Source organism: Kogia breviceps, chromosome 18 (assembly GCF_026419965.1).
Source record: "Kogia breviceps isolate mKogBre1 chromosome 18, mKogBre1 haplotype 1, whole genome shotgun sequence".
NCBI lineage: Eukaryota > Metazoa > Chordata > Mammalia > Artiodactyla > Physeteridae > Kogia > Kogia breviceps.
In genome coordinates this window covers 39,280,219-39,564,257 of record NC_081327.1, presented here as the reverse complement: position 1 = coordinate 39,564,257, position 284,039 = coordinate 39,280,219, and the positions used below count along the sequence as shown (strand labels likewise).

Here is a 284,039-nt window from a genome sequence, read left to right as displayed (position 1 = left end):
CATTTTTTAAAACTGCCTATACGTCAGAGAAAACAGATAGCAAGTTCTAGAATCTTCTGTTTTCATCATTCTGTGTTAACACTAGCAACAATTTTTCTCTTCTTGATAGGTAACAGATGCACATGATACAAAATTCAAAAGGTATAAAAGATAAACAATGAAAAGTAATCACTCAAGGAGTTTTAGAACTGATTTCAGGTTAAAAGACACTGGGGAAAACCAAAACCACTTGGAGTTCTGCTTCCCACTGTGAGTAACCTTAATCAGATACATATATTAAATGTTGATGAGCACCACTGTTACAAGTTTAGCATGTCAGGGCTAGAGGCCTCAGAGGTTATCCAAACAGGGGTAGGACATCCATAAGCCTCTGTGCTGCCAGGATCTTAAGCCTCCAAGGACCATTTACTGGATTACTGCCACCCAAGAGTTACCACTGCTCCTTGGCCCTTGTCTTTAGTCAGTCATCAGGACCACCCACTAGAACCATTATTATTCTTTTCTTTCTCAGTTTTTTCTTTTCCAGGCAAAATGGTTTCTAACTTCTTCTGGTTCTGGCAGATTTTATTTTTCAACTTAATCATCTTTATGGGTGATGTGGAAATTCTTTTCCCAGTGCTGGGCTGTATTTGTGGAGAACTTCTGCTTAGGAAGGTAGTTTAAGTCTTCACCCTCCCTTTCATTAACCAACTCTTTGAAAAGAGAGCAAGTCAATTAAATTTTCTCAGAGTCTCAGTTTCTTCAAATGTAATAAGAATTTTACCCAGGTGAGTGTAAGAAAACCATTTTTTATAAAATTGTTACTTTTTAAAAAACAAAATTAAAAACAAACAAATAAAAAGAATGCTCAATTATATTTTGTAAGATGCCCTTAATGTTTGAAATACAGGGGAAAAAATGCAACATTTTCCTCCAATGTTCTCCTTTTAGGAGAAAGGAGGTAAACTACAAGAAATAAGCTGACATTAGGAATCTGTCATGATTTTTTTTTTTTTTTTTTAAAGAGAAGCAAAATACACATGCACAAAGTGCCAAAAGACACGCATACCCAAAACTCCCCTAAGAGACTGCCAGTGCAAGCTCTGGAGTCAGATTCCCGCCCAATTTTCCAGATAACAGTTCTCTACGAGAACTTTTAAAATTACTGCCATAAGGGACTATGGATCTTAAATCATTGATGAAAATCTAACCATTTTCTCTATGCTCTAGGTCATAATGCAGGGAAAGTGCCCTGATACACTTTAGAGAACTAAAACGATGCTCTTGTTAGCCAGATAATTCAATTAACTTGAACCAGCACTGTGGTAGAGCTTTTAGTGCTAAAAAAGTACTTTAGAGCTATTATTTACTGAAGGCGTAAACATATCAAGCACCATACTAAGTGCCTTATAAGCACTTACCCATTTAATTCTCACAATTTCTATGAGAAAACGCACTTAAGAGAGGTTAGCAATTAATGGACCAGGAATCTCAACTACGCCTGACTACAAAGCCCACGTGCTCAATCACTGACATAAAACTCACTAGAAACAATCTATCTGAGCAACAAATAATCTGACATCTCTAGCAACTGACTACATTTTTGTTCATACACAAATACAAACATATGCACATATAAACTCACACACCAAAATGTTTTTCTTCAAGTAACATTATTTATAATAATCAAATTAACATTTTAGAGAAGATAATTCTTAGCCTCAACTAATCTAGAATTTTATTTAAAGCAAATCATATAAAAAAACTCCTAATTGTTCCATTAGTTGTCAAATAGTTATTCTTCAAATATAATGTAGCTGAACAGCACTTTTTATAAAACAATTCTTTTTTTTTTTGTGGTATGCGGGCCTCACTGTTGTGGCCTCTCCCGTTGTGGAGCACAGGCTCCGGACGCTCAGGCTCAGCGGCCATGGCTCACGGGCCCAGCTGCTCCGCGGCACGTGGGATCCTCCCAGACCGGGGCACGAACCCGTGTCCCCTGCATCGGCAGGCGGACTCCCAACCACTGCGCCACCAGGGAAGCCCCTAAAACAATTCTTATATTCATGTAAAGCCATGTTAGCTTGCTCTAGAAAGATTGACCAATCATGTTCTCTGACATGGCAAGATCTCTTTTTCCTTCACTCCTTTGCATACACTGTTCCTTCTGTCCAGAATGCTTTCCCCAGCTTGTCTAGCTGGCAAACTCACATTCTTCCTTCAAATCCCTACAAGTGTATTCTCCTGTGAATCCCCCAGGCAGAGGCAGATGTAAGGGCTCCTTCCTCTGCACTGCCACTGTTCCCCTTTAAGTACAGGTGCTGCTAAAGCAGACTGCAATTATCTGTTTATACATCTATTTCCCCTCAAGAGACTGATAGATGTTCAAGGACAGAAACCATGCATTTTCCTCTATATATTTCCCAGTCCCTAATGCAGAATCTAGCACAACACAGTTGGAGTTCATTACTTAATAAATTACCTAGTTTATATAAACCAACAAATTACAAACATTTAAAAATCTTGCTGGAGACCATTAACATGTATTATTCTACTTTAAAGTACAGGCTCTAGTTTTCAGACAGGCAGAGTAGGAGCTATTTTTTGAAGCTCTCCATTTGACAACTAAATGAAATGTACAAAACACTGTGGTGGGTAATGTGGAGGTCAAAAAATCAGGGGACCCACTTCACTGGTGATCACACCAGGGTGGAGTACAGACAACTTTATAATTGTTTTAACATACTGTTCAGTAAGAACAATGATAGAAATGAGAAGTGCTCTGGAAAGGAAAAAGTAGAAAGGCTAATTATGATTAAGAAGATTGGAGAAGGGATTGACAAATAAGTTGGGCCTTGAATGGGTAGAAAAGTAAATTCTCAGTCAGGGAAGGAACAGCATGAGGAAGAAGGTTCAGAAGTATAAGCTAACAAATGCATATTATACATTCGAAAACTTCTCACTATTACAGATACAAGGATTCTCAAAGAAAATGCCATGGGAAGTTCGATCACAAGAACTGTAAAAGCTTCAGGGACTTCCCTGGAGGTCCAGTGGTTAAGACTTCACACTTCCACTGCAGTGGGCACGGGTTTGATCCCTCACTGGGGAACTAAGAGTCCACATGCCGCATGGTGCAGCCAAAAAAAAAAAAAGAAAAGTAAAAGCTTCAAAGAAAAATATGTATTGCATTATATTCCTCCTGTCCCTCCCCCTAGCTAGAAAGTATTCTTGGGGACATCATCAGTTGCTATCAGCCTGCTAAATCAATTCACTCATTGACAAAGGGAAATATCAACCATTAAAAGATAATAATTTTATTTCATACATTAACCACTAAGTAGGCTTCATTTTTTTCAGTTATTTTTTAAAAAATATTTTAACATATATATGAAATAATACCAATAATATCAGCTGACACCTAGTCAGTGCCACATTCTCTAAAAGTGCTTTCACATGTATTTACTCATTTAATCCTTACAATGACCCTATGAGATAGGCAAAATTAGCCCTATTTTATAGATGAGGAAACTCAGCCACAGAAAGGTGAAATAATTTGTCAGAGGTGACAAAGTGCCAGAGCCAGATTCAGATCTTGCCATCTGGCTCTAGAGTCTGGGCTCTTAACCACTGTCTTTGTACACACACGTATAAGCACACACATACACACACACTTTTACTTTAATTTAAATAGTGTACATATAATTTAGTGAATGAAAAAACAACATTTTCTCTACTATATAACAATGACTTAAAAAAATTTTTTAACGTGGAAAAATTACAAACATAAAAATTACCATCTTAACCATCTTTAAGTGTACAGTTCAGTAGTGTTAAGTAAGCACGTTCACACTGTTGTGCAACCAGTCTGCAGAACTCTTTTTAATGCCTGGAAATTATTCTATTTCGCTGATAGTCATATCAAATTTAAACACTGGACAAGACTAAATTTGAGTGTTTAAGACTGAAGTAGACATGGATGATAAAACTATAAAAAGACACAAGGAAGTGATTACTATAAAAATTGAGAAAATTATTACTTTTGAAGGGAGGGAAAAGGTCATAATTAGATGTACACATGGGTAACTGTCACATTTTTATTTTTTTTTACCTGGATGGTTATAAGGGTGTTATTAGCCTTCTAATAATTAAGCTACATATTTTTTGATGTAGATTTGGTGTGTACTTTACCATAAAAAAGTTAAAAGAAAAATAGTCTAGGTTAATTCCATTCTTTGAGTAGTTTGAAAATAAATTTTCCTCTAGTGAAGAGACTATACAAATGACTGAAAATTATAATGTTACAAAATCAAGACAAATATTTATAGAAAACTGGGAAATAATGTTACTCCCAGAGAGTTTTAATAATGTTCTAAAAATGCATATCCTAAGATAACATAAGGTAATTTTTACATGTAATCTGAAAGATAATTAAGAAAAAAGAGGTAAGATATCTGGATCAATCAATTAATAGAAAATATACCTTATTAAAATAAAATCTTTGAGGACCAATAAATAAGGAATTCATGTAAAACCTTAAAATTAAGACTTTCTTTATAGCAATTACATTTAATAAACACAAAGTCACAGAGTACAACTTTTAAAAAATGAAAGACATTTAACTACTAAACTATTTAAAATCATTATGCACAAACATCACAAATAGAGCCTGAGAGTTTGGGGGAAAGTACTAACCAGTTACTGCCAGCAGCTGTGAAACTCTCACCTCCATTTCCTCCCGATGAGACCTGTCTCTATCTTCAAATTCACGTGTCCTTCTCCGGGCCTCTTCAAAGGCCTGTTGTGCTAATGCATCCTCCTGCTGTCATAAGAATATATGAAACAGATATTTTAATGTTGATTTATAATAAAAAAAATGTGGGGGTGTCTTATTTTTTGTAAGAAATGAACAGCAGAGTATTTCTCAAAACATCAAAGCCATAAAAAAAGTCAGAGCAACTTCTAAAAAAAAACTTCAGTATTTTCATGTTCTATTATAACACCTTGGAAATAGTAATCGTGTTCAGTCATATTCTAACAACTGAAAATGTTCTTCCCTTTCTGTCCTTACCTTATCCTATTCACCAAAGTAAAATCCTGATCAAGTCAATATTTAAAACATAAAGTATCAGGAAAAAGAAATTTAAATACTTCTACAGTGTAGGGATAAGACAGGCCAGGCACTCATTAAGTATGACACTAAAGCCAGAAATATAAAAGAGAATATTAACAGAATTGGTTGTACAAATGTTAGAAACTTCTAGACAACAAGAAAATTCCAAGGGATATTATCAAGAAAAATTTATTTGTAACATATAACAAATCTATCCTAATCCTTTCCCAACTAATGGATAAAGATCTGAAGGAAACCCTGATACTTCAAACTTCTTGTGTCTAAAAGGTAACCAATTTACACTTTCCCTTTACACTTCTTTAGTCTGGATGGTGGCACTACTCACTCATTTCTGCCAAGAACCGGAGCTGCCTTTGACACTTCACTCTCCCCCTGTCTCCATAGAGCCAGTCAAACACCAAATCCTATCCATCTGACCTCCTATTTTTTGAATCTTTAGGCTCCTTTTCATTCCTACAAACATTTTCCTAGTTCAGGATCCTAAGATCTCTCACCCAAATTACTGCAAAGTCTCTTCCTGTTTCCATTCTGTCATCCCCCATTCCAAAACACAGCCATCAGAGCATGCCTTCTAAAGCACAATCTGACCACAACACTCCCCAACTTAAAGCTCCCTCGCTGTCTACAGCACAGGATGCTCAAGTGTGTGATTTGCAGTCACGCACTTCTCAACACTAGGATTTTCAATGGCACACTTGAAGAAACTAAAATATCAAAAACAATGCCAAAAAAGTCATCAATATTCACTCTCCTAGTTTCATTACAGCAAGAGGTGGCCAGGTAACTATGTTCCAGCCAATGATATAGAAGTGTCAATGATATAGAAGTGTAAGTCAATGAATGGGCCTTCTGAGAAAGTCATTTAAGAGACATGTCACCTTTCCTTCTTCCTGGGAACTGATGCAATGACCAGAGATACAGCAACCATCTTGCAAACATAATACTGGGGATGTTGTCACAGACTGAGCATAGTACAGCAGGAAAATGAAAAGACCCACAGCCCCTGATAATATAATTGCCTGAACTGCATACTGTTGATATTTTATTCTGTGTGATAAATCCTATATTTGGCTCTGTTAGTCGGGTTGTTTGATACTTGCAATTTTCACTGACACAAGGTCTATATAACTTAAACAAAACTGAAAGGTGTGATCAAGTCTCCATTCTTATGTTGCATTTACTAGCTCTGTGACCCAGGGTAAGGTATTTCATTTTCTAAGCCTCAGTAAACTCACATGTAAAATGCATGTAGTATTAATACTTATGTCTCAAGATTAAATGAGATAACATATAAAATACTTAAGTGCACTACCTGACAACACTCAATAAATGCTTTTATAAGCATTTGTGAACATGTAAAATTTACACGTGACTAATAAACATTACTATAAATACCAACTGTATTCTCAGAATGTACTACATAAGCCAGAGGCACCTGCAAAAGAACACTGTTCCCAAATGCCAAGGACTTTCTCTTATTTGATTAGGTATCAACCAGGACAGGTCTGCTGATAACAGGATATTCCTTCTGTCCTGTGCATTCATTCACTTTTTCATTTATTCCACAAATATTCCGTGAGTCTTTATTATGCCCAAGTCACTGTGCTGGGTGCCATGCATACAATGTGTGGGAGCAAATGGTGCTTTTCCTTATAGTTTCTGGTCTAGAGGGGCAGGTGGACAATGAACAAATAATTACAAAAATCAATATATAATTATCAGTTGTGACTGAGTATAGTAAAGGATTACAAGATGAAATGAGAACATATAACACAAGATGTAATCTAACTCCCTAAGGAAGTTATTAGCCACTAATGTGTATTCTAGCAATGATCATAGATTTTTACCTTATTAAAATAAAAAAAAGTATTATTACTAATATTTGTAGTAAAATAAGCTAAGAGAGATTTGGTAGCTCTCTATTCTCTAATTCCAGTTTCTATCTTGGTCTTTCCTAGTAAGATGTGAAATGAACAGAGTCTGCACTTTAAATGGTTAAATCTGAAAGAAGATCAGTGATCCAGTGTTATCCTGATCCTTTCCTGTTGTGAACTTAAGTAACACCTCCCTTTCAAGGACAGCATAAAGGGTACTTACTGATAAAACTATACACTCACCCATAAAGTGTGCTCAAATGGGTAGGGACAAATAACCCTATCCAGACTCAGGTGGTGGGAGGCTTTCAGCACTCCGGTCCCCACCAGCTACTTGCACTAGCCTGTTACTCCACCGTCTATACCACAGTCTGCACAAAGTAGTCAGGTGGGGTCATCATAAAAGGTGCCTGGGTGCTTGTGAAACCCATGTGGTAAATAAAGACCTAGCAGTGCTCTCATAGAGCATATATATAGACTATTCTTAACCATTCTTGCTACACTGATTTTGTTTTTATTGTATTGCTAAATCTACAACTACATTTATTTTACAGTTTGGTAATACTTACCTTTCTGTGCAATGAATTTAAAAATAGAAGTATATATTTAATGAAAAATTAAGAATCAAATTCGTTTCCAAGAAAGCTGATGAATGCATAATTTGTACAAAGTAACAAAATTTCCTATTCTCTGTGGGGACCAGAATGGTATCACTGATCACATGAAAACCAAAAGAAATAAATCTGCTGAAGAAGCATCAACATATACTTCAAAAGCGACAATTTAACATGTGCAGCTGCAAACGGTACATTTAACACCATTCCGTAAAACATAACTTTATTTAAATCAAACGACTCTTCTAAATTTTCACTCACATTCTCATCAACATACAAAAAGCAAAGCTGTTCATATGTTGGCTTTGCTGACAGAAAAACCCTGCAAAAAGCTAAAAGATACCAGTTTTACATCAGTGTCATTAGGTACTTCAAAAAGAAAATCTGTTCAATCCAATACGGTTCCATTTTTCTAATCATATTATAGAATCAAAATAGAACTTTTGGAAGGTCATTATATTGAAGGTGAAACATATTTTTGTGACTGCTAATTTTAAAAGTACAAAAATAAAGTTATCGGTTCTTAAACTGATAAAACAAATACAAATGTTGGTGGCGCAAACATTTAAACACTGCATAAAAAATAACATTCTCAGTGAATTTTTAAAACTATGAAATAGAAATTTACTAGTAATTAGTTGTGGTACACATGAAATTCATAATTGTTATCCAAACAATTCTTATCCAAAGTAGTGAGGTATTCTACCAATCATTTAGACATTAGAGTTGCATAAATTACAAATATATTTATGTATCCATAGTTAAAGTGACTAAACTATAAAATTTCTGTGACAAAGCTGATGCTGAATACAAGTAAATTCACATGACATTATACAGGCACTTTGGATTTTAGAAATCTGAGCCTTTGAAGAACTTCTATGAAATCAACCTAGTTCCTAAAACGGCATTGATCTTTTTTTTTTTTTTGTAAATGAGTCCTCAGTTATATTTTGTTCAATTAGTTGGAAATCTCTGATTAAAGTATTCAATGGTGAATCGCCAAATTTTTCAGTTTTTCAAGCTTTTAGAGAATTGCAATTATTGAAAATCAAACATATAAAGATAACACTGAAATTTATCCTACAAATTACAGAAAATAAAGAAATGAAAGTACAATCAGCAAACATGGTTCAATTTTGAGTTTATACAATTATACTCAGAAATATCTTCATTTGTGGGAGACTTTTAAAACATTTTATTGAACTAGTTACACATACAAAAAAGTACACATATCTTAAGGCTGTGTTGTTCAATACTGTAGCCACTAGCCAGGTGTGACTACTGCTTACTTGAAATGTTGCTAATTTGAGTCTGTAAGTGGAAAATACACAATGGATTTCAAATACTTGTTATGAAAACAGGTAAATAGCCCAATAAATATTTATATTGATTTTATGTTCAAATGATATTTTGGATATACTGGGATAAATAAAATATAAAAATTAATAATTTTCAAACCTTTTAAAATGTGGCTTTTAAAAAATTTTAATTTACATAATGTGGCTCACATTTGAATTCTACTGGACAGCACTGTCCTAAAAGATAGCTTGAAGAATCTTCAGAAACTGAACTTTACAGTAACTAAAAGCCATATGAAGAGATAGAACAGCACCAGCCTCTCAGAGGTTGTCTTCTCCATTCCAGGAACTATCCTCCTCTCCCAAGGATAAACCACTATCCTTCCTTTTAACAACATGTATTATTAGTTTTACCTATTTTTGTACTTTCATATAAATGGGTTCATATAGCATGTGCTTTTTTAATACACTCAAATGTATTTGTGAAATTCACCCATACTGGTATGCTAGTTGTAGTTTTTCATTATCATTGTATTTCTCTGTATGAACATGCAATTTATTCATTTGACTGTTAGTGGGCATTTGGGCAGTTTATAGTTTCTGGCTACTAACCAATAATGCCGCTACAATGTCCTAGTACCTATCTTTTGATGAATATATGTATTCATTCCCATTGCATACCACGCCTCAGGACAGAACTGCTGGATCATAGGTATACACATGTGCAGTTTTAGTATTTATTGTCATATGTTGTATCAACTTTATGTAATCAGACACCACACCAACTGTTGTTCCGCATCCTTGCCAACGTTTGTCAAAGGTACTCTGAACAAAGGCAAAAAGACAATACCTGTGAAAACATTTCAGTTGAAACACTTATACAATTTAATTTTTTAAAATGTAATTGTGGGGCTTCCCTGGTGGCGCAGTGGTTGAGTCTGCCTGCCGATGCAGGGGACACGGGTTCGTGCCCCGGTCAGGGAAGATCCCGTGTGCCGCGGAGCGGCTGGGCCCGTGAGCCATGGCCGCTGAGCCTGCGCTCCGCAACGGGAGAGGCCACAACAGTGAGAGGCCTGCGTACCGCAAAAAAAAAAAAAAAAAAAAAAAAAAAAAAAAAAAAAAAAAAAACCGTAATTGTGACTATCCTCTGTTTATCTCTTAGCCTACCAGGTACCTGAGCATCTATTGGAGAATTCTGTTCTCACATGGCAGAGAGAGAGATTGAGCAAGCTTAGCTCCCTTGTGCATGTCTTATCAGGACACTAATCCTATCATATCAGGGCCCCACTCTTAGGACTCATTTAACCTTAACAGACCCCATAAAGGTCCTATCTCCAAATACAGTCATATTGGAAGCCGGGGCTTCAAAATATGAATTTTGGGGGAACACAGACATACCGTCCATAATAGCTGGTAAGTGGTGGGGCCAGGAATCACAATTACATGACCATGAAGCGCCTACTCTTAACTTCAATACTTCATTGCCTCTTTACATTTACTATCTTCCAGAAGACTGGGGGATGGGGAAAGCTCCAGAGAAGTGCTGACTATTGACTGAATGGTTGGTATCCCCTGCTTTAAAATTTTTATATTATTTAAGACCTATTATTATATTAGTATACTATGACAACAGCTGGTACTTACTTTATAGTGATAAAGCCCAATTTGTGGACCAGGGCAACAAAGCCTGGGAAATTATCAGTATGGAAAATACTGTGGGCTAAACTTTAAATTTTTACCTATCACTTTAATAAAATATTTCAGTTTTAGAAGTCAACTCAATCTGAAATTCACCCTTACATAAATTCAATCTGCTGTATCACTTCTTACAGAAACAGCCTTCTAAACTGCCAATTATTTACTGTTTTTCTGAAGGAATTAGGTATTCCTTATCCCTGTGGAAATCAAGGTAGCAGAGAGTCTTTCCTAAGAATTTTAGGGCTTCCCTGGTGGTGCAGTGGTTGAGAGTCCGCCTCAACCCTCCCTGATGCAGGGGACGCGGGTTCATGTCCCGGCCCGGTAAGATCCCACATGCCATGGAGCAGCTGGGCCCATGAGCCATGGCCGCTGAGCCTGTGCGTCTGGAGCCTGTGCTCCGCAACGGGAGAGACCACAACAGTGAGAGGCCCGTTTACCGCAAAAAAAAAAAAAAAAAAAGGCTGCAAGGACGAAAATGCCAGAGAGGCTTGCCCTGATGTTTAGTAATTTTAACTTTGAACCTGAATTTTTTAGTAGGAAGGTTTAATTTTTTGATCTCTTAAGAAGAAAATTCCTACATTTCTATATATGGTGAACAAAATGGGAATAACAGAAATAACAAAAAGAGAGCTCCTTTTTATTCTTGTCATTATTTTAACTTTATTAAGAGGATTAATAATAAACAACTGAAAAAATTAACACCCGCTAATAATCAGATACTCTGACATGTTCTTTCAGCATTTTGAATATGTCATCACACTATCTTCTGGCCTCCATAATTTCAAAAGACAAGTCAGCTCTTAATCTTATTGTGGCTCCCGTGTATGTAATGAGGCCTATTTCTTGCTGCTTTTAAGATTCTCTTTGTTTTTCAACAGTTTGGCTATGATGTACCTAGTTGTGGATTTCTTTCTGTTTACCCTACTTGGAGTTCATTAAACTTCTTGGATATGGAGATGAATATTTTTCATCAAATTTAGAAGTTTTCAGCCATTATTTCTTAAAATGTATTTTCTGCCCCTTTCTTTCTCTCCTTACTGCCTGGGACTTTCATTACATATATGTTGGTCTGTGTGCTGGTGTCCTACAATCTCTGATACTGTTCATTTTTCTTTGTTCTTTCTTCTTTCTGTTCCTGAGACTGGATAATCTCTATTAATCTATGCTCAAGTTCACTAATTCTTCTGCCAGCTTAAATCTGCTGAGTCTGTGAATTTTTCCTTTCAGTTATTGTACTTTTCAATTCTAGAATTTCTACTTGATTTTTAAAAAAAATTTAGATCTCTTTATTAATATTCTGTCTTTGGTGAGTCACTGTCATAATTGTCCTTCAATTCTTTAAAGGAAGAAATTTTCCTTTAGTTCTTTGAACACACTGAAAAAGAATTACTTTTAAGTCTTCTGTCACTAAGAACCATCATTTGAACTTCCTTAGAGTTATCTACTGCCTGCTTTATCTAAACCCTGAGTATCAGTCACACTTGTGTGCTTATTTGCATGTCTTACAATTTCCTGTTGAAAATTGGATATTTTAGATAATATACTGTAGCAACTCTGAATTCTGACCCCTGCCTCCAGCTTGTTGTTGCTGTTTTTTGTTTGTCTACTTAAGTGTCTTGCCTAGCTGTGTGGAGTCTGTTTCCCCAGCAATGTGCAGCCTCTGATGTCACTGCTTAGTTTTTTTTCTTTTTAAGCCTTACTTTCTAGGGGGTTGCCCCTGGGTCAGCATAAACTAGTGGTCAGCCAATGATTGGTCAGAGGTTTTGCTTAAACACCTTGAGTTAGAAGGCTTCTAATCCTTTGCCATGGGATCTGTGTGTGGCTTACTTTCAAAGTGCAGGGAGTTTATCAGTCTACCCTGTATTCAGCCAGGGACTAGCAGCTTTCAAGGGCTCTCTCTGTCCTCTCCTGAACAGGTGTAGCTTTGCACATGTACACAGCCTTTTGGACCATGAGAGGTTAAGTGTGATCTCAGTAAGGTTCACTTTAGCTATCTCTTTCCCTAGATTTCCCTGATACATTTCTGGCTAGTCTGCCATTTTGTTGCTTCCTGAAACATTAGCTTTCTCCAGTTGTTTGCCACAGAGACTGCTATTGTTTTCAATAACAGCCCTGGACATGTATTTTTCCAAGTGCTACTCTAAATAAAGTTAGCTCCCTTTGACAGGACAGCAGAGCTGCCAGTCCTCATGGCTTGTCCTGCCTGCCCAGGGTAGAACTTGAGGAACCACAGAGCTAAGGGAGACAGGAGCAGCTCCTTACTAAAATGCCAGACTATCGCTGTTCTTACTGAAATTCACTAGCTTTGTTTGAATAAATGCCTCTCAATATATGTCCTTTGGTTAATTTCCAGAGACCTTAAATGGGTTTTTGTTTGTTTGTTTACAATTTTAAGTTTAATCACTGCTTTTTGGAGAGAGACTCTGCCAAGCTCCTAACTCAGCCATTTCAAAAGTGCTGCTCCTACATTTTATTTTAAACTGTTTTTTTCCCCTCTCATAATGTGCTAAGGATCCAGAACAAATATTAAACAGAACCATCTACTACACTTTGAAGTGCCCCACTAAGCACACAGTGGTAATCCAGTGCAATTTAGAACCACTGAAGGAAAAACTTTCCCCAAACCAGGACCAAAATTTGGGTCTCAATCTCTTCAGAATTCATCAATATTACGAGAACATGAGACTTTCTATACTTACTCTTTTTAAAAAATACTTCCTAACTTTATTTGATAACAACAAACTATATATAAAAAGAGACAAGGAAGGCGGGGAGGCCCGTGGATGGAAGAGTGTGTGTGTGTGTGTGTGTGTGTGTGTGTGTGTGTGTGTAGGGGTACTGGGGGGGGGTCAAGAATGGAGAGAGGGTCAAAAAAGAGGGTCAAAAATTAGAGAGAGGGCCTTCCCCTATCCCCCATCAGAGTTGGCACCCAGAGGAGGGTTCTTGAGGCAGCTGTGAGGGTCCACAGACGTGTCTCAGCCTATGAGATGGTAGAAGATCCAGCATCCAAAAGTGACCCAGTGACTGGCCCAGCTGAGCTCTGACCACTTGTGGACAGTGTATGCCATGCTGTAGCCCTGCTCCTCTGTGGTATCGTCCACATCAACGTCAAACAGGGAGCCCAGGTAGGCCAGGTGGAAGATGGCCAGGGCCCCAAAGAGCAGGTTTAAGGCTCGCACCCCCAGGCCCAAACGATGCTGGTGTGAACAGTCTGGTGGGCACCTTTTCGACAAGACACAGGCACTGAGGATCCGAGCCAGGCGCTTTCGGAGGATGTGCTCCACATAAGTGATAAATGCCAGGGACAGCAGCACCGCAGCCAGGTGGAAGCTAAAGCCGTGCAGGAGGGCGCTGGTTGCATAGGTGACCAGCACGGCTGAGAAGGTCCCCAAGTGGAGAGCATTCTTGAAAACATAGTTATTTAGCCAACAAGACATGGGCAGGTTCCAGCTTGTGACAACTTCCACCATGGACCGGGGCAGCTCCACATTCAGTGGCTTAGAGACCGTCAGGTCCCATTCCAGGTGATCCTTCTCCTCGGTGAAGCCAGCCCCCGCCAACGTGGCTGTGGCCTCAGATAGAAAGCCCACAAAATAGTTGCTGAAGTGGAAGGAGACAGCACTCTCGTAGGCTCGCAGCCACTTGTGAAGGAGGTTGTCACCATCAAGGGGAATGAAGTAGGGGAAGAGGTAGGGGCCCACACAGGTGGACAGCACAAGGCACAGCAGGGCCAGCACCAGGCTCTGGGCCACCTTCTGCAGCCACTGGCGGCTCAGCGGGAGGCCTTGGACAGCCTGTAGGTAGCTGTGGAAGGATATCCAGGGCCCAAAGACGATGGTGCCCACAAAGTAGAGGTAGCCCATGAACTCCACGGGTGAGGGCACCACACCCACCTCGCCCCGGTCCAGATCGAAGCCCAGAGACACTGCCTTCATGGCCACAATCATCTGGGCCCCTCGCATCTTGTGCCATGTCACAGTGTCCACCATGTGCATCTCACCCATGAGTAGGTAGATGAGGATGGTGACAGAGAGGAAGACGCCACGATGGGAGGAATGTCGGCAGAGGAATAGCACGAGGTAGCACAGAAGGCAGAGCAGCATGACCCAAACCATGTGCAGCTGGAAGAAGTGGTAGAGACTGAAGAACCCACCTGCCACAGTGCTTGCATGCTTCAGGTAGGACGGCAACCCAAGCCTCCCGAGGAGGCGGCAGGCGAGGCAGATGGCAAGGAGCAGCCAGATCTGGTCAAGGCCCTGCTGGGCAGTAGGCAGGAGACAGCCCTGTAGGAGCTGCTGGAAAAATTCCTGGCGGCTGAAGGTGGCCATTGTGGACCCCCACAGATGGATGAACAGATGGATAGACTTGGCAGTAAAGAAGCTGTGGTCCAGGGGCCCAGGGACACACCACTGCCACCACTGTCGCTGCCTCCTCCGGGCAGCCTCCCCCGCAAGCTGCAAGGCCAGGACCAGCTGCGGCTCCCAGGGCAGCACTGTATACTTACTCTTAAAGACTGGGTAAAATAGATCTCCAGACAAAGGCAAGATTAGGGGTAAATAAAGGGACCACAGTCAGTAAAGCCTGAAGTCACCCTACCTGGGCTCGCTCCTCATCAAACTCCAGGCAGCCCATACCATCCAGTCTCTGGAGATCAATCCAACCTTTCCAGATAACACAGACTCCATTCAGAATCATGGGAGCCTTCAAATATACCTAAGACACAGAAAGAAGGATGAAAACCAATGATAAGCCATCAGACACATAAAAAACAAAGGATAAACTTACTTATGAAAACTGGTTTTTTTTGGGGAAAAAAAATACAATTATAAAATTAAGAATTGTAGGAAAGTATACAAAGCATAGCCTCTGACCATATTCTATAAATTGTCCATCTGGTTTACCAGGATTTTATTTCTAGTCACAATTTTTCCAGATTATTTATTTTTTTAAAGGTTTAATTTAATTTTCATTTTTGGCTGTGTTGGGTCTTCGTTGCTGCATGTGGGCTTTCTCCAGTTGGGCTTCTCATTGCGGTGGCTTCTCTTGTTGTTGAGCAAGGGCTGTAGGTGTGTGGGTTTTAGTAGTTGTGGCACGCGGGCTCAGTAGTTGTGGCTCAAGGGCTCTAGAGCACAGGCTCAGTAGTTGTGGTGCATGGGCTTAGCTGCTCCACAGCATGTGGGATCTCCCTGGACCAGGGCTCAAACCCGTGTCCCCTACATTGGCAGGAGGATTCTTATCCACTGCATCACCAGGGAAGTCCCTCCAGATTATTTTTAAAAGGATGTTTTACAGATTTTGTAAAAACTGTAGTAAGGTGATACTTGAAGTTACATTGTTTCTTTTGCAGCTGAAGCTAGGACAATCAGGTACTTTGCTTTAATTTTTGAATCTTGACTAGGAAGACATAAAGATGTAGAACAACTGTAATTCACTAGCCCCTGAAGACAGCAGGTACTGTTTCTCCCTGTTGGGATACCTGGAGCCACCCAGGGTCAGGTTCTTCACATTTCCTTTCAGTTTTATAAGCTACCTCATAGATTCCTGGTAAATAATGCTGTTTTTCTTTCTTTTTCTTTTTTTACTTAAGTTAGCCAGAGTGGATTTCTACTGCTTTTAGACAAAGAACCGTAAGTGATACAACATTTATTTATGCATACTAAACATAAGAGAATTCTTCTGTTTCAAGTAAATAACCCTTGAGCAAAAGTCACTTTAGGTATGATTTCCAAATTTAAATAACTTTCATTTTTGATCACCAAATTAATTTTCATATTGCCTGTAAATATAGTTGGTTCTCAAGAGCAATTACGGATCCATCAAGAAAGGAAAGGTGCTAATGCTATCATCTTGAGGTGAGTATTTTACTGTGATATAATAAGAAAATATAAAAGAGAAGAAAAGAGAAACTTGTTAGTTCTTACAATCTCCCTCATCAGAATACCATTTTATTCTAATAAGTACTTCAAAAATAAAAACCCAACATTGTTATTTTAGGTCTTCTCTACCTCATTTAACACGGGCTTCTGAATAAAAAACAGCATAGATTTTTTTTTTTTTTTTACTCATTTACTGCCTTAACAAGATCTTTTAAATGCAGAGGATGCAGGACTTCAATGAGTTTTCAAAATTCCAGATTATCCAATATATCTTTATAAATAAGGTTCTTCATCTGATTAAACCAAATATATTTTCTTTGGATAATCCCAGTGCTTTTGTGAGCTAAAATTAGCATTATATGTATATTATATATATAATATATATATATTATTATACCTATAATTATATAGTCAGTAAGGCAGTTTCTCATTTTGAGGAAAAAGCTGGAAGCATCAACTTTTTCTTTACTCAATTCAGCAGTTTCTTCAACAAATAAAATCATGAAGCATTCTTGTTTTACAGAGGTTTAATAAGAATAACTTACTAAATTATTAATTATATCAGTAATTATAAATACGCAACAAAAATGACTACTGAGCCACCTGTAAAATAAAACCTAGAGGACTTATGCCTTCTTAGTACATAGAGTTAAGTCATTCCCCTCCACTAGTAAACACCAACTGTTTTTCCTGTTAAGGGCCCCAATAAACCATGCAGAATCAATTTATACTGATATTGGGGAAAAAAGCCAAAAACATAAAGTTCCAATTCTCCTCCCATTTGGACCAAGGGAAACAGTCTACAGTTATAGCTGAAACCGTTTAACCACACATTTCCTTCTGTTCTGATAAGTGCTCATTCCCTTCCACACTAAATTTAAAACTCCACTGGTATGCACCTAGTTGAACAAGTAACTGTGACGACCTCATATTCGATACCTCACTAAACCTAAAATAACCCTCTGAATTGCCTATCAATATAACTTGACTTACCACATCTACTAATCAAGATTCCCACTTACTCTTTCCAACAGAGGAGGGGGTGCTACACAATCAGCACAGCATTTCACTTATCAATCTACCTCATTATTTTAAATTCTCACACTAAACATAAAGATAATCCTCATCTAATAGCAGAGAAAGGTCAACTTCATGATCAGATTCTATATTCTTCATCAATGACTTACATCTTTTAGATTCAAAGATTCCATAATCTAGCTTATTCATATTAACTTTCATAGTCTAAAAATATTTTCCTTATGAAATTACCAAACTTTTAAACAGCTAATTTATTACTTCTTTATAAAAGTTTTCTCATGACTAAGAAAACCACATCTGCTTTGGAATATTCCTAAATGGGTTCAGAAAATGGCTACAGTTCATAATCAAGGCTAGTGCCTGGAATTGTAATTTAAAATATTTAGATGATCCTGTGATTTATTTAGATTGTTCACATTTAAATAAATACAGTTTTGTGTGTAGCCCTTCAAAGTAAACGCTTGGCACTTTCATACATTCATGAATACCAAACCTTGAAGTACGAAGAAAATAAAACTCTCTTAGTTTGGCATTTTGTAATGTAATTTAATAATGTCATTTAAACATTCAGACATTTTTCACTGAAAATAATGATGGTTTATTTCAAACTTTGAAAAGAAAATGTATTAGAATATGACTTAGGGTTTAAACCCACTGTCCTAGAACAATTAAATGTTTTATATAAAATGAATTCTATAAAGCCTTTAAAATGGGTAAATATTCAGCTAATCACACACAAAAATAACAAAATAGCTTGCTTATCTTTCCAAAACTAAAATATCAGAAAATGTGTCTAAGACTTCACAGAAAAGTGACAAGTGACTGCAGCCTCACATTTTGGGTTCTTTTGGAAATAAGGTAAAAGTATTGCACAATTTTTTAATCAGCTCAATCTCTAAGTATCAGTATTTGTGATGTTATTTCAATCCAAATTACACAATCACTTTTCTTTCACATTTGTAACTTTAAATTCCACATCACTGTAGCAGTAGAGCTTCAGCAAAAACATGTACGAACCAACTGTGGCATTATCCATGTAATGGAATACCATTCAGCCATTAAAAAGGAATAAAGTAGTGATACATGCTACAACATGGATGAACCTTGAAAACATTATGCTAAGTGAAAGAAACCAGAAAAAGGCCACATACTATATGATTCCATTTATATGAAACATCCAGAATAGGTAAATACAGAGACAGAAAGGATATCAGTGGTTCCCAGGGGCTGAAGGGAGGGGGAATGAGGAGTGACTGCTAATAAGTACAGGATTTCTTTTTAGGGTGATGAAAATGTTTTGGAATGACAGAGTGGTGACAGCTGCACAAGCCTGTGAATATACTAAAAATCCCTGGATTTTTAGTTAATTTAGTGAAGGATGAATTTTATGGTCTATGAATTTTATCTCAATAGAGCTATTATAAAAATATTTGCAATAAGTTTTATCTGTTACATAGGTGACATCTATAAGATATGTATATGGAGATTTTTGAGCAGGCAGTTGCATATAGGATTCTAGCACTCTGTGAAGAGATACGGGCTGATGATATAAATCTGGCAGCCATCAACAACACAGTGGTATTTAAATCCAGGGGAAAGGAAGAGATTACTCAAGCAGTAAGTAGAAGGAGAAAAGAGGGGGACCCATGAAGAACCCTAAGGAAATCCAACTTTCAGATGTTGGGTAGAAGAGAATAATCCAGCAGAGCAGCCTATGAACTGCCAATGAAGAAACAGGAAAACATGCAAAGAGCCTAGGGGCTAAAGGTTAAGTTAAAGGCCCCCAAGTAAAAATTTCCCCTTTGTTGGCTGCATAAGATTTTGAAGTATTACGTTACAGTATCTTAGGTCACTCATAACTTTTAGCAATGTTCTTATATAAGGCAGGAGGTTCTTAGTCTGGAGATCAGAAAACCCACATGAGTTTGGGTTTGTGGATAAGTTTCAAGAAGACCAGAAACCTCCCAAAATTCTGTGTAAAAATGTATGTTTGTGTCCGTGTGCATTTTTCTAAGGAAGTCCAATGCTTTCACCAAATTCTCAAAAGGGTGTACAAGGGGAAAAGGATTCAACTATGACAGTAAAAATGCAATTCTTCCCTTTCCCCTCACAGACACCAAGGTCTTTGTAGCACCAAGCTTGAGAGATGATAAATACCCTTCCATTTAGTAAAAGGACCAAACTGCTTAAGCAGCTAAACATTAGTTACCCTGGGTTTTGAAATGTGCCAGAGGAAGGATAAGAGAGAACTTAGTTTCCCATTTATCAACCTGTACAAAATAGTTCTATCTCTGAGTCTGGAGTCTCTTATTCTGAGAGCATATAAATTTGGAATAAACAGTGGCATCTTCAATTGCCCTTTCTTCTACAATACTACATGGATGTTCAGTGTTTCTAGCTCCTAGGTAGCTGGACTGAGAATAGAAATTGAGAGTACAAAGGGATAGCAGAAAGTTCCCTTTATTGAGTGGTTCTGAAGAAGATAATTTCAAGATAATTAAAACAGAATAATTGTAAATTTGCAAAGACTCCCATGCACATTGGTACTGAGCCATAACATCAAGATACACAGAAACCAAGTGTCAAAGCTATTGATAAAAGCAAGAAGCAGATACTTCACCCTCAAAAAACCCATTTCAATTGGAAAGAATATTTCATTTCCTTATAGTAAACTATTAGAGCTCAAATAATTGTGACTCTAGCCAATAAACTGAGATATTAGGGAAAACAGTAGAGGAAATGATCAGTACCCCTTAGGCCCTCAGGACATACCTGAATAATGATTAATAGAAGAACAGAAATACACCTGGAATTTAGAAATGTTTTTCTTGTAGCTTTCCTATAATTTCAATATGAAAGGATTCACCTATTCAACAGATGTATATTACCTGTCATTTTGTACGTGGTATTATCATAAGGGCAGAGGGGAATACATGATGATTTTTTAAAAAATTGTATCCCACCACCCCAAAAAAGATTCCAACACCAGTTAAAGTCTTTAATAAGGAAGAGCAGAATGCATACAAAAAGAACTCTAAGAATTAAAACTGAATTCACTCATTACATTTAAGTAGGACTCACTTAACTCCTAAGGTTAACAGAATGTTCCATTGATAGTAATAAAATTGTAAGGAGCTGGATCCAACAGCTTTGCAACCTCTTTTTAAAGACCACAGTTCGGGCTTCCCTGGTGGCGCAGTGGTTGAGAATCCGCCTGCCGATGCAGGAGACACGGGTTCGTGCCCTGGTCCGGGAAGATCCCACATGCCGCAGAGCAACTAAGCCCGTGAGCCATGGCCGCTAGGCCTGCGTGTCCAGAGCCTGTGCTCCGCAATGGGAGAGGCCACAACAGTGAGAGGCCCGCATACCGCAAAAAAAAAAATAAAAATAAAAAATAAAGACCACAGTTCTTGGGCTTCCCTGGTGGCGCAGTGGTTGAGAGTCCGCCTGCCGATGCAGGGGACACGGGTTCGTGCCCCGGTCCGGGAGGCTCCCACATTCCGCGGAGCGGCTGGGCTGAGCCTGTGCGTCCAGAGCCTGTGCTCCACAACGGGAGAGGCCACAACGGTGAGAGGCCCGCGTACCACAAAAAAAAAAAAAAAAAAAAAAAGACCACAGTTCTAACAAAGTTGTATATAAACATGACCAGGATATAATATCTGAAGATTATCTACCTGAAAAATCTAAAATATTCAACTGAAAAACCAAGTGAATTAATGAGTTCAATAAAGTGGCAGGTTATAAAAAAAAAACAAACCCCAACAACTTTCCTGTGTTGGAAAATAAAATGAAAAATTAAAAAAACAAACCTTATTTTAAAATAGCATTGGGATTTCCCTGATGGCACAGTGGTTAAGAATCCGCCTGCCAATGCAGGGGACACGTGTTCGAGCCCTGGTCCAGGAAGATCCCACATGCCGCAGAGCAACTAAGCCTGTGCACCAAAACTACTGAGCCTGCGCTCTAGAGCCCGTGAGCCACAACTACTGGGCCTGTGTGCCACAACTACTGAAGCCCACTCACCTAGAGCCCGTGCTCCGCAACAAGAGAAGCCACCACAATGAGAAGCCCGCACACCGTAATGAAGAGCAGCCCCCGCTCGCCGCAACTAGAGAAAGCCTGCATGCAGCAAGAAGACCCAACGCAGCCAAAAATAAATAAATAAATTTATATTTTTTTAAAATAGCATTAAAAGTATCTACGAAGAATAAATTTAATATGAAACAGGTAGGCTCTATAAGAAGAAAATACCTAATTTTTGAAACACAGAAAGAGACTTGAAAAACTAGTGAGATGTCATGTTCTCTAATGGTAAGACTACAAATGCCAATTTACCCCAAAGTAATCCTTATTTTAACGCAATTCCAGTAAAATGTCAAAATGTTTTCTGGAATTTACAAAATAAGTCTATAATTCATACAAAAGAATCAGACTATCCAAGAGAATAAAAGAAAGTATTTTTCTGCTCTTTCAGCTATTAAGACCTGTGACAACGCAATCAGTACATATGCAGTAGTGCTGTGGCAGCCAGAAACAACTTGATGGAATAAACAAAAAAATTAAAAAACAAAACCACATATACAAGTACTTAATAAATGAAAAGGGCAACATTTCACATCAATGGTAAAAGGGTATTTTACTTAACCAGTGGAGATGGGAAAACTGACTACCATTAAAAAAAAAAGTTTGAGAAAAAATAAAATGGCTAAAATATTAAAATAAAACAAGGTAACTATTTCTAAACAAAAGGTAAAAATTTTAAAAATTAGGGACTTCCCTGGTGGTTGACTGGGTAAGACTGTGCTCCCAATGCAGGGGGCCCAGGTTTGATCCCTAGTCGGGAAACTAGATCCTGCGTGCTTGTGGCAACTAAGTGTCCGCATGCCACGATGAAGCTCCCGTGTGCTGCAACTAAGACCCGGCAACATACATACATACATATTTTAAAAAACTTTTTTTAATTAAAAATCTTAATAATGTGTATACCAGGTTCTACTACATTGTCAGAGGGAGCGTGAACTGGCTAACAATTCTGGGAAGGCATTTTTTGGCAACAGTGTGAATTTTCCTCTTAGAAACAGCTCATGGGGCTCAATATCAAAAAAAACCAAACAACCCAATAAAAAAATGGGCAGAAGACCTAAACAGACATTTCTCCAAAGAAGACATACAGATGGCCAAGAGACACATGAAAAAATGCTCAACATCGCTAATTATTAGAGAAATGCAAATCAAAACTACAATCAGATATCACCTCACACCAATCAGAATGGCCATCATTAAAAAGTGTCTACAGGGCTTCCCTGGTGGTGCAGTGGTGGAGAGTCCGCCTGCCGACGTAGGGTACACGGGTTTGTGCCCCGGTCCGGGAAGATCCCACATGCCGCAGAGCGGCTGGGCCCGTGAGCCATGGCCGCTGAGCCTGCGTGTCCGGAGCCTGTGCTCCGGAACGGGAGAGGCCACAACGGTGAGAGGGCCGCATAACGCAAAAAAAAAGTGTCTACAAACAATAAATGCTGGAGAGGGTGTGGAAAAAAGGGTAAATTGGTACAGGCACTATGGAGAACAGTATGGAGTTTCCTTAAAAAACTAAAAACAGAGCTACCATATGATCCAGCAATCCCACTCCTGGACACATATCTGGAGAAAAACAAGGTTTGAAAGGATACATGTACCCCAATGTTCATTGTAGTGCTGTTTATAATAGCCAAGACATGGAAGCAACCTAAAGGTCCATCAATGGATGAATGGATAAAGAAGATGTGGTACAGGGCTTCCCTGGTGGTGCAGTGGTTGAGAGTCCACCTGCCGATGCAGGGGACACGGGTTTGTGCCCCGGTCCAGGAAGATCCCACATGCCGCGAAGCGGCTGGGCCCGTGAGCCATGGCTGCTGAGCCTGTGCGTCCGGAGCCTGTGCTCCACAGCAGGAGAGGCCACAACAGTGAGAGGCCCGCAAAACACATACACACACACACACACACAAAAAAAGATGTGGTATATATATACAATATAATATTACTCATCCATTAAAAAGAAAGAAATAATGCCATTTGCAGCAACATGGATTGACCTGGAGATTATCATACTAAGTGAAGTCAGACAGAGAAAGACAAATATCATATGATATCACTTATATATGCAGAATCTTAAAAAAAGTGATACAAATGAACTTATTTGCAAACTAGACTCACAGACTCACAGCTTTAGAGAACAAACTTATGGTTACCAGGGGAGAAGCGTGGGGGGGAGGGATAGATTGGGAGTTTGGGATTGACATGTACACACTACTATATCTACTACAGATAACCAGCAAGGCCCTAGTGTATAGCACAGGGAACTCTGCTCAATATTCTGTAATAAACTACATGGGAAAAGAATTTTAAAAAGGATACACATATATGTAAAACTGAATCACTTTGCTGTATACCTGAAACTAACACAACATTGTTAATCAACTATGCTCCAATATAAAAATAAAAAAAATTTTTAAAGTGTGAATTTTCCTTTGACCCAGCAATGTCATGCCTATGAACGTATCCTAAAATTTAATCAAAGATGTACACAGAGTATTTGATTACAAGGCTGTTCACTCTTAAGGGTTTTTTTAATAATGGCAAAAGGCTACAAAATAACCTAGATGCTCAACATCTTGTTGTTTAATGTTGAATCAACAATATATATTAAACAAGGTGTCTTTAAACAGAAACATACATAAACAAGATTATGTATTAACTGGCTGAGGAGGATGTTGTGACCAGAGGCTTGCAGGAACCTAACTCTGTATTTTCTGCAGAAGAAGTTGTTCGGTGTTCATTAATTCCATGTCTGCAGGGACTTTATAGAAGATAACTACCATAAATTAGGAGAATCAACCATAATTACTTTTTAAAGGAAAGGAATATTATCACTATGCTTAATCCCAAGACAGCATGGGAAGAGTAAAAACTAAATGTACTTTAGAATCAGATAAAACCTGGATTTAAATCCTGGCTCTAACAGTGTATTTGAGACAAATCATTTAAGATTGTTAATAAGCATCAGATTCCTCACATATAAAATCAAGGCTAAATAATACCTTTTTCATAGTTGATAGTAAAAATTAATTAAGCCAATGTACATACACTTACAAAACATATAGAGTACCACAGAAACTGAATGCTTACACACAATACTTCCACCAAAGTTTTACACAGTGATTTCTCTCCAAGGGAAAGAAGCCATTTTTTTTTTTTTTGAGACAACGAACAGTTGATCACACCAATGAATCAGCAGATAAGCAATAATACTGTGATGGCCACAGGCACCCAGGAAAACAAGATATTCCACAAAGAAGTATGCACCCTGCCTTTTAGTTGTAATCATTTTGTGTAGTCTATTTAACAGATTCCTTTAGAAGATACTTGGTTCTGACTCATTCTCCTTTAGTCACATGTCCCTCCTCATTTAGAAATGCATAGTCAGCTGCTTGCCTGTTGGATAATCATTACAGTCATTCAATCTCACTTGCCTCTGAATCATAATTGAGTTGCATGTTAAGTGTAAAAAATAGCTTCTTCTATAGTGATTTAATGTAATTTACCAATCTACTTCTTACAGTTCAAAACAGAAAACAGTACTTCTTACAGAAATCATAACATGGATTAACAAAGAATGTGCCTGGAACTTAAAAGATTAAGCAGGGCTTCCCTGGTGGCGCAGTGGTTGAGAGTCCGCCTGCTGATGCAGGGGAAACGGGTTCGTGCCCCGGTCCGGGAAGATCCCACATGCCGTGGAGCGGCTAGGCCCGTGAGCCATAGCCACTAAGCCTGCGCGTCCGGAGCCTGTGCTCCGCAACGGGAGAGGCCACAACAGTGAGAGGCCTGCGTACCGCAAAAAAACAAAACAAAACAAAAACCGGAGGATTCACACTTCCTGATTTCAAAACTCACTGTAAAGATTCATTAATCAAAACAGCATAGTACTGGCATAAAGACACACAGACCACTAGAGTAAAACACCCAGAAATAAACCCTCACATAGGTGGTCAAATGATTTTTGACAAGGGTGCCCAGACCATTCAATGGGGGAAAGGACAGTCCTTTTAATAAACGGTGCTAGGAAAATGGATATCCATATGCAGAAGAATGAAGTTGGACCCTTACCTAACACTATCTACAAAAATTACTTCAAAATGTACCAAAGACCTAAATGTAAGACCTAAAATTATAAAACTCTTAAAAGCAAGGATAAAAGCTTCATGACACTGGATTTAACAATGATTTCTTGGGGATGACACCAAAGAAACAGGTAACAACAACAAAAATAGACAAACAGGACTTTATTAAAATTAAAAAAATTTGTACATCAAAAGACACTATCAACAGAGGAAAAAGGCAACCCACAGAATGGGAGAAAATATGTGCAAATCATATACCTATTAAGGAATTAAAATCCAGAATCAATATAGAGAACTCCTAAAACTCAACAACAAAAAACCTCTAAATAACTCAATTCAAAAATGGGCAAAGTACTTGAATAGAAATTTCTCTAAAGAAGATTTACAAATGGCCAATAAACATATGAAAAGATGCTCAACAACACTAGTCATTAGGGAAATGCAAATCAAAACTACAGTGAGATACTATGTATAAAATAAGCAACAGGGATATATTGTACAACACAGGGAATACAGCCAATATTTTATAATAACTATAAATGGAGAATAACCTTTAAAAATTTTGACTCACTATATTGTACACCTATAACTCATATAATATTATACATCAACTATACGTCAATAATAAAAATAAACCTGCTATAAACATTAAAAAAAAAACTACAATGAGACACCACCCCACAGCCGTTAGGATCACTACCATCAAAAAAACAGAAAAGGTGGGCTTCCCTGGTGGCGCAGTGGTTGAGAATCCGCCTGCCGATGCAGGAGACACGGGTTCGTGCCCTGGTCCGGGAAGATCCCACATGCCGCGGAGCAACTGAGCCCGTGAGCCATGGCCGCTGGGCCTGCGCGTCCGGAGCCTGTGCTCCACAACGGGACAGGCCACAACAGTGAGAGGCCCGCATACCGCAAAAAAAAAAAAAAAAAAAAAAAAAAAAAAAAAAAAAAAAAACCTGCTATAAACATTAAAAAAAAAACTACAATGAGACACCACCCCACAGCCGTTAGGATCACTACCATCAAAAAAACAGAAAAGGTGGGCTTCCCTGGTGGCGCAGTGGTTGAGAATCCGCCTGCCGATGCAGGGGTCACGGGTTCGTGCCCTGGTCCGGGAAGATCCCACATGCCGCGGAGCAACTAAGCCCGTGAGCCATGGCCGCTAGGCCTGCGCGTCCGGAGCCTGTGCTCCGCAACGGGAGAGGCCACAGCAGTGAGAGGCCCGCATACCGCAAAAAAAAAAAAAAAAAAACCAGAAAAGGGACTTGCCTGGTGGCGCAGTGGTTAAGAATCCACCTGCCAAGGCAGGGGACATGGGTTCAATCTCTGGTCTGGGAAGATCCCACATGCCGCAGAGCAACTAAGCCCGTGCGCTACAACTACTGAGCCTGTGCCCTAGGGCCCAAGCACCACAACTACTGAGCCCACACGCCACAACTACTGACGCCCGTGCACCGAGAGCCCATGCTCCGCAACAAGAGAAGCCACCGGATGAGAAGCCTGTGCAATGCAACAAAGAGCAGCCCCCGCTCGCTACAACTAGAAAAAGCTCGCGTGCAACAACGAAGACCCAACACAGCCAAATATAAATAAATAAAAAACAAAAAAACCAAAAAAATCCCCCCCAGAAAACAAGTGTTGGTAACGATGAGAAACTGGAACCGCTGTGGGAATGTAAAAGAATATAGCTGCTGTGTAAAAGAATAAAATACCTAGGAATAAATCTACCTAGGGAGACAAAAGACCTGTATGCAGAAAACTGTAAGACACTGATAAAAGAAATTAAAGATGATACCAACAGATGGAGAGATATACCATGTTCTTGGATTGGAAGAATCAATATTGTGAAAATGACTATACTACCCAAGCAATCTACAGATTCAAAGCAATCCCTATCAAATTACCAATGGCATTTTTTATGGAACTAGAACAAAAAAATCTTACAAAATCTTTGTATGGAGACACAAAAGACCCCGAATAGCCAAAACAGTCTTGAGGGAAAAAAACGGAGCTGGAGGAATCAGACTCCCTGACTTCAGACTATACTACAAAGCAACAGTAATCAAGACAATATGGTACTGGCACAAAAACAGAAATATAGATCAATGGAACAGGATAGAAAGCCCAGAGATAAACCCACGCACTTATGGTCAACTAATCTATGACAAAGGAGGCAAGGATATACAATGGAGTAAAGACAGTCTCTTCAATATGTGGTGCTGGGAAAACTGGACAGCTACATGTAAAAGAATGAAATTAGAACACCCTAACACCATACACAAAAATAAACTCAAAATGAATTTGAGACCTAAATGTAAGACTGGACACTGTAAAACTCTTAGAGGAAAACATAAGAACATTCTTTGACATAAATCACAGCAAGATCTTTTTTGACCCACCACCTAGAGTAATGGAAATAAAAACAAAAATAAACAAATGGGACCCAATGAAACTTAAAAGCTTTTGCAAAGCAAAGGAAATCATAAACAAGACGAAAAGACAACCCTCAGAATGGAAGAAAATATTTGCAAACGAATCAACGGACAAAGGATTAATCTCCAAAATATATAAACAGCTCATGCAGCTCAATATTAAAGAACAAATAACCCAATCCAAAAATGGGCAGAAGACCTCAATAGACATTTCTCCAAAGATATACAGATGGCCAAGAAGCACATGAAAAGCTGCTCAACATCACTAATTATTAGAGAAATGCAAATCAAAACTACAATGAGGTATCACCTCACACCAGTTAGAACAGGCATCATCAGAAAATCTACAAACTAATGCTGGAGAGGGTGTGGAGAAAAGGGAACCCTCTTGCACTGCTGGTGGAAATGTAAATTGATACAGCCACTATGTAGGTTCCTTAAAAAACTAAAAATAGAATTACCCTATGACCGAGCATTCCCACTAGTGTGCATATACTCAGAGAAAACCATGATTCAAAAGGACACATGATGGGCTTCCCTGGTGGCGCAGTGGTTATGAATCCGCCTGCCAATGCAGGGGACACGTGTTCAAGCCTTGGTCTGGGAAGATCCCACATGTCGTGGAGCAACTAAGCCCGTGCGCCACAACTACTGAGCCTGCACTCCAGATCCTGCAAGCCACAACTCCTGAAGCCCGGGCACCTAGAGCCCATGCTCTGCAATAAGAGAAGATACCGCAATGAGAAGCCCACACGCCACAATGAAGAGTAGACCCTGCTCACCACAACTAGAGAAAACCCATGCACAGCAACAAAGACCCAACGCAGCCATACATAAGTAAATAAATAAATAAATACAATTTTTTTTTAAAAGGACACATGCACCCCAATGTTCACTGCAGCACTATTTACAATAGCCAGGTCATGGAAGCAACCTAAATGCCCACTGACAGATGAATGGATAAAGAAGATGTGGTACATATATACAATGGAATATTACCCAGCCATAAAAAGGAACGAAATTGGGTCATTTGTAGAGACGTGGATGGACCTAGAGACTGTCATACAGAGTGAAGTAAGTCAGAAAGAGAAAAACAAATATCATATATTAACGTATATATGTGGAACCTAGAAAAATGGTACAGATGAACTGGTTTGCAGGGCAGAAATAGAGACAAAGATGTAGAGAACAAATGTATGGACACCAAGGGGGGAAAGTGGTGGTGGGGTGGTGGTGGTGGTGTGATGAATTGGGCGATAGGGATTGACATATATACACTAATGTGTATAAAATGGATAACTAAAAAGAACCTGCTGTATAAAAAAATAAAATTCTAAGAAAAAAAATAAAGAAAAGTTACATGATATAAAACTTAAAAGAAAAAAAAAGAATACAGCTTCTGTGGACAACATGTGGCAATTCCTCAAAAAATTAAGAAGAGAATTACATATGATCCAGCAATTCCACTTCTGGTTATATACCCAAAAGAACTGAAAGCAGGGTCTCTAAGATATATTTGCACACCCATGTCCATAACAGCAGTATTTACAATAGCTAAAACCTGGAAACAACCCACATGTCCACTGATGAATGAATAGATAAGCAAAATGTGGTCTATATATACAACAGAATATTATTATTCAGCCTTTTAAAGAAGGAAGTTCTGCAATATGCTACATGGATGAATCTTCCAGACATTACACTAAATGAAATAAGCCAGTCATAAAAAGACAAATACTGTATGATTCCACTTTTAAGAGGTACTTAGACTAGTCAAAATCACAGAGAAAGAAGAACGGTGGCTGCCAGGAACAAAGGGGAAGGGGAAGTCGAGGAATTGGGAGTTACTGTTTAATGGGTATAGAGTTTGTTGTATAAAATAAAAAGTTATGGAAAAACTCATGTAAAAAGGAGGCAGCTCATGGTGAACCTAGAATCAGAAAACACAGAGCAGCCCACTTCCTCTGATCATTATTTCCTCCAGACCTCCAGCATACTGTGAACAATGGCTGACATTGTGCCAGATGCCCCAAATCCAGAATGAGCCCTAGGTTTTCCATAACCTACTCATGACTCGGCTCCCAAACTTCCCCAGAGGCTTTTAAAATTCACCGGGAAGCTGAATCCAGAAGTAACACTGAGATTTTGTCCAGCTTATCTCCTAGGAACTTTCATGTTGAACTGACATTATAGTCCTTTATTTACACTGCCATGAAGTTTGTGCTTGCTATATTCAGTTTTTCAAAATTAAACAAATCACTGTTTAGAAATACATCCATAGGAACAAGATGATAAAGAAAAGCAAGGAAGTAAATATATTAATCAAGGTAGTGAGAAGTTTTTGTGGAGGGGGGAATAGGACTGTGGAGTTTTTTAAGGCATCACTATCCAACATAAATATAATGGGAACCACAAATGCAACTCACATATATAAATGTAAATTTTCTAGCAGCCATGTTTAAAACACTAAAAAGAAACAGGTAAAATTAATCCCAGTAATGTTACTTAACCAAATATACCTAAAATATTATTTCAGGGCTTCCCTAGTGGTGCAGTGGTTGAGAGTCCGCCTGAGGATGCAGGGGACACGGGTTCGTGCCCTGGTCCGGGAAGATCCCACATGCTGAGGAGCGGCTGGGCCCGTGAGCCATGGTCACTGAGCCTGCGCGTCCGGAGCCTGTGCTCCGTAACGGGAGAGGCCACAACAGTGAGAGGCCCGTGTACCGCAAAAAAAAAAAAAAAAAAATTATTTCAACGTGTAATCAATATAAAAATTATTGAGATATCTTACATGCTTCCATTTTCGCACCAAGTTTTCAAAATTCAGTGTGTACTTTTCCACATACACCACATGTCAACTAGAGTAGCCACGTTTTAAGTGCTCAATAGTCACATGTGGGGACTTCCCTGGTGGTGGAGTGGTTAAGACTCCACACTCCCAACGCAGGGGGCCTGAGTTTGATCCCTGGCCAGGGAACTAGATCCCACATACATGCCACAACTAAGAGTTCACATGCCACAACTAAGGAGCCCACCTGCCACAACTAAAAGAGCCCATGTGCCACAACTAAGGAACCAGTGAGCTGCAACTAAGGAGCCCACCTGCTGCAAACTAAGACTTGGCGCAACCTAATAAATAAATAAATGTTTAAAAAAATAAATAAAATAATATTGCTAAAAAAAAAAAAGCCACATGTGGCTAGTGGCTACCTACTAGACATCACATGGATGTTCCTTTTATTACTCTTCCTAAAACCATACATTTTTTTTTAAACATCTTTATTGGAGTATAATTGCTTTACAATGGTGTTAGTTTCTGCTTTATAACAAAGTGAATCAGTTCATACATGTTTTTTTTTTAAATTAATTAACTAATTTACTTTTGGCTGCATTGGGTCTTCCTTGCTGGGTCTTCGTTGCTGCACATGGGCTACTCTTAATTGCGGTGCGCGGGCTTCTCACTGTGGTAGCTTCTCTTGTTGCAGAGCATGGGCTCTAGGCGTGTGGGCTTCAGTAGTTGTGGCATGCAGGCTCAGCAGTTGTGGCTCACGGGCTTAGTTGCTCCACGGCATGTGGGATCTTCCCAAACTAAGGCTCAAACTCGTGTCCCCTGCACTGGCAGGCGGATTCTCAACCACTGCTACACCAGTGAAGTCCCCATACATATGTTTTTATCTACTCTTTCATAAGATCACTTAACAAATGAAAACATGACTAGCTTTTAAGGGGAAAATGCATTAAATAACAAACATTTAAAAAGTGAAATATGCAGAAATAGCCCACCTAATTTGGAACATTTTATAAGGTATTTTAAGTGACAATAAAAATCACACTGTATTAAATTTTACAACACAAAAAGTATGCTGAAATATTATACAGGTTTTATTGTACAGTCCCACAGAGTTAATGCTATGTGTTGCAAGTTTTCACTAAACATCATTTTTCACAAGAATGCTCCACCTAAACACACTGATGGTCCATCGTCTGGAAGAGCCATTCCTTCTGTGAGCCATCTGAGAAGTTGCTCACGCACTAACAACATTCATACTCTGAGATATACATGGGTTTGTTAAGTAGAAAAAACCTTAGATTTTTAGTCTAGTCTAAAATTTGGTCATCTGTAATATGATTTATATTCTTAAATAAAACTGTGCTTCACGAGGTATATTTAAAATTCCTGGGACTTCCCTGGTGGTCCAAGTGGGTAGGGCTCTGTGTTCCAAATGCAGGGGGCCTGGGTTCAATCCCTGGTCGGGGAGCTAGATCCCGCATGCATGCGCAACTAGGAGTCCGCATGCCGCAACTGAGAGCTCCACATGCCACGACTGGGAGTCTGCATGCCACAGCTAAGAAGTCTGAATGCCGCAACTAAGAGTCTGCATGTCACAACTAAGAAGCCCGCATGCCACAATGAAGTTCCCACGTGCCACAACTAAGGCCACTGCAACTAAGACGTGGTACAGTCAAAATAAATAAATAACAAATAAATTTTTAAAAAAATTCCTGCTGGCTTTCTCACTGTATAAGAAAGTAATGTTGGGCTTCCCTGGTGGCGCAGTGGTTGAAAGTCCGCCTGCTGATGCAGGGGACAGGGGTTCGTGCTCCAGTCCGGGAAGATCCCACATGCCGCGGAGCAGCTGGGCCCATGAGCCATGGCCGCTGAGCCTGCACGTCCGGAGCCTGTGCTCCACAACGGTAGAGGCCACAGCAGTGAGAGGCCCATGTACCGCAAAGAAAAAAAAAAGTAATGTTATGTTAGTATAAGCATCACAAACCACCATCAACTTTAACACTGTGAGACCCTGAATGCTATTTCTGGACTCTCTGCAACTCCAAGCCTCTACTTTGAACTCACTTTGCTTAAAGAAGTCCCTATCCCACCCCAAAACAGCTCCATATAGCTCCCTGCATTTCTTAACTCTCTCTTCCCGGTACTTTTTCACTCAGGTTTAACAAGCATTACCACTTTAGGCTTATATAAATTCTTTACCGCTCTCAAAACTTTTCCAAGTCTTATTTGACATTTACAACCATCCAATAAGAAAAAGTTTAAAAGAAGAAATTAAAACTGAGAGATTAAATAATTCACTTGCAGAAGGTCACAGAGCCAGTAAGTGGTACAAGCTAACACCCAAAACTCATAACTCTATACATTCACCCAAACCATAGTTGCATTAATGGACTGCATCATTAATGTTTCCTAAGTATTTCAGGACATGTAAAAATAGACTATTTCCCTAAAAATAAATAGAGACTGGACAGTCAATTTCATGGTTAAATCCTTAACCATCTACAACAATAAATGACATGAACTCTTCACATGACTTCAGTATATGTTATATGAATATCCCACTCCCAACCCAAAGTAGACAGTTTCCTAGTTCTGCCATCTTCATTCTGTGATTCAAAGTAAACAATGCGTTTTTAAAAATACATTTATTTATTTATTTGGCTGCATTGGGTCTTAGTTGTGACATGCGGGTTCTCTAGTCGTGGTGCACGGGCTCTAGAGCGTGCAGGCTCTAGAGTGCGCAGGCTTAGTTGCCCCAGCATGTGGGATCTTAGTTCCCTGACCAGGGATTGAGCCCGTGTCCCCTGCATTGGAAGGCATTTTTAAGAGAGTCCTAAAATGTTCTGACCCAAGAGGTACATTTCAAGTGAAAAACATACAAAATTAAGTTGTAGAATTCTTTGTTCCTTAACTAAGACCAAAAAAAGGTAATGAAATAGGGCTTTCCCTGGTGGCACAGTGGTTGAGAGTCCGCCTGCTGATGCAGGGGACACGGGTTTGTGCCCCGGTCCAGGAAGATCCCACATGCCGCACAGCGGCTGGGCCCGTGACCCATGGCCGCTGAGCCTATGCTCCGCAGAGGGAGAGGCCACAACAGCGAGAGGCCCGCGTACCACAAAAAAAAAAAAAAAAAGGTAATGAAATAAAAGAGGCAGATGCTATTTATTGTAATCCATTCTGAGTCAACTCTGTTAAGTATTATTTCTAAAAATATTACAGCTGACTTTACCAAATTATTAACACAATATTAACACAAAAAAATGATTATGTGTAGTTTTCCAGCAGCTTATCATCACAAATATCATTTGCACTCTGTTAGAAAAACAATTCAAAGTTAAAGTTAAAGGTTGAAAGGAAAAAGATGGAAGTTAAGGGTTGTTCTGAAGTCATCAAATGAGGTCGAAAATGACCATATTATAATATTCACTATAACAGGAAGAATAACTTGGTGGGCCAAAATATTCAATAACTTTGGAAAGTTGTATGTGGAGTTTCTAGCAACTTACCTAATGATTATTAGCATCAGTGTGGTAAACTGCAAACAACACAGACTCTTGGGTAAAAGACCTGGGTCTCGATCCTGGCTCTACCTAGGAAACAGATTACATGACTACTGAAGATTCATTTAGCCTCTCTAGGCCCCAGCTTCCTCAGCTGTAAAATCAAGTTATCATTAAATGTGTTTCAATATCAAATAAAAGACTTCACTATAGTGCAGGATTAGGAGAAGTAGTAATGTATATATCATCTAGTACTAGTGGTGGTGATCACCATAAAAGCTAGTTTGTAGATTGTCAAAATGTATTTTAAGTGGTCCAGAGTTCTGAAAACGTTCTGAATTTGATAGTGGTGATGCACATTGTGAATATATTAAAAACCACTGAATTGTACAGATGGATGAGATGGTGAATTCTATGTTACATGAATTTTACTGCAATTTAAAAAAAAAATGGCCCAGCAGCAATGTTCTGGATAGCAGAGGGATGGCAAGCCAGGACTAAAAAGCTGGAATAAGCAATACCCTCAAAAAATTTAGAAGGGTTTTCCCAAAGGGCCATTATTTAAAACAATACTCTGCAAGTGAGGCCACTTATTAAAAATTATCATTTAATATGGGCAGAATGTTTTATTTATTTGAAAACATCTAAATTCTTTCTCCTAATGGAAATGCTGCAGTCACATGGTTCCTAGGCTACCCTTTTGGTTTTTTTGTTTTTGTTTTTTGGGGGCTGCGTTGGGTCTTCATTGCTGCGCACAGGCTCTTCCTAGTTGTGGTGAGCTGGGGATGCTCTTCCTTGCGGTGCGAGGGCTTCTCATTGCGGTGGCTTCTCTTGTTGCAGAGCATGGGCTCTAGGTGTGCGGGCTTCAGTAGTTGTGGCCTGCGAGATCATTAGCTGTGGCATGCGGGCTCTAGAGGGCAGGCTCAGTAGTAGTGGCACACAGTAGTTGCTCCGCGGCACGTCGGATCTTCCCGGACCAGGGGTCAAACCCGTGTCCCCTGCATTGGTGGGCGGACTCTTAACCACTGCGCCACCAGGGAAGCCCTACCCTTTTGTTTTAATCTGAAGATTAATCTGCCTTCATATCTAAACTTTTAAAACACAAAAGGGCTTAGTATTGACTGTATACATGGAAGAAAGGTTTTCCCCTGTAAAAACAACCTGCTAACCATTCCCAGACTTGGCCCTTTCCTGCTGAGGACACACAGTACAGCACAGCAAAGTATCAGAGTCCTAAAAGCACAGTTACACTGCCAAAAGGCACATTTTAAGTGTTATTTTAAATTCTTGGTTCCTAAATACACATCAATTTGAGAAGGCCCAGCCTAAATTGAAAAACTCATAGTAGATAATAATTTCCAACTATTTACACTGTATACTTTCATAAAAGAAGGTAACAATAATTAAACTCCCAACAAATCACTGTCTATAACATGAAGAACACAGTTAGCTAGTCTGTGGCTTCTAATATTCTGTAGAAAACTAAGTATCAAAGAAGTAATATCAAATAAAGTCTCTAAGTCTGCTCAAGCTAAATAGCATTACAATTTACAAATGCTTTCTTCTCAGTAAAAAGGAGATCATAAAAGTATCAGTCTATGTTATCTACGTAGCAATTAAAACAGCACCTCACACATAGCCAGTGCTACAGAACTGTTTGCTATTATTATTCTAATTCTTTTTTTTTTTCCTTCGGTATGCGGGCCTCACACTGCTGTGGCCTCTCCCGTTGCAGAGCGCAGGCTCCGGAAGCACAGGCTCAGTGGCCATGGCTCATAGGCCCAGCTGCTCCGTGGCATGTGGGATCTTCCCAGACCGGGGCACGAACCCGTGTCCCCTGCATTGGCAGGCGGATTCTCAACCACTGCGCCACCAGGGAAGCCCTATTATTCTAATTCTTAAATGAGGAAGTTAAGAGTACACAGGAGCAAAGGGAGTCCCATATAGTCAGACGTAGTTATTAATAAACGTTTTCTGCCCCAGAACACCTTTACTAGAATGCCCAAAGTTTTCTGTAGGAGAGAAAAAGATTTTTCATATGATTGCCATGTGTACAGTATTGACTGACTACTGTTTCCTACATTTGCAAAGATTTCCTAGATGGATGAACACTCATGTGTGCTCGTTAGTTACATCCATGTCCATATTTCTCATCTTTTTATTCTAAAAATTAAAACTGATAATCATTTTGTTGCTTCTTTCTTATACAAAGGTATCTATTTCTGATTTTTCTATTCTTTGATAGTTAATAACAATAAGATCAGAAAGATATAGATTTTTTAATGTCAGATAAAAAAGTATCCTACAATTAATAAGATGTGCAGAAAATTCAAAGATAAAAGTAAATGCTATATCAAATAGAATAATTTTTACTTTAAAATTTAAATATACACAGAAAAAAATAAGAACAGCAATATAACAAAACATTAACAATGGTTTTCTAAGAGGTAGGTTATGGATGATTTTTATATCTTTCCTAAAGGTGTATTTTCCAATTTTTTCTTATTTCTTTTGTCAGGAAAGAGGTTATTTTAAAACACTACATTGAGGGACTTCCCTGGTGGCGCAGTGGTTAAGAATGCCAATGCAGGGGACACGGGTTCAATCCCTGGTCTGGGAAGATCCCACATGCCGCGGAGCAACTAAACCAATGAGCCACAACTACTGAGCCCACGTGCCGCAACTACTGAAGCCCACGCGCCTAGAGCTGGTGCTCCGCGACAAGAGAAGCCACCGCAAAGAGAAGCCAGTGCACCACAACAAAGAGTAGCCCTCGCTTGCCGCAACTAGAGAAAGCCCGTGCGCAGCAACAAAGACCCAACACAGCCAAAAATTTTAAAAAATTATATATATATTTAAAAACCCACTACATTGAAACAACACGGATGAACCTTAAAGACATTATGCTAAGTGGAATAAGTCAGTCACAACAGGAAAAATACCATATGATTCCACTTATATGAGGTACCTAAAGGAATCAAATTCACAAAGACAGAAGTAGAATGGCAGTTGCCAGGGGCTGGGGGCATGGGAAAGGAGAATGGAGAATTAATGGTAATGGGTACAGAGTTTCAGTTTGAGGAAGATGACAGAAGTTCTGGAGATAGATGGTAGTGATGGTTACGCAACAGTTTTAATATACTTAACAATACTGAACTGTACAATTAAAATGGTAAATTTTTTGTGATGTGTATTTTACCATAATAAACAAAATTTAAAAACACAAGCTCAATAAAACCAACCAACCAAACAAACAAACCCAAACATGGAGTTCCAGTGGTTAAGACTCTGCTTCCAATGCAGAAGGCATGGGTTTGATCCCTGGTCAGGGAACTAAGATCCCACGTGCTGAGCAACGCGGCAATCAATCGATCAATCAATCAAGACTTAAAGAAAAATACACCAAGCTCTTGAAGGAACTACCATTAATTTCAAGATTATCAACATTATGATCCAGGCAGCATTAAAGTTTACAAAAGAGAGAAAGTTAAGAGAGGCACAACAGAAGCCAAAATTACATTTACATTATAGCAGTTTTGAGAGAATCTGTATTTATATTTCCTAATACAATGTTTTTTAAAAATAAATATTTTATTTAATATTTATTTATTTATTTATTTATTTGGCTGTGCCGGGTCTTAGCTGCAGCATGCGGGATCTAGTTCCCTGACCAGGGATCAAACCAGGGCCCCCTGCATTGGGAGTGCAGAGTCTTAACCACTGGACCACCAGCAAAGTCCCCTAATATGATGTTTTATATGCAGTCAAGGCTATCTCTACTTTAAAACAGACTCATAATAAAACTTCAATTGCAAAAATATCGATAAAGAACTTGTATTTAATACATAAAAAATGCTTACATCTCAAAAGTAACTTGATATCAAAAAATGGGCAAAAGTTTTGAACAGACACTGCCAAAGATACACAAATGGCACATGAGCACATAAAACATGCTCAACATCATTAGTCACTAGGGAGATGCAAATTAAAACCAAAATGAGATACCACTACAAACTCACTAAAATGTCTAAAATTTAAAAGACCGACAGTACAAAGTGTTAGTAAAGATGTGAAGTAACTGAAACTTCATACATGGCTGGCTGGAATGTGAAACTGTACAGCCACTTTGGAGAGCAGTTTGGCAGTTCCTTAAAAAGTTATACTCATGAAACAACCCAGTAATTTCAGTCCTATATATCTACCCAAGAGAAATGAAAACAAATGTCTACATAAAAGACTCGTATATAAATGTTCAAAGCAGCATAGTAGCCAAAACAAGGGGAAATAACTCAAATGGCCATCACTGGTAAATGGATAAACAAAATGTGACAAGTCCAAACAATGGAATACTACTCAGTAATAAAAAGGAATGGACTACTATACACACAATATGGATGAATTTCAAGAGCAAGTTGCTAAGTACAAAAGACTACATACTGTATGATTCTATTTATATGAAATTCCAGAAAAGACAAAATAGTATGTAATAGAAAGCAGATAGTAGTTACCTGAAATGACACTGCCTGCAAAGGGGTATGAGGGAACTTTCTGAGGTTATGGTAATATTCTGTATCTTTATTGTGGTAGTAATCACACCAATGACTGTACACATTTGCCACTGAATTATTACCTTAAATAGGTGAATTCTGCTGTATATAAATTATATCTCAATAATGACAATTGAAAAAAAACAATTACAAAAGAAAATGGGAAGCAGTAAAGCTGGGATATAGTAGCCTTTCTCAAAAACTGATTTCTTTAGTTGAACATTTCAAGTGTCTTTATCCTTGCAGTGTTTGAATTAATCATTCAAAAATATTGGGGTAGGAAACAGAAGCAAAAAGGGAAAGAATTAAGGACGTTTCTCTCAGACATATTTTCTGACATCTCTAACTTGGAATATATAATTGAGATATGGCCAAGATTAAAATGTTATCTTTACACTGAAAGGTAAATCTAGGCAAATAATGCAATTCAAGAAAAGGGGAAAAGATAAGTGCTATATATCAATTATATCTCAAAAAACCTGGGAGAAAAAAGAAAGGAAAAAAAAAAAGAGTACATTATCTTCAAAAACTTCAGAGGTACATTTACCATATATGAAAATTAATGTAACTCTAACTGGAAGGTACTATGATATTCTCATTTTTAAACATTATTATTTCTTCATGAAGTCAGTCAACTCTTCTTGGATTTAAAAACCGTTGAAATAGGGCTTCCCTGGTGGCTCAGTGGTTAAGAATCCGCCTGCCAATGCAAGGGACACGGGTTCGAGCCCTGGTCCAGGAAGATCCCACATGCCATGGAGAAACTAAGCCCGTGTGCCACAACTACTGAGCCTGCACTCTAGAGCCCGCAAGCCACAACTACTGAGCCCGTGTGCCACAACTACTGAAGCCCGCGCACCTAGAGCCCATGCTCCGCAACAAGAGAAGCCACTGCAATGAGAAGCCCGTGCACCGCTACAAAGAGTAGACCCCTCTCACCACAACTAGAGAAAAGCCCATGCACAGCAACGAAGACCCAATGCAGCCAAAAATAAATAAAATAAATTTATTTTTAAAAATTATTGAAACAAAGCTTTTTTAAAAGCCCAGATTACTTATTTCAATGCACTGAACTGTTGATAACTAAGTGCTGGAAAATATACTTCATGTTTCAGTTGAATTGAAATACTTAAAGTCTAGATCTGACAAGTTAGTTGTAAAGTTGCCTCAATTTCTCTTGGGGAAACCACATTCCGAAGCATTACCACAGATATCTTTTATTTGGAGTGACTGGGCTGTCTAAGGAGGAGAGGGAACTTGCTTGCTGCTGAGCTTGAATACAGATTTCTCAAAGCTAACATTAAGGAGTCCTCTAAACTCTGCCAAATTGTGGATGGTATATAAACAGACACAATATTTATTTTGGGACAAAGATCCCGCAAGCAAGTAAGCAAAACACTCCAGAAGCAGCAGTCACAGACCTTTGAAGACATTTAAAACAAGGGTTTGTCCTCATGCATTAAAACAAATGCTCTTAAATTTTGCTTTGTTATTTTATCCTGATGAAAATGAATGATAAAAGATTTTCATTTTAAGTATAAATGTTCAGAAAGGACAAAAAAAGTAAAACACATAACTTATCAAAAATGTTTAAAAGTACCTACTCTAACGCCATACACATTATAATTACTCTCAATGTCTGCTATTAACATTACCTGACTATCAATTAAAATCATAAGGTATAAATAGCAATGCAACAACCATATAAAGTTTAACTGCTTTTTCTGGGACCAGATAGTATATTCTAGATATATCTAGATAAAACTAGATAGTATATTCAATTTCCATAGACAAAATGGTAAACAGTAGCACTATAAAGTTCATTTTTTCAGTTTATAAAGTGTTTTCATACGATTTATGCTCACAAACTAGGATCATGTAGTAAGCATAAACAATCATTAATTTAAAAACCTAAGGAGGCTTTCAAAAACACAATGCATGCAAAAACCATTAATCTGACCACTCAAGACTAATAACTTATGGTCAACCATAATCATCTGCATTTGTTTGAAATAAAAATCAATTGGAAATAGATTCTAAGAGGAAAGATCAAATGAATTGGGTATTACTTGGTCTACAAAAATTTAACATAAGAATGATTTCAATTCTATCTGTTGCATTCCTTGTCTTCTGACAGCTAAATTAGAGGAAAGCAGTTTAAGTTAAGGAAGAATTATAAACATTTTGGCTGTCTGTTTATAAAATACCAGGATGGACCACCTGGGAAAGATGCAGTCTCCCAACATAGTAGAGCTACCTGAAGTGAAGCTGACCTAAGGCACTCTACAGCACTAAAACTCCTTGATTATCTATAATCTCACCCTACAAACCCATCAAATAGCCTAACTTTGGATAGGGCTTTACAATTTATAAGGCATTTTCACATATTCTGGTACCTCATTTAATCCTCACATAAGGTATATGAATAGGGAAGACATTCTGATTCCCATTTACAGGTAAGGAAACCAGTTTTGATTGTCTTTTGACTCATATCCAGAGCTCTTTCCACTACACTGTATTATTTTAAACCTCTTCTAAGAAAGACCCTTATTAAGAGTCAATGTAGACAACTCACTAGATACACCTTGGTGCAAAAGTTTCAAATAGGGTTTCCCTGGTGGCACAGTGGTTGAGAGTCCGCCTGCCGATGAAGGGGAAACAGGTTCGTGCCCCGGTCCGGGAAGATCCCACATGCCGCAGAGCAGCTAGGCCCGTGAGCCATGGCCGCTGAGCCTGTGCATCCAGAGCCTGTGCTCAGCAACAGGAGAGGCGACAACAGTGAGAGGCCCGCGTACAGAAAAAAAAAAAAAAAAAAAAAAAAAAAAAAAAAAAAAAATTGTGTGCTCTGACTTGATGGTCAGTTATCCATTAGCAGACCTTTCTTACTGAAGACCCTTGGTTTGAAAATATTCCTACAAACACAAAGGTAGAAAGAATGAATAAAAGGACTGGTTTTGCTACGACCATTTTCTTAGATCATAAAGACATATTTCAAATCAAAGAGACTATGGAGCTTCTGTTTCCTATTAGCATTCTAATTTTTTTCTGAATTCATCAAATTTAAGTGAACATTGTGGTAGCCAGCCTCCAAGATTGCCCCAATGACCCCAGCCTCCTCTCATGTTTGTGAATAAACCACCCCCCTCCCTGGTGAGTGTGGGCTAGACTTAGTGACTCACTTCTAATGAACAGGAGAAGACACAAGTGATCAGAGAATAGGTCATAAAAAGCAGGGTGACCTCATTCTTTTTCTCTCTATGGAGAGGAACATGTGACTAGGAACTGAAGCCACTGACCAAAAGTGATGAGTGAGCTTGGAAGGGGAGCCTTTAGCTCCAGCCAAGCCCTCAGAGACTGCACAGCCCCAAGAGGTTGACTGCAATCTCCTAGGAGACCCTGAGCCAGAACCACCCAGCCAAGCCACTCCCAGATTCCTGTAAAAGGGCACGAGGGGACTGAAACATTATCAGGATTGTGGGTGGTGTTTACATGAGTGTGTACATTTGTTAAAACTCAAATTATACACTTAAAGTGGGTGCATTTTTTGGTAAGTAAACTATACTTCAAAAAAGTTGATTTTAAAAAAAAGCCACTGAACTCTTGAGATAAGCAAAGGGTCACTTATGAAAAAGCAGTGCCATAACTTAAGAAGTTAAGGGTGGGTGGTGAGAAAACAGAAGCTGCAACAAGCTACTACCACAAACTCATGTCCTAAACTGCTCCTCAAAATTGCTCCACCCACAGCTTTTCTCATCTCAGATGAAAGCAATCCCATACTCCCAGTTGCTCTAACCAGAAAGTTAGAGTCATTCTTTTTTTAAAAAAAATTATTTATTTATTTTTGGCTGCACTGGGTCTTCGTTACTGCACACAGGCTTTCTCTGGTTGCGGCGAGTGGAGGCTACTCTTTGTTGTGGCGCCCAGGCTTCTCATTGTGGTGGCTTCTCTTGCTGTGGAGCACGGGCTCTAGGCTCATGGGCTTCAGTAGTTGCAGCACGCAGGCTCAGTAGTTGTGGCACATGGGCTTAGCTGCTACGTGGCATGTGGGATATTCCCAGACCAGGGCTCGAACCCACGTCCCCTGCATTGGCAGGCGGATTCTTAACCACTGTGTCACCAGGGAAGTCCAGAGTCATTTATTTTTTTAAAGATTTTTTTAAAAAAATTATTAATTTATTTTATTTTTGGCTGAGCTGGGTATTCGTTGCTGCCCCTGGGCTTTCTCTAGTTGTGGCGAGTAGGGGCTACTCTTCGTTGCGGTGCACGGGCTTCTCATTGCAATGGCTTCTCTTGTTGCAGAGCATGGGCTCTAGGAGCACAGCCTTCAGTAGCTGTGGCTCGCGGGCTCAGCAGTTGTGGTGCACAGGCTTAGTTGCTCTATGGCATGTGGGATCTTCCCGGACCAGGGCTCAAGCCTGTGTCTCCCGCATTGGCAGGTGGATTCTTAACCACTGTGCCACCAGAGAAGCCCCTGGAGTCATTCTTGACTCTCACACCTCATATCCAATCCATAAGCAAATCCTGTTGGCTCTATCTCAAAATATATCCAGACTATGACTACTTCTCACCATTTCCATTGCTACCACCCTAGTCTCTCACCAAGACTACTGCAATAGCCCAACTGGTCCCTCTGCTTCACTCTTGCCCCCTAAAGCTGTTGTTAACCCAGCAGCTAGAGTGATCCTTTCAAAACTTAAGGCAGATCATATCACTGATGTGCTCAAAAAGCAGAAACTACTCCCCACTCCACTCAGAACAAAGTCCACGTTGTTACATGGCCTCCCACAGTCGCGTAAACTGGCTCCTTGACAGCTCCCTCATCTCTTCTCCTACTACTCTCCTCCTCGCTCAGTCTACTGCAGCCATACCGGCCCACCTGTTGTTTAACAAACACACTGTGCAAGCTCCCACTCTAGGGCCTTTACAAGGCTGTGTCCTCTGTCTGGAACATCTTTCCTTCAGATATCTGCATGGCTCATCATTCCCTAACCTCCTTCGGGTCTCCGCTCAAATATGACCTTCTCTACCCAGACTATCCTACTTAAAATTACAGACATTCCTGTTCACTGATAACCCTTATTTTACTCTAATTTTCCTTTTTTTCCAGAGCACTTACCACTCTGTAACATATTACATAACTTATGTACTATGCATATTGCCTACTCCTCCATTCCTTCCATAAAACAACTTCTAGGGCAGGATCTTTGTTTTGTTCACTGATGCATCTCAAGTGCCCAGGACAGTGTTCACTCAATACACGTAACAGGTGTTCAACAAAGAACTTCTGAATGAATTTTTGAGTAACTGTGTCAGGTACCGAGCTAAGCACTTTATATACACTATTTCACTTAATCACTAGGGCCACCCTGGGAGATATGTATTAAACTCACATTATAATTGAGGATCATAAAGATAAAATAACTTGTCCAAAGTTACAGAATAATAAATGCAGTAGTTTATGAAGCCAGGACTTAATTATACCTAACTTGAAAGGCTTAACCACTCATCTTCTCAAAGCTGGGTTTGAATGGGAAGAGAACTAAGCTGCTTTAGGATGTAACAAGGTCAAGAGCATGTGGAAGAAGAGACACTGATTTTGGATCCAATATAAGGAGCAGAGGTAAATAATTAACATTTAGGGAAATTCCTTCAATTTGCTTTGCTTCTAGTCCTATGGGCACAGAAATAAACGCTAATGGTTATCAGAAAGACATCATAAAAAAGGAGGAAGACAAATAAGAGACCCTGTAGCCTGAGCTCTATGGATGAGAAAACACGGGTTATCTTTTCTCTAAATTCACTGGAGTACTTATTTATCCCAGTGGTACAGAATGATATACTAGCAGGGTTTTTTTTTTTTTCATTAAAATGCTCTTTTCCCCCTCGATTCTACTGGCATAGTACAAGTGTTGGTAAAATTATATTTGAGAAATATATCATCTGTGCACAAACATTTACAGATTTAAATCTGAAGGAAAGATACAGATTTCTGCCAGCATTACCATCCTTGGAACACAGCCACGTTCATTTGTTTACGTATTGTCTATGGCTCCTTTCACACTGTAACAGCGAACCTGAGTAGTTGCAACAGAGAACATATGCCTGAAAAACTGAAAATATTTACTCTCTGGCCCTTTACAGAAAAAAAAGTATAAAACAAGTATTAAAATATAAGCTTCTTGATTTCTTGCATCAGTTCTATCACTCTTCCTGATATATTTGAAAAAAAACCCTCTAAATTCTAGAATAAGCCATCTAACATTTTTGTTCTTGTTGAACATATAACTGAAAACATCTCAATGGCTTAAGTCCAAAGATAATGTGGTCTTGGACTTCCTTGGTGGCGCAGTGGTTAAGAATCCGCCTGCCAATGCAGGGGACACAGGTTGAAGCCCTGGTCCGGGAAGATCCCACATGCCGCAGGGCAACTAAGCCCGTGCGCCACAACTACTGAGCCTATGCTCTAGGGCCCATGTGCCACAAGTACTGAGCCCATGTGCCACAGCTGAAGCCCATGTGCCTAGAGCCCGTGCTCCGCAACAAGAGAAGCCACCGCAATGAGAAGCCTGCGCACTGCAACAAAGAGTAGCCCCAGCTCACCACAACTAGAGAAAGCCTGTGGGCAGCAACGAAGACCCAACACAGCCAAAATCAATCAAATTTATTTTTAAAAATAATAAATAAATAAAATTAAAGAAAACAAAAAAACCCTCTTCATTGTATATATACAAAATAAGAAAATCCTTTCCGGAGGGGTGGTGGTGGTGGGATGAATTGGGAGATTGGGATTGACATATATACACTAATACGTATAAAACAGACAACTAATAAGAACCTGCTGTATAAAAAATAAATTAAATAAAATTCAAATATTCAATCAATAAATAAAAAGAAAATCCTTTTCCTAATACAGCCCAATACAAAATTTAGATGTTCCTTATGTTTTGCAAATAAAGTGATAGGTTCTACTGTTCACGATGACACTTAGAAAAGTAATTTAGCAAGTTAATAAAAACAGGTATAGAAATACACTGCAAAGGAAACAGGAGAAATACTGAGTACAAAATGAGGTCAAAAATTTTTCTTTCTTCAAATATTTTATTTCAAGAAGTCAATTTCCACATTAAAAGATAAACCAATCCAAGATATTATTCATTAACATTTCATCAAAATCATAAACACATTTAAGTTAGATTTTAATATGGCTCTCAGCTTAAACATTTCCAACTACATTTTTCATATCTTCAACCTAAACTTCCAACATAATTTTAAGACATTTATTTGTTTCCCAGGTTTTCCTCAAAACAAGAAAATTATTTCCAAGTTAACATCTTCACATTGTTTTTCTCAAAATTAAATTTGCTATACTAACAGAAGTAGAAAGCTACCCATGAACTATTTCCAAATACTATTAAATTTTAAGCCTACAGAGCCTTTTCCCATTTTTCTCTAAATTTCATTTTTTTTTTACAACACTATAGTCACACACATTTTAGTAAAACAAAAAATTTCTTGTCAACACTTTAAAGGAATTAAGTTTCAAATGTTACATGTAAGAAAGCACACTACTCTAAGAACTAGAACTTTCTATGGCAAATGATATAAACATGAAATTAGCAATGAAATTATATAAAAATTTTGATTTTTAAAAATTGTATTATATCTTTATAATACGGAATGAAAACAAATCTGATCATATGCCTGTATAATCAGACCTGTGATCTCTTTATTAAAATGTAAATCATCAGATAATCTCTAATAATAAAACAATCCACCATATTTCAAATTGCAAAGAAATGTTTCCTACCTTGCCTGCTTCTCTTTCTAAGTCGACATACTCTCGGCTAGGTGTTTGTCGCTGTTCTCCCTGCCAGCTGGCCGGAAAAAACTGGAGAGACAGATTGGTTCCTGTGGCCACAAAAGCCTTTTAGAAAAATCAATACAAACAGGATCAGGAGCAGGACATTACATAAATTATGCAGGCAGTCATTTATTTTTACATCAGTTTCTGTCTTAAGCCAGGCAGCACCAAGATTACTTAAAAGTAAAAAAACATGCACTCATCATTTTTCTTAAGTATTAAGTTACAAACATCTGATTCCATTTTGAGGACATTTGCCATTGGCTGCTTAAATATAAAATCAGACATGGAATCAATACTTTCTTTCAGGTCATTTTTTGCTGACGTTAGTATAGTGCACTGCTAATGTCTAACCAGAAGCCACCATCACTATTTAAAAACTTGTATTTTTAAATGAGAAAATCACTGAAGAGCTGAATATTTTGAATTTGAAAGCATACCACAATTTAAAGTTGTGTAAATGAGACATTTTAATTTTTCCTGATTTCTCTTGCTCAAAGAAACACTATGCTCCAAAACCCATGTTAAAAATGCACTTGGAGATGACTAGAAGTGAAAATATCTCCACAGTATATCACATTGGGAGGAGCTCATTATCATGAATAAACTAACCAAATATCACTTCAAGTGCTTTTTAATAACCAAAATTTATAAGATGAAGACAATATCCTCCATTATGGTTTTTAGCAGAATTCTCTCCGACAAAAATTCTAGTTTCAGGAAAGGCTCAGCTTAAAAACTACAGACCTTTTCATCCCTATAGGTGTCTATTTTATCCAGTTTCCCAAATTCCAGTCACTTGCACAGTGAATACAAATAAATGTTAATAACTTCCTACTGAAAAAAAAAAAAATGCACCTGGGACTGTCTCTCCTCTGATAAACCATACACTAGCATGTGATATGACTACTTCTCATCTCTCTAAAACCTTGGATGATTAAAAAAATACGCATTTTCTAAAATCTGACTTTAGGAGAACTGATTCTGACAATAACAAAAGAGTATTCATCTAATATTTATAAAAGATTTGGATGGCATAGCTCAACAGACAGAACAATCTAAAACCATTTCAATAAAGTGTCATTCTGTGTAGCCCCTGAGCAATTTACTCTATATTTCCCCCAAGTAAAAAATGGAAATAACAATGTCCCTCTTCCCCAGGGAAAATATGAAAGAAATAAGTAAAAAGCATTTGAAAAATTTTTTTTCATCATCTAAATGTAAACTCTTCTTTGTTGAAATCAGAGAACTTTTTGTTTGTTTTATTTTACTAACTAAAGTTCTTAAGCATAATTTGTTTCCAAGCATAGTCTTCATCTGAAAGCAAGGGGTTCACATTTTGGGGCAATTTATTTAAAGCATTAGTTGATTCAGCTATCCACTAGTTCCCCTGATGATTAAGGGCTTAGATTCTTTAGAGATAAAAATTACAGTACTTCCTATATCTATGACTGGTACTAGTAGGTACAACTGTCAACCTAACTGTGAAATCTCTATAGACATCTTTAATGGCATTTCCCTAATCACTGGGATACCTTTTCTTGTGATAAATGTTTTATATGAATAGAGACTGAACAAACATCAATATTACAATATTAATCTTAAAAAAAAAAATCTTGCCCACTATTAGCATAAGTTTAAAAAACAACCACTGAACTGAAATGAACTAATAATAGTTCAAATGAAAACAGACACTAGGTGGCAAACTGCCTAGGCTGTGTGACCTGAGGCAAATTACTTAACTCTGAACCTCAGTTTCCAGTATTTGTAAAGTGCTTAGAACAGTACCAAGTAAATGCTACATGTGTTTGCTAAATACAATGAGAAGTAATTTTGAGCTTAAGAAGACAGCCAACTTTTTCAGTCTCAGACAATGAAATTCTCAGGGAAGATAAGAGATTCTGCCCATGAATGAATACCCTCTGTCAAAATCCCATAGCCATGTTTCTTCAATATTCACCTAGTAACAAACCCTTCTGCCACCAGTGTACCCCAAATCAGCTCTGTGTTAGATGAAGACATTCTGCAGCTCTTATTACCTCACCTCCTGCCTGAAGGCCAACCTCAGAAGAGATTTCCTGCTTCATCACTTCATGTCCATTATCTCATCAACATCCCTCTCTGAGACAGGAGAAGTGGTAAAAAACAGATCACTCTAAAATACCATTTCCCAAATTTATTTGACCACAGAACTCTTCATTTTATTTTATTTTTTTTTACTGGAACACCTACACATACATAGGAATTGGGAAAATTCTGTTTGAAAAACATAAAGATTTCTAGAATGTCCTGACTATATTTTATAGGTTTCATTAAACTGTAAAATAGCACACCTCTGCCAGTCCAACATACCTTTTATTCTTCCATCTTCAGGATTAAAAATACATAGTTTTTACTGGTTTCACAGTAGAGTCACCATATCTCTCATAAGTATTTTTTTCTTTTATTAATCATTAGTGTTGAAAATATCTCTAACACTCCTACTACAAGAGCTTATATAAGGAATAAATCAGATTTTACCAAATAAATTCTACCCCTCACCCATAATCACTTTTATTTCATGCTATGATATGGAGTCTGGATAAGTTTTATAACTACGAAGAGATGAGCATCACAGCCTTACACTGTTTCGCACCTAAATACAAAATAAATCCTTCATTAATCTCGCTGATAAAGTGAAGGAGATATTCATAATAAAAACAATAAAAGAGAGGGGGGAAAGTGTTGGATATAGTTTTGGGAACTATGCATATTTTTATCATACATGGCTGCTGTCAAAATAGAAGCAAAAAAATGCCTTTTCCACACCTATTTTCCACCACCAAATAAGTAAAAACTACAGCCTGTTTATAAGTCATAAGATAAATTCTGGGCATTAAACAAAGTAACCTCTAAATTCAAATAATCAAGTACTTATGATGCAAAAGACACTGTGCAAAACCCATACAGAGGGGGCATATATGGAATTAATGTGGTCTCCATCCTCTAGAAGCTAAAAATCTCTCAATTTAAATTTGGCTAACACTGAATTAAAGGGGGGGAAACTAGAAAGAGAGGGACATGTGAAATTCCTTCCAAATACAAAGTTACTTCCAAAACATCCATGGGTTGGGTATACCATCCACCTATATTCCAAAAGGAAATCCAGACAAAGGATGATATAATCACTGAGCCAACTAATGAATGATTCTTCTACTACTCAGTGCCAAAACCAGAAAGTATTTGTCCTATACATTTGAGTCATATAACTATTACAAACACTCAAAAAAGTGGGCTAAAATCTAGACATTTTCTTTTATAATGTTCAATAATGACCAAATATTCTAGAGTTCCTAATAAATTTGGCCAGTATCTTCTCATGATCTGTAATACAATTCTAAAAAGCCTTCATTTTAAGCATCAAAATATTTTTTAAAAATAAACGATTTCAGTGATGAAAAGGGAGAATTTTATCTGTGAATGTCTCAATACCAATAAATAGATTCTCTACTGTAAAAGGAATAGGAGGAGCAAATGTTTCAATATGTCTTCCTATTGTTAACCTAAATTCAAACTGCTTCCATACCTTCAAGTGTGTGCAGATGCAATGGTCCAAGTCATGGAGCAGATAATCAGATTCCATTATACAGCGCTTCAACTTTTTAAAAAATTAATAACCAACCTCTTCTCTTTAGTTTTTTCCTATGCACTTTTTGGCTTCATCATTCTCTCTTCATTAGCACCTCCAGTAGGACAAACCAAAAGGAGATGAGGGGAACTAGGACACTTGAATTTTTTTCAACATTAGGTTTCATGGCGGTAAGGCAACAAATCCACCACCTAAAACAGGGCCTCGGATCAACAGTGGGTTTTGCGAATCCATGCAATTCTTTAGTAACTTCAGGCCTAAACGAGATATGTTTTTTAGGTTTGGGGAAAAAACAAAAACAAAAAAACACCAAATGGCTCCTTTCTGATTCTCCTGAAGCTTAACATTCTAAGAAAAGAAGATGGCACGTTCCTGAGGGCTTTTTTTCCCCCTCTATTAGGACAACAGACAACTGGATTTACTCTCAGATTTATTCTCAGCTATACTGAAAATAAGAGTTTCACATATAGATTTACGAAAAATCTAGCGTCTAAGAGACAAACTATCGCCCAAGAATCAGAACCTTGAACGAAGCCCAATTTTTTCCGTAAGGGTGTTTTCTTCCTACTAACCGACCCTTTCTTTAATCAGTGTCACAGCCTATACAACGACCTTTCCTTATTTAGATGGGCTCCGGTTTGAGTTCCACTCGCGGCAAAGTGTTTGCCGAGTCGTGTCTGGGAAACATAATTCACCCGCCGAGAACCACGGGGAAGCGTCTCCCCGCGAGGACGCGGCCCGCCAGTGTCTGATTTCGCATTTTGAATCCCGAGTAGGAAGTGAGACGGCGCCCGCTCAGTTCCGGGAGCCGCGGCGTCCGCGGCGCCGTCCGGAACCAGCGTGGGCCGCGGCGGCCCCCGCGCAACAAGTGACCCGCGCGCGGCTCGCTCCCCCGTGCCCCCGGCCCCCTGCCCCGCCGACTTACGATTTCCGAGCGGCCGTCGCGGCAGGCGTTCTGGAAGCGCGCCTGGCGCTCCTCGTGGGGCCGGTCCCTGAAGCCCGTGTACTTAATCTGCAAGGCAGAGACGGCCCGAAATCAGAAGCCAAATCCGCGATGCCGCCCGTCCCGCGCGGCACCGATAAGGGCAACCAGAGTCTGCGGGCAGATGGCTGCCCGGGCGAGACTGCCCCTCCGCAGGCGCGCCGGCGCGGGGTTCCCGGGAGCAGCGCCGCCCAAACTTTTCTCCGCCCGGGCCCGCTCGGGGCGCGCCGCGGCCTCCCCGCCGCCCGCCTGCCTCACCTCACATTCGCGGCTCAGCTTCCTGAAGAACTCCTCGTTCTCGAACTTGCTTCTCTGGTCGGGCACGACGCGCGGCATCTTCCCGCCCTGAGGCTGCGCCGGCCGGCCGGGCTCCGGGCTTCCGCGGGCACCCGCTGGCCGGCTCTGCGCTGACCGACTGACCGCGCACCCGCGGCGCCCTGACTCTCGCTTCTCTTTGTTTCAGGCGCCCGCCCGCGTGGGCTCCCGCGCCGGGAGTCTGAGGTGCCGCCGCCCGCTCGAGCCCAGCCCACGCCGCCGCCGCCGCCGCCGCCGCCGCCGCCTCAGCCGTTGCCTACCGCCCGCGCGGACCCAGTACTCGCCGCCTCCGGCCGCCGCCGCCGCCGCCGCCGCCACTTCCTCTCACCGCCCACCTCGCTAGCCCGCCCGACCCGCCCCCGTCGGCCCCACCCCTCCTCCTCGCGCGCCCGCCCGCCCCAAACTCCAGCAAACAAAACGCACCATTCACAACTCCGCGCCGCGCATGCGCTGCCCGTCTGTCCTCGGCGCCGCTGGGCTGCAGCGAAGCGGAGCTCCTCCCGCGGCGCGGCCCTCTTCCCCTGGACCGCCCGCGGGCCACTTGGTATGGAATCGTCCGGTGGGGATCTGCCCGGTTCTTGGAGACAGGGAGCGGCCCGTGCGGGTTCTTCCTTTCCACTGGAACTTTTGGGCTCCACAGCAGCGCGGAGTAACCCCAGAATGTCACGTGAACGCGAGGAAACTTAAGTCCTTGGAGACTTTGCGTCCGAGAACCGACCGGGAGGGGTGTAGGCTATGCACATCAAAGACTAAAGGTGGAAAAAGACCAAAGAATCCATCTGAATCCGCATCATGGTGGAAAGGTCGGAGCTGTTGGAGTCAGAAGGGCCTCGAATGGGATCTTACTCAACTCCCCTGCCTGCTGGCTGAGGCCCTTAGATAGGCACTGGACCGCGCTAAGCCTCAGTTTGCTTTTTTCCAAAATGCAGGCACTCACAAGCTCGCGGTGTTAGCATGAGAGCCTTTATGTAATTCTAGCACATGATGAGCACTCAATAAATTTAAGTTTCTAAAGAACAAGCTGACTTATATAACCCAATACCAGTTCATATATTTACACAAATGTGCAAATTCTAAAAAACAAGATCTGCAAGTTCTAGGGAAGTCATTTAGCCCAAGCTGGAGAGAGCCTGATATGGGATTTATGGCAGAGCTTGACTCAAAGTTGGTCTTCAATAAATTCTGATCCTTAAAATCTCAGCTTGTCAAAAACTCAGTCCAAGTATGACAAATAGGTGCCAACTCTGATTGACAGTAGCTGGCCTTATTGCAAAGGATTGTGAGGATACACTTAAGCTCACAGGAATTAGTGCCAAGGGCAGTTGGCAATGTCTGCCTGAATGCAGGATTTGGCAGACTTTCCCACCCCTTTCTAGTCCAATCCAATCTCGTTTTTACGGATATGGAACTGAGCTAGGATGATGGAGTATCCTGGTTTTAGCAGTGAAGGTCCCATGTCCCAGGAAACCACTCAGTCCCTGGCAAACTGGATTGGTTGTTCACCCTGAGGTCCAGTTAGTGACTGATTGCCCAAGGTCAGGCAGAGAATTTTCAGCAAAATCAAACCTGTAGGCTGGTGGTTTTAACAAACACACTCTTTCTGAATAGCAAACATAGAATCAACTCCTTCTAAGGGCATGCTCCCTGGCCTACACCTAGCCAGTGTGAAGGTACACAAACAGAAAGGGTATACATAGTTATGGATGTCACCATCTACTGTTGTTGGGCCTCCAGCTATCCCAGAATCTTTCCCTCAGGTGTCTTTCAATTGCAAGTGACTGAAAACCAATTCAAAAAAACTTAAAGCTAAAAAGTTGTCAGTTTTACTTTAAGTAAACAAATCACAGAGAGGAACTCTTCGTTTCTCCATTGCTTCTCACTGCTAATTCTCTCAGCCTCTCTTCAATGGCATTCATTTCCTGACAAAGGATGGGAGCAGCCACTTCTCCATCTCCAAAGTCTCCATCTCCCAGATTGGCCCAGTCTGGGTCATACTCTCCCCTCTGCCAAAATCACCATTTCCAGGCAGATGTGATGACACTGGCCAACTTATGCCACATGCTCTCCCATCGCGGATTGGGGGCCTGAGATTGGCAGCTTCAGAGAGAAGCTGATGGTTGAAAGAAGGGAAGAGCAGTTTTCCCAAAAGGAGGGAGTCAGAGTAGTACATGGTGGGCCCGCTGAACATTTTGAATCAGCTACATCTGGCAAAAGGTGCCATTTTAGTTTTACTGCCTAAAGATTCTGGTGCAGCTGAAGGGGGAAACTTCACATCAGCACAAAGTGTGGATACAACCAGCCTTAAAACATCGGCACTTTATGTTGGGAGGTAAGTGAGGCAGCCTCTACCCCAAGTTACCAAGGCAGAACGAAGTCACTCACAAGGAGTAGAAGTTTTCATCCATCTGCTTCTTCTCCTTTAAGTCTTTCCGGTTCAACTAAGAAGACCTTCGGGCACTAGGACAACACAGCCATTGTTTAAATGAGAGGAAGATGATGAGTTTAGTCTCAGTCAATATGGACTGTGGTCTGGGGAACAGTTTCTGCTGTTGACTTCTATAGCAGGAAAAAAGGATATCCCATGTGATACCATGCAACACCACCACATTCTGTTCAGGTAGACATTTGTGTAAAACCTTTCATTTCTGTCTCCAAAAGATGATTCATAGGGAAGCACTCTTACTCCACAGTGGGTCCAGGTAGGGCTCACGGACGTGCAGCTGACCTTGGTGTTTGGATTCTAGCAATAATCGTTTCTGCCCTGGGAAATGTGGAATAAATAAAAGTTGAAATCTCACTAGGGTGGCTGGCCTAGATGCTCAGACAGACATGAACTTCTTGTTGTTGTTGTTCCCAAGTTTTATTCAAGAACTCATACAAAATATTCCAGATAGTTGAATTTTAATCCTCATCTTCCTCCTCTTCTTCATCTTGATTAATCTGGAAGAAACACAGTTCGTAACTCTCTTTGCTGTTAGCAACTACGCATAACCAATCATGTAGATTATTCTTTTTGAAATATTTTTTGGTGAGATATTACAAATACCTTTTGGGAGAAGGCACCTCAGACATTACAGTGATCCTGCTCTTGCTTCTTTTGATTGTTACAACCCCTCCACCAAGATTCCCAGCTTTTCCATTCACTTTGGTTCTCTCCTAAAGAAACTGCTCAAAATTGGCAGCATCCATGATTCCATCTTTTACAGGGTGGATGCAGTCAAGGGTAAACTTCAGTACTAGCTTCTTTTTTGGTCCCCCTTCGCCACAAGCTTTTTCACAGGGGCCATGGCAGCAGCAGAGGCAGAAAGCCCCCGTGAACTTTTTTGACAAGGAAAAGGTCATGGTCAAGACAAATCCCTTCTAGGCTCAAGGGGGCAGGACTAGGGGCAGTGGGAGTTCAGAGCAGGACAGAGGACTCTAAGTGTCAGCCTCACGGGGGTGGGGAATGACGTCCTGAAGGAAAGGGATGGGAAAGTCTGCCAGGCAGACCCAGAACAGCAGCACCACAGACCGCCTTTGGCAACTCCAGGCCACAGGGTAGCCCACACTCGCCATCGTCTGGCGTCCAACCGGCCAGGGTGACCGGGAAACGAGCCGCAGGCTGAAGGAGGCCATCTCCTCGACTGACCTCTGTATGCCTTTTTTTGGTGGTTGTTAATATTTTTTCACTTATTTTAAAAACTGGATTAAAGGAAATTAATAAAGGAAAATTTCACCTACATCAGGTATATTTAGCTCTGTGCTTCTGTCCAGATGGGTATGGATTGGTCCAGGCACCACCCAGTGAAGGAGTTTGCTAAGAGCCAGCTCTAGTAGGGCCCACAGATGGAAGCCTGAGGGTGTCTGTTCATTGCCTAGAAACACCCTCCCAACCCCACAAACCTGGCTGAATTCTCTGAAGCCCTGCTGCTTGGAGCCTTCCTTTCCTAAGGATTCCGTCAGCCCAGGGCCTCCTCTCTCCTACTTTCCCAGTGGGCAGCTGCTCCCACTGATCTTGAGTGGGTGGGCAGAGAAAGCACAATACCCCTGAGTAGGGTATTGAGGGAACCCTTAATTGTCTGGCCCAACTGTGAAGCTCTGAACTGGGTGCTTTTATGCCCCTTATGTCAGTTAATTCCCACAACCACCTTCTAAGACAGTCCTCCTTGTCCCTGTCTGACAGATAAGGAAATAAAGGCTCTGAAAAGGTAAATAAGTGACCACAGGACATGGACAAGACCCTGACCCATGAGAGATAATGAAATGGCTAAGCCTTTGGGGGTGTATCCTCTTTGTCCACTCCTCACCATAATCCTGCAAGTTTGCTGTTATTAACCCTGTTCTACAGATCAGGAAACTGGGGTTCAGAGGGGCTGGTGCCCTTAACCATTCCATTCCAAGGCCTGTACCGGTAGAGATGCCAAAAGTCCTGCTTGTCTCCTTAACTGAACTGCGAGCTTGTGGAGAGCTGTGGCTGGGGTCATTCCTCCTGAAGCACCCTACCATGCTCCCAGAGGGGCCCCAACGGGTTGAATGAAGGGGTCCTACTGTGGGCCTTGAGGCAGGACGTGGCTCTTGCCCTTGATGGCTGGACATTCCTGCCCCCTGAGCCCAACTGTTTGCCCCTCCTTGGCTTGGAAGGTCAAGGACTAGACATCCTGCCTCCCAGGTCCAGCAGAAAGGATGGCTTTATACAGATCTGGTGTTAGCTGCCACCCACACCTGCCTCTCCTCAAAGTGAGGGTGACGTCCTTCCAGGTCCCTGAGCCACTGGTGCACTATTTCCTAGAGAAACAGTTTTCCGTCAGTTAGTGAGGAAATAGTGTACCATCTTGAAGCTGAAATAGGATCTGGAGCCACAAATGAATGTTGAGGGGGGTGGGAGAGAAGGAGAATTAGGGGCTGGCACAGAGCCACTAAAGCCTGGCTCTCCCCAGCTTCTAGTTTTTGGATGGAGATGAGCTTAAGTCCAGGATGAGGGTATCAACTGCCTAAATGAGGCAGTTTCCTGAGCCCTAAATAATATTTTGGAGATATAATTTACATACCATACAATTCAGCCTTAGGCCCTTAAGAATTTCCCCTCCGGGAGGTTTTCCCGCTTCTTAACTGCCCTGCCACACTCCCTCCATCAGCTCAGCCATCCCAGAGGGAGAGGAAAGCAGAGAGGAGCAAGTTTCCCCAGAAGAGCATTTCTTCAGTGTTGGGATCAATAAACCCGTTTGCTTAAAAGGAACCAGATGATTTCATCCTTGTAATTACAAGTTTGACGTTTGCAAATCTTGCCCAGGCTCCAAATGAGCCTCTTTGTCATGGGAGGTGGAGGAGTTTGTCTGGATGGCTGGGGATAGGGACTGAACCTGGGGTGGTGGGAAGAGGGCCAGGCTGGTGTCAGGAGGCCTGGCTGACCGTCTGTGACGGCTGCTGGACTGCTCCCCTTCCCCTCCCCTACTCTCCAAGTTTCTGGAGGGTGATGGGAAACAGACTACACTAGCGAACTGGAGAATGCGGCGCTCTAACCACAGTGCCCTCCTGCTTAAACCCCTCCCCCAAGTCTCCGGTTTGCCTATGGCTGAGAGGCAAAGTCCCTCAGCGCAGCATTCGTGATCCCCTGACAGTCATCACTTTCCTTCCCAATCCCACGTCTCCCATCATTTCTCCCCAGGGCACCCTGTAATCCAGCCACCCTGGCCTGCCTGCGTTTCCCACATGCCTCAGTGCCTTTGCTCTGACTGTTCCCTCTACTGAGCATGACTTCCTCCCTTTTCTCTGCTGGGAAAACTCATACTTTTTCTTTAAATATGAGTTCAGGGGCCTTTGATTGTCCTCTGCAGAGTGACTGCACCACAGTGTCACCTCATTCTCTCTGTTGTGTCCATTCAGTATGCCAGGGAGATGGTCAGCACACCTAGAACACAGCAGTACCCTGGGTTCTGGAAGCCGTTGGCTCCCCACTAATTCGTGTTTATTTTACTTCTGTGCAGGCCTCATATGAGCGTCTCTCACTCCACCCTTACATTTCGTTTTAATTATTTAAAACTTGTGTGTATTTATTGTAGAAAATTTAGGAAATATAGGAAAAGAAGAGAGTCCACCACTTCAAAACAATCATTGCTAACATTTCAGTGTATTTTCTTTGGCCTCTTTCTATCCACATTTCTTCACCCAGCTATGACATTCTATATGTACAGTTTTGAATGTTCCATTATGACCTAATCCTATGGCATAAGTATTTTCCCGCGTAATCATATAAAACTCCTAATGGCATCTTGGCTGATCCCCTATTGTCGGACATCTATTTAGGTTGTTTCCCATTATTCACTGTTATAAAATAAGGCTTCTGTGAACATCGTGGTGCTTAAGGCTTTTTCTTACAAGTTTTGGATAGTGTTTTTAGGGTCAATTTCCAGAAATAGATCCACTATGTCAAAAGACACAGGCATTTTACGGTTCCTGATACCTGTAGCCAAATTTTTCTTTGGCACTGCCTCTTCTCTCTTCTTGAGTCTTAAAAATCTGTTCCCTCCTCCCTCCATTTCTCTTCTCACTATCTCAGACACAGGAAATGCCAACCAAGAATAAACCAAGACCTGCAGAGAGAGATCAATGGATCAATAAAGCAGGTTGAATAATTCAACACTCACTTCTGGCTCATTCATCAACTCTTGAGTCCAAATGCATCCTCTTTTACCATCTCTCCTTTTGTCTCTCTGCTGATACCTTGACACCTTGCCCTGTTCTTGGATTCTTTCCCAAATTTGCCAAGCTCTAAACCATCCTTGCAGGCAGGGTTTCCCATCATGCTGTAACATTGCCTTATAAATAGGCAGACAGAATTACTAGCCCATGTCCACCTCACTGGCCTGCCTTCCCTCTAGGAACATGAGGAATAATTAATAAAGCAGACAATAGCCCTCTTCCTCTAGATGACACTTCTGAGTGAATGGTCAAGGAGTTCAGCTTCAGACTGTTCCAGCCCTGCCTAACTTCCTCTGTTTAGCTTGCTTCTTTCCCCTTCTCAGCCAAGCAAATTTATACGCTTTCGTTAAATGTGGGTTCAGAGGGCTCTGAGAAATCTTTCTCAACTGTGCTGGGCAGAATGACTGCCCCGTAGCATCCCCTCCCCTTAGCCTGCCCTGGAGGCTAAATGCAACCTCCTCAAGGACACCTCACAGTCTTGGTAGCTTCCCCAGCCCCACCTTATGTTAACTTCATCTTGCTCCCTCCTGCCCAAGGGGAGCTCCCAGCATGCCTTGCAGCTGGAGTAGTGTTGGTGATTATTAACATGGACACAGAGATGCACCACCCAGATCCCTCTTCAGTGAAGGACTTGTTACCCCAGCAGCTGGGATGCTCTTATCCCCCTCAGGGATTTCCTGAGCTGCAGAGAGCTACCTGCAGGTCACTCTTCCTTCCTGGGCAGCTCACATCCAATGGCTGATCAAGACGGGATTGTAAAGGCCCAGCAGGGCAATGCTGATGGGTCATAATAGCTCTAAAGCTCCCCGTGGAGTCAGCTGAAGCTGTTGTTGGGCCTGCAGTGGAGCTTGGCTTCTCTCTCCACCCAGTTCTGCTTCCTTCCTCTCTCATCAACAGGTTCTGATCTCAAGGGCACTCCTTAAAAAACAGCCTGTGGCACTTCCCTCGTGGCGCAGTGGTTAAGAATCTGCCTTCCAATGCAGGGGACACAGGTTTGAGCCCTGGTCTGGGAGGATCCCACGTGCTGTGGAGCAACTAAGCTTCTGCACCACAACTACTGCACTCTAGAGCCCACGAGCCACAACTACTGAGCCCATGTGCCACAACTACTGAAGCCCACATGCCTAGAGCCCATGCTCCGCAACAAGAGAAGCCACCACAAAGAGAAGCCCATGCACCGCAATGAAGAGTAGCCCCCACTTGCCACTAGGAAAAGCCCATGTGCAGCAATGAAGACCCAACGCAGCCTCAAAAAATAAATAAATAAAGTTATTAAAACAAAACAAAACAAAAAACAGCCTGAAGGTAAAGCTTACTAGAGAGCTCAGCAGTGACAAAGAGTGATTCCCAAGCAAGCTTCACTCAGTGCCACATCCCTTACTTTACCTGGGCCTGTCCTGAGCTAGATCCTGCCCAATGAGATGCTGTGGGTAAGCCTTCTTTATAAATATGTTTTAATGTCTTAAGTTTTATTTTTAAAAGCATTAAAAAACTGTTTTGGAAGTGATATGAGCCATTTGGGGACAACAATGGTTGTCTGGTATGAGCTGAGATTCCTCCTTTGTATAACATGCACACTACATAACATTTGCTTACAAGCAATTTTCCAAACACTTTCTCACTGGACTCTCCCAAGGTGAGGAGGGAAGGAATGACTGTCCTATTTTGTAGCTCAGAAAATTGAGGCTCAGAACAAGTGATTGATTCTTTTAAGGGCATGTGGCCAGGTAGCTACAGAGATCCCAGGAGAGCAAAGGAGTCCTGAAGTTGAAGAAATTCAGTCCTTTCAATCTTTGTCAGAGCAACCTGATGTCAGAGAGCTTTACTGACTTGCCTGAGAACCCAGAGCTAGCTGGTTCCTCAGATTTCTAATCAAAAAATTGAGGACAGAGACATCTACTCATACCTGTCAGGACTGTTTTGGCTTCGAGTGACAAAAACCCAATTAAAACTAACTTCCACAAAAAAAGGGAATGTACCAGCTCATTTAATTGAAAATTCTTGGTTCAGGCATGGCTAGATCCAGGTGTTCAAGCACTGAAACCAGAAATCTGTCTCTGTCTCTCTCTCTGTCTCTATCTGTCTGTCTGTCTGTCTCTCTCTCTCAGTCTCTTTGTTCTGTTTTAGCTTCATTCACATGCTGACTCACCTTCAAGAGGTAAGGACTACACTTTCCTGATATTCCCACAAAAATCTTGGGATTGACTTTAATTGGCTAAGTTTGGGTTACGTGCTCATCCCTGAAGTGTGGACACTGTGAATCTCTGTGGACAGGGTGATGTCATAGGAAAAGGTAAGGATGTACTGGGCAGTCAAAAACTTCTGTACAAAATGTCTGACACAAAGTTATAAACTCTCAAAGCATGGTGGCTATGACAATCTTTTTTTTTTTTTTTTTTTTTTTTTGTGGTATGCGGGCCTCACTGTTGTGGCCTCTCCCGTTGCGGAGCACAGGCTCCGGACGCACAGGCTCAGCGGCCATGGCTCACGGGCCCAGCCGCTCCGCGGCATGTGGGATCTTCCCGGACCAGGGCACGAACCCGTGTCCCCTGCACCGGCAGGTGGACTCTCAACCACTGCGCCACCAGGGAAGCCTATGACAATCTTTAAGGTCCTTTCTAGCTCTGAAATTCTAGGATTTGTACAACTTCATACTTCGATAAAAATCCAGCTGTAAATGTTGGACTGGAGTCCATACAAGGTCCAGTCAAAATACCATAAAATGAGGCGGCTTCCTTGGCCATCCAGTGGTTAAGACTCCATGCTTCCACTGCAGGGGGCGTCGGTTCGATCCCCGGTCAGGGAGCTAAGATCCCACATGCCTCACAGTGTGGCCAAAAGAAACCCCCTCGAAAACAAAAAACATAAAATGAGCTTAGAAGGGCCTGAGAAAGGAAGCTGGCTTTACAAGGCTGGGAAGTTAATGATCTCCTAGAGCAGAGGATAGCTGCCTGTGGTGTGCCTCCTTTTGTAGCTGAGCCAGAGACAGTGGCAGTGCCAGGGTCAGAGTGGCCCTGGAAGGGATTCCCTGTGGCTCTGGGCTCTGCTACATCCATAGCCCCTTCGAAGGATTCTGCTTCACATGATCTGGCTGGCCTGGTGGCCGGACCAGTTCTGGGAGGTGAAGGTAAACATGGACAAGCTGGAGGGGAGGACGAAGTTGCAAAGACTGTCCAGTGTGGATGCTGTGGGTTAGGTGGTAACCAAGAGATCCCATCAGAGCCTCCTCTGAGGCATGGGTGGTGTACTTGTGCGTGTAGGTGGCAAGTTCAGAGGAGGCAGGGCATGGAGCTCAGGTAACATCCTGGGGCTCATTCACACTGTAAACCAGGTAAATGGTGCTCCCTGGAGGTGTGTCTTGCAACAGCTCTTCTGGCTTCCATAATACCTGGAAGTGGGAGGGAGGTCTGTGCCACCAGAATAATGAGGTCCACATCCAGACTGTTTCCCTGCTGCCTTGGTCCCACTACCAAGAGTTGTTTGGATATGGTTCCATCCTCCCTCTTCGAAAAATTATTCTTTTCCCAGATATGCTGAGTATTATAGATGTATTGGTCACCTAGAAGGCAGGCAAGGTCAGAATTCCTCCTGGCAGAGAGGATCAGAGAGGCCCACCGAGTGTCTGAGATCACACAGCAGAAGGAACAGTTGTATTCAAACCCAAGTCCCCTGTCCATCAGAAGCCTTTCCTAGCACTGTAGAATCCCATGATTCAGGAGCAAAAAACTCATGGTGGTGTCCCCACCAGATGATGAGAGTCCCAGCAACAGGGCCAGCGTTTTGGAGTCTTGGATCTGGGGTCTTTGGAAGGCCCTGGAAGCTACCAGTCCTTCCCTCAGGCCAGAAGAGCTGCTCCTTAGGCAAGAGACATGAATCAGCACCAGGAGCCTCTGTCAGCTTTTGATGAATTTTCCCGGCACTAGTGCTAATTTCCTGAAAGGCTTTTCTTCCACCTTCAGGCTCCCCTTCAAAAGGGTCCTTGCTCCTTCACAGTGGAAGATATGTAATGATCACCCAGTGACTCCTTGGTGAAGCCACAGGCATGCTCCTCCATAGCACCTACGGCTGAACAGGCTGGGAGTAGACAGGAGTCCTGGACTATAACTGGAAGGGCCCGGGGCTGGAGCATGTCCTACCCCAGAGATTGCTCCCAGGGCACTGAAGAGCAGAAACCAGGCCTAGATAGGCAAGTAGCTTGCTTGAGGACACACACAGAGGAACAAGCCCAGACAGGAACACACAGCTCCGAGACTCTGCCTGAAAGAGATATGTTGACCTCTGCTCTGTGAGGCCACCTGCTCTCAGCCTCTGAGTTCTTTCAGGGCTCACATGGACCTTCCTCCCCTTCTGATTTCCTCCACAGACAAATAGGCCCAAACTCAACCCCTCGTGGCCATGGATCTATCATTGCAATGATAGAGGGTCAGTGGCAGTAGGCTACAGTACTATTTTTTTTGTGTGTGTGTGGTACGTGGGCCCCTCACTGTTGTGGCCTCTCCTGTTGAGGAGCACAGGCTCCGGACGCACAGGCTCAGTGGCCATGGCTCACGGGCCCAGCCGCTCCGCGGCATGTGGGATCTTCCCGGACCAGGGCACAAAACTGTGTCCCCTGCATCGGCAGGCGGACTCTCAACCACTGCGCCACCAGGGAAGCCCTACAGTACTATCTTGATTAGCTTATGCGGGGTGGGGGGGTGTGGAGGGGGGAGCTTCCTCAGCAATACCTGGCCCTGCCTGTGCCCTCACCTTGGACTGGACTCCCTCTTGGGGCTTTTCCTGGTCCCACCTGGTTGGGGCAGAGATACCCCAGGCCCTGGGGAGGGTTCACATGAGTTCCCAGGCTGGGCTGGGTGGGAGAGCTCTGAGCCAGGGCCCCACCTGTGGATGGGGGAGAGGGGATGTTCCGAGTTGACCTCGCCCATCCGCTTTATGAAATTGTTTGCTCTGTTCCATGTCCAGAACTCACTGTCCAGTTCTGCACCACCCTCCCCCGGCCTCCCCACTTCTACCCTCTCCTCCTCCAGTTGCTCTGTACTCTGTAACCTCCTTCTGGAAGATAAGCCTGACCAGGACATGTCCTTCCCATGGCTCCCCAGTACCTCAGGGTAGAGGCCGTGCTCTCTCCCAGGCTTACAGGACTGGTCCTCCAGCTCTGGGCCTGGTTCCTCTTTTAGCCTTCCTGTGTGGGCCAAAATGACGCGGAACTGTTGGGATGGAACAGGCTAATTCCTGCCTCCAGGCCTGTCCCTCTGCTGTGCCTCTGACGCAGCTCCCCCTCCCTCTCCACCTCCATCCCCTCCAGTCTTTCCTACTGGTCCTTTCAGGTGCTCCTCCTGGAAGCCCTCCTGACACCCCAACCCAACCCAAGACAGGTCAGCCCTGTGCTCCCACAGCCTTTGCAGATGACCCTTTCCATCATGCCCCCAAGGGTCTCAGCAGTCAGACAACCGGGATGAGAAACAGGGTCCTGCCCACTGCCCCCTTCTGAGTGCCCAGGTACTGCCCTTCTCCAGCCTGGACAGCCCCCGGCACCGCCCTGGCTCTCTGTCCATTTGCTTGTCTGGGCGTGTGTCCACCTGCTTCTGTTTCTTTCCTCCACTCCCTGGCTTTCTTGGCAGATTGTTCCACGCACGGTCTCTTTCACCTGTCTCTGTACCTTTCCTCATGCTTTAATTCAATGCGCTGTCATCTCATTCCACAAAGGACCCAAGGTGCTAACTGTGTCATTGTCTCCCTTCCTCACTCAGTCCCCATGCCCCAATTTCTCAGTCTTCCCCCGCCACACACACAGCTAATGAGCTTGGTATGGAGAAAGCGGAATTCTCACTCCCTTGGAAGTGATCCATTCTCCCTCACAAGAAGTCTGGCCCACCAGGGCCTGAGTGAGGTTCTAGGGCACAAGGCAGGCCCCCAGCCCTTCCCTACCAAGGCCAGACCTGAGTCGGGAGGGGGCGGCGGGCACAAGCAAAAAGCCACCCTGAACCCCACACTACTGCATCCAGGACTGGTCAAGGGACTCAGCACCTCTAACCCAGCCCCTTGTGGCACAGGTAGGGGAAACAGAAGTCTCCTGCAGTAGATCTCTTTGGTGAACCCCATTTGTGAACATTCCTGCCCAACCCTTCCCCACTGCTTCCTCCCTTCCTCAGCCTCATCCAGAGTGTGTCCTGGGCTTAGGCCCACCTTGTCCCTCAGTACAGGGCCCCAGTGTGTCCAGCTTGGGCCGAAAAGGAGTCAGTTGGGGGAAGGGGAAGACTTTAAGTGGTAGCGCCTGCCCCTTTCCTTCACCTGAAGCCTCCCTGGACCGCAGAGTTTCCATTAGCTTGGGATCCCAGCCAAGCCCCTGGAGCTTCTGCCCACAGCCTAAGGGCTCCTGGAGGCCAAGACTGATCCCTCTTGGGTCTCCCAAAGCCTACAGGTGGGTGAGGCAGGTTGTGCCGGGCAGGGACCCAGCAGAGGAAGTCCATGCATTCATGCATCAGTGAGAGAGACCTGTGGCCCCGCACTGCCCACCCACCCTTCTGCCCACCTCCTCTTGCACGGGAGCTTTAATCAAGCACAAGCCGAGGCTTTCTAAAGCCAGATCCTGCTAAGGCCTCCAACAGGGAACTGCTCTGGGCTCGGCCAGCCTAGGCCAGAGCTTTGGAGGTCCCGAAGTCAAAGGACCTTGAGGCTGTAAGAGGGCCTCCCCCACCCCCGGCCCCCACACCCGCCCGCCCTCCCGTCGCTGCGCCGCTGCAGCCCGCCTGCCTGGCTATTGAAGAAGGCAGGCGCCGGGGCGCAGGCCGTCGGGGGTGCAGGAGCACTCACAGGGAGGGAGGCCCCGTTCCGCTCACCCCCACCACCCAGCGATGGTGAGTTGCAGCTCCCGGCGCCCTCGCGTCCGCCCGGGCTCTGGCCCCACGCCAGGCGCCTGGATCCATCACTGCAGTTGGCTGGAGGCCGGACGGCGCGTCCCCCGGGGCTCCCAGGCGGCAGGCGCTGTCTGCCGGGCAGGGAAGGCGGCGGCGGCGCTGCGGGGCTGCGGTCAGCGCGGGCACAGCCGAGGGGCTGCGTCTCCCGCACTAATTGGCCCTTTCCCAGCCGCCACGGCCGGTAATTGCTGCTTCAGTGGGTGGGGATCTCGGGGTGTTGGAGGAGATAAAGGGACGAGCTGAGCCGCGGGGGCCCGCAGGAGACGCGTGTGCGCGCCCGGTTCCTAGGCCAGCTTTGCAGCGGTGCGCCTCCGTGCTCATAGTGGCCCGGGCGAGCCGAGGTAAACTTGGAGAAAAGCCACAGAAGTGTCCTGGGGTCTTCACCAAGATCTAATCAGTTCTGAGAACCGCTCCCTGCGGGGTAGGGTCTGGCAGGGGATTTAGGAAGGACTCTGGGTGGCCATCGGGGGATCCCAGCGAAGGCATGAAGACAGGGTGGAGACAGGGCAGTGCGTAGCCCTCTCCAACCCCCTCATCCAGGAGTGCCATTCGCAAGAAGCAGACGGGAAGAGAGGTACCCTCCGGGGCAGATGGGGAGGGTGTGAAGCAGGGACTGTGGCAGGCAGGGGCCCAGCTCACCATCCAGGCTGCCTACCGGAGTTCTTGCTTGAATTCCTAGAGAAGGTCCTAGCGTTCCCCAAAGTCCTTTATGATCCTCGCAGATGCTGCAGCCTGACTGAGCCCTTGGCTTCCGCTCAGCTGTTCTCCCTCTAATTTGGGGAAGAATAGCTTCTGGGTGGCTGTTTGGAGACGCTCCCTTCCCCAGACCAATGTGAGAAAGCCTGAGGAGGGGAGAACTGAGGGACCCTCAGAAGCAGGTCTGGACCAGCCTGGATCCTCAGGGCAGAATGTCCCCTGTAGGCGCTGGGGTGGATCAAGCCCAGCTAGACCTCAGCCAGGTGACGAAGACTCTGAGCACTGCGGTGCCACTCTGGGAAATGGCCTGATGGAAGAGGCCCCAGGCTAGGGGTGATGTCATCTGCAGGGGTGGGGAGAATTGCACCCATGAGATGCAAAAGTGGGGACCACTGGCCATGGCTGGCCAGCCTGAAGGGGGCCAGAGAGGGCAGAAGCTGGGAGGGAGTCAGGAGTTCTGGGTTGGAGTCCTAGACTTAGAGCCAGTGCCGTCCTGTGTCTGGGCGTCCTTGTTCTGGTCTGTGCAACGGGCCCCAGGGGTCCCAGAGGGGATCTAGTGTTGTTATAGTGGTTCTTCTGGTGTAACAACCAGAAAGGGCCTCCCTCTGATGCTGGGCTAGCAGTGTGGGAGAGGGGGCCATTTGGTTCCCAGGGCCCCAATTATCTGCACTGAGAGCTCTTAGCCTTTCTCTGCTGCCCAAGTTGGAGGGAACAACCCTATCTGGGACCCGCATCCTGTCCCTTGGGCACCTCAGACTTCATGTGCCCAAAACTTGCTCCAGCCACTCCCTATCTGGATGTTGTCCCTTACCCATAGCATTCACCTAGCCCCAGGGGCCTTCCCTCTATCCTCTGGTGATCCGTATGCTGCAGCTGCCCCTGTCCTGTCCACTTGGCCTCCTGCATCACTCTGCAGCCATCCTCTACTGTCCATCCTTTCTACCTCTATTTCAGAAACAGCCCCCATTAGATATGCCACCCCCCACCCCAACCTAGTCTCCAAGCCTCTGCTTGTGCTTCTTTTTAACCCAGTTCCAGCAGACTGAGCCAACTCTAAATGCACATCTGATTGTGTCACTACCCTGCTTAAAATCTTTCCCTGCTTGGGACTTCCCTGGTGGCACAGTGGTTAAGAACCCACCTGCCAATGCAGGGGACACGGGTTTGAGCCCTGGTCCGGGAAGATCCCACACGCCGTGGAGCAACTAAGCCCGTTCACCACAACTACTGAGCCTGCACTCTAGAGCCCGCGTGCCACAGCTGCTGAAGCCCGCACGCCTAGAGCCCATGCTCCGCAGAAAGAGAAGCCACCGCAGTGAGAAGCCCGCGCACTAAAACGAAGAGTAGCCCCCGCTCGCAGCAACGAAGACCCAATGCAGCCAAAAATATATAAATAAACACAAGACTTGACCTTAAAAAAAAAAAAAATCTTTCCCTGCTCTCCAGTGCATTTTCAATAAAGTTGCTTAACTTCTCTGGGCCTCACTTTCTTCACCTGTAGAGTGGAAAAAACTTCTCTATTTGCAGAGGGAAGAAAGGGAAGACTCTTCTTTTTGGATTGTTGAGGTAATTAAACAAATGAATACACCCAAGGTGCTTAGGAGAGTGACTGGCACAAGGAATGTGCTCCAGTGTTTGAGCATTATTATTATTATTATTATTTTTTTTTTTTTTTGGTATGTGGGCCTCACACTGTTGTGGCCTCTCCCGTTGCGGAGCACAGGCTCTGGACGCGCAGGCTCAGCGGCCATGGCTCACGGGCCCAGCCGCTCCGCGGCATGTGGGATCTTCCCGGACCGGGTCACGAACCCGTGTCCCCTGTATCGGCAGGCGGATTCTCAACCACTGCGCCACCAGGGAAGCCCTGAGCATTATTATTGTGGCCCACAAGGCCTTGTGTGATGTGGTCCCTGCTCACTGCCCAGCCACATGTCCCTCACAGGGCACCTGACCTTACACCCACACTCCAGGAACACTCCAGGTCAGCCGTACCCCAGGAGACAGGGGCAAAGCCCAGTCTCTAACCCAGGCCTGACTCCCAGGCCTGGTCTGTGGCCCCAACCCTGCCCAGAGGGCAGATGGGGGGTTCTGTTTCAGGCATAGAGCTCTGGGGGAACGTGGAGGGGCAGGAGGTGCTGGGTGATCTTTATGGCCCACCACATCCATAGCGTTAGCATTGCCTTTCCAGGGCTGGCTTGGTTTTCTCATCAGTGCTCCTTGAATGTAATGGACATCCTTGACTGTGCGGGGCAGTACCCATGGCAGGGGTGAGGGCAGGTCTGTGGACCCGAACGTTCTTGCACATGCAAATCTTCACACGTATCTGTGCAGAACCCGTAGGCCATGCGGGCCTGCGTCCCTGCTTTGGTCTACCTGGTTACTGCACTCACCAGTCCCGAGATGTACATGGCCCCTGATGACTGGCCAAACAAGGTCACCCAGCTTGGGTCTCCGCCGAAGGCTGCGATGTTCTTCGGCACCCAGCGCACAGCTGCAACCCGGTCCAGTAGCGCCCAATTCCCGCGGGCCTGGCTATCGCCTGTGCTGAGGGCGCGGGGCTCACGATCAGGGTCCGGAACCCCGACGCTTGGGTGCTGGGGGCTCCCGCCTCGCCCCCTGTGTCCCTCAGAGACTGGCTCTTACCACCGCATCTCCTTCCTTATAATTGGGCGCCGCCCCATTGAGGCGGTAGCAAGCACCTGTCTGCTCCAACAAGCATTAGACCATGCCCCTGTCACGCCCCTCACGCGGATACGCCCCACAGGCCGTGCCCCTTTCCTTCCGCCCAATCCTCTCCTCCCCCCTCCCTGAGCCCAAGTCCATAGGAGGCCCCGCCCTGATCCCCGGCTCGGGTTCCCGGCCCCGCCCACCTAAGGAAGCCCAGGACACCGAGGCTGTGGTGCAGAGCACTAGCACCACTTTCTCCCGGGCCGCCAATTTGGAGCCATTATACGTGGAAGCGGAGCCCACGAGGAAGGCGTGTCCTGGGAACCAGACCATCGCCTGGGCGAGAAGGGCTGAGGCCTGAGCGGGACAGTGGGGTGCTTGAGAGGGATGGTGTGTGGTTGAAGACTGAGTACTCACAGGCAGCAGAGGGTCCCCAAGCACTCCTACTGGCGCGTACACATTCAGGTACAGACAGTGCTCACTGAAACGCAGCCACTTGTATTTTTTTGTGTGTGTTGAAGTACACGGAGGTGATCTGCCCCCAGGACTCCTGAAGGCACCTGTGGGCACGATGTGAGTTGGGGCCCAGCGCTGCGAGAATAGTGGGGAGAGTGGTTTCAACCCAGGTTCTGCAGTGAGGGACCAGAACCCAAAGCAAAATCCAGGCAATATGTGTGTATGCGTGTGTGCATGTCCCAGCAGCCTTCACTAACGTTAGGTCCAGGGATGGGAGGCAGGTTGGCACCCCCTGCCTGTGCCTTGCCTCATGGGTCTGCCTGGGAAGCGATTCCCTGCTCCTGCTGGAGACACGTTGGTGCTGTCAAGCCATAAACCTGGGTGCCCTGGGCACCTCCTTTCCTTCATGCCCTGTCCTCTGCTCAGTCTCTGTTCTGCCTCACAAACAACCTTTGAATAGGCCCCCTCTGTCCATCTCAGGGCTGCTGCCCTGTGAAGGCCACCACCACTCTGGCCAGGACTCTGCCCCTGCCTCTTCATCTCCCCTCCAACTCATCCTCCACACGCTGGCCAGAGAGATTGATAGACAACACAAATCTGACCACGTCATTCCCCTCCTTATTACCTTCCCTGGCTCCTCCTGCCCTCATTCACCCACACTGACCTAGGCCCTCCTTTCCATCTAGTCATCTCCTTCCCAGCCATTCTTTGTTCCAAATACACATGACCCCTTGCCTCTCACCTGCAAGCCCCTGTACTTCTGTTCTGTCTACCAAATGCCTTCTCCTCTGCCCAGCAAACTCCTACTCACACTTAAGGTCCAGCTTAAGTGGTGCCTCCTCTGCTGGGCACTTTCCCCTCTGTGCTTCCCAAAGCTCTATCCACCACTGACTACAATACTGGGTTGGAATTATTTTGATCGGTTGTTTTGGTTGTTTTTACTCCCAAAGGGCAGGGATGTAGGTGTATTCATCTGATTCCTGGCACTTGGCCCTGTGCCTTGCACTGTGTGGACATCTGGTATACTTATGGAGCTTGGGCTATTGGTCCACCTTGCCTTTTCTCCCTCCTGGCCCAACCCTGAGGGTGGCTATTCTTATAACATTTGACTGAAGTAGGAATCCCTGTCTACCTATTCCTCTGTTCCTTTCTCTTGTCCCAACCTGTCTTCAGTGTGTGCGTGTGTGTGTACATAGGTGTAATTCACTCCCACCTCCCTAACCCTAGAGCATCACCTGCTCCCTTTCAGTCCTTCCCAACAGCACTTCAACATACCTTGGTCCAAACCTATCCTCTACCAGCCACCTTCTCCAGCAACTATGCTCTCTCTTTCCCTCAAGGCCAAATGTTTCAACAAGTTGTCCTTCCCTCCACCCCCACCAGCCTCTCCAAGGTCACCAGCAGGCAGCTTGTCTCTGTCTCTACAGATTGTCTTTGGCCTTCCTTGCTTGACTTCTCGGCAGCAGCTGACATTGTTGTTAGGATGCTGTCCAATAAATCACATGCGGCATCCCAGCAGGAAAGCCAGGCCTCTTACAGCCTGGAACAGGGGTTATAAGCATTTGAGGCATCTGTCCCCAACCCGCCACCAGAGCCATTTTCGTCAAGGTCACCAGTGACTTCCATCTTGCTAAATCTCTCTCATCATCTTGCTTGCCCTTGTAGCCCCTCTGTATAGTTGACCACACTCTCCTTCTTGAACAGCTTTCCTTCTCTAGGCTTCTGTAATCCCACTCTCTTGATTTTTCTGCCACCGCACTGGTGACTCCTCCTCTTCTTCCTGGCCTAAGCTGGACAGTGCCCCAGGCCTCAACCCTCATTTCTCTTTTCATGCTGATTATTCTTTCCTGAGCTGCTGTCCTTCAGGCCTAGGGCTTCACACTGTTAACCTGCTAATGACCAGTCTCCTTCCAGCTCCATTTATCCAGACTACCTACCCCACATCTCTACATGGATATCTATTAGACATGTCAAACTTAACATGCCCCCAAATGAACTCTTGTTTTGCCCAAACCTGCTCTTGCCCTAGTCTTCTCCATTTCAGTAAATTGTACCTCTATTCCCCTTGCTGCTCTGCCCTGAAACTAGTTATTATCCTTGATTATTCTTCTTCCCTTGTGGCTCACATCCAATTCTCTAGCAAATCCTGTCAATTTTACCTTCAAAATAAATCTGGAGCCTGACCACCCCCCCGCCACCTCCACTGTAACTACTCTGGTCGAAGCCACCATCTCTGTAACAGCTTCCTCCCTCCCTGTTCCCCCCTTAATTGCCACCCCACAGTCTGTTCTAAGCCATCCACACATTCTTACACCTAACACTCTGTGCTCCAAACAGCCAACGTCTGACAGCTCATGGCCAACGTTCCAACAACTGACACCCGGACTTCTATGCAAGGGACACCCCAATCTCTAAAGCCCTCATCCTCAGGGTTCTAACAATGGTTATTCCATGTTCTGTCATCTGATCCATGGAGTTCCAAATAACAGTCACACAATGTTCAGAATGCCTTGGTTTCTCTCAGTGATGGCCAGTGTTTTAACAACCAACATGCCAGTGTTCTAGTAACAGTCAATCATGTTCTAACAGTGGACACCGTGTTTTTAACAACTAGACACCCAGTGTGGTAGTTGTAGTTTTTTATATCACCTGACACCCAGGTTCTCCCAGTAGACATTTTTCTAAAGCCAATACTTTATCCAACTGATGCTGAACATTGTTAACGTTCACCACAGAATGTTCTGGACAGTGGATTACTCAATGGTCTATGTAAACAGTAAATACACTTGCTCTTGGTAAACTGCCAAGCCCAGTGCGTCAAAGGGCAGCCATTGTCCCAACATGCTCATGTGATTCAGGGATTGAGCCCAGCTAGAGGTTGCACTGAGACCCTGGGACATTAAAACTGAAACTGAGCCCATGCCCTCCCCATTTTGGCCTCCTTCTGCAGGGAAGGGCTGGTGGTGCCACGTGGGCTTGTTCTTAGGTTCAGGCACCAAGGAAGAGGGAAGAGCTCAGGGTTCACTCTGTGTGTGTGTGTGTGTGTGTGTGTGTGTGTGTACTTCTCCTCACACACATTTAGGGAAACTCAGCTCCCCAGCAGGTCCTGGGGGAACAGTCTGTATGCACTCCTCCTTGCCTGGAGCTCTCCCATGAGAGAATCAAGAACAGCATTATTAGTGCCTTAAACACCATCTGGACCAGCCACTTCATTATATAGGTTTGGAAACTGAGGCCCAGAATGGTCACCAGGACTGCCTGTGGCCACACAGAGCACTCTTTTCAGTGAGTTGTTCAAACCCCAGCCCAGAGGCAGGCATAGGTTCACCACCTTCCTCAGGGTCTGCCCACCTCCCAGCTGACAGTCCTCTGGCTCTTACACCGGGGCATAGGTGGTAGCATCTCTGATTCCTTCCCAGGGCTCTGGGGGTTCTGGGGCAGTGTACCTGCAGGCACCCACAGGCGGTCTGTAGAAGGGAACTCCTAGGAAGGCATTGATGGGTGTCTTCCCCACGTGTATCTGCTTTCTTGGAGGGTCCCATATTCGGTAACCACTAGAGGCTCCTTGGTGTGCAAGGCACCTAGGAAGAGAGAAGAAGGGTCACCCTGGACACCGAAAACACCTTGGCCCATCTGCCACGGGCACCAACACCAGCTTGAAGCTTTTCACAGTTGTGTAATTGTCTACTTTTTCTGTATTCCTCTTAGTATTTTTCTCTATCGTTATTTGATTTAAGATTTCAAAGCTATGTTGGTAGATGTGTAAAAGTTCATGTCTGTTATATGAATACTTTTCCGTTGGTCATTTAATGTATCATTTAATGTCAATAAATGTGTCATTTATTTTGCTTTCTGTTTGTCTGATATTGGTACGACTATATATCTTTCTTGTTGCTAACATCTGCCTGGCATTTTTCTGGGAAGAAATCACACACATATATGCATTCTCACACATATATCCACACTCACATTAATACTTACATGTACATGCAAATTTATACACACATGGGTATATATGAGCACAGCTCATTTACAAAAAAAAAAAAAAAGGGGGAAACACAAGAGTTAAATGCGTGCCGAGGGCTTCCCTGGTGGTGCAGTGGTTAAGAATCCGTCTGCCAATGCAAGAGACACGGGTTCGAGCCATGGCCTGGGAAGATCCCACATGCTGTGGAGCAACTAAGCCCGTGCGCTACAACTACTGAACCTGCGCTCTACAGCCCACAAGCCACAACTACTGAGCCCACGTGCCACACCTACTGAAGCTCGAGCACCTAGAGCCCGTGCTCCGCAACAAGAGAAGTCACGACAATGGGAAGCCTGCGCACCTCAACGAAGAGTAGCCCGCGCTCACCGCAACTAGAGAAAGCCCGCACGCAGCAACAGACCCAACACAGCCAAAAATAAAGTTAATAATTAATTAATTAATTAATATTTTAAAAATGTGTGCCCACATGCATATAAGTATAGTTATATATAGATTACAATGTATCCATATGTAGCATACATTCACATCTGTACACTGCAAGCATACCTACACCATAGCTAGCTCTTGCAATGGATACAAACTACACCAAGTTGAATTTAGACTCTGCCAATGGACACCTCTTCTTCTACGCCCTCACCCTGCCTCGCTCCTGTTGCCGAGGGTCGCTGAGACTTCACATTTGTTGCCCCTTCCTGAAGCACCCCTGTCCTTTCTTTCTCCTCCTCCCCGTTTATCAAAACTGAATTTTTGGGGAATTCACTGGTGGTCCAGTGGTTAGGACTCTGCATTATCACTGCCGAGGGCCCGGGTTCAATCCCTGGTCGGGGAACTAAGATCTCACAAGCCACATGGCAAAAAAAAAACCACCAAACCTGAATTTTTCTGTGCCCTGGTCCCCTGGAGGCTCACTCTGCAAAGTGACAGAAGGCAAATCTGATCCAAGTATTATTGAACTTGACTGTGCATGAGAATCATCTGGGGGAAGAATTGGGAAATTCAGATTTTTAGGTCCCCCCTACACCCTCTGAAAGGGAATCTCAGGTTGCATCAGGAAATTAGATTTACAACCCTCTCTAGGAGACTTTGATGCAACTGCTTTTTGGAACAGCATTTGGTATTGGTGTGGTAAGAACACACCCTCACACCCCAGCTGCAGGTGGCCCAAAATACCTCTCTGCCCACATCCCCAGATCTCTCCTGGTCTTACATAAGCAATATCCAGGCACAAAGAACTGGCTGTAATGGTGGCCCTTCAGGCATGGAGGCAGGTCAGTGGCAGCAAGGGGCCATCTCAAATCTCCTCTGTGTATGTAGCCCTTTGCAATTTACAAAGTCCTTTCACATGGTCCTCTCACATAGGCTTCTCATTTGCCCTGGGAGGAGTGGGGTGAGGCTTGGAGGCCCAGAGATGATCAGCCTGAGGTCTCATAGGACAGAGCCAGGAGGCCAAGGTCTATCATATTACCCAGATTTGCCCTGAATTCTGGATCCACTTATTGAATAGCCAATGACTGTGATTGACTGAGCCTTTATTACAGCTTGGCACTGTGCCAAACACTTATATGCTATTTTACCTCATCCTCCTAAAAAAATGTATAAGGTAACTGTTACTATTTTCCCACTACACAAATGTGGAAATGGAAGTTCAAAGGGTTATATAACTTGCCCAAAGTGACACAGAGTGTCTCACATCAGAGTTCTGCTCTAAACAGTAGTGTTTTACTGTCCTCACCCGAGCCACTGGGGGCACCTAAGCACGTGACAGAGTGCTCTACACCCCTGAACAGGAGCTGAGGTGGACTGGTCTCCATCCCAGCTCTGCTAGCCAGAGGCAATATGTAAGCACTTATGAAAACAATATTCCACATTTTTAGTAGTCATAAAATGTTAATTAAAACCAGGAGTCACAATTTCCACCTAATAAATTACAAATGATGGCACCCAATTGTGGCAAAGATACAATGAAAAGGACATTCACATATACTGTTAGTGGAGGATAAATTGATACACCACCTCAGGAAAATAATTTGGCAAAATGTATAAGAGCCATAAAATGTTCACATAGTTTCTGACTATTTTCACAAGGGGTCCCAGCCTTATGAAAATAGTCAGAAACGCATTAAAAGAAAGATTTTTATGAACCATAGTCATATATGCTACCATGAGTATGGGAAGCATTATTTGTATCTGGGGACCAGGCAACATAAATATAACTATAAACTTAAGTTATAAACTGTTTATGGTATGATTTTAAGTGAAAAAAAGCAGAGTATAAAATTGTATACTGGGAGGGAGACACAAGAGGGAAGAGATATGGGGACATATGTATATGTATAACTGATTCACTTTGTTGTAAAGCAGAAACTAACACACCATTGTAAAACAGTTATGCTCCAATAAAGATGTTAAAAAAATTGTATACATGCAAATATCACAGCTATATACAAATATGCAATAAAAAAAACTATGAGAAGATGTGCCAAAATGCTAAAAGCGGTTTTAGCGAAGTTTCCCTCAAGTTAAAAAAATTTTTAATGCGGGGACTTCCCTGGTGGTCCAGCAGTTAAAACTCCGCTTCCACTGCAGGGGGCACAGGTTCGATCCCTGGTCGGGGAACTAAGATCACGCATGCTGTGTGATGTGGTCAAAAAAAATATTCTTTTAATGCATTAATATGGGCAAAACTTATTTATGATAGAGGTCAGAACAGTGGTTACTTGGAGGGTATTGACTGGGAAGGGGCATGTCGGGTGCTGGAAATGTTCTAGATCTTGATCTGGTTGGTGATTACATGATGGTTTTACACACACACACACATACACATACACATACACTAATATATATATACTAATATAATAAGAATGTTATATAATATTAATTTTATAAAGAATATAAATATACAATTATAAATGTATAAAATTATGTACATTATAAGATACATTTTATAAAAATGTCAATATAAATGTCCACATTCCCAGCTCTCTACCACCCATCCTCCCAGACCTCTAAATGTCCCTGCCCTCCTGCCCCCAGGAGAGGTGGAGCTGTTGGCCTGTCCCTGTGTCCCTCATGACCCTCTTGCCCAGCGCCCTCAAGAGGGGGTGGGGGCTTACCCAGGGCTGTCTGTGCCATCAGGCAGAGGGTGAGGGGCAGGCACAGAATCCAACTCATGCTCCAGCTGGCTGGCGCCTGCCACAAGCAATCACGATGTGGGAATCCACAACTGGGTGATGGTGGTCAGGGAAGAAAGGCTCTCTGGAGAAGATACAGTCTTCAAGGTGAAGGACGAGGAGTGAGTCAGGGAAAGGGGAAGGCCCATTTCAAGTCTGGAGCTGCAGGAACAGGTGCAGAGGGTTGTTTCATCTTCATTCAAAGGTAAGACTGCTCACAGTGGGGCAACAGCTCCCTCCAAAGAAAACCTCTCACCTATCTCTCCCCCTTCACACTCTCTTTTTCAAGCCTTGAATGGCTGAGGGGTCCAGGAATTGTGGAAATGGTTCTTAGACCATTTTCTACAAAATGCTCATGTGCTGATATGGCTTGGGGACCTTTATATCCACTGCATCCTGGAGTCTTGGTTGACACATCAGTGTCCCTGTCTGTTACACCCTCCCTGTTGGCAAAGTAGGAGCCTTCATCCTCCGATGGCAGGCGTATGAATAACGCAGCCTTTCCTAAGGTCATTGAACAACACGGAGCGAGAGGCTTAAAACTGCCCCATCCTTTGACCAAGAAATTTGGTCTGGGAGACTGTCCAAAATACACAAAAAGTTGTTTACATCATCATGTGTCCTATAGCCTTGTTGAAAACAGCCTCACCCCAACGCGACCGAAGGGGATGGGTGAAGAAGGAGGTTACATCTACAGAATATAATATATGCCACACGGTCAGTATTACCGTGTTCCACAAGACTCTAGAGCAGCCGATGGCTTAGTGCGGTGGTTCTGAGCCAGAATACTGGGTTCGAATCCCAGCCCTGCCACTTACAAGCTGTATGACTCTTAACTTCTCTGAACTTCAGTTTCTCCATCTGTAAACTCTGCGTTATAATAGTACTTATCTCATAGGATTGTGGTGAGGGTTAAATGCGTTAATGTAGGTAAAGCACTTGAACTAGGGAAAACCCGTTGTGTCAGCTGTCTTCATCAGTATTTGGGAAAAGGCAGATGTGGTTTAATAACTTGAAAAAGGCAGAATTTGAAATTGTATATTGAATATGACCATATTAGCCATGGAAAGTGCATACCAAAATACTCCAAAGATGTCTAAAGTAATGGTCAGGAAGGATTGAGGCCAAAATGGTGTCTGTGGTTGGCTCTGAGTTGCAGAGTCATCAGTGACCTTGATTTTTTATTCTTTTTTTTCCTTTAACTTTTCTGTATTTTCTATATTTTCTTTAACCAGCATTAGTGGAGAGAGTTCACCATCATGGTGGAGTTTAAAGAGTCAGGTATGGGAGGGCAGGGAAGGCAGGAGCAGGGAAGTAGGGGTTACCAGCAGTTTCATTTGACCTGGACCACATTTCTCTTTCTTCCCTCCGCTGGCCTCCCCTGTGGGCTACGTGTAGCCACATCAATAGGAGTATGGAGCCTAGTCTGAGGGAGGTGACAGAGCCACTTTTTTCTGCTGCCCAGACAAGCTTGGTTTATCTGTATGCACTAAGCATACAGATAAAACAAAGGCCAAGCTGGGGGTGGAGGACAGGGAAGTGGGTGGCGGAGAAGGCAGACAAGACTGTGAGTCCACCTGCCAGGCCTGGGGGCCAGTCACATGTAGACTCCCCAGCCCAGCTGTGGAGCAACTTGGCCAGCTCTGTGTGGGCCTGAAGGACTGGTCCTGCCAACAGCTGGCTCCACTCCTGCCACCTCTCCCAGCGGAAGAAATAACCTTTCACCTGGTCCATACAGGTGTCAGTCGTGCCAGGCCAGGCTCCTCAGTGGAGCGCCTAGGACTCATGTGGGTCCCATCCAATGCTCACATGGGGCACAGGGAATGTTGGACAGGTAGCTGGGTCAGCCAGGTGGCCCTGGGACAACATTATCTTAGGGGTAAGAACCTGAGATTCTGATATGTAATACCAGGTGACTCTTCTCCTGAGTCACCCGGCATCCTCTGTTTTTGTGCGGAGACTGAGGTTCCATCTGGTTCACGATTGGGCTTTACACACACACAGACATGTGTGACAAGTGGGGTGGGGTGTCCTTAGAGGCCAGACCACAGGGTGAAGCCAAGGGCACGGAGAGCGAAGGAGCCTGTGCTTGGAGCTGGCTCTGCAGGTGGATCAGGGGTGAAGGCAGAGAGCATGGTTCTGGGCCCACCAGCGGCTGCAAGCACAGGAGCCTACCTCATCCAAGGCGAGCTACGACCTGGCTCGGAGTTCACTTCTTTGGGGCCTCAGATGGTGCTGGGGGTTAATGGGGCCCGGAGACTAGGGAGAAGGATGGCCTGGATGCTGACAGCTGATTATCGTTCGATCCTCACAGCAGATCCATAAAGGGGGAACATTGTCATTGCCCCCATTTTTCAGATGGGAAAACTAAGGAACAAAGAAACTAAATAACTTGCTCAAACATACACATCAAGGAGATTGCTGAACTGGATTGGAACCCTATTAGTGAGGGCATGCGTGTGTGCGTGTGTGTGTGTGTGTGTGTGTGTGTGTGTGTGTGATTGCTCATGCGTGTGAGTATCTACGTCTGACACTGGGTATGTACATGCTTGACTGTGTCTCCTGGGAACATCTGCCAGTCCCTTGCCCAGTGGCTGGGTCCAGGTGTGCACGTCTGATGCTGCAGTACCCCCTGGTGCTCACACACTCTCACTGCTCACAGGACCCTTCCTGTCACCCTGCCATGGAGAGGCTCACTGGGTCTACCAGGCCCTGCCCTGCACGGCCTGTTCCATCTGAGTTTGTGGGTGACCCTGGCTTGCTCCCCTCAGCTCTGTGGCTGCTGGGTCCTGGGGCAGGGCCATCGGTGGATGGAGGATGCCCTGGCCGGCAGGGGAGGGGAGTTCCGTGAGTAGTGGCCCAGGGAAGGGAGAATAGAGAGGCAAGAAGACTGGAATCCCAGGAGCACCCCTTGTCTGAGCACTCCCAAAGCCACTGGGGCCGTGCCAGGCCATTCCCCTCACTCCCTGTGAAGAGAAAATCCTAGACGCTGCGGGGAGGAGGAGGAGAGGCAGGGAAAGTTGGCAGTGAGACAGGGTCTGAGGTCTCACTGGCAGGCCTGCCCACCCCCTCAGAGTCCTTTGGCAATGGTGACACCAAAGCTGGTGACATCCTCCGCCCAACAACCCCTGCCTCCCCGTGGCTGCCAGGTGTGCTGCGCCCTCAAGCCCGCAGGAAGAGGCCTGTTTGTACATCCAGCATGGTCAAAACCGAGCCCTTGATTCCCAGCCCAGTCCTGCTCACCTCCAGGCAGCCCGGGAAGTCTTCCTTCTCCCACCTTTGTGTCCCCTTGGATACCAGGTCTGCTTGTCGCTTCTAAATCTAGAGCCCACCGGTGCCTTCCACCTACCCGGAAGCCCGCACTGGCCCCCTCCCTGCTCTCCCTGTCCCCACTCTCACCCACCACCTCCAACCTGTTCATGTCTTCCCCGGGTTACCAGTCCAGCCCACAAGGGCCCTCACAGTCCGCTCTTTGCTGGCCTCTCCAGATGTACAGAACCGTGTTTTCTCAGCACATCTCAACCTCCAGGCCTTTGTTCCTGCTGTTCCCTCTACCAGGAACAACCTTCCTCTTTGTCCCCACCCCTCGAGCCTCCTCCTCTGGCCTGTGCAACTTCTGCTCGTCCTTCAGGTCTCAGTTTAGATGTCCCCCCTCCCCTGTCCCAAGTCAGGGCTGGTCTATGCCTCCTCGAGAGCCTACAGCCCTTTGCATCCCCAGTAACACACTGTGATTGGGACCTGTTTAACCTGTCAGGCTCTCTTACCAGCTTGTGGGGGCAAGTTTCCTGGTGGAAAGAAGGGGAGAAGAATAGGAGGCCTTCAGTGCCATGTAAAGAACTTGAACTTGCCCCCGGGTCGACAGGAAGCTTTTGAGCAGGGGAATAGCACAACTCAGAACCCCTCTGGTTTATGACTCTCTTTTCTGTCCCAGGTGAACTTTCCCCAAACGGAACTGGTCTCACCTGCAAGTGTTTTTCACGTAACCATCAACAGCCAGGAACTTAGTCAGACTGAGGAAGGGTATATGTGGGACCAGAGTTGGCAGGATAGGATTCCGCGGGCGCAGGGGAAGTCATTGTGATATGTATTAAAATCCAGATTTCTCAAGGGAACGGTGCATTGACTCTCAAAAAAAGAAATGTGTGCCCCCCACTCAAAAACCTCTCGCTGCTTTGTACCTGTTGTAGCCTGGGCGGGTAGACCTCGTCTTCCCTCTGTGACGACAGCCTGACTGATGCACTCGTCCAGACGCCTCCCCCAACCTGTTCTCCTGTGTCCTGGTGGGTGCTCCGCGACCTGTGCCAAGCAACCCCAGAAGGTGATCTTCCCTAGATGGAGGGGGAGGAAAGAGCCCAGGCAGGCCATAAAGGGGTGAGATGCTGGCGCTGGGAAGCTTGCGTCTCACGTCCAAGGGTCAGGGCTCTGGCCCTGCTGGACTCTGCTCTGCCTCTTACAAGGGCCAAGACTGGACAGCCCTAGTCAGAGGCCTCTGGGGCCTGAGATCTGTTCTCGGCTGGATCCCCTTATGCCTCAGGACTCCTCTGACTCCAGGTCTCTGCCGTTGGAGTCCATTCACTCTTGGGGGGACAACATCTGTGCCGAGCTAAGCAGAGCTGTGGTGCCTAAAGGGCCTGGGTTCAAGTCCAGCAGTCACCATTCTCACACTTTCTCAGTCTTTCACTCACTCACCAAGCATCCTCTGATTCCAAGTCCTGACTGATCCTGGTATGGGAGATGCAGAGTGGTGTCAGGCTGATTTCCACACTCAGAGAGCTTCTCGGAGGAGGACAGAAACGCTGACACTGACAATGCTAGCTTAGAGTGGGCTGTGCTGTAATGGACACAGATAGGGCCAGGCCCAGAGAAGGCAGGGAAGACTTCCTAGAGGAGGAGTGTCCTCTGGGGAGCTTGAGGTATGAGCTGGAACTCGCCATGCAGCAAGTGGGAAGAGGGAGAAGTTTGGGCAAAGGCCCCCTAGATGGGAAGTAGGTGATGTGTCAAAGGAGTCATGGAGGGGCTGATGCTTCAAGCGACATGACCACCCATCAACCTGGTTTGGGTGAAAGTCTCTTAGCAGGGGGAGAAGGAGGCCGCCTTGTTGGGACTTGGCCGCCCCTAGGGTTGGCGCCCAGCCCAGAAGACCCAGGAGCTTCCTCAGAGCTCCTCCTGGACCTTCCTGCCCTTCTGCTTCTGCTGCCACTGCCAGATCTTGGTGGGCAGTGTCTCTGCCCAGAACTGCTGTCGGGCCTTCCTTAGCTTCTGGCTGACCCGTGGCACCAGGCTGATCGCCAGGTACTGCTCTGAACAGCTGAATGGGGGCCAAGGAGGTAGCCCCTTGCCGTTGGGATCCCTGGCTGGGAGGAATGAATGAAGACAAAGGTCTCGTGTATTGCTCCCTGGGAGGCAGATCTGAGTAGTCTAGGCCCCAAGCCAGGCACGCCTGTTTGCTTACTCACCCTGTCCAGGAGAAGGGGGTCCACTGGGCCATCGTGGTGAGGCTCAGCTGCTGCTACTCTTCTGTGGCTTCTGGAAAGGTTATGAGAGGGACAGACCTGAATCAAGGTCATGTGGGTCCTGGAGGAGGCTCAAGGGTCCCCTCTGATGACCTGAGACCTCTGTTCTTGCATGCCCCACCCTACCCTGGTGGAGCCGGCAGCCTAAGGATCTTGTGTCTATTCATCCCCACCCAGCATGGAGCTCTCATCCACGAGGAAAGAACCCCCGAAGGTGAAGGTCTTCTCAGCCCCATGATCAGTCCGCACCCAGGCCGGCTCGATCTTCTCAAAAGAACTGGGTCGATGCTGGAACTCATAGAAAAAGATGGAGACCCCAGAATCTGTGGAGAGATGGCTGGATGAGAAGTAGATACCCACAGCCTGATCAGGTCCTATCTTTGGTAAGCCAGGCTCATCATAACACCAGTACCAGTAATAATAATGATGATGACAAAATGATGAACAGCAAGCCTTTACTGAGTGCTTGCTAGGTATTGAGCACCATTCCATGTGCTTTATGTGTCATTGTTCATTTTATCCTCATAACAACCTATGGGTTAGCTCATTATATATTATTATTGCCATTTTACAAACGAGGAGGCTGAGGCACAGAAGGGTTCGGTATCTGCCCGAGGTCACAAAGACAGGAACCTGGAGCTGTTCTAGGACTGTGTTGGAGGTTAGCCATGAGGTTTGGAGGAAGCAAGACTTTTCTCCCAGGAGAAGGGCTGAAAGCAGAAGAAATCACTCATGAGTCCATTGAAATCCTGAGAATTGGTGATAAGTCCTGCCTGGTGGCCTTTGGCAAGTCATTGCACCTCTCTGTGCCTCGGTTTTCTCCTCTGCAGAGTGCCCTGCCAGAGTCTCCCCTCTCATTGCTGTGACGCTGCATCCCTGAGAGCAAGTGGAGAGTGGGGGTAGCAGTGGAGCGTGGCACCATGTCACTTGTGATAATTCAGCTCCTGGGCCCAAGTGGGAAAGGTGGGACAGGTAGACAGGGATAGGCCTACCTTGGAGGTTTCTGGAAAAATTCAATGTTCATGACAACGTTGCTTATCAACTCCTGGAAGGCTTCTCACGTGGCTTGTCCATCTGAGCTGCTGCGCAGGTATTCATCTATGATGGTGGCATCACCTCAGTGGGCACATCCTGGGGCAAGAGGCCTGCTCAGGTCCCACAGCCACAGCAGACTCTCCCAAGAAGCTCCACACCCTCCTGCCTGGCCTGTCTCATGTGCCAGGGCTCATGTGCCAGGAGCTAGCCACTTGCCGCCCTTGGGGGTTCTAGATGGTGTCTGGGAGGGATAAGGTCAGATCTGGAGTAACATGCTAGCTCTGCAATAACTGCTTGGCTGTGTGACCTCAGACAGGTTGCTGAGCCTCTCTGAAAGGTAGTTCCTCCCTGGAAGGTTGTTTGGCAGACTATGTGAAGCACAGCGTTCTGGCCTGGAGCAGGTGCTCAGTTGGAGTTAACCAGGAAGTTAGTGAGAGGACAAATCATGGGCGATCTCCACAGCTCCAGAGAGCAGTGATGAGGTTGTGTGAATGAGGAGGGCTCTGGGGGGTCTCAAAGAAGGGAAATGCACATAGATTGAGCACCTCCTGGATACCAGCTCCTTGGTAGACTCTTCAAATGCAGCATCCAGTATCCTTCTTAAACAGCTCACACGGGTGGGATGTATCATCCCCATTTACAGGTGAAGAAATGGGCTCCGAGGGGTTAGGATAGCTGTGGACGAGTAGCTAGGGTTGGGATTTGACCCCAGGTCCAGCTGGTTTCACATCTGACAGTGCAATCTTAATAGCTGAAGCTCTGGGATCAGACAACTGGCTCAGGCTCTGCCTCTGCCCTTTACCCATCATGAGACCTTAAGCCTCAGTTTCCTCAACTGTAAAATAAGGATAATGAAAGTCCCTACTTCACAGGGTTGTAATGAGGATCGAAGGAGATGAATGCCTGTCCCAGTGCTCAGCACAACACAGTTCCTGGCAGAGTATGTGCTCTTTAAGGGGCAGTCTATGATGAAAATGATGGTGATGATGATGATGGTGATGATCTTCCTTTGAGAACCACTTTGACTCATGTCCAAGGGGATTCATAGATAGAACTAAAATTCAGCATTTGGCCCACAGGGCTTGATGGTAGGTAGGTAGCTGTGGGTGTTGGAGGGGAGGAGTAGAGACTACTCTGGGTTCGGCCACACTGGACTACCCCTTCCTGCCTTTTGTCAAGTAGGGCCTCAGGATGGCCAGCATGTCCTCCAGGCTCATGTGACCCATCTTATCCAGGAAACCCCAGCCCCGCAGGGACAGCAAGACCCTCTCAGCGCAGCCTGATCGCCGCCCATGCTCCCCCACCCGCACCTTCCCACCCAGCTCCCAGCCAGGAGTAGGCAAGTGTTCAGAGCCCTGCAGCCATGAGCTCGTCACGGAGCCCAGTGTGGCCAAACCCACGAGTCTGCAGACCCCCAAAAATAAACTTCAAACTGGGGAGGAAGGGAAAAGCACCAAATACAACAGGCGAGTGGTTGACAGCAATCTCGGAATTTGTTCAATATTTTCATAGAATAACATCAAGACCCCCCAGGTGCTGTAGCAGGGGCTACAGGGAAAGTTCAAATGCTGTCTTTAAAATCAAATGTTGGTTACAGTTTTAACGGCACAGTCTCTGGGTTCAAATCCCATCGCTGCCACTTACTGGGTGCATAACCTGGACCACTTAAATTCTGTCTCAGTTTATATTTTAATTTTTTTAAAATTTAGACTTCGGTTTTTTTTTTAATTTTTTATTTATTTATTTATTTGGCTGCACTGGGTCTTAGTTGCGGCATACGGAATCTTCATTGCCGTGTGCAGGATCTTCATTGCAGCATATGGGATCTTTAGTTGTGGCATGAGGTATCTAGTTCCCTGACCAGTGATCGAACCCAGGCCCCCTGCATTGGGAGCGTGGAGTCTTAGCCACTGGACCACCAGGGAAGTCCTCTCAGTTTCTTAATCTGTAAAAGGAGTGACAATATCCTGCCTCATAGGATTGTTGTGTGGACTGAGTTAAAGGCCCTGACAGAGTAAGCATGATGGAAAGGTTAAAGTTATTAAAGTTAATTTCATGGCTCCTAGGCTCTTTGTTAATCTTTGTAAGAGCAGGAACGGAAAATCCACAGATGAATAAACACAAAGAGTGTATACCCAAAGGGAGACATTAATCTTCACTAAGAGTTAAAGGACTAAACTAAAGTCACAGGAGCTAAAGTAGCAAAACTTTTTTAAAAAGTTGGTCTACAAGCTCAATATACAAAAATCAATTGTGGGGCTTCCCTGGTGGCTCAGTGGTTGAGAATCTGCCTGCTAATGCAGGGGACACGGTTCGAGCCCTGGTCTGGGGGGATCCCACATGCCGCGGAGCAACTGGGCCCGTGAGCCACAACTACTGAGCCTGCGCATCTGGAGCCTGTGCTCCGCAACAAGAGAGGCCGCGATGAGAGGCCAGCACACCGCGATGAAGAGTGGCCCCCACTTGCCGCAACTAGAGAAAGCCCTCGTACAGAAACGAAGACCCCCACACAGCCAAAAATAAATAAATAAATAAATAAATTTTTAAAAAAATTTAAAAAAAATCAATTGTGTTTCTATACACTAGCAATGAACCATCTGAAGATGATATTAAGAAAACCATTCCATTTACAATAGCATCAAAAAGAATAGAATACTTAGAAATAAATTTAATAACGGAAGTACAAGACTGTACATTAAAAACTAGAAAACATAATTGAGAGAAATTAAAGAAGACCTAACTAAATGGAAAGATGTTCCATGTTCATGGGTTAGAAGACTTAATATTGTTAAAATGGTAATACTTCCCAAATTGATCTATACATTCAGTGTGTGACCCCTATGAGAATCTCAGCTGCTATTTTTTTTTTTCAGAAATGAACAAGCCGATCATAATTCACTTGGAAATGCAAGGGACCCAGAATAGCCAAACAATTATTATGTATTGATTTGTGTCTCCACGTAAAAAATATGTGGAGTCATAACCCCCAGTACCTCAGAATGTGACCTTATTTAAAGATAAGGCCATTAGTCAAATTAAGATGATTACAGAGGTAATCATTCGAGTGGGCCCTAGTCTAATATGCCTGGTGTCCTTGTAAAAGGGGGAAATTTGGACACAGAGACAGATGGGTGAGAGGGAAGACAATGTGAAGCCAGAGGGAGAATGCCATCTATAAGCTAAGGAATGTGTGAGGCTACCAGAAACTAGGAAAGAGGCATGGATTCTCTCTCACAACACTCAGAAGGAACCAAGCCTGCTAATACCTTGATTTCAGACTTGTAGCCTCTAGGATTGTGAGACAATTAACTTCTCTTGTTTAAGTCACCCAGACTGTGGTCCTTTGTTATGGCAACTCTGGCAAAATAATACAGCAACCGTGAAAAAGAACAAAGCTGGGGAATTCACACTTCCCAATTTCAAAACTTACTACAAAACTACAGTAATCAAGATAGTGTGGTAGTAGCATAAGGATAGACATATAAATTAAGAGAGTAGAATTGAAAGTCCAGAAACAAGCTCCTTCATTCATGACCAATTAATTTTCAGTAAGGGCACCAAGACAGTTCAATAAGTAAAGAATAGGTTTTTTTTCAACAAATGATGCAGGGACAGCTGGATAACCACGTGCAAAAGAATCCCTAATTCATACCATACACAAAAATTAACTTCAGATGAATGTAATTCATTCATGTAACAGCTAAAACTATAAAATTCTTAGAAGAAATCATAGAGGTAAATCTTTATGACCTTGGACTAAGCAATCATTTTTTAGGTATGACACAAAAAGGCCAAGCAACAAAAGAAAAAAATAAATTAAACCTCATCAAAATAAAGAATTTTTGTGTTGCAAAGGTTACTGTCAACAAAGTGAAAAGACAACCCACAGAATGGGAAAAATAGTTGCAAATCATATATTGGATAAGAGACTTGTATCTAGAATATATGTAAATCTTTACCACTCAACAATAAAAAGACAACTAATCCAAATGGTCAAAAGATTTCAGAAGACATTTCTCCAAAGGAGATATAAAAATGGCCAATAACCGCATGAAAAGTTGTTCACTATTTTAGTCACTAGGAAAGTGCAACTCAAAACCACAATGAGATACCACTTCACTCCCACTGGGGTGACTACCATCAAAACAAAAGGTATTAACAAGCATTGGCAAGGATGTGGAGTAATTGAAATCCTCACACACTGCTGGTGGGAAGGTAAAATGGTGCAGCTGCTTTGGAAAACAGTTCAGCAGTTCCTGAAATGATTAAACAAAGAGTTGCCATATGACCCAGAGTTTCCATTCCTAAGTATATAACCAAGAGAAATTAAGTCATATGTTTGCACAAAAACTGGTACATAAAATGTTCTTAGTAGGGGAATCCATAATAGTCAAAAACATGGAAACAACCCAACTGTCTATCAATTGATGGATGGGTAAACAAAATGTGGTATATCCATACAATTAGACTATTCAGCCACAAAAAGGAATGAAGTACTGATATCTGTTACAACATACATGAACCTTGAAAACATTATATTAGATGAAAGAAGTCATACACAAAAAACCATATACTGGGATTTCCCTGGTGGTCCAGTGGGTAAAACTCCGAGCTCCCAATGCAGGGGGCCCCAGTTCCATCCCTGGTTGGGGAACTAGATTCTACATGCATGCCACAACTAAGAGTTTGCATGCCGCAACTAAGACCTGGCACAGCCAAAATAAATAAAAAACCAAACAACCCCCCCAAAAAACCCCCAAACCCATATATTGTATGATTCTATTCTATGAAATGTCCAGAATAGGCAAATCCATAGATTTGACAGAAAGTAGATTCGTGATTGTCAGGGGCTGGCGGCGGGGTGGGGGGGTTTTGGGGAGGGATGGGAAGTGACTGCTAATGGGCACTGGCTTGTTTTTGGGTGATGCTGATGCAAATGTTCCAGAATAAGATAGTGGTGATGGTTGCACAACTTTGCGAGTATACTAAAAACCACTGAACTGTACACTTTAAAGGGGTAAATGTTATGGTATGTAAATTATATTTCAAAAAAAAGTTGACATTTGGGCTTCCCTGTTGGTGCAGTGGTTAAGAGTCTGCCTGCCAATGCAGGGGACACGGGTTCGATCCCTGGTCTGGGAAGATCCCACATGCCGCGGAGCAACTGGGCCCGTGCGCCACAACTGCTGAGTCTGCGCTCAGGAGCCCGCGAGCCGCAGGTGAAGCCCCCCGCGCCTGGAGCCCGTGCTCCGCAACAAGAGAGGCCACTGCATTGAGAGGGCCGTGCACCGCAATGAAGAGCGGCCCCTGCTCGCCGCAGCTAGTGAAAGCCCGCGCACAGCCACGAAGACCCAATGCAGCCAAAAACAAATAAATAAATTTATATATTTTTTTAAAAGTTGACATTTAAAAATTGTTGTCTGAAAAAAAATTGTGGTCTGCAAATGCTGGTAAAGTTGCAATGAAACTTGTAGACTCCAGGGACTTCCCTGGCGGTCCAGTGGTTAGGACTCCGCACTTCCACTGCAAGGGGCATGGGTTTGATCCCCGGCTGGGGAACTAAGATCCTGCAAGCCGCGCAGTACTTCCAAAACAAAACAAAACACCCGTAGACTTTGCTGGTGGCAGTTTAAATCTGCAGAGCAATTTCAGAAAGTGTTATGCCAATGGCAACACATAAGAAGTGGAGAGGTCTCCATAAGGGATATGAGTTATTTTCCATGGCTAAAGCTTTCACCATGAATATTTAGTAAATAGCTAGTTGTCTGAAAAATTTACAGTTTATGGAAATTCACATAACATACAATAAACCATTATAAAGTATACAATTCAGTGGCATTTAGTGTGTTTGCAATTTTGTGTAACTACCGCATCTCTCTAGTTACAAACTCTTTCATTTCCCCAGCAATACACCCTGTACCCATTAAGTAGTCACTCTCCATTCCTACCCCTACCCCCCTCACCTCACACACCAACACCCCCATCCCCTGATGACCTGATAACCATTGATCTGCTCTCTGCCTCTGTGGGTTTACCTATTCTGGATGTATCACATAAAACTAATCATACGATATGTGACCTTTTGTGTCTGGCTTCTTTCACTTAGCACCACGTTTTTGAGGTTCATCTAAGTTGCAGCACATAGCAGTACTTCATTCCTTTTTCATGGCCGAATAATATTTCACTGTGGCTGCACCACAATTTTTTTATCCATTCATTCATTGAAGGGCATTTGGGTTGTTTCTACCTTTTGACTATTATGAATAATACTGCTATAAACATTTATTTATACGTTCCTCTGTGGTCCTATGTTTTCATTTCTCTTGGCTCTATAGCTAGGAATGGAACTGCTGGTCATACGGTAATTCTGTGTTTAATGTTCTGAAAAACAAACAAGCTCTTTTCCACAGTGGTTGGATGATGCCCTTATAGAGCCTCAGCGCCTTGGGCCTGAGCAGCTCTGCCAAGGGGCCCAAGGACTGAGGATACCCAGGGTGTATGTTGGGGGTGACTCTCAGGTAGGCCTGCTCTCTTGGAGGACCCTCAAATGACAGGGCAGAAGCAGGGCACTACCCTCCAGTGGCCCTGAGACCCGGGGTAGGGATGACGGAGGAAAGGGGGCAGGAAGACTATTAACGACTCGAATCCCATTCCAAATGCAGGGAAGATGTGACTTAAGAGCCAGACCTCCTGCACTCAAACTCTGTCTCTGCCAAGTGGCAGCTGTGTGACCTAGTACAAGTTACTTCACAGCTCTGGGCCTAGTTTTGTCATCCATAAAACAGTGATGATAACAGGAACCAACCTCATAGGGTTAAAGTGAGGTTACATTGTGAAAACACGAGGCAAGGAACCAGAGCCAATGGGAGCCTGTTCTTGTGTCAGGACAGGGTCTCTCAGGGTGTCTGTCTCTCTGCTGGCTTGGGAGACTCCCACTCCAAGGCGGGGCAGGACTTACCTCTGGGCCTCAGTGTCAGGAACATGGCTGGCTGGGGGTGGGAGGTGGGGGGATGGGTGGAGAGTATGAGGCACTGGCAAATATTTGCTGATTCAAACAGTTAGATGTGCTGATTCAATGAGGGACAGGGTGAGGGTCATGCCTGGACTAGATGCCAGATCCTCTCCTGGGGTTCCAGCTGGCACCTCGAATTGGAGAGCCTGAGGATCAAACTTCTGCCAGAAATAACCAGTGCAGCTTCCTGAATCCTCTTTGGAAGCCTCCCTGGCGGGGCTGTTCCCTCTACCAGAATCTTGAAACATAGGTACATTCAGGGCCTCATGAGAAAGAGAGAGACTGAGAAAGAGAGAGAGAGAGGCAGGTAACCAACCACAATGAGATACCACTACATACCCATTAAATTAATCAAATGTAAAAGACTGATAAGACCAAGTGTTGGCAGGGTCTGGAGCAATTGGGCCCCACCTATATGGCTGGTGGGTGTGCAAAAATGGAACAGTCAATTTGGAAGACAGTTTGGTACTTTCTTTAAAAGTTAAGCATACACTCTCCATATGACCCTGCGATTCCGCTCTTAGCTATTTACTATTTACAAAATGAAAGCATGTGTCCACACAAGGACTTGTCTGAAAATGTTCATAGCAACTTTACTGAAAATAGCCAAAAAACAGAAATCACTCAGATGTCCATCAATGGATGAATGGATAAAATGTAGCATGTCATGTATGGAATACTATTCAGCAAGAAAAGAGAAGAACTACTAGTTGAATCTCAAAAACATTATGCTAAGAGACAGAAGCTGGTAAAAAAAATGATTTCATTTCTATGACATTTTAGAAAAGGCAAACTATAGCAACAGAAAGCAATTTAGTGGTTGTGAGGGACCAGGGTCAGGGCAGTGCAAAGTGGCGTAAAGGAACTTTTTTTTTTTTTTTAAGATTCTTTTTTTTTTTTTTTTTTTTTTTTTTTTTTTTTTTTTTTTTTTTTTTTTTTTTTTCTTTTTTGGCACGCGGGCTCAGCAGTTGTGGCTCATGAACTTAGTTGCACCGCGGCATGTGGAATCTTCCCGGACCAGGGCTCGAACCCGTGTCCCCTGCACTGGCAGGCGGGTTCTTAACCACTGAGCCACCAGGGAAGTCCAAGATTCTTTTTTTGATGTGGATCATTTTTAAAGTCTTTATTGAATTTGTTACAATATTGCCTCTATTCTGTGTTTTGGCTTTTCGGCCACGAGGCATGTGGGATCCCAGCTCCCCGACCAGTGATCGAACCTGCACCCCCGGCATCAGAAGGCGAAGTCCTAACCACTGAACCACTAGGGAAGTCCCTAAAGGAACTTTTCTGAGCAATGGATGCATCCTAAAACTTGATGTGATGGTGGTTGTATGTCTTATACATTTATCCCAATTTATCAAATTGTACACCTAAAATGGGTGAATTTGATTGCATGTAAATTATTCCACAATAAAGCTGTTAAAAAAATAAGATTAACTAAAACTAGGCCTAAAAACTAGTTCTGGGGGGCTTCCCTGGTGGCGCAGTGGTTGAGAATCTGCCTGCCAATGCAGGGGACACAGGTTCGAGCCCTGGTCTGCGAAGATCCCACATGCCACGGAGCAACTAGGCCCGTGAGCCACAACTACTGAGCCTGCGCGTCTGGAGCCTGTGCTCCGCAACAAGAGAGGCTGCAATAGTGAGAGGCCTGCGCACCGCAATGAAGAGTGGCCCCCACTTGCCGCAACTAGAGAAAGCCCTCGCACAGAAACGAAGACCCAACACAGCCAAAAAAAAAACACAAAACACTAGTTCTGGGAATCCACTTTTGGGATTCCACTGTGCATATGCAGGACTGAAAAACATAGAGGCATGCATGCCACAGGTGCTCAATAAATGCTTTCAGGATGCGGGGGGGTGGGGGGGTGGGGGGGTGGGGGGGTGGGGAGGGGAAGCATTAGCACCAGGCAGTGTTCTTTAGAAGGAAAGCTCCTTCCGGCTCCAGAGTTGGTCATCTCAAGCTTAAGGTTATGCTAGTCTGCCATCTCGTGGCCATAGTTGGCAATGCAGGAATCTCCAGCCTTCAAGCCCAACTTCAGGAGGCTCTATGGTGGGGCGGAAAGAAGGGGGACCTTCCTCCTGGGAAACCTGGTGCCCAGAGGGTCAGAGATAGGGAGTCCTGGATCTATGAGAAGAGGGATACAGCTTCTTAATGATAGAGAGAAAGTGCTTTGGTGGCACAAACAGGCAGAGTGAACATAATTGGTACCTTTGCATGTTGAGATAAAATATAGGGTTTTTTTGTTGGGGGGAGATGGTGCAGGGGGAATAAAAGTTTGGGGAAAACAATGAGATAAGTAGGAAAACTAATCATGTGGATGCCCACAGTGAGTTGGTGAGTTGGGCGATGCTCAGCAGAGGGGGCGGGGGAGGGGGGCAGGGGAGCAAGGGGAATTCTAAAAGGCAAGAGGAGACCTCCCTGGATGAACAGGCCCTTGGGAGCCAGCCGACAAGTCTCTTCCCCTAGGTATGCCTGGATCTTCTGACCCCTCAATCCTACTTCCAGGAAACATCCCACAGATAAACATCTTCATGGATGTGCTACAGTCATGTAAAGTTTGGGCCCTACGGTGTCTGCAGAACCACTGAGAATGAAGACAAACTTCCGGAGGCAGTGACTGAGGAACTCACCTGCTTCTCCTGGCCACTGGGCAGCTGGTCCAGGCTCCAGGGACCCATGGACAAGCCCAGTCCGAGCTCCTACAAAAAATGGGGTCAGTTACCTCCTGTGGGACACTGATAAGTGAATGAGTAGGTTGTTTACATGTCAATGATAGATGGCACTTAATCTAGGAGGACAATGAATGGGGACAGGGACTTTTACATTCTTAGTAGTTGGGAGCCTCAGCGGGGGCTGAGATCTCGGAGCTCCCAGGCTCCTGGTATCCAGGCTTCCTATTGGCCATTTAAAGATGGAAAGCATGGGGGCCTTGCTGAGAGCCAAGTGTGGGCGACATGCCCCAAAGCACCTTCCTTCACAGGGAGAGGGGAAAGAGGGTGGGGAGTGAGTGGAGGTGAGGAAGGGAGGATGGCGCCCAGGGCCCAGTGGGGTGTTGAGGAAGGTAAACTTCCAGTGGGGTTTGCTCATCCAGCTTCCTGGGAGGGTTTATGGACCGTGTCTAACAAGAGAGGACCCATGGCAGGCTTGGGAGCTAACATCATGCAGTAGGTTCTTCAATGTGTGCTGGATGGACAGATGGGTAGATGAATGAATGAATGAATGAATGGCTATGTGAATGAAGGAAAAAACTACTGGCTCCTCACTGGGTGTGTGTGGGCACAGCCGGCAGACCCCCACCTACACTCAAGCCCTCCCCTCCAGCCCCCTCCCCCCAGACGCAGGCAGCTACAGTTCTGTGTGCTTCTCCTTGGCCTCCATTAGCTCCCGTATCTTCTGGGGTAGGGTCTTGGTCCAGAACTGGAGCCTGCGGACCTTCAGGGCTCGGCCCACTGCAGGCTGAGTGTTCAGCGCAGGCCAGTGGGGCAGGCCAGTGGGGCAGACCCTCGCCGTTGGGGTTCCTGTAGACATGGCTTCCCGTGGGGCAGTGTGAAGGTCACTCTGAGCCCTACCCAGCCCAGAGAGAGCACCCTGACTGGGGTCAGGCATGACAGCCAAACGAGCTCGGGGAATGGTGGTGGGGTTCCAGAAGGAGGAAAGAAACTACCTCCCACCAGAGCGTCAGCTCCACAGGGGACAGGGTGGCCCCTGTCCCTTCCTGATAGAGGGAGGCTCTGTGGATAACAGCACTGTCACCCCCCATCCAGGTCACCCTAAGATGGAACGAGTGTCCAGCACCCATAAGGCCCCTTTCTGTCCAGGAGGGTCCTGGAGCTGGGGAGGGGGCTGCCATGTAATTAAGGACACATCCACTAATGAAGTCACCACAGACAAGGGGAGCCCTGGATGGGCTCAAGTCCTGCCCTCCCCACCGTGGAGGTTAAAGTAGGAGTGTGACATCTCACCCATTTCGAGCAAAGTTGGCCCAATACTTCATCATCTTCCTGCTCAGCAGCTCCTCCTCCTCAGTGAGTTGGACTACAGAGCAAGAGGACAAGGGTCCAGGTCAGGGCAACTCCAGTCCAGCATGTGGGTCACTCTCCCTCACCCCATCCCAGGCTCCTCCCTGCCATCCCAAGGCCTGGCTCTCTGCCCGCTCCCCAGGCCCTCTCTTTGCCCAAACCCCATATATTCATCCTGGCCTCTGGCTGACCCAACACTGGGCTCATCCCTGACCCAGAAGGCTCCCTTCTTCTGACAGTAGAAGGCCATTTAAGAAATAAATATGAAAAAGAAAGCAAGCAAGGAAGGAAGGAAGGAAGGAAGGGAGGGAAAGAAAGAGAGAGAGAAAGGAAGGAAGGAAGGAGGAAAGGAGGGAGGGAGGAAAGAAAAAGAAAGAAAGAAAAAAAGGAAGGAAGGAAGGAAGAAAGAAAGAAAAAAAGAGGCCTTTCAAACACACCCTCTGCACCCATGCCAGAAACCCAAGGTCAGGGTGGGGAGAGGTGGAGGGAGCACGGGCTCCAGTCTGAACAACGCTAGACTCCAATTCAAGCCCAATCTTTCTGCCAGAGGTTGGACACCTGATCCCCTCCTCCCTCTGAGTCTCAGTTTCCTCGTCTGTACAGTGAGGGCAGTCACTCTCACTCAGGGTCTTAGCCAATGTCCCATCCCACATCCCGGGAATGAGGAGCCTCTGAAGGGCCCCCACCTAGGAAGACTCACTGTGGCTGCTCCCGAAGGGACTTCTGAAGATGAAGTGAACCTCATCTCTATGGTCTGCCCTCACATAGCTCGGCCTGACTCGTAGAAGTAGACAGGGGCGTAGAAACCTGGGGAGGTGGGGAAGACGGGCCGTGACCTGGTGGTCCCTCGCCCAGAGCTTTCTTGCATCACCCATGCTGATGATATAGCTAAGTCCAAAGCTGGCTGGAATCTGCACAATGGGGTGAAGGAACCCCAGGCTGGAGCAAGGGCAGTGGGAAGGGCCTGGGTTCAGACTGTGGCCTTGGAACTTCCTAGGGTATATGGTGTTAGGAGAGTCACTGAAGGTCACTGAACCTGTTTCCTCCTCCGTCAAATGGGGTAAATGTCTGTCTCTTAGACTAGCCAGGAGGATTTACCAAGACGAAGGATATCAAGTGCCGGGCACCGATAAATAGACATGGGCTGGGTTTTGGACACCAGTAGACCTCATCTGGCACCTGCAGCTCTGAGCCGCCCCCTAGCCAGTCTGGCCTTAGTGCAGATGTACTCACACTGCAACTTTGCTTCTTGGAGTGCAGGGATCACAAAGATGCAGTCCCCTGTGATCTCATGGAACTGGATTCGGAGGGTCTGGAAGTCCTCACTGCCCGCTGTGTACTCCTCCATCAACAGGTCAACAAACTCAGGCCGCATCAAACTCAGGTGGATCAGGAAGAGGCAGGTTAGGCAGGCTGGCAGGGGCCGGGAGGTGGCAGAGGCAGGACTGGGGAGATGGATCCTGGGATGGGACAGGGAATCGGGGAAAGGGGCCAAGCTCTGGGTGAGGGGTGCTGCATGGACAGGATATCTGGGGGCTGGGTTTCCCGTGTCTTGGGATAGGAAAGGAGCCCCCTCCCCATGTGGGCAGGTCACCAGAAACCTCACCATCATTGTTGATCTTTTCTGCAAGCCATCCTTTACGGTCTCTCTGTCCATTTCCTTCTGGGTGTCAGAATTGTTCATGACCTGGGTGGTGGGGGAGTCTCGAGTTGGAGATACGATGGCCCTGGAGCTACGAAGCCCCGAGGCCTTCCCACTGGATGGGCTCCCCCGCACCTGGAGGCCTGGGAGTGGGCCTCACCGAGGGGATGATCCAACTGTACTCATCGTTGTTTACACCAATGATGCTGGGGACGGGGTGCAAGTCGGCAGAGGCCGGCAGCTCCTGGGGGTGCTTGGGCAGGAAGATCCCATCCACCAGGCCAGGGATGATGCTGAAGGGCTAAGGGACACTCAAGGTCAGGTTGCAGACACTTTCTGATGCCGCAGACATCTTCCACCCCTTCTTGGCTCGTCCCAGAATGCTCACACCCACCCCAGCAGGTCCTGTACCTGCCTCAGCATGGCCTGGCCTCGATTTCCCATCCAGGGCTGTGAGGACACCAAGGTGAGGAGCTAGAGTAACTTGCCCAGGGAGGATGAAGAGCACCCAGGCTTGCCCGCCCCACACCTACCGGACCCTTCCCTCCACAGCCACGCCCATCAGTCAAACCTTGTTGATGGCCAGAATCCCCTCTTCACTGCTGCGCCGCGGGCAGTCCACCAGGGCCTCTGCGTCAACCTGGCCACAGGCAGACAGGTTGGCCACCACCTGTAAAGAGACCAGGCAGAGGCTGGCTCATGCTTCCGGGTAGGGGAGAGAGGTTTGCCCAGTGCCCCAGCTGGAGGCAGGTGTACCCCAAATCTCACAGAGTATTGTGACTGGATTCCTACAGTTTTGAAATTGTTCCAACTTCCCTGGTGCTCAGAGGACTCTGCCAGGGGGGCCACCCCGCCTGCCTAGATGGTCCTGCCTATGATGGGGGCCCGCAGCGCGGCGGTCTTGCGGGCCACAGAATGCACTCAGCCTCTAGGCTGACAGAAGCCTGTGAATTCTGACCCTTGAACAATCCCTAGATAGGCGTCTGTTTCCAAGGTCCTCTGATGGCAGGGGAGTCCTTGTTACCCCCATTTAACAGACAGTAATGGAGGCTGAGAGGTAAGAGATGGGGCAGCAGGTCTGGGCTTCCCACGGCTGAGGGCACTCACAGTGGAGACCACGTCAGATGAGCTGGCGGTGAAGCTGGGCAGCAGGGCCACGTCACTCTCCACGATGGCACGGTGGAAGAGTCCTTCGGGCATGGGGGACACAACATGCAAAGACACGCTTACGCCACCCGCAGACTCGCCAAAAATGGTGACGTGGTCAGGGTCGCCTCCAAAGTAGACGATATGCTGCTGGACCCAGCATAGTGCGGCCACTTGATCCAGGTAGCCCCAGTTGCCAGTTGCGTGTTTGTCTCCAGTGCTGAGAGGTGGCAGGGATGAGGGTCATGGGACTGTCCTGGCTCCATCAGCCTGCGTTGCCGAGCCCAGACCCATTCTCACCTGAAGAAGCCCAGCAAACCCAGGCGGTACTGGATGACGACCACCACCACGTCCTCGAAGGCCGCCAGAGCAGAGCCGTCATACATGGAAGCCAGACCCACGACAAATCCACCACCATGGATCCACACCATCACCTGGCGAATCCAAGGCACAGATACCATATGGCTCCCACCAAGCCCAAACCCCACCAGAGCTGCCACCTAACCTAACCACCACTTTGGTTCTGTCCTCCTAACCACATGGACAGAACTCCAGCAAGACAAAGTGGTGTCTTCATGACCTGGGCTGAAGGCAACCCAAGTTCTATCAGGAAAACCAGGCCTCCCACACTTTGGGGCCCGTCCCACATACCAAAGCTCGGCTCCATTTCTCCCAGAACCCTCTCTGACATGGAGAGAAAAGGGGTGTCTCTCTGATCACCCCACACGCATGCACATTAATTAATGCACAGGAGCTCCTACTCTATTCTCATTGGCCCAACAGATAATCCATGGCTGGGGTCTCTGGCCACCTCAAAGTACATCCCTCAGCACCTGAGTGGGTCCTGGGTATGAGTTGGTTGGGTATAGGTCCTGGGTCCCTACCAGGGCCACAGTTTCTGACGTCTGGGAGCAGCCAGGGTTCTGCGACCCTGTGCCCAGGGATCAGCCACCCATGCTGGGTAAGAAATACTCTCTTGGATCTGATAGTAAGAAGCTTCTTAACAGGGTGCACACTGCAGTGGGGCCCAGGCTGATCTTGTTCTTTTAAATCTTCTGCAGAAGAAATGTCCTCCCACCCCTTAGCCAGCTGTGGCCTGGCACTCACAGGCAGGCTAGAGCCCTCATGGGAACGGGCAGGTGTGTAGATGTTGAGGTACCCGCGGTCTTCAGACATGGAGTTAGAAGGCAGGGTCACATTCAGTAGTTTCAGAGTCATTCCTTTCATGCTAGTGAAGTCCTGCAGACACCTGGTGACTGTGGCAGGCAGGCAGTCCTGGGGCCATGCTCTGGCCATAACCAGATCCTGGGCCCAGCTATGCTCCCAGCTACCCTTAGTCCCACTTCCTCTGATACCTCACTCACATGTGATCCCTCCCTAAAGCCCCTTTGCACCAAGCTACAGGCCACAGACTCTGGGGAAGCTGGGATGGAGCCTAGTCTTCCAGGAGGCCTCAAGCTTATGAGGGCCTTGGATATCAATCCTCCTGAGGCTGAGAAATCTTGACTCTGGAGGGTCTCTATGAGAATGACTGGTTGCATGTGTTGACATTCACCACCATATCACTGTACTCAGGCAGACCTGGAACAGGGGAGTAGCCCGTATACGTGTGCTGCCAAAAGGAATGGATTAATTTCTCATGAGAAGGGCAGTGGGACATCCCTCATCCCAAGTCAGACTCTCAGGGAACCTCATCGCTCCCACAGTTCCCAGTTTCAAGAACATATACACGCCCCTTGGTCAATGGCATCTGGCCCTGTCGGTTGGCACAGTGACTGTGCAGAGTGGGGTCTTCTGCTCCTCAGGGTTCTACAGTGTCTGCTGCTGGAGTCAGGAGCTCCTACAAGGTTCAAACCTCTCCCAGAGATACCTCCTCTGGTGGCAGAGATCACTTGTCACAACTAGAACCTAGGGAATTGTGTGTCTCTGCTTGTCCCTTCAGCTTGTGGAGCTGATGCTCTTTGAGTGCTAAGCCCTCAGTCTGGGAAAGTGGCTTCACCCTTTCAAGCCTCTGCATGCTCATCAGAAAAATGCATGTGAAAATCCACCAAACTCAGAGGGAAAACTGGCTGTTTTGAAATGACATGAAATGACGACTGCAGCCTGGCCCAGAGCTCAGAATACCCTCTATCCCAGGGCCTAGAGTTCCCTGGACCCCCTGCTTACTTGGCTGGGTGGGAGGTCCCATCCTTTATACCACTCCAAGATTCCGGGGGCTCCGGGGGCGCAAACCGCTACAGTCCTAGAGGTGGCTTGGCGAAGGGGATTCCCAAGAAGGTGTGGATCGCCACATCAGTGTTCTTCCCATGGACGAGGCTCCCCTGCACCTGGACCGTGTGCGTGGTCCGCACGGGGCAGGCAGAGTCCTGGCCTGTGGGCAGAGAGACGGACGTCAAGGTTGGGTTTCCCCATTTAGCTGCCCTCCCAGACTGCTGATGTTGCCACCTCCTTCCTGTCCTCAGCTCAGCTCAAGGGACACTGATCTACCAACACTGGCTTTACAGATTTCCTGCCTGTAACTCTGCTCCCCCCACCCCCAACTGCCTTCACTGACCCAGCCTTTTCCACCACACTCACTGAGGCTCCTTGGGGCTCGGCACCATGGTTTAGCCCCATAGTTTAGCCTCAAACAAATAGTCACATGAGCTTGAAGGGGTGAGTGTCCTTTCTACTCACTGTGTGCCAGGTCCTAGGAGGCAGTAGGAGAACTGAGGGAATCGGACAGACAAGATTCCTGTCCTTAAGGATCTCACACTCTAGGTGGCAAGAATGACATAAAGAAAGTATCCTCCAAACAAAGAGTGATAGTATAAGGAGAACTACAAAGAGAAGGGCAGCTGTGTCTAGAACATAAAAAGCACAGCCCGCCCTGCTATGGGGATCAGGGAGGCAGGAAGAGACTGAAAGTCCCCTAACAGAGAAAGAACTGATATTCTTTCTTTTGTTTTTTCTAATTAATTTATTTTTTGCTGCGTTGGGTCTTTGTTGCGGCGTGTGGGCTTTCTCTAGTTGTAGCGAGCGGGGGCTACTCTTCGTTGCGGTGTGCGGGCTTCTCATTGCGGTTGCTTCTCTTGTTGTGGAGCATGGGTTCTGGGTGCACGGGCTTCAGTAGTTGTGGCACGCGGGCTTCAGTAGTTGTGGTTCACGGGCTCTAGAGTGCAGGCTCAGTAGTTGTGGCACACGGGCTTAGTTGCTCTATGGCATGTGGGATCTTCTTGGACCAGGGCTCAAACCTGTGTCCCCTGCATTGGCAGGTGGATTCTTAACCACTGCGCCACCAGGGAAGCCCAGGGCTGATATTCTTAATAGACAAAGAATTTCTATAAATGAATATAAGAAATATGCCAGCTACGCATATTTGGTGAAAGAATATGAAACGGTGAAAGAATATGTTCAGACAGAATAAGGAATACCAGTAAACGGCTCTTACACAAATGAGGAGATGTTCACCTCACTCATGCTAAGAGAAATGCACATTGAAATCTGACTGTGATGTCAACAACTTATTTTGTCACAAAAAGCAAGATAATCAGATATTGTATGTTTTCTGTTGGAAGTCCACTGTACCACATATGAAGTAGTCTTGTCCCCAAACAAAACAAAGCAAAACCTAAAATCTGAATCTGATCAAGCCTCTGGAATATAAATACAAGTTTACAGGCATACAGGGGTCAGAGAAACAGTTAAAAGACACCCTAGGGATGTAATCAGCAAGACCCAAAATCTGTTATATGTGGAATCTAAAAAAAATGATACAGATGAACTTATTTACAAAACAGTGACTCACAGACATAGAAAACAAACTTATGGTTACCAAAGGGACAAAGGGGGGAGGGATAAATTTGAAATTTGGGATTAACACAAACACAGCACTATATACAAAATAACCAACAAAGACCTATTGTATAGCACAGGGAGCTGTACTCAATATCTTGTAATAATCTATAAGGGAAAACATTATGAATATATAATATATATAACTGAACCACTTTCCTGTACGCCTGAAACTAACACAACATTATAAATCAACTATACTTCAGGAAAAACAAAAGCAAAAAAACCCTCAAACTCTGGGATACTCTCCAGAACAAGCTGGTTTCTTTAACACAGCAACAAAATTACAAGAAAAATAAAAGAGAGGCAGAGAAGGAATCTAAAGATTGAAAGAGACTCATGAAATACTTCAAAAAGATAGATAATAATAAATGTTGCAAAGGATATGGAAAAACTGGAATCTTTGTATATTGCCAGTGGGAAGGGAGAATGGTGCAAGTGCTTTAGAAAACACCCGGGCAGTTTTTCAAAAGGTTAAACATAGGACTTCCCTGGTGTCGCAGTGGTTAAGAATCTGCCTGCCAACGCAGGGGACATGGGTTCGAGCCCTGGTCCGGAAAGATCCCACGTGCCGCGGAGCAACTAAGCCCGTGCACCACAACTACTGAGCCCGTATGCCACAACTACTGAAGCCCGTGCGCCTAGAGCCCGTGCTCCGCAACAAGAGAAGCCACTGCACCGCAACGAAGAGTAGCCCCTGTTCGCCACAACTAGAGAAAGCCCGCACGCAGCAACCGAGACCCAACACAGCCAAAAATAAATAAATAATTTTTTTAAAAGTTTAAACATAGTTACCACAGGACCCAGCAATCCCACTCCTGGGTATAAACCCAAGAGAATTGAAAACATATGTCCACAAAAAAACCTGCGTATGAGTATTCATAGCAGGATTATTTATAATAGCCAAAAAGTGGAAACAATCCAAATGTCCATCAGCTGATAAATGGATCGATAAACTGTACCATATCTATACAATGGAATATTATTCAGCAATAAAAAGAAGTACTGAACATGCTACAATACGGATGAACCTTGAAAATATGCTAAGTGAAAAAAGCCAGTCACAAAGGACCACATATTAGATTATTTCATTCATACGTCCAGAATTGGTGTATTCATGGAGACAGAAATGTTGTGGAAAGGGGAATTGATGTGGTAAACTCTGCGAATATACTAAAAACCATTTTAAATGGGTAAAAGTTATGCCATGTGAATTATATCTCAAATCTGTTATTAAAAAAAGCATATCTACTAATGTTTAAAGAACCTTGTTTAAATCATGGTTTTTAAAAAGACATAAATATCATGAGATAATATGAAATAAGAATATTTGACTAGATGTTTGATTACATTAAGAAATTATGAGAGATATATATTTCTTCTTTTAGTAGGACATGATAAAAAAATTACAGGTGATATGATGTCTGGGATTTGCTTCAGATAATGGTGCAAAGGAGAGGTGAAAATCCAGACAAAACTAAGTTGCCCAGGTCTTGATAACTGTTGAAGGTAGATCATGGTACATTGAGTTTGTTATCTAATTCTCGCTACCTCAGATGAGGAGCCCTGTGGTGCTGTGTAACCTCGGGCAGTCCTGACCCTCTCTGTGCCTCAGGGCGCAGGGAGGTATCCAGTCAGGCTCCCAATTCCCCTGGTGTTATCTCCACTGGCTCCCACCTCCCTGGCGCCTTTCCTCCTGCAGGCTCAGGCTCTGCTTCTGCAGAATTTGGCACATTTGAGCCTGGTTTCATAATAAAAAGTAAAAAAAAAAAAAAAGAAAGAAAACAAAAAAACATCCTTATGGAACTATACTACCCTATACCCATTAGATTAACGTGGATGAATGCGCCTGACGACACCTGGTGTGGGTGAGGCCCGAGTTAGCAGCTATTCACATGCTCCACAGAGGGCAACTGAGCAATGCCTTTCCAAGTCAGAAGACTCATCCTTCTCCCGAGGAACACGCTGTCTACATAAGTCCTTTGTGGGATGTGACGTCTGCCCATGTAATTCACTGCCTCCACTGACCTTTAATGCTTGATGTTTGTTATAGCAGAAGACAAAACCTGCTAAAATGTTCCTGATCAGAGGCTAGTTACATCAAGGATGCTTCCTCCTTGAAGAGAAACCCTATCATTAAACAGTATGAATAAGTTCTATCATGTGGATGTGTGGAGAGGAAGTGGAAAAGCCAGGGACGAAAAAGGGAGGCAATGTGTGACCATTTGGGTGAACACCAAGGATGCATGAACACACCCATTCTTGGGTAAACTTCTGGTTAGTGTGTGGAAGGCCCTGGGGACCAAGATGATCCCTGCCAATAAGTCAGGACTGGGTGGGACAGGAGAGGGTCAGACCCATCATCTGTGCTTGCCAGTTCTTCTCTTCCGAAAGTGGGTCCCATCCAACATAGCAACATTTTTAGAAAGAGGCATCAGTGAGGCCTCGCAGATCGTGGCACTGGAAGGTTCTGGTGACCTCTTAGAGCCTGGTGAGCAAGGGGTAAGGGCAGAGGCACGATGGGTTGGGCCTCGGGGTAGTCATGAATGTGGACGCTACCCAGGCAGATTCGACTGGGAAGGGAGAAGACAGTCAGGTCCCACAGGCAGAGCCCGTTTGGATTAGAGGATCACACCCTTCAACAGGAGCACAGGGGACTTCCCTGGTGGCCCAGTGGTTAAGACTCCACACTCTCAATGCAGGGGGTGTGGGTTTGATCCCTGGTCAGGGAACTAGATCCCACATGCTGCAACTAAAAGATCCCATGTGCTGCAACTAAAGATTCTGCATGCTGCAAGGAAGATCCTGCACAAGGCAATGAAGATCCAGCGTGCTGCAACTAAGACCTGGTGCAGCCAAATAAATAAATAATTTTTTTTTCAAAAAAGAGGGGGCACAGGAGCTGGAGCTGTGCCCAGGTCACATGCCCACATAACATAAGCTATAAAGGCTACCAATAAGGGCTGGCACAAAGAGAGATCACCTTTGCCCTGGAGGTCAAGACCTGCCCTCACTCAGGGTGGGTGCACGGGGTGAAGAGAAGCACGTGGAAGTTTGTCTGATAGTAGGATGTGGTGGCCGGGGGATGGGGGCTTCTGTAGGCTGAGCCAGTAAACTTGCCCAGGGCTCCTGTGGAGAGGGGCTCAGTGGGTGTCAGGACGCCCCTCTGGCCAAGGGCGAAACACTCAGAGCCAAATGGTGGCGGGAAGGTATAATTATTGTTGTTATTACTCGCATCAGCACCAGCTCCACCACAAACACTCGCAGGGAAATGTCCCAAATAACTCCCCAGCCCGCCCGGTGCTGCTCAGAGCCCCTAGGGCCTGCTTGCACCTTGGGGCAGTGTGACTTGGGGCAGCCCAGACTCTCTCTGCGCCTCAGGGGGCGCAGAGATGCATCGTATCCCTCACACGGTTCAGGTGCTGGAACTCTCCGCCAGACGCCTTTCCTCCCGCAGCCTCAGGTCCTGCCTCTACAGAATTTGACAAGTCCTACCCCGTCCCTGCCGCCCCGCGTCGGAGCCTCACCCTGGCCCGGGACAAGAAGAAGCAGGGCCCCGAAGGCCACGGCTCTCAGCCGCTCGCGAAGTCGGTCCAGCTGCATCGTGGGCTCACGGGACTTTTTTGCACTACCGGTGGACATGCTGCTTTTCACCAAGAGGCTGCGCAGGCACGCATCCAGCCGTCGATGATTGAGTGCCTCGCCCAGGCCTGGACTTTGGACTGCGAATGGAGTAGGCAGGGATAGATGGGTTTGGCAGGAAAGCGGGACAGAACTGGTAAAGGCGAGCGGCAGGTAGAGGCTAGCACAGCCGCTTCCCCTCTGTCCTCTTGGGCCTCCTCCGCAGGGACCTTGAGGCTTCTGCAGCCTCTCCGCAATACCAAGAACCCTCTCCACAAACCTGCGTTCAGTGTCCTTATAGTCACAGGCCCGACAAGCGTGTTCCGAGGGGGAGAGAGAGGGAGCAATAAGCTGTGACTGGGGAAACCAGGAGAGCTTCCTTGAGGAGGTGAACGATCAGGATTCCCATAGACAGATAAATGAAAACGACGTTCGTTCAGAGTGAAAGGAACAGCCCGAAAGGCAGGGAAGTGTGACGGCCCTTCATTCCAAAAACTCCTCCTTGCTTTCGGGAATCGATTTCTTGGGTCCGCCTTCATCCCCCTATTGTCCCTGGTCTGAGGGTCTCTGTGGGCCCTCCTGCCTACTCGGCAAAGGCCCTCCTTTTGAAATGCACACCTGATTGTGGCACTCATCTTAAGGACACCCTCAACCCCACCCCGTGTCTTTCCCTGTCTCCACCTCCCGTCAAAATCGAGGTCACGGTCCTTTATCCATTGGACAAACATTTGAAGAACGTCTTCAGGGCCGCTGGGAACCGGGAGAGCACTCCCAGGCCCAAAGTGCAGCGGGGGCTGCAGGTGCATCACTAAGAAGTCTCGAAACGTAGTGAACCGTGCCGGGACAGAGGCAACTCTAGGCGCCCGCCCAGCCTAAGGGGCAGGCCTCTCGGAGGAAGTGATGCCTGACGGTAAGCCTGGCTCAATCTCAAGACGGGTCTTTAGTGTCCCAGCCTTGGTCTGCGCCGTCAGGCACCCTCCCGGTTCGCACACATGGTCCCTTCTCTGTGTCTTTGTTGGAGCGCTCGGCATTTTCTCAGATCCGCATAGAGAGCGCGCGCAGGCTGCCGCTCCACCCAAACCGCAGGCGGCATACCGGCAGGGCCGCGTGTCCCTCGCGTTACCCCGTCGCCACGCCACGCCACGCCCTCTTCCCGTTCCCCGGAAATGCACCGTAGGAGCGGAAGCACCCGCCTGCAGTTGCCGGCAGCAGTTCCGCGATGGTGGGCGGCGGCGGGATGGGGGGCGGCCTCCTGGAGAACGCTAACCCCCTCATCTACGAGCGCTCTGGGGAGCGGCCAGTGACCGCAGGCGAGGAGGACGAGCAGGTTCCAGACAGCATCGACGCGCGCGAGATCTTCGATATCCGCCGCTGCCGGGCGCGGGCGGGTTCGCGGGGGGCTGGGAGGTGGTGGGATGAAGTGATGTCCAGTAGTCGGTGGAGCTGTAGTAACGCCGGGCAATCCCGGAGAGGGGGGTTCTGAGTGGGCAGAGGCGCAGAGTTCCCTTTCCTTCACTTGCCACATCTGATTCGCTCCATCAATGACCCGGAGCATCCACTGACGCTAGAAGAATTGAACGTAGTAGAGCAAGTCCGGGTTCAGGTGAGTCACTCCCAGCGTCCAGGGGAGCGACTTGTTCGGGAGAGTCAGAAGGGCTCAGCTGTGCACCAGGGGGCTGGCGTTGTCTCAGCTCACGGACTCCTCAGGGGATCTTTGGAACGGGGTGTGTGTGTGTGCCTGCCCATTTTATGGATGAGGAAACTGAGACCCATACTGGTTAGGTGACTTCCCTGAAGCAACAAACTAAGAAGAGGGTCTATGGGCAGGACGGGCCATGACTCCTAACATCCCATCTCTCCAACCAGGTGAGTGACCCCGAGAGCACAGTGGCTGTGGCCTTCACACCCACCATCCCACACTGCAGTATGGCCACACTTATTGGCCTGTCCATCAAAGTCAAGCTTCTGCGATCCCTTCCCCAGCGTTTCAAGGTAAGGTGGAACTGAGCCCTGGGGGTGAGGCAGGCATGAGTGTCTGCTACTGAGGAGGACATGGAGAGCATGAACTTGAACATCAGAGTGAGATCTGGAAGGATCCCAGCTAGCAGAGATGAAACTGGGAGGAGGCTTTCCAATTGGATGGGATAAGAATAAAGACCCAAGCTGGAAAGTGCAGAAAAGTAGTGAGGAGTGTGGCAGGAAGGGCAGTAGGGAGCTGTAGATAAGTTTGGAGCAGGGATGGGGCGCAGGTGGGCCTTTAAGTCAGTAGCAATTGGCCAGTCCTTTGGGTAGAGATGGAATGGCTGTGAGTGGGTTTGGGGTGTAATGGAAGGGCCGGAGTCCAGAGGCATGATTAGGAAGAAGGATCAGCTGGAGGTGGTGAGTGGGGAGAGGGGAAAAGGGGGTAGACAGGTGTGTGAGTGCTCAGGCCCCATCTATCTCCCTCCCAGCTGGACGTGCACATTACACCAGGGACCCATGCCTCGGAGCATGCAGGTATGTGTGGGCTGGTGTTGAGGCATTACCCTGGAGGCTCCCCACTTGCCATGGTGTTCTGTAGGGCAACATTAGGGGGAGGGTTGGGGGGTTGGCACTAGGTGGGTGACTCCGCAGTGGAGGTGGCAGCCTAGAGCTAAGCTGGCCTGACCTGAGTCTCCTGTGTTTACTGTGTTCTCCCACTCCTGCCCTCTCCCTCTCCTAAGTACACAGCACCAGGGTTGTCAGGCTTTATAGTATAGGAAGCAGACATGAGTGGCCAGGTGGGAAGGGGTCACAAGAAGGTGGGGTAGGTGTGGGCTCAGGTGGTTGGGGTAGTCTGACCAAGGTTTGGGATCCTGGGAAGGTGGCAACAGGAGGGCTTTGTTGGTGGGGGTATAAATATATTTCACCACTCTCTCCTTTCCACCCAGTGAACAAGCAGCTTGCGGATAAAGAGCGGGTGGCAGCCGCCCTAGAGAACACCCACCTGCTGGAGGTTGTGAACCAGTGCCTATCAGCCCGCTCCTGAGCCTGAATTTTTGCTCCCAGCCCCACGCAGCGCTCATGGCCTTGTTTTCTTGAATCACTGACAATAAGAAACATTTTGCATTTTGTAATAAACCCTTAATTTATATTCATTTCCCAGCATGCCTGAGAGTCTTTCTTCTCAGTGGGGGTCACTCCGGGTTTGGATAGGGGTGGTAGTGAGTGCCTATACAGGCTGGGTCTATAAGGTTTGGTTCATTTTTAAAATTTCTCCCAATGGTTTGATTAGGAAAAGTTGCAAGTATGCCAAAAAACTGAAAGAATAATGTAGTGAACACTTTTGTTTACCCACCACCTAGATTTAACAGTTGTTAACACGTTGCAGCTTTGGTTTTATTTATGTGTGTGGAGAATATAAATATACTTGAAAGTAAGCTGCAGACACATGACCCTTCACTTCTCAGTACTTCATCCTGTGTCTCCTAAGAATAAGCCTGTAACCACAGTACTGTTATTTGGCCCCTAAATGAACAATTCTCTGACACTAATATCTAATATCCAGGCATATATGAATTTCTCCCCAAAATGTCGTTCATAGTTGTTTTTTAAGTCAGGCTCCAGTCAAGTTTCGTGTATTGCATTTGGTTGTCATCTCTCTTTAGCCTCTTCTAGAACTGTCTCCCTGCCTCCCTACCTTTTAATCTTTCTTGACACTGACTACTTTGAAAAGCCCAGGTGAGTTGTCCTGGAGAAGTCCCACAGTCTGATTTGTTGTTTTGTCTGCTGTGTTTCCTATAAACTAGAAGTTGGTTGAGTTCAGGTTTGAGTTGACTAGTGAGAACCTTGCCCAGGAGTGTTGTATGTATCCTTAGCATCCACCAGTAGCTGTGTGATGCCAGCTTGTCCCCACTGTTGGTGATGCTCAGTTTGGTCCCCTGGTCAGGGCAGTGCCAGCAGATTTCTCTGCTGAAAGCCATCTGAAGCACTGTCTCCACCAGCGGCCTGGGAAACGTGTTGTCACCCCAGGTGCTCATGTCTGGGGCCTCTGCCTCGCCCAGCACAGTTGGTCACCAGGATAGACCGTGGGACTTAGACCTCGGATCAGCCAGTCAGGGGTCATAATGTCACAATCCCCTGCCTGCATTTCCTTCTCTGAGGAAAAATGCGGATATTAAGAAGACTTGCCCACCTGGTGGGCAGAGGCCTGGCCACTTGGCAAATCTGTTCTTGGGGGCCTTCTGACAATATTGGACCTGTCCTGAGAGTGGGCATTGGCCGAAGGTTTTATATATAGTATCTCGTCAGTCAGTCCTCAAGCCAGCCCTGTGTGGCAGTTGCTATTCTTTATCATCTCTGTTTTGCAGATGAGGAAAGAAGATTCTAGAATAAGTAACTGACTCCCCAGGACCTCCAGTTAGGGAGTAGAGGAACCTCAGCTGTTCAGCAGGTACTGCTCAGCTGGCAGGGGGTGCTGTTGCCTAGCTGGAGGGGCCTACGCCCACCTCCAACCCCCACTTCCAGGCGGGAGTAGCTTCGCCACCTAGTGACCAAGATCTGGCTGCTCAGAGGGGTGAAGCCATCGACCCATGTCACCCAGTTTCTTCATGTGTGATGTGGGGAGACACAATAGCTTAGTACTGCTCTGGAGATTTAAAATGGATCTGGGACCATTTCAGGTGATCTTCCAGGCAGAATACCTCCCACTTCCACAGATGAAGAAGCTTAGTGCTCCAGAGAGGCAGGAGACCACCCAGGGCCCCTCAGGCCCCAGGGAGCCTCCCCAACCACCAATACCCAGCTGTAGGCTTTACCACGTGTGTACTTCTGCACTGACAGCCCGATGTGTCTAGGTGTTTGTGGTGTCTGTGTTCACCTGGGGGTGGGAGGTCACGGAGGAGGCAGGTGTCACTGAGTCATTCAGCTGGCTCTCCTGGCAGCCAGGCAACGGTGGACGAGGATCATCAAGCTGCTCATACCCAGCTGGCATATCAGATTTCAGTCTCGACTCATCTGTGCGGGGCCCACAGCTGCCTGCAGGGACATCATATGTGAATCCTGGGCTAGTGCCCGGGGAACTTTCTGGAATCCCAGCTGCTGTCTGAGAACATGGGGGTGGGCGGGGGGGGGGGGTGAAGTTTTAGGTCCCTGAAACCCTCCACCAGGGGTGTCTGGCTGTGCTGTTTCTGGCCTGCGACTTCTCAGGCCTCGGTTACCATGTCTACAAAATGGGAACAACAAATCATAGCTGAGTGAGACTGACCCAGAGATTAGATGACATGTACGAACAGGCCCAGCTATATCCATGTTTGCTCATCATCATTCCCAAAGCACAAGGGCCTGGCACACAGTAGTAGGTATTAGTACAGGTCAGTGGAATGAATGAATTGAGACTTAACAGAAGAACTGGGGCATGGGAGCTCTGATGTAAGGAGGGCTGGGAATACTGAAATCCAGCCAAGTTGCCTTTGCAGCATTTTGCTACCCGAGGGAAGGGGGAGGGCATGGGGTCCCACAGAGAAAAGGTGGGTATGGGGGAGAGGGGAGAGGTTTCTGCATCTGCCCCTCTCCTGGGCAGACCACCATTCTGGAGAGAATGGAGCAGGAGCAGGAAAGAAGAAGCAGGAGAGGGCCCAGGGACTCACTCAACCTGTCCTCAACTAAGGGTGATAAGAAAAGTGTTCATATTGAGATATTACTACAGGCCAGACATGTGCCAACCACCTTACCTCTGCATTTTGTGTTACTTATATCTTATAACAACCCCCATGAAGACATTATCCCTGTTCTACACAAGTGGGAACTGAGGCTCAGCCAAGCTAAATGGGCAGAGGTGAAACAGCTAGTAAGGTGCAGAGCTGGGATTTGAAGGCTGGGCTATCTTAGGGGTATTCAAGCCTCAGTTTGCTCCTTCTGGGCAGCCAAGCTCAGCCCAGAGAACTGAGAGGATCAGGAATTGGGAATGGGGGTGTTTCAAGGTCATGTCCTGGTATGGTTCCCCGGGCCCCTGGCCATACCGATGCTTGTGGTAGGTCTGGACTGTTGCAGAATGCCTGGGGCCTGAGTGGCCCAATGTGGACGCAGTTCCCTTGGCAATGAGGAAACATTGCTGAGGTCAAGAGCTTAGATTATCAGAGGGGAAACCCAGCCCTAATTCCTTGCATGGCTCCCTGCTTGGAAGAAACACAGCTACCCCCCAACACCCACCCTTTGTTGGACATCCAGGGGCTCTTGTCAGCAGCAAGGTCATGTGTAAGGTGGTTAGGAGGGGCCATAAGCAGCCCAGCGGCGTTCCTGATGGGAAGTAGTTTGCTGGCTCTTAAGACTTTTGTTCCTTTTGTTTAGTTGTTTCTTAATTTTTTGGCCGTGCCACACGGCATGTAGGATCTTAGTTCCCCAGTCTGGGATCGAACCCGTGCCCCCTGCACAGGGAGCTCAAGGTCTTAACCACTGGACTGCCAGGGAAGTCCCAAGACTTTCGTTCTTTGACAGAAGGCTCAACCCATGACTCCCTCTTCCCTCTGGATCTCGTCCCGGAAGCTAAAGCCAACATGGGAGTGCCCAGGCTTCCAAGACCCCCCAGGCCATGTGAAGAACACAAATAGAGAGATCACCCCTCAGTCCAGGCCTTGCTTAACTTTGAGGACCTCAAGTAGCAGAGGGGCCTGCATGAACCCTCTAACACTTACCTAGCCAGGCCCTCCTCATTCCAAGGCCCTCTCAGATGTTGCCAAGGAAACTGATGCAGCAGTCAGAGAGACCTGACCCAGGTCTCCATGACAACCTACAGCAGCCCACTAGGATCCATCCTTCCGTGATGTCACCTGAGCCCTGAATGGGTGCCCCCCACCCCCACCACACTCATCACAATCATACGTCACTCTAATAGCGGGTCCCTGTCACAAAGTACCTCACAGAGTGCCTGTTCCCAGTCTCCATACACCCCAAACATGAGCAAGGCAGTTTACAGCTGGCCACCCTGAGGCTGGGAGGGAGGCAAGACCCAGGAGCCTGGAGACAGATTCAGGACTAGAACCCAAGCCTCCCCATTATATCTCCCCTCTGTGCCCCAGCGCCCTCCCCGGGTTGAGGAGGGGCTGATCTCTGGGTAGTGGTAGCACCAAGTGGTGGCTAACCCACCCCCACCCCGCTGACCCCATCCCTACTCTACAACTATGCCCCTTCTGAATGGGAGTCTGAACCTCCGGGCCCTGTGTGTGCTCTGAACTGCAGGCACAGTCTGAGACTAAAGGGAAGGAAGGAGACATTGCAGACTCTTAGAGTGGCTGGAGCTGGACCTGACCCTGGTCTAGTCCCACCCCTATCTGTTCCTGCTGGCATTGACACCTGTCTGCCAGGATTTCCCCAACTTTGGGCAACCTCCAGGCCAGGAGCAGAATGACCAGGGCCAGGTATTTTTAGCAGAGTTACTGGCAGCTGCCTGGAGTGTGCTGAGGGGGAGGTGGTGCTGACTTCATCCTTTTCCTTCTCTGGGCCTGTATTCCCTCCCCAAGGTTCAAGCTGCCCCTCTACCTGCACCACACTGCCAGCGGGCCTCCCTTCCTTGCCCCCTCCCCCAAACAGCTCTGCAAGGGTCCCCAGGGGCTCAGGTGTCACTAACCCTCATCCTGAAGGGCAGGCTCATCAGGTGGAATCTTCAACTGCCAAGGGCAGGGATGAGAGTGGGAAGGACCTGGTGCTGAGGCGAGAAGCCTGGATTTAGGGCCCCTAAATTCTAGCTCAGATACCAGCAGGTGGGGAATGGGTGACATGGGCAGTGAAGGGTGAAGTCTGTCTGACCTGTAACTGGTCTGCTTGCTTGGGCGACAGGCCAGGACTGGGAGAGAGGGAAAAGAGAAATCACTTTTAAAGGGCCAGACCTCAATTCTTCCCTAGTGGGGACTTGGTGCACTTGGCTGGTCGGGGCTTTCCCCCTGGCCCCCACCCGTGGTGGCACCCTCCACCTCCATGGCCCTCCTCCGCACCATTCACGTGCTCCCTTTCCTTCTCCCTTTTCCCTCCTTACCTGCCCCCCTCCCCTCGCCCTCGCCCCCCCCCGCCACACACACACACACACACACACACACACACACACACACACACACACACACACACACACACACACACACACACTCAGACCCGGCTGTTGTCTGAGGAGCCAGCCCCTGCCCCGCCCTGACGGGTGAGGCGGGGGCTGGGTGGGTGTGCGGTCCTAGGAGTAGGGCGGGGGATCCCCCTCGGGAGATGGGGACGGACACGTCAGCCCCCGGACAGCGCAGCCCGGGGCGAGCGCGGGGGTGGCGGCGGGGGCGGGCAGAGGCTTAAATAGGCGGCTCTGGAGCCCGGACCCAGTGCGGACCGAGAAGGCAGCAGCTGCGACAGCGTCGAGTGTCCGAGCCTGGGTCTGCGAGTGGATTGTATCCGAGCCCGGGACCTACCTAGTCCTGACCGTGTCTGTGTGTGAGCGGGTGAGTGTCCTGGCAGAGCGGGGCGGGGGTGGTCTCACCGTCTGGGATGAACGAGTCAGGAGGATGGGTCACAAGTCAGGACGCAAGGACCTTCTGCGGCACGTCCTGGGCCCCGAGCATCTTTCTTGACCCGTGGTCGGGCAGGCGCGTACCGGGCCCAGCTTCCCACTCCATCTCCACCGCGGCTCACGCAGCCATCTGGATTCCCGTTCCCCAGACGGCGTCCGACGCGATGACTCTGAACGGCGGCGGCAGCGGAGCGGGCGGGAGCCGCGGTGGGGGCCGCGAGCGCGAGCGCCGTCGGGGCAGCACACCCTGGGGCCCGGCGCCCCCGCTGCACCGCCGGAGCATGCCTGTGGACGAGCGCGACTTGCAGGCGGCGCTGGCTCCGGGAGCTCTGACAACGGCCGAGCCCGGGACTGGGGCCCAGGGTCCGAGGCTGGACTGGCCCCAGGGCTCCTCCGACTCGCTCAGCTCAGGTGGCAGCGATTCAGACGAGAGCGTTTACAAGGTGCTGCTGCTGGGGGCGCCTGGCGTCGGCAAGAGTGCTCTGGCGCGCATCTTCGGTGGTATAGAGGACGGGCCTGAAGCAGAGGCCGCAGGTGAGGGGCTGGGAGGGACTGTTCAAGGGAGGGGCGAGCACAGGGTTAGGACTGGGAGCTACAGGACTGGGCACCAGGATCAAAAGCAGCAGATAACAAAGGGATTCTGAAGGCACTTTGAGAATCTGCCTCTACATACCCCTTTCACAGATGGGGAAACTAAGGGAGAAGGTACCCCAGCCCTTAGTAGGGAAAGAAGTGCTTAGAGTATAAGGCCCAGGGCATACGATTAATTACTCTGTAGTCTGGAGACAGGATATCCCTCCCTGCCAGGCCTGGCAAGAACCCAGCCAGAGGGAGTTTCGAGGAGAGGAGTCCTAGGTAACCAAGGTCCCCAGGGGATGTCTGTTCTAACTCAGGCCACTGTGGTCAGAACCACCCTGGGTCTCAGGCAACAGGAGGGCAGGGAGCACAGGAGTGTCTACCCAGGACATTGCTAGCTTGGGGTAAGGGTGCCTAGGTGGGGGCCAGGCACACCGTGCCCTCCAACCCCCCATATCTCAACCCTGTCACTTCTGTTGCTACATAGCAGCTATCAGTGAAGGAGAAGGTTAGGAGGGCTCTGGGGAGGAGTTGAAGGGTGTGGCCAGAACAGGAAACCTGGTGTATTGGAGGAGGGGGGCTCTTGGCAGCCAGCAGGTAACCTGATTACTGGTCTCCTGCCTAGGCCACACGTATGATCGCTCCATCCTGGTGGATGGAGAAGAGGCAGCGCTCATGGTCTATGACATTTGGGAGCAGGTAAGATGCAGGCTGAGACCAGGGCAGGGTGGGAGGGGTGAGCTGGGGGTAGGGACCTGCCGGGAGTGACAGCCTTGTAGCTGGGGCGTGAGGACTATTGGGTAAATATGTGTCTGTATTCCCTAGGATGGGGGCCGCTGGCTACCTGGCCACTGCATGGCCATGGGAGATGCATATGTCATCGTGTATTCAGTGACGGACAAGGACAGCTTTGAGAAGGCCTCAGAGCTTCGGGTCCAGCTGCGGAGGGCGCGGCAGACAGACGACGTGCCCATCATCCTAGTGGGCAACAAGAGCGACCTAGTGCGCTCTCGTGAGGTCTCCTTGGATGGTGAGCGGGAGGGAGTGGGTCAGAAAGGGAGGGAGATCCTGGCTGGGCTGTGGTCCACTCAGTCTTGACTCAGCTCGAGTCCCTGGGGATCATCAGTGGCTAAAAATGTTTAGGAAGAAAACTCAGGGAGAGGGGGGAGAGCTTCTGCCCTCCCACAGGACTCCCAAAGACCTGAGTGCTGGGGAAAGGACCAAATAAGCTAGTGGAGGTGAAGGCTGCTGGACGCTGAGCTGGGCCACCTCAGTGCCCTCCTTTTCTGTCCTCTTTGTCCCTGGCCTGGCATATGAGGGGTGAGGAGAGTGCAGGGAATCAGGCCAGGAGTTCAGAGCCTGGATTCCAGGCCAGGGCCAGTCTCAGCATAGTCTTGCCCTTGGGGAGCACCCACTTCCTGGGCTCAGCATCATCCTCTGTGGCCCCCAGACCTGAGCCCTGCAGAGGAACCAGCCGTGACTTGGCGACGTCCACCCTATTCTACCCATCATTCATCATGATATAACATCGAGCCATAGAACACTAAGCTGTTCAACAAACTTTTCATTTGTTGACTACTACAGCACTTCCATTTAAATATCAAACTTCAGAGTATTTCAATAAATGAGTCTCCTTTTGTGGGCCTTTGTGAGCTCCTTAAACGTAGGCACGCTCTGCCAACTGGGTGACCCAGTGATGCCTGGGCCCCTCTGTACAGGAGCTGGGGTGGTTGTGTTTCTGGGGAAGACCCAGAGATGTGGTAGCTGCCATGGCGTGGCCAGGGTTTGAGTGGGCTGTTCATCCCCGCACCCTTTGTTTATTGATGTGTGCCTGTCCCCACCCACACCAGAGGGCCGGGCCTGTGCCGTCGTCTTCGACTGCAAGTTTATCGAGACATCAGCTGCGCTGCACCACAATGTCCAGGCGCTGTTTGAGGGTGTCGTGCGCCAGATACGCCTGCGCAGGGACAGCAAAGAGGCCAACGCACGTCGGCAAGCGGGTACTCGGCGGCGAGAGAGCCTTGGCAAGAAGGCGAAGCGCTTCCTGGGCCGCATCGTTGCTCGAAACAGCCGCAAGATGGCCTTGCGTGCCAAGTCCAAGTCCTGCCACGACCTCTCCGTGCTCTAGGCCCTGGGGCACTCACTGTATTGTGCAGACAGATGGGCAGATTGGTGGGCTGGCCCAGCCAACCGCCCAAGGTGCCCCAGGACTGGCTCAGACTCTGGGTATCCCGCACCTCATGGTCATGGACAGAGAGACAGTGCTGCCCAGGGAGGTGGCTCCCAGTGGGCGTCAAGGGCTGGGCCCACAGAGACGCCCGTGCAGGCCCATGTGCGTCCCACGAAGCAGCCTGAGCCCAGCCTGTGGAGCAGGCCTATGAATGGGGAGAGGACTCTGCCTTTCTCTACACCCGTGGTGTGCATGCCCTGGCGGGAGGCTGTTCAGTGCAGTGGCTATTTGTTTACATGCAGATTTTTGTAATAAAGACTATTTCCTGATAGGTCAGGGCTGTTGACTCTGTGTTTCCTTTGATTCGGGGGCTGCAGGAGCAGGAAGGGTTCCTGAAGTTGAGGAACCTTCAAGGCTGGTTCCTGAAGCTGCCCCACCCTAGTATGTGGCCTTGACTATTCTAATGTTTGGGCCCAGATATAGCCAGCTGGATCAGAGGGGCAGGTGTGGGTGGGGGCCTGGTTGGGGGGTCCAAGCAGCAGGAAGAGACATGAATCCCACCCAGCCTGTTAGCCAGATTCTTCTGAGCTGGAGCCTGGCATTGCCTAGCTGATCAAAGGCTCAGTTACCCCACTGTATGTAAGGGAAATTGAGGCTGCCCAAGGGACCACGTCCTGCCCCAGGTGTCATGGCCAAACAAGAACCCTGGGTCTGGCTCCTGGGTGGGTGTCTCTGCCCTGCTCCCTCCTGAGGGGCTGGAAATCTGCTGAGGTGGAGTGGCTGTGGAAGACTTCTGAGACTCCCTGGCTAGAGAAGGAGGCGGCTGGTTTGTTAAGGCTGGGATGAGGAAGGCACAGTCAGGCGGACTTGAGTCCGCATGTCTCCCCACCTCCCGTCTGAGGCTGGGCTACTGCGAAGGGAGTGGGAGGCGGAGGACAGGGAGGGTTCACTGTTCTCCCTGCTGTGAGTGGCCAGGCCAGAGCATCCCATGCTCGGCATTGGCTAATGTGGGAGCAGGTCCCTGGAGCCCTCCTTGCCTGGAAGGAGAGGCCTTGCATTTGCACATAAATGTGTGCAGATTCGCTGACAGCTGGAGGTGTGCATTTCCCCACCACCCACCTCTGGGAAGGGGAGGCTTCTGGGCATAGGGGCCTGCTAGGAGTTTGCCCGCATCATTTCAGGAGGGAACATCCCTGTTCAGCAATGGCATACAGGGGACAGAAGCACTTGCCCGAGGCCACACGGGCAGAAGTGGCTGAGTAGGGACTGGTATATGTCTGCCCACCTTGGGAGACCAGAAGCAGCCTGGGGCAGGGCTCGGGACAGTTTCTGAAAAGGTTCCAGGCCAGGGTCCATACATTTCTTTTTTTTATTTATTTTTATTTTTATTTTAATACAGCAGTTTCTTATTAGTTATCTATTTTTTATACATATTAGTGTATATATGTCAATCCCAATCTCCCAATTCATCCCACCACCTTCCCCACCCCCGTTTCCCCCCTTGGTGTCCATATGTTTGTTCTCTACATCTGGGTCTCTATTTCTGCCTTGCAAACGGGTTCATCTGTACCATTTTTCTAGAGTCCACATATATGTGTTAATATATGATATTTGTTTTTCTCTTTCTGACTTACTTCACTCTGTATGACAGTCTCTAGGTCCATCCACATCTCTACAAATGACCCAGTTTCGTTCCTTTTTATGGCTGAGTAATATTCCATTGTACCTATGTACCACATCTTCTTTATCCATTCATCTGTTGATGGGCATTTAGGTTGTTTCCATGACCGGGCTATTGTAAATAGTGCTGCAATGTACGTTGGGGGGTACAAGTGTCTTTTTGAATTATGTTTTTCTCTGGGTATATGCCCAGTAGTGGGATTGCTGGGTCATATGGTAATTCTATTTTTAGTTTTTTAAGGAACCTCCACACTGTTCTCCATAGTGGCTGTATCAATTGACATTCCCACCAACAGTGCGAGAGGGTTCCCTTTTCTCCACACCCTTTCCAGCATTTGCTGTTTGTAGATTTTCTGATAATGCCCATTCTAACCAGTGTGAGGTGATATCTCATTGCAGTTTTGCATTTCTCTAGTAATTAGTGATGTTGAGCAGCTTTTCGTGTGCTTCTTGGCCATCTGTATGTCTTCTTTGGACAAATGTCTATTTAGGTCTTCTGACCGTTTTTTGATTGGGTTGTTTGTTTTTTTAATATTGAGCTGCATGAGCTGTTTATATATTTTGGAGAGTAATCCTTTGATGATACGTTTGCAAATATTTTCTCCCATTCTGAGGGTTGCCTTTTCGTCTCGTTTATAGTTTCCTTTGCTTTGCAAAAGCTTTTAAGTTTCATTAGGTCCCATTTGTTTATTTTTGTTTTTATTTCCGTTACTCTAGGAGGTGGGTCAAAAAAGATCTTGCTGTGATATATGTCAAAGAGTGTTCTTCCTATGTTTTCCTCTAAGAGTTTTATAGTGTCCGGTCTTACGTTTAGGTCTCTAATCCATTTTGAGTTTATTTTTGTGTATGGTGTTAGGAAGTGTTCTAATTTCATTCTTTTACATGTAGCTGTCCAGTTTTCCCAGCACCACTTATTGAAGAGACCATCAATTTCTTCATTAGTCAATTTTTTCACTCCACAGACTCCTGGGAACCCTCAAAACCTGGTTAGAATTCTGATTTTTCAATAGCAGAAGGAGGTTTAAGGGCTGCTCCCCAGGTGTGAGATCCCCATGACTAACCCACATGCCCCCTAGGGCGATGTTAACTGCTCAGAGCTGCTGCTGTTCCCCACTCCCAATCCCAACATACTTCAAGGCATGTGGCAGGCATGGTTTTCTCAGAGTAGGTGAAGGTTCTGAGGCCTGAAAAAGAATACAGACCTCCCTAGCTCTGCCACTTATTGGCTGTTGACACTGTTGACAAGCCGCTCAGCCTCTCTGTGCCTCAGTGTGTGACATGGGGATGATGTCTTCTTCGGAATGGAGTGGTTGGAATAATGAAGGTATGTGCTTAGAGCAGTGCCAGGCGCAGAGTAGGAGCTTAACGCATGTGAGACCCCCTTCAATATCTGCATGCTGCACCGCTCCAGGCTGGGGTGCCCAGGTGACACTGAGGCAGGCACTCAACTTGTGACAGACAAAGCTGGGGTGAGCTGAGGAGTCCTGATCCAGCTTTCCAGCCTGAGAGAATATAACCAGATATGCAGTGGGAAGGACTTGGGGGAAACCATGGGAGAGACTGGAGACCAGGGTCCCTGACCTTTCCCACCCTCCCCCCCGTCATCCCAGACTCCCAGGCCGAGAGGCGTCTCCTGACTCTACTTGGCTGCCCTCATTGGGGGCAGGGCCCCTGGTCCACCCTGCAATTCCCTCAAGTCACCTGAGCTGGCTCAGTCTTTTCTCTCCTTCTCAGAGGCACAAGACAGTACATTTTCCCAGCCCTGTCAGTGTCCAGGGGCTAGTGTGAGCACTTAGGGAGGCTCAGGGGATCTCACAGGCTGCTGTCCCCCCACCCCACCTCCTGGTCCCATTGGTGGGTGGTGTGGAGCCCTAAGTATCCAGTTCAGGTAATGAGCTGTTTCCCTATCCTGCACGTGCCACCTCTAGCTCCTTATCTTAGTTCCACAAGCCAGCTGGGAGCTGCCAGGGCCGGGCAAGGGCCAGATCATTACTGGGTCCCTGATTCTTGCTCTGGAGGGCCTCCCAGTCTGATGGAAGAGACAGCCAATGACAACCTGGTGTCCTCTCTGTGTTGATAGAGATAGCACTTGTCATGGGGGCATGGGCGGGGGCCAGATATTCCACAGGAGAACGTTGAACAAGCCTGGAAGCCCAGGGAAGAGTTCCTGGGAGAGGGGAATATTTGAGCTGAGTAGTGAAGCCGGAGCAAGTGCTTAGGAGACAGATGAAGGGGTGGGAAGGGCATTCCAGACAAAAGGAACAGAGTGGGCCAAGGCAGAGCTGCAGATGCTGGTGCACAGTGGGGAGAAGTGGGAGCGAGTCTGGAGCCACGGGGAAAAAAAGCGGTGTCCAAACCCAGAGGGCTGAGAAGTATCCACTGGGCCGTGTAGGGGTGGGATAAGTGCCAGGTCGATGATCTCCCCACCCCCTGGGGCCGGCGGTCATGGATGCTGAGCAGCCCCCAGCTTTCCAAAGTCAATGAGTAACCTGGGGGGCTGGGCAGGGCCAGGCCTGCTGCTGTGGGCCCAGTGGTGTTTTCCACTCCTGAGCAAGCATGGCTGGCCCGCCTACCTGCTCAAGTGTCCGCCCTGCCCTGTTCCACCCGGTCCGGCCTGGCCAGCACTCCCTGTAGAAAGAGATCTTTCACCTGGCGGCTGGACCAAGGAAGCCACCCTCAGGCACCGGCGGGTGAGAGTCTGGGAGTGGAGGGTGGGCAGGGCTGAGGCTGGTGTTGGTGGTGGGAGAAGGAGAAACACTGTCCTGTCGTCCAGGGAAGAATTCCCGGGAGTGGTTGGCGTGGCTGTCTGTGCTCTGTGCGCCCAGCTCCGCGCTAAGGGCTGGAAAATGCTGAGATCAGGGCAGGGCTCCTGCCCCACGGCGACTCCCCCATGGCTGAAGGATGGCAGTGGGTGGTAGAACAGTGCTGCAGACCCTGAACCACGAGTCCTCTGTTCCAGGAGGAGTTCTTCTGTGGTCAAGTCTTCCACGACCTTGGTCAGGCTCTGCCCTTCAGGCCTTGCCTGCGACGTGAGGCGACCACAGGAAGTGGCCCTCAGAGTCGTCAGGGTCTTTCTAGCTTCAAACTTTTGTGACTTGGGGTGCTTCTGGGAAATTACCTAGATCCCCTTTGGGATCTACAAGCTGGGGAGGCCATGGGGGAGGAAGTAGACAAAGGTCTGGAGGTGAAACTCCCATGGAGACCCTTGTGCGCACAAGAATGAAGAAATGCAGGGCAGCTGGGCCTGGGGGTCTTGATGGGCCTGGCCAAGGAGCTGGACACTACCCTGCAGGCAATGGGGAGCAGCAGGCCCTTAAAAAGGGAAGAAGAGGAGGCCAGTCTGTCGTGAGGTCCCTCTGGCTATGCGTATGCAATGGGCTCAGGCAGGGAAAAAGGGCGGGGGCAGTGCCCAAGTGGGTGGCAGGGGGAGGGGCAGCTCTGAGAGTTGCTGATCCAGCTGAAAAAGGAGGGACTGTTGTACCCCATGGGGCCTGGGGAAACCATGGCCCAGGGGCTGAGGGGGAATGAGGGGAGGAATACTTTCTAGAGAGAAGAACCCTCTTGCCCACCGGTCTGGGCTGGATCCTTACTGCCATGTCCCTCAGGCCCATCCTGACCATGGCTCGGGCCTGGCTGTGGCTGCTCTGCCTCTTCATCCCCCAGGTGAGTTGGACCCTGCTCCTCACCCTCAGATCCTGGCTTTGGTTGGCGCCCTCGCCCCCTACTCTACCTGGACCAGTTGCACTGACTATGGATGGTAGTGTTTGGGGGATGGTGATGAGAGCTGGCTACAGGCCTGTTGTGGGGTCAGGAGGTCAAAGGCCAGCGGGTGGATGGGCTAAGATATGGCCAGGCCCAGGGGAGGAGCAGAATTCCCTCTCCCTGTCAGGTCCCGGCACCCACGGCAGGAAGGTACGTACAGCTTGCTGACGTGGTAAGAATCCTCCCACAGGCTTTCCCCGGGGCCCAGCCTGCAGAGGTGTATGTGGACGTCCCGGAAAACTACGGTGGAAATTTCCCTTTGTACTTGACCAAGGTGAGCCTGAGAGCTGCGTGGGCTGCCCTCCCTCCAAGTCCTTCTTCCCCTACCTCCAGCACTCCTTTCTCTTTCTTGCTCTGGCTTTCTTTCAAACCTGCTTTCTAGACAGTATGTGGTATAGCGTGAATGACTGATACGATTTTAATCCCCAAAGAAAGCAGAGCTTTAAGTTTAAGGATGAGGTGATGGAGGGGAAGTTTCAAGCTTTAGAAAGTAGGGCACGGGGTATAGGGAGCGTCAGGCACAGAGGAGAGAGCTCTGGCTTTGAATTTCCCCCCCGTTCCTACTGGCTTTGTGACCTCAGGCAAGTGCCAACACTCTCTAAGCCTCAGCTTCCCCACATATAAACTGGGGCCATGGGATGGAGGGGACATCCTCCAGGCCCGGCCCCCACTCCCTTCACCTCTGTTCTCTCCTCGCCAGCTACCGCTGCCCCGTAAGGAGACTGAGGGCCAGATTGTTCTGTCAGGAGACTCAGGCGTGGCAGCTGAGGGCCCCTTTGCTGTGGATCCAGAGTCTGGCTTCCTGCTGGTGACCAGGGCCCTGGACCGGGAGGAACAGGCAGAGTACCAGCTACAGGTACGACTGGGCCAGGAGTAGGAGAAAGCCACCAAGGTAAGCTGGGGCACTGACTACCCTTCCCTGCCAGGTCACCCTGGAGACAGAGGATGGACGTGTCTTGTGGGGCCCGCAGCACGTGCTTGTGCATGTGAAGGATGAGAATGACCAGGTGCCCCATTTCTCCCAGGCCATCTACAAAGTTCAGCTGAGCCAGGGCACCAGGCCTGGTGAGTGCCCCAAGCAGCCAGCTCACAGCAAGGTCAGGTGGCCACTGATGGGAGAACAGAGAGTAAAGAGATGGCCATAGAGTTGGCATAGGGACAGGGCAGTCAGGGTCCAAGTCGCCCCCTCCCACTTCTGTCCCATCCTGCACCTCCCCTACCGCACTGAGGGTCCACAGGTGAGTTCCATCTACTCTTGGCCTCAGTTTGCTCATCTGTGAAGTGGGGTGAAGAGCCATGGCTCACCTTCAGAATCCCGATATGATGATGAATACAGAAGGAAGACCCAGGGAGAGATAAAGGAAGCTTGGGAGACTCTCCCCACCCCTTCACCCCTAATGGTGAACCCTCTCCATACACACCAGGTGTCCCCTTCTTCTTCCTTGAGGCTTCGGACGGCGATGAGCCAGGCACAGCCAACTCGGATCTTCGATTCCACATCCTGAACCAGGCCCCATCCCAGCCTTCCGCAGATATGTTCCGGCTGGAGCCTCAGCTGGGGGCTCTGGCTCTCAGCCCTGAGGGTGAGCCTGAGCTGGGTGTGAATAGCGGGGAGGGTTGGGAAAAGCTGAGGAAGGTTGCATCTGAGCTGTAGGATGGGTTGGAGCTTGAGAGATAAAGCAGGAGGAAAAAGTATTCCAGCTGGAGAGAGCAGCAAGGCAAAAACATGGGCGGAGGCAGGATCATGCATGGAGAGGTAAGGAATGGTGTGGATGGAAGTGCCTCAACCCTACGTTCTGCATACTTGGGCCTAAGAGACAAGGATAGGAGAGACCTGATGGGTTGTGGCCCAGGACACTGCTGGGAGACCTTGGGACTGATGGCAGGAGAGATCTGGACCTGGGAGTTCAGACCAGAGGCACAGGTTGGGGAAGAAAAGAAAACCCAATCACACACCCACTCGGCCAGCCACCCGTTCATCCATCTACCATGCAAACATACGTACAGTCCACCTATCCAACCGTTCATCCACATGCCCAAATCCTCATCTTTCTACCCTCTCAAACCCCCATCCATCCACCTAGTCAACTGTCCATTTATCCAACCGGTCATTCACTCATCTACCTATCCCCCCGTTTACCGTCCCCCATCCTGGTCATCCACCTATCCAGTCCATCAACCATTCATTGTGGGGACAGATGCGGAAGTGATTTTGCAAACCGTCAAGTCCTGGTCGGATGCTCACAATGGTGCTAAAGGTCCCTCTCATCCATTGGCCAAGAGAGCATCCTGAACACCGGACATATGCTTGGCTTTGTGTTTGGTACCAGGATGTACTGGCCCCCTGCTCAGCTGACCACCCTGCCCCTTCTAGGGAGCACCAGCCTAGATCAGGCTCTGGAGGGGCCATACCAGCTGTTGGTACAGGTCAAGGACATGGGTGACCAGGCCTCGGGCCACCAGGCCACAGCCACCATAGATGTCTCCATAGTAGAAAACACCTGGGTGCCCCTAGACCCTGTCCACCTGGCAGAGAATCTCCAAGTTCCATACCCACACCACATTGCCCAGGTGAGTAAGTGGCTGTTAGCAGCTGAAATAAGCCCATGGATGGTGCAGCTGGGCCTGAGTCTCGTGGAGATTTGGGGTGGGTGGGTCTGGGGCTCAGCTTGACCCCTGTTCCTCCCCCACCTATGCTCCTTCCTCCACTGTCCCCATCAGTTTTCAAGATGGAGTGAGCGTATCAGGCCCTGGGACCAGGCCCATAGCTCCTCACCTGCTGTCCTCTGGCAGGCGTGGCTCTGTGCTCTGACCTCCTGAGCTGACCCCAGGCTTCCTCAGCAGAACAGCTGCCACCTCCTTGCTGCCATGGGGATTGTCACCCAGGCCAGGAACGTCTCAGGCTCCTCGAGGAATGGCCTGGGGTCAGGCCCAGCCTGAGAGGGCAGAGAACAAAACAACCTGGTCATTCAGGCACTTTGGGCAAGATCCAGGCTTGGACCAGGTTAAGGCCTCCGTGGAGTTGTCACAAGTGCCCCGAAAGCAAAGGACCCTACCGGACTCCAGAGAGGGCAGCAACTTGCCTGGGGTCACAAAACAGTTGGGGCCCAGGCTCCCTACCCAGGAACATTTGGAATATAAGGGCTGACATGGGCTATTCCTGCCCCTCGTCCTGGGGGCCCTCATTCTGTGTCCCCCGCCCAGGTACATTGGAGTGGAGGCCATGTACATTATCACCTGGAGAACCAGCCCCTTGGACCCTTTGATGTGGACAAGGAGGGGAAACTCTACGTGACCAGGGAGCTGGACCGAGAAACCCAGGCTGAGGTGAGGTGAGGGGGAGGCCAGGAGGATAGGCTGAGGGGTGTTTTGTCCCCGTCCAGTGGGCTTCTGGGAGTGTCACATCCCCCACAGGCCCTGAGGCAAAAGAGCTGGAGCTGGCCACCAGAAGGGAACCCAGACCTAGGCCAGGCTGGAGCTGCCCCTGGTCTTCGTCTGAAGCCCTCTGCTGTCCACTGTAGTACCTGCTCCGGGTGCGGGCTCAGAACACCCGCGGTGAGGACTACACTGAACCTCTGGAGCTGCCCGTGGTGGTGATGGATGAGAATGACAACACGCCTGTCTGCCCCCCACGAGGCCCCGCAATCAGCATTCCTGAGCTCAGCCCCCCAGGTGGGCTGTGGGCCTTGTCAGGGGTGTGGGGGAGGGGTGAAGTCCCTGTGAACTATCCCATCTTGCTCTCCTCTGGGATGGGACCAGCCTCAGGTCTCTATATCAATGTCTCACCGCCAACACATACACACGCACGCGCGCGCGCGCACACACACACACACACACACACACATACACACAAAGAAGAGTGGGTGAGGTAAGGCCTCGAGGCCTGGCTGTGGTCCCATCCACGTGGGTGCTGTCTTTGCAGGCACCAAGGTGGCCAAGCTTTCAGTAGAGGATGCAGATGCCCCCGGTTCCCCCAATTCCCACATCGTGTATCGGCTGCTGAGCCCTGAGCCCGAGGAGGGGGCAGAGGGGGAAGCTTTCGAGCTGGACTCCACCTCGGGCAGTGTGACACTGGGGGCTGCCCCCCTCCAAGCTGGCCAGAACATCTTGCTTCAGGTGCTGGTCGTTGACCTGGGAGGAGCAGAGGGCGGTAAGTGCCCTGAAGGTGCCCAGGGTTCCCTGACCCCTCTGTTCCCACCCTGGCCTCCCCAACATGCCCTCCTCTGCCTCAGGCCTCAGCAGCACCTGTGAGATTGCAGTCACGATCGCGGACATCAACGACCATGCCCCTGAGTTCACCGCTTCCCAGGTAAGCAGGAACAGGGGAGGACACCTTGAGAAGGTGCTAACGGGGGGGCTCACGGCCCCTCCCCGTCTCTCCAGATTGAGCCCCTAAGCCTCCCGGAGGACACAGAGCCTGGGACTCTGGTGACCACACTCACGGCCACTGACGCCGACCTTGAGCCTGCCTTCCGCCTCATGGACTTTGCCATTGAGGCAGGGGATGCGGAGGGAACCTTCGGCCTGGATTGGGAGCCAGACTCTGGTCGTGTCCAGCTGCGACTCCTCAAGGTAAGGGGCTAGGGGTGGGGGAGTGGCGCACACATACACACATTCATGCACAGGGTGCCAAGCCGTGGCCCACACAGTGACCCGGGCCCCACTGGTTCCAGAACCTCAGCTATGAGGCAGCTCCAAGTCACAAGTTGGTGGTGGTGGTGCGGAGCATGGCAGAGCCGGTGGGGCCAGACCCAGGCCCTGGAGCCACAGTCACCGTGACTGTGCTGGTGGAAAGGGTGGTGCCACCCCCTCAGTTGGACCAGGAGAGCTACGAGGCCAGTGTCCCAGTCAGCACCCCCGCTGGCTCCCTCCTGATGACCATCCGGCCCTCAGACCCCATGAGCAGTCCCCTCAGGTGAGCCAGAAGCCCAGCCCCTTAGCTGGGCTGGACCACCCCTGCTTCCTCGGGATGATCCCAGGGCCTCAGAGGGAACTCACATTATCTACATCCTGCAATGTTCCTCAAACCATGGTTAATGTGAAGGTTGTGACTCTTGGTGGGGATCAGGGCTGGATGGAGAGGGGTGTTTGGACTCCGTGAGAGCTCAGATGATGCTTCCCCGTACTGTCCTGCACCAGGCCATCTTCCAGCCTCCCACCCAGACTGCAGCACTGGGTGCTGTTCCCAGGCTCTGGCTCTATCCGGCCCCTTTGTGGGCTGACCTGGGAATAGTGGAATTCAGTCAGGCCCCCCAGGCTCTGAGAGTCCCTCCCTCAGCCACAGTATCTGTGGTTTAAGGCCTGCCCCCCAACGAGTCCCTTAAGCTGGAGAGAGATCACGGGCACTGCTGCTGCCCTCAAGTCACAAAGGGTATGTGGAACTTGGGCAGATCACATGACCCAGAAGGTCTCTGGGCAAGACCCCATATGTGGTCCCTGCCTCCCTGCCCCATCTTCTTTGGCCCTCAGGTTCTCCCTGGTCAATGACTCAGAGGGCTGGCTCTGCATAGAGGAGGTCTCTGGGGAGGTGCACATAGCCCGGGCCCTGCAGGGTGCCCAGCCTGGGGACATGTACACAGTGCTCGTGGAGGCCCAGGATGCAGGTATGGCCAGGCTGTGGTGGGGGCCTCTGGGAAGGTGAGAAAACCTAAGACAGACAGACAGATAGGCAGGGCCAAGCTTCCTCGCCAGCGCCCTTGCTGGCATCCGCTCTGCTCCAGGCAGGAGGGATGGGCAAGGGGCCGCAGCCTGCATACTTCCCTGAGAAGGCCTGGCCTCTGCCTCCCCTCTCAGACCACCCTTCCCTCCAGACACCTGCCACCCCCCAACCTCAGCCCCGGAGGGCCTCTCAGGGTGTCAGCTTCAGACACAGGCTGGGAGCAGAGGGCGTGGGACTGGGCGGGAGAAGGGAGGGCCAGAGGCTCTCCTGGGGCAGGCGTGCCAGGAGGTGAACCCGGATGGGATGCTGAGGCCAGGTGGGGAGGACTCGGAATGCCATTTTGACAGGATGAAGAGCTGGCCCAAGGGCAGGTCCATCAGGAAGGCAGGGTTCAGCTCTGAGCTGGGCTGTCCTGTGACAGGGGTGAGCTCATCTATAGTCAGGGCATTTCCACATTGTTGGGCCCTGGCACCAGGGGCCAGGGTGGGGTGGGGGGACAGTGAGAACCAGCTTGGCATCCAAAACGGCACAGAAAGGCCTGGCAGCTGTTTGGATAATGAAGGGGGTGAAGTGCATTGTGAGGAAGAGAGAGGGGATGGAGAGGAGGGGGTCTAGGGGAGGGAGGGGGCGTGGAGGGGGACTCACAGGGTGAGACTGATGGGCTGTGGGGAAGGGGACCAGGCCAGGGACTCTGAATTCACCCCACCCCCAGAAGGGCCCAGGCCAGCTCAGCACTACCTCCTCTGCAGATGAGCCAACACTGAGCACCTCTGCGACCCTCGTGATCCACTTCCTGAAGGCCCCTCCTGCCCCAACCCCGACTCTGGCTCCTGTGCCCTCCCGACACCTCTGCACACCCCGCCAGGACCGTGGCGTGGTTGTCGGTGGACCCCGAGGGGACCCTGACCTGGCCGGCGGACACGGTCCCTACAGCTTTGCCCTGGGTCCCAACCCCACGGCGCAGCGGGACTGGCGCCTCCGGGCTCTCAATGGTGTGTGGTGGGGAAAGCAGGGAGGCTGTGGCCAAGGTGGGGAGTGGGTGGCGCTTGGAAGTGAGATGCGGTGGGACTGGGCCTCGGGGAGCGGGCTAGTGACTGATCGCTGCTTATGGCCCCACAGGGTCCCATGCCTACCTCACCCTGGGCCTGCATTGGGTGGAGCCACGCGAACACGTAGTCCCCATAGTTGTCAGCCACCATGACCGGGTGTGGCAGATCCAGGTCCGAGGTGAGGCCGGGCTGGGGTGCAACCAAGCTCAGGGGCCTGTAGTTCCTGAGGGAACCCCTGGGATGCAGGGGGAGGAGCTGGGCAACACGTCTACAGGCTCATAAGGACAGCAGATGCCTGTGCACACCTGCACGTGTGTGGCTGGGTGCACAGACTGCAGTGCCTGCAGGCACGTGCACGGAGGAGCTTGCAGCCCCCTGCCACACCCATGAACACAGCATATGCACCAAAACCCACATACTGGCCAGCTGGGCTGGGCTGAGGGCTCTGAGGAGCTGGGGAGCCCGCCCCCACTGCCCTTACCTTCCTCCCCTGCCTCTCCCCAGTGATCGTGTGTCGCTGCAATGTGGAGGGGCAGTGCATGCGCAAGGTGGGCCGCATGAAGGGCATGCCCACGAAGCTGTCAGCGGTGGGCATCCTCGTGGGCACCCTGATAGCAATAGGTAACGGAGGTTGGGCTCCTGGGTGGGGGAGGGCAATGGTGGCTGGAGCCACAGCCTCCGGATAAACAGTGCCCCGTCCCATGGGGTCCCCACAGGGATGGAGAAGGAGCCCCCCAACTCTTCTAGTCATTATGCTTTTGCCTCGTGTTATCGTAGTCAAGATCATCCTCGTTGATAACTGTTACTGCTACGCATTAACTGTGTATCAGGTCTTATGCCAAGCATAGGATTATTGCGTTGAATCCTCCCTACAACTCTGTGGTGCTGGCATTTCCCCCCATTTTCCAGATGAGGTCACTGATGCTCAGAGAGGTTAAGTGATTTGTCTGAGGTTACACAGCCAGGGTGTGGCAGAGCCCAGCTCTTTCCAGCCAGACTCTTTCAGTCCAAGCCTCCCTCTCTATCCCCTTTGTTTCTTTAGCCCCCTAAATTTTTTTCCTGGCTGGTTTTCTTTGCTGGTTCTAGCACATTGCTACAGTGTGCCTGTCTCTCAGAGGTCCGTGGGAACAGCTCACTGGCTCCTAGATGATCCCCACCCAAACTGTTCCCCAGAGAAAGGGACCTTGGAGGCTGGGGTGTTCTGGCCATGGTGAGGGCTGAGCAGGCCAAGTAGTCAGGCTCCTTCAGGCACCAGAACCACAGAGTCATACCCAGCCCAGCCTTGGGGATGCTGTCTAGGAAACTTTGCTTCCTTATTAAGTCAATACCAACAGCAAGGAGTCCCTAGTGATAGACAAGTCCTATGGCCCTTTCGGAGGGCTGATCTATCCCTCTCCGGCCCCTCAGGCATCTTCCTCATCCTCATCTTCACCCACTTGACCCTGGTGAGGAAGAAGGACCTAGATCAGCCAGTAGACAGTGTGCCCCTGAAGGCTGCGGTTTAAATGGTCGAGGCAGCCCCTGCTGGGAACTTGGCCTCTGGCTCCATCTGAATCCACTGAGAGATGGCCCAGCACTCCAGATCCACGAGGGCCAGGACAGGGCAGAAGCCCCTTCACCTGCCCTAGGGTGGAGGCAACATCACCAGACATATCTGCAGAGCCTGCACACTGACTAAATGGGCTGCCCATGGAAGCACTTCATATGGCTCATGTTTGTCCAATAATAAAGCCTCGGAGAACTGGGCATGGGTCCTAGAGGACTGTGGGCCCACGTCCAGGTGTCCATGTGCGTGTGTGCGTTATCCATGTCCACCTGCCCTTTCATCCCTTCCCCATCTCCTGCTTCACAGAAAGGGTGGGGGGGCTTGAGGGATGAGCCTGGGGTCCCCTGCGGGGAAAGACACAGGGGCATCATATGGGCTCTTGGTGAGATCTTGAGGCTAGAGCAAGGTGGGTCATTTCTGTGGGCATTCGGAGAACACTGGCTGCAGGTCCTGCATGGGTTAACTGTCCAGGTGATGGTTGAGGAGGGTGTCCCGGAGAGTGTCATTTCTGTGTTTGCCTGGATATCATCTTTGCTCTGGGGGGTGCACCTTGTGAGTCCATGTCCTGTACTCATGCGTGAGCATACTCGTGTCCCTGTATATGAGTCACCTGCACACAGGGGTGGGCAGAGGTCCCTCAGTCTCAGGAGGGGTCTGGGTAGGAATCCTCAGGGCCCCATGGGGCTGGAACAGGAGAGGTGGGGCTGGGGATTGGTCTCTCTGTCCCCGTGCTGGCCCCAAGGCACCTTGGGGTTTTACACACAGGCTGGTGAGTGCATGGGGAGTCTGCCAAAAGAGAAGGGGCAGTTATTCAGATGGACACCACTGGGGTGGAATAGGAACCCTCGTGGGTCACCCAGCCCCTGCCCCAGATGAACCCCTTCCCCTGGCCGAAGATTAAGCCATGGCCCTGGTGCTAAGCCCTGACCACATCTCCAGACTGACCTCTAATCCTTGACCCTTGACTGACCCCAGACACATGCTGATCCCCCATGCCTTCATCCCAACGGTCTCTGGGGAGCCGGGGTGGGACTTGCTGTCCCAGCCACCCGGAGCTGATGATGGTAAATCACGGGGAAGGGAGAAAAACAACCTCACTGGGGCCCAGGCCCTATTTTTAGGAGATAATCTCTTCACTCCTGGCAGATTCTGTGGGATGGAGGCCAAGCCCAGCCAAGAGAGATGGGGCAGGCATCCTGGTTGGCCTGGGGGAGCGTGGGAAACTCAGCCTGCATCCCCAGCCCAGGGAGAGACCCTGAGGCTGATACCAGCCACTCTGGGCCCAGGTCCCCTCTCCCCACCCACATCCCCATCCGCCACGGGAGGCTCTGCTGACTCCTGTGATCCAAGCAGAGCTTCCTGCCCCTCTCCTAGGATCCTCTGCTTGGCCTGTACCCACTCAGAAGTCTTCAGGGTGCAAAGTTCTTCGAAAGCAGATCTCATCTAATCTTTCCGTCAACCTACGAGGGCAGGCTTATTGGCCCCATTTTCCAGCGAAGGATCTTGAAGGTCAGGGAGATTAAGGGCTGCAGCTGGCAGTCTTAGAAGCAGGGCACAAGGTGAGACTGTCTGGTCAGGCTTTATCTTACCTCTCCAGCAGCGTCCACAGCCTTCAGCTGGGCTCTGCTCCCATGAGATCCCCCAGAAGAGCCTTAGAGATCACCCAGGCCAGCAACTTCTAATCAAGTTGGAAAAGTAAATCACAAAGAGGTGGGGAGACTTTCCCAAGTTCATCCAGCCAGTGAGATGCAGCACCTGAGCTGGAACCCTGGAATCACCTGCTTTCTGGGTCCTTGTTCTGGATAGATAGATGGGCTGATAGGTGGGTGAGTGGATGCGTGGATGGATGGGTGGGTTGGTGGATGATGGATGGGTAGATGGGTAGATGGATGGATAAGTGGGGGGGTAAGTGGATGGATGTATGGGATGGTAAGCAGGTAGGTGGAACCCCAACCTAGGAAAGGATGGATGCCAGGATACCAGGGCATATTAAGGCATCTGCCCCAATTTGAGGCTTCCTTTCTTAAGCCTCCAGACCTCAAAATACTTTCTGCTTGTGGAGCTGACAACAGGGTCCACAATCCCCAGTTTTCCTGAACATTTGTGGACATAAGCGTCTCCTGCAATTCTCAGCCCCTTCTGTAGAGGAAAGTGAGGGTCATAGAGGGGCGTGGCTTCTCCTGGGTCTCAGAGGGAGAGAAACAAGAAGCTGGTGCTTGTTTGTGGGCTTGGCGGTAGGTCAGCAAGTGCTTGTGCAGATTCGCGCTAGTGAGGCGGGCCTCACCCTGCAGGCGGCAGGGCCTGGACCCTGCGAAGGCAAAGTGGGCAGAAGAACACGTGATTCACGCTCTGCCTCATCCTTGTTGTGTGTTCCCAGGTGAGTCTCTTTACCTCTCTGAGCCTCGGTTTACTTGTCGATAAAATGGGCCTGGCTCAGATGGAGTTGTTGAGAGGACTACGCAAGGTAATCGCCCCAAAATGCGTAGCACAATGCCGGGCACACGGCAGGAGCTCAATCAGCATGGCTTTCCCTGGTCCATGGACTGTGGGGAGGACTTAGCTCAGATGCCTATAGCCACAGACTCTCACACACACCCCATAGGCCCCATGGGCCCGGGCTTTTGAGGGGAGGAGTGTGGAGAGGGGCCCCAACTCCAGCTCCCACACGGCCCTGGAAAGACATGTGCCTCCAGCCTTGGCTCCTTGCCAGCTCCAAGGCTCTCTCTCTGGGTGACGATGAGGGTTCTCATGGGGTTCAGACTTGTCTGGAGGCTCCCCCGGTGGGGAGCTCATGGTCTCCCTCTCCCAGGCTCCTTCCAGAGTCACAGGGCCAGATCAAAGGGACCCAGCACTGAGGATTGGGAGGCGGGCTTGGAAAGAATGTAAACATGAGGATATTTTTAAACATTTTCCAGCTCCAGAGATTAGGGCTCTTGAAGCAAGAGGCCCAGAGGTCAGTCCGGCCCTTGCTCACAAAGGAAGAAACAGTCTTGGGACCTCAGAGACCCCCACCCCACTCACATCCACCAATACCCATACTAAGACTCTAGCTTGGGGCTCAGGGCAGGAGTTCTTCCTCTGATCTCACCTCCAGACGTCCTGCTGCTGCGGGGTAATGTGTTTCTAATGAGGGGGCCTCAGGGACATGTGAGGACCCAAAGGGTTGAGGGGTTTGGGGGGCCTACCTGAGAGCTAGTGCTAAGAGACTGAGCCTGGAGACCCCATGGCAGCCCTGTCACTCCATCAGGTGTGCGTGTGTGCCTGTGTGCACACGCATGTGTCTATGGGTGTGTAAGTGTGCGTTAAACTCTAGTCTGCGTGGTGTAAGCATGCGAGGAACCCATCCTAGCCCCTTCCTTCTTCCCCCTCCCTAGCATCCCTGGCCCCTTCCCCATGGGACTCCTTGGGTCAGTAGGAGACATGTGGGGGGCGGGCGGGAGGTAGGCTTGAGGTTCAAGGAGTAGAGAACAGGGAAGATGAGGAGAGCAAGCGTGCTGGGAGGGATGAGGAGGCTGGGGGAGGAGCTGGGTCCAGGTCTGAGCCATGCAGTGAGTCAGGCTGTGAGAGCTTCAGGGGCCACCGATCTGGGGGCTGGAGAACTCAGCCTCATCTCCCTTAATTACCCCCAGGTGTCACAGTGACTCAGGAACTTGGATGCAAGCCTCCTTAGATCTCCCTGCTTCAGATGTCATGGTGACGCTCATCCTGGGTTCCATGACAACAGCCTCTTCCCTCAGAGTGATGCAGCCACACTTGCACACCCAGGTGACGCAGTGGAGCACACACAGGAGTGTCACAGGGAGACTCATAGAGGGGACTCAGCCACAACATGTGCCATATCCCAGGGACTCCCATACCCTTACCCCATCCACATCCCCACTGACCAGGAAGTCAAAGGGTCAGAGTTCACGTGGGCACTCAGGAGATGCCAGGCAGCAGGTATCAGGACAACAAGGGCCCCTAGAATGTGGAGAGGACTTGCTGGCCATTTTCCATGCTTCAGGGGGCTGCTGTGCTACCTTACCCTGCTTATCGGCCCAGAGAGGGACAGTGTCCGGCTCCAGGTCACACAGCTCGTCAGTGGAGGCCAGGGCTCAGGCCCCAGGCCAGGATCCACAAGGCAGTGCACTCCCCTCCATGTCCCTTCCACTGAGGCAGCAGGGGAAGAGGATGAGGCTTGGTGCTTTCTCATAAGGTGTGGTGGGACTTAAGGACAATGGGTGGGAGGTGGCGAATGAGTCTGATAGGAAGAGGGAGCTGGAGACTTGTCCTCAATCTGTGGGCCAGAGCTGCCTGCCTGAAGCTGTTGCCGTGCTGTCCATGTGTACATGCCCACTCAGCAGGGCTGTTGCTATTCTTACCCACTTGGTGGTGGCAGCAGGGTCAGAGATAGTGGCTAGGTGGGAGCGAGTCATGAGCACCAGCCCCTTATCGGACACATTCCCTGGAAACTTGGCAGGGGCTGCCAGGCTCTGGGAGCTTGGGCAGGGCGGGTGAGGTAGTCACAGGGACAGGGTGGGGGGGATGGGCTCACTCGGAACAAGGCCCTGTGCCAGCTCAGCTATCTCTCCTACAGCTAGGCAAGTTCCCATCAGAATTGGCCAGGGGTTTCCAGTGGATTCTCTTCCCATGTGGTCAATAAGACCCTCAAGTCATCCTTAGCTTCCTACCCAGTCCACCCCAGAATGGACCACCTCTGAGCTTTCAGTGCCCGAGAAGGTAAGGTGTTGGTTTCCCCGGCGAGACCGTAGGCAGGGGCCACATTTACAGGGAGAGCACTGTACTGTGAGCCACAGGGGCCCAGGCTGACTGCTGTCCTGCCCACTTTCTAGCTGTGTGATCTTGGGTAAGTCACTTCCCTTCTCTGAACTTCTGTTTCCTTACCATTTCCAGGGCTGTTGTAGGGATGACAAAGTCCAACAGTCAGAAAGGTGGACTGAGGGCTGCAGATACGTGTGTGTCTCTGCACACGGCCAGGATGGGGAGAGGGAGACACGTGGGTTCCCCACCTTGGAGACTCCCGCCCCATGGATTTTCCATTGGCACGTCGGCACCCTCTCCCCAAAATAGTCCCTACGAGCCGTATGCGACAGAGCCCAGACTGAGGGGACTTTTTTTAGCCACCCTTTGATTGTTAGCTCTCGAGCGGCCGCTATTTTGAGCCCCAACGCCTAAAGGAGTAGGGCCAAGTGAGGGCTGGGGTCAGCTCAGTGGGTCTGGCTGGCTCCCCGAAGGCATCCCCGAGGGGGTCAGCCATGCCCTCTCGGGCCCAGTGCTGCTGGCAAGGAGAACACAGCATCCCCTGTGTATTAGGCCTGAGGGCTCAGTAGTCCACCTCCAGGAAAGCTGCAGACCTGGCAAAAACCATCCTCATTTATGGCGCTCACCCCACAGGCCACTGGCCATTGCCCCCGAGAGAAGAGCACGTTGTAGGGATGAACTGAGATAACACAAGCAAAACCCTTAGTTAGCACAGGGGCTGACACATAATTGGCCCTCAAAAAATGGGAATAGCTAGTATTATTATTGTCATCACGGCTACAGTCATTCTTGGTTTTGTTGTTACAGTAACATTTTTATCAGGTTTCCTTCTAGTCTTTTTTCTGTGCCTTTATCTTATGTCACTGAGTTCAGGTCACAAAACTCCTCCCCCCTCCACACACTTGATTTCAGCAGAAAGGAGTCCTTAAGTCTGCTGGGGTACCTCTCTCTGCATCTCTGGGCTCCACTCCCAGGGATCACCCCTCTATAAATAGTCTTTGGGGTCCATGACCCCTAAGACTGTACTTGACCTTCCAGAGTGTCTATGGTATGCCCACAGCTTCTGTCATCTCCTCAAATGTCATCAACCACTGCCCCATAGGATTCCAGGGCTCCAGAATCTGAAAGTTGAGTTTAGGAGCTGGTTTCCCAGATGGCTCCTGAACCTGGATTCCAGAACTCTCTGGCTAACACTTAAGGAAATGGGGCTTGTTTCCACAGGTAGATGTGAGAAAGAATTTTCTGGCTGTTCAGGTGCATAAGATTAAGCAATGGATCATGAGGACAAATGATCCATTTGTCAGTTTCCTAGTCTTTGTCTGGGTGGGGGGAGGGTGTGGGCTGCCAGGAAGAAGGGATGGGGGGTAGGGAGACAGATTCTGGAAAGTGTCTGGGCAGGGCGAGAAAGGGAGCATGGCTGAGCCAGGCCTCTGCCTTCCCCACCGGGGTCATTTCCCAGCAGGGCAGCAAGGTCAGCCGGGACTGGGGAGTCATACGTTTTACCCTCACCCCAAGGGGTTACTGCACAAGGTGAGACTTCCTTGTTACCCGAAGAACAAAAATAGATGCCAGGTGATGGTCTGTGATCCATGCCCAGAACCACCAAGGTTATTCTGAGAGTGGCAGGCACAGGGCCAGCCCAGGCTTGGTCAAATGGGACTGAGCTGGAAGTGGCAGCCTCAGCCTGCAGGCTGTCCCTGCCATTTTGGGAATCCTGAATGGGGTGGGGGGACTGGAGCCATAAGCAAGCTGACCCACAATAGGTGGGCTTAGATAGAGTCCTGACTTGGCCATGTGACCTTGGGCAAGCCACTTGGTATCTCCCAGCATCAGCTTCCTTGTCAAACGATGGGGACCTTGGTCCCTGCTTCTCAGGGTGGTTGAGAGAACCCTGTGAAGCTGGCAGATGGTGCTCAATAAATGCATGAATCTCCACTTCCGCTGTCCTAGGACCCAGAGACGGGACTTCCCTGGCAGTCCGGTGGTTAGGACTCCACACTTCTACCGCAGGGGGCATGAGTTCGACCCCTGGTTGGGGAACTAAGATCCCACATGCCGCGTGGCGCGGCTAAAAAGAAAAAAAGAATCCAGAGAAGACAAGGGCGTTGCCTGTGTAGCTCTGCCACCAAAATCGCCCCTTCCCCGCCAATCTGAAGGAACCGGAGTCAGGCACAAAAGCACGTTTCTGGAAGGGCCAGCGGGGATTTTCCAGGAACAACTCCATGCAGCTGGAGAATTCCATTTCTGGCCCTGCTGCCCAGGGCTCAGGCTAAGGAGGGCACGCTCTGGCTCATTCCAGTTCTGCCCAGTTCCTGCTCCTCGCCTGCAAAGCCCAGATCAGGGTGTCCCACACTATTCTCTTGCTGTTTGCTCTGGAGCGTGAGGGACCTGAGGTTCTGAGGTCCCCCTTGGAGCCCTGACACAGAACAGTGCTGGGCACACAACTGGTCCTCTCCTGACCCCCCACCCCTTCCTGGGGTCCTCCCTTTCCTTCATCCAACATGTCTTAGCGTTTTCCATGGAGCCAGCCCCTGACCTCGGGGTCACCCCCAATGAACACGGACAAGCCAATATGATGGACTCTGACCTGGGGGACAGATGGCACCTGACCCAGCTCAGGGGTGGAGGTGACCCAGGCAGCTGGAGTGGGGAAGTATAGCCAGTTTGGGACAGGTGCCTGGGCAGAGGCTCAGAGGGTTAAGACTTACTGGGATGTTTCCGTGAAGGAGAATGGGTTTGAGGGAGTCAGGTGGGCATTGAGGTCCAGGTGGGAGCTGAACTGAACTCATTTATTTACTGAGCTGGAACTGGACCCCAGTCCAGGCCTCTCCCCTCTGCAGCTACCCGCACGAGCCTGGGTTTGTCAAGAAACCGGGGGAGTCCTCTCAGGGGAAGGCCAGACTGGCAAGTAGGAATCTCAAGACATAACAGGGCATTAGAGCTGGGCCTAAGGGGACGCAGTTCAGCTCACCACAAGGGATATTCCACCCTCTAGGATATTCCAGCACCCACAAAATGCACCTTCTGCCCACAAAGGTCCCTGTGGAGTGACAGGACACTCAGATCTGCTGGGAGCAAAGCTCTTGTAGAGTCCCAGCTGGGCCTCATGGACCCCTAGACCCATCCTGCCATTTTATCACAACTTCAGTCCAGCACCCGTGCCGTATCCAGCTTCGGCCACCGCTCGCCCCCTCGGAACGGGGACCACGGCTCCCCTCCACCCTGAAGGCTGGCGCCAAGGTTTATGATCCAGCACAAAAGACGCTGAGAGCCACAAGGGTGGAAAAAGTTACCCAGTTCTAAATCAGCCAGTCTTTGGGTGATCTCATCCCCTTCCCAATATAGTCGCAGTCCCCTCCCCCATGAACCAGCCCCTGGCCAATGCAGTTATTCACGAGGGAGCTGGTGGAGGTGGAGGGGCGGACTGCGTGTGTGTGTGTGTGTGTGTGTGTGTGTGTGTGTGTGTGTGAGTTCTGGGGGGAGGGGTTTCAACTTGGGGTTGTACTGTACATTCTGTTTTGCAATCTGATTTCCTATCCCCTCATTTACAGAATTTACATTTAGTTTTCCTGTCAAATAATAAAGATCTTCCATCATCACTTTATTTTTTCACTATCACTTTTTTTTTCATTTTTTTTTTTCACTATCACTTTTAAAGTCCACCAGGATGGATGTGCTAGAATCTCTTTGTCCAGTATGCAGAGGAAGGACATGTCAGCGGTGTCCAGTTTCTCTTTCTTACAAATACCAGCGCTATGACCATTTTTGTTCAAACCCCTTTGTACAGTTGCCTGATCCTCCCTCCCTCCCTCTCTGTCTCTCTCTTTCGGATAAATTCTAACAGGTGCTGGGTGAGAGAACAGGCTTCACTGTATGACTGATGAGTTCTGAACCCTCCCCTAAGCCAGAGGTGCCAGGCCCAGGGCAGGGAGGGGATCCGAGACCAATTCAGGGCCACGGGGTCAGGGGAACAGGGCAGGCTGTGGTCTGCTGGTGCCGCCTGCTGCTCAAAGCCAGCCTCCACCCCTAGCTTCCACCTGCTCTTGCCTTCCCAGCCCCATAGGCCAGACTGACTGGGGACGTAGGGAAAGGCCATATACGAGGTCTGTCCTGTATTGTATTCACATAGTCCCACCCCAGGCACAAGGGGACCCCACAGTCCATCCAGTTCTCGTCTTGCCAAGTACTCCCCGCAGCTTCTGCTAGAATGCTTCTACGGACCAAGAGCTTACTCCATCCTCCCAGGCTTTTGGGGAGCAGACAGGGCATTTTTAAAAAAATCAGATGAGTAGATATTCAACAGAATTGCATGGTCTCTTAGCAATTGCACGAAAGCTACAAGGAAGCTTTGGAGACCAGCACCAGGGTTTGAAACTCAGCTCTGCATTTACTAGTTTTATGACCTTGGGGACATAATTTTACCCCTCCAGGTTCAGTTTCATCATCTGTAAAATGGGTTCATAATACTTGCTTCATATGGTTGCGAGGACAAGGGATTGGCTCTTGTGATTATGGAGGTTAAGTCCCACCATCTGCTGTGCAAGCTGGAGGCTCAGGAAAGCCAGTGGTGTGGTCCCAGTCCAAATCCAAAGGCCTACAAACAAGAGGAGCCAAGGATGTAAGTCCCAGTCAGAGTCCAAAGGCCTGAGATGTCCGAGGTCAGAAGATGGATGTCCCAGCTCAACAGAGAGCAACTTTCCTCTTCCTTCCACTTTTTTGTTCTATCCCAGCCCTCAATGGATTAGATGATGTCCACCCACTTCTTTACTCAGTCTACTGATTAAAATGCTAATCTCTTCTGGAAACACCCTCACAGATGTGGACCTTAAAACCCTTACCTTAAACCACAGCCAGGAATAAGAGGTGGAGGCTCTAGGCTATATCCCAGAGGTGACAGGGCACTGGCCTGACCCTTAGAAGAGGTGGCTCCAGCTTGTGGGGTAAGACAAAGACCGCTTTCTCTTTTCTCACTCCTTCCTCTATGTGTGACTGTCGTGCCCGCACACCTGGCTAGGGGTATTCTGAGCTTTCCCCTAAGGGTGATGGTTTGGAGCAGAGGTGTGACACGGTCAGATCTGAGTCTGACTAAGGCAGCTCTGATAGCTGTATGCTGGGAGGAGTTGACCAGAGGGGGCATCTATTGTTTGGGGGTGGAGGAGGGTAAAGGTGGTTTGGACCATTCTTGGGGCTGGGACAGGTGGTGGGCAGGAGGGAGTGAACTCCAAAGCTGCTGGGGTCGGGGCGGTAGTGGGGGGGCTGTGGTACTGGCTGCAGGGAGCGGAGCGTGGAGTTGGGAAGGGTTCAGAGGTGTGGGGCAGTCCCCAGAAAGGAGCACCCACACTGGGGGAGACCAGAAAATGTGGCAGCCAACCCCTCGCCTCTCTTGGGATCCCAACAGCCCCTTCCCCACAAGGCAGGGTTGCGTGACCGCAGGACAGGGTCCTTCCCCTCCTACCACCCACTCTTTCAAGCCGCAAGGAGACATCCAGGGTCAGGTGAGGCTCCCGGAAGGGTGTTCCAGGCCGCAGTCCCTGGACACCCTGCTCCACCTGGGCGTGAGCCTTAGGGCCTCGTTTTCTCTGGAACACTTTCCTCCCACTCCTGCTGCAGCTGACGCCAACGTGGCTCGATGGTGACATCTAGAGGCAGCCACCGCCTCATGTTGCTTGACCACAGCATCCCACAGCAAAGGCCTGTGCCATCAGGGCTCCACGTTGGTTTTCCTGTCATGCCATCCTCAGATTTAGAAACCAAGCCAGCAGGCAGAGCTCTGAAGAGGTCTAGCTCCTCCACCCTTCCCTGCCAAAGCCCAGCGTGTGGTCAGCAAGGCCCCTGGAACCCCAAGTCAGCCTGTGGACACCCTCCCCTTCCACAACCAAGGAGCATCTTGGCTTATTGATGACATTCCCCCGTCCCCCCACCCAGTGCTCTGCTTTGTTTCAGAGGAAGGGTCATCCCAGCAGCTCTCACAAAGCCAACTTCTCATCTCTATCTCACCGTCTAGGCCCATCCTGTGTCCTGAGTCCCACGTGAGAATACCCAATGGCTCTCATCTTTCCTTAGTGAGCTTTTTAGCTAATTGTTCGTTTTCATCCATCCACGCCCACGGTCTTTTCTGGGTCTGGACACTCCTCACCCGCCTCTCCTCACTTCCATGCCACCCACTCATAGTTTTCCTCCTACTTCTCTGGTCTCTCTTTTGCTGGTTCCTCTCTATCTGCTCCTCCCTCGATCATCCATTCATCCATCCACCCATTCATCCACCCATCTGCCCCCCATCCCTCCTTATTCATTGTACAGTCAGTAAGACAGGGGGCTAAACCTGACATTACAGGGATGAGGGTGGGGAAGAGAAAAACAAGGACAAATGTCCAGCAGCACCTGGTGGCAACACCGCAGGGAAAGTGGGGGAATTGAGGTGAGACTTTCTGCATTGCCCCCACCCCACTCCGTGCTGATGAAGAGCAAGCCATGTCCTCTCTGAGGCCGCTGCGTGGCCTTGTCCACTTCCCCATCCCCAGAGATCACCTGAGGGGCTCCTTCTTGCCCTCTCAGCCACTTTTGGCCAGCTGCCCCTCAACCTTCACTACAACTCTTGCCCCTACTTCCACAATATCCCCAGAGCCCGTCCCAGACCCCCGGGCTGGCCCTTCCCCGTCCCCACTGTGCCCAGTGTCATGAGCCAATCCCTAGACAGCTCTGCATGCCCGGCCCCGGGGCCACACAAGGTGTTTGCAGGTGGACTGGACAGAGCAGCAGCCCATGGCAGACATTCTTTCTATTCATCTGCTGCGTGGAGAATGGCGCTGTGAAGCCGCACACCTCAGATGGGACTCGAACCCACAATCTTCCAACTGAAAACCACAACTCGTCTCAGGACTTAATGAAACTCAGGTTCTTTATGTCTCGGCGCAGAAGTAATTCAGCAAGAGGCAAAGTGACAGGTAAGAAGGAAATTTATTAATATCCTTTGTAAAGAGGTTGCAGGAAAATGGGGCCTGAGAGGATGGTCATGTCCCAGGTCTCTGTCGAGTTCCTGGGACGGGCTGCCAAGTGAGGGTCCTTGGCTTCATGCAGGGGAGAATTCAAGAGCTAGCGAGCTATAGTAAAGTGAAAGCAGAGATACACATTTCAATAGGCAGAAGGTGAGGGGGCCCCGAAATATGGGGTGGTTAGTTTTTTGGTTTGGGTTTTTTAAAAATTTATTTTATTATTTATTTTTGGCTGAGTTGGGTCTTCGTTGCTGCGCGCCTGCTTTCTCTAGTTGCTGTGAGCAGGGGCTTCTCTTCACTGCGGTGCAGAGGCTTCTCATTGCAGTGGCTTCTCTTATTGCGGAGCACGGGCTCTAGGTGCGTGGGCTTCAGTAGTTGCCGTACGCGGGCTCAGTAGTTGTGGCTCGCGGGCTCCAGAGTTCAGGCTCAGTAGTTGTGGCTCACGGGCTTAGTTGCTCCGCGGCATGTGGGATCATCCCGGACCAGGGTTCGAACCCGTGTCCCCTGCATTGGCGGGCAGATTCTTAACCACTGTACCACCAGGGAACTCCCTAGGTGGTTAGTTTTTATGGGCTGGGTAATTTCATAGGCTAATAAGTGGGAGGATTATTCCAACTATTTTGGGGAAAGGGCAGGGATTTCCAGGGTGATGTCTTGGTAATCTCAATCATCCGCCTTCTGGTTCCAACCAATCTGAGGTCCACAGTGCTTGTGGTCAGCACGCAGTCACCATCCTCCACCTGGGGTGTGTGTGTGGGGGTTAGTTCCTTCAGAACAACTCAAAGCTAAGTGTCAGATTGTTATGTATTTGCCTTGAGGAGGAACTGTTTTATCCATGAGCTATTGTCATTACTTTTCTTGTTTAACTGCTTTTCCTTTGTTTCTGAATTCCCTCACTTCCCTAATTAGTAACTCTCCTGCTGTTTGGAACTGTTTGGAACTCTGGGAAAGCCTAGAAGACCAGGGCCTTTTCTACAAATAAAAAACAGGAGACGGGAGGTGGGGGCAGCTTTTGTATCTAGGAGGGCCCCATGGGGTCCTGTTCGGTTTCACTTATTCCCTCCATAGTGAAAGTCAGAAGTGGAACTCTGGCCCCCTTGATCCCCGCTTGCTCCTCCCAGCCAGGAACAGGTAAGGTCAGGGGTCAATGGAACAAAAACACTATGACCCATGGAAGTCCAGTAGAGGCTCACCCATCGATCCCAGAGGGAGCTGCTTGGAGTGCCAGCTACCCATGATACAGAGGGTCACTAGCCTGGGAACTACTTAAGGCCATCTAGTAGCATCAAGTAAAATGGAAGCAAAAACTCTAGAGGTGAAAAGAACAGTATAAATTGACTTCCCCCTCTAGTTAAAGAGCTCAATGTTTAAAATTTAATTCTCCCTGTTTTCTATTTTTATCGAGTTCCAAATGATGGGATATTGGAATGCATGGGTTATCCATCTAGCTTCTTGTCAGCACGCCCTACTTCTCCACCCACCCACCCTGTGCCAAAAGTGGGCCGTGAGATTTTTCCTGTATTATTATCCCTTTCTGAAAGCCCAGTATTGGGACATGTGCACAGCACAGTGGACTTGGTTCAAATTCCTGCCCTACTACAGTGTCAGGGGCAAGTTTTCAAGCCTCCGGGCCTGTTTTTATCATGTTATAAAGAAGGAAACAGCTCCTCCATTACCCTTAGCAGACCTCAGACATTCCCTTTTCTACCTTTGTCTCCCCCAAATCTGCTCCTCCTCAAGGCCCAGTTTAACCGCCCTAGCCCATACTAAATTTAATAACTTAATAGTTGTATTTGCACTTTAAGAAGCACCCGGTGGAGCTGTCCTTATGAGCTCAGAGACAATGAGATAAAACTCAGTCAGTGGGGGTGGGATGGAGTGGGGTCTTCAACTCTATCTAGGTAGCTGCCTAGACATTTTCCCCAAAGCTGGGTCTGAATTTAAGATTAACAAAGAAGCTGGTTTTACAAGGCCAGTTAAAGAATGTGAAATCCCAGCAGGCCTTGGCCCCTGAGTGTGTGGAGACCCTCACAACAAAAGCCTTCACACTTCCTTTTCATTCTTTTCAGCGTTCCACACAGTTAACATTAAGCAAGGACTTCCTGTGTGCTCAGCAGTCATCGAAAATTTGCAAAGAAAATTTCTCTTTTGGGTGGACTATTGAACAGACCAGATATAGGTGGTGAAACAAAGGCTGGTCTAATCTAGCACCCTAAGGACCTTAAAAATATGAATATTCAAAAACAAAAGAAATCAAATCTCATTTTTCCTCTCTTATTTACAAGTTTCATTTAAATGTCTCTCATGGTTAGAAAATCAATGTCAAAAAAACATTGGTATACAGTTTACAATACAAATGTCAGTAAATATTAAAGAACATGGTTAATAATTTTTCCAAGTAAATGTTTGTTAAGAAATATTTTCCAGGAGGCCAGTTAAACTAAACATCAGGTGCCCAAGGCATCGGGAACAGAGCCTCAGCCTGCTCAGGAGACGGTCGCACTGCAGTCCATGTGTGTTTTCCACTTGGTAACACACGTGGCAGCTCACAGGAAAAAGCGGTGCCACCAGCCTTTATTCCCCAGCCTCAAAGCCACACCAGGGCGTTCTCTGCTATGGGAGTCATGTTCAGAGACAAATGAACCACTAACAATGAAACTAGGATAGCTCAGTTCAAGGATATCCTGATTTAACCTGGGAAGTTAAGGTTTCCCCGAAATTGTCAAACGAAAAATAGGTCACCAGGGGCTGATGGATGAAAGAGTTAAGCTAGACTCATTCTGAATACATTGTCGTGTTCTATACAATTAATTATTCTATTCTTTAATTCGAGTTTGAGCTGTTTCTATTTCCCTCATATAAAAGGTGTCGGCTCAGTTGTGTCTAACCTAAGTCTTAACCCACTCGATCTCTTAGGCCAATCGTACTTCTGGGAAAAATATGTTTATATATTAACATACCTCAAAGTTTATACTTTCATTATAATAAATTAGCTTTAATGTTACAAATAACATCTCAGAAAACTGAATAAGTAACTTGACATAGCATACTAACTTGAATTTAGAACTTCTCTATCCATTTTGACCAATCCCCAGAATCAGCAGAACTGTATTATTTACATATAAAACAATATCTAAAATATGCCAATATTACCATTTCCCACCTAAAACAGTAAATATGCTGTTTAAAGCACCAAAGCATACTTTATTCAAAAGTGACATCCTAAACATTAAAGATTCAATCTCATTTTTTTAGTTCATTTCAGAAGTCTCAATATCAGAATCTTTACATAAAAGGAATGATAAGTGTTTTGGAAGACCTGACAAGTACCACCAACCCCCTCTCAAATCCCAGGGTCCTCAAGTGGTAGCCCATGTGCCTCAGGAAGGCCAGTGACAGCAGAACTGTGGTCAGGGAATCAAGACATGCTGGGGTTTAACCAGGAGGTGCTCCTTGGAGCATTCGTGGCAAGAGCAGACAGAGTTCACAATGGAAAAAGGCAGACAAGAAACCAGCCTTTCCTCTCTCTCAATATACCAATTAGAAAGCAGGAAATCTATTAGGCACAGATACACAGATACCCTTGAAGGAACAGGTGGGAAGTCTGTATTCTCTCAACTGTCCCACAGGTTACTTAATCAGATATATTTATGACCCAAGCTAGGCTCCAAAACAGGATTCAGACACTGTAATCCCGGTAAATCAGAGAGTGCACCAGGGTTTAGGTGGCATAAAGAACAAGGATGTCAGACAAGCAGTCTTCGGCTCTAGTAACAAACCGTCATGCAAGGTGAATGATAGGGATTCAAGTTCTATTTCTGAGTTAAGATCTAGGAGATCAGAAGGAATATTAATAGTTTCAGAATAAAAGGACCAAGGCTTAAGCACTCAAAGGAGAATTTCTTAGATGAAGCCATATCAGTAAATGCACAGGGAAATATCCGCAGGCTAGAAGTTTCTCAACACTTGAATATGCTGAATGTGAACAAAAATGTGGAAGTCAAACCTAGCTATTTGCTTTCCTTTCAGTACGAAAGGGGGTGGAGAGAGCAATCAATGAAGATAGAGCAGTAACATAAAAAGTGTCAGTTTTGTGGGATTATGTTTGTGTTTCCGTTTAGGGACACATTTCCTGTTGTTTAAATGCTACAGCAATTCAGAACATGAAATTCAGCCCCCCAGAAAGGATCCACATGGTTTAATTTTCAAATAAACACAGACTGTGCAGCCCACAGAAGCCAGTACAGGTTCCTATACTAAACAAGGTCTAGTTCCCGAGGAGTAGCAATGGCCATTTATCCCACAGTCTATGGGCAAGTTTCCCATCTGAAAAATCTCACTCCTCCCTCTTCCCCACTGCCCCTTGGGATGCAGCTAGGGAGACTTAGTGACTGTTCTCGGGTCCTTCATGTTTTTACCTCTCCAGATTCAGGCTGAATTTTGAGTCTAGAATCCACTGTATAAGCAGTCCTGCTTAAACTGTCTGTCACAATTACCACATGCAATCTTGAATTTTCTCCTTCCCCGCAACCATGTGAATTGGGAGCATTCTTTCTGGACAGTATTGCACGGTCAGCAGGAGGGTGAGGGAGCTCAGCATAGCAGAGGGGGAAGGAACATTAGGTGGAATTAGAAGAATGTTTGAGAGGTATAATCAGAAACATTAAGTGCTATGAGTAAATCTGCAGAGATTTACTAAACCCTGGAGGAAATTTTATTAATGCAGGAAAGGAGTTAAGGCTCAGACAGAAGTAACCTCCTAGCGTGGCTCAAAGGTTCAGGGGGTGGGACTCAGTGGAAAGGCCCGAAAGCTGCACAAATAAATTCAGCCGGTCCAGAGGCCTGGCCACCTTCACCCTCAGCTGAAAACCAAGAAAACTCATTCCAAGCATGCTCCCTTAGAGCAGGCCTGTTTGCAAGTTTGAGGACTCAATTTTAAAATAAACTAAATTGGAACTAGAATGCAGCATTACAAAATGTTTTCACAAGTAAAATCACACACACAAAAAAGTTAGAATATTGCATAGAAAAGTGTCCTGTAATATGCTTTGTAAACCTAGGTCTTTAGAAACTTAAAAATAAAAAACAAACAAAACCTCCCTTCATAGTCTAGAAGGCCATGATTACGAATTGAGAATTACCAACACTTCGCAGATTTTTGTATCGAGACCTCAGAAGATCCTGAACTTCTTCATATCCTTAGAATCATGATTAATTTTACCCTTCACAGGCTCAGGCTGACACAGTTTAATAACAGTATCTTTATACAAGGACTTGAGTTACATGAGCCCCAGCCAAGTCTACGGTCTCTGTGTTCCACCCTTTCTGCGTAGAAGAGGTGATCAAAACATGCAGGGACATAAAATCACTACTATTGTTTTTAATCCTAGGCTGTTTTTTCTCTCACATTAGTCTATTATTAAGCAAGCTACATCTGCCTGCCCTTTAACAACAAGGTCTAAATAGCCAGCTTAAGAGTAAGTGAAAATGTCTTAGAAGAGCATTTAAGTTAACCTTGGCAACAGGATGGGAGACTCTTAACTCCCCTTGTAAGATGCACCAATCGAGTCTGAGTTAAAATACACCACAGTGACAGAGATGTCATCCCTGTACATCCTTGCCAAGTCCTCCGGCAATGTCAGCATCGCCGACAGCCGCTCAGGCTCCATCTCCCCGTACTCGTTGCTCCCTACGGCGTATCTGATCAGACGTGTGGCTGCGTTTTGGTCGGTGGCGTGGAGCCCCTGGGCTTTCCTCTGCAGCAGCAGGCTCTGCATGAGTCCCAGGTTGGCGGGTCTCTGGGCCAGGTCTGGCTTGTGCCGACACACTTCAGCCAGGTGCTCCACCACCAGCCTCACCACATCCTCATTGCCCAACACATCCCACAGGCCGTCAGAGGCCAGCACCAGGAACTTATCCTGGGGCCTCAGCCTGTGGTATGTGACCTCAGGCCTGGCCGTCAGGTAAGGTGGAGTGTAGTAGTGTGGGGGGGTGAACTGGTAAATGTTGAGGGCCTCGGTGTCAAAGCCCCGCTCCAGGACACTGCGCTGCAGCTCTTTACTCCACTTCAGCTGGACGTCCCCGAAGGCCCTGCAGGGCATGAGAACACCCAGCAGCCTGTTGTCCATGATGATCGTCCTGTGCTCTGACTCAGGATGCTCCCTCTTTAGCCGTGACAGCTCGGTTGGGTTCCAGGCATTGTGGTCCCGGGTGAGAGGCAGACAAGACCACATGCCATTGTCCTCCTGGACACCAAGGATGGCCCGGCAGTCACCAGCGTTTGCCACATGCAAGTGAACTCCATCGACATGGGCCATGCAAGCTGTTGCCCCTGAGAAAGCAACCTGGAGTGAAAGGTTCCTGGTCATCTCATCTTCCAGGGCGGCCTGGATCTCTAGTGAGATGTCAGAATCCAGCCTCTGGAAGGAGTACATTAATGCTTCCTCAATGTTCAGCCCCATTTCCATGTGCAGGTTCAGCAGCTCCTGCCAGTAGACACGGAGGTGATCAAGGTGCACTGACGTGACATCCTTGTAGATACTGTCCCCTGGGTGCTTGAGCCACTGCAGAATGGGCAGCAGGGGCTTCATGCTTTCCATCGCCCCCTCCATCTGCTCCAGCGTCTGCTGGGACATCAGTGACACTGCCACATAGTAGAAGAGCCTCTCGCTCACCGCTTGAGCACATGCGTGGCCACCATGTCCATCGAAGACGCCAAACATCAGCCCATTGGTCTGCAGGCAGGCGGCTACACCTCCTCGGTCCTCCACTGGGAAATTGGCAGCCAGCTGGTTGCTCTCAAACCGCAACACCGAACTCGGGACTCCACTGACAAGGTCAAGAATCTTGTGGGCCGACTCACCGGCTCGCAGCACTTCATTTACCTGCTCAGGGCTGAGCGGCAAGTGGAAATCATCTTCCTCTGTTGATGTGTGTCTATAGGCTTTCTGCAGAGCAATGCCACCATACGAGGCATTGTTTTTTAGGGTGACTGGCCCCTGAGGAAAGAGCCTCCATTTTGATTTAACCCTATTTGAGGCATACCTTGAATATAAACGTTGTCCCCCTTGTAATGTGGCAATGCTGTTTCTTGCAGAATTGAAAATCCAGTAGGACACAGTACTTGACATTCTGAAACTGTATGAGCGAATGTGTTCCTTCAGCAAAAAGGGTTTTTTTTAAACCTGAAAATTTAAGAGTTTAAGAAAGTTTTAAATTTAATTTTTTAAAAATAATGACTTCTGAAAACACTTAATCTCAAAATACTTAAGCAAGTCTCCATACCTCCCATTATAATATATAATCATATTTCAGAAAATGGGTTTTTAAACACTGTTCTTAAAGAGTCACTGAGGGCTACCCCCAGGGGCCACCTTTTCCTCCTTCCCAAATCCTTTCCCTTGCCAGGGCCCAGTGCCCAGCTCCCACGTTCACTCTCTCCAGTAGGCTTTAAGTGTTAATTTAAATATAAGCTCTTTCTTGCTCCCCAGCTATCTTGGTGGCTGCTCTCTCTGTTGGACGCCATCCAGCACCTAAACCAGGAAGATGGTGGCAGCAAAGAAGACGGAAACGTCGCCAGAGTCAGATCAATTCTAGGCTCCAGCTGGTTATGGTAAGTGGAAAGCATGTGCTGGGGTACAAGCAGACTCTGAAGATGATCAGACAAGGCAAAGTGAACCTGGTCCTCCTCGCCAACCACGGCCCAGCCTTGAGGAAATCTGAACTAGAGTACTACACCATGTTGGCCAAAACTGGTGTCCATCACTACAGCGGCAATAATATTGAATTGGGCACAGCATGAGGAAAATACTAAAGAGTGTGTACACTGATCCAGGTGATTATTAGAAACAAGCCAGAAGAAACTGGTGAAAAGTAAATCATGCAAAATTTTTCTTTAATAAAACTGGCCAGAGCTTGTTCTACATGTATGTAAATGAATGCCTCAAACATTGGCTAAACATGGCAATTTCAGAGGCCCAAAAGCACACTAGGTATGATACTAGCTGTCTAGCAGCAGACACACTACTTCACTTGCCTGAGTTCCAGTTGTCCATCCGTGGAATGGGAATACTAGTTTCATAAGGTTTTGTGACGGTTTAAAGAAATATAACCCTTCGGCTCCAAAAAAGGTATTATTACTTTTATCATTAGGTGTATCACTGGGGATTAGAGGTTGTTTCCACTGTCTCTACTTATAAAATACCAAACTGCAACGCCTAAAGCCTCAACCTCTCCCCTACTTAGGTTTTAACCTACTTATTTCCCAAGGCTGGCATCAGTTGGTCAAAGGGTGTAGACTCATATTGCCAAACTGAGTTCCAAAAGGTTCACATCTGCCTCCACAAGGGCATGAAGGAAACCGTCTCCTAGCACTTTCAAAAGCCTCTGGTGGTATTTTTCCTCAGACGAAAAAAAAAGCTGCTCTATTTTCTATTTTCTCTGGTGACCCGGGAGGAGTTTCCACGTGTTTTCAGATTTCGCTTATGAATCCTGCTCTCCTCAAGTTTGCCTGTTGGGGTGTGGAGAGCGCCCACACTAGGGGACCGCCCCCTCTCCCCAGCCCACCCCTCCGAACTAAGGACCGGAGCCGTCGGGCAGGGCACGCAAAGGGCGCCTCCCCGCGTCCCCCAACCCCACCCCCAGCCCTGCAGAGAAGCCAGGCGGCGATGCCCGACGCAAGGCTGTCGGCCGCAGATCGGACCCAAACAATTTCGCCTATCTAAAGAAAACAGATCCCAAAGTCAAGCCTCACAGATAAGAAAGAGCGCGGCCTCCGAAGTCCAACAAGCCCTATCTCCCTCAAACCCCGGCGCGGCCACGTCCCTGAGCCCCAGCTTCCGGGTCTATAAAAAGGGGGAATTCAGTTGAGGTGCTGAGCTCACAGAGGGTACTCTGAGGGCTAAAACAGCTACTGCGGAAGTCCCGGTACGCAGCCAAAGGCCCTGCGCAAGACCGCGAGCCCACGTGGCGCGTGCGCGCGAGAGGGGTGACCATAGCTATGACCAAGGCTCTTCCCCGTCCGCCGCGGGCCCGCCCTCTCACCTCACCTCACCTCACCTCCACTCTCCACCCCATCACGTGAGCCGATGCTGCGGGCGGGAGCGGACCCGGCGAGGTTAGAGGTTTTCACATCCCGCGCTCACCCCCTTCCCTACATCGCACCCTGGTCCTCCTCTCACCCGCTTGCGCCAAAGCCGCCGGGTCCGTCAGTCAATTCTGCGCCAGCCTGAGGTGCCGCGGCTGCCCCCACCGGTACTCACCTCCCTGAAGGGACCTCTGGTGCTGATCCAGCTAGAGAAGGAAGCATCCTCCCGCCACCCTTTATTGGTTCATCTGTGGAGGCGGGCCCCTGACGGACAGCGTAATTGCCCAATGGCTGAGGAGGGCGAGAGGGCGGGATCCAGAGGGGCCCAATCCGGTTCCTCCCCCTCCCCCGCCCATCCTACCCAACCTTTACCCCTAGCTCCCTCAGGCTCTGACCTTGGGTAGGCTCGGCGCCGGGCTTCAGGACGAGGCAGTCTTGTGGCTGAGCACCCCCACCACGTGACACCCCCCCCCTCCCCGTTCTGCGCACCCCAAACCGAGCAACCTCTCCCATTCCTCACTTTTGTTAATAATACCCCACGGCTTCCTCTCCATTTCTGTGCTGACCAGTTCAGACCCCTCTCCCAGGCGCCACACCCTTCTATATCCACTTGGACGCCTCCCTCTGGAGGCCCCATGTACACCTTAAACATAGCTTGTCTGGAACTCATCTTTCTGCCAGACCTGCTCTTCCTCTCCTCCCCTAACCCAGTAACGGCCCCATCATCTGCTCAGAGACCCAAACCCCAAGCCTGGGAGCCATTTTGACTACTCTTCCCTCACCCCTACCTGTCTCCTGTCAGTTATCTAATCCTGTTCATCTCACCTCCTAAATATCTCTCCAATCCAAATATTTGCCTCCAGCTACCCTCCCACTCCACTGCAACCTTCTCATCTGGTCTCCCCACCTGTGACTTCAACTTAGCCCTAGTTGCTCTGCTTCTACAGATCAGGTAAGGGTGACCCTTCTACAGCTCAAATTGCTGCTATAAAGTCTTCATTGGCTCCCCACCAACCACTGGGACTTGAACTGACAATACATTGGCATGGCCAATGTAGTTAGTGATTGGTACGTCGAGAAAGGCTGAGAACCAGGACACCAGATATTTCCTCAGTCCCTTCCGTTGTGGAATTCCAGTTATGGCCTGCTGGAATTGCTTTACTAGAACTCGTCTATTACCTCTGATAAATCAAGTGCAGTCTTCCCTGGAGGCAGAGAAAAATAGGAGACGACCAGAAAAGGCCACTTAGAGCCCTGAAAAGGTCGTCTTCTAGAAGGAAGACACACTGGCTTACCTGGGGAGCCTGGCCAGCCCACCTGGATCCAAGGATGTGGCTGCCATAAAACAGCTGCTGTCAGACTTGCCTCTGATATGATATTCATACCGCCACTCACCCTTGGCTCTTTCCGGAAGCTCCACCTGTAAGTCAGAATTTGCAATATCTCTCTTCCTGGATATTAAGATGGATGTTTCAGACTTAAACTAAAAATAACTCCAAGGAATTCTAAATAAATGGGTATCATTATTATTATTTTGTATAGATAGTCCATTTACGGTTATAGAGGGTTATCCTTCAGGACAGAGGCAGCACAGCTTATGGGTGCCTACGATATGTCAGGCCCTGGGCCGACTACAGGGGACACACAGGTGGCTGCCCTCACCACACTTTCCTGAGAATATTACATCACTCTGCTGTCTGAAACCACTGAGTTTCTAAGTTACTACACACACACCACTTCCAAAGTAAAAACGCACCCTTGAGGATTTTGTGTGCACTGGAACTTTTGTTTAAAGGCTATAACCAGCTCCGTTTCCCTATACATGATGGCTAGCCCAAGAACCCTATCCAGTCTCCCAAGGCTTCCTTGTCACGAGGTCTTATTAGACAAAAAATGAAGGAAAAGGACTTATCTCTGCCCTGAGAAAGGGAAAGCAGCAGCTCAGCTGTCATTTTCCAAGAAAATATGTAAAAATACTTTGTCTCACTCAAAACCAAGCAAATGTGAATTAAAATGAGATACTGATCTTTGTCAGTCAACCTGACAAACATTAAAACATGATTAATACCTAATGTTGGTGAGTGGGCATTGCTATCTTGGCAGGTGGGAGTGTAATTTGAGGCTGCCCAATGGACAGATCTTTGACCCACTAATTCTACTTCTTCTAATTTATCCTACAGAGGCAGTCAAAGGCAAACCTTACAAATTTTCTACAATAAATACACATTACCCCATCTGTATAATATCTTGTATAATCAGGAAAAAAAAAAAGGAAGCAAAACTGTATTTTAAAAATGGAGGAGTGGTGGGGGTAGGGAGATAGATCTCTTAGATGATTCTGGCCAAGTCCCCTGATTGCTTAGCAATGCAGATAAGACCATCTATGGAATGTTAGGAAAGCTGGATTTGAGGATGATCTTGTGTCAGGAGGAAATGAGATGGTGGCAGAAGGTTTTTGTCTGTCAAAACCATATCTGGCCTGATATCTGGGAGAGTTTATAAAAAACCTCAGATGTCTTCTTTGCCAACATGAGCTTTCCCTTGCAATGTTTCTGTGGCATCATTGCTGCCCAACTTCACCACCTTTTAACCAAGCAGGTGGCTTTCCCTGGCACTGTCCTCCGTGATCACACACGGGCACGTACACACACACACACACACACACACACACACACACACACCACCTCCCTTTCCTTTAGAGGGAATGGTTACCAATCCCTGAAGAGCAGCAAACTCAGGGACATATTTAGCAAGTCTTGAGGATGCTCGTGACAAAGGCTTGGGAATTTTTGAAAAATACAAGTCCTGCCTCAGCCCTCTTAAACCTGTTCTGAAGCAACAGCACTGACAGACTTGCCAGGTTATCAGGAGGCCTCAAAATGGTTATGTTAAGCTCCTAGCTTCTAGAGCCAACCTAAGACTGCCCTTCAGTAGAAGATGGGCAGAGCCTTTGAGGGGAAATACGACCTGGGTTTCTGTCTCTTTAAGGTTTCTCCAAACACAAGTCAATCTTTTTCAGCTGCCTGATGGAACAGCTGCAGCCAGGGCTGTGATGACCTAGGCCAGGGGGCAGCTTCTTCTGTGACACTCAACTAATCATTCCCTTTGCCACCACCATCCCACACCCATTCTCACTCAGGCCATATTAACTGGCAAGCTCAGAATTTTCCATCACCCTGGAGTCCCAAGCCTGAGGCCCAGCTCTGCTACCTACTTGCTGTGTGATCCTGGGCCAGTCATTTCCTCTCTTGGAGTCTCTGTAGAACTACTTGGAGAGGGCAGTTGTGTGGCCCTTGGAGTTGTCATTTGTACTCTAGGTTGCCAATGACGTATCCCTTCTTGAAAGTAAATCTGGCGAGGAGTAGAAGAACAGCAATAGGGGCCTAGTGTGGGGAAGAGGAAGCAAGAGGAAGTTGGGAGACGACCTGGAGACCCCCAGAAGCACACTTCCTGTTCTTTCCCTTGCAGCTCCATCCTTTGCTACCCTGTGAAACAATAGTCCTCCTGGCAACTTTGAATGCTCTTTCGCCCCTCCTGTGGAGCCATGCCCTGAGCTCCCAGGGTGCCCCTTTCAGGCAGGGTCAGAGGTGGAATGTCAGCACCTTGGCCTGAGCACGCCCTCAACACCCAACAGGAAGCCAAGAGTCAGGTTGGAAAGTCCAGGAAGGAGCTATTGACCAGGACAGAATTCAGATGGAAAAACGAGATTACAACAAAGAAGAGAAGGCATTTGATAATAACAGCAATTATTTCTGCATCTCTCCCCACCCCCGCTTTCTCTTTGCACATGCCTTTGCCGGCAAAGAAAAGTTTAGTAGGACACATGCCAGCAGTTAACAATGCTTAACTCTGTAGGAACTTTCACATTCTTTGCCAGTCCATTTATTTCTTTATTTCCTTTTTTTAAAAAATGTTTTTAACAGGCAGCATGTATTTAATAATCAGAAAGACCCCAATAATGTCTATCCTACATAATTACACATGGGAGTGGGAAGGAAGACGGCACAGCACAGGCTGGGTAGGGGCAGTTCAGGGGCAAGAGAGGCAGCTGGGGATAGGACAGGGTCCTGGAGGAGCCTGATGTTTAGATGGGGAATCAGGAAGGTTTATCTGATAAGATAAACTTTGGACAGACATCTGAAGGAAGTTAGGGAGTAAGCCTGGCAGTATCTGGGAGAAAGCATTTGATGGAGAGAAAATAGCAGGGACAAAGGTCCTGGCCTTGCCAACCAAGGGAAGGGCTTGAATTTTATGGCCAGGGCTGCCTGTCTCATCTCCAACCCTTTGGCCAGGGCTGGGAAGAACTTGAAGGAGCATCTTACCCAAGCTTTCCTAAAGTGTGCTCCATGGAACATAATCCCAGAAAATATTCGGAGAGAAGAGGACCACATCCATACTACCCTGCACTGGGAGAGATTCACAATGAACAATGGCTTAGTCAAGACGCTGAAAAATTGTGCAGTAAAAGTAATTCATCCAACTTCATAACAGCAATTCAAAACAGTTCACCATGAACCTCCTTTTTGCTGTAAAATCTAGTCATATCTGGCAGAACCCATATACTTTGTGAGATGCCCATATATCCATTCTTGGAAGAGCAAAATAGAGTCCGAAGACCTGAACTGACTTCCCCATGTTCTCCTTTAAGCTTGTGACTAAGAGGAGTCTGGGCCTTGTTCTCTGGACTCTCAGCCAAGCCACATTCCTAGAAGCTTCTTATCTATATTTGATAGCCTGAGGGACTAGTTTAGGCTTCTCCAAAGCCAGAGGGAGAGCCCCTGTACACTGTACCGTCTCACCATGCTGTGTTTTTGTTTAGCCATCTTTAGGTAAAGACTATAACTTAATAGGAACTTCATCTTCATGGATGCTAACAATGTATGCGTCTTTTCTGAACCTGGTCCTCCAGTGGGCAATGCAGGGCTGGTGCATTTCAACCACACTCATGAAAAATCAAATATACTTTAATCAGGCAATAGCGACAACTGAAGCCTCTATCTGAACACCCCTCACTTCTTGTAGAAGACTGGGAGTCTGTGGACTGGGTTTTTTTTTTTTTTTCTATAGGATTTTTTTAAAATTGAAGAATAGTTGATTTACCATGTTGTGTTCATTTCTGCTGTAAAGGAAAGTGACTCAGTGATACATATATACCCATTCTCTTTAAATATTCTTTTCTATTATGGTTTATCATAGGGTATTGAATATATTTAGTTCTCTGTGCTATACAGTAGGACCTTGTTGTTTATCCATTCTATATATAATAGCTTACATCTGCTAACCTCAACCTCCCACTCCATCCCTCCTCCAACCCTCTCCCCCTTGGCAACCACAGGTCTGTTCTCTATGTCCATGAGTCTGTTTCTGTTTTGTAGATAGGTTCATTTGTGTCATATTTTAGATTCCACGTATAAGTGATATCATATGGTATTTGTCTTTCTCTTTCTGACTTACTTCGCTTAGTATGATCATCTCTAGTTGCATCCATGTTGCTGCAAATGGCATTATTTTGTTCTTTTTTATGGTTGAGTAGTATTCCATTGTAAATATCACATCTTCTTTATCCATTCACTTATTGATGGACATTTAGGTTGTTTCCATGTCTTGGCTGTTGTGAATGGGGTGCATGTATCATTTTTTTTTAATTTTTACATTTAGGGCTTCCCTGGTGGCGCAGTGGTTGAGAGTCTGCTTGCCGATGCAGGGGACTTGGGTTCGTGCCCCGGTCCGGGAGGATCCCACATGCCGCGGAGCAGCTGGGCCCGTGAGCCATGGCTGCTGAGCCCGCGCGTCCGGAGCCTGTGCTCTGCAATGGGAGGCCACAACAGTGAGAGGCCCGCGTACCGCGAAAAAAAAAAAAGGTACTTAAATTTTTACATTTAATTTTATTTATTTTTTTATACAGCAGGTTTGTATTAGTCATCCATTTCATACATATTAGTGTATACATGTCAATCCTAATCGCCCAATTCATCCCACCTTCACCCCCACCTCTCCACCACTTTCCCCCCTTGGTGTCCATATGTTTGTTCTCCATGTCTGTGTCTCTATTTCTGCCCTGCAAACCAGTTCATCTGTATCGTTTTTCTAGGTTCCACATATATGCGTTAATATACGATATTTGTTCTTCTCTTTCTGACTTACTTCACTCTGTATGACAGTCTAGGTTCATCCACATCTCTACAAATGACCCAATTTCGTTCCTTTTTATGGCTGAGTAATATTCCATTGTACATATATACCACATCTTATTTATCCATTTGTCTGTTGATGCGCATTTGGGTTGCTTCCATGACCTGGCTATTGTAAATAGTGCTGCAGTGAATATTGGGGTGCATGTGTCTTTTTGAATTACGGTTTTCTCTGGGTGTATGCCCAGTAGTGGGATTGCTGGGTCATACTGTATCTTTTTGAATTAGAGTTTTGTCTGGATACATGCCCAGGAGTGGGATTGCTGGATCATATGGTAATTCTATTTTTAGTTTTCTGAGGAACCTTCATACTGTCTTCCATAGTGGCTGTACCAACTTACATTACTTACTTACCAACAGTGCCATGGACTGGGTATTTTTTCTTCCCTGCTGAGGACCAGTGTGGCACTGTGGCCTTGGGACTCATTTATGAAGTGCCAAGCCCCTCAGTACTTTTTACACCTGCCTTCCCAGAAGAAAAGAGCCTCTTTTGCCTCTGAAAGCACACTCCGTGTAATGTGGTTTCAGAGGCTGGGCCTAGGGTTGGGCAGACACAAGAACCCCAGCTCTGCCATTGACTGGATACATGACTTGGGCAAGGGGCCTCAAGTGAATTTAGAGCCTCTGTTTCTCCATCTGCTGAATGGGGGCAGCCATTCTCATGTATGTTGTCGGGGTGACCCCCACCCAGGTGTGTTGTGACTACAGAATGGGGGCAGAGGACAGTATGTGGGGTGTTGAAGCAGAGCTGTCCTCCTTTTCTTGGTTCCAGAAATATTTCTGTCTAAAGAACTAGGACCTGTCACTGTAATCAGGGCAGCCCCACCCCCAGACTCTGCTGGAGACTGGGTCAAATTTAATTCAGCTTTTTTCCATGTTCACCTTCAGTTCCATGTAACTACCTCCAGGCCTTTGTCCCTATTGTTCCCCTGCCTGGAATGCCCTCCTCTATCCTCCATACCTTTGGGGAACAGTGGGACCACTGTCTCAGACTTTCGTGCACGCCGTCTCCCCAGTAGCCCAGTGGTCTCGGTGGCACTGACCAGCTGCCTACTCCACCCAGTGCTGGACCCCCTGGGCAGCAGAGGAAGCAAGAGCTTAGGATGCTAGTGAAGCAGGAGCACAAACAACAGCAAAAAATATTTAAAATATTTTGACAATTAGTAACCTGCTGGGCAAGTTTGTTTCCCAGCACAGCTAGGCTGGGCCCCCTGCTAGTGATCACTGGCTGAGACGGACCGAAGACCGAGCTACACGTGGCCACCAGGGGGCGTAAACACACTGCGGGAAGCACCTGAGTGTGTGTGTGTGTGCAGTGGTGGAGAGGCTGAATGCCTTTTAAGGGGCTTAGAGAGTGGTGGCTCAGACTTGGCTCTGAATGTTGGCCAATGCTGATCCCAGCAACTCCCGCTCTGTGACTCAGAGCAAGTGTCTTAATCAGTCTTATCCTCAATATCTCATTTGCCAAATGGGAATAAGAATGGTGCCCACCTCAAAAGGTATTGGGTTTAATTAAATGAATTGTGTTTGTGTTCACTGGTTGGTCACACCGCAGGCTCATGCAGCATGTTCTCAGGAAGGAAGTTGCTTTAAAATAATTTTTTATTTAATATTTTACTGAAATAAAAGCATAATGGGAGAAATCAGAACTATGTTTAACTTGTTTATAGTTACCTGTCAGTTTAGTATCATATTGTATTGTTTTTATATCTGATTACACAGGTGAGGGTCCTATAATCCTTTTGGTGTTTGGCTTAACTGGCTTTTCAGCCCAGAAAGGTCCCCAGAGGAGCTACAGATGATGGGGTCCCCATGTCTGTTGGGGGGTGCACTTCCTGAGAGATCCAGAGCAGTTGAGCAGATGTCCATGCAGGGCCCAGGAAAGTAGGTCCTGGTGGCATCCTCTGAGGGAGGAGTTGGGGGATGGGTAGCAAGGTCCACATAGGGTCCCCGATCCTCCATGCCCAGAGACCAGCCTGCTACCCAGGAGCTGGCCATGGGGAGGCCCCACCTTAGAAACCCCATCAGTGCTCTCATCCATGCCCCCTCTTCCTTCAGGTCGCGCCCAACCTTCTACCCTACGCCCCCCCAGGTGCCCCCCCCTGTGGTTCTCTGACCCCCAGATGACCTCCCCATTTGTCCCCTAGACTTGTGGTACCACCTCAGAAAGCATTTGGAGAACCTGGGGTCAGTTGTCACATGGCTGAGGAGACCCTGGCATTTGAAGTGGTCAGGGTACTAGGAGTCCTACAGGATAGATTCACACAACAAAGGATAGTCTGAGTCCTGCCCCACCCAAACATCTCACCTGGATGTTCAGACAGGTAAAGAATCTGTTTATCTCCATTGGAGTCTACAACCTTGTTCCATTTTATTTGGAAGCACAAAGTAATGCCTGCACAGGTTTAATATGTAGCAAATTATCATACTTTGTGTCATTTGGCATTTTACCAGGAGTTGTTCACCAAATAGGAAAGTCTCACCATGATGGCAACAATACTTGTGCTCCTCTGCCTGGAATGCATTCGTAGCTGCCATGTTATAGGGCTTCTGAGTATGGGCACAAACACAGGAACACTTCATTACATCCTTGTGCCCCAGCATTTACATCCTGCCACACATATCACTTTATTGAAAATTACATTATTTGTGTATATAAATATATCTTATTATGCATTATAAATGACTATCCTTTATATTACAACTAAAGTGTTACACTGATTTTTTGAAATTATGTGTAGAGATAAGTTATATTTTCTTCAATTTTCATTGTAGGCTCATAATGGGAGGTATGGCATTTATTATTATAAAAAGGAGAATCTCACAAACATACTATGAGCAAAAAATCCAGAAACCAAGGATGTTTCTGAAATAAATACTTTCATTTAGTTGAAGTTTGAAACCAGACAAATATAATTTATGCTATTAAAAGTCAGGACAGTGGCTACTTTGGGAAGGTAGGAAGGTAATGAGGATTTGGGGGGTATGGAGTGCTGGAAACATGCTTTTGCTGATCAGGGTCCTGGTTGCACATGTGGGTTCAGATTGTGAAAGTTCATTGGCTATATATACTTTTCTGTATATATGTTATGCTTTCATTTAAAAATAACAACATGGGCTTCCCTGGTGGCGCAGTGGTTGAGAGTCCGCCTGCCGATGCAGGGGACACGGGTTCGTGACCCGGTCTGGGAAGATCCCACATGCCACGGAGCAGCTGGGCCCGTGAGCCATGGCCGCTGAGCCTGTGCGTCCGGAGCCTGTGCTCCGCAACGGGAGAGGCCACAACAGTGAGAGGCCTGTGTACTGCAAAAAAAAAAAAAAAAAAAAAAAAAAATTTAAAAAATTTTAAAAAATAAAAATAACAACAAAAAACAAAATTAACCTCACCAGTAATGGGACAAATCAATATCATGTGCTGAAGACAACATGGTATTATTGTTCTGTGATATTCCCACAAAAAGTAAATAACCCGAGTCTCTTCATGAGAAAACACCTGACAAACCCAACTGAGGGACATCCTACTATATCACTGGCCTATGCTCTCCAACCATATCAAGGTTGTGAAAGACAAAGACACACTGAGGAACTGTCCAGAGAAAAGGAGACTTAAGGGACTAGACAACTGAATGCAATGCATGGTCTGGGAATTTGGGGGGTTTACAAAGACGTTATGGGGACAGTGAACAAAATCTGAATAAGGTACATTGATTAGATAATAGCATTGTAACAATGTTAATTTTCTGATTTTGATTCTTGTACTGTGGTTATGTAAGAGAATGTCTTTGTTTTTAGGAAAAACCACTGAAATATTTAGAGGTGAAAGGGTATCATGGCTGCAACTTATTCTCAAAGAGTTAAAAAAAATGTACATATGAAGAAAGAGAGTGGGAGACAGCAAAAGTGATAAAATGGGGAGCCTGGGTGGCCAGTCTATGGCTATTCATTGTAATTTTTCAACTTTTCCATAAATCTTAAAATATGCTATAGTAAAACGTTGGGATTTAGGGGCTCCAGGTCTGATAGTGGAACCCTAAACGTTGGCTCTTCCTTTTTCTGTTCCCACGGCCACAACCCCGGTTCTCCTGGGTGTCAGTGTGAAGAGGGACAGAAAAAGAAGGAAGTAAAGCCTGGCATTTCCTGACATGGTGGCGAGGTCTTGTGTGGGTGCTGAGGGCCCATCTCTAAGCATCTTAACTTACAGCAAGGCTTAGTGAAGTTGGCTGGGTTTGGTAGCTCTTGCCAGCTGCCTGACACCTGACTTTCTTTCCTCAGCATGACCTCTGACCTCAGGAAGCATTGGGATCAAGGCAGGTTCCCCAAAGACTGTAGAGCTGGCTGCTGTGCCCTGACCCCGGCTCCCAGAGTTGCCGGAACTGCCACTGGCACCAGCTAAAGCAGCCAGGTTGGTGCTCAGCGTTCCACCCCCAGCCCAGGGTCAAAGGACGCGTGTGAGCAGCTCTGTACCTGGCCGACCTGAGCTGCACGGGGTAAGGACCCCCCCCAGTCCCTTCTGCTGCCCCCAGAAATCACAGGCTTCTGGATTTAGTGCTGGGGCCAAGGCTTTGAAGGCTTGGCTGCCCCCAAAATATGTTTTCAGCTCACCTGCCCCTGCCTGAAATTATACCATTTGAGCTCTTCTCTCCTAGAAGAGACCATTTCCAAACACTGACTTCTCCTAAAGTACAGACCTCATGTTGCGGGGGTCATAGTTCATGGACTTGGGTAAACACATTAAATGCCTTTATTTTCTGTAAATCAGTCTAATCTAGCTCTGAGCTCCCATTACATTGGGCTGGGAGGAAATTCTTCCCAGGTATTCTCCCATCACATAGATGGGCAAGGTCCTGGGGGTCATGGGAGGCTCTTCTGGTCATCTATCCCTGCAGTTTTGTCCCAGCACTATGTCCCCTTTCAGTTTAGGGAGCACATGGGGTCACCTGCATCCTGAGATCCAGAGCTGTCTGCCCCCTGCTCGGTCACAGCCTGACTCTCCCTCTGGGAAATCTGCTTTCTCTCCTCCCTCAAGTCCTGCCTTAGGCCCCTTGGGCCTCCCATTAACACATTTTACAGATGGGGAAACCAAGGCCAAGAGAAGAGATCTCAGAGCAGACTGAAAAGGAGGTGATAAAGCCATTCCCCCATAAGGTGTTACTGTGTGCCCCTCCCAGGGCCACTTGCCTTTCATCAGAGAACCATTCTCAACTGTGAGCACTGAAGCTCAAATGGCAGGATTTCAGGTTCCAAGATAGGCAAGCAGGGAATAATTTGGTGTAGGGGTCTTTCTGCTACATTAGGCTCTCGTGATGGGTGAAGAGCACAGAACCAGGGGTCATAAATCCTACCTCTCCCACCAACTTATTTCAGCAGACTCTGTTCTGCGTCTGAGCCTCAGTTGTTCTATCTGTAGAGCGGGGTCAGACCAGGAATCCTCTAGGCCTGGATGCTCTGGGATTCCCTGAGCAATTTATTGATCCCTGACATGGCTTCCTCTGGCTGAAAAAGATATACCCCCAAATTCTACTCCTGAACACTCAGGAGAAGCAGCAGCAGCAAGAATTCACCACCCCCCAGTTCCCCCAGAGGCTGGGCAACTGGAGAGACAGGGCAGTGAGACACCTGTGCCCAGAGCAACCAACAACTTGTCACTCAGAGCAGGAGCTGAGAGAGGAGGAGCAGGAGAAAGAGCCCCTTTCTGAAGACCCGAGAGACACGTGGAGGCCCAGCTGAGCCCCAGGCGCATGTGTCCCCGTGCCTTCCCTGCAATGCCTGTCCCAGGAGGGCAGCTCAGTGGGAATAAAGAGCCACCAGCTCACCCTCACATGCCCCTGAAGACAGCATTTGGGTTGCAGCTGGAGGGATTTAGATTAGACTCACAGACTGCCAAACCAGGAACTGCCAGGGCACGGGCATGAGTCCATTCAGTGGCGCCAGGGAGGGATGGCAGGAGGAGCTTATGAACTGCACCTGACAAAATTTGCACTTGAGCCCGGAGTTACAAGGTGAATTCAGGCCAAGATGCCCAGAGCTTTCTGAGCCTCAGGGAGAGTTTTCTTCCCCCAATCTGGGAGGGTTTTAGCCCCTGCTGTAGCCCTCCAGTGGCTCCTCATGGTCCCTGGATGTAAGGGCAAACTCCTGCCTGGCATTTGAGGCCTCCAGAGCCTGGGAACCCCTGTGTCCCCAGCCACACATCTCCTCTTTGTCGATACATGCTGAGCAAGAGCCAGGCCTCCCTCCTCTCTGTCTGGTAAATGTTCACTGCTGCTGAGGCTTTTGTGCCTCCGCTGGGATGCCAACGACTTTGCTCTGGGCCCCTCTTCCAGGAAGACCTCCCAGATTAGTCAAGTCTCCTCAACCAAGCCAGGATCCTTCTCAGGGACACTACCACCTCCCCCCACTCTTGACAGTCTCTTGCAATCAGTTCCTTCCTGAGGGTCTTGGCCTTTTTCCCAGTGGAACAGCAAAGGTCCTGCAGGGTGGCCTGGGACGGGGCCAGCCAGGCTGGAGGAAGGTGGGGAGTTCAGGAGGTTTCCTGGAGGAGGGACACCCTGATAGAGGGAGCCAAGTTGGTATCAAATGTTCTGAGACTGCCCTTGTCAAGGACAGAGTCTTGGAGAAGATCTGACTCATTCCTGCCATCGCGTTGTCTGGCTCTGGGCCCGGCCAGAGGGCCTGCTTGGACCCCTTGCTAGCAGATGGCCTTGCAAAGAGTGACATCTGTTTTGGGCTATGCTATCCAATATGGTAGCCACTGGCCACATGTGTTCTTGGGCACTTGAAATGTGGCGAATTTGAGTTGAGATGTGCACTGGGCACTTGAAATGTAGCTAATTTGAGTTGAGATGTGCACTGAGTGTGAAATACTCACTGGATTTCAAAAATTTAGCCCCTAGGGCTTCCCGGGTGGCACAGTGGTTAAGAATCCGCCTGCCAATGAGGGGGACACGGTTTCGAGCCCTGGTCCGGGAAGATCCCACATGCCACGGACCAACTAAGCCCGTGTGCTACAACTGAGCCTGTGCTCTAGAGACTGAGAGCCACAACTACTAAAGCCCTCAAGCCTAAAAACCATCCAGCATCTCGTATGGATAAAAAATTAAAGAAATAGAAAAATTTTCCTTGTGACAAGAACTCTTAGGATTTACCCCTTAACAACTTTCATGTATAACTTACAGCAGTGTTCGTTATATTTATCATGTTGTACATTACATCAGTACTAATTTTTCTTATAACTGGTTTGTGCGTTTTGACTGCCTTCATCCAATCCCCCCTACCCACATACCCCCGCCTCTGGTAACTACAAATTTGATTTCTTTTTCTATGAATTTGTTTGTTTGTTTTTTAAATATGATTGACCTACATCACTATGTTAGTTTCTGGCACACAACATAGTGATTCGATATCTCTATACATTTCAAAATGATCACTGCTCTAAGTCTAGTTACAATCTGTCACCATACAAAGATATTACATAATTCTTGACTATGTTATTCACATTGTACATCTCGTACCTGTGACTCATTTATTTTGCAAGTGGAACTTTGTACCTCTTGATCTCCCACATCTATTACTTTCCTCTGCCACCCCTTCCCCTGGGCCCTCCAGTCTAGATCTCTTAGAGGGTCACCCGGCTGCCCTGGGAGGGCCTCTCTGGGATCTTGGGAGAGAGCAGAGCCCACCTTGTCTTGGGTACCCCAAATGTGCCCAGCATTGGCTCCAGGAAGCAATCTTGCCATGGATGAGGATTCAGGACCCAGTCCTGTGTCCCTTGAGGTCGGCCATCCTTAGTGGATGTAATAGGCTCAAACCTTGCACTGTAATTATAACAGAAGGAGGCCACTTTGGTTTTAAAATAGTTTTAAATTTAAAAAATGGGGCTTCCCTGGTGGCGCAGTGGTTAAGAATCCACCTGCCAAAGCAGGGGACACGGGTTCGAGCCCTGGCCCGGGAAGATCCCACATGCTGTGGAGCAACTAAGCCCGTGAGCCACAACTACTGAGCCTGTGCTCTAGAGCCCGTGAGCCACAACTACTGAGCCCCTGTGCCACAACTAATGAAGCCCAGGCACCTGGGGCCTGTGCTCCACAACAGGAGAAGGCACGGCAACGAGAGGCCTGCGCACTGCAGCAAAGAGTGGCCCCCACTCGCTGCAACTAGAGAAAGTCCATGCATAGCAACGAAGACCCAACGCAGTCAAAGATAATAAATAAATAAATAAAAGTTTTTAAACATAATAATAATAAATGAATTAAGTGGAAGGATGTAAGGAATGAGGAATCTTGACAGCCTTGGGATAATTATTTTAAAATCAGCTCCCATTTCTCAAGTCCTCTGCGGCGCCAGGACTGTGGTGCCACCATCCCTGGGAGGTGGCGGTGGGATGCTAAGATCCCCGGCAGGGCCAGCAGTATTAGGCTTATTTGGCCACCACTATGCTCAGTGCTCTGGCGTAGAGCAGGATAGTTAGCAGACAGATCCAGCTTCAAATTTTGCTTGGCCACTTGCTTATTTAACCTCCCCCAGCCTCATCTTCCTCATCTGTAACATGAGGGTGATGACAGTTCTTAGATCATAGGGAGTCAGACTGCCCCAGGCTCTTTACCTGCCTTCAGGGGCAGCATTACTAGCGTTACTTCCCTGCGGCCACCTGCCCCCAGGCTGAGCAAACACTGTCCAGACGCTATCCTTTTCACCATCTCCTGAAACATGGAGAGAGAAAATGGCCCCCAGATTGGGCCAGGGGTGCCAGCTGGGCTGAAACTCTGTCTGGCCCTGTGCTGGAGCAGCACTTGCTGAGGGGTCCTGGCCCTCCTGTGCCCCAACGGCACTCTGGGGACAGGTTTGCCCTGAGCATGAGAATGGAAGGGGGGAGTCAGCAGAGCAAGCCTCTCCCTTCCCTGCCTCCCTGGTCTCGAAGCTAGAAGTCTAAGGCCTAATTCTACCCTCTCCTCGTGGCCTCACCCAAAACCCAGAAGTATCCCATGACCCTGGAGTGCCCTTCTGGTATAGTGACAATGACAGGAGCTGTGGCCAAAGTGAGCAGACCGATGCGCCCCCAGCCCCGCTGGTACCTGCAGCTTGGCCTCCTTCCCAAGGATGTTCAGACATGCCACCGGCCCATCTTTCCAAAAGCCTCGACCCTGTGCCCCCTCAGCTATCACTTTCTTCCCCTTCACAACCACACGTATACATTTGCTGTCCCGGTTTTACTTCCCCTCACTCCTCAGCCCCCTCACTGTCCACCATCTGCCCCTGTCCTGGCTCATGGGGCACAGTGATGGCTGGGTCTCTAAACCTTCTGGACTTGGGTTGGGACTAGGGCGAGTCCAGCGAGGCACTTACGGTGCACATTTAAGGAGACACGCACTACTCTCAGAGTCATACAAATGCAGGGTCGGGGCCTCAGGGTGTGTGCCTCCTTAAATTTTGCACCCTAAGAGATCACTTGCCTCACCCCAGCCCCAGCCCTGCCTCAGAATCCTCAGCAGCCCCCAATGCCCCTTTCCAAACTGTCTCACCTAGGTATCCCAGACGCCACTCTGTGGCTTTCCCCCTCAGCAGCTCCTCCTCAGGGCTGTGCGCTGGTTCTGTGCTAGATCCTGGGGTCCCTTCTCACACTGAGCACCCTCCCCCTCCTTCCCCTCGGGCTCACCCACCACGCTGAGTGAAGATGCTCCAAAGCAGCCCCCTCTACCCTCCACCTCTCTCCTCGGCTCAGACCCCAACACCCCAGCGCTTCCTAGCACTCCTCTCAGGGCCCCACAAACGCTGTGTGTCCATCCTGGTCTGCTGCTGCCCAGGCTTTCTGGTCCTCTCTCTCCGCCCAGGGACACACCCTGCACCCTCACCCTCACAGATAGTCTCCACCCTCACAGATAGCCAAATGCTATCTCTGGGCTCCACCTCCTAAATCTCTCTCATCCAGCCCCCTGCTTCTGGCCTCCACCACCCTGTATTCTTCCTTCTGGCCACTGGCCACGACCCTCTCCTGCTGCCAGCCCTGCCTGCCCAATCACACTCCACAGGGATCCCCCAGCCTTTGCACATCTGCCCCTGCCCCTCCTCTACTCCAGATCCTTCCTGACTCCCATTAGCCTTGGGAGAGAGTCCCAGGGATCCAGCCCCACTCATTCTTCTCTGTTCCACAAACACCCTGGGCTCTCACCTGGGAGCTGGCACACCTGCTCTTCCCTGAGCTCAAACATGCTGTTCCCTTCTCTCTGCCTGGGAATACTGGTTGGAATTTAATTTCTTCACCAGATGAGGACATCACAGTGTGAGCTCAGGGTGGGGGAAGTTAAGCTCCCCCTTTTCTCTGCCCCCATGTCCCCTGCCCCGCCATCTGTATCACCCTCACCTGTTCGGTGCCCACGGCCCTCTCAACATCCTGTGCTTGACTCATCACCATGGCCTCCTCAATGCCTGGAACAGCACTTGACAGAACACAGGCACTCAATGGGTATTTGTTGCATGAATGAAGGAATTTATTAATCAGTGCATGGATGGATTGTCATGTAGGTGGCTTTGGTGGCTGGGTGGGGATGAAGGGAGATACTACGTAAGCTGTAGCCAGGGCCTGCCTATGGCAGCAGGTGGCTGGAGGGAGAAGGCCATGTCACCTCCAGCAGGCTGGGTCCTGATTTTAATGGCCTGGCAGTGAGGTGCGTGCATGGCAGAGGCCTGCAGAAGAGGTAACACCGAGAGGGCAGCTCTGCCCACTTCTAATTATTGCTTGAGTCTTTCTGGCAACGCCAGCTGCCTGTCCTGGAGAGTTTGGTCTCATCCATCACAGTGTGAGCTCAGGGTGGGGCTGCTGCCATTGCCAGTGGGGAAGACAAGAGGAGGTTCCCAGGGGCCTTTGGGTCTTGGAGAGTAGAGGCAGCCTTAGGCTCGGACCATGCTCAGCTGCTGTCCTTCCTGTCCCCAGGGCAGCTGAAAGGTGTCCCCCGACTTGAGGGTCCCATCGAGAAGCCTCCAGGTGGCCAAGGAGCAAGCCAGTTGAAGTGGGGTCCACAGCAGCCCTAGGCAGGGAGCCTTGGATGGTTTGGTGTCTGCTGACATGGAAGCCCTTGGGAAGATGGTGCTTCAGTGGCCGGCCGGGCAGGTAGGCAGCTCAGGCCCTGAAGGAGGCCTTGACCACACGGCCCTTCAGTGGCTGTGGCGGCCGGAAGTTGTTCACCATGTGGATCCTCTCATCATCCTCTGCGGTGAAAAGCAGGCTCCGGAATTTCTCCATCTTAAGGCAGAAGAGATACTCAGGGCAGAATGGGGTCGCTGTGGTCCTCTCTGATCCCAGACACAACATCTGGCATGTTGTGCCCCTCTCTCCTCTTGCCCCTAGGGCTTGTCCCTACTTCTCCCCACTCATTTCCTCTTTGGGAACCCAACCTCAGTTACTTACTCACTAAAGAGCCTCTGAACCTGGGCCCTGCTCCACCTAGTTCCAGTTCCTGTCTAGCTAAGAATCATCAGCAAATGCAGCATTCAGATTCTAGCACACTAGGGGTGGTCCCAGGATCCAGGGATCTCCCCTTCTAATCTGTGTCCAGGTCCTAATAACTAACAACCAAGCTGACTCCCACCCAAGAATCTAAACATTTATTAGCGAACGATGGGAGCCTTGATGGTGGGACCACAGGCTGTGGGCTGCTGGTTGGCAGAGTCACACTGCCTGGGTGTGCCTGAGTCTCGCATCCTTCCATCTGGTACTCTGGGAGGACTCACCTGCCTCTCAGAGATGCTGATGGGCTCCCGGAGCACAATCCAGGTGACGCTCTCGCTCAGTGGGGGTGTTGTCAGGGAGCCAGGGTAGGTCCAGTAGTGCTGGCTGGCAGGCAGGAGGTACTTGGGGTTGAAGCAGCTGAACTGGGCCTTGGTGCCCTGGGGCAGGGTGGGGGACCCAGGAGTCAGCAAAGACCTCCCAACAGGATAAGACCAACACCCTCCCCACCCATTTCTGTCAATAGGATTTAGGCTTCTCCTTGGCCCATTGATGCAAATTGTGGCCCAAAGTCTGTGATCCCAGAGGCTATTTTCCAGCCTGGCCGGCCCTCTCCACCCATTCCCTTGTATGTAAAAGCTGTGGTTCCTAAAGCTCTCTCTCCCTTGCCTTCAACAGAACTTAATGGCGCTGCTGGTCAGAGTACCATTAATGTGACAGGCATCTTATCAATGCTATGCCCAACCAGACTTCACGCTGGGCATTCAGTGAGGCCATGGACCCTGATGACGAGGAGTCAGTTGCAGGGCACCACAGGCGCTGACCTGCACCCTTCACCTCTGCCAGGGTTTGCTGCCAGGATGGAGGAGTGGATGGGCCCACTCCATGATCTAGCCTCTTCCTTCCTCCCCACCAGGCTGCTGTAGATCAAGAGCATGGACCCCTGGTCTCACCTTAAACCGAACCATGTAGAGTGCATCTGTCAGACGGTTCATGCTGGCGTGCTCGTCCCCCGTCTGTCAGGGAGAAGTAGTGTGAGCCCAGATCTCACTGTGTTCTGGAACTAGGGGTGGTACCAGTCCTCCCACGGCCTTCTGGGCCCAGGTAACCCCCTCACCTCCAGGAAGACACCAACCACAGCCAGGCCATCCGGTGCTGAGGCCGCCTCCCCAAAGGTGCTGTACTTCTTGGCATTCCAATGAACCAGGTGCAGCTACAGGGGCAATGACAGGCCAGGCCAGTGCTTAGTGCCTCCCAGGGGCCATGGCAGCTCAGAGCCAGGCTTCCCTCACTCCCACCGGACTCCTGGCCCCTCTGCAGGAGGGACGGGCCACAGATAACATTTACCCTGTTCTGGGCCTGACCCTTTCCTGAGCCCCAAGGGACCAAAGAGATCAGGCCCTGCCCTCCCTGAACTGTGAAACAGATAATGACTATCCAGTGTGACACCTCCCTGAGGAAGTGAAGCCTGCAGCTGAGTCCAAAGAATAAGAAGTGGGTTATCGGATGGAACTCTTGGGGCAAGGTATTCCAGGCAGAGAGAACAGCAGCCTGGAGAAATGAAAGAGCCAGGTGTGGGCAGAGGATTCATCACATGCAGGTCCGTATGGGAAGAGGTCAAGGGAGATGAGGCCAGGCAAGGCCAGTTCACGTAGGGCCTTGAATGCCAGGCTTAATCCTTGAAGGGTTGTTAGTAAGGCTGTGGTGGGACTGGATTTGTCCGTCATAAAATTCCTTCTGGACACACAGATCGGGACAACAGTAGGCAGAGTTCAGGTGGAAGACCTGAACTTCAGGTGAAGGGCGTCTCTCCCAAAGGTCCCCGAGTGACTTCACTCTCTCCAGTGCCCCACCCCGGGCACCTGTCAAGACCCTGACTCCCCAGTCCCCAACTCCTTCCCCAAGTGGTAAAAAGGATTCAAGTAGAGGAGGGTCTTACTTCGCTGGGGAATGACTTGCCATCCACCGTGTGCTCTGAGCCCTCACTGTGCTTCTTGCCCCAGTGGAAATGGAGCTGCTTGAGCCGGTAGGGCCCATCCAGGGGGCCCCCAGTCACCACTGCGGGGAGAAGGGGTGTGTGTAGCAATTGCTGTGAGAGAGCCCACACCACCCACAGGCAGCAGCGCCAATATCAGGGCAGTGCTCAGGAGAGGGATAAACTTTTCATTTGCAACATTCCTTGCACTAAGTGGACTTGGATCAGTCCCCGCCCAGTTCCCTATGCCCTTATCTGGGCCAGGGCAGAAATCCTGGAGCCCTGTAGGTGACAGAGGAGTCTGGTATTGAGTGGGTATATCTCTCCAACTGGATACTCTCCACCCTTGCCCAGTTTTGAGTGGAAGCTGGGACTTTGCCTCTCAGGCCCCGATTATCACTAACAATAGACCTCCCATGTCTGGAGCCCTGACCCAGAGCTGGGTCAGAAAGATTCTTTTCTTTAGTTCTCATAGTAGCTCATGAAAGACAAAACCTATTTTTATTTCTATTTTATAAAGGAGGAACTGAGGCACAGAGAGGGCAAGGCATTTGCCCAAGGTCGCACAGCAAGGCACTGAGCTAGGATATAAGCCTGCATCTACTTCATATAAGTTCAGAGCTCAAGGCCCTAATAACCAGGCCGTGCTGCCTCCCCAGAACCTGGAGGCTCCCCAGGACCTGAGGTCTAGAGGTCAGCTCCTAAGGGTCCCCACTCTGATGGTCAGGCCCAGGTACCTCCAATGTCCCTCCTTCATGCCCTCTTTGGCAGGCCCCACTCATGCTGGTTTTGTGAATTTCCCACTCTGATATCTGGTGAGCTGGGGCCACTCACAAGGCCTCCTGGGACTGATTGAATTTCCAGCTGAAAGAGATCTGGCAGTGGAGGGAGCCCCAGCCAGGCCAGAATGTGAGCTCCTGGATCAGGTGACAGCCCTGGGCTCAGAGTTCCACTAGACCCCTCCAGGACCGGTGACCAGGGCAGGGCCTTGCCTCCTGTGGGCCCTTCAAGGAGGAGGACCATGGGACAGCCCAGAGGCCCCTTCTTGCTGTCCTGCCTCATCTGAGAAGCAGGGCCTGTCCATGGCAATGCTGGGTGGTTGACTGAGCCTGGGGCTGATGGCTGTGGGCCAGGGCCCAGTCAGGCTGCTCCATCCTGGGGAGGCAGGAGTAGCCAGGCCTGCAGGCTGAGCTCCCTGATATGGGCTGGGAGGGCCCACTCTTCTGAGCACGACCCACCTGGGACTCCACAGTGCAGTCTCTTAGGGAGTGAACTGCCTCCCTAAACCTTGAGCTTGGCTCCCTTAGCCTCCTCTCTCCATCCTGACCATAGAACACACTGCCATTCACTGTGTACTTCCTATGTGTTCAGCAGTCAGAAGACATTAATCCCCACAGTGACCTAGAGGGGGACACATTGTTACTCCCTTGGCCAGATGTGGGACTGAGACTCAGAAAGTTAGGTATCCTGCCCAAGGTCACACAGCTGGGGAGTGGCAGAGACCCAACTGTCCCATTCCCAAGCCTACTTTCTTCCCACTGGTCCCCTACCCCTCAGGCCTGGGCATTCTGATAGGGGAGGGAACCCAAACCAGGCCAGAAAGTGAGCCCCTGGATTAGTGGTCCAGAGGAATGTTCCCTTGGGCCTTCCCCTGACAAGAGTGGCCTTCACTGAGCTATTGATGCCTGAATTGAGCCCTCAGTGCCCTCTGAAGGCTGTTTAGAAGATCCAACCATTTGAAAACTGCTCCTTCATAAACTGTGATCTAAGGTCATCAAGAGCTCCATGTCCCTCCCCAAAGTTCTGGGTGGGAGGCTTTTCTTAGAATTCAGTACCAAGAATGCTGTGTCTCTCTTCTGAGGATCTGTTGGATTTCCTGCCTTCTGCAACAAGAACTATAATTGATCCTCTTTCCTCTTTTCCCTAGCCTACCAGGGAACTCAGAGTTGAGCAACTAAGATCATTCCTATCTGGCTTTCCTCCTCTTCTCTGCCCTTTGATTTTCTATTTGAAACTTAAGTTTCCCTGAGTGCTTTCATTGTGCGTATGGGGGGTTGGCGGAGGCGACAGAGGGGCAAAGTACCAGTCATTTCCTTACATAAGAAACTTTAGCAGGTTCCCTCCTTAGCCCACTTCATCCCTCACAGGCCTGGTCATAAGGACAAAAATCCCTTTACAAAGGAGCACTCCCGAGGCTTCTGTCCAAGAATTTATCATGAAGGAACCCGAACTCTAATCCCAGGGCAAAGAGACCTTGGAAGGAGCTGCTACAAGTTCCCACTGGCCTCTCTTTGGTCTAGGATGGCTGGGATCTTGAGGCTGTAGGTGGGTTGGAGAAAAGACCTTTGGAACGGGACCAGGCTGGTTCTGGCCCTCCCCAGCTCAGTGAGTCTCTACTTGCCCATCTTAGAGGTAGGTTCTTGAGAAGAATAAAAGAACTGCCTGTGACCTTAGCAAGGGGCCTGGCACACAGAACATTTTAGCTCCGTTCTACCTCTGCTGGGCTTGGCCAGATCCCACAGAGAGGAGAGTTTGGCCTTAGGCCACACAGCAGCTCAGTGCTGGGGCAGGGAGTGAAAACAAACCTGACCTAAAGCGCTAACTGAAAGAGAAGAAAGAGAATTAGCATTTCTTGAGCATCTGCTATATGCCAGCACTCCAAACATCACTTCAGTTTTTCATTTCTCCTCTCTATGACCCTAGCGAGGAAAATAGGGTCTTAATGCTCCCATCGTACGCATCAGGAGACTGAGGCTCAGCCTAAGGCTTCACAGCTGGTGAGAAGTGGAAATTTCCTTCCCTGCCACAGCATGCTGCCCCTCCTGAGCCTGCCCAAAACAGGTTAGGATCCCAGGGGGAAGGGTACCAGGGTCCGGCAGGGCCACTTACCAGTTCGGTCATCACTGTCATTGAAGTCCACTTGGACAGAGTGCCCATTGTTGGCGATGCTGAGGGACGTACAGGACTCATAGGAAAGCACCAGTGACTTCAGGCTGGGCGAGTACAGAGCCTGGCTGGATACGATATTGATTGGTGACTGGCGGTCTCCCTGGGCAATGGGATACAGCTTGTGCCAGTGTGAGGGGCCTGCAGACAGGGAGAGGGCAAGGACTCAGGCCAGCCTGAATCTCTGGGCTGCAGACTGAGGGCGCCTGTAGGGGATGGTCTCCATGCTGTCCTTTCAGAGATTAGCCCCTGCTTTGGAGCCATGAAGTCTGGAGCTCCAATCCTAGCTCTGCCACTTCCCCTCTCAGCCTCCATTTCCTTGTCTGCGAAATGGCCTCACTAAAACTCTCCACCCAGAGCTGACAGGAGGCCCAGAGAAGTAATGCACGGAAGCGAGCACAAAAAAGCTACAGGCTCAGGGGCAGTTTGGGGTAGTGGGTCCTCCCCAACAGGCAGTATTGCTTAGCAAGGTCCCCGGGCTCCCAAACTCCCTGACCTGACCCTACCAGGCATCTGGCCTCTTCCTGCACTTTGGCCAAGTTCGAGTTGGTGTTTGTGATAATGATAACAAAAGTTCACATCAACCTCGCTTTGGCTCTGTGACATGAATTTGCTCCTCATACCAGCCTTGTGAAGTAGAAACGAGCATAATCCCCATTTCACAGATGAAGGAACTGAGGGCCACTCGCGCATGTGCACACACACACTTGGGCACTGGTATAAATACACAGTGTGTGCATGCATTGCCCCCAGCTGCCCTCCCCAGGCATGTGCAGATCCGGGGAGATTTTCACGTGCACGCACATATATGCACAGTGACCTGAGCTCACCGCACACAGAGCTGTCAGGCCCAGTAACACATGTGTACAAACACATAGCCCTGCCAACTACCTCTGACACACACATATGCACCCTCACACACAGCTATCCCCTGTTGCAAACCCAGGTCTGCACTAAGAGACTACAGCAAAACACATGCTCGTGCACACACATACACACACGCACACACACCTGCATGCACACCCACGAGCACCCACCACCTGCCTCCCAGAGACTCCATCTGCAGCCGACAGGCTCGGCATCTCCCCGGGGAACATCCTGAGATGCAGCCTATTTTTAGAGCTATTGCCGGCTGGTGCTTCTCCCCGTTTTTGGCTTCTTAAGTTTTCCTGAGAAAACAGCAGCAGGTGCCGACAAAGCTGTGTCCCCAGTGGATGACTCAGAATCATGGCCCAGACCCACTGGGTTATTTTTGAAGTCCTGTGAGCATGCTGCATGCCGGCACCTCCATCCTCTGTCTTTCCCTCCCTCATCGCACCTAGACCCGATGGCCCAGGACTGGGTGAGGGGCAGCAGCTTCAGGGTGGCCAGCTATGGGGCAGGCCTATTGGGACACTGGACACAGTGCTGGTGGGCAGGACCAGCAAAAAGGCTGGAGTCAGGGGGAAGGACCCTGAAGCTGGCTGGGAGCAGGTGCGGGGGGGGGGGGGAGAGGATCTTCTATGGGTCGTGTCAACCTGCCTCTTCTCTGCCTCTCTACATCTCTGCTGATCTCTGCTGCCTTTTTCTGAAAGTCTCTTTCTAGTTTTTGCATGTCCAGATTTGTGGTTCTCCCCTCCAAAATATTCTCCTGTGTGCCTGGGGTCCCAGAGACACCACAGCACCTCCCTACTCCTTCTGGCCCACTGTAACCTCCAAATCCCCAGACTTTGTAGCCTAGGACCCCCGCCCACCCTCACAGAGTGCCTGTCTCTCCTCAGATGAGTGGGACAGGGGTGTTCCTCCCACCAGCACTTCCCCTCTCCCCACCCCCACCTGCCTTGCCTGGGTTTCGTCCTGGCAGCCTGGATCTTGGCTCCTCATTGTTCATCTCGAGAAAAGCAAGAAACCCTTATCTCACACCCCGACCCCAGTTTGGTAAGAAATAGCCCAAAAGGAACTGACTTGTCCCAGTCCCACATTCAAGCCTTCTGGCTCTCACCGTCTGCCTCTTCCCCCTTCCTCTGCATCTTAAGGAAACTGAGGCAGGACCAAGGAGCTATTCTCCCGGTCAGACCAGGAGGCTGTTGTGGGCTACGGGCTCTCATGCCTCACACCTGGACGTGCTAAAACACCTGCCCGAGGCAGACACCCAGACACATCCGTGATCCCCCAGATGCTCCCTTCCTTCACATACCTGCCGACTGGAAAGCTCGGACGCTTCGACGGGGAAAGTCTCTGCGCAGGACACCGCGCCCTTGCCCACGGGGAGCCCAGCTCGCCGGAGGTCCCGGCACACAAGCGTGCGCGCTCCCCGCACAGACACCGCGCACAGCGCTCCGCCGGGACCGCCCCCCGCTGCCCTGGGCTACCTTCACCCGCTGCGCACTCCGGCGATGAGTGAGTGTCCCGGCCCGGGTCAGAGCGAGCTGGGCCGTCAGGGGCTGCGCGGAGGGGGCGGCTGGACGCGCTCGGCCGCGGGGTGGCTCGCTGGCGGCGGGGCCGGCCGGGGTGCAGCGCGGACTTGGCGCCAGGTGTGGGGGGAGCCAGGGCTCGGGCCGGGCGGGTGGGCCGAGTTCTGGGGGACGGATGGGAGAGGGATCCCGGTCCCGCCTAGAGGATAGGGGGCTTGAGGGTCCCGCAAACCCGGCTGGGCGCGAGGGTCAGGAGCGAGTCCCAGCGGGTGGGGGCCGGCCGGGGTCTGCGCCTACCGTCGTTGTGGCCGTAGCCCCAGCCGTGGTGGCCGGTCATGCTGTTGCCGTCCCCGCAGCCGTGCACCTGCTGGCTCGGCTCGGTTCTGCTCGCTCGGACTGCGGCTCCGGCCCCGCTCGCTGCCGCGGAGCAGCCTCTTAAAGCGGCGGCAGGCGGGAGGAGCAGTTCCCAGGCGACCCGCCCCCCACCGCCCCGCAGGGCGAGAGGGGCCGGCCCTGCCCCGCCCTCGCCCACCCGCCCTCAGGCCACTTGAGCCCCGAGTTGAGATTCGAGATGTGGGTGGGGGGCGGTCAAGGGGACCTAAACCCCAGCCCCATCCCCACCCTGGCCCTGGCCGGAGCACTCTCCCTCCTTCCCTCCAGCACTTGTACAGGCTCTGGGGCAGGAGAAACGGCCAATGCTGAGGGCGGCCTCTGTTTCTCCACATCCCATCTATTCCCCAGGCTTGTCACTGGGCAGTAAATCCCGCTGCCGGAGACCTGGGCTCTGGGCCCTGAGTCCTCTTGGACTGGGACCCTTTTAAACTTCAGATTGCACTGACCATCAGGTGTCCAGAACTGGAGCTTCCCCTGTTTGCCAGACACTGGCAGGTTCTGGGCCAAGCTTTGGGTCCTTCCTGTCATCTAAACCTCTAAGCTTCCCTACAACAATGCGTGGTCCTTCCATTAGCCCTATTTCACAGAACAGGAGACTGAGGCCCAGGGAGGTGAAGTGACTTGCCCGAGGTCATCTAGCCAGAGAGTGAGGGACTTACTCTTAGTTTGTCTCACTCCTAGGCTCTTGTGCTCTTTACTACTTCCCCTTGGTGCTGGGGGCAAAGGGGTCCTGTGGTTGTGGGGATTTGGGAGCCCTGGGCTAGGAGGAGGCCTCAGGCAGAACCAGAGCCTCAAAGGGGGAGTGGGGAGTTTGGGCTTTAACCACTGGGCATTAAGACAGACCCACAGACACTAGCTGGCTTTCCCATGGAACTAAGTCTGAGGCCTTGCCTCTACCCTTTCCTTCTCTTCCTGGCTCCCTCCTCTGTCCGGGTCTCTTTGCCTATTCCTCTACAGCCCGCTGTTTGTCCCTCCTTTCCTTGCCTCTCCATGACCTTTGGCACACCTGCTGGGAGCTCAGGGCCTCCACCCTGCACTCAATCTCAGTATCTGCCTTGGCCCAACATTTTCCCATCCACAAGGGCTGGTCCTTGCTGTGCCCTCCACCTGGGACGTCCTCTGTCTTCCATCCACTGGCTCCAGCCGGCCCAATCCGACTCATCTGAGGATGTGGCCTTATGCCAAGGATAGGGCTTGTCTCTGGCTAGGCCACAGCAGGCAGTTTTGGGAAGACAAACAGATGAGTAGATAGAAGGACAGACAACTGATCCCACCCAGGGGCTTGTACCCAACCAGAGTTGAAGGGCCATTTGTGGAATGTCTGCTGGTCTGACCTCTACCAGAGGAGACTATTTCAGGCCCTGTTGTTGGCTGACCTTGTGAAGGAATCTGCCATCTTGTCTGCCAGGCTCCCCTATATCTGTGTGGCTGTCTTGGTTTCCCTCTCCCAGGCCCTGAACCCTTCAGGTCCCCAAGTAGAGTTGTGGAGATCAAGGGACCACTGGTTGGCTGGGCCAAGGTCCGTCAGTGACTTCCCAACACTGCCTAGATGCTCCTCCCTGACCCAAGAGCAGGAAGGGGCCCTTAATAGAAATCTGACCCTAGGGCAGGGGGGCAGGGCATCATAATAAACATGTAGGGGGTGGCCCCCAAGACTGGCATGTGACAGGGAATGCAACCTTGTCAAGGTCCCAGGTCTCCAAGCCAGAAATGTCATCTTTAAACCAAGAAGACAAAGACTAGCTTCAGAGTGAGCACTGCAGCCTCTGTTCATCTCCCAGAAGAGCCAGCCACTCTCCTCCTGGGGGAGTTGCAACACTTTCAGGGCCTGGGGATGGGCCCAAATGTGTCTACTTCATTGACCCACTTCCCCCTCGCTGTGACCCAGAAGTCACTTCCATGTTTATTTATAGTGCTAAAAAAGTTGGAATTACTTAGTTTTCAATCCAGTTTCATCCGCACAGCAACCCCACTTTACAGATGAGGAAAGCAAGGCTCAGAGAAGTTGAGTTAGGCTGTACAGTGAGCAACTGAGCAAGAATGAAAACCCAGGGCTGCTGAGCCCCTTATTCAGCATGTCTAAAATCACCAGGAGAGGGGAGGAAGTGGATTTTTAAATTTGATTGTCATTTGTGTATATATGCAAGACTCTCTTTACAATGACTTAAGAGAAGCTAGGGAGAGTGTTTGCCTCCAGAGTGGAGACTGGGAGCCCGGAAGGGTGGGGGAGGGTGCGGAATGGGGGTGGGAGGGACACTCTTTACTGCCTACTCCTTTTGAAAGAATTAAAGTATTGCCTCTTTAACAACCAAATAAAAGTTGATCCAATTCTTTCCTTCCTATATCCTATCTTTGGCAGTTTTCTCTGGGTGCTGGAGAACCGGGAAGTCAGGTAGGTAAGCAGAGCTGGTGGAGTCTGCCTGTCTCAGGTGAAGCTCCAGTTTCCCTGCAGCCCACTCAGGTCAACTTGGGAAAGACTGTGGCCCCATTCAGGCACCTTCTGTCTCAATTACGTGCCTTTAAAGCTGAATTGATTTCACTGCTCTGCAGTTTACTCTTTGGTCTCACTGGCACCAGTGGCCTCCTGGATTTTGCTGTTTCTGGCAGAGAGGGAGGGTAGGGATGTGTGAGCTATGAGGAAGGGCTGGGGAAGGAGGGCAGGAGCAGATTGCACAGCCACACCTCATTCATTGCGACCTTGACCAGATCTCACTTCCCCTCTCAAAGTTACAAGTCTCTCTTCTCTATAACAGTGAGGTGATTAGGGCATCATCCCAGCCCTGACCACCTCATGGGATCCCTGTGAACGCTGGTTGAGACAACAGTGTCCAGTGCTGTACCAATAGGCAGAATCATGCCTGCTCTTCACTGTGTGTTGTGCACAGGGCTAACGGGCCAGACCGAAGACCTAAAGACTCTAAGATCAAAATTACAGCTTATTGTGGGTTGGGTTTTTTTTAAAAAATTAATTAATTTATTTATTTTTGGCTGCACTTGGTCTTCATTGCTTCGCGTGGGCTTTCTCTAGCTGTGGAGAGCAGGGGCTACTCTTTATTGGGGTGCACAGGCTTCACATTGTGGTGGCTTCTCTTGTTGTGGAGCATGGGCTCTAGGTGCGCGGGCTTCAGTAATTGTGGCTCGCGGGCTCTAGAGCACAGGCTCAGTAGTTGTGTGTGGCGCATGGGCTTAGTTGCTCCGTGGCACGTGGGATCTTCCCGGACTAGGGATCAAACCCATGTCCCCTGCATTGGCAGGCGGGTTCTCAACCACTGCACCACCAGGGAAGTGCTGAGCTTGTTTTCGGATCTATCAGATGGGAATAGAGAATCGAGAGGGCTAATAGGATGGTCAGGTGAGGTGATATCTGTGAGAGTCCTGGAATCAAGTATGTACTCTCAGACCTCTGTTCTTTCCCCTTCTCCTTAGCTTGTTTGGGCACATTTAAACCAAACATTCCTTTTCCAGTTACAGTAATGGCACCTATTTATTGGGTACCACTAGAAAAATTTGGCAAAAATTTGCCAATAGAAAATTTGGGAGAATCAGAAAAGCATAGTAAAGAAAATTAAAATCACTGGTCATATTACCACCCAAGAATCACCACTGTTAACATTGTAGTGACCATATTGCCAGGCTTTTTCAATATGTATTAGTAGTACTTAAAAGACATTCGGAATTGTATGTGGAGCTTTGTGACCAGTTTTTTTTTTTTTTTTTTCACTTCATGCCCTATGATAAGCATTTCCCTGTGTCATCAGTCTTGAAGAACTTGACACTTAATAATTGCACAGTGCTCTAGTATGTAGATTATTTCCAGTTTTCACTATTGTAAATGCACTGCAGTAGACATCCTTATTTATACATCTTTGTGTGTGTGTCTGATGATTTCCCTGGGAAAGTGGTATAACCAAATAAGATGAGGTACACATTGTGGGTAAGGCATTTTAAAATGTAGAAGGTATGGTGGAAATAGTTTTAGAAATTTATTCTTTCATTCAAAGCATTTATTGAAGACTTATTAGATGCGAAGGACTAAGCCAGGCATGAGTGATACAGTTGTGAACATTACAGACCCACAGTTTTCTCAGGTGAGGTGGGGGGGAAAGAGGCAAGAGACTGGCCAATGAGCACCAGGATGAGAAGGGCTGGGATAGGTAAGGTCAGGTAGGGAGGGCTAGTGGCTAAGGCCTGGGAGTGTGTCCTAGGTTGTGATTCATTCTTCCTGGCTGGTTTCCTACAGATTATAACCTCTTCCAGGGCAGAGGTAGCCCCAAACTTCCTGGAAGCCCAAGTATCCTGCCTCCTCCAGCTGAGACCAACCAGTATGGGTGAAATAATAAACCCAAGCTGGGTCTGGCTAGATCTGTAGGGGTGTTTGTTTCTAATCCCCGTGCCACCTTTTAATAGCTGTGAGAATTTGGAATTTTACTCACCTCTCCAAGTCTCTGTCCTCTTGGGTATAAAATGGGGTAAGCAGTAGTATCTATTGCATTGGGTGAGTACAATGAGCACAAAATGGTGATGCATGTCAAGGGCCTGCCTGGCATATGAGTACTCAGTAAACAGGGGTAGTATAGGGATCTGGGGGCTCAGTTTTCCCACCTGTTCAGTGGGAGATTGGCCTAGGTTGGTGGTTCTCAAACTTGAGCATGCATCAGAATCACCAGGAGGGCTTCTTAAAAGTTTCCCAGGCCTCACTCCAGAGTTTCTGTTTCAGCGGGTCTGGAATGGGGCCTGAGAATTTGCATTTCTAACAAGTTCCCAGGTGATATTGATGCTTCTGGTCCAGGACCTCACTTAGAAAACCAATGGTCTAAATGAATGCAGCCTTTGTTTCCTGGTCTGATACCTTTGATTCTCTGTCTTCTATAATAGGAAGAACTTGTGAGGTGCCCTGAGTTCCCAGATGGCAGGGTTTGTGTCTGGTCAACCGCCATGTCTCCATCACAGGCACCTTTACATGCTGTTATGGGTTGAATTAGATCCCCCAAAAGTTTTTGAAGTACTAACCCCCAGGACCTTCAAATGTAATCTTATTTGGAAATATGGTTTTGGTAGATATAATCAAGTTAAGATGAGGTCATTAGGGCAGGCCCTGATCCAGTGTGACTTATAAGAAGAGAAGAAATACAGAGACATGAGGGGAGAATATCTATGATGATGCAGGCAGAGACTGAAGTGCTACATACAGCTGTAAGCCAAGGATTACTAGCAAACCACCAGAAGCTAGGAAGGCCAGGACAGATTCTTCCCTTTAAGCTTCAGAGGGAGCATACTGCGCACACTTTAATTTTGGACTTCCAGCTTTCAGAACTGTGAAACAATGAATTTCTATAGTTTGTACCAGTCTGTGGTACTTTGTTACAGCCGCTTTAGGAAAATAATACACTGAAGTATCTTTTACGGGACACCACCAACACAAACCTTTTTCAAAATCTTATATTTCTTCATAGGCAGTATGACTCCCCTCTGCCAAATTTGGGGATGTTTTCATTCATGCAGTCCATGATTGCACTGAACCCTCACCAATCGCCTTTTGACCTTCCCACATTCTGTGGGTGTATTTTATTATCCCTTATATTTCACTTGTCCAGTTGGAGGACATGTGACAGCATAAGCACATGACAAACTGGGAGAGTCTCATGCCTCTGTTTCCCATCAGTTGTGTTCCATGGGTGCTATGTAGGGGTCAGGGAAGTCATGAGTGGGTGTGCCCCCACCTGATCCTGGAGACAGCACCTAGGGGGAATTACGTCCATCATTGCTGCATCATTACTGTCAAACTGTGCCCCTTCCCCTCTTCCCATTCCAGGGTGGGTTGGGGTGGAGATCTGTGCCCATTTTCACCTTATTTCAGGTAATTATTAACCTGAAGATGCCTGTAGAGTCTGGGAGATAGAGAGGAAGGAATCCTCATGTCCCTCCAGTCTCCTCTCTCTCCCCCTTCCTCATGGGGTAATCCCCTTCCTTGGCACCCATCCCCAAAGGGATGTTTCTTTTCAGGAAGTGGAGGGCTTTAAATTCTACCTTGCTTTTATGTTCTCTTCTCAGTCCTCATGACCTGGCCCCTGCGGTCCCTCAAACTTCCCCTGTCCACTCCCTACCCTTCACCTAACTCCACACCACATAAAACTTTAGTGCCTCAGCCTGTCATGCCTTCTCTGCCTCCCAGGGATGACACCTGCTGTTCCTTCTGCTTAAAACCTTCTACCTTGGGGCTTCCCTGGTGGCGCAGTGGTTGAGAGTCCGCCTGCCGATGCAGGGGACACCGATTCGTGCCCCGGTCCGGGAAGACCCCACATGCCGCTGAGCGGCTGGGCCCGTGAGCCATGGCCACTGTGCCTGCGCGTCCGGAGCCTGTGCTCCGCAACGGGAGAGGTCACAACAGTGAGAGGCCCACATACCGCAAAAAAACCCAAAACAAAACATTCTACCTTGCCCACACCACATGAAACATTCCTGGAGAGGGGGAGTGGGTGGGGTTCCTCTGCCCACCTCTCAGCTCCCCAGCTTCACATTGTCTAGTGAGTACTCGTTTACTGTCCCTCTCCTGTCTTGGGACAATGAACTCCCCTAGAACAGAGCCCCGGACTTATTCCTCTTTGCATCTGCATCCAGGAGCACCTAGCTTTGTGATTGGAAACCTACCCTAGTGTGAGCTTGTTGAATGACAGGATGGAAGAAATGGGTGAATAATAATGATCATAATAATTAAAGTTATTATTCAGACATGATTTTTTGTGAGTCTTGTTCTGTGTATTCAAAATCTCATTTAAGACTAATAGAACTCTGTGAAGGAGGCTCATTTATCCCCATTGCACAGAGGAACAAACTGAGGATATTAGCGGTAAAGAGCAGACCTCACAACCAGTAAGTGGTTAAAATCTAAATCTGCCTGATTCCAAAGCTCGAGTTCCCCACAGCTACTGCGTACATAGTCTCGGACTGGCGGACTAGAGGGGCTGGTGCACTGGGGAGAACTGATCACCAGCCCCCAGTCTGAGCTTTGGGTGCACACGCCTGGCGTACAGGCGACGCGTGCGCAGTGCAGTGGCGGCGCCCCCTGCGGGCAGTGCGCAGGAGGCAGCTGCAGCGAAGCGGGGCTTAGTACGCCTGCGCGCTGTGGAAGTGGTGGCCGTTTTCGGCAGTGGCCCGCCGGTCCTTCGCGCGGCGGGCGCGGCCATGGCGCAGCCGGGGAAACTGCTTAAGGAGCAGAAGTACGACCGGCAGCTGAGGTGAGCCAGGGCTCACCGAGTCGGGCGGGCCAGCGGGTTCCTCTGCGTTCGGGCCGGGGCTAAGCGAGCGGGCGGCGTGGTTGGGCCTCCCTCAGGCCTCCCACCGGGCTGGGCCGGGCCGTGCGGCCGGCGCTCAGGGTTCCGGCCTAGGGCCGGCGGTGCTTCTCGAGGGCCGGGACTCGCATTCCCCGAGGGGCGCGCCCGCCCGCTCGCCACGCGGTGTGCAGGTCGAGGTGCACCGTCCCAGCGCCAGCCGGGTCAGCGGGGCGGCTGCCACTTCCCACCTCTCTGTGCTCAGGCTTCTCGTTTTGCAGAATGAGGGGATCGGGAATACCCCGTCCCGGCCGCAGAGAGCAGCACCGAGTGTTAGGCATTGTTCTAAGCCGGAGCTGTCCACTAGAAATATAATGCTAGTCTCATGTAAACCACCGGTGTAGTTATATATATATTTTGGTAGCCACATTAAGAGAGGAAAAATAAACAGGTGAAAATAATTTTAATAATGCAGTTAATTTTATTTAACCCAATATATCCAAAGTATTACCATTTAAACGCATAATCAGTATAAAAAGTTATTAGAGCTATTTAACATTTTTTTCCATTCTGTCCTTGAAATCCAGCACTTTACACTTCTAGCACATCTCAGTTTGGACTAGCCTTATTTCTAGTGCCCAGTAGCCACATGTGGCTAATGGCTACCTTAATGGACACTGCAGGTCTAAGCCATCGGGCTGGTTCTTGACTGCTTCCTCTCCCATGCCTTTTCTCCTAACACTCCCCATTCCTTATTTATTGATCATCTTCTGTGTGTTAAGGCAGCAGAAGTAACACAAATGTTGGGCCCCCTTTCTTTCTGGAGCCCCCCAGCCAGAAGTTACAGTGTGTCCCTAAGGACTGGAACCCATTTATACCTACAGCTTAGTGCTGTGTTAGGGGCTTTATGCACTCAATTCTGAGAGCAACCTTGAAGGTAGATATTCTCTCTGCTTTATAGATGGGGAAACTGAGTCTTAGAGAAGTTCGGTAACCTGCCCAGTCTCCCATGTATTTGAACCAGGACGTAAACTCGGGTCCTTCTGGCTTTTTCAGAGCTGGTACTATCTGCCCCTGAGCTTCTGGGGCAAGAAGCAAGGTGGCTCTAGAGCCCTTGTAACCAACTTGTGTTCTCTTGTAAATTCTTGGAGGTCCTTGTGTTTTGAATGCAGATGTAACCATACATGACAGAGCTGAGAAGATATTTTAGATTACTAAGTAACTGTGACAAAAAAGAATTTTTGCTCAGTCCAGTTCATTTAAGGACCAAACTTTACCTTTCATCGTGAGAACTGTTTATTGGCTTTGAAGTGTCAGAGGGAAGCAGTTACAAGCAAAGCTATTCAGCCAGCTAGCAGTCAACAGGCCCTGCTTTCCTTAGGCCAGCAAGAGAATAGAGAGGATTGATTTCTTGTTTGGGCCGTTTCTTAAAATACCTTACCTAGAGATGCACCAGTATTCTTTTAGGCTTAGTTTCCAACTACCCGGGTATCCATCAACCAAATATGTCAGGTGTCTTCTGTGTGCCCTACTTTCACAGAAAAAAGAGACATTTCCAGTCTGTCTGGTTCTTCTAGGCTATTTCTCCATGCATTTGACAGCTATTCAGTGATCACTTATCCTGGGCAGGGCACTGTATCGGGCATTGGGGTTCCAGTGGTGAACAGATGGAGTGGTCTGGACCCTTATGGAGCTTAGAGTGGAATGGAGAGATGGGTGTCCAGCAAATAAAAGACCAAATGAGGGCTTCCCTGGTGGCGCAGTGGTTAAGAATCTGCCTGCCAATGCAGGGGACACGGGTTCGATCCCTGGTCTGGGAAGATCCCCCATGCTGCGGAGTAACTAAGACCGTGCGCCACAACTACTGAGCCTGCACTCTGGAGCCCACGAGCCACAACTACTGAAGCCCGCGCGCCTAGAGCCCATGCTCCTCAACAAGAGAAGCCACCGCACCGCAAGGAAGAGTAGCCCCCACTCGCTGCAACTAGAGAAAGCCCAGGCACAGCAATGAAGACCAAGCAGAGCGAAAAATAAATTTAAAAAATAAATAAATTTTTAAAAATCTCCCCAAATGAGGCAATTACAGTTGTGATTGCTCTGGAGGACATATGGGCTACATAAAAAGAGGGAATCTGCTTTAGATCAGGTGACAGGGAAGGCACCTTAAAGTCTATCAGTCCTCCAGGCTATGAAATTTTTCTAATGATTTGGGCTCCCCCATACTAGTTCCTGTACTGACAAGAAAAGATACATTAGTTAATAGGCTTTCTGGGCGAAGGTAACCAGGTTGGATCAGCTGTCATGATGCTTATTTGATCATGTACCTTGCCATGTTGATGATATGCTGGTGTGACAGGATGTAACATATTTCAGGTTATAACATGTTTTTAATCCTTATTACATCTTTCTGTTTGTTAATGTATGCATTTATTAATCATGCTATTAGAATGTTCATTGGGAATTACATTTTAAAGCACTCTTATTGAAGTCAGTGTGGAGGCTTTTCAGATGATAATTCAGTTTTCTTGGTAAAGCTTTTCTCAGTCTTGCGGATGTCATGGTGATAAGTCCTATGTCAAGATCTTAAATATTCTGGATCCCTATAACTTAAGGAGAAATGAAATAGAGAATAATAGGTTTTAAATCTAAGGTACTTCTCGGGACTTTCCTGGCAGTCCAGTGGTTAAGATTCCACACTTGCACTGCAGGGGGCACAGGTTCCATCCCTGGGAGGAGAACCAAGATCCCACATGGCCCACATGCCGCGTGACACAGCCAAAAAAAAGAATAATAGTAATAAATAAATAAATCTAAGGTTCTTCTCTGATGTTAATGACTACAAAGACTTTCTGTTCTGTAAGTTATCTGGCTTGAAAAGAGTAATGGACTAGGAGCTGGAAGACCAAAATTTTAGTTCTGATTTAACCCCCCCCTTTAACCGTGCCAGACATCAACCTGTTTGAGTCTCAGGTTAGTCAGCTGTATGATCCCTGTAACACCTCCTGCTGTTCCTGTCTCACATATTTGCCATGGTTGTCACATCAGTTATTCTATACAAGAACACTTTAAAGATCAAAGATCACGATTCAATTAAAGTTGTATTTTCATGAAAGTTTTACAAATGTTAAATTTGTGTATTCTTTTGTAGGTTGTGGGGTGATCATGGGCAAGAGGCTTTAGAATCTGCTCATGTTTGCCTAATAAATGCAACAGCTACAGGAACTGAAATTCTTAAAAACTTGGTACTACCAGGTATTACAGTTTTGTGGTTGTAAATTTACTTCTTTAAGGTTTTGAGCTAGAAATATATACTCTTGACTGACTCTGTTTTGTCTCCCAGGTGTTGGTTCATTTACAATTATTGATGGAAATCAGGTCAGCGGAGAAGATGCTGGAAATAAGTATGTTCTATTCTTTTCAAATACCTGCATGTTAGGGAGGGCAGTGCATTGTCATGGGAGAGCAAGGCCTAAATCCCAGCTTCAGCTCCTCAATCAGGGTGACTTAACTTCCAGGTGGAAATAGTCCCTATGCTTAGGATCATGGCCAGGTTGAAGTGAGTTAATATAGGTAAAGTGCTAGCACAGTGTCTGGCAAATAGGCCTTTAGTAAAAGATACCCATCATTACTGTCTTTATTGTTGTTATTAATGAAAAAGGGTAGTCATTATTACTTTATTTGTGAAGTCTGGATCCTTCCTGAGTCCTTATATTGATTCCTAGATGTTAGTATATAATTAACAATAATTGTATTTTTGGATTATAAGATAGTAAAGCTACCTTTTGTTTGTGGTGTCTTCTAAGCTTAGTCCAGGTATATCTCTTTCTACACTACACTGTCTGTAAAAATGCTGTTTGTTTGGGTTTTTTTAATAAATTTATTTAATTTATTTTATTTTTTTGGCTGTGCTGGGTCTTCGTTGCTGTGCGCAGGTTTTCTCTAGTTGCGGTGAGCAGGGGCTACTCTTTGTTGCGGTGCAGGCTTCTCATTGCAGTGGCATCTCTTGTTGTGCAGCACAGGCTCTACGTGTGCGGGCTTCCCTAGTTGCGGCACACGGGCTCTGGAGCACAGGCTCAGTAGTTGTGGTGCATGGGCTTAGTTGCTCTGCAGCATGTGGGATCTTCCCGGGCCAGGGCTCAAACCCGTGTCCCCTGCATTGGCAGGTGGATTCTTAACCACTGCACCACCAGGGAAGCCCTAAAAATGCTGTTTTAAAGATGGCCTGTATACCATTCTTTAAAGATAATCATATTTAGACTTTCAGAGCATTCCCCAATTTGGATTTCATGCTTGCCTTTTCAGGGACTTGGACTCTGGGATCTCTCATTATATTTGTCAGTAAACAACAACAATGAGTAAATAGAAGGGAAATCAGAATTTGGTTCATATTGAGCTTTGTTATCTTTTCTCTAGGTGGTAATACAAGTTTCACTACCACAACACCCTTTTATTGGTATCTATAAAGAAAAAGTCCTTTTATCTTTGCTTACTTGGTTGGTTAGAACAGGGTATAGTAAGAATGAGGTTTCTTTCTCTTGTGGAGCTGCTGGGCTTGTGCTCCAAGGGTACCCTGACTCTGATCAGCAGACTCAGATCTGGACCTTGGGGCACAACAAGGGTATATGTGGGAGGAAGCCTGAATAAATCTGTTATAGTTACCTGCAAAAGCAGACTGTTCAATGCAGCATTGCCCAAGTGTGGTTAGTAGCTGTTAAATGGGCAAATGGATTTTATGGTCAAATGAGTTTGGGAAATGGGTCAAATGAATCTAAATATTTCTTTAGTGTAAGACTTTAATATCATGCGTATTACGTATATTATGAATTTCCAGGAGAGAATATAACATGGTGTTTCCCAAACTTTTTAAAGCCTGGGAACCCTTTTCTCTCAGAGCATTTTGTGAAATTCATGTTCTGTGGTACATACTTTGGGAAACATTGATTTATTAGCCTGTCTTTGGTTACAAGTTTCATCCAGCTTTCTTCCTCCAGGAAGGCTGTTACAGTCTGAAATTAAAATATAGTTTGTTTTAAACTATGAATGAAATGCACCTGGTATTACAAATAACCTTTCCTTTATAGTCAGAGAAACCATTAAATTTGTTTTTATTCTATTTTAGTTTTTTCCTTCAGAGAAGCAGTATTGGCAAGGTAAAAAATCAGTTTGTTATAGAATATAGTTATATTTGAACATCTAGTGATGCCACTATGTTTCGACTGTTTGAAAAGCTTTACTTTAAAAGAGCTTATTATTCCTCTGAGAAAAAAGCTAATTATCTCACTTTTTTCTGATCTCGAAAATCTTTTTATGCTTGGTAGTTTAAGAACTTAAAAGTACTGTTTGTGTTTTTATACTGTATCCTGTATTAAAGCTAAATATTCAGTGATGTTAATGTTCAGAGGTTGGAGTGTTTTGGTTAAGAAGATTTTTTTTTACTAAGAGTTAGTCAGAATGTGTCTTATTTTTGTATTTCATATTAAAAATCTTACAAAACCATATGGGTCAACTTAGTATAGTATTCTGAATAGAAATGACTGTTTCTTTAATGACTGACCTCTCATGTGCAGCACTGTAAATGTGAGAGGTTAGAGTAAGTCTCAACTTGACTCAGAATCTCCCTGCCTGCTCCCCAGGGTTTTCTGGTCATTTGCCTAATCAGAAAGTAGAGTGCAAGTCATGTAAGCATTTAAGAATTCTGAATAATGATGGTTTAGTTCTGTTTTAAGTAATACTCTGGTTTAGTCCCAGTTTAAACACTATGAAAAGCAGAGTTGTCATATCTATGCATGGAATTTGGGTGGTTTTACAGTGTTTTTGCCTGATCTGTAAATTAGGGGGTTACATTTTAATCAAATTTTTTTCTAATTCAAGTAAAATGTTTTGTTTTTAAAAAGAACCGAGCTCAAGCCGCCATGGAATTCTTACAAGAATTAAATAATGATGTCTCTGGGAGTTTTGTGGAAGAGGTATATATATATATATATACACACACACACATTATTATTTCTGATCAGAAATTTAATTTTTTAGTAATTCAGAGCCCTAGGAATTTAGAATTTTGAATCTTTGTATATTTATGTTGAGAGTTGAATTATTTTAACATTGGAGTCTAGCATTTACCTCACTTGTTCTGAAATAGCTTAACTGTTTCTGTCATCTTTAATATGATTGTCAAATTGTTGGATTTTCTTTCCCCTTTCCTATTTAGAGTCCAGAAAACCTTCTAGACAATGATCCTTCATTTTTCTGTAGGTTTACCATTGTGGTTGCAACTCAGCTTCCTGAAAGGTAAATTTTTAAGTTAATTTGTTTTTATTTTAATCTCTTATTAGATTTGCATAGTTTTGTTTTCTCTGCAGAGTCTGTGGTCTTTAAAATTCTTAAACTCCATAGAAACCTTTAATTAGAAGTGCTTATAGATCTCCAGCACTAAAAAGATAGGGAAGAGGAAAAATACTGAGATGTGAAACTTTAAAAAATACATATTTAGAACAGTTAAATTGAACATTGGTTATTTTTTTAGTGAAAAAAAAACTAGTTAGAATTAATTATAGGGAGTGCTTGGCACTGTATACAAAGGTTTTATAAATATTTTCTTTATTACGGAAATGTTTAGGAGATGTCTTTCAGTAGCATTCTCCCTAATACAAAGGACTAGGTTTTCATATCTCTCTAGTCCGAAAGATATACTTTCTTTGAGACTGCAACCTTATGGAATTGCTTGCTTTTCAGCATATCTTTATGTAAATATGCTGTTTATGTAAATGCAATAGATATATCTTTGCATTTATTATTTAGTAAGAAAGTTGCCTTATTTTAAAGCATTTTCACATTTGGCATGTTTCCATTTGCTTATGTTCTTATCTTTTGTGCCTTCTTTTACAGTACATTACTACGTTTAGCAGATGTCCTCTGGAATTCCCAAATCCCTCTTTTGATCTGTAGGACATATGGACTAGTTGGTTATATGAGGATCATTATAAAAGAACATCCAGGTAAAGTTGTTGCACCTATGGGGCTTCCTGTTGGTTGCTTTAGCTATAATTTTAGGAACTTGACAATTTAGAAAGTCAATTTTAAATCACAGAGTAAATTTGTAGCAGCTCAACTCTGGTTACACATTCAAAGTGGCAGTCAGAATCAGTAGGCTTTAATCTTCGTATTTCCTTTACTTAGCATTATAGAAGGATACAAAGCAGGAGATACAACAGGTGCAGCTTCTTCATCTTATTAGGAGGCCCAGCAGCTATGCAAATACCTAGCTTTTTTTGCCTCCTAACCTACATAGGGCATGTATGTCTGTCACAGGTAAGAGCCAAGGTATGTGGGTTACACTGACACAGAAAAGATATGCCACCTTTTCCCCCACCAGTTTTCTATTCCATTCTCACACAGGCCTTAGGCTTCCCCAGTTCAGTTGTAATTGCACACAGCAAGCAAGGCATTTACCTAACTACTGTTCCAAGGAAACAGTGTTAATAGGAGACTGAACTCATCCATAGGCAGGCTTGCATCAGCTCAGGTCCCTTTATTTAGAAAATTTTAATCTTAAATCATCATAAAGTTTTCGTTCAGTACTCCTGCATTGCTCTGAGCCCGGTACTCTGCTAGTGTAATGACAGTCATTGGCATTGGTAGCATCACTGAAAAATGGTATCTGCCTGGGCAGCTAAGGAGTGGCTTTTGAGGATAAGTTTTTGGCAGTGGTGCTGGGTCATTTAAGAGTTGTAAGTAGGAAAGTGACGAGGTAAACATTTTGTTTTAAACCGGTCACTCTGAAACCCGGTGGGGAATGAATGGATTTGAAGGGGCAAAGATTGGAGACAAGGGTTGCTTTTAGGAGATTTTCAGTGGTCTAGGTGAGGGAAAGAGAGAGACAGAGAGAGAGCCCCTGACTGAGGGCAGATGTTATAAGGATATGGAAGAGGGGGTAGATGGTAATGAAGGTTAACATTGCTAGCTGTGTGCCTGCCTTTATGTGGATTATTTCATTTAATCTTTCCAAAATCCTTGTAAGGCAGATACTGTTTTATCTGTTTTTTACAGGTAAGGATGCTGAGGCATAGAGAGATTAAGTTATTTGCCTAAGGTCACACAGCTAGCAAGTGACAGAATGGAGCCTAGCTCTAAACACTCACTGAAATTACACACTTTCCCATGCTCCCCTATGTGGAGAGCTGTGTATGAAGTGACATCAGGATGTGGGGAGTGACTGATACTGGGCCAAGGAAGCTCGAAGTCAGGGAAGACCATCACATTTCTAGGGAAGAGGTCCAGGTAGATGGTGATGCTGTCTGTTGAAGACCACAGGCGGAGGAAGGGTAGGTTGTTGGGTGCTATTGGAACACAAATTTTACCTATTTTGATCTTTTCCAATTGTAATAACAAGAAAGTTCTTCACTAAAGGAGTGTTGGTTTTACTTTTATTAAAACTATAGTCCACTTAAAACTTGTGCATTTAGTAAAATACAAATTTATACGTATATGTAAATTTAACTCAATAATGAACAAAACAATGAGAAAAACCTGTGGGCCCTATGCCCATTTAAAAATTACAGATTTCCTAAGTTCCCATAATGTATGTACTGCCAGCAGTATTGCTAAAGAAGTAAGTTTATCTTTTGGGATTATTTGTTTCACAGTAATAGAATCTCATCCAGATAATGCATTAGAGGATCTACGACTGGATAAGCCATTTCCTGAACTGAGAGAACATTTTCAGTCTTATGATTTGGATCATATGGAAAAAAAGGTTGGTAGTGTGTGTGACCTTCCATTTATAGGTATACTTAAAACTTTGTTTTTAACCTAAGGTTTTTGAATTACAAAGTGAGGAAATACTATAAACCTCCATAGTCCTGTCATCCAGGTCACATAGTAACAACGTTGTACCTAATTTGTTTAAAATAAATCTATCTTTCCCCAAAATTTAAAAACTTTTTTATTGAAGAAAAGTACATTAATTGAACATATCTGTGAAATCAACACCCAGGTCAAGAAATTGGACATTAACATATCCCAGAAGCCCTCTTCATGGCTCTTTCCTAAACAAATAGATGTACTTTTTAAAACAGTTTGAATTTGGGGTGGTGTTTGTTGAAATTGACTCCTCTTAATACTTATTTTTAGTGTTTGAGAATTACCAGGGCAACTGCATATTTCATTATAGAAATAATGATATTTATAACAGGCCATGTAATTTAAGGCATATATATATATGTATATATATATATATACATATAAATTAAATGCAGGTATTTGGTTCATCAGAAAACACAGAAAGGATCCCTTTTCCTTAGTCTAGGATTGGTATCTGAAATCAAGATACTTGAGCTTTGTTTTTGGGTGGCAGTCCCTGAGATAGTTTTCTTAATGGTAAAATGGGGACAATCATAGTATATACCTGCCTTATTAGAATTAAATTGGACACTGCCTTCAAAATCTTTGTAAAGCAATTTTTGTTAACCCAGTTCATTTTCCTTCATTCATTATTCCACATATACTGAGAGATGTAAACATTGTTGAATGATTGAATTTAATAAATTTTGTTGACTTTGTGGAAAATGATATGGTATAGTGAAAAATAAATGTTAACTAATTAATGTTGACTAATACTGATATTTCCTTTGATTCTTTTATTTTTAGGACCATAGCCACACTCCATGGATTGTGATCATAGCTAAATATTTAGCACAGTGGTATAGTGAAGTATGTCCTTTCTTGAAAAAAGAAATTCCATATGTGACTGTATTTTTTGAGTTTATTATAAAGAATTTCATTGGAGGGGGTGGGACATTGATTTTTTTTCCTTTTGTGGTTATAGGGCAGCTGATTTAAACTGCGAGTTTAAATCTAGCAGTTTCTCTTTTGATACTGACATTTTTATTAACAAAATGAAATTTGAATAGATGTCATTCTGAAACTGGCAGTGGGGAATGAATGTAGAGAAGTGGCCCACAGTTTCTATTTTCTATCAAGTCAGCTGATTTCACCGAGGTATAGATTTGCTGATGAAATCTCATATGGATAGGGGGAAACTGGACTTTCAATTTCCATATTTTGAGTTTTTACAACTAGATTAAAAAATTTTTTAACCCAATTTAGACAAATGGACGAATACCTAAAACGTATAAAGAAAAAGAAGACTTCAGAGATTTGATTAGACAAGGTAATATGGGATGTGATTAAATGTATAAAGTTTGAAAAGCATACTGCTTGAAGCTAATGTTTATTGGATTTCTGTCAACACCTTTGTCAGATGATGCCATCATGAGTTTTTTTTTTTTAATTTATTTTTGGCTGCATTGGGTCTTCGTTGTTGCACATGGGCTTTCTTTGCTTGCAGCGAGCGGGGGCTACTCTTCGCTTCGGTGCGTGGGCTTCTCATTGCGGTGGCTTCTCTTGTTGAGGAGCACAGGCTCTAGGTGCGTGGGCTTCAGTAGTTGTGGCTCGTGGGCTCTAGAGCGCAGGCTCAGTAGTTTTGGCGCACGGGCTTAGTTGCTCTGCGGCATGTGGGATCTTCCTGGACCAGGTCTTGAACCAGTGTCCCCTGCATTGGCAGGCGGTTTCTTAACCACTGCACCACCAGTGAAGCCCCCATCATGAGCTTTTATTTTATTTTCCTTGGGAGGTTAAGGAGCCACTCCTTGTGTAGTTTTAAGAATGACTAGTGATTAGCCATATTTCTTCTTAAGGTTTAGTATCTAATCCTCCCTTCAGAATCTGACAAGTTTATCTCCATAATGCTGGGGGGAGAGAAAGTGTAAAAAGAAAAGGGCTGTTGTTTGCTAATCAATTTCTATTTTAATAGGAATTCTAAAGAATGAAAATGGGGCTCTGGAAGATGAAGAGAATTTTGAAGAAGCTATTAAAAATGTGAACACAGCACTAAATACAACTCAGGTATTAAGAGCTTCTGAGGTATTCACAAATGAAAGGTGTTTTCTGAAGTCCTCATACGTGAAATAGTTGATTTTAGATTTAATTTAATATTTCTCAAATTGTAGAGTTGGTTAGAAATTAATATCTGTAATACAGCTTGAATATTCTTTTTTGTGTGTGTGGTACGCGGGCCTCTCACTGTTGTGGCCTCTCCCATTGCAGAGCACAGGCTCGGGACACGCAGGCTCAGCGGCCATGGCTCACAGGCCCAGCCGCTCCACAGCATGTGGGATCTTCCCAGACCGGGGCACGAACCCGCGTCCCCTGCATTGGCAGGCAGATTCTCAACCACTGCGCCACCAGGGAAGCCCTTGAATATTCTTTTAATAAGATTCTGTATTGTCCTTGTTAAAATGGATCTCAGTACTTCAGCATATAATTTGATACAGTGATTTATATAAATTAATTGTTTGAAGTACATGATTTGTGAATAATAAGTGTTTGGGGGTAGGAATTATATAATGAAGGTGGTATTTTGCTGGTCCAAAATAGTGTTGCCTGAAAAGTTAAATCTTACCCTGCTTTGCTTTTGACAGTAATTATTTGGATATATTGGAAGATGTTCTTAATGACATTGTATACCTTAAAAATTACTTGGAGGATAAACTAGTTTAGATGCCCTTTTTTTTGTTTGTTTGTTTTTTTTTTTTTTTGCGGTACGCGGGCCTCTCACTGTTGTGGCCTTTCCTGTTGCGGAGCACAGGCTCTGGACATGCAGGCTCAGCTGTCATGGCTCACAGGCCCAGCTGCTCCGCGGCACGTGGGATCTTCCCGGACCGGGGCAGGAACCCATGTCCCCTGCATCAGCAGGCAGACTCTCAACCACTGCGCCACCAGGGAAGCCCTGTTGTTTTGTTTTTGAATTCTGGCCAGTGAGTTTTGGGGGGAACTTTGGAATAATACAACTGGTAATATAAGTTAGAATTTTCTTATAATTTTTTTAATCTTTTTTTTTTTTTTTTAATCTTTTTTTGGCTGCACCACACAGATTGTGGGATCTTAGTTCCCTGACAGGGATTGAACCCGGGCCCTCAGCAGTGTGAGTCCTAACCACTGGACCACCAGGGAATTCCCAGAATTTTCTTATAATTTAAAACAGGAAAAAATGCTACCTTTCAAGTTAGGAAAGCACTCAAGGTGTCATTACATACTTTTTGGAGACAATGAGGTAGTGTTGCTGAGTGATTAAAAATGTGTGCTCTGGACTTCCCTGGTGGCACGGTGGTTGAGAGTCCGCCTGCCGATGCAGGGGACACAGGTTCGTGCCCTGGTCCGGGAGGATCCCACATGCCGTGGAGCGGCTGGGCCCGTGAGCCATGGCTGCTGAGCCTGTGCATCCGGAGCCTGTGCTCCGCAACGGGAGAGGCCGCAACAGTGAGAGGCCCGCGTAACGAAAAAGAGTGTGTGCTCTGTGAATCACACAGTTTTCTGGGGTGATGAAAATTTTCTGTCTCAGTTGGGGTGATGGTTAGAAGTTGTGTATAGTTATCAAAAAACATTGAATTGTACATTTAAGATTCGTACATTTTGCTGAATGTAAAATTTACCCCAATTAAAAAAAAAAAACAAGGTTCTCGTGGTTGGGGAACAGTGAACTAAGCAAACAGACAAATGTACCAGGTGCTGTGAACAAAATTAGAGTAAAACAAAGGGGTAGAGCGTGATGGAGAGGAGGTCTGGGATCAGGAGGGGCCAGGGAGACTCTCAAAGAAATGTGTTTAAGCAGAAGCCTAAGTGAAGTGTCATGCAGAGATCTGGAGGAAGAGCTTTTCAGGCCAAGGAAGCACATGCGCAAAGGCCCAGAAGTGGGATGATGCTCGGCATTTGTTCAATGATCAGTATGAAAGCCACTGTAATTGGAATGAAGTAAACAAGGGGGAAAGAGGTGGGAGGGATTTAAGTTTGGAGAGGCAGAAAGGGCCTGATCATAAAGGCACTGCAGGCCACTAAAGTGTTTTGAGCAGGGGAATGGAGTGACCTGGTTTATATTTCTAAAAAAATTATTCTGGCTCTTGTGAGGACAAAAGACTGTAGGGGACTGGCAGTGGAAGCAGAGAGAGCAGTTAGAAATTACCAGTAAGAAAGTTCTTTTTTCCACACAACAGTAGAATCAAAGCCTAAGATTTCTATAGTTTTTTTAATGTATGATGTTCTTGCTAGCATTAAATGTCCTTAATTTACCTACCTCGTTTTTGTCAGAGTGGTTGTCTCTTTCAGCAGTCACTAATTAGGGTGTAAGGGTATCAGAGTTTTGACAAGATGGAAAAACATGAAGGACTACAAATCTAGCTTGGTATTAATGTCTGTTATCTTTGTTCTGTCTTCAAATACGACTATAAAAAGATTTACTGGGCTTCCCTGGTGGTGCAGTGGTTGAGAGTCCGCCTGCCGATGCAGGGGACGCGGGTTCGTGCCCCGGTCCGGGAGGATCCCACATGCCGCGGAGCGGCTGGGCCCGTGAGCCATGGCCGCTGAGCCTGCGCGTCCGGAGCCTGTGCTCCGCAACAGGAGAGGCCACAGTGGTGGGAGGCCTGCATTACCACACACAAAAAAAGACTTACTTAGGCTCCTTCTTTACTCTATTTATGATGTAAGAGAATAGGTCAGTCTTTAATGCTAACAGCAGTGGGCAGGAGGGGACTTTCTTCCATTCGCTGTTTCCCCAACAAATCTCCATCTGGTGGTGATTCTGAATAAAAGTCTAAGTTTGTTTTTGAACTTGTTTGGAAAATTGCAGTGAAAGTTAAAGTGGGCAGTGAAAATAAAAGTGAACTTATATTAATTCTTAGTATAAGTAAATGTTTCATGTTCCTTTGTTAGATCCCAAGCAGTATTGAAGATATATTTAATGATGATCGCTGCATAAATATCACCAAACAGGTAACAATAATAAAAAAAGTAAAAATAGTGCCACCTTAACCTTTGGGTCAAATTCAGATGTCACTTCATATTAATTTTTTTTGCTTCTTTTAGACTCCGACATTTTGGATTTTAGCTCGTGCCTTAAAGGAATTTGTGGCCAAAGAGGGTCAAGGAAATTTACCTGTTCGAGGCACAATTCCTGATATGATTGCAGATTCAGGCAAATATATAAAACTGCAAAATGTGTAAGTCACCTGTTCTCAAACTATGTAGTAGAAAAATCAATCTGTTTATATTAGAGATGAACATATTTTATCAGCCTACCAGAAATCAGAAATCAAATGGAAACCTGTTATAATCTTATCACTTTAAAAATAAGGGACTTCCCTAGTGGCATAGTGGTTAAGAATCCCCCTGCCAATGCGGGGACACAGGTTCTATCCCTGGTCCGGGAAGATTCCACATGCCACAGAGCAACTAAGCCTGTGCACCACAACTACTGAGCCTGTGCTCTACAGCCTGCGAACCACAGCTATGGAAGCCTGCACGCCCAGAGCCCGTGCTCCACAACAAGAGAAGCTACTGCAATGAGAAGCCCGCGCACCGCAACGAAGAGTAGCCTCCACTCGCCACAACTTAGAGAAAGCCCGCATGCAACAACGAAGACCCAATGCAGCCAAAAATAAATAAATTAAATAAATTTATAAAAATAAGCTAAAAAACTTAGGGGGCAGATTTTTAAAAATACATATTTTATTTTTAAGAATAGTTTAAGTTCACAGCTAAGTTGGGCAGAAAGTATAGAGTTCCCACATACCCCCTGAGGGGTCAGATTTTGTTTTTCATATTTCAAGATAAAACCTAACATTTGAGCACTTAACTCTGTGATATCAACTGTTCTATGTATTAACTAATTTAATATTCACAACAGCCCTATGAGAGAGATACTATTATTGTCCCATTTTTACAGGTGAGAAAACTAAGACATAGAAGAGGTAATTTTTTCAGGGTCTGACAACTGGGAAATGGCAAAACCAAGATTTGAATCTATGAAACTCACCTCTGTACTCTTAACCATGGCCCTATACTCTCTTTTATCTGTAATTTAAAACTTTGAAGTCTTTAGTTTCGATGAATTTTTTGTCATTAATTTTCATAGTTTAAAGTTCATGACTATAGATAGACGCCTGCTATCCAGGTATCACTAGCCTGAACCCAGGTAGATTGTCATAAGGACAGGTCTCAATGGATATTACCCTTGTGTACTTTGGGCATGCTGCTGATGAATCCAGGGCCACTGGCCTTGTTTCTTTAGGGGCCAGATAATGGCACACAGAGAAGGTCTCTGTTCCCTAGACAGAGTGTACTCTTCATCTCAGTCATTCTCTAACACATCTTTATTGCCCTAGCCTAAAAGTTCAACTGCCTAAAACTTGGGAAAAGTCAGTTGAGGACAAAAGAATTATGACCTCATATCAGAGGTAGTCAGCTTAACACTGATCATCTCTAGAGGGTGAAAATGTAAATAGACTTGAAGAAAAGTTTTACATGAATTTGTAGATGGACAGTTTTGAAGTATTTAACTTTCCTTGCACTTGATTTCAAGGAGATTGTGTTCTTTTGCAACATATTTTGTTAGGTCCTCTGTCAGAGAAGCATGGATCATGGATCTCTCTAGGAGGGCAGTTTTTAAGTTAGGTGCTGTTAATTATTGAGGGAGCCTAGGTTATTAGTGCAGTCCAAGAATCCATCACCAACCACTAACAGGTGCTGGTAGCATTTCCATGGCATTGTCACATTTCATGTGTTTTCAGATCAGTATTTTTTCATGAAAGGGAAAGACATTTTTTGTTTGATTCATGGTGATATTTAAATTTGGTAATTTATTGTTTATTATTTATATTTGGCTGTGTTGGGTCTTTATTGCTGTGCATGGGCTTTCTCCAGTTGTGCCGAGTGGGAGCTACTCTTCGTTGTGGCGCACGGTCTTCTCATTGCCGTGGCTTCTCTTGTTGCAGAGCATGGGCTCTAGGCATGCGGGCTTCAGTAGTTGTGGCACATGGGCTCAGTAGTTGTGGCTCATGGGCTCTAGAGCTCAGGCTCAGTAGTTGTGGCACATGGCCTTAGTTGCTCCGCGGCATGTAGGATCTTCCTGGCCCAGGGCTCGAATCCGTGTACCCTGCACTGGCAGGCAGATTCTTAACCACTGCGCCACCAGGGAAGTCCCCAAATTTGGTAATTTAAATATCCGTTAATAGTAGCTTTTTGTTGTTCTTTTCCAGTTACCGTGAAAAAGCAAAGAAAGATGCTGCTGCTGTGCGTAATCATGTTGCCAAATTGCTTCAGTCTATAGGCCAGGTAAGCTGCTGGGCACACTGCCTTTGATGGACAGTACAGCTCCATATAGGCCTGATTGCATCATGTAACTCCAGCCAGAAAAGGCTTAGAGAGAAGGTGTGGCACTGGCTCAAAGCTTCTTTAGAGGGGTCCTCACTTGCCTGCTAATGAGAAGGCCTGTCAGTGATGGGCTTTGTACTGCACCCTCTGTTAATCTGCTTTTATACTGGAGCAAAATCTGCATTTATCTCTTTACAGGCACCAGAGTCCATTTCAGAGAAAGAATTAAAATTACTCTGTAAGTCACCTTGACTTAATTTCCTTATTTTGTTTGATAAAAATGTGCCATGGGAAATGTTCCCAGCAATTTTAAATGGTTGAAATTAAAAATTTTCCATGGTCTTAGTGGTATTGACATAGGTAATTATTGGGTAAGGTTTTTTTTTTTTTCTCATAATAAATGGAGAAGGTATTCTAACACTGGTCAGAGGTAGAGCATATTTATCTAATGCTAAAAAGACATGAAGATCAATTTAAAAATATCAGTAATACAGAATTATTTTCAGCTTACTCATTTTAAATAACTTGGGAAAGTTTTATCTGATGACTTTGGTGTGAAGTCTTGAGTCACATGTACATTGACAGTATTGGTTTAAATACTAACTTTGATCAGTGTTAAATGACTGTGATAGAATTAAGAATTTTGCCATCTAGTTTCAGAGTGGCTAGGCTTCTGGGGTCTTCTTGATAACTCCTGAGTAGGCCCAGAGAATTTCAGAGTTAGTTTAAGAGTAATAAAATCTGTTTTACATGCCATCTGAGGATTTTTCCCTGTAGCTATGACCCCTAGTTTCTGCAAGTCCATATTTTGTATGTTACCCATCCTTAAAATTATTTATCCAAGTGATTCATTTTAAGATTCTTCAACATGTTTTTTTAGGCTTAGTTTCAATGTTTTGTTCCACTACTAATCTTACACCGTGTTTATGCATTAGTGTTTGTGCTACTAGATTATATGATACCAGATTAAAAGCTGGATGTGTTGGGTATTTGAGAGTTTATTATTCTGGTCTCTATTGGGATATGTTTGAAAATTTCCATAATACAAAGTATTTTGCTTTTTTTTTTTTTTAAAGCCTTACATATACTCAGAGCACAATATGTATAACACTCTCCTTCAGTACTGCTTGTCCATAATAATGATAAAAACTACTATTCATTGAGCCCTATCAGGCATTCTGCTTGGTATGTACTGTACACAGTTACACTTTTGATCCACAGAACAGCTCAAAGGTAAACAATATATCTCAATTTTACAAGTGAAAACTGAGGCTCAGAGAAGTGCCATCACCTATGTAGTCAGTGCCGAACTGTTTGTAATGCCAAGGACATCAATTTAAGATAACTTGTTTTCTGGTGCCGTCTCTGCTAACTATTAGAAACTTTTCTTCATACTTCCATGTCTATAAAGAGGATACACAGAATTTCCTGTTCTTAATCTGGATAGTCATGTATCTAAACCATTTACTTCCATAATGTCTTTTCTGTGTTCAGGCAGCAATTCTGCATTTCTTCGATTGGTGAGATGTCGATCCTTAGCTGAAGAATATGGCTTGCATACAATTAACAAGGATGAAATTAGTAAGTAATAACCTTTTGATGCTAGGTTATTAATTAATTCTAAGGATATAAATATTTTGTGTATAACAGAATGTATAGTAGAGTGTATGGTGATAACATAAAGGATAATGTAAATATTTATACTCTAAATTTTATTCTATAAACCTGTCCAAGAAGTCGTAATTTCAAATATAAAACTTAATATATACATACATAAAATCCTATTTAGGTCACTGAGTAAGTTGTGTGATATGTAGAAGAGCTAAAGTCAGCATAATACTACCTTAGTAGAGGTTATGTGACCATAGCTAATAGTCTATAAGACCATTGGGTTTTATGTCAGTAATGTATCTCCCTTTATTTTATAATTATTTAACATTTTCTATTTTATTGTCACAAAATTTTTAAATTTTATGATAGAATTGCCTTGTATTCTGAAACTTGAGTATATAGTAAATTCAGTCCTTGTTTTTGTGTCATGAATTACACAAATTATACTGAAATGTTTTTCCTTTCAGTTTCCAGCATGGACAATCCAGATAATGAGATAGTATTATACTTAATGTTACGGGCTGTTGATAGATTTCATAAACAACATGGTAGATATCCAGGTAAGAATAGCAATCAAATTATCAAATAACAATAAAATCTTGTTTTTTGGCCACACAGCATGGCTTGTGGGATCTTAGTTCCCTGACCAGGGATTGAACCCAGGCCACAGCAGTGAAAGCTCCAAGTCCTAACCACTGGACCACCAGGGAATTCCCAATAAAATCTTTTTTTTTTAAATTATTTATTTTTGTCTGTGTTGGGTCTTTGTTGCTGTGCGCAGGCTTTCTCTAGTTGCGGTAAGTGGGGGCTACTTTGCTTGCGGTGTGCAGGCTTCTCATTGCGGTGGCTTGTCTGTGTTGCAGAGCACGGGCTCTAGGTGTGCGGGTTTCAGTAGTTGTGGCACACAGCTCAGTAGTTGTGGCACACGGGCTTAGTTGCTCCACGGCATGTGGGATCTTCCCGGACCAGGGCTCGAACCCATGACCCCTGCACTGGCAGGCGGATTCTTAACCACTGCGCCACCAGGGAAGTCCCCAATAAAATCTTAAATAAATACTTAAATAGAATGAAATCTTAAAGGATTCTTGGGGTGTTTGCAGTAGTGATGCTTGAAGTCACACTGTAAACAATTTATACCTGGTTTGTCTCAGTGAGGAAATACCGTTTGTTTTTTAAGTGTAACCAGTTGCAAGTAGTGTTTGATTCAACACAGGGGACTGTTGGTTGATTGCATATAGGATAAAATTTTTTCCTGTCAGTTTGTACAGTTTACTTCTAAGACTCACACTGAGTTTGATTTAGTGGAATGAGAAAGCCACAAGAAGTATGCCTGTGATTTCTGAGCTCAGAACTCTGAAGATGTTTCTTTGCTCAGTATCTATTTTTTGTTATCTGTTAATGTAGTAATTGGGGAATTGGCATATGCTCAAAGGTCTTCATTTGCCCAGGATATCTTTATTAAGATGATAATTTTAATTGTGCAGGATTATTGCATAGCAGCACATTCTGAGTGTATCATAAAACCTGTTGCCCCAACTGATGTAGTATACCCACTGAGTTATAATCTTAATGAGCAAGCTTACCAGAAAAGGAAAAGGAATAAACACCAAATATGTATTGCTTTATTTGTATTGTTTGCTTAGAATGTATTTTTGGTTATCTCTTGCATAACCAACCATCCCCAAATTTAGTAGTTTAAAACAATCAATTTTTCTGTCTCATTACTTTGTGGATTTGCTGGGCTCGGTTAGGCAGTTCTCACTGGGGGAAGGGGATCTCATGGAGTTGCATGACGCCTGGGGCTGGAGTCATCCAAGAAGACATGCTCACTCACATGTGTGGCACTTTAGTTGGGATATCCGGAACTGCTGTGGGGGGAGTGGGCAGGTGCTGGTCAGGCCTCTCTCTCCACATGGCTACTTGGGGCTTCCTTTTAGCATGGGAGTCCTAGATTTCTTACCTAGTGGCTGCCTTCCCCAGAGTTAACATTCCAAAAGACCCAGGTGGAAGGTACAAGGCTTTTTATGACTTGGCCTTGGAAGTCACAGCATCACTTATGTCATGTTCTGTTGGCTTCACAGGGTCACATTAGATTAAGAGCGGAAGGGGGACCACACAAGGGCATGAAGAGGTGTTCATTGGGGAGCCATCATGGGAGATGAGCTATTACATAGAGCACAGGCTTTAGAGTTAAACCTAGGTTCAAATCCAAGTTCTATCACTTATTATCTCTTGATCTTGGGTGAGTCACTCTTTCCCTCCAAGTCTCAGTTCTCTCAGTATGGAAAGGTGATAATAATAACTACTCTATTAGATTGTAAGGGTTAGATATGTGATGTCTGAAAATCACTTAACATACTGCTTAGCTTTTTTTAAGTACTCAATAGTAGGTGCTACTATTTTGAGAAGGAGTGATGATAGGTTTTTTTTTTAAATTAATTAGTTTGTTTTTTGGCTGCGTTGGGTCTTCGTTGCTGCACACAGGCTTTCTCTAGTTGCGGTGAATGGGGGCTACTCTTCATTGCGGTGCACAGGCTTCTCATTGTGGTGGCTTCTCTTGTTGTAGAGCACGGGCTCTAGGTGTGCAGGCTTCAGTAGTTGTGGCATGTGGGCTTAGTAGTTGTGGCCTGCAGGCTCTAGAGCGCAGGCTCAGTAGTTGTGGCGCACAGGCTTAGTTGCTCCGCGGCATGTGGGATCTTCCCGGACCAGGGCTCAAACCTGTGTCCCCTGCGTTGGCAGGTGGATTCTTAACCACTGTGCCACCAGGAAGTCCCAATGATAGTTTTTAAACTAGAGGGGTTAAAAAATAAAATAAACTAGAGGGGTTTAGTAATACCTGGATATTATGGCAATTACATTTTTCCTTCCAGTAGTAATAATAATAATAGCTTACCTTTGGAGACATCATAGTTTAATCATTAAGAACTGCCTGGGCACATACCGCAGTTTTGCTACTTATGAACTAAGTAACTCAGGCAAATAACTTAATCTGTTTGTGCCTCAATTTCCTTATCTGTAAAATGAAGATAATAATAGTGCCTACTTCATAGGGTTGCTGTAAGGATTAAATGAATTAATATTTTAGATAGTGTTTAGAACAATGTCCAGCAACTATTAATGCTCCATAAGTGTTACCTATTATCATAGTTTTATATGTGTCATTTAATCTCTGGAAATGGGTAATAAATGCTATAGTTTTATAACTTTCTCATTCATTCAGTTCTATCAAATAATTATTGAGCACCACTACGTGTCAGATACTCTTCTAGATACTGGGTAAGGAGCACTGAACAAAGCAGATTTGTCAAACTCAAATTTTTAATAGATTTTGAATGGTTTCTTTGTTATAGGTTTGTGAGAGTTACAAATATTAGTCTCATACTTTCCATTATTTTTGTTCTTATTTCAGTTTTACACCTTAATGTTTTGACTAGAATACCTAAAATTGGATTAAATAAAGGAGATAGCCAATAATTTTGAGTCACATATTTAATGAAAATTTATTTGCATATATATATTTTAGGGGTATCTAACTATCAAGTTGAAGAAGATATAGGCAAGTTGAAGTCTTGTCTCACTGGCTTCCTTCAGGAATATGGATTATCCATAATGGTGAAAGATGATTATGTCCATGAATTGTGAGTATTTTTTTAGGGAATACAAGAGACAATACTGTCCTGTCATAAGGCTAATCTATGTTCATGTCTCCATCCTTTCCTGTAGTTGCCGATACGGAGCTGCTGAACCACACACCATTGCTGCATTCTTAGGGGGTGAGTTCCAGAGATGAGAAGACTGTCACCTGTTGTTATATAGTATAGTTACGAAGTTTTGTTTTCCCAGCTGTTTTAACTAGGGAGGTCAGTGAAGCACAATGTTAATATTGAGTTTAGATTATTTTTGTAGCCCCCAAACTGGTCTCCCTGCTTTCCATCTGTCCCACTGCTATCCATTTTAAACTCCTGAAGAGTAATTAATCTTTCTAAAGCATAGCTCTGATTGTGTCTCTCACTTAACTAACCCTCTGACCTGGCAGTACACAACATACACACTACAGTAGTCCTCGGAAAATAAATCCAGAGTCTTTCATTTGACATTTAAAACATTCTGTGTTCTGGTTTTACCCAGCCTTTCTGGCCTTGGTTTTTTCAAGTTACTTGCTTTTCCCCTAGACATGCCCTTTGATTTCCCGCTCCTTGAATCTTTACCCCACTCTGGGCCCATTTGCCTTAAGTCTCCCTGTTCCCTGCATGTCTAAAATCTACTTGTTCTTCAGGATCCAACTCAACAATACCGTCTCTTAAATAAAACTCCTTGGAGCCTGGAAGTTTGAGGTCAGGGCCAGCATAGTTTGTTGCTGGTGAGGCTTCTCTTCGTGGCTTGTAGGCAGTCACCATCTTGCTGTGTGCTATAACCTCTTCTTTGTGCAGGAAGGTGAGGAGGAGGCTCTCTGGTGTCTCTTAGAAGTATACTGATCCCATGATGAGGGCCCCACCCCCATGACCTCAATTACCTAATTACCTCCCAAAGACTCCAACTCCGTCTCCAAATATGATAACATTGGGGGTTAAGGCTTTAACATATGAATTTTGGGGGACATGCATTCGGTCTATAACATGTGCATTCTATAATCATTCTGCACAAGTCATTTATTTCATGTGTTTGTTTAAATATTATCTTCCCTGTGAGGCCATCCCTGATTCCCTGATTTAAAATAGTCCCTCCTCTTGCATCATATCCCCCTTCCTTGCTTTTTCTCCTTACCACTTAGTCACTTGACATTTTACTTATTTGAAAATTCTCTCTCCTTCACTACTGAAAAGTAAGATCCATGAGGATAAGGATTTTTGTCTTTTGTTCCCTGCTGTATCCCTAGTGCCTAGGACAGTATCTGGTACACAGTAGAGTCTCAAATTTTATTGAATCAGTGAATGTGAAAGCAGAAGCTTCAAATTATAAAAGATGAAAAATTGTTTTCTTGGTAGTTTTTTTTTTCTGTTGTTTTGTTTTGAATAGTAACTTTAAAACTTGTTACTGTTACTATATACTCAGACTGTTACTGAGTATAGCAGTCTGGGTATCTAATATAGATCCTTTCCAAATTACAGATATTCCTTTACTCTCCCTTTTAAAAACAATTTATTTATTTTATTTATTTATTTTTGGCTGCATTGGGTCTGTTGCTGCATGCGGGCTTTGTCTAGTTGCAGTGTGCAGGCTTCTCATTGTGGTGGCTTCTCCTGTTGCAGAGCACGGGCTTTATGCGCCTGGGCTTCAGGAGTGTGGCTCGTGGGCTCTGGAGCGCAGGCTCAGTAGTTGTGGCGCATGGGCTTAGTTGCTCCGCGGCATGTGAGATCTTCCCGGACCAGGGCTCGAACCCGTGTCCCCTGCATTGGCAGGCAGATTCTTAACCACTGCACCACCAGGGAAGCCCCTTTACCCCCTTTTTATTATAAAACATGCACAGGGTAAAATTCAAATGCAACAGAGGGTATCCTTTGAGAATCCTTTCTGCTTATATTTAGCCTTTAAAAAAAGTGCAGTCATCCATACTACTGTTTTGACTTTTTCTTGCTTAATATGTTTTGCCAGTCTTTTAAAACCACCATAATTAAAAATACTTCTTTCTTTTAAACTATGGCATAATATCCCAGGGTGTGAATGTATAGAACAAAATTTTTATTTCCTTTAATAACATAGTTATGAAAAATTGTAGTCCTTTGTTTTGATATGACTCAGTAAGTTATGTCTGTTTTGGATTACTTTTAAATATCTTTGGTTTTGGAAAAGAAAGGTTTTCTTTACAGAATTGAATATTTTTATAGAACTCTTGAAATTTACCTTTTTCTAAGATTTGCTTTTCTCCTTTTTCCTTGCAGGAGCTGCTGCTCAAGAGGTTATCAAAGTAATCACCAAACAATTTATAATTTTTAATAATACTTACATTTATAGTGGCATGTCACAAACTTCAGCAACTTTCCAGTTGTAGAATAAGTACCCTATAGTGTGTTAACGATTGAAACTGTAATTGCCTTCAGGTTGTGCTCTAGTCTGTAAAGTTCTGCTAAGGGAGAACTGTTGTTTCCTTAATAAATATTTTTCTCATTTGTAATAATGTAGTCTTGTTCTTTGGGAGCTGAGGTGGAGGGAGGAAGGAAACAGTTTTCTCAGAGAATAAAAGCTATCCATTTCTAACTGAGTTCATTATTTCTGACTTGCTATTTCAAAGTTACTTATCATAGAAATGTCTTGTATGGACTTCCCTGGTGGTGCAGTGGATAAGAATCCGTCTGCCAATGCAGGGGACATGGGTTTGATCCCTGGTCCGGGAAGATCCCACATGCCGTGGAGCAACTAAGCCCGTGTGCCACAACTACTGAGCCTGCACTCTAGAGCTTGTGAGCGACAACTACTGAGCCCGTGTGCCACAACTGCTGAAGCCCACGCGCCTAGAGCCTGTGCTCCTCAACAAGAGAAGCCACCGCAATGAGAAGCCTGCACAGCCCGCACACCGCAACGAAGAGTAGCCCCTGCTCACCACAACTAGAGAAAAGCCCACATGCAGCAACGAAGACCCAATGCAGCCAAAAATAAACTTAAAAAATTTTTAAAAAGCTCCTGTGTTACATTAGAAATAACTTAAAATATTTTTTTCTTATAATCTTAAATAATGAATTTAAGGCACGTGCAGATTTTAGCTGTGGACATCTTAATACCATCACTGTTTGTTAAAATACAATTTAAAAGGGGCTTCTCCCGGGACATGGAAGCAACCTAAGCGTCCATCGACAGATGAATGGATAAAGATGTGGCACATATATACAATGAAATATTACTCAGCCGTAAAAGAAATTTAATTGTTATTTGTAGTGAGGTGGATGGACCTAGAGACTGTCATACAGAGTAAAGTAAGTCAGAAAGAGAAACACTGTATGCTAACACATAAATATGGAACCTTAAAAAAAAAAAGGTTCTGAAGAACCTAGGGGCAGGACAGGAATAAAGACGCAGACGTAGAGAATGGACTTGACACGGGGAGAGGGAAGGGTAAGCTGGGAGGAAGTGAGAGTGGCATAGACATATATACAATACCAAATGTAAAATAGCCAGTGGGAAGCAGCTGCATAGTACAGGGAGATCAGCTGGTGCTTTGTGTCCACCTAAAGGGATGGGATAGGGAGGGTGGGAGATGCAAGAGGGAGGAGGGGATATGGGGATATATGTATACATGTAGCTGATTCACTTTGTTTTACAGCAGCAGCTAACAACATTGTAAAGCAATTATACTCCAATAAAGATGTTTAAAAAAAATAAAAGGGGCTTCCCTGGTGGCGCAGTGGTTAAGAATCCACCTGCCAATTAAGGGGACACGGGTTCGAGCCCTGGTCCAGGAAGATCCCACATGCTGCAGGGCAACTAGGCCCGTGTGCCACAAGCTACTGAGCCTGCGCTCTAGAGCCCGCAAGCCACAACTACTGAACCCGTGTGCCACTACTGAAGCCTGTGTGCCTACAGCCCGCTCTCTGCAACAAGAGAAGCCACTGCAGTGAAAAGCCCACGCACCGCAACGAAGAGTAGCCACAACTAGAGAGAGCCCGCACACGGCCAAAATAAAAATAAATTAAAAAAAAAATTTTTAGGGCTTCCCTGGTGGCGCAGTGGTTGCGAGTCCGCCTGCCAATGCAGGGGACACGGGTTCGTGCCCCGGTTCGGGGAGATCTCACATGCCGCGGAGCGCCTAGGCCCGTGAGCCATGGCCGCGGAGCCTGTGCTCCGCAACTGGAGGCCATAGCAGTGAGAGGCCAGCGCACCGCTAAAAAAAAAAAAAAAAAAAAAATTAAAATACAATTTAAATAAGACAAATATTTCAGATGTATAGTTTCATCAGAAAACAAGAACAGGATGTAAAGGGGAGGGAAGGTTGGAAAAGACTAATGATGGCAGCGCTTGGGGCTCAGACGGCTTCCTCCCCACGCCTGCGCACACCTACCCGAGGCCACGACGCCGGCCTCAGAGATCCCAGAGCCCGTTCTCCTAACTCCTTCGGGCGAACGCCTCTCTGAGCAAAGAAAGCCCTTTACACAGGGAGCAGTGAGATTAGAGGATTTCCCCTTCATATTGTGACTTTCCACTACTTAAACAGGCGCACACTTGCTATCCGCTGCCCTTTGGAATTTGGGCGAGAAGCGGCCAGCGAAACTCCGCGTGGGGGCGGGGCGGCCGGAAGTCCCGCCCCACCGAAGTGAGCCCGGTCTTCTCGGCGGGAAAGTAGGTCGGCGTCGTGCTAGGCGGAAGCAAGGGAGAAAGGGCGAATCCCAGGGCGCTGCGACTTAAGGGCAAAGGCCACGGCCTCCACTCCCTGCGCGTTCGGGTCCTGCCTCAGACCCGCCTCGGAACCCGCCCGTCGCCTCCTGTGGAAGGTCTGGGATGCAGAACGCCCCGCTCTAACCTTCTTAACCGACCCACATGAGGGGATGGGGTGATGAGGCGGGATGGGTCGCCCCGGGCTGAGGCCCGCACAGGGAAAAAGAGAATCGTCACGTACCACTTAGGCGGCTAGAGCCTGGCTGATTGTACTTCAGAATCCTCGGGCGCTTCCCCAGGTGGTTCTGATGTATGAAGAGGGTGGGCACTGCTGGGGCAGTTGTTTCTCAGATCGGGGGTGGGACCCTGTGTTCCGCATCACCTGAGGGGGAGAGCACGTTAACGGGACTGACTTTCAGACCCACTCGCTGCCCTGCTGGTGAATCGCCTGTGGTGGAGCCGGCCTCGGGTCGCTAACCAGCGGCCCAGTCCCTGCAGGAGTTGGAGATCCCTGGTCTAGGAGGGAAGGGCCCGAGTGACCACCTATGCTCTTCAAAAAGAGTTCCTCCAGCTGTTTAGGTGAGCCAGGCCGTGGTGTTAATGAGCGCAAATTGACGAAACAGGGTGGAGTTAGTCTCCTCTCCTGGGAATGATGTCTAGGTTACCTGTGGAAACTGGGATGAGGTGATGAGGATGAATGCGGAACGGCTGCTCCAATCTCCTGAGGCCAGGGAGTGTTGCTGTTGTAGTGAAATGGCTCCTGGTGCCCTCAGCCTGTTTCTGGACCTGATCGACTGTTTTTTCTCAATCTAAACTATTGTAACAGAAAGTTTACATTACGTTACTTGCATCTTGGACGTTTCTCCCTTGCCTCTCCTACTTTAGGGGAAAGTTTCCACTTGGTATGAGCCCAAGCTGGGGATCCACTGTCAACAACTTAGTGGTGGCAGATATGGTGGGATTTTCAGCCCTGCCAGCCTTATGCACAGAAAGATGTCATTTATCTTTCTGATATTTTGAGGGTGCTATTTAGTTTTCAAAAAGCTTTTCATGTTAACATTTTCTAGGCCACGTAAAAGAGGAATGTTCAGCTCATTTTCTTGCTTAAATTTGAATTTAACAGTAGTGTTTTGGGGAATTGATTGAGTGCAAACTGTAAGTAGGATAGTTTCTTCCTGTTACCTGGAAAAAAAATTCCTTTTTCCCCCTGTGAGAATACAGTAAATAATTCTGAAATCTTGCTCATGGCAGTCTGCATCTATTCACTAAGTTACTGAAAATACTTAATAATATGCTTTATTGGGCAGATGATTTTGTTCTCGGGATTATACTATATTTTATACTTTAAAATATAATTTTGTAGTTATCCCTCTCTTGGAAGTTATAACTTGTCCTTTGCTGTGGATGTTTTTAAGCATGTAGCAGGTAAATAGATGACTTGTATTAATGCTACTAGATATTTGGCAAACTTTATCTTATTTTACTGTGCAAAGTAACCATTTATTAGAAAACAGTATAAGAAAGACAAAGGGGAACAGAAGGTAGTTTGTGTTGTCAGCTTCAATTTAAAACTTATATCCCTCTTTAAATATGAAAATTATATTAAAAAGCAGAATAGATTGACTAATTAAAACTAAGGAAATAGTCCTTAAATTCCCTCACAAAGCAGAAAACTCCATGTGTGATACGTCTTTTTTTTTTAACAGGCTGTTTTTTAATTTAGTCTTTTTCCAAATCCTAACCCATTTGCTCAAAGATAATGCAACCTTTAAAAAAGGATGTAAATTTTCCTGTAAATTTTCATTTATATATAGTATGTCTGTTTATAATATGTCTCTAAATTATATGTAGGAGGCAGTATAACAGGATAAGATAAGAGTGTAGCCCTTGCCTCAGATTTTCTTGGTTCCCATTCTAGCTCTGGCACTTACTAGCTGTTTGAACTTGAGCAAATTGTTTACTTTCTCCTCATCTATCTTTATCCTTATAGCTCCCTTGCAGGGTTGTTGTAAAGACTAAAAAGATAGTGTTTATAAGGTTTATAGGGGTTTATAGAGCCTATCATTGGGCTTGCTGAACATTAGAAGCTTCTATTATAAAACTTGTGAAAAATGAAAAACAGTGAAATAAAACACCACCAGCCAAAGACAAGTGTTAATATGTTGCTCTTTTCCATCTAGTTTTATTTTATGTTTGCCTCTTCATAATTGGGGTCATACTGTAGAGAAACTTTTGAGTATTGCTCTTTTGATTACATTGCAACATAAGCTTTTTGCCATACTGTCAAACATTTCAAGTAAATGTCAATATTCTTGTAACAATATCCTATCCTGTGGATATACTGTGATGTACCTACCCATTCCTTTTTAAATGGAATATTTAGGTTAAAAAATGACAAAACTAGTAAATATTTGTATATTACTTTATAAAAGATTCTCATATTTATCATTAATTTTTTTTTTTTTTTTTTTTTTTTTGCGGTACGCGGGCCTCTCACTGTTGTGGGCTCTCCCGTTGCGGAGCACAGGCTCCGGACGCGCAGGCTCAGCGGCCATGGCTCACGGGCCCAGCCGCTCCGCGGCATATGGGATCTTCCCAGACCGGGGCATGAACCCGCGTCCCCTGCATCGGCAGGCGGACTCTCAACCACTGCGCCAACAGGGAAGCCCTATCATTAATTTTTTTGTTTGGGAATTTTCAGTTTGAGAGTTAAAATGAAAGGTAGAGAGGATAATTAACTATCTCTTTTTAACCACCCAATGCTTTAGTAAATAAGAATTTTAGAGTTCTGTGAGTCCTGATTTATTGCTCTAAGAAATTAATTGGACTCTGATGTATTTTTCTAAAAAATCAGTTTAGCATTTTAAAGAATGTGAGAGGCCATATTAGGGTTGCCAGTTATTTTTTAAATTCATCTAATGAATATAAACAGAGGTTTAAGCTTGTAAATAACCATGAGTTGTTAGAAAAAATTTTAGTATTAAGCTAAGCTTGTGAAGAGAAATGCACATCTAAAGAGTGTGTGCATATTTGTGTTTTAAACCTCTGATTCATGGAGGAGTGTCCAATCTGAAATGATGGGATAAAAATTTACAGAAAAGAAAATAAGGAAGGAGAACCAGAAGTGGAGCAGCTAGATTCAGTCAACCAATCATTCATGTGTTTGTTTAATAAAATGTGTTGAATGCCTGTAGTACTTAAGAGTGTGAGGTGCATTTATGTATGTTTTCAAATTTAATTCTTGTAACAACTCTATGAAGTTGGAAATTTATATTTTACAGATGAGAAAACTGAGCCTCAGAGAACTTAAGCATACCTAATACCACACACCTGATAAGTTTCAGATTCAATCTTTGCTCTTCTGGTTTGAGAAAACTATTCTTTTCCTACCCCTTTACATATATAATTCTGGAATTCTCAAAATTGATTTAAATTGAGAATATACCTTTATCTTATAGATAAAATATAAGGTAAAAGAATGCAGACAAGCATGGAAAGTGAGGACACGAAGAAAATACAAGGTGAGAAATTTATGGATCATATATCTGGAATTTGTTTTATAGTGTATTTGTGGGATATACTGCAGATTATCTGACAGGCTCCAGGAAATGAAAGAATTATTCAGCAATTTACATGAATATTTATTAAGCATCTACTCTGTGCCTGTCACACTGACTTCAGGAAACTGACATTCTAATGGGAGATGGCATGTTGATAATTAGAATACCATATGATAGCTGATTTAATGGAGGTATATATAAGAACAGTGGAAACCTGAGAGGACCACCATCAAATTTCAGAGCTGTCCTCAGAAAAATGGAAATTTAATTCATGGGCATAAAGAAGGTTAACCAGAGAGGAAATATTAAAATAGAAAAGGATGGGAAATAGTATTCCCTAATGGACCCCATCGCATCAGGGTTTGGCTGAGGAAGAGGACCCTCAAAAAAAGACTGAGAAAAACATTTCAGAACGGTCAGGAATGTGGTATTTTGGAAATCAGCCTTAGGAGAATGCTTTGAGAAAGATTACCCAAGAGCTTCAGTGTTAAATATCACAGATGAAGACTGAAGTATCCACTGGATTTTTCATTTAGGAGGTCTTTTGTTTTATTAATAGTAAATTTAATAGATTTCAGCCAGATTGCAGTATATTGAGGTCTGGGTGGGAAATAGTCTGGAGACAATATGAATAGCTTACTCTTCTTGAAAGCTTGTCTGAAGATATATGGCATTAACTAGAGAGAGAATGTAATGTTAAGGAGTCTTATAAGAGGTATAGAGATAAGAGTATATGTGAAGAGGGAATGGAGATTATGGAGAGGGGGAAATTGAAGAAACTGGAAAGACGGGATAATTGCTGGAGATGCTCCTCTCAGATCATTTATCACACTATGGGAATTACTTACATCCTCTTCTGTCTCTATCACCAGATTGTGAGTTCCTTGGAATCAGAATCCCTATCTGATACAGAGTGGATGCATAGTAGACATTCAATAAAGATTTGTTAAATGAATATATTTTAAAGAAGGTCATAGGCCTGTAATGGCGCCTTTTGAGTTGTATGCGAGAGAAATACAACTCAAACTAGTTCAAGAAAAAAAAGGAAACCTATCAGTTCATACAACTGGGAAACTCAGAGTTGTGAGGAAGTGTTCTCCGAAGGAACCACAAGAAGGAAGAGGGAAACATTCTGGGCAAGAAAAAAACTATAGTACAGTTGAACCTTGAAAAACATGGGTTTGAACTGTGTGGGTCCACTTATATTCAGATTTTTTTTTGATAGTACTACATGATCTGAGGTTGGTTGAATATGAGGATGTGGAACCACAAATGTGGAGGGCGGATTACAAAATTATATGTGGGTTTTCAACTGAGTGGAGGGTCGGTGCCCTTAATCCCCGTGTTGTTCATGGGCCAACTGTAGTTGTAGTCACTGCAGGATCCCAAAATGCAGGTGAATGTGTTAACCATGAACAGGATGGGAGCTGGATCCTGGTGTGATATTGTAGAGGAAGAGTTAAGAATGGGTGTGGCTGCAGATATTTTTGTAGGAATTCTGTGTTGTGGAAAGTGTTCTGGGAATTCTGTGAAGCCTAACATCTGTGTCTTTTTGACTGAGAGTTTATTATAGCATTTATAACCTGCTTTGCCCAGAGAGCAAGGCAGAGCCAGAGATAACAAATAATTAATGGCTTATTCTCTGGAATCAGCCCTAAACAACTGACGGGGGCTGACAGATAAATACTCTTCACACTTCGACTGGGATGACTCTGAGACACATGGCTCTACCCTAGCTCCCAGAGTTTCTTGGTGGGGTTGTTTGTATCTACCTTCCCTTTCTGTTTCATCTTTTCAAAAAAGTACTTGCACTCAAACTTTTGTTTCATGGTCTACTTCTGGGGGGCCTGAAATTAAAACATGAAGTGGAAGAGAAAGAGATGAGGTTTGAAGAGAGCTGAAGATTTGGAGTAGCCATTGAGGAAAATGGGAGAAACAACAGAAGGGAATTGGAGATGGAGCTGACCATGGATGGGATTGCTGAGTAGAGTTGGGGGGTGTAACCTGGAAGGCGTACCAAATATTTGCAATGGCATAACTGCTTAATTTTGTTTTTCCTTTTAGCAGTGCCCAAATTTGAGCTGAAAGAGCAGAGAAAAGAAACTGTTTTGAGTCACAATTAGGATTATAAAACATGTTTGGTAGAAGGAGAAGGGGTCAAAGGAATCCTAGCAAGATAATGGTTGAGGTCATGAATCATGGGATCTGGGATGAAGAGGGAAGGAAATGAAACCAAGTCTCTGAGAACATGAGTAAAGGAAGTGGAGATCATAGGGGTCAAGGAGTAAATGTAAGAATAAGGAAGTAAGCCAGTTGAGAGAATTAGGAGTAATATTCAGAAAATGAAATAATGGAATTGAAAATATCAGCTGTTCTGACTAATGACAAGGGTCCAGTGAATAGCCAAATTTGCATACAGTTTGAGACTTGCAAAGGAGAGAGACTGTCTTTTTCCCAGCATCCATATCAATCACCCAAAAGAACTGTGATTAGGGCCACTTCAGTCATTAGGTCAACTGCAGAGCATACCAGTAATTTAAAAAAATATATATATATGTATACCTATAAATTTATTAAGATGTAATTGATATACCATGTAATTTACTCATTTAAAATATACAGTTCACTTATTTTCATATATTCACAGTGTTGTACAACCATCACCACAATCAATTTTAGAACATTTTCATCACCCTCAAAGAAACCTGTACCCTTTAGCAGTCACCCCCTCACACACACACCCCTGTTAACCCTAGACAACCACTAATCTGTTTTATGTCTCTAAATTTGCCTATTCAGGACATTTTATATAAATGGAATCATATAATATGTGGGCCTTTTTGACTAGCTTCTTTCACTTAGCATGTTTTCAAGGATCATCCATGTTGTCTTAGTATCTTCATTCCTCTTTTTTATGGGATGATTCCATTGAATGGATGTATCATATTTTATTTGTCCATTCAAGAGTTGATGGACATTTGGGTCTCCACTGTTTGGCTATTATGAATAGTGCTGCTATGAATATCCATGTATAAGTTTTGGGGTAGACATGTTTTCATTTCTTTTGGGTATATACCCAGGAGTGGAATTGCTGAATCTATGGTAAATTTATGTTTAACCTTTTGAGTAACTGCTAGACTGTTTATCAAAGCAGCTGTATCATTTTACATTCCCACAGCAATGTATAAGGGTTCCAGTTTCTCCAAATCCTTGGTCAGAATGTTAGACTGTTTTTGATTATAGCCATCCTAGTGGATGTGAAGTGGTATCTAATTGTGGCTTTAGTTTGCACTTCCCTAAGAACTAATGATATTGAGCATCTTTTCATATACTTATTGACCATTTGTATATGTTCTTTGGAGAAATGTCTATTTAAATCCTTTGCATGCTTTTTAATTGGGTTGTCTTTTACTGTTGAGTTTGAGGAGTTCCTTATGTATTCTGAACATGAGCCCCTTATTGGATATATCTGGTTTGCAGATATTTTCTTTCAGTCTGTGAGTTGTCTTTTTACATTCTCTTTTTTTTTTGCTGTACGCGGGCTTCTCACTGCTGTGGCCTCTCCCGTTGTGGAGCACAGGCTCCGGACGTGCAGGCCCAGTGGCCATGGCTCACGGGCCCAGCCGCTCCGCGGCACGTGGGATCCTCCCGGACCGGGGCACGAACCTGCGTCCCCTGCATCGGCAGGCGGACTCTCAACCACTGCGCCACCAAGGAAGAAGCCCCTTTTACATTCTTAATGATACCTTTTGAAGCTCAGAAATTTTCAAGATTTAAGTCCAATTTATTGAATTTTCTTTTATTGCTTGTGGTTTTGGTATTGTAAACACTTCAGTTTTTGTTTGCTTGTTTATTTTCTTCAGGAATTATTGAAGGAGCTAGCTTGCATAGCCTGGAGAAGATAAAAACCCAGTTGTAGATATCAGTAGGTGCTTTGCCTGGGAAGGGAGGGATTATGATAGGAAATATTAAAGTATGAAAAAGAAGTACAGAAGGAATTAAAAGTACATAAAAAGTTTCTGTGCCTAGAATTGAAAATCACCATGCCCCATCAAAAATCCTCTTTGGCATGTTATTGATGATGAATGGCTTATTGATATCTATACAGTTGCACTAACCTTATGGTTTCTATTAATGTAGAACATGGTCAATAAAAGTTTGCAGTTACTCCAAGACAACTCAGTGATAACCTTTGTACTATGATATTTTACTAACAAATTGAGTCATGAATTATTTCATTGAACCAAATTGTCAGTTGAATTTCTATCAAGAGGAAGACTAATTGATTCACAATAGATCTTAGTTGGTTTTTTTTAGTGTGCTTCTCTATATATTTTTCCTCCCTTCATCCTATATCTTTGAAAACTTTAAATATTAATTCAAGCATTATGTCAAAATCTATGTACAATTTTATTTAAATCCTTAAAACCAAGAGAAGAAATTGTTTAAAGGCTATTGTAAATAATTTTATAGGAAAATGATTGTCTATTGTTTCCTTTTAGTTGTAAATAAATATTTAAACTTTGTATTTTGATAAATTTTAACATGTGTATATACCCAGCATTGTGTAAACATCAGCACAATCAGTATAGTGAACATAGCCTCATGTCCCTTTGTAATACCTCCCTTCTGTCCCTTCCTGGACCTCCTTTCCCCAAGCAACCACTGATGTGCCTTCCATTACTGTAGACTAGTTTGTGTTTTTTCAATATATGGAATTGTACAGTATACTATCGTATACTCTTTTTTTTTTTTTTTTTTTTTTTTTTGTGGTATGCGGGCCTCACTGTTGTGGCCTCTCCCGTTGTGGAGCACAGGCTCCAGACACTCAGGCTCAGCGGCCATGGCTCACGGGCCCAGCCGCTCCGCGGCATGTGGGATCTTCCCAGACCGGGGCATGAACCCGTGTCCCCTGCATCGGCAGGCGGACTCTCAACCACTGCGCCACCAGGGAAGCCCCCGTATACTCTTTTTTGTGTGCAGTTTATTTCACTCAGCATAAGTATTTTGAGATTTATCCATATGGTTGTATGTGTGAATAGTTAATTCCTTTTTATCGCTAAATAGTATTCCATTGTATGGTTATACCACAACTTCTTTATCCATTCATCTGCTGATGGACATTTCAGTTGTTTACAATTTTTGGTTATTACATATAATGTCACCATGAACATCTGTGTACAAGTCTTTGTATGTACATATATCTCCTTTTACTTTGAGTAAGTACTTAGGAGGAGAATGACTGCATCACATTTTAGGTGTGTGTTTAACAATTTATGAAACTGCTAAACTTTCAAAGTGGTTGTACTATTTTATGTGTCCACCAGCAGTATATGAGAGTTATAGTTCCTTTGTATCCTTGTCAAAATATGTTGTGGTCAGTCTTTTAAATTTTAGTCATTCTAGTGGGCATGTAATAATGTCTCCTTATGGTTTTAATTTTCATTTTCCTAATGATTAATGATGTTGAGCAGCTTTTCATTTGCTTATTTGCTATCTGTGTATCTTTTTTGTCTGTTCAAATCTTTTGCTCATTGTTGTATTGGGTGGTTTGCTCTCGTTATTGAGTTTTGAAAGGCCTATATGTTTTCTGGATATGTTTTTTTATCAGATATGTGCTTTACAAGTATTTTCTCCATTTGTGGCTTATCTTCACTTCAGAAAACACTATTTTTATTTTAAAGGTATTTTTAAAATTTATTTATCGTGTTTATTTTTGGCTGCGTTGGGTCTTTGTTGCTGTGCATGGGCTTTCTCTAGTTGCAGCGAGTGGGGGCTACACTTTGTTGTGGTGTGTGGGCTTCTCATTGCAGTGGCTTCTCTTGTTGCAGAGCATGGGCTCTAGGCGCCCAGGCTTCAGGAATTGTGGCTTGCAGGCTCTGGAGAGCAGGCTCAGTAGTTGTGGCACACGGGCTTCGTTGCTTCGTGGCATGTGGGATCTTCCTGAGCCAGGGATGGAACCCGTGTCCCCTGCATTGGCAGGCGGATTCCTAACCACTGTGCCACCAGGGAGGCCCCTAATATGGTGTATTTTCATTTTCATTCAGTTCATTCTAAATGGCAGATATTTAAACCAATGTGGCTTTAATTAAAGAGAATAATATTTGGATTTTCTTTTCCTATTTTTCATGGAAAGGGAAAATCAAATAATTATAAGAAGTTCATTTCAAGTTATATTATCTAAGGAACATCTTTCTTTTACATATCTTTATTGCTTGTTAGATTTTTTTAAATTTTTATTTATTTATTTATTTTTGGCTATGTTGGGTCTTCGTTTCTGTGCATGGGCTTTCTTTGGTTGCGGAGAGCAGGGGCCGCAGTGCGCGGGCCTCTCACTGTCCTCTCACTGTCGCGGCCTCTCTTGTTGCGGAGCACAAGCTCCAGACGCACAGGCTCAGTGGTTGTGGCTCACGGGCCTAGCTGCTCCGTGGCATGTGTGATCTTCCCAGAACAGGGCTCGAACCCGTGTCCCCTGCATTGGCAGGCAGATTCTCAACCACTGCGCCACCAGGGAAGCCCCTGCTTCGTAGATTTTAAAAAGTAATACATATTATTTAAAAAGCAAATACAAAGATATGTATTTAGAGGGTGAAATTTAAATGATTAGATTTTGAAAGGAAATGTTTGGTTTAAAATAATGAAATTTTTGTTCTTTAGAAATGAAGACTGACCTGAACTTATTATTGGAGTGTCTGAAGTATCAAATGGACAATGCTTTTTCGCAAAAGGAAGCTCTGGTCACTATTCATTCAATTTGCCAACAAAACAGTAAGACGTGATAGTGAATTTTTATTTGTGATTCTAGTTGTTTAGTATTGTGATATATGAAATATGCATAGTTCTTTCTCTTCTACTCAGGTACTTTACATATTATGTTACTAGTTTCATGTGATTTATTGTCCTTAAAATAATAATTATAATAAATATTCTTTTTTGTTTTGTCTGCACACTACAGGTAATGCAGGTCTTTATTTTCGGGAAATTGGTGGTTTGATATTTGTAAAAAATCTTGCAAAGTCAAGTGAACATAGTATGGTAAAAGAAGCAGCATTATATACATTAGGAGCTGTTGCAGAACAAAATGGTAAAATATGAAAACTTTACTTCACTATCCTTTAATCATTGTGTTATACTTTAATAAACTATTAAAAAATAATTTTAGAATTGTTTCTTTTTTACATGTCTGGATAGTTTTATCCAGGTATTTTATTTAAATGAATGCATACGAAATATTTTATTTATCTTAACTAGTGAGGGAAAGAGTAAAATGTTACAACTGTTTCAAAAATAATGGCAGGGCCTTCCCTGGTGGCACAGTGGTTGGGAGTCCACCTGCTGATTCAGAGGACGCGGGTTCGTGCCCTGGTCCAGGAGGATCGCACATGCCGCGGAGCGGCTGGGCCCGTGAGCCGTGGTCACTGGGCCTGCGCGTCCGGAGCCTGTGCTCCGCAGCGGGAGAGGCCACAACAGTGAGAGCCCCGCGTACTGAAAAAAAAAAAAAAAAAGTAATAGCAAAAAACAATACTGTAGGCATTTGGGAAAGCTGAAATTTAGGAATAGGCACAGAACTGGTCAGTGTCTGCAGGTCAAAAATCAATTATGTTCTACCGGTCGAAATGTTTTCCATTTCTGTGGACAAGAATAACTTGCATTAATATCAGTTTTCTACAATTTACAGAGTTATAAAATAGCCCAAAGACAGTAAAAGACACAAATAATCTAGAAGAGTGTGCTAGACAGGACATTCAGTAATTGTTATCATCCATTTCAAAATCTTTCACAATTTTTCTTGCCATTAGTTGGAAACATTTTCTTTACTTTGTCTTTTACTCTGCTTATCTTTTTTTTCCATATGAATGTTTTTTATTTTTATAAAAATAAAATTCATCATTTTTTCTCTTTTTTGCTTTTGGATTTTTAATCATAGGAAATTTTTCCATACTCCCAGATTATAGGGGAATCCACCCATGTTTTCTTTTGGTACTTGTGTGATTTTATTTTTTAGTTATACATGTTTTATTCTTTTTGAATTTTCCTGGGATATGATGTGATGAATGGTTCCAGTTTTATCTTTTATTTTAATATGGGAATCCAGCTATCCCAACGCTTTTTATTAAAAGTAGATCTTTTTCACATTGATTTGAGATGCTACCATTATCACTTAATGAGTCTATTTCTAGTTTTTCTATTCTGTTCATTACCTATATATCCAGGTACTTGAATCAAAATATGAAGATAACTTACAGCCATCTTATATGTGGATAAATATGCTTTCTGTATGGCTGACAAAAACATTTTTCTGTAGCATACCTGAAATGAGGTTAAATCTAAACTATCAGTTTGTCAAATAACTTTATATTCTTATATTTTCAACTGTTAAATATTTCTTCACCACTTGTTGAGAACCAAGCTGTGTGCTAGGCATTGGGGATAAATAAGACATTGCCTTTGCCTTTGAGAGTGTCTAAAAGCTGTTCCAGACACTGGATATATGTGTTCAAATTATTTTTAAAAAATTCTGCTTATTGCATGATTATCACCAAGAAACCTCTCTTGTCGTATAGGTATCATTTTTGTCTTTGGGAAAGATATTTTTATATCTAGAAAAGTCTTTAAAAATGCCACAATGGGCTTCCCTGGTGGCGCAGTGGTTGGGAGTCCGCCTGCGGATGCGGGGGGCGCGGGTTCGTGCCCCGGTCCGGGAGGATCCCGCGTGCCGCGGAGCGGCTGGTCCCGTGAGCCGTGGCCGCTGAGCCTGTGCGTCCGGGGCCTGTGCTCCGCGACGGGAGAGGCCGCGGCGGTGAGAGGCCCGCGTACCACCAAAAAAAAAAAAAAAAAAAAAAATGCCACAAGTATAATTTGTCCCTTTTTTCTAAAGCAGGTTTCTGAATTTTCTTTGGCTATGTTTTGTTACTTATCCTCAATTTTTTTATCATGTTTTATTTTAAATTTTTGTTCAGTTAGGCTTTTATTGGAAAGTCTATGAGATTGTAATACATGTTTTAGAACCTAGATCAAGTACTTCTGCTTAAAATATTGCTTCTTTGGTCTGTTAATTGAGTAAGCACATAAGTTTGTCAGAATTTGTTGTATGACTAATGTCGATGAAATGAGATCTGGTTGAGAGAATCGTCCATATGGCAATTTTTTATTTTGTTCAGCATATTTTAAAACTTGTGCTAATGTATAGAAATTAAAATTATATTTTCATATTTCAGTTTACTGTCAGCAGACTTTGTGCACTTCAGAATTGTTTGAAGACCTAACTTGGTTCTTATCTAACAATGATTCAAACACAAATTTGAAAAGAATGTCTGTCTATGTTATTTTGGTTCTAGTTTCAAATAATAGTAAGTACATTCTCTTATGTTATGGAAATATTTTAAAAAATAATAAATTGGAACAGTCATTATTAGTCCTTTTATTCTAGTCTTTATGTCAGTACCTTTTTAAATCTTACTAACTTCTGAGAACTACGGCTTTAAAGAAAAGAGAATTAATAGTATGCATTTAATCGTTTGATATTTATTAATTTAGTATTTAAAAAAATACTAAAGTCATTTGCATTATTTAATTAACATTGAAAAGAAACAACTTTAAAAGCAAAAGAGAAGCATTTAATGAATTAGTTTTGTTGATTTTCCACTGAATTGGCCATTTAATTATCATTGAATTTAAGGTCATTTTATCAGTCAGCAATGGCGTTAAATTTCATGTAGCTCTTGGCTAAAGTTTTACTTTGTTTTTGTTGTTGTTTTAGTTTTAATTTTGGAACAATCTTAGATTTACAGAAAATTTGCAAGGGTAGTGTATAGAGCGTTCCTATATACCTATTGCCCAGGCTAAGGTTATTTTTTTAACATTGCTTATTTAAATCTTCAAATTGTTAGAAATTTTGTATGCATTTTATTTTGTTTATTTATTTATTTATTTATTTATTTTGTGGTACACGGGCCTCTCACTGTTGTGGCCTCTCCCGTTGCAGAGCATAGGCTCTGGACGCGCAGGCTCAGTAGTCATGGCTCACGGGCCCAGCTGCTCCACGGTATGTGGGATCTTCCTGGACCGGGGCACGAACCCGTGTCCCCTGCACTGGCAGGCGGATTCTCAACCACTGCGCCACCAGTGAAGCCCTATACGCATTTTAAATGCTTCTAGATTTTATTTTTTCTATTTTTATGTTTTGAATTAATTTTTTTTCTATTTTGGAGGATATTTTGGTATTGTAACACAGAACCATGCAAAATAAGTGTTTTGCAATTTTTAGAGGAAATTTGAATACTATCATTCTCTAAGCGTAAGTAATGTATTTTCTGTAATAATCTTGATTACAGATTTTTACCTACTATAATTCTGTATTGTACTTTATAATACTTTAAAGTGACTGAAAGTTATTTATTAAAAATACCACTTAAAAATACTACTTAAATCTTGTTTTCCATTTCTACAAAATTATTTTCTAAACAGAAGTCATATTCATGTAATATATGGCTGTTTTTTTAAGGGACTGGACAGACGCTTGTGAGAGAAACAGGTTGTATTTCAGTTCTATCACAGTTGTTCAAGTAAGTAAATATACATTTCTTGTTATTAATTATTCATTTCTTAAGACCTTAACACATTTGTATTAATTACTTCCTTTTCTATTTAACCTAATAGGACAGTTCTTTCAAAATATGAGTTGAATTTGTCAGATGAAAATGTTTTCCAGAGTTATCAGTTGTGGTCTTCAGTGTGTAGTACTCTGTGTGTCTGTGTCAACAATCCTCAAAATGGTAATTATCTCAAATATTTACATATAAAAATAAAGATAAAAACAAATAAAAAACTGATATTTTCCAAGCATATTAAAATATGATTGCCTTTTTCTCCTTTCAGATGAAAATCAAATGCTTTGCTCTTCACTTTTTCCACATGCTAATGACTGGCTAATAAATTGCATGAAACCTGAGATAATTCGCCCTATTTGCTCATTCATTGGACTCACGGTTGCAAATAACAGTAAGTATTCATTATTCTCTAGGTTATACTTGAAAAAACATATTTTTAAAGCATAACAAAAACCTATTGAATTAATGAATTCCAGTAAGTTGTGTCATTTTGGATCCATTTTTACTATTGTATAAGTTTAAGTCTTATACATAGAAAATCTTAAAAATAGATATTGTTAAGAAGATATGGGAAGATGGTGCTGGCAGCATAGTTTTGAATCTTCCCATATATCCTCATAAAACAGAACATCTAGACAGCAAAACTGTAAAAACCCACAGAGAGTGTTCTCTGACCACAAAGAATTAAATTAGAAATTAATAAATGTAAAACATCTAGAAAAGTCCCTAATATCTAGAAATTAAGCAACACAGTACTAAAAAAACCCACATCAAAATAAAAATACAAACCTATGAATCACAAAATAAATCATAAAGGAAATTAGAAATGTTTTTAACTTAATGGTAATGAAAACACAAAATTAAACAGTGGGATGCTGCAAAATCAGTGTTTAGATGGAAATTTATAGCAATAAGGCTTACATAGGAAAGAAGGAAGGTCTCAAATCAATTATATTAGTTTCCACCTAAGAAACTAGAAAACAGAGCAAATTAAACTCAAAGTAAGTATAACAAAGGAAATAACAAAGAGAAGATTAGCAATCAATAAAATAGAAAAAGAACAGAGTAGAGAAATCAATTAAACCAAAAGCTAGTTCTTTGAAAAGATCACTAAAATGGATCCTTTATCCAGACTAACCATGAAATAGAAGGCCCAAATTATAAGGAATGAGAGATGACATCACTATATCTTAACAGATATTAACAGGATAACAAAGGAATAGTAGAAACAACTTTATGCCATTAAATTTGATAACTTAAATGAACTGGACAAATTCTTTGAAAGATACAAACTACAAAAGCTCACTCAAGAAGAAATAGATAACCTGAATATTCCTATATCTAATAGTGAAATTGAATTTGTAGTTTAAAACCTTAACACAGAGGAAATTCCAGGTCATAAAGGCTTTACTGGGGCTTCCCTGGTGGCACAGTGGTTAAGAATCCGCCTGCCATTGCAGGGGACATGGGTTCGAGGCCTGGTCTGGGAAGATCCCACATGCCTCAAAGCAACTAAGCCCGTGTGCCACAACTACTGAAGCCTGTGCTCTAGAGCCCACGAGCCACAACTAAGAGCCTGCAAGCCACAGCTATGAGCCCGCATGCCACAACTACTGAAGCTCACGTGCCTAGAACTTTTGCTCCACAACAAGAGAAGCCACCACAATGAGAAGCCCACGCACTGCAACAAAGAGTAGCCCCCACTCGCCACAACTAGAGAAAGCCTGCACGCAGCAACGAAGACCAAACGCAGCCAAAAATAAATAAAAGAAAAGAAAAGAAAAAAGAAAAAAGCCTTCACTGGTGCATTCTACCAAACATTTAAGGAAAAAAATTCTACATAAATTATTCCAGGAAATACAGGTAGAAGAAACATTTCCCAACAAACTTTTAAGGACAGCATTATTTCCATACTAAAACTTGAAAAAGACATTACAAGAAAACTATAGGCCAATATCCTTTATGATCATAGATGCAAACATCCGTAACAAAATATTAACAAATCAATCCAGCAATATATAGAAAGGATAATATATTCTGACCAAGTGGCATTTGCTTTAGGCATGCAAGATTGGTTTAACATTAGGAAATTCACCATATACATAGACTAGAAAAGAAAAACTATATGATCTCCAAAGATGCAGGAAAAGCTTTTCACATAATTCAACATATATTCATGACAAAAGATTTTGGTAAGCCAGGAATAGAAGGGAACTTCCTCAATGTGATGAAGGGCTTCTACAAAGTACTACAGCTAACATACTTAAATGGTGAAAGACTTAATGCTTTCCCCCTAAGATTGGAAAAAAGACAAGGATGGCCATTCTCATTATTTGACTGGACATCCAAGTCAGTGCAGTAAGGCAAGAAAATGAAAAAAAGGCATAGAGATTGAAAAGGAAGAAGAAAATATAGTATTTATTCATAGATGACGTGATTGTCCGAAGAATCTACAAAAAGCTACAGAACTAATAAGTGATTTTAGCAAGGTTGCAGGATACAAGGTCATATACAGAAATACTAGCAACACTTGGGAACTTAAAGTAACTGTCATTTACAATAATATAAAAAACCCAAAATACTTAGGGATACATTTAATGACTTTATCTGCAATGTCTATATGCTGAAAACTATAAAACATTGCTGAGATAAAGAAAACTTTAAATTAATGGGAGACATACCATATTCATGGATTGTAAGATTCAATATTGTCATAATGTCACTTCTCAAATTCATCTCTAGATTCATGGCACTCCCCATCAAAATCTCAACAGGCTTTTCTGCAGAAATTGACAAGCTGATTCTAAAATTTACATGGAAATGCAAAGAGCCTAGCATAGTCAAAATTATTTTGAAAAAGGACAAAATTGTAGGGTTTATATTACCTGATTTCAATACTTACTATACAGTAATCAAGAGTGTAGCATTGGTGTAAGTGTAGACATAGACCAATGGAAAAAGTAGAGAACCTAGAAATAGACATATATATATGATTGATTTTCTACGAATGTGGATTTTCTATAAAGGTGCCACAGTGACTCTGTGTTGGAAAAGGTAGAAACAAATGTTGCTGGAAAAAGTATTTATCTATCTGTGAAATATGAAGCTCAACCCTTACCTTACACAGTATACACAAATTAACTTGAAATGATCCCTACACCTCAATGTAAGAACTAAAACTATAAAACATCTAGACAAAAACATAGGAGCAAATCTTTATAATTTGGGAATAGACAGAGATTTCTTAGGACACAAAAAGCATGAGCCACTAAAGAAAAGATTATAAATTGGACTGCACTGAAATTAAAATCTTTTACTCTTCAAAAGATCCTGTTAAGGTGAAAAGGCAAGCCATAGACGGGGAGAAAATATTTGTGAAATGTACATCTGATAAAGAACTTGTACCCAGGAAAACCCCAAGGAGATAGCCCTATACACCCACTAGCATGGCTAAAAGTAGAAAGGCTAATGATATTAAATATTGATGAGGATGTGGAACAACTAGAACCGTCTCACATGTTGCTGGTGTGTATCTATATTCAGATGTTTAAAGCAAATAGTCATGTTTCACATGCAAAGGAACATATCTCTAATTTCAAAAATTGAAATCTATTTCCATGATGCTTTGACATTTCCCCTTTCTTTAAGTACCAACTTAGATGAGTAATACTGCTGTGTCCTACTTGTAGGATCTTATTACTCTCAGCAAACTGACATGAAATAGATTAGAGGTAATTTGAAATATTCAGTGTACTGGTATAGACTAGGATGTTCTTCTGCTTATAAGCCTGAATTTTCATTACATAGGCTATAACTGAAAATCTTTGTGGTAACATAGTGCCCAATTTCATCTAAGAATTTTAAGATACTTCCTTTTTTTTTTTTTTTTTTTTTTTTTTGTGTGTGTGTGTGTGTGTGTGTGTGTGTGTTACGCGGGCCTCTCACTGCTGTGACCTCTCCCACTGCGGAGCACAGGCTCCAGACGCGCAGGCTCAGTGGCCATGGCCCATGGGCCCAACCGCTCCGCGGCATGTGGGATCCTCCCGGACCGGGGCACGAACCCGTGTCCCCTGCATCGGCAGGCGGACTCCCAACCACTGCGCCACCAGGGAAGCCCCAAGAAACTTCCTTTTTTAAAGATGTTTTTAATGAAAATACTTTGTAGTAAAGAAGCCTATTTTGGAGTCTCCATAATATTGAAAATGTTTGCTTATCCTTAAATAACATTTCCTAACAGTTCTGTTCCAATGTAGAAATTTTTGAACGTGATTTTTTTAGATTAAGATTTTTGTGTTTTATTGAACAATACAAAAAGTAATTTTTGTGTTTAAATCATCCTGGCTCAATTTGTGGTACTAGGGTAGACTGGGAAGAAGGTTTGTGACAGAATTATAATCACTAGCCCATATATCCATTTGCCCATTGCTGGGATAGGGGCTGTTGAATGCACAGACCTGTGGGGTACTTTCCCATCAGAATCACCTCCTACAGGGGAACAAAAGACTAAAGACTTAAAAAATGTATCTGTCATCCAATCTTTGCTTGGAATAGTTGTTATGACTCTCAACAATATGTTATACTTTTATGCTCCAAGAAGTAAAAGAATTAGGCTTAAATAAGATGGATGAAATATGTGGTTTTTTTGAAACAGTTAATTTACTTTGCCCTTTGTTGTCAGATTTGAGTAATGAGTTATGTTGGAATTCAGAAAATAGCTTGCTAATTGTAATACCAAGCTAAATGAATGAATCTATTCTTTATAGCTCTCGAAGGACTTGAATTTAATAATGTCATTCTATGCAAAAAATTCTTGCATACTAGTTCTTTCTACATGAAACAAGATATCTAACATACAAGAAAGAAGTACTGTACTATACATGTAGTTGTACTATGTCAAAGTGAGTTTCTTATGTAAGTAAATAAAATCAATCTTGTGATTAGGTATATGCACAGGTAAAGATTAGATTTTTCATTTTTTAATTTTGGGATTTTTAGCAAGTATTTTTAAAAGTCAAGTTAATGTTAAATTTAGTGCAAATTAATTTAATGAAACCATATACTTGTCTTGTTTGAAGTATAATAGTTCTGCTACTTTATTCCTTAAGCATACGTGCAGAAATACTTTATATCTGTGGGTGGACTGGATGTATTGTCTCAAGTTCTTGTGCAGTTGGAATCTGATTCACACAAGACTCTTTCCAGTGCTAAGCTTGCAGTGGTGGTGACAAAGACAGTGGATGCATGTATTGCTGATAATCGTGAGTGAAAATGCTTAGTAATTTTTCTGCAATTGCATTTTGCTTCAATTCAGCATGGTGAATGTTGAAATGATAGATTGAACACTAACATGGATTAAACTTCCAGTTTCTCATAAGTGGGAGAGAAACTTAGAAATTATCTAGTCCAACTCCTTATTTTCTCATGGAGGGTATTACTTCCCTAAGAATTCAAATCTAGGTCTTCTGACTTCAGGTTTGATGATAGAATCAAGATAAGAGTCTGTCAGTCCTAAACCTTTGTTTCACTTAAAAAGCTGCATTAAATGAAAAAGTTAAGATGAGAAATCAAGGGACATTTTGGAGACATAGGGAATGGAAATCCCAATTTATAGATTTTAAAAAGTGAGATAAAGAATTAAGGTATGCCCGTATCTGATAAGCGTGAGATAGACTTACCCTACTGTAACCAGTGAGTAACAGAACCAGACTTGAACTCATGGCTGCTTCTCACATGTACAGATACTGAGGAATGATAGTCTATAAATCTCTGTAATAAGCAACTCTCGACATTCACAAATAACTGAAAAAAATAGATCATTTTAAAAAAATCAGTTATTTAGGGCCTGCTATGTGCTGGGCTCTATGTGAGTTCTAGAGATACAAAAATTATTAAGATGTAGTCTGCTGACGAATTCACAACCTTTTTGTTGCTGTCAGTAGTTAGACTCTGAACTCTGTTAAAAATAAAAAAAACCCACACATACACACGAAGAACAAAACAGTGAGAAGTGTAGCTTAAATTGGTGGACTTCTTGAATTTTTCACATCTCAGTATAGCTTCAGGTATGCTTCACTGCATCATTAATATCAGTAGAACCGTGGCCAGTTAATAGTGTATTTCAATGACAGGCAGGAATCGATTTCATAGGAAGGTTTTTACTGTCAATCTAGATAAGATGAATGTAAGGTGAGAGTAAGTAGCTTTTAGGAAGGTAGAATTATTACTTCATATTCACAACATTATGCAGGACAACTTAGAAGGAAGCATTCTTCAAAAAACTTGCTTTAGTATAATGTCTTTAGTATGGGAAGAGGAATTAATGAGGGCTATATAAGCCACCATTTTATTACAATGAATTTGTTTATAGTCACACATATATATACATATATATTAAATGTTATATGAGATGTGAATTTTAGATATTATATAGATACATAATGTCATTCTCCCAGGATAAGATCTGAAAAATAGTATAATGTAATATCTGGAAAATGCTATATGTATAGTTATATGTTTTAAGTTTGTACTTGTTCTTTTTTTCCTTTTTTAGCTACTTTTGGGGTAGTACTATCCAAGTACCACATTGTTTCAAAACTTCTGGCATTACTGCTTCATGAAAATCTGGATTCAGGAGAAAAATTTAGTATCATACTTACTGTTGGTCATTGTACAGAGGATTGTGGTAAGTATTGGATTTATTTAGTGTGTTTATTGAAACGGTGGAGTGGAAATACACAATTCCTCCCCACCCACCCAGCTTAAAAGTATTGCCTTTCTCCTAGTCCCCAAACCAGTCATTTTGCTCCTCATCTTTCTTCAGGCATGGTATTCAGTCAGTCCCTAAGACCTGTGGCTCTACTTCTGTTTACCCCTCCTTGTCCCCTTCTGCTTGATTCCAGTGCTATTTTCCCCGTTTAAGCCCTCAGCCCCTCAACATCTTTCACCAATGTTATTGCAAAAGATTCCTCCCTGTGTCCTCTTCCTTCTATCTCCATTTTTCAATCCAGTCTTCACACTGCTGCACAGGTACGATTCTGTTCTTCCTTGTTGAAAACCTTAGAAAGTTTTATCTTTCTTTCTCTAGTTGTCATTCTCTCCTCTCTCTCTTTTTTCCCTTCCCCTTCCATTTTCTCCTTCTCTCCACTTTCCTGCCATTCTTCCTCTTTCCACTCTCCTCCTTTCCAACCCTCTTCACTTTCCTCTTTCCTTTCTCTCTTCCTCCAATCTCCTCTCTCTCCTCCTCCCACTTTTCCACTTCCCTCTTTTTATTCTCTCTTGCTTCTTCTGCTCTCTCTTCCCTCATTTTCCATTCTCTCCATTCGTTTATTTCTCTATACTTTCTCTTCACTTTTGTATAATTTAGGATTCACTATACCTTTAACATTTTTAATTTAATTTTTATTTTTTTATTGAGGTATAATTGACAACAAAACCTTTCTTTAAACCAAGTGAGGGCAGTTTGTTTACTCTTATGAGGTGTGACACTGCTCTGTGGCTGTGTTTCAGAGATTATCACTTATGAGACTTAGGTATCTTATATAAGTAGATTATTTTCTAAATTGAAAATACCTTTGAAACTTTGTTTTTCTGTATTTTAAAATTTGAACTATGTTCTTAATTATCACAAGGAAGAATTATGACCTCATGCATATAGTTTAAGATAAAATAACTATTGGGTGGGCTTCCCTGGTGGCGCAGTGGTTGGGAATCTGCCTGCCGATGCAGGGGACACGGGTTCGTGCCCCGGTCCGGGAAGATCCCACATGCCGTGGAGCGGCTGAGCCCGTGAGCCATGGCCGCTGAGCCTGCGCGTCCGTAGCCTGTGCTCCGCAGAGGGAGAGGCCACGGCAGTGAGAGGCCCACGTACCACCAAAAAAAAAAAAAAAATAACTATTGGGAATTCCCTGGTGGTCCAGCGGCTAGGACTCCGTGCTTTCGTTGCCAGGGCCGAGGTTCAATCTCTGGTTGGGGAACTAAGATCCTGCAAGCCACGCAGTGTGGGCAATAAATAAATAAATAAATAAATAAAGTAACTATGTTCTGCTTTAATCTTTGATGTGTTTTCCAGAGGAAAATCAGTATGACCTTTTTAAAAGCAATGGGCTTCCACTCATGATACAAGTCTTAACTGAATCTCAGAACGAGGAACTAAACAAAGCTGCCACTTTTGTGCTTCACAACTGCAAAAAAATTAGTAAGTTTACTATTACTTTAAAAAAATACCAGCCAGAGTTTATGCAAGTGAATTATATCTGCTTTGATGAACCAAGCCCCTTTAGCTCCCAAGCTCTTCTTACATTTGAAAAGCAGATTATGTAATTTTGACGTGACAACTAGAGTACTACAGCATGTAAAAAACTTATATGGAAGAGAACAACAGTATAGATAATTCACTTATTTAATGCAGTGTGGACAGATTTAGCTGTAGGACTTAAATTTGAGGGCTACAGGTGACTTATTAAATCATAACATAAAGTACCTTTGTTTCTTTATTTTTAAAATGTTTGAGTGTCTCTTATTTGCAAGGCACTGTGCTAGGCATTAGGGATGCAGTGATAAGATACAACAGTCTATGTGTTTACAGAGCTTAGTGTAACTAGAGAAATAGGTAGTAATTGAATAATCCCCAAAATGAATGTGTTATTATAAATTAACATACAGGTTAAGAATGGATGGAGCACAGATCTTAATGTGTAACAGGGACTGTGACCTAGACTTGGAGCAGAAAAGACTTTGGGAGGAAGTGATTCTTCAGCTGAGATCTGAATGTAGAGAGTTAATTAAGTGAAAAGAAGGGAGTTTGTTATGGTCCAGTGTCTCAGGCATATGCAACAGTGAGGCACAGATGTCCTGTGAGAGGAGGGAGCCTGGTGCAATGAAGGGATTGATGGCTGAAGCATAGAGGAAGTGGCCATGAAAAGGATTTTGGTCTTTTGGAAGAAAACTGCTGCCACAATATGTAAAAAGAGAAGTTAAAAGAATATAGGAAGGAACCACTTTATGGAAATTGTGTTTAAAAAAATAAAACTACTTTAAAACCAGTAGCCATAAACCTGAGGGTGTTTATATGCCTAGTATAATATGTTTTCTTGCTATTTTCTTTTCTCTGTAATTCTGAAGAGTAAAATCTAATTTATGACTCTTTGTGTCCTCAGCCTCTGCCAAGCACTTGCTTTCCACTTATTTTCAGTACCACTTAGGCAGTTAAGATGGTTTGGATGTGCAAAATTTAGAGAAGGGGGTATGGGGTATGAGTTTGTCCTTATTTAAAGTGTTAAAATAACATTTCTAGTAATGGATAAACTCACTATTTTTTCCCGTATTATACAGCTGAGAAGTTATCTCTAAGTCTAGGAGAATATTCTTTTGATGAAAATGAAGAACAATTAAAGGACATAAATATGAAAGAGAAGAATCTTGAAGATTACTGGAAGAAAGCGAAGGAAATTCTACACAGAATAGAACAGCTTGAAAGAGAAGGAAATGAGGTTGGCTTCTTTGTTTCAAAGAATGTAGAACTTTTTTCAAATATTTTTTAATAATACAGGTTGGAGTGTAAAATATTTTTCTTGCCAAGTTACTTTTTATTTTAATGATTTTAAATTTAAAATTCATTAGTAATACTTGAGGAATCATCCTTGAACACAGAAAAAAATATTTTTAAAAAGTAGAAATGATGACTGAAAAATAAGAGACATGGAAGATAGAGCCAAGAGATCTATCATTTGTATAATAAGCGTTCAAGAAGGAGAAAGAATGGAGAAGTAATAATCTCTTTCTCTCTCCCTCTCCCCCTCTCTCTCTCTCCCTATGTGTGTGTGTATATATATATATATATATATATATATATATATATATATATATACACACACACACACACATACAGTTTACCCTTGAACAACAGGTGTTTGAACTGCTTGAATCCACTCATACATGGATTTTTTTCAATGAATATGTACTACAGTACTACACAGTCTCAGGGTCTCAGGTTGGTTGATTCAATGGATGGGTAACTGTGGATATGAAGGGTTGACTGTAAAGTTATATGTGGATTTTTGACTGCCCCATGTTGTTCTAAGGGTCAACTGTATATATACACATGTTTATGTGTGTATATATACACATACACACATTTCCATATTTTTAAAAATATATTTATTTATTTATTTATTTTTGGCTGCATTGGGTCTTTGTTGCTGCCCGCAGGGTTTCTTTAGTTGAGGCGAGCGGGGGCTACTCTTCGTTGCCGTGTGTGGGCTTCTCATTGCAGTGGCTTCTCTTGTTCCCGAGCACAGGCTCTAGGCATGCGGGCTTCCGTAGTTGTGGCACGCTGGCTCAACAGTTGTGGCTCGCGAGCTCTAGAGCACAGGCTCCGTAGTTGTGGCTCACAGGCCCAGTTGCTCCACGGCATGTGGGATCTTCCAGACCCAGGCTCAAACCCGTGTGCCCTGCATTGGCAGGCAGATTCTTAACCACTGAGCCACCAGGGAAGCCCCATTTCCATATTTTTACTATGTATGTATGCTTTGTGTCTTTGTATGTGCATGCATTTTAAAAAATAAAAACACAGTATCCAATTTAGTATAATAATTTTATTCTTTTAAATGACTGAGTAGTATTCAATATCATGGATTACCATATTTGATTTAACTAGTCTTTTATTGATGGACATTTAGAAAATATTTAATCTCTCACTAGTGTAACCAACTCTAGAGTAAGTATCCTGCTACATATATATCTTTGTAAGAGCTTTATTGAGATATAAATCACATTCCATACAGTTGACCCAGTTGAAGTATACATTTCATTGGTTTTTGGTATACTCACAGAATTGTGTGACCATTACCACATTCAATTTTAAAACATTTTTATCACCTCAAAAAAGAAACTCCATACCATTTAGCAGTCACCCTCTGAATTCCCCCATCCATCCTCCCACAACCCTAGGCAACTGCTGATCTATTTTTTGTCTCTCTGTATTTGCCTATTCTGGACTTTTTATATAAATTGAATTATATAATATGTGGTCTTTTGTGACTGACTTCTTTCATTTAGCACATTTTCAAGTTTCATCCATGTTGTAGTATACATCAGTACTTCTTTCCTTTTTCAAAAAAATAGCTTAATTGAGATGTAATTCATATACCATTTGCCTATTTAAAGTGTACAGTTCAGTAGTTTTTATTCACAGATATGTGCAATAATCACCAAAGTCAACTTTAGAATATTTTTATTCCTTCAAAAAGAAACTCTGTACCCTTTAGCTATTTCCCTGAACACTCTGATCCGCAGCCATAAGCAACCACCAATTTTCTTTCTAACACTATAGATTTGCCTATTCTGGGTATTTCATAAGAATGGAATCACATAGTATGTGGTCTTTTGTGACTGGCTTCTTTCACTTAGCATGTTTTCAAGGCTCATTCATCTTTCAGCATGTATCAGTATTTCGTTGCTTTTTATGGCCAAAGAGTTTTTCATTGTGTATACTACATTTTACTTATCCATTTATCAGTTGATGGACATACTCTTTTTTTAAAAAAATTATTTTTTATTTATTTATTTTTGGCTACATTGGGCCTTCGTTGCTGTGCATGGGCTTTCTCTAGTTGCGGCAAGCAGGGGCTACTCTTTGTTGCGGTGCGCGGGCTTCTCATTGCGGTGGCGTCTCTGGTTGTGGAGCACAGGCTCTAGACGCAGGGGTTTCAGTAGTTGTGGCTCGCGAGCTCTAGAGCACAGGCTCAGTAGTTGTGGTGCATGGGCTTAGTTGCTCCGCGGCATGTGGGATCTTGCTGGACCAAGGACTGAACCCATATCCCCTGCATTGGCAGGTGAATTCTTAACCACTGCGCCACCAGGGAAGTCCCTGGACATACTCTTTTACCTATAGCCTGTCTTTATAGTTAGCATGGGTTTCAGTATATAGTTTGGTCTTTATTATCCTGTGTATTTCTGCTTTTTAACTGATGTGATCATTCCCTTTCCATTTAATATAATTACTGATATGTTTGGGTTTAAGTCTACCATATTGCTATTTGCTTCCTATTTGTCTCATTTGTTCTTTGTTCCTTTTATTCCTGCTCTCCTGTCTTCTTTTATTTTTTTTTTTATTTTTTATTTCTTTTGCGGTACACGGGCCTCTCACCATTGTGGCCTCTCACATTGCGGAGCACAGGCTCTGGACCTGCAGGCTCAGCGGCCATGGCCCACAGGCCCAGCCGCTCCGCGGCATGCGGGATCCTCCCGGACCGGGGCACGAACCTGTGTCCCCTGCATCGGCAGGCGGACACAACCACTGTGCCACCAGGGAAGCCCTTTTATATTATTTTTAAATATTCTGTTATATCTCATGTTAGATTATTGGCTAAACATTCTTGGTTTTTTAAGGGATTGCTTTAGGATTTATAATACGCATCTTTAACTCATCATGGTCTATATTCAAATAATATTCCACTCATGTAATATTGTAAGACCTTTGCAATAGTGTGCTTACATTTCCATTTGTTCTTTGTGCTACTGCCATACGTTTTACTGCTACATTTGTTATAAACTGCTCAATAATGTTATTATTTTTGCTTTAAACAGCTATCTTTTTTCTAAAATATTTTATTGTTTAATAAAATAATATTTACATACAATGGTAATCACACATTTTAAGCATTCAGTTTGACTTATAATAATTTTTTTATTCCACAAGAGATAATCGTTTAAGTGTTATTTATTTATTTATTTTGAATTTTAGAATTTTATTTATTTTTTTATACAGCAGGTTCTTTTTTTATTTTTTATTTTTTTATACAGCAGGTTCTTATTAGTTATCCATTTTATACATATTAGTGTATACATGTCAACCCCAATCTCCCAATTCATACCACCACCACCACCACCCCGGCCACTTTCCCCCCTTGGTGTTCATACATTTGTTCTCTACAACTGTATCTCTATTTCTGCCCTGCAAACTGGTTCCTCTGTACCATTTTTCTAGGTTCCACATATATGCATTAATATATGATATTTGTTTTTCTCTTTCTGACTTACTTCACTCTGGATGACAGTCTCTAGATCCATCCACGTCTCTACAAATGTCCTAATTTCGTTCCTTTTTATGGCTGAGTAGTATTCCATTGTATATATGTACCACATCTTCTTTATCCAATTGTTTGTTGATGGGCATTTAGGTTGCTTCCATGACCTGGCTATTGTAAATAGTGCTGCAATGAACACTGGGGTGCATGTGTCTTTTTGAATTATGGTTTTCTCTGGGTATATGCCCAGTAGTGGGATTGCTGGGTCATATGGTAATTCTATTTTTAGTTTTTTAAGGAACCTCCATACTGTTCTCCATAGTGGCTGTATCAATTGACATTCCCACCAACAGTGCAACAGGGTTCCCTTTTCTCCACACCCTCTCCAGCGTTTGTTGTTTGTAGATTTTCTGATGATGGCCATTCTGACTGGTGTGAGGTGATACCTTATTGTCATTTTGATTTGCATTTCTCTAATAATTAGTGATGTTGAGCAGCTTTTCATGTGCTTCTTGGCCATCTGTATGTCTTTGGAGAAATGTCTATTTAGGTCTTCTGCCCATTTTTGGATTGGGTTGTTTGGTTTTTTAATAATGAGCTGCATGAGCTGTTTATATATTGTGGAGATTAATCCTTTGTCCGTTGATTCGTTTGCAAATATTTTCTCCCATTCTGAGGGTTGTCTTTTCATCTTGTTTGTAGTTTTCTTTGCTTTGCAAAAGCTTTTAAGTTTCATTGGATCCCATTTGTTTATTTTTGTTTTTATTTCCATTACTCTAGGAGTTGGATCAAAACAGATCTTTCTGTGATTTATGTCAAAGAGTGTTCTTCCTATGTTTTCCTCTAAGAGTTTTATAGTGTCCAGTCTTACCTTTAGGTCTCTAATCCATTTTGAGTTTATTTTTGTGTATGGTGTTAAGGAGTGTTCTAATTTCATTCTTCTACATGTAGCTGTCCTGTTTTCCCAGCACCACTTATTGAAGAGACTGTCTTTTCTCCATTGTATATCCTTGCCTCCTTTGTCATAGATTAGTTGACCATAGGTGCATGGGTTTATCTCTGGGCTTTCTATCCTGTTCCACTGATCTATATTTCTGTTTTTGTGCCAGTACCTTATTGTCTTGATTACTGTAGCTTTGTAGTATAGTCTGAAGTCAGGGAGTCTGATTCCTCCAGCTCCATTTTTTTCCCTCAAGACTCCTTTGGCTATTTGGGGTCTTTCATGTCTCCATACAAATTTTAAGATTTTTTTGTTCTAGTTTTGTAAAAAATGCCATTGGTAATTTGATAGGGATTGCAATGAATCTGTAGATTGCTTTGGGTAGTATAGTCATTTTCACAATATTGATTCTTTCAATCCAAGAACATGGTATATCTCTCCATCTGTTTGTATCATCTTTAATTTCTTTCATCATTGTCTTATAGTTTTCTGCATACAGGTCTTTTGTCTTCCTAGGTAGGTTTATTCCTAGGTATTTTATTCTTTTTGTTGCAGTGGTAAATGGGAGTGTTTCCTTAATTTCTCTTTCAGATTTTTCATCATTAGTGTATAGGAGTGCCAGAAATTTCTGTACATTAATTTTGTATCCTGCAACTTTACCAAATTTATTGATTAGCTCTAGTAGTTTTCTGGTGGCATCTTAAGGATTCTCTATATATAGTATCATGTCATCTGCAAACAGTGACAGTTTTACTTCTTCTTTTCCAATTGTATTCCTTTTGTCTTGTTCCTGATCTTAGAGACAATGCTTTCAGTTTTCACCATTGAGAATGATGTTTGCTGTGCATTTGTCATATATGGCCTTTATTGTGTTGAGGGTAGGTTCCCTCTATGCCCACTTTCTGGAGAGTTTTTTTCATAAATGGTGTTGAATTTTGTCAAAAGCTTTTTCTGCATCTGTTGAGATCATATGTTTTTTCTTCTTCAATTTGTTAATATGGTGTATCACATTGATTGATTTGCATATATTGAAGAATCCTTGCATCCCTGGGTTAAATCCCACTTGATCATGGTGTATGATCCTTGTAATGTGTTGTTGGATTCCTTTTGCTAGTATTTTGTTGAGGAATTTTGCATCTATATTCATCAGTGATATTGTTCTGTAATTTTCCTTTTTTTGTCGTATCTTTGTCTGGTTTTGGTATCAGGGTGATGGTGGCCTCATAGAATGAGTTTGGGAGTGTTCCTTCCTCTGCAGTTTTTTGGAAGAGTTTGAGAAGGATGGGTGTTAGCTCTTCTCTAAATGTTTGATAGAATTCACCTGTGAAGTCATCTGGTCCTGGCCTTTGCTTGTTGGAATATTTTAAATCACAGTTTCAATTTCATTACTTGTGATTGTTCTGTTCATATTTCTATTTCTTTTCTTTTTTTTGATGTGGACCATTTTTAAAGTCTTTATTGAATTTGTTACAATATTGCTTCTGTTTTATATTTTGGTTTTTTGGCTGTGAGGCATATGGGACCTTAGCTTCCCAACCAGGGATTGAACCCATACCCCCTGAACTGGAAGGCAAAGTCTTAACCACTGGACTGTCAGGGAAGTCCCCAAGTTTTGATAATTTTATACAGTTGTATAACTATCAGGACAGTTAAGATATAGAACAGTCCACTCACCCTAAAATGTTTCCTTGTATCCCTTTATAGACAGTCCCATTCCCCATCCTCAGGCCTAGGCAATTCACTGATCTGCTTTCTGTCATTAGTTTCCGTTTCTATAATTTCATGTAAATGGAATCATCTATTATATAATATTTTGTGTTTGATTTATTTCACTTAATATATAATGTTTTTTAGATTCACCAGTGTTGTTTTATTAATATTTTGTTCCCTTTTATTGCTGAGTAATACTCCATAGTATGGACACACCACAACTTGTGTATCCATTCACCAACTGGTAGACATTTGGGTTGCTTCTAGATCTTGGCTACTAGGAATAATGTTATGTGAACATTGGTGTACACTTCTGTGCCTGTAGTGTACATTTTCATTTCTCTTCGATAAATACCTAAGAGCAGAATCACTGGACAATTATATTTTAAAGAAATTATGAACCTCTTTTTTTTTTTTTTTTCTCTTTTGGGCCACACTGTGCGACATGCAGGATCTTAGTTCCCCCACCAGGGATCGAACCCATGCCCCCTGCAGTGGAAGCATGGAGTCTTAACCACAGGACCTCCAGGGAAGCCCCAGAAATTACAAACCTCTTTTAACATTTCCTAGAATACAAGTCTGCCTCCACTTGCCACCACTCAAAACAACACGGCACCAAAAGAAGAATAAGTCCCTTCTTTTTCTTCCATCCTTGTATTGCCCCTCTAGCACATTCTGATGTCAGAGTCTAACACTGGCTAGCCCTAGAATAGTGGTCTATAGAGTCTAGTTTAAGTTTTACAATGCAGGACAAAGGAGGATAGGTTTGGAGTTGAGGAGCAATAAATTAAGAACTGGTACATCCTTTATGTCATGTACACAGCTCTTACCCTGGGATACTCCTTTACCATCATCTTAATGATTCTCTTTATCTTTCCTTGATTCCTGATTTCCTGGATCCTGTGTCATTCTCTCTTTTTTGGTGTATTTTCCCATTTTGATGGGCTACATTCTTCTGTAGCTTTCTGAAAAAGGGTACATAGGATGTAATTTTTTTGAGACCTTGTAAATATGAAAATAATATTATTTTGCCTTCAGAATTGATTGATAGTTTGGTTGGACAAAATATTCTAGATAGGAAATCACCTCAGTATATTAAACGTGTTGCTCCATAGTCTTGTAGTTTCCAGTGTTACTCTTGAGGTCCAAAGCCATTCTGATCCTTTGGTGTGACCTGTGTTCTCCTTCTGGAAGCTTATATAATCTTTATCCCCAGTGTTTTAAAATTTTACAGTGAGGTACATTGGTGTCAGTCTCTTTTCATTCATTGTGTTATACACATAGTGGGCCCTTTCAATCTGTCAACTTATGTCCTTCAGTTCTGGGGAAGTTTATAGCATTATACTGTGATGATTGCTTCCCTGTTTTCTCTTTCCTTGTTTTCTGAAACTCCTATTATTTATTTGTTAGACTTTTTGAGCTGGTCTTCCTTCTTATCATTTCTCTCTTATTTTCTTCTCTTTTTTTGTTCTACATTCTGGGAAATGTTCTCATATTTACTTTTTAAACTAACCTATTGAGTTTTTCACTCTGCTATTATATTTTTAGTTACCAAAGCCTCTTTTTTACTCCTTTTCAATTATCTTATTCTCATTTCATGGACTTAAGACTTAATGGGCCTTCTTCTTTTAAATATGTCAATGACAATTCTAATTTTTTCTCCTGGTTTTCCCAAAGAGTTTATTGGGCAGACCTGGGGATGGGGAGGCCCTGCATCTAAAACAAGGTGTTGGGCCTCTTGATGGTGAAGCATGGCTTGTGCTGGTGACACAGGACCCGGTGGGGCAGTGGTGATCTTGTAGTTGTGGAACTGGTTGACTGCTGGTTGGTGGCACTTGCTGGCTGCCGTCTCCTCCACCTTCCTGATTTGGATAGAGTTGGGCCTAGGTGCGAGGCTGGGCGCCCATGTCTCAGTAGCACTGGGTTATGGCACCTGCTGCAGTCAGGTCCCAGTACTCCTGGTACATGTTGTGAGTGCCACTGCGAGAGTCATAGTGCAGCCAGATGCTAGAGTTCTTCACCTGAAGGGGAGATTTCTCTAACACTCATCCACAGTAGACAGTTTTCCCTGAAGACTTCTTCATCTTCTTCAGCTGAGACACAAAGTATCAGAAGTGGGACTTGGAAACAACATGATTAGGCACAAAGGTTCTCATGTGATAGAGGGGTAGCATGCAGCATTTGGGATTGGGCAGCAGCGCCCCACCACCTTGTACACTTGCAGTATGCCTGAGGCCTTTATGGCACTCTGTGTGCGCTCGATGCCTCCTATGAAAAGGCACAATTCTCGTTTTTAAAGTTTTTTTTTTCTAATCCATATTTCATCTTACTCCTCAGAGGTGTTTTTTGGTTGTTGATGTTTGCTTGTTTTTTTCTTTCCTGATCTCTAGCTTTCTTCAGATTTCTGGTGATCTTTGGTTGCTACTAATATGTAAGAGTCATATGCAAAAAGCCTTCCTGGAAATTTTTTTTTTTGAGTGTTTAATTCAGACCTATATTTGCAGTTCCTAAAATGCTGATCCACAGACCACTCTCTTGTTACACATGTGCACCAACAGAAAAGCAAAGAGAGCTCTGGTGTCCCTATGAGAGAAAGAGCTCCTCTTCCAACAGTCTTTAAAAGGCTACATGTACAGTTCCTGTACCCATCCAGGTGGCCATGCAATAAATACACATCTTGTCCTGCTCACCTCAGTCCAGCCAGGCCTGCCACTACCTGTTGTAGGCCTGCTCCTTTTTGGACTTCTCCAGGGCCTTGTCCATGATCTTCTAGTTCTCCCCTCAACATCTGGGGCAGTACCACTTGCCCTTGGGTTTATGGTTCAGCCCCATGCAGGAGAAGTGGAACCACTCGGGGCACTTGTCATTGTCACAGCCGATCATCTCTCCATAGGAGACCTGATTGCACAGACAGTACGTGGGCTCGTTTGGGTCAATGGGAAGGTCTGCAGGGGATGCTTCTCTCACGGCTTTGGCCTTGGAGCCTTTCTTCTTCTTGGAGGCCTCTGCCTTCTTCTCCTTAGGCATTCCAGAGGTGATGTAATCATGGTCGTGATTATTAGCTGCGCTGTCGCTGGGACCACTTGTTGGCCTTTTCTGCCTGCGTGATTGTCTCATTTTTTGACTTATCCTGGCCAGCTTTGCTGCAGGCAGTGGTGTCACTGACTTCTTAATGTGCCTCAAAGAGTTCCACGTGACTGTCCACCTGCCTGGCCCGGTTCTCCACCAGCTCCACCATCTGACTCACGATCTGGATCTTCTCTTCACCCAGCTCCTGGCTCTGAATCAGGGCCCTCTGAATGCAGTGCAGCACTCTCCTCCTCTGGGCGCCATCCGTCTCCCGCTTGAACTTCTCATAATATCCAGTTCCTGCAGGATTTCTTGGTATTTCGCGTCGATCTTCTGCATCAGAGAGACGTTTCTCTGCAGATCGAAAGGCAGAGACTCGATGGAGTCCAGGTAGTCCTCCACGTAGTTCACCAGGTGGATCTTCTCCCCATTGGGAGGCTCCACATGGTTCACCGAGGTCCCCAGTGACTCTGCGCAGCTTTCCGCTTCCTCCGGCCCGCTACCCCTCGGAGCCCAGTGCTGCAAATGCAAGGCTCCCGCCCGCCGGTGCCGTCCCTCTGGCCGACCCCGCGCCGCTACATCTGCGAACCACACCGCCTGGGCCCGGGGACCGGCACCCGGACCGGCGCTCTGCGGCCTCAGGCTCGTGGAGGGCACGGGGGTGCGTGTGGGTGCGCACCCCGCCGCCTGGGCCAGGGCCAGGGCCAGGGCCCGGGCCAGGGCCCGGGCCCGGGCCTGGGCGGAGCGAGCACGGGAAGGGGCGCGCACCGCCCGCTGCCGCCTTTCCTGGAAATTTTTTGACTGTGGATTCTTGTAGAATTAATTTGGTGGGTCAGTTTTTGGAGAACCTCCAATGTCTAATATGCTGCCTAGAAATTATGAACCAATATTCTGGAGTCAAAATGGGGAAAGAGAGCTTGGGAGTCTTAGTATTATGTAAATATTTTCTTAGTCTTTGTTTTGTGATAGTATTCTGCCTCCAGCTTTGCTTTGTGTACTCCAATGTAGAGACTGTTTTATCCCCTCAGAGATTAAACTTGCATCTTTGGGTAGGGAGGAGACCTTCTGGTGTCCATCAGCTGCCTGCTGAGTGTGTGTATGTGGGGGTCAGGATCTAGCAATCCAACTACTTGAACTTTCATCCAACCTTCCTGTTTTTAACCCCACTTTCACCCTACCTCCAGTTCCTAAGTCTTTTGACAGTTTGGCAGCATATTTTAGTTCCTTGGCTTTTCCTATTATCAGCTTTCAAGTCTGCTTTATTTTTATTTATTTTTAATAAATTTATTTTATTTATTTATTTTTGGCTGTGTTGGGTCTTCGTTGCTGCTTGCAGGCTTTATCTAGTTGCGGCGAGCAGGGGCTACTCTTTGTTGCAGTGCTCAGGCTTCTTATTGCAGTGGCTTCTCTCATTGTGGAGCACGGGCTCGAGGCGTGTGGGCTTCAGTAGTTGCGGCACGCGGGCTCAGTAGTTGTGGCTCACGGGCTCTAAAGCACAGGCTCAGTAATTGTGGCTCACGGGCTTAGTTGCTCCGCGGCATGTGGGATCTTCCCGGACCAGGGATCAAACCCAGTCCCCTGCATTGGCAGGCAGATTCTCAACCAACTGCGCCACCAGGGAAGCCTAAGTCTGCTTTATTTATTTATTTATATTTATTTTGGCTACGTTGGGTCTTTGTTGCTGTGCGTGGGCTTTCTCTAGTTGCAGCGAGAAGGGGCTACTCTTCGTTGCAGTGTGCAGGCTTCTCATTGCAGTGGCTTCCCTTGTTGTGGAGCACGGGCTCTAGGCGCGTGGGCTTCGGTAGTTGTGGCGCACAGGCTTAGTTGCTCCGTAGCATGTGGGATCTTCTCAGACCAGGGATCAAACCGGTGTCCCCTGCATTGGCAGGCAGATTCTTAACCACTGTGCCACCAGGTAAGTCCCACAGTTTTTATTATGAAAGATACTGTCAAATTGTTTCTCCATAGAGGTGTACCAGTTTACACTCTCCCGCATAATGTACAGAATGTTTCCCTATACCCTTTTGATCTTTGCCAATGTCATAGATGAAGAAAGATGTCTATGGGACTTCCCTGGCGGTCCAGTGGTTAAGACTCCAAACTTCCAATGCAGGGGGCGCGGGTTCGATCCCTGGTCAGGGAACTAAGATCCCACATGCTGTGCGGTGGGGCCAAAAAGTAAAAAAAATAAAGAAAGGTATCTCATTTACCTTTAACGTTTATTTCTCTTATTAAAGTGAGATGGAGCATTTTTCATATGTGTAAGAACTATTTATTTATATTTCCTTTCTTGTGAACTGTTCATCTCCTTTGCCTATGTTTCTACACTGTTACTGATCTTTTTCATAGTTCATTATAGTAGCTTTTTATAAATGTTACTAGAAAAATTCTGCTGTAGCTCAAGATATGACATACATATTCTTTCTAGCTATTTTGATATTTATTTGATTTTGCTTTGGGGCCTTTTTTCCTCTGGGTCCCCACCCCCCAATATTCTTCATCTTTAGCAAAACTTAAAAAAAAATTTTTGTGTGGTAAAGTATAGGTTTTTCTTTTATGATTTATTGATTTTTTGTAATACTTGGAAAGGTATTCCTCCCATTGAGAATATTAAAACATCATGGTTTCTTTTAGAACATATATAATTTCATTTTTTATATTTAAATATTTAGTTAATTTTTACTTTATTTTTGTGTAAATTGTGAGATATGTATTCAGTTTATCTTTTTCCCCAGTTGACTACCCAATGTCCCCAAATCATTTAATGAATATTCTCCCCTTCCTTCCTAATGTAAACTGCCCCCTTTATAATGTATATTCTATTGACAGTCATAAACTTTTTCTGCATTATTTAAAGGGAGTGTAAATTGAATTATAAAGCAAATGATTATTTTGAAATTATTTACTTATTCTTACATTACAGGAAAGAGTACAAAGAGAAAAATATAAGGATTATGTTTCATCTGTGAACATAAATATTCAAAATACGTTGAAACACCTCCATGCAGATAGCAGTGGTGGAAGTCCCAAAGCAGAAGATAAGGATAAAAGCCAGTCTAGAAAGCTTCAGAGTTATATGTCCCCTGAAGTCATGTCTAAAGCATGTACAAATGATGATCAAATGAAGACCCTGTTAAAGAGTGCAAATCCAGTTAATGCTTGTTATAGGGAGAGTGGGCAAAATAAGACTTTATGTAAAGCCAATTCAAGCTGCAATCGAAACTTACGTGAAGAAACAACTTTTGAAAAAAAGAATTTTGTTTCTCAATCAAGGTAGAGTTTAATAATTGTTTCTAACTTTTATTTATTTATTCAGCATTTGTGTGTGTGTGTGTAGTACTATGTGCCATACTCTTAAACACTGGGATATAGAAATGATAAGCATGGTTTTAGGAGGAGCCTAATGTAGGAAATGTTGGGAAAGGAGTTTGGATGGGCCAGTATGGGCCAGTTCATCTAGGGCCTTGCATGTAATACTCAAGATTTTCTGTTATAACTTATAGAATATAGGGAGCCACTGACGATTTTAAATTGAGTGACACAACCAGATTTGAATTTTAGAAGGGATACTCAGAAAACTTAAACTGGACCTCTGTAGCTGAAATAACAATGCACATATTGATAATCCATCAGCAATTTAGCAAAAGCCAGTTTGTAAGTTTAACTTGATAAAAGGGAGTAAGGTGTGATGAAAATCTGGTTTAGGCTTGTCTTTTCATTTGTTCCCTGTACCTCACCTCCAGTATATGTCCTTTCTTGCTCATGGATAGCCTGTGGGGCTGGACCTGGAATTGCAGCTTTTCTTCCTAAAGCCTTTCTTGTGTCCTGCTCTTCTGATAGTTACTGGGCTAGGAGGGAAACTAAAGAGAATGGTGCTGTGTTCTGGGGAGGCTGCAGGATAAACTGTTAGACAGATGGATTACATCATCACACCCCCTTTTTCCTTTTCAAAACCGTTCTTCATGTAATTTTAACCCGATATCTCAGGGATATAGAATTGAGAAGTAGTGGGATTTGCTCTTGGGCCAGCCTTCTTGCCCTCTGGCCCAATGAATTTGTTATTTCCTCTTTTTTGCTCTCCTTCCTTCCTGTTTTCCTCTTTTATAACTTTTTCTTCCATGTTTCTGCTGGCATCAGTATTATTGACCTCTGGAGTCTTGTTTAACTCCACTTTTTTTTAAAAATTGAAGTAGAGTTGATTTACAATGTTTCAGGTGTACAGCAAAGTGATTCAGTTTATATATATATATATACACACACACACACACACACACACACATATACTTTATCAGATTCTTTTCCATTATACGTTATTACAAGATATTGAATAAAGTTCCCTGTTCTATACTATAGGTCCTTATTGTTTATCTATTTTTTATTATATATAGTAGTTAACTCCAATTTTAGAAACAAGGGTATAACCACTGCATACCATACTTTGGCAGAATTTGGTAGATTTTGGTAGATCCTGATTCCAGCTCTTTCTGCCTGTCAAACATCAGAATCACACTACTGCTTATGGAAAGATTTGTTCACACACCAAACAATATGTTTACTTTTATTAATCTGGTGTCTATTTTCTTTTAGCGACCATATTTTTAAACATCCAACTCCTATTGCCAAAAACACAAAGCAGCAGTTACCAGTAACAGGTATGACTAAAAATATTTCTTCTTTGATTGTTCAAGAAAACATATTTAGGTGATTAATATAGTGAAAAGTAATATCTTCCCTCTAACATATAAGCCATGCCTTTGACTCTCTTTCTGGTCTAAATGCCTCAGTCACCTTTTATTGATATCCTTTCTGTATATCCACTAGGATGACTGGAAGTGTAGTCCTGGGCTACAGTTTATGAAACTCTTGAGAATTAATAAATCTTATAAACGTCAGGTCCCTTTCACTAATCAAAAATATCTTGCATTTTGCAATTCTTTTCCCCAGATCCATTTACATTATGTTCAGATATAATAAATAAAGAAGTCATTGGTTTTCTAGCAACAGACAATTGTTCCAAAATATTGAAGTCTAGATGCTCAGGTAAATATTTTTTTAATTGTAGTTGTTTCATAATTAAAGCTTTATATGATATTAATTAACTAGAATTTGTAATAGTTCTACCTGTGTGATTTAAAGTTCATTCCCTTTGGAGAAATAACAATCTGGGGTCTCATAAAACACTCAAATTAATACCTTCTATCTGCATTAGTCTGTGTTCCCAATATTTGCTCATATGAATCAATGCAGCTAATACTTTTTTCTTTTTTTGAATTTTATTTTATTTATTTTTTTATACAGCATGTTCCTATTAGTTATCCATTTTATACATATTAGTGTATATATGTCAATCCTAATCTCCCAGTTCATAGCACCACCACCCCCCTCCAGCGCTTCCCCGCTTGGTGTCCATACGTTTGTTCTCTACATCTGTGTCTCAATTTCTGCCCTGCAAACCGGTTCAGCAGCTAATACTCTTAAAAAATTACTTTATTATTCTCTTTCTGTCACCATCTATAAGTTTAACTTTACTGAGTAAGGTAAACATTTTTTATATTTTCAGAGAGCCAATAAATAGGTATATATTCTGGATTATGAATAATCCAGAATTCCACAGTGCTTATTCCATCCCTTCTTCTCCTTCATATCCCAGTATTTGCTCTTTGTTTACTCTTACTGTTGCACTCTGCTCTTTGGAGAAAACTGAGGCTATTCCACATTAGGCTCAGAATACTACTATTCTTCTGTCTTAGATGAAGGGTTTATCTCTTTTACTCTAAAACTGTTATCTAGCTATAATCCAAATCCCATCTATGTTTTCTCCCCATTTTATAATAATACTTGTGTAGGCTTTCTCTTTAGTCCCTTTCTATTCATTAACTCCATTTGTCCCACCTTAAACTATGTTCATTTCTCATCTTAAAAAATACTCAAATACTTTGTGTGATATGCTATCTCTTCAAGTATTCATCTATTCTTTCTTCCACCATCTATTACCAGATTCCTGCTCTTGTTCCCTTCTCTTTCAGCATATTCCTTCCCTTCTTAACTCCCTGCATTCTAGCTTCTTTTATTGCCATTCTACTAAACTTTAATGTTAAAGGTTACCTGAAACCTCTTTTTTAACCCCCAAACCAATGACTTTTTAAAAGCTTCTTATTGTCTTTAGTATCTCTGCACTGTCAACTACCATTCCTTGAAATCCTCTCCTCTCGTTTGAAAACCATAGTTCCCAAACTGTCCACCCGAGCTCCTTGGGGCTCTTCAGTGAACTCACAAGGGCACTACACAATGTTTAAAATTTTATAAGTGAAACACAAAATGGTCAACATCTTCTGGACACCACATAAACTACTAGCTCAAAGTAGTTCACAGTTTCACCATTAGATTGTACTACATCTCTTTTGATGATGTTACGTCTTTGTGGAGCTAGATTTTCAGTGGTTGTTGTGATTTTTTAAAAAAATTTATTTATTTTTGGCTGCGTTGGGTCTTTGTTGCTGCACGCAGGCTTTCTCTAGTTGTGGTGAGCGGGGGCTACTTTTCGTTGTGGTGCGCAGGCTTCTCATTGCGTTGGCTTCTCTTGTTGTGGGCACCAGTAGTTGTGGCACGCAAGCTCAATAGTTGTGGCTCTCGGGCTCTAGAGTGCAGGCTCAGTAGTTGTGGCTCACGGGCTTAGTTGATCTGTGGCATGTGGGATCTTCCCAGACCAGGGTTCAAACCTGTGTCCCTTGCATTGGCAGGTAGATTCTTAACCATTGCACCACCAGGGAAATCCCAGTTGTTGTGATTTTTAAAAAGCAAGCACCACATGAAAATCAGTGTGGAACGGGAAATGCGGGTGTCAGTGTCCAGTCTCATTACAAGTTTTGAGAACTTGTGCTGTACCCAATTGTTGCACAAATCCCATTAGGAAGTAATTGTAATTAATAAGAATGAAATACAAATATATATATATTTCAAATTTAGGTCTATTATTTTTTTAAATGGCTACCAAGTTGTTAGAACATAAATACGTTTTGAGTTGTTTTGGACCTAACAGAACATTTGGTATTTCTTTTGGCCTAAGGGTGCTGTGAAAAAATCACCAAGATCTTTTCTTTTTTTTAAATTTTTTTTGGCTGTGTTGGGTCTTCATTGTTGCACACGGGCTTTCTCTAGTTGCAGTGAGTGGGGGCTACTCTTTGTTGCCGGTGCGCGGGCTTCTCTTGCTGCAGAGCATGCTCTCTAGGTGCAGGGGCTTCAGTAGTTGTGGCATGTGGGCTCAGTAGTTGTGGCGCACGGGCTTAGTTGCTCCACAGCATGTGGGATCATCCTGGACCAGGGATCAAACCGGTGTCTTCTGCATTGGCAGGCAGATTCTTAAGCACTGCTCCACCAGGGAAGTCCCAATCACCAAGATCTTAAAGATGCCACAGAGTGAGACAGTTGGGAACCTCTGGTCAAAAATATTCCAGTTGGTAGAATGGATGCTCTATAACTGTTAACTCCCTTTCATCCCTTAGTTGGTTTGAGATAGTTCCTTCCTAGTTGCTTTGCTCCCTCAGTGACCATTCATTTTGCAGACACTTAGAGAGTGCTTATTCTGCAGCAGGCACTGGAATCAGAGATGAATAGAACTCAGTCCACACTTCAGGAAGTTTACAGTCTATAAAGCTCTCCATTTTATCACTTTTATTCCTTTGTCTTATCTTCCTGCCAAATTTCTACAGATACTCCCCCCAATATATAGTCTACAGCACTTACTCAACTCTGCTGCAGCATTTACTTTTGTGGCATCATCTATCATTTTACCAATGATTTTCAAATCTGTATCTCCACACTTCGCTTCTACCTCGGGTTATAGCCTCATTCTTCCATTTCCAGCTGTACCTAGGACATACTCACTTTAATATTTTGTTATTTCAAGCTTAATGTATTCAAAACAAAACATCTTTCTCCCTCTTAAAGTGCCCCCCCTCCGGCCACTCCATTTTTATTAGTGTTGCCATTATTCTTCTGGCCCCCCAGATTTCAAACCTTGAATCATCTATAACTATTTTTCTCCTTACATCCCCTGTTTCTAGTGTATCATATTTGGTTCTTTCTTTCTTTCCCACACAGGCCCCTTTTCCTTCATGCCTAAATTACTAGCAGTCTTTCAGTCTCAAGCCTCACCAACCCCCAAGTAACGTGTATTGCTATTAACTTCTCTTCCTCATATGTGCTTTGTATCATGTCACCATGCTAAAGAACCCTCAGTGCTTCTCTGTAACTCACTAAATCGAGCTCTCTGCCTGGCTTTCAGAATTGTGTGGAACTTTGTCCTGCTTCCACTTGTTAAATTTTACTGCAATTTGTTCTGTTTAGGTCCACCAGAAATGTGCCATGCTTATTCCAAACTGCCATTCGATCCATTACAATTGAATTGTCCTAAACATCTCCCTTACCCCGAAAGCTCATTATTCACCAATTTTACCTCAGAAATCTTTGCATTCTTCCTGCAAATGCTGTGTTTCAGAATCCCCTCATTTATCTGGACTGTTTAAGTTACCCCTCAACTGATCCTCTTACCTTCAGTTGAGCTTTCTGTAGACAAATCTTGTCATTTCCCTGCTTAATAAATATCCTTCAGTTCTTCCCATTGACTTGAAGATAGTAGTTAAAAATCCTTAAGATTACTTTCAAGACCGTTTTTGACCTGGCTCCTTGCAACCCTTACCAACCTCAACTTTTCTCCCACAGTTCTCTCATACCTTATACTCCAGCCACACACAGTACCTGTGATTCTCTGAACACACTATGCTTTTTTACTCTTCTATGCTTTTGCACGTGTTCTTTGTACTTGAAATGTCCTCATCCTTGCCAACTTTCTGCCTGGCTAACTTTTCCTGTAGGTGACAGGTGGATAGAGAACTTTATAATGGATGGATGTGGCTAACATTACCTGAACCTACTGATCAGTCTTAATCTCATAAAAAGAGAGATAGTCAGACTTTATGTTCCTGTTAATGTGATTCAGTAAAAAGTACACAATACTACCTGCGAGGAGTTCTACTAAAAACAATTGAACCTGAATCTGATCAATCGTCTAGATCTAATTACTAGTTTCTTGGGCACACAGTAATATTTTAAAGGATGCAACTAGGATGTAATCAGCAAAACCCAGCCTTTGGGAAACTGCACATTACAAATGACCCAGGGTCTACAACAAGTAAATGACAAAGAGGAAGAGAGGAGAATTGGTAGATTAAAAGAAACTCAAGAGACATATCAGCTGAATGTAATGGCGGACCTTGTTTGGATCATGATTCAAATAAACCAACTGTAAAGAGAAAGTTTTGAAATGATGGGGAAATTTAAACACTGACTGGATGTTAGATTGTATTAAGCATAACTTTCTTAGGTGTGATAGTGGTTTTGCCATTAAAAAAAATAAAACAAAGTGTTTTTATTAAAAAGAGTTCTTATCTGTTAAGAATGCATATTAAGTATTTACAGATGAAATGATACTAGAATGCAAATTGCAGCCTTCATAATCCAGTGTGTACATGGGGGGCAGAGCTGAGTAGGTGGGGGAAGATAAAATATGACTGGCCATGAGTTAATAATTGTTGAAGCTGGATGATGGATACGTGGTGGGTAATTATACTTTTCTCTTCATTCTCGTGTGTTTGAAATGTTCCATAGTAAAACATTAAAAAAAGAAAAAGAAAAAAAAGACAACTGGGCATAAGGGTCACTTCTTTTGGATATCTTCCCTGATAGTTACTCCTGCTCAGAATTAGGCCAAGGTAGATGCTGCTTTTCTATATCACCATAACTCTGTTCACACCGCTATGGCAAGACTTATTTCACTGTATTATATTTGTTGTCTTTACTCTCTCACATGACATGACTTAGAGTTTCTTGTCGTATTTATAATTAAATTGCTGATTTCACTTCAGCTACCATCATAAAGATATTTGCTTTTATAAATTTGTTATTAGATTTTTTGTAACATCTATACATCACTTAAATTTGTTTTCTTTTAGGTTGCATAGCAGTAGGAAAATCCCTGAATAGCCGAAATTTTAGCAAGCTGTTACACTCTTGCCCATACCAGTGTGATCGTCACAAAGTCATTGTGGAAGCTGAAGACAGATATAAAAGTGGACTAAGGAAATCACTTATCTGTAACAAAAGTAATTAATTCAGCAGTTTTAAAACTGTAGTTATAGTAAGTCAGAAAGAGAAAAACAAATACCATATGCTAACACACATGTATATAGAATCTAAAAAAAAAAAATGGTTCTGAAGAACCTAGGGGCAGGACAGGAATAAAGACTCAGACATAGAGAATGGACTTGAGGACACGGGGAGGGGGAAGGGTAAGCTGGAACGAAGTGAGCGAGCAGCATGGACATACATATGCTACCAAATGTAAAATAGTTAGTGGGAAGCAGCGGCATAGCACAGGGAGGTCAGCTCGGTGCTTTGTGACCACTTAGAGGGGTGGGATAGGGAGGATGGGAGGGAGACGCAAGAGGGAGGAGATATGGGGATATATGTATACGTATAGCTGATTCACTTTGTTATACAGCAGCAACTAACACAACAATGTAAAGCAATTATACTCCAATAAAGATGTTAAAAAAAACCAAAACTGTAATTATAACAATACCTTCTGAACTATGATCTAGAACATTAAGTATATTAAAAGATAAAGGGTAAAATAATGTTGAAAAGAAAATCTGTCTCTGAGCAACTGTTATTTAAAATGTTCCCAGGGAGTAGATTTAGTCTCTAGTAATTTAAAAATTCTTCTTAATCCACCTAAGGATTCCCATTAGAAGGGGGGAAAAAGGGAATATCATACTAATGGAATTGATGTGATACTACTCAGATTGATACTCTAAATACACTAAATGTTTTCTGTATTTTTCAGAAATTCTGCTGACCCCATGTAGAAGACGAAAACTCAATAATGAATCTACTACCCCTGGAGGAATAAGTGAATATATTTAATTTTTAAATAGATATAAATTTCATATATTCCTGAAAAAGAACAGCTGAATGATTGTTCTCAGTCACATCATTAATGGCTTTTAAATGATAACCCTTGCTTCTGATGAGGGTCGTACTAACTGACAACAGAGGCTTCCCTCTTCCCTTTTTCATGTTGCTTGCTCATCTATTACTTTCCAGCTGGGGAAGGGGCAGGAGAAAACTAACATTTATTAAGAACCTCCTATGTGTTAGGTGTTTTATACATGTTATTTGCTTTATTTCATATAATAACATTGTGAGATAAGCTATTATTTTATTCTCACTTTAACTTGTTTTCTTTTAGGTTGCATAGCAGTAGGAAAATAGCCAAAATTTGCCAATGAGCTGGCAAATGGCAGAACTTAGATTCAAATGCAAGCCTGTCTTTCTCCAGAATCCCCTTTTCTATCGGCTGGATCACTTTTCTGTTTTAAGAGCAAAATTATTCTCCTATGCACAAGTGCTTCAGACAAATTTTGCGGAAGATTTTGGTTCACATCTGTAGCACTTTGAACAATCAAAATTGAAGAGACAAATAGTATAAACCTTAGAGCCCTGTTTAAAAATTAAAATACTTCTAAACTATGAGTTAATATACAGGAGTTTTTCTTTAACTACAGGGTTAATCACCATTTCAGGTTTATCACCATTTCAAATTTATCACAAGACTTAAAGAACATTACCATTATCTTCTGTTCATATGGAATTAGTATGTGCAGAGTAAGACTAAGCAGTTGAGTACACTCCTTGTCAAAGTCACCTTGAAATTATTAATATCTGTAGAGCCATTCTGTTATTTATTGTGAAGACATTTGGACTTGATCCATCCAGGAAACATTTTGCCACATACTTTTGTTTGGCCATTTTCACTGCCAAAACCTTGAAAGAAATTTCAAATTTACTTTTTATAACTAGGTCTTTTTCTAGGTTAAAATTTCTGCATACAAATTAAAATTAAGCGCAGTACCACTACAGGGTAGCCCACTTTTTGAAGTAATATTTTCTGTAGAAACTGTTAGAAAATGGGTATTTTTTCCATAGAAACGTTGCAGTTGGAAATCTTTTTGACAAGGAGTTGGCATCAAATTAATAATAGAATTTCTTGAGCAGCATGTCTAAAAAGCAAATATATAACAACTGAAAGTATTCTATAATCATTTTTCATAGTAAAATCATTTGCAGAGCATCATGAAATATACATAATTATGGTTATATATTGATTATACAAAGGGATCCTAAATACTGTTAAGTCACTTTCAGCTCATAAATACCTACATCTTTTTTGTAGGTTCGAGTTGCTTAGCTAAAATCCAATAGTTAATAAGTTGGCCTGCTTTTTTCAAATTTAGAAAAGCATCTTGAGGAGGTAGTGATTAGATTAGTCTTATATCTCTTTTACAAGCAGGCCAGGAATATTTGATGTACTGCCACTTTCCCCCCTCTTAATAAATTTCCCTTTCATACTAGAGACATTCATCACCTTTCATTTGGTTATAGGTTACACTCAAATTTGAGACTCTTCTTTTGAGAAGGGACCATTTGCAACATCTAAGTATTTAAAGAGCCTTGGGGGCAAGGCTCTCTTTTAGGATGGATTGATATCTTGAGAGGGTTTGAAAAATAAGAGTCTCTAGGACTGAGCCCTCTTGCCTATTTTTCCCTGCCCAGTCAGTATTAGGAGGAGCACTAAAGAAGTCACAGAAGGGAGTCTTGTGGTGTAGAGAACTGTTTCCTTCTTCTAGTCTGCCAACTATGCTGCTGTGGTAACCTTTGAGGTATTTGGCACAGATGCTAATTTTTTTTTTTTTTTTTTTTTTTTTTTTCCGGTACGCGGGCCTCTCACTACTGTGGCCTCTCCCATTGCGGAGCACAGGCTCCGGACGCGCAGGCCCAGTGGCCATGGCTCACGGGCCCAGCCGCTCCGTGGCACGTGGGATCCTCCCGGACCGGGGCACGAACCCGTGTTCCCTGCATCGGCAGGCGGACTCTCAACCACTGTGCCACCAGGGAAGCCCTAAAACAACTTTTTATGGTTTGCTTTTAAGTTAGTTTTCTTCTAGTTGGAAACCAAACTATTAGAACTCAAACTTCTATTTTTCTTACTCTTTTTATATTCCATCATGCTGATGCATCCTCCATTATACCTAAAATGCTGTTGCTATGGCAAAGTGATCAAGTATCAGGGCATGAAAGCTCAGTTGTGCTTATGTACTCATTCATTGGGTCACTGCTTCATGTCATTCTTATAAATACCAAAGGGTATTTCCCTATAAGCATGTATTCTTTCACCCTTTCAGATCATGACTATGTCTACTTATATAAAGCAGAATTTTTATTAAATATCTTTTATTCTGATCCACAATGATAATTCTAGAGGGTTAATAAGCAGAAAAATTTTAAGCATGAGAATAATTTACAATTAGGAAAATTCTTTGCATCATTTAAAGTGTGAATGACTCTAGTCCATTATCTGTCAGTATTTCCTAAGCACTATGGGGATGATTTAAATGGTCTGCTGAGTTATTCTGATGTGTATTTCTCAAAATGTATGAATGTTGTTTTAGATCAAAGGGGAAAATATTTTGTCTGTTGCCTCAGCCTTACTGGCAATAGTTTTTTTTTTTTTTGATTGATTGGAAATTATCTTTGTAACAGAAAATCAAATACTACTTACAGAGCATCCCCAAGAGTATGACATACTGTAGCTGGGACACTGTTTTGTGTCAGTCACTGACACTATATTTAAAATAACCTATACTGCCTTCTGAAACCTTGAAATTTTATCCTAACCCTTGGCTAACTTTTGGTTAATGTGAACTGCTTTTTTCCCTCAAATGGAATTTGGTAATAAAATAAGTGAATATACATCAAAAGGAAAGCCAAAGAATGATCACATATTAGAGGACTGTTTGACTTTAGGGACTCAGACCTGGCCAGTTCAACAGGGAATAAAAAGGGATTTCAAGGGCTTCCCTGGTGGCACAGTGGTTGGGCGTCCACCTGCTAATGCAGGGGGTACGGGTTCATGCCCCGGTCTGGGAGGATCCCATGTGCCGTGGAGCAGCTGGGCCCGTGAGCCATGGCCACTGGGCCTGCGCATCCGGGGCCTGCGCATCCGGAGCCTGTGCTCTGCGGTGGTTGAGGCCGCGGCGGTGAGAGGCCCGTGTACTAAAAAGAAAAAAAAAGGGGGATTTCAATAATGTCAGACCCTTGGAGTTGGGGCTGATCTCAGTTATAGTTCCCTGCCGGAGGCATAAACTGCTGTACAACGATCTGGACATTGGCTATCTTTAGTTTTGAATATATCCTCAGAAACCTGGAATTTACTATTTCACAGGGTGATAATTGATGGTCAGTTCTTCGTTATGCTAAAATGAAATACACTTTTCTGGAGTACCTCCTGCAGAACCACAAAAGTCGAATCTTTTTTCCACATACCAGCCCTTGAGAGAGTTACAGATAGATATCTATCACTTTCCCTTCTACATCCTTTATCCTTCATGCTGATGAGCCCCAGCTACTTCCTGTTTCAGCTGAACATTGTCATGTCCCCTTATGAGCTTAGTCACTGACCACTGGATACCTTTTTGTTTATAAACTGTGTCTAGAAAGAAATGTGGCCTGACTGGCAGAGTAGGGGGATCAGCTTCTTTGCTAGGATCAAAGAGGTTTTATGGACCTTACCTAAGATACTTCTTGGCATTCTACATGACCAACTCTCTGATTATAATTGATATAGTTAAGACTTATAATTTTTATTAATTCCTATCTTGTTCTTACACATTTCTTTTTCTTTTTCTTTTCTTTTTTGCTGTACGTGGGCCTCTCACTGTTGTGGCCTCTTCCGTTGCGGAGCACGGGCTCCAGACCTGCAGGCTCAGCGGCCATGGCTCACGGGCCGAGCCGCTCTGCAGCATGTGGGATCTTCCCAGACCGGGGCACGAACCCGTGTCCCCTGCATCGGCAGGCGGACTCTCAACCACTGTGCCACCAGGGAAGCCCTTACACATTTATTTATTTATTTATTTATTTATTTATTTATTTATTTATTTATTTTTTGCGGTATGCGGGCCTCTCACTGTTGTGGCCTCTCCCATCGCGGAGCACAGGCTCCGGACGCGCAGGCCCAGCGGCCATGGCTCACGGGCTTAGTTGCTCCACGGCATGTGGGATCCTCCCGGACCAGGGCACGAACCCGTGTTTCCTGCATTGGCAGGCGGACCCTCAACCGCTGCGCCACCAGGGAAGCCCTATTTTTAACTCCACTACAGGACTTCAGTGGCCCCTGTTAAATTTAATCTTGTTAGAATCTTAGTCTGTACTGAGTTTGTCATCCAGTGTGTTAGGCCTCCCTTCCTGCTTCAGGTCATCCACAGCTTCTATGAGTGTGCTGCTGCATTCTCATCCAAGTCATGGATGGCACCCTGAATTGGCTGGGTCAGGGCAGGAGATTGGGGCGGGTCCCTAGCAGCCTCCTCTGGTGGTCCTTGCTCATCAGCCCTCTCTGGGCCTGGTCTTTTAACAAGCCTCAACACTATCATCCAGCCTACATTTCACTTTCTTGTCTATGATGTGCATTGGCAAATGCCTTGTTGAAATCTGAATTTTCCAGGTCTGCAGTATCCTCCTACCTGCTATTCCTGCAAAATAGAAACTGTGTAAATCTGGTGCTGTCTTTTCCTTTGCCAACTGGTCACATTAGAGAATTTCACCTAGGGCTGATGAAGTTCACTGGCCTGTAGTTTTCAACTCCATCTTTTGTCCTGTGAACATACAGACACTGCTTACCTTTTAATGACTTACAGCACTTTTCCTGCTCTTCCTAGACTTCCAGAGTATAATTCTTAATAGGTTTTCACTCCCATTGTCTTGTTTGAACGTTACATTCAGGTTGGCAGATGATATGCCCATTTGTTGGATCTGTAATTCATGCTGCCAAAATTCTGGCAGAGCCAGGATCAGAATCCTACTCATCTGAATCCCACATACATGGTTGCTTTTCTGACATATCCTACTTTCTTGTGATATTTAGAAATGCTTCATAAAATGCCTCTGCTTCCATAGAGGCTAGCAAGAGCCCTCAGGTAGCCAGACCTAAAGTGAAACTCGATAGGTGAAATGTATGTTTTCTTTCCTTTTCTTCCATTACCCTCTTCCTTCCCCTTCTCTCCCCTATCCCTTCCCCCTTCATATCTCTTTCTTTCTTCCTTCCTGCCTTCCTGTCTGCCTTCCTTCCTTCTTTTCTTTCCCTCCCTCCCTCCCTTCCTTTCTTTCTCTTTTTCTTTCTTTTTTCCTGAAGAAAGGAAATTAAAGCCTCCTATTTCTGGTGTCAAATGCTGGCTCCCAGAAAATATCATTAAAAAAACCCAAACACCTGTTAATAAGTAAAATCAAGCGAATTACTCACTACAGCAAAGATCACTACCTCGTGGTCTTAATAGGGTCAAGGAAGGAGGAGGTGAAAAGCAGGATATTTGCGAGGATTTGGGTGTCTAGCTTAAGGCCGGTCTTTCAAATCGTGGTTCGATTAGAATTAAGCGAAATTCATGATAGAATAGATTAAGATTGGTAAAATTGTAAGTACCGGGATGCTATCAGAAGATAACCAGAAAGCATTGGGTCCTTAGGTTTGTCAAGATTTCTGAGCTTCAGGTTCCTCACCCGTAAAAGAGTTAGACAAGATTAAGTGAGATATCCTGTACTGATCTCATTCCAAGGCCTCAGTTTTCCGCTTCAGTCTGTCGGGTGCCTCGGCCCCAGACGGAGCAGCCAGCTGACGGAGGACCGGGAACGGGTGTCTTTGAGCCCCTCGCCCGGCAGAGGCCGCTAGCGCGCCCTCCACCTGGGTGGCTCCCGCTCGCGCCGCCGCCTCCCCGAGTAGGGCTGCCCCGCCGGCCGCCTGACCGCTGCCCACCTCCCGCCTCCGCGTTGGCCTCACGACCCTGCGGGAACCCGCGAACATCGCAAGCCCGGCGGAGCGCGGCGGGTGGCGCGGGCCCTGCGGGGCGGGCGGCTGGGGGCGCGGCAGGCGCGGGCGGGCCGGCGGGGTCCTCGCGGGTCCTCGGCGGGCCCGGGGGAGGGCCCTCTTTGTGGCTGCAGTTGGCAAGATGGCGCCGGTGGGGGTGGAGAAGAAGCTGCTGCTGGGCCCTAACGGGCCCGCGGTGGCCGCCGCCGGCGACCTGACCACTGAGGAGGAGGAGGGCCAGAGCCTATGGTGAGACCGCGACGCGGCCGGGCTGGGCTGGCCGGGCCGGGGAGGGCGCGGCCGGGCCGGACCGTCGGACAGACTAACGGGCCGTCGCGGGCCGGTCAGGTTCAGGCTGGCCCCGGGGCCGACCGCTGTGCCATTGTCCCCACAGGTCCTCGATCCTGAGCGAGGTGTCCACCCGCTCCAGGTCCAAGCTGCCGTCCGGCAAGAACATCCTGGTTTTCGGTGAGCGCCGGTGGCGGGGCGTTGCCCGGGGAGCTGGGGTGGGCGAGGCGGGCGCCCTCTCACTGGTGCCAACCTTCCCTCTCTCTTGCCGCCTGCCCGGGAGGGCCTGGAGACCCTGGCTGGACAGCCTATGAGTGGCCAAGTCCATCACGGCCGAGGTCAGGACGTTGCCCCTTTTCGAGAGCCCAGGGATGCTGGCAGGGGCTCGTCGGCACATTCCTTAGTCTTTTGGCCGCAACATCAGCTTTGCTTTAAATGTCCCTGACTTCCTGCGCTCATAGTTTCGAAGTTCACCGAACTGCGGGCGTAGAGAAGGGAGGGAGTAGATGAGGTTCATGGAGGAGGCGGGCGAACGAGGTGACTGGGGGTCGTCGGGCTGTGGGGAGATCCCACAGGAGCCATTTCTCTATCTTGATGAGCGGTGCATGGTGGGAGGGGCTCTGCAAAGGACAGCAGGCCTTGGATTCCTCCCCAGGGACTTTATCTACATTATTTTAGCTTTTACTTCTGGGTTACCTGGGTTAGGTCCCTCAGCGTCTCTGGTCTCCTTTCCTCATACAAGTAAGGGAGTTTGGCTGGGTTCACTCATACAGCAGACCCATTTGTTGAGTGGGTCGTTTACTGTCGGTTGGGCACTGGGACAGACATCCCTCAGACATAACACAAGAATCTCAGTTTAGTGAGACACAGATAGATGTGTTGGTGATTGCACTACACCATGTTGGGCATAGACGGATGATTTGGGGCACATCATATGGCTTGATGCTGTTTGGAGTTAGGTGTTTTGAAGGGTAGGTGTTAACGTGCAGGGGCCCAGAGGGTTAGTGTTTGCAGGAACACAGAGGTGACAAGGCGAGGGGGGCAGGGGGTTGGAAGCTACCACAGCCTCCTTGTGGAAGGTGTCTGATGAGGTAAGTTCGAGGCAGATGGTGGAAGGCTGAAGAGTCGATGCTTTTTCCTGAAGGCCCCCGATTCTCAAGGGCCTTTTATTATACCTCCATCCTCTGATTCTCATGGGAATCACTGTGAGGGTGGTTTTCCCACTGTTTTTGAGGGGAGTGGCTGGTCTTTAGTTGATGACCACTGCAGCAGGTAACAGAAGACCCTTAGAGGTCTTCACGAATTGGGGGATCAGGGGCACCAGATCTGTGTTTAGAAAGGGGTTGCTGGCAGCAGAGTGGCAGGTGGCTCAAAATGAGCAGGTACTGAAGTCAGGCTGAGTGCTCACCATATCCAGATGGGATGTGGAGGGCCTGAGTTAAGGTAGTGGCATTGGGGGTGGAAAGGAGGACTTTGACCTGTGGGATGCCTTTCAGTTCTCATGTTCTGTAATTCCATATTACTAAATCCCAGGGGTGCTTAGTAGTGTTTTTTGTTGGTGGCTCTTTCTGATGTTTAAGGTTTCTTTTGGGGGGAGGGAGAGTTATTAGCTGGCTGGAGGGGGATGAGGAGGCGCTTGGTAATTACTAAGATAGTGCTTAAGAGTTTTGCTTAGGTCTGTAATTATTTTTATCAGTTTCCTAGCCTTCAGGGTGCTTACGAAAGAAATGTATTAAAATCGAAGGTGAATAACAGCTTCATTCTTTATGATTATGAGGCAGGATCAGACTTTTTAGTTCAGAGTCCCTAGGCTTTAAGGTTAATTATATTCTGAAGATTTCTTGCTTTCCTTGTGGTAAAAGTTTATTTTGTGAGAAACTAGCCCCAACTTTTACTTTCACTTTTCGAGATGTGTGTCATAAATTATAGGTAGGGCCTGCGGACCTGCCTTTTTCCTTTCCTTGTGAGGTAAGGATAACTGCGGTAGATTGTCATTTTAGATCTTGGAAATTGCCGCCTTTATCACCTCTCCCCACCCTGACCACTCTTACAGCAGGTCCTGCTTTGTTTATGAATACAGGTGAGACCTCAATAGCAAGCTCTACATGAAAGTTCCTTGTGTGAATGTCCAGACTCCCCATCCTTGCCTAGAATAAGCGGTACGCTTTGTCTTCTTACGTGCATCACTTATAGGTGAAGATGGTTCTGGTAAAACAACGCTCATGACTAAACTTCAGGGAGCTGAGCATGGCAAAAAAGGAAGAGGCCTAGAGTATCTCTACCTCAGTGTCCACGACGAGGACCGAGATGGTGAGTGAAGCATTGATCCATGCAAGTCTCTGACTCCTCAGTTGCTACCCCTGCAACATGCCCAGGCATTCTCAATTTTCTCTTTAGGTCTAAGAATTAGCCACAGGGGAATAGATGAAGTGTATCTCTTTGTAGGACCTTACGTATTTTTCTTAATAGAGTATGTTAGCAAAATGGGGAATGGGCCTGTTACCTGCTGTTCTTGGGTAGCCCTTACTTAAAAGGAGAGACTGAGGGTAAAGTTTCAAATGCACATAAAAGTAAGAAACTGATAAGTTTTTGGACTTCCCTGGTGGCTCAGTGGTTAAGAATCCACCTGCCAACTCAGGGGACATGGGTTCGAGCCCTGGTCCGGGAAGCTCCCACATGCCCCGGAGCAGCTAAGCCCGTGTGCCACAACCACTGAGCCTGCGCGCCTAGAGCCTGTGCTCCACAACAGGAGAAGCCGCCGCAATGAGAAGCCAGTGCACCACAACGAAGAGCAGCTGCCTGCTCGCCACAACTAAAGAAAGCCCGCGTGCAACAACGAAGACCCAACACGGCCATAGATAGATAGATAGATAGATAAAATTTATTTTATTTGTTTGTTTATTTTTTTATTTTTTTGCGGTACGCGGGGGCCTCTCACTGCTGTGGCCTCTCGCGTTGCGGAGCACAGGCTCCGGACGCTCAGGCTCAGTAGTTGTGGCTCACGGGCCTAGCCGCTCCGCGGCATGTGGGATCTTCCCGGACCGGGGCACAAACCCATGTCCCCTGCATCAGCAGGCAGATTCTTAACCACTGCGCCATCAGGGAAGCCCGATAAAATTTATTTTAAAAAAGAAAGAAACTAAGAAGTTTTTAAGTGCTTTGGACTTTTCTGTGAGAGAAACACTTGGCAGACTGATCTGGGCACCATTGTTACTCTGCCTGGTTTTAGTGGAGAACCTGAAATTGATGTGGTTCAGAGTATAAAAGCTTAACAGATATTCACAAGAGAGTTTTGAGTCTTTTTGTGACAGTGTAGAAATGCTGATTGCTTGTGGATTTTGTTTTGTTTTGTTTTTTTCCCCCAGTGGAGAGAATAGAGGCTCAGAGGTAATAATGTTCTCTTAATTTCTCACGTCTAGAATGTGGATAATAATCGTTTTCTACCTTCTGGGTAATTGGGATGGTTAAAAGTGCATGGTAAAAAAAAAAAGTGCATGGTAAGCTCTATTATAAGGATTAGATGTCATTTAAAATTGTGATAAGTACGATTGTGAGTTGGATTGGAATAATGGTTTTTGGTTACCACTAGTCAGTAATACCTCCTTTGTAAACTTTTAGGCTTCGTGTTAGGACTTGAATGGCTCTAAAATAAATAATTATTAATGCCTACGTTTTTTTATTTGTAGAAAAGTTACCGTGTAATCTAAGGATGAAATATCTTCATTAAATTACTTTCTTAAAATTGTGTTTACCCATTTATACAGTAAAGACCATGATGTAGGGGTGATTATATAAGGGGGCAAATCCCACCACCTCTGGTCCCCCATTTCCTTATTGCTAAAATGAAGAAGCTGAACCCAGGTCCTTCCTTGTACCTTAATTCTTCGAGCTCCAAGAATCATTTAAATAGAGGGGGAAAAACCCTTTAATCTTAACTTAGTAGTCATCTTAGAACCCCAAGATTTTATTCCTGCTCCTTCTTCCCTGGCTTCCTTTGCCATACTGAACATTCTCTGAAGGATGTGAAAGAAAGCTAGGAGGTAGACCTGGTGCTAAGGGCTCTCCTTGTGTAAGGAGAGCAGAGGCTTTCCAGTGCCCACCTAGGCCCACCGGAGTTTGTGTAGGTAGGGTTGGGACTCAGGTCACTGAGCTGGGCTAGGGGGCCTCATTTGTCTGAGTGTTTTGCTTCCTGTCTTTGATGATTATTGTGGAAAGAACTTGGGCTTTGGAGCCAAGCAGAACTGGTTCAGAATCCACTCCGGTAGTCACTGGTTGTGACTGACTTAACCACTCTGCACCTCATTTGCAATTTTAGGTTGACAGAATGAGAGGTGGCATGTGTCAAGTGTAGCTGAGTGCTTGAGACAGGTGGCAGGTCTAGTACCCTTTTGAAAGCATATGAAACATGGTGTAGATACTCTGACATTGCTATAGCTGCTTGTTTCAAAGGGGCATAAACATATTTCATGCTAAGCATCAAAGTAACTATATTCACTTACCTTTGAATTAAAATACATGTTAATTTTTATTTCAGATTCCTTAAGGTTGCCTTAAAAACTTTGATCTCTGCATTTATGGGATTTTTTTAAGCTGCCTACTTGTAAGTTCCTCTTTGATGAAAGAGTTGCCCTTGCCTGTGGTGAATTAAACATCTTTTAGCCCCAGTATTTTTTATTGTGTGGTGTGACTAGGTTATAAATATATATTTTGCAGGCAGTCACCCAGGTAGAGAAAATAGGTTCTGGCTTGTCCTTGTTTTGTGGTAGGACATGGCATGTCAAAGGACCTCTGCCTTAAGGGTTGAGGGCATCCATTTAATGCCACATGTGGTCTGTGTAATCTCTATGCACATGGTTGAGTTATATGTCATGGGCAGTGGGAAGAAAGGCTAAGAAAAAGAACCATGTCTGGTGAGGGGTAGACATTAAAATCTGTAGACTTCAGGTACAGTGCAGTTTGTTTGCTTGTGTTTTGGCCACGTGCAGCATGCGGGAGCTTAGTTCCCCAACCAGAGATCGAACCCGTGTCCCCTGCGTTGGGAGCACAGAGTCTTAACCACTGGACTGACATGGAAGTCCCAACAGTGCAGTATTTTTGAAGGCATTCGTAGAATCCAAGTCAAAACCGCTATCTGAAATGCATTAGAGTTTTTAAAGTATAGCTAGATGTAGATACCTTTGTTGTACTGTTGAAATAAAGTCATGAATATAAAATTTTTCACAGCATGTTAGTGAATTGATTATACCCCAAAAAAGGTAGCTAACAGAAGACAGGTTTTTAAAGAGTAAGTTGCAATTTATTGGGGAAGAAGTTAATGAAATGATATTTTTGATAGTAGGATTTCTCCCTCATGGTGCTTTTATTAAAAAAAAATTCTCAAAAATATGTCTGAAATTTTTAAAAAAGTATATTATTAATTTGGAGAACTATCTTCTACAGTTTGATCATCCAGATATAATTTTAGAATCACATGCTTCATTAAATGTCAGCACTTGCACATTTGTCTGTATATGTTTTTAACTTTACTGTGGAAAACAAAACTACATAAAAGCATAGACTGTTTTGATGAACCCCAGTATATCTATCACTTGCCTTCAGGTTACAAGTTATTGGTCAATTTTATTTCAGCTGTACTCTCACCCTCTTCTCTTTTCACTCCACATTGGATTATTAAAGCAAATTTCAGACATTATATCTTTTTATCTGTAACTACTTCCATATGTATGTCTAAAAGATTAGGATTTTAAAAAACATAATCATATTATATCAAAAATAAGTGTAATTCCTTAATATTATCAGGCACCCCGTAATTCATATCTCAGTTTATATAAGTAATGAGTTTATCTTGGCATTTAAATACAAAGGTCCTGTCTCTTTGGCACCCTTTGTGGTAGGTAAGCACACTGTTTAGTGTGACTGACACAAGAAGAGCTTGTTTAACCACAGGCTCTTCAGCACAGCTTGCTGCCTCACAGATTGCTGATATCTTAGAAGAATGGATTATTTAGACTATGGCACAGTCATCCAGGGAACATTTATAGCTTTTATTAGTGTCTTTTGATTCTTATTGAAAGCTAAAATGTCCTTCACTCTTTACTCCTCAGACATTGCTGGAATCTTTTTGGATGTGGACACAGTATATTATGGTTGTTAAAAAATTTTATAGTTTAGACAGTTCACAAGGCACCTTGATGAAGAGTTGCTGTCCACTGAGCACTTGGACCCTTTTCTGGTTAGGATTTCTGTCTCTGTTTTGTGTGGAATTCTGTGGCTGTCACTTTTAAGTTCTTCCTTATGTGGCTCTTCAAGCTGTGCTGATGGTAATTGTCAGTAACTTAGCTTCACTTCTTTTCTTAGATCACACACGCTGCAATGTGTGGATTCTGGATGGAGACTTGTATCACAAAGGCCTGCTGAAATTTGCAGTTTCTGCTGAATTCTTGCCGGAGACCCTGGTGATTTTTGTTGCAGACATGTCTAGGCCTTGGACTATGATGGAATCTCTACAGAAATGGGCTAGTGTTTTACGTGAGCACATTGATAAAATGAAAATTCCACCAGAAGAAATGAGGGAGCTGGAACAAAAGTGTAAGTAAAACAGGATTTTCTTAACTGGAAAATTCACTCGTCGTCTCTTTGGATGGTTCCAGCCACCTTCCTTTTCACAGTGTCAGGAGGCTGCAAAGCTTCCCTTACAGAGTGTGTGTGTTTTGTTTGCACCATTTATTTCAGATTTGTTTTTGTAGATTCAGTAGTCAGAAAGTCTTCAAAGCAGTCTTTATCTTAGCTGTCACAGTTGAAGAAAATAAATCAGTATTCTTTATTATTTTCATTGGTTCTCTTTTATAATAAGGGTTATAATGGGTTATAAGGGTTATATGATCAGTTCTGTGAGTCTTTTTGCTGTTCTGTTAACTCGTGGTCTGCTGAGTTAGTATCAGTGGGTATAGAGATTTACTGGGATCTCTGCAGCTTGAGTCCATTTCCCTGGGATTCCATTGAGGTCCTGTGGACCCTCTTTTTGACAAGTTTAAAGGAAGACCCATAAAAGATAAATCTTTCAGTTCCTACCTTAGTTCCTTTGGAGATCCAGCAAATATGATTTTAGTTAGAAATAAGAAATTTTTTTTTTCATTAAAATGAAAGGATATTTTAAGACTCAGGGCATCCAAGCCCTTTTGAGAACAGAGAACTTTAAAGGAAGTTCTTTTTGTTTTGTTTCGTTTTTCCTTAATGTGGTTCAGAAGCTTGTTTTTCCTTTGCGTTGCTTCTGTGCAGTTACATCAGCTTTTGTTCACTTGCCAGGGAAATGGGAGGGGCAGGGGCTGGAGCTGTGGCAGCAGCAGTGCTGTCTTGGCCAGGGCAGTCTTGGCTTAGCCTGGCTTATTTCCACGGGATGACATCATTCCCTTTAGTGAATTAATGAGGGCTTCTGGAGCATGGCACACAGGATCTTCAAACTTACTGGCAGAAGGGTTCAGGAATTTTGATGTGCTTTACAAATCAGATTTCTTGCTATGTGTCTTCCTGTCATAACTTCACTTGCTCCTGACTACATTAGCTAAAACAGGGAGTTTAACATGTAATTCTTTAGTTTGCTGTGTGCATGTGTGTTTCCTGGGACACCCATGTGTGCTGCAGTGATTGTTATGCAGCTCAGCGCATCTGTCCTCAAACACTGACCTTTCTAGATAAAGCCTATTTTTCCCCTGAAATAGAGACCCTAAAGACAACTTCTGAGAATAGTTCAGAGCCTGAAGAGCTGTTCTCCTTTCACTGTGCATTTACCATCGTACCCAGACTAGTGGGTTAATGCACAGGAGATTTCAGTTTCTGAACCTGTTTTCTTAGAGTTATAACCTTGTAAAGATTTGTTAAAACAGAAAAAAAGGAAGAGATTGAACCAAGGATATTTTTCTTTCCCAGATAGGGAGACTGTCTGCCTGGTGCCAGGTCTGTTCAAGGCATTGGGGATACTTACAGCAGACAAGGTGTCCACTCCTGGGAGCTTGTGCTCCCATGACACACTGAATTTATTTTGTGGTCTTAGTCATTGATGTCTGTGTTGCTTTGGATTAGATTGAGCTGCATGTGACACAAACCCAAAATAACCATGGCCTAAACAAGACTGGGTTTTATTTCTCTCTCCTGTGAATGAAATCCAGAGGTAGTTCAGGCCTGGAAAGCATCTTGAGGAAGACAAGTCAAGGACCCTGGCTCCTTTGTGCTTACTGCTTTGTCATCTTTAGGGTGTGGTTCTCTTCCTCTTGGCAACCAGAGCTCCAGCCTTCACATCTGTGTTGCAGGCAGCAGGATGGAGGAAAAAGCAAAGAAGGGCTGAAGGGTGTGTGCCTGCTGTTTTCCTAAGGAGACATTTCCTAAGGAAATGTAGTCTGTGTGGCCGTGTGTTCTAAGTATCAGTGCTTGGTTTGCTTGTAAGGAGGAAGAGGAGAGGACACTGGAGGGCAGCTAGCGATTGCTGGAACCACATACATGCCTCATGACTCTAGTTAACCTTCTGAGAGCCTCTCTTGTGTTCACCACCTTTCCTCTGAGGTGTTTGGAATGGTACTCACGCCTTTCTGTTACCCGTTGAAGGAGTGCCTTTGTTAGTGCTAGTTTTATGTTACATTTTAATAAAGTGGTTGGCCATCCTCTTGCTTAGAGGACTCCCACTTTCCAGATTAATTGGACGCTAGGTATTGTATTGAATGAGCAAAGGGCTGCCACCCAACCTGCTTTCTGATCCAACACCAGTCTCCAATCTGCTGAGTTTGGAAAGCTGCCCCATGGCCAGCCAGTCTCTTTCCGGATTAGGTTCCTCAATGGCCCTGAATCTGTGGCAGCTGCTTGGCTGCAGGGTTTGTCTGAGGGGGCGGGCAGAGCAACCCCTAAAGCTGCCAGAAGGTGGTGCTTGTGTGTAGGTTAGTCTTGTCTTTCCTGCTTTGTATCTGGGGCTTCACTTGCTTATCAAGTAGAGGAAAAAGATTAGGTACAGTCTCTTGGGTCTTCTCAGAACTGTGGAACCAACGGGTGATCAATGAGGTAGGAGGAAAAAGAAGAGAAAGAGGTGGCGCTCTGCAGTCTCCTTCCTATAGCCACTCCCATCTGATGCTAAAGGGGAGCCCCTGGTGGGCTGATGGCCCCTGCTGTGAAATACTGGCCATCCCACCACCTAGAGAGAAACTGCTAATACTGTGGTATGTGTGTACCCTAAGGGAAATGCACATTTTATTATCCAAATTACACAGTCCTCACTGTGTTTTTATCATTCCTTTTCACCACCTCCGTTATGAATATTTGCTCTGCCTTCCAACTTATTTTCTAAAATGCTGAGTTATTAAAAACACATGTGCATTTCCTACTGTTTTTGGATAGCCGTAATTAAGTCATTCCTTCAGAGAATGAATAGCCTAGCCCAGGGTTTCCCAACCATTTTCATATCATGGCCTATGTAGAATACAGCAGAGTTTATACAGCATGCTGGGTAGTGGAGGTTCGTGGAGCAGACTGTTGGAGCTGCCCCACCCCTGCCTTCCTTCCCACAGTCACTTAGCTTACCTATAACCTGTTCCAGGCTCTGCCATGCTCACTGTATTGGAAGCCTGGTTGAGTGTCTCACGTGACCTTGGGCAATTATAGATATTGCCTTGGACAATTATAGATAGATACCCAGACAGTTATGCCATTGTATTTTTCATTGACTTGAAGATTTGTTAAAATGCTTTTAAAGAGAAAATGTGGGAAGGCTAAAAAGAGTACATATTCTCAATTATATTTATATTATAAATGTAATTATATATGTAAATGTAATTATATACATATAAATTACATTTATAACTCTAGAAAATGTAAACTAATCTGTATTGAAAAAAAAAAGCAGATCAGTGGGGTTAGGGATGGTGTTGAGGAGAGGTGGGGAAGATAGATTACCAAAAGGTACAAGGAAACTTCTGGGGATGATAGATAAATGCACTGTCTTGATTGTGGTACTGACTCATGGGTGTATTCCTATGTCAAAAATACCAAATTTAGGGAGTTCCCTGGAGGCCTAGTGGTTAGGATTCGAGGTTCTCACTGCCATGGCCTGGATTCAATCCCGTGTTGGAGAGCTAAGATCCTGCAAGCCGTGAGGCATGCCCCCCCCCCAAAAAAAAATCATTTACATTGTAAACATGCGCAGTTTGTTGTGTGTCAATCTTGGCTCCGTAAAGCAGATTTCAAAAAAAAAAAGAAAATGTGGGAGCCTTTGATTTTTTAAGAGCCTTCAACAATCATCAGAAAACCCTTCTCTGTTTTTGTCCAAAATGCAATGCAGTAAAGATCTCTTTTTTTAAAAAAAAAAAAATAATAAATTTATTTATTTATTTATTTTTGGCTGTGTTGGGTCTTCGTTTCTGTGCAAGGGCTTTTCTCTAGTTGCGGCAAGCAGGGGCCACTCTTCATCGCGGTGCGCGGGCCTCTCACTGTCGCGGCCTCTCTTGTTGCGGAGCACAGGCTCCAGACGCGCAGGCTCAGTAGCTGTGGCGCACGGGCTTAGTTGCTCCGCGGCATGTGGGATCTTCCCAGACCAGGGATCGAACCTGTGTCCCCTGCATTGGCAGGCAGATTCTCAACCACTGCGCCACCAGGGAAGCCCAGTAAAGATCTCTTGAGTATTCATTTATTGAATCTGAAGAAATAAACTGCACTGATGGTAAGAAGAAAAAAAAAAATCTCTTGAGTAGATTGTTTTTGTGTGGTTTTTTGTTTTGTTTTGTTTTTGTTTTTTTTTGCGGTACGCAGGCCTCTCACTGTTGTGGCCTCTCCCATTGCGGAGCACAGGCTCTGGACGTGCAGGCTCAGCGGCCATGGCTCACAGGCCCAGCCGCTCCACGGCATGTGGGATCTTCCCAGACCGGGGCACGAACCCGTGTTCCCTGCATCGTCAGGCGGACTCTCAACCACTGCGCCACCAGGGAAGCCCTATTTTTGTGTTTTGTTTGTTTGTTTTTGGCCATGCGGCATGCAGGATCCTAGTTCCCCGACCAGGGATTGAACCCGCGCCCCCTGCATTGGAAGCGTGGAGTCTTAACCACTGGACTGCCAGGGATGTCCCATGAGTAGATTATTTATATTGGCAAGGAAATTATATGAATGAGCTTAATTAAAGAGAAGTTGTAGAGATGAAATGTTATATCTGTGCTTTACTGTTTAGGCAGTGGTTTTTTCCCAGTATTATATGAAAGACATTGTGCTCCCAGATAATTCCAGAAGCTTATATAACAATAATCTAAAGTCTTTGTAAATTAGGACTCACTGTTTTGAAATACTCGAAACCTGTTCTGTGGGTGAAGAAGAGTACATGCACTTTTCTCTAGATTCTCTTTAATCTAGTTGTCTGTGTTTTCTCAGCATGTTGTGGATGAGAGTAAAAGTCCTTTTGGTCCTTTAGTCATGCTGTGTGTAGAAGAGTAGAGCTGCCGACTCGAAGTAGCTTTAATCATCATGTCCTTGTTCTCTGGCCTGACATGTAACCTTGAAGCACCCAGGAAAAGGTGCAGGTCTGTGGACTTTGTGTTCACTTGCCTTAACCAAGACCATGGACCACTCTCAGCTTGAAGGCCCTCCTGTGGGGTTGCACGCATGGCCAAAATAGTGCCAAGAAGTAGATGTTGTATCACTCACCCCTTCTTGTGTTAGGCAGGAACAGGTCCGTGACGTGTGACTCAGGATCTCCTAAAGATGAAACTGAGTCCACAAGAGTGAGGATGATGATGAGATGCAGATGGTGCTGGCAAGTCCAGCCTCGCTCTTTAGCACGGACACACCTCAGCTGTATGGAAACAGCATGTTCTTGGTAATTCAGGTGGTTCTAATGAGAACTCTGAGGAGTTTTATAAGTTGTAACCTATTCTAGTGGTCGCGTCTGTTGAAGTAACACAGTTCAGCTGTCCTAATATTTTGAAAATGTAAAATATATAGGAAAAGTGGTGGTCCAGTGGTTAGGACTTGGCTCTTTCACTGCCATGGCCTGGGTTCAATTCCTGGTAGCGGGACTAAGATCCTGCAAGCCTTGCAGCATGGCCCCCAAAAAAGTGTTTTGTTTTTCATAGTAGGAACTATTGAAGCCTTAGGAGTTTTTAAAAACCTGTTTAATTGTTAAGAGTTAGATGCAATTAAAGATGACCAGGGGAATATCTTTACTGCTCTGAAGTTATACTTCTCAGACTGACTGAAAATGTCAGAATTGGGAATTTGTATCACCACCCCTAAATCCCTAATATTGCAGTTAAGTCAGATGCAGTTAGGAAGTTTGTCACAACTCTTTATGTTTTGTGCTTATTACTACCTGCTTCAGTTTTCTAAAGCTAGCATGTGCATTTTTTATTGTGTGTGTATGTGTGTGTGTGTGTGTGTAATTTTCTTACTTCTTTTTCACCTGTAGTTGTGAAAGATTTTCAAGACTATGTTGAGCCGGAGGAAGGTTGTCAAGGTTCCCCACAGAGAAGAGGGCCTCTGACCTCAGGTCCTGATGAAGAAAATGTTGCCCTGCCTCTTGGTGACAACGTGCTGACTCATAACCTGGGGATCCCAGTGTTGGTGGTGTGCACAAAGGTGTGTGCCAGGGAATTGTACGCTTGGCTGGGTTTGGCAGTGCAGCAAGTAAATAAATAAAGAAAAAATTAAGAAAAAAAATCCAATAAAGAGCAAACAAAAAAATGAGGGGTTTCAAAAGTTCTTTGATCCTAGTCAGAGCCACTAGGTTGCCCAATGCAGCATGTGCCATTCACATCATATTCTGTGAGAATGGAGCCCTGTGGAGTGTGCAGTGCACAGCCATGTCCAGTGGGCCTGTTTCCTGATGTGACCTTGTTTGATTCTTAGAGCAACTGTGAGGTGATCAAGGCTGTCATATCCCTGCTTTATAGATGTGGAAACCAAGGCCCAGGATGAAAGAAGAATCTGCAGTTGCTTTTCACTCTTATCTATTTATTTAATTAACGCTTGGACTTTGGGCTGTGGCTGCCTTCTTTTTTTTTTAATTAATTAATTAATTTCTTTTGGTTGCACTGGATCTTAGTTGTGGTTGGTGGGCTCCTTAGTTGTGGCATGCGAACTCTTAGTTGCAGCATGGATGTACAGTCTATTTCCCTGACCAGGGATTGAACCCGGGCCCCCTGCATTGGGAGTGTGGAGTCTTAACCACTGCACCACCAGGGAAGTCCCATGGCGGCCTTCTTTGAAGCTGTGATACTTTATTACTGACAAAGACAGTGTTCCCATCCTTAGCAGGCAGAGAGGCAAAAAGATGACTCCTTTCTCTTTCTATCTTACCTGCAGTGTGATGCGGTGAGTGTCCTGGAGAAGGAGCATGATTACAGGGACGAGCACTTTGACTTCATCCAGTCACACCTACGGAGGTTCTGCCTCCAGTGTATCCTTGGGGCGCTGTGTTGGGGCCCAGGGGCACAGGCTCCCCTCTGTGTGTGCTAATCCAGGCTTCCTCCAAATGGGGCATCTTCAAAGAGATAAAGTACTTATTGAATCCAGAATAGTCTTTTGCCAGGGTGAGATTGTATACATCCACGGTCCCCAACCTTTTGGGCACGAGGGACGGGTTTCATGGAAGACAGTTTTTGCACGGACCACAGGGGGCAGGGGAGGGTTCAGGCAGCACTGCGAGCGATGGGGAGCGGCAGATGAAGCTTCACTTGCTTGCACACTGCTCACCTCCTGCTTTGCGGCCCGTTTCCTAACAGGCCAAGGACCAATACCAGTCTGTGGACCTGCCGTTGGGGACCCATGGTATAACATCATTTTACTTTCTAAAAGTTTACTGTGTTGGAATTTGAGACTTAATAATTTGTGCCTATTTTTGATTACTTCTTATTATTTTTTTTTTTTTTTTTTTTTTTTTTTTTTTTTTTTTTTGCGGTACGCGGGCCTCTCACTGTTGTGGCCTCTCCCGTTGCGGAGCACAGGCTCCGGACGCGCAGGCCCAGCGGCCATGGCTCACGGGCTTAGTTGCTCCACGGCATGTGGGATCTTCCCGGACCAGGGCACGAACCCGTGTCTCCTGCATCGGCAGGCGGATTCTCAACCACTGCGCCACCAGGGAAGCCCACTTCTTATTTTTAATGGTGTACATTTGATAGTCTTTTGTATTAAGAAGACAGCTGATATGTGACAATTTTATTGCAAATTATTTTTATATCTTGGAAATCTTTTTAAACTTTACTTTTTTTATAGAAAAGGTTAATTACCCAACATGGTAGTGTTTTGGCTGCTACAGGGTTTCGTTTATGTTTATGTTTTGTGCTGTCCATGAGAGAGATGCTCTGTCAGCAGACTTCTGAGTCTTGTTTCTGTAAAAATCTAAAAGCAGTTGGTGCCATCATCCCACATCCTGGGTGGGGGAGGGTAAGGGTGGGTTCCACTACTTCCTTTGGGCTCTTAAGATTGTCCAGCTCAGTGGAGGGTGCCAGTAACATGTAGGTACCCAACTCTTGTATGCTTAATGACCAATTTGATCACATTTGGGCATCTGTCTAGGAAAGAATCTGTGTACCTTGGATATGCTGAGGGTTTTCCTGGGCTACCCTCAGAACCATTAAGTTGACTGCTCGGGATGCAACCTGATGGGTCAGAAGACAACAGTTTACATGCTCAAAAATGAACTACGTGGCCCGCTATTATCAACATGCTTTATGCTTTTGACCTGCTTCTTCTGCTACTGTTACCTTTTGAGTTCTTAAAATTTTAACGCTTTCTATTAATCGTATGTTGATCAAAAACTGAGTATCCTGTGACTAGTACTTTGAGGATTGTGCTTGTATGTATTTGCTTTTGTCTCCTCTTGCAGTGAATTGGTTTTCCTTAAGCAGATTGATTAGATGGAGCGGCCTTGATTTACACATCAGTGAAGGAAGAGAAAAACCTCGACTTGTTGTATAAGTACATTGTTCATAAAACATATGGTTTCCACTTTACCACGCCTGCCTTAGTTGTGGAAAAGGAAGCAGTTTTTATGTGAGTTCTTTATAGGTGATGCTTTCAAATGCTTCTCTTCCTGGTACATTTATTTGCTCTTTACATTTTATCCTTCCAAGTAAGATGGCTCTGTCTCTCTCTTATACAGCCAGCTTTCTACTACTTTGGGGCAAAGTGCTTTGAGTTGGACCTCATAGGGGATATATACACCCACCTTTCCATCTCTGCTCTTTTCCAGATTACTTGCCATTCTGCTTCCAGTCTGAGGGAACTGGGTGGAGTGAGGTTAGGGGTGCTGCCTTTCTTCATTGAGAGCAAGTTGCTAAAACATTTTTGCCACTTACTGTCAACTCTGGTAGAATACCGGCTGAGTGAGGGAGTTGCAGTATAGGGAATTGGCGCTTTGAGGATCCTGAACGTTTTCTGTTGAAGCATCTGGTTTATTGGCATCCATTGGCAGGGATGACTGCCTGTGCCCTCCCCTGTGCCCCATCAGCTTGGGCTTTGGCTATACTGAATGCCTGTTGTGTTTCTGGCGTTTCACATTTGAGGAGCCACTGGGGCTAATTGTCCTGAGCAGAGACTTGGATACCTGTTAGTCCTAATTTGTGTCATTCTCTCAGTGGAGAATGGTGGGTGTTGTGTGTGCATAAGTAAATGTTGAAGGTGTGGTCTCTGAGAGGACTTGTGCTAGTATCATGTTTTTAGGCTTAGATATCCTCTTAAGAAAGAATTACAGTTCGTTCAGCAAATACTGAGCACTTCCTCAGAGACCAGCTTCTATGCTGAGGGCAGAAATGAATGAAATATGGTCCCTGCACATGGCACTTTAAGGGACACACACAGCTGAGGAGGGGTAGGGCAGTACTGGGGTAGTAGAGGCAGTGTGGCAGGGAGAGCAGAGGAGTGATGCTGGGAGGGTGAGCGGTGCGTGCCAGGCAGACCAGAAGGAGTGGAAGGGTGGGAGAGTCTGGGAGAAGACTGAAGGTGTGAAAGCCGAGAGCTCTCGGGACCGAATAGGCTGCCTCCTCAACATTTAGGGAGAGCCTCGCTTGGGCTCTTCCCAGACAGCAGACATAGAGACTTAGACTGATTTTAGAGAATCATTGTCTAGAGCAGTCAGGCCAGCACCAAAGCCACAAGCTCTCAGTGAGTGGTATGCTTTTGGAGTAGTCAGTACCCAAATCACTTGTGATCCTGAGGAGGAGGATCAGGGAGACTGGATATGTTCAGGGCTGGTCCGGAGTGGAGAAGAAGCTCAGAGCTTCTGAAGGTGACACGGGTCATGGCAGTATCTTTGTCATGCTCTCTCCCTTTGCACCTTTGGTCCTGTTGGTAGTTGCCTGCTGGGGAGCCGGTGAAGTTGTCAGAGCCATTGGGGTGGAGAGCCCTGGCTAAGCACCTTCTCAGTTATAGAGCTGTGGAGCAGGAGTTGGATGGAGAATGAGAAGCCTGTGGGAACAATCAGTTGCCATCTTTTAGAGCTTCTAGATAAAAGTATGTCATATAGGGCATTTTACAATTGTTCCTTACCCTAGGCTGCAGCTTAACTTAATGGAACCTGGGTGCCATCCTGCCCTGTGATGTCAAGCTGGGCAGCACCCACATAGGATCCTCAAGAACTCCTTGTGTCCCTCTTGTTTGAGGCCCAGGATAGTGCAGGTCCTGCTGCTCCCCTTGGCTCCAGGGTACATATTCACACATCAGTAAAATTAACCAATCCATAAGAAAACTGTTGTCAGAAAGAAGAGTTCTCAGAGAAACAGCTCACAGGGATGTCTTCATATCAAAGCCCGGAGAAACAGCCCTGTCCTGAGCTCTGTCCTATGTGTTGCTCTGTATTCTCCACTCTGTCAGACAGGGCCCCATTGTGTGCTTGTTCTTCTCGGCAGAGTTGCGGAAAAGCTCTGAACACTTCCTGTGGGTCAGCATGTATAGTCAGTAAGCTCTCGCTTTGGCTCCTTAGGCCTTGGGCCTCATGAACTCAGTACGGAGCAGGACCTGTGAGGTTGAGCTGATGGACTACACTTGCAGTGAATATTGGCTTGTCTGCCAAAAGCTACAAGCCGGCCCATCAACTGCAGACCAGAACTTGTGGGAAAGGATGTCAGCCGGGAGTCCTCTCTTAACTTGGAGTGTGCTGAGTATTCCATAAGGCAGTCCGAGGAAAATCAAGTCAGTCTCTGTGTCTTTGCCTTTAGACCTGCAGGCTGGGACAATGAAAAGAAAATAGCTATTTTACATGAAAATTTCACAACTGTGAAGCCAGAAGATGCATATGAAGACTTTATTGTGAAACCTCCTGTGAGAAAGGTACCCAAATCAAATCAATCACTTTAAGAGTTGCAGGTGGGGAATTCCCCAGCGGCCCAGTGGTTGGGACTCTGCACTTTCACTGCTGAGGGACTGGGTTAGATCCCTGGTCGGGGAACTACGATCCCACAAGCTGTGCAGCGCGGTCCCCCCGCCAAAAAAAAAAAAAAAGAAATAGTTGTAGGTTTTTTTCATGGGAAAAGAAACGTATAAAGATACAAGTCTTACACACTGAACCATTTGGGGGGGGGGTAAAAAAAAATAATCCAAGGGCCTTTTAAAAAAAGTCTTTAGATGAAGTCGTGTTATGTAATTGGCTCTGGGTGGCACAGCATGAGTGATAGACTGCCACTGCTGCCTCTGGATTACTGTTAGTAGGTCCCACTTGCTCCTGTGATCACCTGCAGACCCAGATCTGGGAGGTATTGTTTAGTACCTGCCAGACTTAAAAATGTCATTTGGCCATATGCCAAGGCTGGTCTTGGAACAGGGTCTTTGCCAGGCTAGAAAGACGACCTCTGCAGTCTCCGCAGGGACTCCCCAAACCCATGTTGAGACATGAGCACAAGATTCTCCTTTCAGCATAAATTTTGACAAGTAGTTGGGGGTGTTCTTGGTCTATGACCACGAATGAGTGTGTCACTTCATTTCACAGCTGGTCCATGACAAAGAGTTGGCAGCGGAGGATGAGCAGGTGTTCCTAATGAAGCAACAGGTAAGAAGACCAGTGAGGCCAGAGCAGAGGCCTTCTCAGGAATGAAACCAGCTCCCTGGCAAGAGGCGGGGGTATCACAAAGAGCTTACAGGACAAAGGGGTTGCTACCAGTTCTTGTTCTCTCCCATTTCTAGGATTGGTACAGGGTAGGGGGCCCCTCAGAGGATCCCCTTCCTGCCTTGCAGATTCTCCTACAGTGATAGGCTTAGTATCTTATTAAGTACCTGTTCTGTCTGCAAATGTAGATTTTCTGGCATAGTATTTCCCATGTTGACAGTTTACCAAACGCCCTGACCTCACTTCCGTTAGTTCACATAGCCCCACACAGCCCTGTGCGTGAAGGCAGGTGAGCTGATATACACATTTTGTAGGTGAGGATGTAAACCCAAGCTGACAGTTCAGAATGCAGACCCAGTCCCACCTTCTGTTTCACTGAGAGAGTTGTTAGACACATCACGGGTTTGCCTGATGATGCAGGCAGGTCAGCAGGGGGCGTTGATGGTTTTTTTGCCAACTTTTCCTCCCTTTTGTGCTCTCCTTGCTTCTTTAGCTTCAAAACTGGTTACTGGGAGTATTTTTTGTTCACCGTCTACCAAATTGCTCAATTTAAATATTTTGCATTTATAGTGTAGAACCTCTGACTTGGTTGTTGTTAATGATGCCCTCTAGTGGAATACTTGGAAGTGTTTCTCCAGACCTTCAGTGCACTCTGCAGGCCTTGGTTAATGGTTGGTGTGTCCCTCTCTTTGCAGTCACTCCTTGCCAAGCAGCCAGCCACACCCACGAGAGCCTCCGTGAGTACCTTAAACTAAACAGAGGGTCAAGGTCCAATGTCACGTCTTCAAACTATACCATTATTTTTGAGAGTTTACATTTGTGTGAGCTTTTGTATATTTAGAGGGAATTTGGTCCCCCGAAAAGCCCAGGGCCAGGAACATGGTAGGAACTCAGAAAACGTCTGATGAAGCAATACAGGTCTGGGAATTAGAGTGAACACGTTTTGTTATCTTGGTATCTCTTCTCTCAGGAGAAATTGGGATCTAAAAAAGGGACTGAGCTGGGTGCAAACTCCCATTCCTGCCACCCTTCTCCCTAGACTGAAAAATACCCTGCAGAAGCATGTCTTCATTTTTGGAATATGTATTTTCTGTTATTTTTATGCCTGTATGTGACTTGGGCTGGTTTTGGACTTAGGAATCCCCTGCAAGAGGACCCTCTGGCTCTCCAAGAACCCAGGGCCGGGGAGGGCCAGCCAGCGTGCCTAGTGCCTCCCCAGGCACGTCAGTAAAGAAGCCGGACCCAAACATCAAAAGTATGTATCCTGTCTCTTTGGAGAGTGGTTTAGTCCTAGGCCTCATTCCTACTTTAGGGGTTGAATAGCTGGGTTTGGAAGATGGAGACTCAAGGCAGCTGAGCTGTTTTCTTTCCCAAGAAGGACTGCTTTCCACTTCCTCTTGCTGAGAGAGAGGGAGTTCATGGTTGGCAGAGACCAAGGCTTGTTCCTTTGTTGGAATTGGTGGCCCTTGCACCTGGCTTCGTTTAAGACCTTAGGCCTAACCTTAGGTTAGGCCTCTCTATATTCAGAGAAGAATACAGCATAAGAAGTCACTTTAAAATGTTTATTTTGAGTTCTCGGTTTTGTTGCTTATTAGGTTTATATTATTACCATTTATGAATTGTCACTTGTTTTGTCAAGCTCAGTTACTTACTAGTTTAAGTAGCCCTTACCCCAGTGACTTAATAATACCCCAAGATGTTGGCTGCAGTAAAACCCTCAAATTATATTTAATTCTTGCATGTTCGATGACTTTTCTACCCTAAATGAGAGCTTTTCACAGCAGCTTTGGAATGTTACGGGCTTATAAAACTTTGAAAAACACTGCCTCATGAACAGGGAGATGATGTGGAGCGCACGTTATCTATTACGCCTCTGAACAGGTGGGAAATCTAAACAGGTTTCCATTTATTAATTATGCTAACATATAATCAGCCTTAGCAGTGGCAATGTATAAGGCATCATAGTGAATGAATCTGCTCAGTATCCTAGGAAGGTCATAACCACAAATGGATTATTCCAAGCTGAAAAATAGTTTGTTGCTGTTCAATTGAGTCATTCAGTTTGTGTGATGCTTTTTTTCTTAATGTTTCCTTAGATAATGCAGCAAGTGAAGGGGTGTTGGCCAGCTTCTTCAATAGTCTGTTGAGTAAAAAAACAGGCTCTCCTGGAAGTCCTGGTGCTGGTGGGGTGCAGGGCACAGCCAAGAAGTCAGGTACTGAAGGGCCCCCAAAGACTTAGGACCCTTGTGATTGAGGAGTGCTGGAAGGTGGGGTGGTGGACAGGAGTGTCTGTTTTCAGTGACCTGCAGACCCCTTGATGTTCTGAATAGATTTCCACCTTATACTGAGCAGTATACTTTACAGTAGGATTACCTTATTACCATGTGTGTTTCTTGGTACATTTAAGGTGGGATTTATGTATATTCAGGTTCTCAAGAACTGACTGTTGGGTGAGTTGAGGTAGATCCTAAATATTGGGCTGGCCAAAAAGTTCGTTCGGGTTTTTCTGTAACATCTTACATAACAAACTTTTTGGTCAACCCAGTACATGGCCCGGGTGTAGAAGTTCTGTCCGTTGGAAGTCATGGTCTAGAGTGTACCATTGACATTTCATTTAGTCTTTAATTTTCTGTGTTGCTTTATAAGGATTTTGCTCACACTCCTGCCTCCGGTCTTGCCATCAGCTGCCTGTGAACCCTCACTGTCTCACTGGAGGGTCGTCATTTTCCCCTCCATGAAGCTCCCCACCCTTGTCACACATAGAAATCTCTGTGACAGCCCACCCGTCTGTTCTTCCGTATGGGCACGTAGGGCAAAGTCTATGTCTTGGAGGTCTCTGAAACAAAAGAACCAGGTTCCTTGGGAATTAAAAATTTTCCCAGAAAGCTTGAGGCCATTTCCAAAGGGTTTTAATTTTCCATTGGCTATAAGGAATATTAATATAGTATTTTCCTTAATTGGTGTTTTCCAATCAAAGGAAACCCTCAAGAAATCACTCCATCCTCAGATCAGCCTGTGCCTTCAGGTGCTCTGGAGTTCTTGGACACTCAGAGTCTGTCTGACCTGGTGGGCCAGGCTATAAACTGGTATTCCCTGGGAGGAAATAGGGGTCACTTCTAGGCCCCAGTCAGTGTTCAACAACAAAAAATATGTGCACCAACTTTGTGCTGTATCGAAATGGCCAACCTTAGTCTTATGTTCTTATTGAAATATGGTGTTTCCAGGATATCCATGTGAGTCAGTTGTAATTAGTAACAAAACATAAATACCTGTTCTGTCTGAGGCACAGAAAGTCGTTTGCTGCATGCCAGAAACTCAGACACTTCCTCTAGGAAGATGGTGATGAGAGTGCATAGGGGTGAGAGGGTTTTCAGAAAGGCTTTTGTGTTTGGCACAAAGGCATCCCCAGGCAGGGGGCAGTAATGTAGTTGGGGAGCCCAGACCGGTGGCATTTGGAATTAAGAAGGGCTGAATTATTAGAGTCTGTCTCCTTATAACCATTACAATGAAAAAAGACTTTCCTCATTCTTATTGGAGTTATTATCACCAAAAATGATTATAGAAATCTGTATAATTTTAAATGTTCCTTTAAAAAAAATTTTTTCTGCTCTCATCACTGCTGCTTTTTCTTTTTTCTTTAAAGGACAAAAGACTGTGTTGACAAATGTTCAGGAAGAACTGGATAGAATGACTCGAAAACCAGACTGCATGGTAACAAACTCTTCAACAGAAAATGAAGCCTGATCCTCCTTAAAAAGTGCATATGTAAAATGACCAAATAACTATATTGATCTGCTCTAAGACCAGGATTTTTCTGATATGGCACATGCTATCAGTTTTTTTGGGGCAGGGGAGATGAACTTAAAAAAAAAAAACAAAACACAAAACTTCATTGGCTTGTCCGAGTGTGAAATGCACCTTTAGGAAGGTTATGTGTCAGACCCCTTTGTGAAGGATAACCCTTGGACTCTCAGGCATGTGGCTCTTTCATGGGCAGCAAGTGCAGCTGGGCTTCTTGGGGAGGGGAAGGTAGATGGAGAGAAAGAGGGCCCACTTACTTTCAGGGTGGAGCCAATGAGACCAGGAAGTCATCGATCAGATGGTGGCTAGTCTGACCAGTTGCATGTTAACAGATTCACTTGTTCTTGGGAAGCAGATTAAGTAGCAGAAAGTCCAGGAAAGAGAAAGACTGAAAGGAGGAATGAGAGAAGTGTTGGTAGGGAAGCTGAATGTTACAGGAAGTGGAGGAGGAGGAGATGAGCAGTGTTAGTAAATACTGTGTGTTCAGTAGAAGTCGAATAATCATTTTTAAGACTTAAAATCAGAAGCGTTTCCAAACTAAACACTAAGCAAAATGGGAATTGGACTTGTTCTGAATGCATCTTTAACTTATGAAAGATGTGTTAAGTGTGGGGATGCCTGAGTCATGTGGAGCCGGTATGGGTGTGGGGAAGATGGCAGCTGCCCAGAACTCACGTGCTTAGCCCAGGCCATGTCCTCATGGGAGGTGTTGGGCTCCACGTGTGTGCGTCGTGGGGCAGTCACTGTGGGGTGTGTTTAAAGTAAGCAGTTACAAAATTAATTTACTTTGAATTGTGTTTTCTAAATAGCTTCTGCTTTGTTTAAAAAAATTTTTTTTTTTTTTAACTACCACAGGCTGGCCTACTAGTAGAGAATGGTTGACCAACCTCTCATTTTATCATAATGCAGTGTGCTACAGAAAGTTTGAAGGAGGTTTTTAATGTAAATACACTCCAATTAATTGGCTTACACCAGTCCCTGCCTTATGGTCATTGGAAACCTTGGTGGAGTTCCACTGATGCAAAAGGGTTTTGCCCTAGCTCCCTGGTCTGATCAGTGCTATCAGATGGACAAATAAGTGTGAATGTTTTATATTGAAAATGGAAATTTCTCTTGTTTTATGTTTTTCATAAACTAGCATTTTTTTCTTACAGAAATAAGTGTTTCAGGTGTCTCCATTTAGGGCAAATTCATGCACGTTGTCATGTCACACCATCATCCTGGAAGTGACTTCTATGGATTTAAAGTGGCACGTTTAATTTTATACATGACACAGAACATTGAAATGCAAACACTACCATTAATTTAATGTATAAAACATTTGTTGTCAAATCAAGGGAAAAACTACAGTTCACTTATGTGGAATTTACTTTTTTTATATGAATGTTTGTTGTACTGTGTCTAAGCATAACTTCCCTAATGTCATTACTGTTACATACCGGATTTGACAGACCACTAACCATACTGGGCATAACTTAATATCATATGTTACATAACAAGACTCTAAAGACTGTCTTGAGTTGCTTTTCTGTAAAGGTCTGAACACTGTTAAGGAGAAAGCTGAGTATTTACTTGCCTTTCTGACAAACATAAAAATGTGTTTCTTGTGCCAGTCTTATTGTTGAAAATACACTTTTTCCCCCCCTTTTTAATTGTTTTTTTCTTTTTAATGTATTAATGGCTTCCAGTTACCAGATTTTCCAGGTAATGACAGTATACTGACTTGGAATGATGGTTGTGGTATACTGACCAATCGATGCCAAACAGCTTGTGGCCACACAAATGATGGGGTCACTTAATCCCTCCATAGCAGCTGGCAGGGGCAGGGGGCACAAAATGAGTGACCTCAGAAATAAGAAAGAATTCTTCGAATGGCACATGCCTAAGAGGGATACAGTGTGATTTTAAATTTTAATGCAAAACTTTACTTTTTGTTTATTTTTTATCATTTAAACTGATAAGCACTTTTTGTGTCAATATAAAATACTAAAACCGAAGAAATGCTAAGACACCTGTCTTGTGAAGGAAGGTTTCTTGGAGATCACTTTAGTTTCTCATAACAAGTGGATACTCCTAGGATCAGAAGAAACTGATGTATAGTGTCATGTGCTCAGTGGTTGCCAAAGTCTACCAACTTTGGGGAGCTGCAGGGTTCTTTTTAGGGGGGGTGGGAGGAGGGAGCATATTTTTTTGTTATTTTGGGATTTTCGTGCATTGGAACCAAAGGCCAAACAATAAACAGCCTTTACTTTTTAAAGTAAAATTCATTTCATTTGCAAAATACACTTGTATGGTAGACTGTTAAAGATAATTTTATGACTATTTATGTACATTGTAGTGGTTACATCTGCTGTTTGTCTTTAAAATGGAAAAATCAAAGAAAGAAGCCCAACCTTGAAGATATGGCCATGATAAAGGCCATGAATTGGTCTTTCCTAAAAATGCAACGGGTATGCTGCTAGAATTATTTAATTTTGTTTGCACTTTTTTTTTGGGGATTGGCATTTTTAAACCAGTATTGAAACTGAAGATGTGTTTTATTAGTTAAACAAAGTTGAAAGTGACTGCTCTGTACATCATGACCTTAACAATGTTGATGCTGTAAGTAAAAGTTCACTGTTGTCTCTATACTAGGTTTATTGGTGTTTTTAACTTAAAATTAGGACTGCAGATTATTCCCCCACCAGCCTTAGTCCAGGGGTGTGGCTCTACCAGATGCAGTATGCAGTCATGTGGAACCTTGCTTTCTAGTGCTGGAAAAGAAGATGTCTCTAATTACTGGCTTCAATAAACACGAATCCAGACTGCTTACAACTTTTGGTGACTTTCTTTATGATAAATCATCCCACTGGAGATACACTGAATTGTCTGCTAGGCATATAAGGTATCTAGCATGTAGCTAAACATGTATACCTCTCATTTGAAATTATCAGAAATTCTGTTAAAGAATATTTTAAAACAATATTTTGATATATGTGGAGTTCCAGGCTGTAAGTAAAGTGCAAGCGGTGTGAGTTGTCCAACATATTTTCTTGTCTATTAGATAAGTTTTTGACTATCTGAATTGGGCTAAGAAATTTTCACTTAACTAATTTAGAAGCCTTGAGGATTCATAGAGGAATTTCAGAGCAGCTGTACCATAATGCTTCTCACCTGCTGAAATGGGCAACAGTAAAGTATGTTTAAGAAAATTGGACACTTTATATTAGAGATGAATTGTGTTTCTGATTATTACACTTTAAGCATGTTGAATTTTCTGTTCTTTGAAGCTGATTTATTACACAGATTTTCTCCCCAACTTTTTACTTTGAAAAATTGTAAACCTACAGAAAAGTTGGAAGAGGAATATATTGAATACCCATGTTCTTTTACATAGATTCACCAATTTTTAACTTTTTG

General features: G+C 45.3%; 11 protein-coding genes, 1 non-coding gene and 5 pseudogenes across 21 annotated transcripts in view; 9 read left to right on the top strand and 8 right to left on the bottom strand.

The window, feature by feature from the left end:
- CBFB (core-binding factor subunit beta) overlaps positions 1–52,073 on the bottom strand; it is a 62,586-nt gene extending 10,513 nt beyond the window's left edge. The window contains exons 1-5 of one of the 3 annotated variants that reach the window (XM_059045988.2): positions 51,667–52,073; positions 51,352–51,438; positions 46,745–46,861; positions 15,194–15,310; positions 4,706–4,801 (exon numbers count right to left, since the gene is read on the bottom strand). In XM_059045988.2, coding sequence (XP_058901971.1) covers positions 4,706–4,801; positions 15,194–15,310; positions 46,745–46,861; positions 51,352–51,438; positions 51,667–51,744 — 495 coding nt within the window. In that variant the 5' untranslated portion in view covers positions 51,745–52,073. Of the gene's footprint in view, positions 1–4,674; positions 4,802–11,245; positions 14,854–15,193; positions 15,311–46,744; positions 46,862–51,351; positions 51,439–51,666 lie in introns of those variants that run through there. The other 2 variants (XM_059045989.2, XM_067019672.1) reach the window with 2 other exon arrangements.
- A 79-nt stretch (positions 52,074–52,152) lies between these two features.
- Positions 52,153–55,010, bottom strand: LOC131745525 (large ribosomal subunit protein eL22 pseudogene; annotated as a pseudogene).
- An 11,239-nt stretch (positions 55,011–66,249) lies between these two features.
- CES4A (carboxylesterase 4A) lies at positions 66,250–83,432 on the bottom strand. Its single transcript, XM_067018370.1, is given in 15 exon segments — positions 66,250–66,354; positions 68,402–68,555; positions 68,882–68,918; positions 68,921–69,014; positions 69,096–69,185; positions 69,187–69,238; positions 72,515–72,662; positions 72,665–72,715; positions 76,236–76,454; positions 80,471–80,588; positions 80,982–81,123; positions 81,749–81,818; positions 82,055–82,128; positions 82,798–82,936; positions 83,386–83,432. Coding segments are annotated over 9 exon segments (789 nt in total). The 5' UTR covers positions 76,294–76,454; positions 80,471–80,588; positions 80,982–81,123; positions 81,749–81,818; positions 82,055–82,128; positions 82,798–82,936; positions 83,386–83,432.
- On the top strand, positions 73,879–73,951 carry TRNAD-AUC (transfer RNA aspartic acid (anticodon AUC)). The gene has a single exon. It is a non-coding gene; the product is annotated as a tRNA-Asp (tRNA).
- A 9,766-nt stretch (positions 83,433–93,198) lies between the features above and the next one.
- On the bottom strand, positions 93,199–104,113 carry LOC131745527 (cocaine esterase-like). Its single transcript, XM_059046008.2, is given in 14 exon segments — positions 93,199–93,337; positions 93,339–93,371; positions 93,816–93,888; positions 94,573–94,650; positions 94,653–94,679; positions 95,106–95,251; positions 95,474–95,559; positions 95,675–95,815; positions 96,086–96,184; positions 96,622–96,880; positions 96,961–97,094; positions 97,768–97,909; positions 98,827–99,031; positions 104,022–104,113. Coding segments are annotated over 14 exon segments (1,638 nt in total). The 5' UTR covers positions 104,098–104,113.
- A 1,159-nt stretch (positions 104,114–105,272) lies between these two features.
- Positions 105,273–107,231, top strand: CIAO2B (cytosolic iron-sulfur assembly component 2B). The gene is made up of 5 exons (XM_059046007.2): positions 105,273–105,478; positions 105,641–105,718; positions 105,982–106,107; positions 106,566–106,611; positions 107,025–107,231. The coding sequence occupies exons 1-5, from the start codon at positions 105,335–105,337 to the stop codon at positions 107,120–107,122; spliced, it is 492 nt and encodes a 163-aa protein (XP_058901990.1). The 5' UTR covers positions 105,273–105,334; the 3' UTR covers positions 107,123–107,231.
- Positions 107,232–112,405: 5,174 nt separating this feature from the next.
- On the top strand, positions 112,406–115,689 carry RRAD (RRAD, Ras related glycolysis inhibitor and calcium channel regulator). 2 transcript variants are annotated; one of them, XM_059045997.2, is made up of 5 exons: positions 112,406–112,544; positions 112,762–113,146; positions 113,814–113,887; positions 114,014–114,218; positions 115,039–115,689. In XM_059045997.2, exons 2-5 carry the CDS (start codon positions 112,777–112,779, stop codon positions 115,314–115,316), a joined length of 927 nt encoding a protein of 308 aa, XP_058901980.1. In that variant the 5' UTR covers positions 112,406–112,544; positions 112,762–112,776; the 3' UTR covers positions 115,317–115,689. The 2 variants fall into 2 exon arrangements, with proteins under 2 accessions (XP_058901980.1, XP_058901979.1); XM_059045996.2 differs by lacking the exon at positions 112,406–112,544 and having other exon boundaries at positions 112,553–113,146.
- Positions 115,690–119,631: 3,942 nt separating this feature from the next.
- CDH16 (cadherin 16) lies at positions 119,632–129,311 on the top strand. Of its 2 annotated transcripts, none has more exons than XM_067020146.1 (18): positions 119,632–119,728; positions 120,644–120,701; positions 120,991–121,074; positions 121,501–121,656; positions 121,727–121,865; positions 122,225–122,383; positions 123,175–123,371; positions 124,005–124,127; positions 124,322–124,472; positions 124,723–124,950; positions 125,033–125,109; positions 125,184–125,372; positions 125,474–125,715; positions 126,270–126,403; positions 127,209–127,451; positions 127,579–127,686; positions 128,013–128,129; positions 128,916–129,311. In XM_067020146.1, the coding sequence occupies exons 2-18, from the start codon at positions 120,657–120,659 to the stop codon at positions 129,011–129,013; spliced, it is 2,490 nt and encodes an 829-aa protein (XP_066876247.1). In that variant the 5' UTR covers positions 119,632–119,728; positions 120,644–120,656; the 3' UTR covers positions 129,014–129,311. The 2 variants fall into 2 exon arrangements, with proteins under 2 accessions (XP_066876247.1, XP_066876246.1); XM_067020145.1 differs by having other exon boundaries at positions 119,643–119,728; positions 120,586–120,701.
- An 11,375-nt stretch (positions 129,312–140,686) lies between these two features.
- On the top strand, positions 140,687–148,683 carry LOC131745526 (large ribosomal subunit protein eL30 pseudogene; annotated as a pseudogene).
- Positions 143,082–150,144, bottom strand: PDP2 (pyruvate dehydrogenase phosphatase catalytic subunit 2). 4 transcript variants are annotated; one of them, XM_059045983.2, is made up of 2 exons: positions 150,068–150,144; positions 143,082–147,991 (listed from the first exon to the last, which is right to left on the bottom strand). In XM_059045983.2, the coding sequence occupies exon 2, from the start codon at positions 147,935–147,937 to the stop codon at positions 146,345–146,347; it is 1,593 nt and encodes a 530-aa protein (XP_058901966.1). In that variant the 5' UTR covers positions 147,938–147,991; positions 150,068–150,144; the 3' UTR covers positions 143,082–146,344. The 4 variants fall into 4 exon arrangements, with proteins under 4 accessions (XP_058901966.1, XP_058901968.1, XP_058901967.1 ...); XM_059045985.2 differs by having other exon boundaries at positions 149,987–150,100; XM_059045984.2 differs by having other exon boundaries at positions 149,865–150,083.
- A 16,396-nt stretch (positions 150,145–166,540) lies between these two features.
- Positions 166,541–175,270, bottom strand: CA7 (carbonic anhydrase 7). The gene is made up of 7 exons (XM_059046003.2): positions 175,132–175,270; positions 172,385–172,582; positions 169,460–169,578; positions 168,638–168,733; positions 168,474–168,536; positions 167,805–167,960; positions 166,541–167,316 (listed from the first exon to the last, which is right to left on the bottom strand). The coding sequence occupies exons 1-7, from the start codon at positions 175,169–175,171 to the stop codon at positions 167,194–167,196; spliced, it is 795 nt and encodes a 264-aa protein (XP_058901986.1). The 5' UTR covers positions 175,172–175,270; the 3' UTR covers positions 166,541–167,193.
- Positions 174,401–206,421, top strand: NAE1 (NEDD8 activating enzyme E1 subunit 1). Of its 3 annotated transcripts, XM_067020205.1 has the most exons (21): positions 174,401–174,820; positions 177,587–177,619; positions 185,644–185,747; positions 185,836–185,896; positions 187,615–187,645; positions 188,390–188,461; positions 188,704–188,783; positions 189,381–189,490; positions 191,138–191,247; positions 192,141–192,203; positions 192,600–192,663; positions 193,306–193,397; positions 196,257–196,316; positions 196,410–196,543; positions 198,581–198,656; positions 198,894–198,933; positions 200,190–200,276; positions 200,774–200,866; positions 203,830–203,944; positions 204,030–204,079; positions 206,186–206,421. In XM_067020205.1, the coding sequence occupies exons 1-21, from the start codon at positions 174,597–174,599 to the stop codon at positions 206,293–206,295; spliced, it is 1,809 nt and encodes a 602-aa protein (XP_066876306.1). In that variant the 5' UTR covers positions 174,401–174,596; the 3' UTR covers positions 206,296–206,421. The 3 variants fall into 3 exon arrangements, with proteins under 3 accessions (XP_066876306.1, XP_058901962.1, XP_066876307.1); XM_059045979.2 differs by lacking the exons at positions 174,401–174,820; positions 177,587–177,619 and adding an exon at positions 182,158–182,462; XM_067020206.1 differs by lacking the exons at positions 174,401–174,820; positions 177,587–177,619; positions 188,390–188,461 and adding an exon at positions 182,280–182,462.
- Positions 206,422–212,100: 5,679 nt separating this feature from the next.
- TERB1 (telomere repeat binding bouquet formation protein 1) lies at positions 212,101–246,502 on the top strand. Its single transcript, XM_067018666.1, has 13 exons — positions 212,101–212,131; positions 218,828–218,938; positions 219,126–219,254; positions 221,389–221,520; positions 222,675–222,735; positions 222,830–222,945; positions 223,049–223,171; positions 227,886–228,038; positions 229,331–229,462; positions 230,849–230,974; positions 232,111–232,268; positions 244,448–244,797; positions 246,469–246,502. The coding sequence occupies exons 1-13, from the start codon at positions 212,101–212,103 to the stop codon at positions 246,500–246,502; spliced, it is 1,656 nt and encodes a 551-aa protein (XP_066874767.1).
- Positions 240,172–241,131, bottom strand: LOC131745254 (large ribosomal subunit protein eL20 pseudogene; annotated as a pseudogene).
- LOC131745252 (inhibitor of growth protein 1 pseudogene) lies at positions 241,168–241,919 on the bottom strand (annotated as a pseudogene).
- Positions 246,503–258,562: 12,060 nt separating the features above from the next.
- Positions 258,563–283,454, top strand: DYNC1LI2 (dynein cytoplasmic 1 light intermediate chain 2). The gene is made up of 13 exons (XM_059045990.2): positions 258,563–258,742; positions 258,888–258,961; positions 260,975–261,091; positions 265,139–265,369; positions 271,209–271,378; positions 272,105–272,198; positions 273,658–273,793; positions 275,956–276,067; positions 276,723–276,782; positions 277,535–277,576; positions 277,977–278,094; positions 278,936–279,052; positions 280,483–283,454. Exons 1-13 carry the CDS (start codon positions 258,636–258,638, stop codon positions 280,581–280,583), a joined length of 1,479 nt encoding a protein of 492 aa, XP_058901973.1. The 5' UTR covers positions 258,563–258,635; the 3' UTR covers positions 280,584–283,454.
- Positions 274,453–275,249, top strand: LOC136793061 (uncharacterized; annotated as a pseudogene).
- Positions 283,455–284,039: the final 585 nt, after the last annotated feature.

What these genes read in the sequence shown, in the direction of transcription:
- CIAO2B (XM_059046007.2), top strand. Translation starts at nt 105,335, where the DNA reads ATGGTGGGCGGCGGCGGGATGGGGGGCGGCCTCCTGGAGAACGCTAAC. An exon ending in ACGCGCGCGAGATCTTCGAT is followed by an intron (nt 105,479 to 105,640) that starts ATCCGCCGCTGC and finishes CACTTGCCACAT; the next exon opens with CTGATTCGCTCCATCAATGA. An exon ending in CCCTTCCCCAGCGTTTCAAG is followed by an intron (nt 106,108 to 106,565) that starts GTAAGGTGGAAC and finishes TCTCCCTCCCAG; the next exon opens with CTGGACGTGCACATTACACC.
- RRAD (XM_059045996.2), top strand. Translation starts at nt 112,591, where the DNA reads ATGAACGAGTCAGGAGGATGGGTCACAAGTCAGGACGCAAGGACCTTC. An exon ending in GCCTGAAGCAGAGGCCGCAG is followed by an intron (nt 113,147 to 113,813) that starts GTGAGGGGCTGG and finishes TCTCCTGCCTAG; the next exon opens with GCCACACGTATGATCGCTCC. An exon ending in TCTATGACATTTGGGAGCAG is followed by an intron (nt 113,888 to 114,013) that starts GTAAGATGCAGG and finishes TGTATTCCCTAG; the next exon opens with GATGGGGGCCGCTGGCTACC.
- CDH16 (XM_067020145.1), top strand. Translation starts at nt 120,633, where the DNA reads ATGTCCCTCAGGCCCATCCTGACCATGGCTCGGGCCTGGCTGTGGCTG. An exon ending in AGGCAGAGTACCAGCTACAG is followed by an intron (nt 121,657 to 121,726) that starts GTACGACTGGGC and finishes CTTCCCTGCCAG; the next exon opens with GTCACCCTGGAGACAGAGGA. An exon ending in GGGCACCCTGATAGCAATAG is followed by an intron (nt 128,130 to 128,915) that starts GTAACGGAGGTT and finishes CCGGCCCCTCAG; the next exon opens with GCATCTTCCTCATCCTCATC.
- PDP2 (XM_059045983.2), bottom strand. Translation starts at nt 147,937, where the DNA reads ATGTCAAGTACTGTGTCCTACTGGATTTTCAATTCTGCAAGAAACAGC.
- NAE1 (XM_067020205.1), top strand. Translation starts at nt 174,597, where the DNA reads ATGCTCCCTTCCTTCACATACCTGCCGACTGGAAAGCTCGGACGCTTC. An exon ending in CATTATAAAAGAACATCCAG is followed by an intron (nt 189,491 to 191,137) that starts GTAAAGTTGTTG and finishes TTTGTTTCACAG; the next exon opens with TAATAGAATCTCATCCAGAT. An exon ending in CAGCACTAAATACAACTCAG is followed by an intron (nt 193,398 to 196,256) that starts GTATTAAGAGCT and finishes TTCCTTTGTTAG; the next exon opens with ATCCCAAGCAGTATTGAAGA.
- CA7 (XM_059046003.2), bottom strand. Translation starts at nt 175,171, where the DNA reads ATGACCGGCCACCACGGCTGGGGCTACGGCCACAACGACG. An exon ending in GGGCTACGGCCACAACGACG is followed by an intron (nt 172,583 to 175,131) that starts GTAGGCGCAGAC and finishes CCCTGTCTGCAG; the next exon opens with GCCCCTCACACTGGCACAAG. An exon ending in TGGTTGGTGTCTTCCTGGAG is followed by an intron (nt 168,537 to 168,637) that starts GTGAGGGGGTTA and finishes TCTCCCTGACAG; the next exon opens with ACGGGGGACGAGCACGCCAG.
- TERB1 (XM_067018666.1), top strand. Translation starts at nt 212,101, where the DNA reads ATGGAAAGTGAGGACACGAAGAAAATACAAG. An exon ending in ACTCACGGTTGCAAATAACA is followed by an intron (nt 223,172 to 227,885) that starts GTAAGTATTCAT and finishes TTATTCCTTAAG; the next exon opens with CATACGTGCAGAAATACTTT. An exon ending in AATTTTGTTTCTCAATCAAG is followed by an intron (nt 244,798 to 246,468) that starts GTAGAGTTTAAT and finishes TCTTTTCCCCAG; the next exon opens with ATCCATTTACATTATGTTCA.
- DYNC1LI2 (XM_059045990.2), top strand. Translation starts at nt 258,636, where the DNA reads ATGGCGCCGGTGGGGGTGGAGAAGAAGCTGCTGCTGGGCCCTAACGGG. An exon ending in ACGGAGGTTCTGCCTCCAGT is followed by an intron (nt 272,199 to 273,657) that starts GTATCCTTGGGG and finishes CAGATTGATTAG; the next exon opens with ATGGAGCGGCCTTGATTTAC. An exon ending in GAAAAGGAAGCAGTTTTTAT is followed by an intron (nt 273,794 to 275,955) that starts GTGAGTTCTTTA and finishes CTTTGCCTTTAG; the next exon opens with ACCTGCAGGCTGGGACAATG.